The sequence below is a fragment of the Aulonocara stuartgranti genome (genome assembly GCF_965226115.1).
Source record: "Aulonocara stuartgranti genome assembly, chromosome: 12".
NCBI lineage: Eukaryota > Metazoa > Chordata > Actinopteri > Cichliformes > Cichlidae > Aulonocara > Aulonocara stuartgranti.
Window position 1 is genome coordinate 2,998,741 of NC_138948.1, and position 288,358 is coordinate 3,287,098.

Sequence of the window (288,358 nt, forward strand, 5' to 3'; positions counted from 1 at the left end):
CTGCATTCAGAAGTCAGGAGGGATTTTGTTACATTACATTTCTGAAGCAAGTTTGCATGACTGATACAAGTGAAGCTAATGTGCAGATTGCAGGACATTCCTGTTGTAGAAAACTACATTCTTATCCACTGTGATGTGTGTGTCAGGTGTGTGTCAGGTGAAAGCATCATCCACCCAGTCTAATCTCATTATAGCCTAATAAAGTGGTTTGTAGCTGCAATGGCTGATGACTGATGTAGTCATTTTAAGCTAAGTGATGATGTACACACTGCTGGCAGAGGACTGATAATCACCTTGTCCAAAGCTGATGATGCACTGGCTCCTGACAAATTGGCTCTTGCATTGTTTTTTTATTTAAATGTCTTTCTGACATTAAAAACAAGCAGAGACATAGTTCAAGGTGAACATTCACAAGAACAGCAGGAGGCAACCATTCGCTGCATGAATGGTTTTTAGACATATTTAGAGCTCTGATTTGTAGTACTTGTGTCTTGTTTTTGTTTTTAAGGTGCATTTCCATTATCTGCTGTCCTCCAAATATCAGAGGTTGGTGCATAGCACTCCCTCCAGTCAGCTGCATTACAATTTATCACTGAATGCATGTTGGCTGCATTTAAAGGTTTTCAAATCCAGTTTGGACGCACCTTCTCATTTAATGTTTTTTCTTTATTTTTACTACTTTCTACACTGTAGCTACAAACTGAAAACATCAGAGCAAGATAAATGGAGCAAAGAAACAATCAATAAATAACTCTAAATGTGTCTCATAGTTTATATTCTCCAGAGTAGCCACGCTTTGCTTTGTTGACAGCGCTGCAAACCCTCGGCCTTCTCTCAATGAGCTTCATGACGTATTCACCTGGAATGGTTTCACGTCACAGCTGTGCCTGTCAGGCTTCATTTGTGGAGCTTCTTGCCTTCTTAATGGGGTTGGGACCATCAGTTGTGTTGTGCAGCAGTCAAGTTGGTGCACAGCTGACAGCCCTACTTGAGAACTGTTAGAATTCATATTACTGCAAGAGCCAATCTGCGAAGTAAAGAGAAACGAAACTATAAGAACTGAGGGTCAGTTCTTAAAGTAATGATGGAGTAAAACGTTGCTAAAATGTTGAACGTGTCCACAAGTGCAGCTGCAAAAACCATCAAGCACTGCGACGAAGTTGACTGCCAAAATTTGAGATCTTTGGTTCCACTCGCCGTGTCTTTGTGTGACTCAGAAAAGGTGAACAGATGGTCTCTACATGCATGTTTCCCACTGTGGAGCATGGAGGAGGAGGTGTGGTGGTGTGGTGGTGCTTTGCTGGTGACACTGTTGGGGATTTATTCAAAGTTGAAGGCACACTGAACCAGCATGGCTACCACAGCATCCTGCAGCGACATGCCATCCCATCAGGTTCGTGTTTAGTTGGACCATCATTTATTTTTCAACAGGACAATGACCCCAAACACAGCTCCAGGCTGTGTGAGGCAAAAGTGCAACAAGTGCTCAGCACCTCTGTGAACTCCTCCAAGACTGCTGCAAAACCCTTTCAGGTGACGACCTCATGAAGCTTATTGAGGGAATGCCAAGAGTGTGAAAGCAGTAATCAAAGCAAAGGGTGTCTAAAAAATAAAACGTGTTTTGAGACATTTCACACTTGTTTTTGTTTACATAATTCACATGTGTTCATTCATAGTTTTGATGCCTTCAGTGAGAATCTACAATGTAAACAGGCTTTAAAAACATAGAAAACCCATTAAATGAGGTGTGTCCAAACTTCTATCTTTCATTTAATGAAATAAATTTCTTGATCTCTGTTTTATTCATTATTGAATGAGGACGTCCTGAAAACAGGAGAACGGTAAGTGACACACAAACAAGCTGACACAGGCAAATCAAGCTGAACGTATTTTACTTTTCAACAAGAGAAGCATGCTCAGGCTTTTATTGTCCCATAACACATTACGGTTAAATGAATAGGAGCACGTCTACATCTGATTTGCCGACTGATTTTTCTCTGTGAACAATTGAGTCACAACTCATAAGGTTTGGTTATGAGTAAAGCCAAAGGGTTGTGTTCTCTTCCTTTTTTGTTGTGTCGGGAGTTCAGCGTTTCATGTGACAGATCAAAGGATGAGTTCATGTTCAAGATATTCAGTCAAGTGCCCGAGGTCTGAGTTTGTGTCAGTGAAACATCAGGGTTGCTGTGCTGAGGCCTTAGACTGATGTTTGATTGCACAGTTGGGGGTCCTTTCCTTTGAAGCTCCTGCATGGATCTGTTGATTGATTGTTGTTGTGGGACTAATAAAGGTATATCAAATCAAATCCTCCACCTAATGTCACTGTGCTTCACTGTGTGAGTTCTTTTCCATCATACCTGTGATGTAGCCGTGGTGAGCTCTCATGGTGAAGCAAGGATGTGACAAAAATGACAGCGCGGGCACTTCTGCAGATGCAAGCTTGCTGAGGTCTTTTTAATTTTCACTTGTCTTGAGTTTGTCATATTAATAGAAACGTGTGCCGTCAGGCTCTCTCTCCATCCAGCTTCTCTAATTTATTCATCTGTTCTACTGTGCATGTTCTTTCTTTCACTCTGGCTTCATGTCTGTCATTATGTCCTGTGTCTGAGGGAAAATACCAGCTTATTCTAAAGAAAATGAACTAAGTGGAAACGGTTTTCTGAATGAAAATGAACATCATCACATTTTATGTCAATCAGTGTCTTAAGATGAGTGCAAGATTTTTGCTCCATATCACAGAGCTCAAGTGTTGTGTTATCTCTGCTCTCTTCCTAGAAGGCTTTCTCTGAATGTGACACGTCATCAAATCTGGACTGGAACAGCACATTAACTGCTGCTGTACATTGTAGAATAGCACAAAAGTTTGCAAGTTAACACAAATTTTATTTGCAAAAGTATTCCAGAAACAAATCTACTCCTGTGCCCACTCTGGGGCTTTGCTTTGAAGCCAAGCAGTCATGTTTCTTTTTCTTTTTTTAGAACAGGACGACGTGTCCAAGCAGCAACGGTTTCAATATCTCTCCCTGGAAACGATGATGAAACCATGGAATGGACTGATGCTTGCCTTAAACAAAAGACTTTAACCTAAATTTGACACAATTGATGAAAATGGCAGGAATGCATGTCAGGAGGGGTTTTGCTGGTAAATAGCACCCAGAAATAAAAGCTTAATTCTAGCAGAATTGGAGGAGCTGGAGTTCGGAGCGTATTTCATCTCATATTTGAGTGAAGACAGATTTTTCCAAAGCCATTATGTTATTGTCTGGCGAGCGTCCTCCAAATGGCACATTCAACACTTGAAGCATCGTTGAAAGCCTTTTTTGAGGAGGAATATTGGCTTTTATCAGAAGACAACTTTTTGCATTCAGAGCGGAGGTGTCAGACTCATTGTAGTTAATACGCCACATGCTGCCCACATCGATCTAAAACGAGCCAGAGCAGTGAAAGAGCTGCGTGAAAACACCACTCCAAAGTTTTCACTGTGTTTACCGTAAAGAAATACATTTTTGAAATGTTCTCCTGGGCCAAGATTGTAAAAAATATATATATTTTTTTGAAAAGCTTTTGGATCACTGCCTGGTCTTAATTTCATTGTGTGACTTGTTTTCATTTTGGGATGCTCGTACGGGAGAAAAGATCGTCTAAGATCGTCCCGCGGTGCCCCGGGCCATGGACCGGTCTGTGAGAGTTGAAGCTCGGGTGTGAAATTTATGGTTTTCTGGGTTTTTGTCATTAACTCGGTTTCACTGGGCCTTTACCGTGCTGTAGTTGTGTGTCTTATGTTGAAAGAAATATTTACCTGTTACCATAGCGACCAGAGAGCATTAAGGGGAGGAGGACGCTGCTAATAAAGTTACACAATTAAACTGAATTCGCGATTGTTATTATATTTACAAAATACCACAGTTTTTGTCTTGGTCGTGTCATTTTATTTTGTTGTATTCATCCGGGACACATTAAAGGCCGGTCCGTGAAAATACTGTTGGACATTATACCGGTCGGTTGTGGACCGCTGATAAACCACCTGGGTTTTGGAGTTTCAGTTAGTATGAAGTGAAGCTGCAGTGCTGCCGCGGTCTCTGAGAAACCTTTGGTAACAAGCTTAATGTGGGGGTGTTATTTTAGTAATTCTAGGTTTTGGGTGGAAGCACGAATAAGTGCAACCCAGCATGGATCCACATGTTTGTGTTTTGCTTTTCTTTCCTTCAGTGTAAGCAGAACCGTCTCAGCACAGCAGAGAGGCATTTAAACTAAAGTTTAAAAATGTCCTTCAAGTTATTTATTATTTTTCAGATACAAACTACAGAGAAGCAAAAATGGTTTATGCAATAAATCGAGTGCTTCTCTACAGTGACCCAGAGAGGTCAACACACTTAATGAAAGACCAGAAAGTAGAAAAATGCTGCAAAAGCTCAAAACATGACAGATGTGTTTTTATAAGGTGACAGAAGTGACGAGTTAACAGTAACCAGCAAATGGCAAACTGTTATGGACAGTAGTGATTTGTAAAGTGTGGGCCACCTGGTGGGCAGTGACGGTACTGCAGGTGGGCTTCAGAACAGAAATACAGCTTAAAGGTATGTACAGTTACATATTTCTATAAATGATTTTATTTATATAAAAAGTGAATTAAAACGTGTAATAGCAGGTGGTTAGTCTGTGATATTACTCATTAGTCTGACATAAATTTACTGTTGATTTTAAAGTTTGTGCCCCAGTACCAGCTGGGTCACACATTGGACTGAAACCTTTGACTATGACTGGGTAGAAATTCCTAGTTTCTAGCCAACAAGTGGTAACAGCTCTCTTTACTTTAGGAATGGCTGATTGTAAATAATGCAGTCAAAATACACATTACCTTGCATCTTTTTCTCCCTGTCCAGGGTCTACCCCGAGCCCTGCTCCCAGGACGTGTCTAGAACAACTCACTTAGGAGGTGCTCAGGAGACGTCGTATTCAGATCCTCAAGCCACCTCAACTGGCTCCGCTCATTGTGGAGCATTCTTCTAATTGCTGGTGTTTTCTTGAGTTGCAGTGCATTTGACCTCTTGGGGCCACCGTACAGAAGCTAGAAGCGAAAGCAGTCTGTGGCTGTTCTAATGTGAAATAGGGAAAGATTAGAAAATCTATAAATACTGGTAACCACATGTTCATCTAAATTTGAGAGCACTGAAAACCTGAGCAGGATAACTGGCGAGGAAAAAACAACCACGCTGTGCTTCTGTATTTCTGTATTACCTCCAGCCAGTTCTGCAGGGTGTGCGCACACGGGTGCTCTCAAGATTAAAATTAAGATGATAATATACAGTGTGATGTTTTAACCACGAGTACTAAAGTTTCTGTCCCATTAAAACAGTGTAATTATAAAAACACTAACACATGCTAATGATGTACTTTCAGAACTTCAGAGAAATTTCTGCTGCCCCAAGGCAATAATCCATCATTTTAACTGAATAAATGTAACATCTGCGCAGCCTGATTCAATTATTTTTCAAGAGCAAACTGTCCGACAGCACTAATGTGACATCTAGGTCTGCCCTCAATGTCATTTCCTCTTTAAAAACGTGTCCTTACCTGTGGTGACTGTAATCCATCCTTTTAAAGCACGTTTTCAGTTTCTTTGGTGCATCAGAAATTTTTCTTGGATGCTTTGAGGTTTCAATTATTTTACAGCTGTGTTAACTACCAAAATGTCTTCAACTTCTTCTTCTCTGGTGCCTTTAATGTAAATCAGTGTAATAAAGTTGACACACTTGGTAATGAAGTATGCTGTTTTACACAAGTCACCAGAGATCAAATCTCCTGCCAACAAATTCCAGTCCCATATCCCAAAAGTCTGATCCCATGTAAAATGTACATTAAAGACAATGATTTGCAAATCTCATAAACCCGGATTTTATTCAAGATAGAACAAAGAAAAAGTATAAAATGTGTAAACATTTCACTGTTTCCTGAAGAATATTTGCTCCTTTTGATATTTGGGAAAACGGTAATAAAAAGAAACAGTTTTAGGAACATTTTGCACCTAATCAGCTTAAATGGCATCAAGTCAGAAACCCTACTGGGAATAGAAAAAGAACATCTTAGAGAGCATCACCCATCTGCAAAAAGAACTGCATCTATAAACTGTGGAACAATTTCAATATGATGTTAAATAATGTTAAAATTGCAAAGACTGAATATCTCATCATCAGCAGTGTGAGAGTTGATCAGAAAATCAGTCCTGGATGCCCGTGAATCCTGGACATCAGCTCATCATGGGCTCAGGAAATGTTTGCAAATGCAGGTTAAAGCTGAGTCATACAAAGAAGCAGCCATGTGTGAACATGATGCAGAAACACCGCTGTCTTCTCTGGGGCAAAGCTCATTTCAAATTCATAAATGACCTGGACTCTTCATAGCAGAAGGGTCCAGGTGCTGAACTGGCCTGAACAGACCTTTCACCAACCAACAACGTTCGGCTCATCATAAAACCAAAAAGCTACAATCGTCTATCAGACAAGAACAGGACACATTCCTCCTCCAAAGGTCCAGCAGCTGCTCTCCTCAGTCCCCAGATGTTTGCCAACTGTTTTTAAGCCGTTTCTGTCACCAAATTTTCAAAATACTGAAATACTGATTTCTTTTTTAAGTTATACATAGTGTCCAAACTTTTTTGGAAGTAGGGTTGTGAATAAAATAAAATGAATGAAAGCTGTGATTTGTTTGTTCTGGTTTTGAAAACTTCTGGAAATACATTATATTATTGGGAGCAGCGGATCTGTGGTTCGGCCCTCAGACTGACAGCTACGTTTAATGTTGAGAAACACTCGGGATTCCCAAAGGATGAATCCTACTAACTGTTGCCTCCTGTATGTTTCCTCTAGTCCTGCTGTGAGGTTGGCACATCAGGGTGAATTTCAGATCCAATGGCGTGGCTTCCTTTGATCAATAGTTATGTAAATCAGTGGCGATATATATATCCTGAAGCTGTAAACATATTTCATAATGAGTCTCTCGGTTTATTCTGTTTATCTCATTTGCTTTTTGTCCTACTTAATTACAGAGATATAAAATGTAATTCTTCTTCAGCTCGTTGACGTGTTTTGCAGCCACACACTTAATGCTGCGAAATGATGAAATGCATCCAAATAAGAAGTAAACTGTGGACTGAGGAGGATGACTCATGTTTGGATGATGCTCAATACTTTTCCATGTTGACACTGACCTAAAATAGCAGCCTCAGAGTTTATCAGAGCATCAGGGTTGTAGACGTTGTGTTTTTGTTGGTCCTCTCTCCCTCGTCCTCGGGGCCCCATCTGGGTTCACTGGACGAGGTGAATATCTGCGCAGCGAGGCAGGCTTAAATTTAGTGATAACATTCCCCCCACTGTCACAGATATAAGCGGCATAAACAGGACAAAGGCTTGTGTCAGGCTCAAGAGTTGTTGTGGTGACAAAGTGGGGGTTTCATGGATCTGGAGCAAAGATGTTACTTAACTGTACAATAATCTCTCCACATAAGTCCCACATCACGCAGACGGACTTCATCAGACTAAAAATGTAAACTTTGCATCCCAGAGGTCATGACACATTTCTCAGTGGTCCCAGAGTCCCGGGCCTGTTGTTTTATTGGTGTTGGCAACTCCTAAAACACAGTTGCTACATAGCGTCACAGGATGGTGCCTCCTTTGCTTTTGTTGTGATGAGTAAGAGGGGAGATTTTACACATCTACATGTTCTCCCATCTGACCAACAGGGAGTAAAAGAAGAATAGATGTGAAGAGAAGGGGTCCAAACACAGAACCTTGTGGCACACCATGATTTCCTGGGGCAGGAGTGGATCAGGAGCCTCCCACTGGTGACAAGAGAGACGGGACTGAAACTAGGAGAATACAGTACCAGTGAAGCCAAGACAGTTGGATAGATGTGACAGAAGGATGGTGAGAGAAAGGTTGATAAAGGCTCCAAAGGTCCAGGAGGATGGGGATGCTGATGTGGCCAGAGTCAGCAGGAATGAGAAGCTTTTAGTTATTTTGCTAAAGTCTGAGCACTGCAGTGTGTATGGAAGCCATACTGGAAGGGTTCATAGAGCCCTTATTGGTAACAGAAAGACAGACAGGAGAGATGGAAACTGAGGATGCTGTGAAGCCCAAAATGTCCAAACTAATTTCATCTGAATTTAACCTGTCAATAAACTAATTGTTGACTGCAGTTAGGTTATAATTGAGCCTTCATATTGTGAGTGACAGAGCAGAGCAAATGAAGAGCTGAGGAGGAAGATTAAGGAAGCTAAGCAGACAACAAAACAACAGCTGAATCATAATGAAGGAAACTTCCTGTAAACATTTCCTCTCCAGTAGGTGTGTGTGGCAAAAACAGCATAAAGGACTGAAAAAAAAAAATTGAAGATCAGTGTAATAAAATGTTTTTTTTTTTAATTTAAAAAAAGGATTTTCAGTCTTAAAAGTGTCTAGTCCCATAGATTTGTCACCCTATAACTAGTCCTACAACCTTTCGTTGCAACGAACAGTGGGCCACTTCCTCCAAACATAAAAACATGTTTTCATGTTTGGAGGAAGTGACCCACTGTGTGGTGAGAGTATTGTAAAGTTGTGTGACGTCATTTACAGCCCATTAATTTTTGTTCTTTTTATCACGGTTGGGTTTGATTTTATTGTGATTTTGCACCTATAATCACTACATTGTAATTTCCTGAATTAATTAATATAAATATAGTAGAAAGACATCCTGCTGCAGCAGGCTTGATTTTCAGTGCTTTTGTACAAAATACTTTAAAAGTTCAGTTCAGTCCTTTTATTGAAACAGCTCGGTTGTTTCAGGGTCAAAGACATCAATATAACAATTCCACATACAGACAAAGGGCGAACCTGCACTATTGTCAGAAGGTAGTTCCTTTGTGCTTCAAGCCACTGTATAAAAACTGCACACTTAGTTATGTCACTACTGTAAATGGAGAATCAAACCGAGGCTCAAATGCACATTTCTAAAAGAAACGTGCAAACTGAAGCTCGTCCTGCAAATCATTCAGGTCCTAAACCTTGCACTCTGTTGTTGTTTGTCCTTTGTAGTTACAGAACATTGAACCTTGAAATAGCTGTGCTGTAAGAACAACCATGAATTTATTGTTAAATCGGTCACAAAATGTTCCTCTTCTTGAATGCTTCCCTGTCAGTGTTGGTCTGTGTTCACACAACAGTGAAATATCCTGACGTCAGCAGGCAAACACATACTGATTAAGATGTGACAGATCACTCGTGCACTGCGATTAATCACCCGGTTTCCTCCGGTGAAGGGACACAACGTCTTAATAATACAGTTTATGTTTATAGAGCTTATACTCATCCTCTCTGCGGGTATACCTTGTTTTTGTTACTCCCAACCTGCCACACAATGAGCTTCCAATTTTAACACATTAAAGAGAATGAGCTGGTTTTTTATGAGGCTGTGTCAGTTCTCATCATGAAAGTAAAAATGATGAGCGTCGACACTGGACAACAAAGCTTCAGCGTCTGCAAAGTTCAATCAGTGCAAAAATGCCTTAAACCTGCATTCTTTCTCATGGCCAGCAGGAGGCAGCGACTCTGGTTGCAGGAATAAGTCCGATTGTTTAGAAGTCTATAGGAAAAAAACCCTTTAAAGTGTGCCCTCGATCATCACGTTTTTCATGTGTTTATGGTCTCTGATCACTAGCTTTAAAGGCCTTTCACACACAGGATCTGTGTGAATATGTTTAGTGTTAAAAATTCAGTTGAACCGCAGACGTTCGGATGAATTTGCAGCATTTATTTTTTCTGACTAAGGTTGATGCTTTTTTTGTTTTGTTTTGTCGAATGCAAATAAGCAAATCTGACCAATCAGACCGCTGCATTTGTCCACAAATGTGCTTGTAGCTCAAAATGCACACCAGTACTGCATGTACAAAAGTAAAATAATATTATTTTACCCCAGACACACAGCTAGAAGGACTGTGTTATTCGTGTGGGTGGATCCTGCTCTCGCTCCCCAACTCAAGTGTCACCTCTCTTCTCCTGTGGAGCCTGTGCTCATGTTCAGCCACTGAAATCTGCTCGGTTACAACCTGTACTCTGTGCTAAAAGACACCCATCACACCAGTAACACTGCTAAAGGTCCACATGCCACTCCAGGATTAAAATGAGCCTTTTACAATTTTTTTAGTTAGTTAGTTAGTAGGTTAGTTATTTAGGGTTTTTTTTAACTGAGGAACACTACATGATCATTTAGCAACATCTAAATCACGAGGCGACTCTAACGGGCGCCATAACTTACTGAATGAGATCCATGTTGTATTCAACATGACTTGAAAGGAGTGACTGACACCATATGCCATGAAGAAGATGTTTAGTGAGGTCATAGAGCTGAGAGCCATCATTTGCACAAACGTCTGCATAACTGGACTTCTTTTTGCAGCCAGAGGAGTCGCCCCCTGCTGGCCATAAAGAAGAATGCAAGGTTCATGCCCTTGCCTTCACTGTCAGGACATGGCAGCTGCCTCCTCCTTTTTGTTGTATACATCCTATGCAGTGATGGGAATAACGGCGTTACTTTTTTCAGTAACGAGTAATCTAATTACTATTTCTATCGTTACAACGCCGTTACCATTACTAACAAGAAAATGCGGTCGCATTACTATTTTTCAACAAACAGACGTTTGAAGCTGTCTTCAGGTTACCGCATCTTATATCAGCTGCGCGGAGGTTGCTGTCTATGTAAGTAACATGGGACCGCGGTAAAGTGAGCCGTCATTTGTGAGCCGCGGTCAAGCCAGCCGCCTCCTATCCGCCGCATAAATGTCCTTGCGCTTTTACACCAGTCTTTACGGTAGCGCCTTTTCGCCTTTTCCAGAATAGTTGAGGTCCAACTTTCAACAGATTCCTCAACTACTCAGGATGATTTTTAATGAATTTTCGAAATTTACATAATTGTAGTGTATTGGCTGTATTGAATTGTATATAAATGTCCTTTAATTTCTGAGGAATTTTACAGTGAATCTGGATGAAACTTGGCACACAGGTACAGTAGGTGTCCCAGAGAAGGACACAAAGTTATAATTTGTGTGCGCGCGTGTGCGTGTGACTGTTCGCGCGCGCGCACGTGTGCGCGAGTCTAGGCTTTCAATCAGGATATAAAGCGAAAAGGCGCTACCGTGAAGACTGGTGTAAAAGCGCAAGGACATTTATGCGGCGGATAGGAGGCGGCTTTGGGGATAGGAGCCACTTTTTTGAAGAAGTAACTAGCAACTATAATTAATTACTTTTTCAAAGTAACTTGCCCAACACTGATCCGATGGACAATCTACTCATTCTCTAGGGAATTCACTAACGGTGAATACATGAGGCGTGCTGGCCCCTCAACAAATCAGAAACAAAATTCAAAGATATGTGAAGAAAACTCTCTGAGTTGATGGTATGCTGCTGCTCTTTCCAGGTATTTCCAGTATGAAAATACCTGTAGTGTGTGAAGTGTGAAGGAAATTAACTAATAAATTCTAACTCTGATGTAGTGCCAGTCCCAGTAGATACTGAGATTTCAAACTGTGACCTGTTGGTTTCTGTTTGATCTGCACAGTTTTTGCAGTCACACCATGACCAGGTTTGTGATAAAGTTACTGTTACATCCATGTCTGCTGCACTTTCTAGAAATGTCCTCTTTCATCTGAAAGACGGCTCATGTCAAGCTATGATTTAAGTCTATTCAGCTCATTTAATGGACTTTTTCTTGTCTCTTTCACTTGGCAGCAAACTACCACAATTGCTCACACAGCAATTTAACATAAATTATAGTCTTCAGCTACAAGTCTTGTCAGAATAAGTCTAGCTGTATTTTTTACCTATTTTCCCTTCAACCTGCTTCCAGCTGAATGCAGCTTCATCCTCACCGGTGCTTTTTATCTCTACCACAGCTCTTTATAGCCCCCTAGTGGAAACACTGAGCAGTTACCTTTTTATAACCTCTGACACAGTATCAAAGTTGACGTGAAATCATGCTTTTCATGTAATTCTGTAATTATCTCTGCATGTCTGCTAATGAACCGGAAGTCCCTGATTACATGGGAGAGCAGGAATCACACATTGCTGATTAGTGCTTTGTTTTGATGGTGTTTCTAAATGCTGATGAGGTGGATAAGCTGCAGCGCCTCTTACACTCTGTGTAGAATAATTAGCTGACATCTGAGAGCACTGTTGGCCTTTTGTTACAGAGCCAACGGGAGCTTTGAAGCTGCTCTGAAAATGACCTGCAGGTATTTTAAACTGTAGCTGAAGTGACAGAATAGAAGAGCCCTCTATTGTCATCGTACATGAACAATGACATTATGTTGTTTATGGTCAGAAGACAGTTTTGGAAGAAGACAGAGATTGATAACAACTAATGGTTAGATGCAGAGTGGTGTGTAAACACATGGTGAGCAAAAAGGTGAGTGAAGAAGCATCTCTTCTTCTGCATCTTCCTGTGCTGTTTGGGTCTTTTTACACTTTTCAGTCTTGTTCTCTTGTCACACATACTGTTTTGAACTTTGATAACTAAGAAAAACTGTACCACCAAGTGCAGTATTTACAGTATTATGAAACTTTTAAATTAAATAGCCAACAACTACTACTGAGCCTTCAAAAGCACACACACACACACACACACACACACACACACACACACACACACACACACACACTGCTCTTTTATTGAAACATCTGTACTATAGTCTTTAATAGCGTTCAGCTGACAGTAGAGGGAGTTACATAATCAGTAATGGTGAGTAAAATCAAAAACCTGTGCAAAGAGGACCCTTCCAGCACCATCATATATATTTTTTTTTACAGACTATTACAGTTTTTCTCAGTCGCTTTGGTGCATTTCTCACAACAGAATTGAACTCTCCACCACTACTAAGGCACTTCTCAAAACAATTAGTGCAAACTGCAAAACATGGTGGATAACTTGCAAAAGTGAGTCACTCCATCAAAAAGAAAAGTCAGGTGTCCAAAATAAGTTGTCAATGCATCAACAACAAATCCCTTGAGCAAAACAGACAATACATTCATCAAAAGCAAGTACTGATACCAAACAAAGTGTCAGGGCTGTCACAATTACAAGTCATTAGACCAGCACCTTTGGTCACAAAATCACATGGTCTGAACATGTTCCCATTGTGACGGATGTCTTTGTAGGTGCTTCCCAATGACATGTCAAGTCCGGACCGCATGCATGGCATGTTGAAAACCATAAATTGTAAAGGACAATCAAGACACTCCATATGCACTCTTGATAATATTTAATTGAAACTGTTCACAGCATTGTGCAAACTGGGGAAATACAGTAAATCAAACATTTTACAGCAAACATAAACTCACTTAGACAGTAAACCTCACTCCAGTGGTTATGAAACAAAAAAACAAAACTGAAAAACAGACACTGCTGCATATCAATCATTGATATCTAGACGCTCCCGTCTGTCTGCCCACATATTTGCATCAACATCACAGCGAATGTCAGCTCTATCGATGCATCGGGGAAAGTATCTTCTGGAGTGTCAACTCCACTCTCTGCAGGACTCTGCTGTGATGTCATCACAAGCTGCATCCATAGCTGCTAGCAGGGTCATTTGGGTATGTGGATGCCTGTCATATACCTTCCACCTCCAGGAAGAGAAAAACTCCTCAATTGGATTTAGGAATGGAGTGTAAGGAGGAAGAAACTCCATAAGTATCCTGTCGTGTGCTGCAAACCACTGCCCGACTACAGCAGAGTGATGGAAGCTAACATTATCCCAAACCACTACATACATTGTCCGATTGTCACCAGGATCATCCCTTTCATTTTGTGGGATTAGGTCCCTATAAAGAGCGTCCAGAAAAGCCAACCGGTGTTGTGTATTGTATGCACCAATACGAGGAATATGGGTGTGAACGCCATTTTCTGAGATTGCTGCACACATTGTAATATTTCCTCCTCGTTGGCCTGGGACATCAATGGTGGCTATTTCTCCAATGTGATTTCGTTCACGCCTTTTGCAAGATTGAATCCCGCTTCGTCAAGATATACAAACGTGTGCAGGGGTTTCATGGAAACTCCTTAAAAATAGGGTTTTCAAAATGGGTGTACAAAGTGTTTGACAAGATGTTCAACAATTTTGAGTGCACTGACACAAGCAATGAAATGAAGACTATTAGTTGTGAGGACAATGACTATTCAGCCGGTACAAGTATAAATAATTGTGACATTCATGATAAAAGAAAGGAGATAGTGATGAATAGCAAGTCAAAAGTGACCATTCTTTAGATATTTGTACTTACTCAACTGCTTCATGTCCAAAGGCATTTGCCTTTGGACGCAATGAACATGAAACCGCCACAAGGTTGTGCCAAAACGACTACATGTTGTGGAGGTTGAACTAACTGTTGTGCAAAGTTTAATTCTGTTGTGAGAAATGCACCAAAGCAACTGAGAAAAACTGTATTTTAAGGTGTTTTCTAGTGAGTGCTTCAGGTCTGCCAGCTTCTTGGTGCATTGCATTATGGGGGATATAGTCCATGAGCACATGTCTAACTGATGAATGTCCTTGAACTTTTTATGTGTCTTAAAGAGATTAAAGGAGATTTTTTAACTAATGTTCAAAAGGCAAAAATGCAAAATCATTAACTGTCCATCACTCAGCAACCATTCACCTCAGACTTTTTTTATCCAGAGTAAAAGTGGTTTCTGATGATTGTTCTGAAGGAAGGTTTAAAGAGCAGTGACTCAGTTATTCAGGTTTCACTTGTTTGTTAAATCACAAAATAGTGACTTAAATTTACTTTAACATAAATAATCCTCAAATAGTTTCAGTTCATAAATGTGACATTAAATGTAATTATGCTGGCTTTTCAATATGGAACACTTTAATTATCCCCAACATCAGACTGACGAGCACTCGAGTGCTGTTTGATAATTCTCTTTATTTCCAATATGCATTTCATTTGAAAAATATAAATTCTAAAATAAACAATTTCACCTATTCTAAAGTCACAAAATGTTAATAATAATAAAAAAAAATTGCATCAGTATTCCGAACACTAGGATTAACAGAAGATTTTCACGTCGTGTTGTAGGTTTTTGTCCGACACACTTACACAGAATCACACTTTAAACTAACCACTCCCCACAGAAGATGTCCCGGGCGCTGACTCACATTCGTTTCCACTCGCCGCTGCTGACAGCTGTAAATACTGAGGTGGAATATTAAGTATGTCGTGACTCTTATCTACGTCTTTGAAATCTCTACCGTGGCGATCCGTACAGAGGCCCGGAGGTTTCAAATTAAAATGAAAAAAGTGAGAAAGTGCTTCAGTGCACCCATTAGAGATTCAGTGGGGAGATGGTGTCGATCAATGTGGGTCATGCCAACTTTGAGCTCCATCTTCACCACAGAGACAAAACAAAAACAGAAAACAGCATGTAAAAGCTTTTTGTGTCTATTGTTCAGATCAAACTGCAAGAGTGTGTCGTTCAACATTTAAAGCGGCTCTTTTGTGCTGTTGTTGTTGTTTTTCTTTGCTTATGAGAGTCATCCAGTCACTTTCTTCAGATGTGGAGAACTGAGGCTAAAACTACTTGTTTCAAACAGTAATGACTACTGTAAGATAAATATGGATTATTTATCTTACCATGCAAAGGTAATCTGTAATCTCCAGGAATAAGTATGTTAAAGATGCACAGGGTCTACATCCACCTGTATGTCCTGCTATCTGATGGAGTTATTATTATAATTCCCACCAGTTATTTTGATGGGAAATTATATAACAAAGCTGCTAAAGTAAAATGCATGTCAGGTGAAAGTGGGTGTACAGCAGCTCTTTTTACTTAATTACCTGTACCAGGAGCAGAGCACTTTGCTTTCAGTTGTTTCAGTGAGATACTTACTGCAGTTTGGGGGAAATTGTAAAATGTTTTTGCACTGAAGAAAAGAACATTTTTCTTTGTATATACCAAGAAACCTACAGCTGATGCATAATGGGTCAGCTGCAATTTTGTTTTTTCAAACAACCTTTGGAGCTTGTATTTCTCTAAATACAACTTCTGTTTCCTGCCTGATTACTACAACAGAAGGGAAGAGTTCAAAGTTAGCGCGACCCACACAGCAGCCACATTCATGTAATATAAGTTCACATAAACCTGAATTATCCTTTATAACTGGCCAAAAACAGACGAGCAGTCAGAGAGATGCACGCGGTCATTCTGTGGGAAACCGTCTGAAGTAAAAACATTGGAGCAAATATGGAGTTTGTGCATCTTCTGCCTCACTGACATGATGTTTTAACAACTGTTTAAAGGATGTGTGTGGGTTAAACATAACACTCACATGCCCTGTGCACACTCTACAAGCTCAGCAAGTTTATTATGGGGGCCAAAATTAAAATGCTTTGCCTGATAATTAGAAATTTGAGTTAAAGTGAAGAAAACTGAGTCAAACACTGACCAGCAATCAGAGATTCAAAGACATGTTTGACAGCTGACGTGCGCACGGGTCTTTGTGTGGATTTGAAGAAGATAGGATTGCATAACACCGACCAATAAGTCTCTGAATGTAAGCACAGATGGCATGTGACCGTTGTATTACAGCCCAAACACGTCCTTATGAAAAACGTCTTCACATCATCAGATAATTCCAAAAACAGCTGAGAAAAACAAAGAAAACCTGCCGTGAACCGAACTGAGCTCGCATGGATTTGATTCCCGTCTCCTCTTTTTCACATTGTTACTTTAAGAATCAATCTCTTATAAGCCACTTAGGTAAAGTACTTTGTGCAGCAAAAGTAATTATTATGATATGCATTTCTAGTTAGAGTTTAAGTTTGGCGGAGGAAAATCGGATGATTATGTCGCTGGATTGTTTTCTACTCGAACAGAAAAAAAATAAGAAATGTTACAAACACACACACAATAAAATCTTTTTTTTAAAGCAAAACAAAAGAAGAAAATGATTTAAATTAAACGAGTAACAAAAGCAAAAGAGTAAAAGATTCAGAAAACTAGAAACTGAAGCAAGTAAAACTGCATCACAAAGTGAGAATAAAAATATTTTCCTCATCTGCACATACAAATGTGCATTGTTAATCTGCTATTAATTTACTTAAATATCTACTGTATTTCCTTCACAAGCTATGATCATAGAGTGAATCTGTGTGAATCATTTCTACAAGAGGACAGAGAGAAAATATCAAAACCCCATCAAAAGTCAACACATTGCAATCATTCATGATAAGCACTGAATCTAAAACAAGAGGTAGAGCTATAAAAACATGATTTTCCTGCTACAGGAAAATGTTATTAGAATAATTCGGTTTATATAAAAACTCAGACAGATGATATTTGTATATGTTTATATAAAAAGAGCAGGTCCATGCGTGGTCAGAGTGAGCTGCAGCCTCGGTCGGTGATGCGTAGGAGGAGTTGCATAGAAGAATATTCAGGGGTTACCTTTGTAAGCAAAGACTAGCTGTGGAGCTGTGAGAGAAACGTGGTGAGGAAAGACCATATAGCGTGCAGCGTAATGCTTCTTCTAAAGCGTGCCGCTCTTCACAACAAAGTCTTGAAGTCATGAAGGAGATCGGAGTTAAAAGAATCACCGAAGGTCAGTAAAAAGAAAAGTTGTGCTGCAGGTTGGTGGAGATCTACAGAGATGTTTCGGATCCTCTGCTCTTCCAGTAGAAAGTGTTATCATCGTCTGGGTCCATGTCTATTCTAATCTGAGGCACAGACTTCAGCGGACTCATCTCAGGACTGAAACACAAAAATAAAATATTTTAAGTACATGTGTGCAGACGTAGTGCGTCGACTATATCATCTAGGTGTTCGGGGTCGATTAGATGAAGCTTCAGCAGACTCGCCTGCTGCATCACTTTTCACTTCAGTTTTTAGGGTGTCTTTAAATTCAGCTCTTTCTTTTCTTTGAAACAACGCAGCATCCTTCTGTTCCTAACACATCATCCTGTCCTTATCAGTATTCAGTAGATATCCAGGAGGATTTCAAAGTTTTCCTGTAATTTTTTGGGAGCAGAGTAAATATGACAAAGATCTGATAGATGCCCACCAAAAAAATCATGCTCACATCTCAAAGGTTGTACCCGGTGATTATTTGGCATTGTTGCTTTTCTTGGTTACTAGTTTATGTTTAGCTGACTTAACATCTCACCTCTAGGTCACTTTATTGTGGTATTTCACTAATACCTCAGTATAGATCTGATGTTTCCTGAGGTCGTCTGAGCTCAAAACAATTTGCCTTCAGTCTTAGTGGGACAGGATTACTTTAACAGCAGGGTCAGCGTAACGTCATTACTACAATAGATACCCAGGAACGATGCCAGTGATAATAATGAGCATGTAACTATTAAAATGCCTAAAATGTTTTAAAGTAAAATGACATCAAAAAGCACCCAGCTAATTAACCCTAAAAGAAAACAACATGTGACTGAAGAGCACTGCGGCTGTGGCTGCGGACCAATTATGTCACTGGTTGTGGTTTGTTGACATCGCAGATGTCCTGTAATCGCAGCTGCTTTTCACACATTGTGGTAACAGTGCTGATGGAAGAGGATTAGTGGGACGACTGTGGGGCAGATGGGGTGATGGGAAGGCAGCTTGACCCTGCATGTGCTCACAATGCGCAGATCCTGGTCATTGTGAGAAGTTGCGGACATGATGGAAAAACATAATCTCTCTTAAGCAGCATAATCTTTGCTATAAATATTTGCACACCAGCAGTTCCTGTCATGCCTTTTTAAGACCGATTGTCTCCTTAAAGCTCTTATCAGTGGAACACAGTGTGCATTTATCATGCAGTATAGACTTACAACATCCACACAGCAGATTGATCTGTGTTCCTAAATACACAAAAACACTACAAAATGGCCTAAGATGCAGCTTTAGATACTAATCTCTTACAAGTCACAGGCAAATTTAAGACGAACCAGTTTAGCTGTTATTCAGCTGGTTGCTTTTGATAATCCTGCAGGTTATGTTCCTGCAGACGTTCAATGAAGTTCAACATAGTCAGACTTTGTTAGCATTAGCTGGCTCGATAAAACCTTAAATCCCAGTCAGAGATGATGGATGTCACAAAGGTGGTTATCAACTTTGTCTGCATGAGAGAAACTGTCGTGAACTGGCTGTGAAAGGACGCAAATGCAGATAACATATAACACAGCGTTATTAAGTAAATGGAAATACAAAACAACAGTGGGAAATGATAAGAACTAAACACATGTGGAGGCAAACAGAATGACACACAACCATGAGGGAGAACGCGACACTGGACAGAGGGAAACACGGGGCTTAAATACACAATAGGATGATGAGGGAACAGGAAACACATGGGGAACACAGCGGAGACAAATTAGACACGAGGAAGCAAAACGAAACACACTGAACATGGAACGCAAGACTTTCACAATAAAACAGGAAACGAACGCAAGACTGACACTGGAGTGGAGAAAAGGCAGATGAGAGGGAGCGAGGGAACACGAGGGAACACGAGGGAACACGAGGGGAACATGGATAAACATGGTAGACAGGGGAACATGCAACAAAACATAAGGAGCGAAACAAGACACAAGGACTCACAAACGGATATAAACAGAGACACAGAGAGCTAAACAGGGAATATAGGAAACTCAAAACAGCACTAGGACTACTAATGAACCAGAACATAAACCATACTACAAAATATTAACTAACTCAAAATGCTGGGTTAAAAGGACCCAGAACCACGACACAGACGTTGCAGACATTTTGTAAATGTTTCGATTTGATCGTAACAAGCACGAGTGAAAAAGTAACTCAGGCTCATATATTTTACCACTCGTTGTGGTGGTGCTGCACATTACAGCTCTCAATCTTTAACTTGTTTAAACATTTGATGTTATTCAGTGTGTGACGAACGCGGCCGTGACTCTGGCAGACGAGCTGAACACTTTCTATGCTCGCTTCGAGGCTGCAGCTAAGGTCTCCAACAATGCTAGTGTTAGCGGCGCTAACGGCTGCAGACAGGAAGATACTGCCAGCACCGGAAACGTGCTCGTCATCTCCGAGCATGAAGTAAGGAGAGCCTTCAAAAGAGTGAACACCAGGAAAGCAGCAGGACCAGACGGCATCCCAGGTCGTATCCTAAGAGACTGCGCATACCAGCTAGTATTTAGTATTTATTTATTTATTGTCATTGTCAAGAACAATGAAATTGCGTTTGGGGCTTCCATACAACCCAAAAAAAAGAAGAAAATAATAAATACCCCTTAAAACCCAAGTGTACATATTTAACCCAGTGTGACTCCAATGCAATAATCCTTAGCAATAATGTTCGTAGAAATTCAGACAAAGACCTGAGAAACATGACAAAATACAACAATGCAACCCATTCAATATTATTGTACTGTGAGATATGATATCAGATATGATAGTTATCTATTTAAGAAAGGGGGGGGGGGGGCAGGAGGTGGAAGAGAATAAAGATATGATGCACCAATGCAGACCAGTTCATTGCTATTAAGAAGGTGGATATGGTTATTGTCCGTGAGAGGGGGGCAGAGAGTTCAGGAGCCTCACAGCCTGTGGATACAGGCTGTTGGCCAGTCTGGATGTTCTGGCCTGTATAGACCTGTACCTTCTCCCTGAGGGCAGCAGATGGAAAAGGTGGCGCGCAGGGTGATGTTGGTCCCGCAGGATACTGTGCACCCTCCTCAGACAGCGAGTGGGGAAGATATTACTGATCTCTGGCAGACTTGTTCCAATAATTCTGCCAGCTTCCTTCACCACCCGCTGGAGTGCTTGCTGATCGGCCTTGGTGCAGCTGGGGAACCACACTAGAAATCCATACGTCAGAACGCTGCTGATGGCACAGTTGTAGAAGTTCAACAACTGTGCTCCTGTGTTCACTGAGATATTCAACATCTCTTTATCTCAGTCGGTGATCCCCACATGCTTCAAAGAGTCCATCATTGTTCCTGTCCCGAAGAAACCCCACCCTGCTTCTCTCAATGACTATCGCCCTGTAGCCCTCACCTCAGTAGTGATGAAGTGCTTTGAACGCCTGGTCAGAGACTTCATCATTTCTTCACTACCAGACACACTGGACCCACTACAGTTCGCTTACCGTCCAAATCGTTCCACAGACGATGCCATCTCTCATCTCCTCCACACATCACTCACTCACTTGGACACTAGAAGGGGGAATTATGTTAAAATGCTCTTCATAGACTACAGCTCTGCATTTAACACCATAATTCCCTCCACACTCACCACCAAGCTGGAGCATCTGGGACTCAGCTCATCTATGTGTCAGTGGATCTCCAACTTCCTAACTGGCAGACCACAGGCAGTAAGGATGGGCGGACACGTCTCAGCCTCCACCACTCTCAGCACTGGAGCCCCCCAGGGGTGTGTTCTGAGCCCCCTGCTGTACTCTTTGTACACATATGACTGTGTGGCCACTACCAGCTCCACCACCATCATCAAGTTTGCTGACGACACCGTCGTGGTGGGCCTGATCTCTGATAACAACGAGACGGCCTACCTGAAGGAGATTAGGAATCTGGAGAACTGGTGCCAGAGGAACAACCTCCTTCTAAACGTCAGTAAGACAAAGGAGCTGATAGTGGACTTCAGCACTAAGCAGGAGAGGAACTACCAGACCCCCGTCATCAACGAGTGCCCAGTGGAGAGAGTGGACAGCTTCAAATACCTCGGAGTTCACATCACGCAGGACCTGTCATGGTCCTGTCACATCAACACCGTGGTGAAAAAGGCCCGACAGCGTCTCTACCACCTCAGACGCTTGAGAGACTTCCAACTGCCCTCCAAGGTGCTCAGGAACTTTTACTCGTGCACCATAGAGAGCATCCTGGCGGGAAACATCTTAACCTGGTTCGGGAACAGCACCATGCAGGACAGACGAGCTCTACAGAGGGTTGTGCGGTCAGCTGAGCGCACCATCCGCTCCGAGCTCCCTGACCTGCACTCAATCTACAGCAGGCGGTGCTGGACCAAGGCCAGGAAGATGGTGAAGGACCTCAGCCATCCCAACAACAGACTGTTCTCTCTGCTGAGGTCAGGAAAGCGATTCCGCTCCCTGAAGACCAACACAGAGAGACTGAGGAGGAGCTTCTTCCCGCAGGTGATACGGTCTCTCAATCACACCACCACACAGTACTGACCCACACATATGGTTCTTACACACACACTGGACTTTCTGGACTTTGGTTTTGCACACATTGTTTTTTTTGCACAACACTGGTCACTATATTCTTCATTTCCGGTTAATACTTGTACAGCTACTGTCATTGTGTATATATTTATTTATATTTAGATTTCTTCATACATTCTTATATAGTTCTATATTGTGTATTTTGTTGTACAGTTATTTTATTTTCAACTTTAATTTATATATTTTATCTTATTCTTTTCCAGTTAAATTTACCCTTCATTCTAATTTGTGTTGTACAGTTATTTCATTTTTAACCTTAATTTATATTTTATTCCTTCCTAGTTAAATTTACCCTTTTTAATTTTTCATATTTATTTCCTATCTTATTCATAGCCTTTTCCTTTTTTGTTTTCTTTAGGTCACGAGCAGTTGTCCAAGCATTTCACTACATATCGTACTGTGTATGACTGTGTACGTGACAAATAAAATTTGAATTTGAAAAAATTTGAAATTTGATGTCTGACGCTTTCCCATAAAGATGGGAAAATTAGTGAAACACACTTTGTTGTTTTATATACTTTTTGCATTGCTACGGCACAGAAACTAAATCACACAAACGGGAAAGTGTGGAAAACTTACATATGACTTTAACTAAAACTCATACAAACAGATGAGTCTCCATGAGACTATGGGCTAATTTTGCTTCCAAGTACACCCGTCGGGTCTGAATGCTATAGTTTGGGGCCATAATTATTATGTAGCTTTAATCCTATGCATATTTGCTGAAAATAATAAAGTATTATCTGTGATAATGCAGATTCTGGAGGCATCATTGGCCATTAGAAAGCACTTTGGGTGCAAGTTGCAGCCGAGCATGGAAGATTTCAGTTTGCTGTCTTTCAAAAGGCTTAACAGTTACGTGGCAGCTTAGGTTAGCCAGCATCTACAGATGTCAGTTAATTTGAGTAAAACACAGACTAAGTCACAAAATGTGTTTAGGACAAACTTTATTTATCTCTAAAGCTGTGGAAAAGTAAACCAAAAACAAAATAAAATATTAGCTCACTAAAAAAGAAAAAGTCTCACTGAAGCAGCTCCTTTGTTTTACTGAAGGAAATAAAATAGAGAAAAAACTCTTTTGTGAACATAGCAGAAAAAAAGCACAGCAAAAAACTAGTATTCAGAAGCCTTTCACTTTTTAGCATACAGCATGCAAACAGCATGACGGGGCAGACAGACGAGCTGGCATATGGCGCCCAGCGCTTTGCTTCCCCTTGAGGAAAATACAGTTTAGCCATAGGTAAGCTAATTAGCCTAACTGACCTTTAAAGTTCAGGCTAGCATTACGCGTGGGGATAGTTAGCGTGCCTTCTGACCTTTTGCCATCTCTGATGCCACTGTCTTTATTAAATGCAAAAGGAAATTGGTGGAGGTTGTTTTGTTTCGTTGCCATTTTGTTTAGTCTGGCAGGTGAGCTGCACTGTGACAGTCTGTGGCTCTCAGCTTCCCGTCTGTACACACTCTGATATCCACACACACACATCTCACCTGGACAAGTAGTTGGCCTGGTAGAAGCGAAGCTGCTCAGCACGATGTGTGTCGTTCAAGGAATGATGAGGACTTGTCTCCTACGAAAAAACCCCAAAGAAAACAGCCATTAGCTCACAGATATCCATGTAACTTGTTAGATAGCCTCTGACACACTTTAATGTTTGACATCCTGTGTGTGTCATAGCATCTGTAAGAGCAAAGCAGCGGGTAAAACCAGGAACACAGTGTGGATCAAAGATACTGTAATGAATACATATAGAAACCAGTCAGTTCATTTAATGTTGTAAACAGGCATTTGTTCTAGTATTAAAGGACCAGTGTGTGATACTGGGGTCATTTATTTTTCCCCATCCAGCGTGTATCATACTTTTATCTGCTTCAACAGAGTCTTTAAAGGTTGTTCTAGTATATTTCTACACCAGCCCAGACAAAGCTCAGGAGAGGGTCTGCTGTGTTGTATTCTATTTGATTTTATTAGGTGAAGTGATCCTAAAACATATAATAATCAACACCCTCTGAAAAGCAGGGCCAATCAGTTAGTTCCAACCTCCAATAAATGTAATTAAGTCTACACACTAGTCCTTCAGCAAACACACATTAGTTATATATTAAGGCAAAAGTTAGAATTCAAGAAGACTTTTGTACATAAAACTAAAGTTACTGTTAAATATGTTTAAACAGGCAGGATCCACAAAGTCAGACTTAACAGCACGTAACTGAAAATGGAAACTGATGGGGGGAAAGAAGTTAATTGAGCAGGACGAGGTAGAAAGCGAGCAGCTTTCATGCATGTTTGAAAGGAAGTAAGCACAAAGAACGGCAAAGAAGTGAAGCAAATTTAAATATCATGCAGTTACAGACAAAAAGGCACCACATCTTCACTAAGTACAGCAAGTTAGGCAGGCGCAAGAAGTAGTTTTCTCCGGTGCTGCAGGTAGTTACTCACTGTCAGAAGCCTTATCACTTAAGAAGGGCTCCTGTTCCATCATGTCCATGGGGATTTTAATGCTGGGAATATTCTCATTGTAAGGAAAGTCAGACTGTTGGAGAGAGGAAACATCATCATTGGAAACTTTCTTTTTTCTCTTCACCGGCTTGTTTCCAGCCATATCCAGTTCAGAGCTACAAGAAAATCAGTCATGAGTGAATAATTCAGAGCAGCCTGCCAGAGGGTCCAACTGGGCCCACTGCACATCTCTGCAAAGTGTAGAAATTGGAGCAAAGTCATTCATTATATTTTGAATGCAGCACGACGATGGCGTTAACACACAGGAGTAAAAATATGTGGAAATTTTAACTTGTTTTTAAACTCATGTAGACATAAAATAATATTGTCTAGTTTTTAAAACCAATGTATATGAAGTTTTGTACTTTTTAATGCCCACTGTGATTGTAAATCATAATGTAAATGTCCAGCAAACTCACTGAGGGTGGAAAAACACGGATGCGTCACAGACTCATCTGTTTTTAAAGCGATAGTTCATTAAATGCATTCAAAAGAAAGGGGTGTGGCTGTTTTTCACCTCATTTACTATGCAATCATACAGACTGGGCTGCAGGAGACTCGTTAACTGTTAGTTAACGATAACTGTGCTGAGGTGCACTGTTTAGCCTTTAGTCAAAACTCTTGCAATAAGATCTCTCTCTGTGCTGCAAATATCTAAAAATGCAAAGTGCTTGAATAAAACCCACGGCGTTCTCCGGTCTACACGGTGAAGGTATGATTTCAGCATATGTCGCCTCTTAAACATTCTCATGTTCATTAACTGGAAGAACTACAACCTAAAAATGAAAGAAATGTGCATAAACTCCGAGTTAGGATGAGCTGCTGTAACAGAAAACAAACAAAAAGAGTTAAGAATGAAGAATCTCAAATAAACCTAAGAGTGAGTTAGAAATGTAAGAGATGAACATATCCCAAACTTACGTCGTCAGCGTCGCTGTCTATGCTGCCACGTTTCTTCTTTTTCTTCTTATCATCCTCTTTCTTCTTCTTGTCCTTCTCTGGGATGACATCATCCAGGAAACTGAGGTCATGCTGAGAGAACAGGTAATCCATCCCCTTTCTGACAGCGACCAGAGCGAGGATCTGATTTTGAGATCATTCGTTGACAGAAAGACGTCAGCGTTAATTCTATCGATATTTCTTTTTTAAACATGAGCTGAAATCGACGTAATTTGTAAAATAAAATAATACATTAACCCACATTAACACGTCAAACCTGATTATTTCACTTTGATTCTGAAAAGTACAACAAACTTTATCGTTCAATGAAGTTTATAACAACATCCTGCAATATAACTGTTACATGAAGTACTGGGATGATCTCTGCTGATTTATCACCCAGATAAACTCAAGTCTACGTACACAAAACAAACTTTCGAGAAACGGTTTGAACTTGAACTGAAAATGCATTTCTGGTCACAGCCTCTTTAATTCTGCTTTGGTGAGTGTAATGCTGAACATAGTGCCTGCTTAGCTTTAAAACAGCACAAACTCTCTGTTAATGAACTTTCCATTTAAACTGTAAAAATGTGTCCTGATATGAAACTTTCGTCACGCCATTATGAATCTGCCCAATACCTATGTACCTAGATCAGAGTCCTTCTGCTGCTGATGCCTGTGATATGACTCTTACAATAATACTAAAAGGTGTTAGTATTACTCACTAATCCCACAAGGTTGATTCTGTTCATCTGGACGTTTTCAATGGGAGAAACGTTTCTCATAAACAGCACATTTGCACAATGACTGAAACCAACACCACTGAATGAACAAAGTTCTGTGAGGTCAGTTCTTTGATCGTTAATATGTTAACTGTCATGACCACTGATCAAAGCCCACGGAGCATTGATCAAAGAATCGGGGAATGGCTGCAATCACAGCATTGTAAGATGGTGACAGATGGACCCTTAGGCCCCCTCCTCCATTCAGAGATGGTCTTTCCCTTTTCACGTAAATGGCCTCCTTGACTCCGCCCTCAAACCAGCGTTCCTCCCTGTCCAGGATGTTACATCCTCATCATTGAAAGAGTGTCCACTGGCCTGTAGGCGTAAACAGACTGCAGAGTCCTGGCCTGACGAGGTGGCTCTTCTGTGACAAAATGTTTCTCACACTGAAAACGTCCAGATGAACAGAATCAGCCTTTTGGGATCCACTTACCTGGGTGATTGAGCGTGCGTCAAGACATTACTCACTAATATTAATTAAAACTATACATTCTAGGATGCTGCAAACTTAATTAGCAGCATCTCAATAAAAAGATGTCTCACCATGACAGGGAAGACGATGGCAGCCACGGTGGACTTGAGGATCCAGAGCAGAGCCAAGCAAAGGATTTGCATAAAAGTGAAGAGGTGGACCTTCCGGAGAGGAACGTGTCGCAGGTAAACCAGGTCCGGCTGGTGCTTCGCCGGCATTAGAAGCAGCTTAAGACGATCCATGAACTACAGAGAGACCGTGGTACCAATTAATATGACAGAGCTTCAGTAACCATCACTGCTTTTCACTGCAACTAAAGTAAAGGAAACTATGCAAGTCCTTATTCTGAGACTTTTACTGATATCGGCTGCCGAAGGTACCCAGGCATCATCTGCAGCATGTTTGGATTTTTTATGTTTAAGCGTGAAGATTCAGCCAATCATTTCCAGCTGGTATCCTTAAATTTACAGCATAATGCAGTTTATCCTACACAAGTGCTGAGTGACTACCTCAAAGGGGGGAGAAAGCAGCAAGGCAGCTTGAGTTTCTCTGACTCTGAGCACATCTGTCTGTGCTGATGCACAGATGGTCTTCTATCCAAAGAGCCTCTGCACCTATGGTGTCACAGGCTTGCTTCTCTAACATGAAGGAAACCAGAACAAACATGCAGCAGCTCTGACGCAACAAGCATAACATTACATGTGCTAGCTGGACCATCCTCCACGCTCCCCTTGCCAACTCAGCGCTTCCTGTGTCTGTTTTTACCATTTAACCGTCCATTTCTTAAAAGGAAATGATGGTTAAACAACTGGGTTATATCCCCCCCCCCCCGACTAGTCTAATTTGTGGAAATATGGTAATTGTAGTTGTTTTTTTGTTGCTGCTGTTTTGTTTTTTCAGATCAGTTTCTCTTTAGTCAAATTTTTTCTGTGGCTTGTTTTTTTTAAAAATTAAAATGATACCTGCACTCCATTGAGAGAAGCGACCCCCATGTACAAGAAGACTCCATACAGCACAGGCATGGGGATGAACTAGGTAAAGGGGAAAAGAAGAATGCACATCACAGATGATACTTAGATCCTGGTTTGTTAGGAAACACAGAATATGTAAAGGTTAGTGAGCAAAATGAAACCACTGAAACTTGTCTGATTTGTTCTGAATTCGAGGAGTCGCCTATGAGTTGTGTAGTGCTCTCAAAGATTCCCACAACAGCGTGTGGACTGTTGTGCATCACAGCTCCAAAAAGAGAAGTCGTATTACTCCACAGCTGTCGACAGTCGCAGGAAAGAAGAGCAGCTGAATATCATTTAAAAGTCTGAAATTACTTACTGTGCTGCAAAGGGAACCAATGACAGCTTTTTGAACCCAGCTTTCAGAGGTTGAATTTAAAATATGAGGTGAGAATAAGTATATCTAATCTTTGTAATCTAATGATAGATTGGCTGATTTGTATAAATCGAGGGAAAGCTGCATATAAAACTCTCTCAAGGAACTTGGCACGTGTTCGGCATGCAAAAGTCTTTGAGTTATAAAGTTTGTGAACATTTATGAAAGTTTGTGAGAGAGTCTGGCCTCTCGGTGGCCGAAGATCAAAGTTAATGGCGCTGCTGTAAAACTCACTGAGAGACAACTGACGTCTAGAAGGACTTAAAAAAAATTCCACTGATCTTTGACTTCATCCACATAAGTATTTATTGTGTGTGTGTGTTAACTTAATTTTTATTGTATTGAGCGATCTTCTTTTGCACTGAGATAACTGGACCTCAATGTCATTTTTCAGCGCCTCGTTGCTGCAGGGACGATAAAGATTCTGATTCTGATAAGATAGCAGCTTATCAGTAATCAGTGAGTGTATTTATTATGCAGGTTTATGGGCAGCCTGATAAAGAAATCCTTTTATTCTTTTAAATTTAATTTGACCAATGAAAACTATGTTAAAAAGCAGAGAAGTCCGATTTCATATATGTCCTGGTAACTGAAGAACAGGTTAAATACTACAGATCCTCTTCATAATAATATGACCCACCGGCCATATTAGACAGACTATTACCACTTTATTGTGTCGTTGCATTTTGATGCAGATTTGAAAAGTCACGTAAGAGCAACTGGAATTCAAACACATTAAACTGAAATGGGACATATTAGCTGATCGTGTCTGTGAGGGCTCTCAGTGATCCAGGTCATCGTAGCCTAAGGAGGTTGGAAAGAAGGTCCCAGATGACACCTTGGCTCATGTGATTAGGTAGAGGATCAATAAGGGGTCCATCACCCTGTTGGGGACACTCCCATAGGGCTTAAAATCTGGGGCTCTCCACCAGTTGCTCTTAGAACTGAAGAAGCTTCTCGGATGAAACATCTTTAAGAAACCTAAAGACGTCCAGATGCTTTTCTTTCCAAGCTCCTTAGACATTAGCTGTGTTTTGTTTTTGCATTTTTTGCAGGAGCATAGTGTGAAGCAGCATGACTTTTGCTCAGAGATGGCGATGAAGCCAAGTTACACTGCCTTTATATTGTTTAACTTTGTGCAGTATAACTAAAGAGAGCTTTTTAGCATTTTTGTAAATCACATTTAAGCAGTACTTGCATTGTATGTCTCTAGATCTATTAAAAATGTATTGTTGTTTGTTGATTTCTAGTCAGAGGCTTGAAAATAAATTCAAACTCCTCCCCAGAGCTGTTACCAACATGGTTGCTACGTGGTAAGACCTGCTTCTAGAAGGACATTGATTAAACTCATAAACCGTTTAACTGGCATGTCAAGTTAACAAATCAATCACAAGACAAGAAATAAAATCAATATCTGATTGATTACCTTTAAAACTGGAGCCATAAACACAGACAGCCCTGTGAGGATGAACACGCACACACCCGTGACCCTCTGCTCTCTGCAAAGGACAGAAAAATACATTTTACACAAGAACAAAACTGCAGCGTCTGAGCTGTCTGCTTGCTATAAAGTCATGATCTGAAGCAGCCTGGCAGTCAGTTACCAATTCATAAATTAGTTTAGCCAAGAAAAAGAAAACAGCACCAGTGTTTGCAGAGGGTTCAGAGTTAGTGTGGATGTTCTGGTGTTACGGTTTGTTAGCTCAGCTTACAGCTGACACATCAGGAGGCCGGGGAGGACGTCAGACATGAAAACAATCAAAAGCCCCGTAAAACTAAAATGAACACAAAGGAAGAACCAGGCAAGATGCTGAAAATAAAATATGTTAATACTGCCAATAACACAGCTTAATTTAAATACAGATAATCATTAAAAACCTGAGATGATGAGAAAAAAAAGAACATTTGTTAAAGTTGTCTCACGCTGCCTTTTTCTGAAATATTTATTGAGACCAAACACTGAATGAACAATATTGACCAGCTAGGATCAACAAGCCAACAGCAATAAGTGTTTATTGATTATGATTTGAATGATAAGAGTGATCGAGACACTTTGTTCAGAGATCGTGTGCACGTTAAAAAGCACAGACGTAACTTCCAGGTCAGAAAAACGAAGCCAGCGTTGACGTGCCTTAAGCCTGCGTTCTATCTGAAGGCCACCAGATGGCGATAGATGCGGTTGCAAAAAAAGACTTTGGTCCTATAGCAGTCTAGGGAAAAACACCTCTCTGCCATGACCTCTGTGAACATGTTGTGACGAGTTTATGGGCTCAGTCACACGTTTGGGGTCATACTGAATAACAAATCAGAGTCTGCTTCATAAATCGTGGTAATAACATGTTTCACAATGGAGCAATACTTGTCAGTTAAAGGTCATTAACAATGAGTATATGGTTTCATATTCAGAGTGATCGGCTAAAGAAATCTGAGGCTTCAAACTGCCTCCCTGATCAGCGGCCACAGCTGCAACATCTGTCATCGAGTCCTTCAACATGAATCTACCAGAAGTAGGCAGGGGTGTCTTTAGCTGCTTATTTGCTAATCAGTTAATAAATTTTAAACTAAGACTAATCAGCTAATCTAACAGTCAGAAATCGAAACAAGTGTGGCTAATTTGAGCATTTCTGGCATGAACAGCCTTCTTTCCAGTGCACATGACATATGTGCTAAGAAAATAAAAGAAAAAGTTTAACTCATGAGCCAATTCAACATCTTAGCTTAACTATTTTTGAGGAAGGTTTTTGCTTCTGTGTTCATCACATCTCAAAATGACTCATTGCTGCTGCAACACTCGGGCCATTTGCAGAGCACTTGGTGTTTGAGCAGATCACAGCACGAGTCCTTCTTCATGGACCTTCCAGTTTTAACCACAGTCCTTCATCTGAAAGCACTTAATTCCATTTTCAATTTAGTGCATGAAATATCTGAAAGATTATCCATTTACTGCTCTTTGATGCATGTTGACCAAATCTAACCAAGTGATTCTGCCTTCTTCTTCCTGGAATCTCACCTGCAGATCAGATGTAAAAGCCATTCATTTCTCACAGTCAAACTAAAACTGTCATCGGGCTGTATGTGACCACAGTCCAGAAAGGGGGCGTCTTCCTAACAAGCATTGCTCTTACCTCACACCCAGGAACTTTGGCTGCTCTCCGGGAGCCGATGTTTCAGTCTCCATCTTCAAACTGTCGATGTGAGCGATGGAGATGACGGTGGCGGCCACATACCACGGCAGACCCATGAAGGAGCAAATTGCTAGCAGAACAGCCACCCAAAACAGATCCAGATGGTAACCTGCCCCTTTCTGGTACAGACAAAAACAAGGTCAGAGGTAACGTGTGTGTATGTACAGGCAGTAAGCAGAGCACAGCTGCAGATACAGGCAGACCTAAAACCCTGCAAACTGCTCATTTATGGTTTGTTTGCAGAATAAGACAGAAGAACCAACGCGATGCTCCATCATTTATTGTTTAAAGGGGCAAATTACCCCGCTGAAAGAATCCTATTGGTCTACTTCAGCAGTTACTGCCTAAAAATAACAGGTAGTACTGTCGTGACATCTCTCTCACCCCTATGAGAAGAATGATGTTTAGCTCCAGTGTGAAAGGATCCAGTGTTCTAGAGCAGGGAGGCCAAACTCATTTTACATCGTGGCCCACTTTGATCTCAGGTGGGCCAGACCAGTGAAACTCGTCTTCATGTCAACATGAAGATGTTTAGATATATTTAATATAAAAAATGTAATTAAATACATCCTGTAATTATAAAACAGTGTTGTTAATTTTTTCATTTTTTTTAACACTGTAAAAATCATCATTTCTATAGCAGATAGTGAAAACACAGGAACTTTCTTGACTGTTTGTCTAATGCTTTTTTACTTTGTTCTTATATGAAGTAGGGATGGACCGATCCGATATTACGTATCGGTATCGGTCCAATACTGACCTAAATTACTGGATCGGATATCGGAGAGAAATAAAAAATGTAATCCGATCCATTAAATATCATGAAAGCACCTCAAAAAACTTGCAACATGGCGTAACTCAGCTCATAACCGTAGCACGTCGGAGCAGTGTGCGTCACCTGATAGAGCGGCTGTGGCGTGCGAGACCTGTCGGTGGTCTGGTTGAGCATTTGGAGCCTCGTTACCAAACTGGTATTTCATCTCCGAGAAAGTGATCCCAGACAGAAGTAAAGCAAGTGTGTAAGTTCATCTCTGAATGTTTGTAAAGCATTCCAGCGTTAAGCTTAACAACAGATATATGGAGCGACTGCCTCTCTCCCTCCCTCTCCTGCTGCTACTTCAATCATGAAACTGATCAATGATCAGCTGTCGCGACTTTTTAAATTTGAGTATGAACTTATACAAAATGCAGCAACATACTAAAAAAACACTTTTATTGATTAAAACTATCCAAATTTATGATATCGGTATCAGACATAAAAAAGTGGTATCGTGCCATCTCTAGTATGAAGGGCCATGGGGGAGGTCTTTATCAGTAGGAAAAGCTGTAAAACCTTTGAAAATACAGAGAAAATGTGAAAATTTGTGCCCTTCTTCACATTTTCCAAAGCCGTCCGGTGCACCAGATTGGAATTTTTGGCAGGCCGATTCTGGCCCCCAAGCCTTATGTTTGACACCCCTGTTATAATAGAGGGACTGTAGTTTGTTATGTGAAACACACTAAAAGTTCCATACATCATAAAAGAGAAACCAAATGAAAAAAACCTCTTATGTTTGCACCTTATGAAAAGCTGTTTTTGTTGGATTTATCAGTATTTACGCAGCAACAACGTTCAGCTTTGTAAAGACGCTTCACAAAGCTCATTCTGTCAGAAGGATTTCTGACTTACCTTTAGCTTGTGCTCCTTCCTGTTGACAATCACAGCAGTAATCTGTTGGTCCATAAAGAGCAGGATGGTGACCAGAAGGGCAGGAAGAGCAGACGCCAGATAAACCCACCAGGGGTTTCCTCCAAATGGGGCCACAAACCAGCCTCGGTTTGGACTTGTTGGCTATAAGGAGAGAAGACACACAGAGTCAGTCCATGAGATTTAAATTGTACATATCCTTGCAAAGGCTTCCTGTCCATCAAACATGTTCATTTAAACTCCAGAAAACCTTTTTTTTGTTAACCTGTCTCTGAAACTGTGTTAAGGTTCATTATGTGCACAATTAGAGTGGCTGCTTTTAGTGAAAGATGAACCTGGTACAAAGTGCTACACCACTGTCTGTAGCCGCTTATGCCGACTGGCCATCTTTTACATACAGTCTATGATGATGACTTGCAGGACAATTTAACAAGAGTTTATTGTTGCCTCAGGTTTCATAAAGCCATGCATAACTAATATGGACTTTAATTTCTCTGGGTGGAGGAGGGCACTCACTTTGAATTCACTTGGCACAAGAAGTTTAGGCGTATCAACTCCTACGAGCATATCAACTCCACAGAAGATAAGAATGGCCAAGATGATGGCAAAGTCACTGATGAGTTTTCGCACCTGAATGAAAAGAAAACACAAAGAGACTCTGGAACCTGCTGATCCACAAACAGGTGGAAATTTCATTTAGTTCCTTCACACATGGCTCGTTCAGTTAAATTAGCTCGGCACACTGACTCACAGTGGTGGGGAAAAAGGGGCTTGTCTTGAACTTTTTTAGACACATGGAGCAGGTGTAAGTGCCAAAGAACAATATGAAGGACATGAGGGTGATGTCTGGGACAAAGTCGCAGGTTTTGCCCACCAGCTCTCCATTATACTTCAAACACTCGGTCCTGGAGAGGGACGACCACGTGGCATTCGGTGGCTGCGTGAGAGAAACAAACAGGTTAAATAAAGTTTGAGATCAAACTTCCAGATTAAATTAAACCAAAATAGCTGCTTGAGAATTTCCATCTTTTACAGTGTAAGAGATTCATAAAACAGTGCCCAGAAACACAGGAGAGAAAACCGAGAGCATCAGTGTTAATGTGGTGACTCTCCTGCAGAGGTTAATACAGCAAAGCACAGCGAGGGGTTTAGTCGAGAAGGTTTGGTTGCTCAGGTGACTCATCAAAAGAAACTATTAACCTGAAAATGATACATTTTAGTTTGTTTCTTAAAGAGCATCAAATAAAAGGAGAGAGACGCACCAGATCTGTGTTGTTCCAGAACCAGTCTGAAGTGCCTTCTAAAGGATCGCCAATGATGTCTGTGCTGTTTTCTGCAAGAAAACAACAAAACATGTTTCCTCTCAGCATGAGAGCTTTAATACGTTTAAAGGTTTCCAAAGTGACACGACTGAAATCTTATATGGAAAATTAATTTTACAGAGGCCATTTATGACATCTGACAATCAGCCTGGTAAACTCTGGTCAAGGTTAAGATACTTGCAGTACAGTACAAAGCTCAGCTATGACTTAACTTGTTACAGTGATTATTTTGCATTCATTGTGATACTATCTCAATATAAGTATTAGCTATCATGTTAAAGTGCCCTTGGGAACAGCCTTTGTTACCTGAGTGCATCCGAATGTCAAAGAAAATCAGCAGCAATCTGCTAACAATGAACTCAACAGCTACTTCATTTCAATAATGTCCCATCTACACAGAACAGCTTGAAGCAGACATAATAAGTGTTCAGACAATCTGACATTGAGACATCAATGCTTGTAACTTCTTGTAATCTGACACAAAGGATACAAACGTTTTATGCATTTATGTCTGCTAGGAAACTCTAGACCAAGCCACAGAAGAAGCAGCTACAATAAGAGGGAAAAGCATCAATACAACCTGACAGCTATGATTAGGTGCAGGATAAACTCGTTTTTATAGGTTAGCTTTTCCTTAATCTTTACCTTTGTTTTGGGCCATAATTTGGTTGATGTCTGTGTGAACATGTGCATTTAGCTTTAATGTAATATTCAAACTGAAACACTTTATTAATCTGTGTTTTTTAAAGTGTTACACAAATAAAAAGTACAGCTGTAGCAAATCTGATTAAAGAAAATGCACATGTGTACTGCTGCCTTTGCACCATAGACCTTTAGCTATGAATGCACTGCTGGTTTAACTTTATGCCAGTGGACTGGACGATCCACACAACTGTCGTTTCCTCTTTTCTATATTACACAATGCAGCAGCATTACTGTAAGCTGAACACAGAGCTGAACAGCACCAGCTGTGTTAAATTAAACCTCTGTTCTAACTGATAATTAGACATTAAACGCATCATATTGGTTTAAAAAAAGATCTCTGTTCTTATTCTCACAAGAAGATAAATTTCATGCATTGTTCTTAAAGATTCTGGCAAAACCTGTAACATTGAATAGCAGACCGGCTCATTGGCATGCGTGGACAAAACAGGCTGTACAGTGTGTAGATATGCCTTTAATTTAGTAACTACTCACCCAAGACAGTAGGAGCCATGCAGAGGCAGTCGTACTGCGTGACATATTCCATTCTGAAGTCAGGGTTGATTGGATAATGATGAGCTAATTTGATCATCTTCTTGAAGGCATCATAGATAAAGATGAAGCTGATGAGACAGGAGAAGCCCTCCTCAGTGAAGCGGGTGAAGTACTGGACCAAGTAGCTGGCATCAGTCGCCACGAGCAGCAGGCAGAAGAAAGCCGACCACAGGCCGATCCACAGGCGGAACTCCAAGTAGTCAAACTCATTATCTCTAAAAAAAAAAGGGGGGGGGGGGGGGGGGGCAATGAGTCATATGATGGGACGGGGATGTGACTTTCAGAGTAAAACAACAATAGTATTATTGGAATTATAGACACTGAACACAATTTGCACAAAAACAGCACAAAGAACTGTGAATATTGTTTCTTAAAAAGTTATTGCTCAGTACAACATAAGCACAACTTATTGTGCTTTTCCTTATTTTCTGTTGAGTGCTGTTGTCATGAGGTCAGAGCAGATGTACCTAATGTGGCTGTGCAGAAAGCTCTGCACCACCTGCCCTCTACTCAAACCGTTTCAAGAGACAGCAAATGAGAATCGAGCTGGATTAAACAGAGCTAAAAGCCTTATGTCTGAATCAGCTAAGAATTGCACTGAAGCACGGTGATAAGTATAAATAAGGATCATTTTAAACTGTGACTCATTCATAGTCCAAGAATAAAACGCATCGCCTTTAACAGAATCAAAAAGACACAGTGACAGCTGAGATTTTCTAAAACACAGGGCAGTAACCAGGCATCTAAAAAACAGAGAGAATGGAGACCTACCTGCTGAAGTTGAAAAGCAGCCGTTCAAACACCAAAACGGGGCCAGTGCTGCTGAGGATGATGAGAGGCTGACCACCCAGCAGACAGAAAACGCCACCAGCAATGGCTGTGCCCAGAAAACTCTCCAGCACACCCTGCACACATGTTGGAAAGCAGTCAGGGAAACGCTCACAGTGTAAACGGTGAACGCTCTTCAAACCGTCACATGGTGCAAAAGCCTGACCTGCATGTTCTCCGTAGCATCTCCCAGCAGACCACCAAAGGTGATGGCGTTCGTTACAGTTCCCAGGTAAATAAACATAATAGCCGACAGGGCCTGAATGTGAAACGCGTCGGTGAAGTCACTGACAAAGAAAGGCGCTTTTCTCTTGATGTCAAGTTTGAGACCCCCACAAAACCTGGAACAGGACAAAGCAAAAGGTGAGTCGCTGTCAGTGGTATGGACTACTAAAGCCAGCAACTCGTTTTGATGCACCGAACATGACATTCACACACGCGACACTGGACAGTGTCGTTTCACTCAATATTCAATATGTTAGGTAAAAACAGTACAGTGCTCCCAACTATTGCATGCAGATGACATCGCTTTGTTCAAAGTGTCATACTTTCCCGTCTTCCTGAGCTCTTCACCCACAGCATGTCCTCCTCCATGACCTCCATCGTGAGGCATGTCTCCGTTCATCTGAGAGTCGCCTCCTGCATACATGTTTTTCCTGAAATACACATGAAGGCACAGATTTGTTCAGCAGCAGGAAGTCAGAGTACCTGATCCAGGTCCTACAGATACTGGTATGTGCTGGGAGATCGATCGATCATAGAAGAATCATAGAAGGTCAAGTTATTCTAGAGTTACTACATGCCAGCTTTATGTAACCAGCTCTTTCATAATTGAACACTGTTGTCCACCTGGATGCACCTCAGTGATTTTACTCTCCTGAAACATCTCATTTTTCCTCATTTTTCCGTCTTTTATCTACAAACGTCTTCTAATCTCGCACTGGTCCTCTGTGGATTTGTGTTAACATCTAGGCAGACATATTTTCATGCTGCTGGTTATTAAATGGCTCTTTTAGACACAAGCTGCCAGAGTTAGAGCAGACTTTGGGTCACATGAAGTTAGATGAAGTGTTTGTGCTGACACAGGTTTAATGAATGACCAGCACACTAATATACAGCCCCAGGTGTTTAAATCAATCAACTCTTTTGGTTTCAGATAAGATCACAGTGACAACTTCCCTCTGAACCACTAACGCTTATTTTTTAACATATTTTTTTCCCACAAACTCTGATATGACCCATTCTGCGTATCTTCTTTAGTGACAGGCAGCTTTTTCTTCAATCATCAAATCTGAATCATGTAAAACAGACAAGTTTGAGCTCACTGACCTTTTGTCAGAGGAGGGGAGGGATTTTGGAGGCTCTATCCTGATGGCTGGGTCCCATTCTCCAGGAGGAAGCACAATCACCTCATCCAGAAACTCGTCAATACCGGCCAGCAAATCTTGTCTGTCCTTGGCCTTATATGCAATGTCATGAAAGACCTGAACACACAGAGGGGGAGAGATGGGGCATTCAAGTGTAAAAGACACCTGTCAAAGAATCCAGGGTCACGGGGCAGCAAACTGCAATATCAGATCTAAGGATTGTGAACTAATTCCATCTGGTAAATCCCAAAACTCTGGAGGGGGACAGAGATGCAGTTTGTTTTCATCAAAACAATAACTCTCATAATGTACCCCAGCATGAATATAACATTAAAGAGGTGCCTGTCCCATCTAGTTTTATTTAGTTTGCATTTAAGACCTGGTCCCACAAAGCGATAGGTGTTATTCATAACCACTCAATTATACAGTGCTGTAAATATCTCAGTGTCCACAGTGATACAGTACATTAACCTTTCATATTCATGGGAGGATAATGTGGTTCACTGGTTAAGTTCTCCTCCAGACACTGGCATGTGTTTGGAGGGGAGCATGTTTAATCAGGCTTGTTTTATTGAGTGTAATCAGGTGTGGGATAACTGCATGGGACGGGAACCCTCCTGTGTCACTGAAATCAAAGTTAGCTTGCTTAGTTCAGACTGCAGCGATTGTTAAAAAGACCGCTATAGCCTCCAAACTGGTTTCAGGTTTTATTATAAACTGGTTTTTAAACATTTTGTAATAAAACTTTATGATTCATCCAGCACAATATATGTTCTCAGCATGAGCTGCTACTATCCGGTAAGTTTAAGAGCCTGCTGAGGACTTTACAGAGCAGTGTGAAATAAATGAACCCTACATAGGTTACACTGCAGGGTCACTTCTGTGTGATGCCTGTTGTTTTGTTTCAGCTGGGGTTGTGTACCATGTTTATCAGTGGGGACAATAAAGTATCTATTGATTATATCTATCTCAATACTGGCAAATACAAATGTTAAAGAGGTCGATTTTCCTCATTGGAGAGCTTAAAATAATGCTAACTGCTACTGCAGCTAGGACATGTCGCTGCACGACTGCAAAGATTACTGATTCAGCTCGTTCCCCAGACACGATGTCCAAGAGTTCACTTGGCACCAGCACTTTATCCTAAACAGGTTTACGTGAGGATCACATTTTAATGTCTAATATCTAAGATCTTACCTCATCCGACATCAGTGTAGCGATCGCTCTGCCGATCTCGTGGTACGACTTGGCTTTGCCTTTGGGTCCAAGCAAGATGAATAAAAATCTGAAGCCACATTAAAAAAAAACAGAGTTCAAATTTAACAAAAAGATTACAGGTTAAAAATATATTTTCTTATTTTAATTAGAGCCTTTTTGGGGCAGTTTGCATTTATTCAGATGCCATGCGCACACTTGGGGTCCCTGTGCAGTTTATAAAACATAACTCGAAGCTCAGAGACATTTTTGTTTTGTTCTGGCTGCAAAGATGCTGCTTTGTATGACAATCATCTATTCAGCTACTCTCCAATACAGATACGAGCAGTAAAGGATGTTGCTCACTATAAGAATAAACAAATGATGATATAATGGATATGACACCATAACTGAGGCCTTGTCGTATAAATACCATGAACTAGCTTTAAATACTTTCACTGAAAAGTACTGAAAGTTAAATTGTTTTATGGCTCCTTTGCTTAAATATGAGAACAGACATCAGGTGTCAGTGATCAAACTTTATGATGCTTGTTTCAGTGAACAAACATCAGGTGAAACACCGTCATACATCTGTGTTTTACAGCTGTGATGCAATACTCTTTCATATTTTACTGTTTGTTGATCATAATAAAATATCCGGAATTATCATATAATCCACTTTTTATTGGATTTTGCAGTGGAGCTTATTTCAAGCTCCACAGTTACTATGTTACTGGTGGACTGTGATGCTACAGCAGCTTTGCATGATTCACAGTTCAACATTATCATCATTTCCCTTTAAGCTAGGTTTATTCTGATTGGCTGCCGCTCTCAAAAGAAAGATTTGAACATCGGCCTCCTGTGCTCGAGCCAGAGCTGTGTGCCTGAGATATCCACTCTGTTTCATTCACATTCAGAAGACGTGACAGAAAATAAGGAAAACGTATTAGGTTCCTGTCAAAATGTATAAACAACACATCCAGGTTGCAAACGGACAACCAGGAGTCTGGATTGGACAAAATTTCAGGCACCTTGTGGGAACAGGAACCTCCGTCAGGGCTCCCAGCATCACGGCCTGCTGCAGACGAACAAACGCCACAAAGGGCGCGTCCAGGAAGTCCACCTCCCCCACCAGCACGTTGGAGGCTTCTGCGTCTCTTGGCAACTTCTTCATGAATTTGTTCTTCAGCTGAAAAGCACAAAAGAGAAAAGCAACAGGAGTTGAGAGGTGCTCCGTTCACACCAGCAAGCCGTCTAGAAGCACGCACTCGAAATTAAAAAACCTATATCAAACGAGGCAATCCCATTCAGGTTAAATACCAAGCCAGGCGTCCCCCATGGTGCCTAAATAAGAAGCAAGCAGTAAAATGAGCATTTCTTCTCGACGTAATGACACAGACATGCCAGGAGGTCAGCTACATGTGTGTCTTTCATGGGACTTTTATCTGTACGATGGCTCATCCTTATGTCATTAATGTGTTTGCATAGACAGAGAGGGGCGGCAGTAAACCAGTGAGGTGTTAAAGACGGCTTCAGTTTGGATTCGGTCATTTTTCAGAGGTTTGTTTTTTTCATGCTTTTGTTGCAGTCGTGGATTTAATGTTTTCTTTTTTATCCTTTTTAGTGCACTAGAGCAGCGGTCCCCAACCCCCGGGCCTCGGACCGGTACCGGTCGGTGAGTCGTTTGGTACCGGGCCGCGAGAGTTGAGGCTCAGGTGTGAAATGTATAGTTTTCAGGGTTTTTATCGGTTTCCAGCGTTATTTTGTTATCATTTTTATCGTTAACTCGGTTTTCCTGGGTCTTTTCACGTATGTTATGAATAAATCTTCTTTTTTTCGGTACCGGTACTAGTTTTATTTTGTTGTATTTATCCGCGACACCTTAAAGGCCGGTCCGTGAAAATATTGTCGGGCATAAACCGGTCCGTGGCGCAAAAAGGGTTGGAGACCGCTGCACTAGAGTTCTTGTTGGCAACCAACAATTATCGGTCCAGACAAGTTTTGAGGCACCAAACTGAGTAACAAATACTATTAAAAGTGACTTGAAAAGCAGCTCTGCCAGCTTGGTGCGGTCAGACTGATGCTGCTAAAAGACGTTAGATAGCCTGCTGTACACACAGACTAACATACATATTCAAATGACAAGCAAATGCAGATGACATACTGGGCTTTCTCAGCGTCTAAGGACTGAAATCCCATAAACTTGTGACCTTCCACTGTTAACAGCCAAACAGATCCAATCACAGGCTGTTGGGCCATCTTGGCAAAGAGTTTGTCTGTAAATGATTCAAGTCAAGAGGTTAAACCTGTGTAACTGCACACCACGGCCTGTGTCCAATCCCAGCTAATCCACACCGCGCTCGTAAACCACGTACACCTGAATCTGTTGTTTACTGCCCTAAGACACAAACGCAATATGCATGGACCTGAAATGTTTATTAGCACGTTTAAAATGAGCCAGTGCAAAGATCAAAGTGAGATCTGAGATGTGACGTGTTAAGAAATTAGAGGCACCAAAAACCCACTAAAAGCATCCCAACATTTTCAGAACTGCGTTTGTTGAATATGATACAATATAATATTTAGATGTTGTTACTCAGGTTCAAATTTAAACTAATACTTGTAAGTCCTTGCAAAAATAATACACTGTGAAGAGAAAATTAATTATATACGTTTGTAATTCATCTGTGCACCTCGAGTGGCTGCAGTCTCTGTATGTTAATCTGAACAGCTCCCGTCTTTATCTTATCTCTACATTAGCAACAAGTTATCAGTCACGATCGCTCCATGTGGAAACGTCATTATGGTATTTATGGGCTGAGTGGGTGTGGAGGAGCTTCGGTTTAGGAGATTCGTTTCCTGCCTGGGAGTCTCTAATCTGTCCCACAGGAGACTCACTGGGTCCCTCTGACTGGGTCGCTCTGACCTAATTCCTCTCTCCCACAGGCCTCGTCTGGGATGAGGGCATATAAAACATTGTCTGCTGTGAACTGGGGTAACATGACACATGCAATATGACAATACATACAATGAGAATCCATAGAGTACAGTCCAGAGAAGAGCTGCCATTTCAACCCAACATCACAACAAAACGTGTAATAGAAACGCCGGTCCACTGTGTCCATTTGGCACTTTGCTTCTATGAATCGTATGACACGCATGCAGAATTTGCAGTAAGTTGCAGTACTCTGCAGTAACAGCAGGGGGAGATTTTATTTGAGTGTTTAACAGACATTATTATCACATTTATATGTGTATGTACACATTAACTGCTTAAGGCCTTTGGAATGTACTTTTTTTGAGCTTCTGTAGATCTTCACCTCACGGCTTTAAATGTATTAGCGCCCCCTGGTGGTAATGCAATTTCTGCATGCTATGACATGGTCGACTGGTGTGTCTATTCTCCATCTTGCCGTGATACTGGGTTGGATATTTTCATGAGAAAGTAACTCACTGATTAGTTTAGATTAATCTGACTTTGTTAAATCTACTCAGTCTGGAAAATAAAATAATTTGTTCGTTTTAGTAATCAGCACAGCTACAATGTTTTTGCATTTATCCAGTCAGAAGAGTTTACATGTCACATTTCTGACTCACACAGGTAGACTACATGAGAAATATTCCAGGAGCTACACTTTGGTAATAAACAACCTTTGCAGATGCTACTACACATGTTGGCATACAAGTAGTAAGGATAAGATAGCGTGAGGGCAAAGGAGCAGCGTGTCTCAAGTGTGTGGAAGCCTCTGACAAAAGCCCAGAGGAAAACTGTGTTATGTCCTGTGGGCGTGTTAGATGATCTAAATATAGCAACAGCGCCAAGTATTTGCCTCGTTCCCGATTTCTCCATTTTTTGTATGTTTTTTGCACTTAAATGTTTCAGATCAAAGAAATTTTAATATCAGACAAAGATAACCTGAGTGAATACAAACTGCAGTTTTTAAATGATGGTTTCATTCACTAAGGGAAGAAAACTATCCAAACTATCCACCTGCCCTTGTGAAAAAGTCATTGCCCCCTCCACGTAATTCGTGATGAACCCTATTGTTTAAAACCTGGGTTACGACACCTGTCATGCGTGTTTGTTTCTGTCTGAACAGCTCACTGTGTTATGGTAAATCCCTGCTGCGATTGGTGCGTGGAAGTATGGCTCCGGAATGACTGGTTCCAGCTGGAGGACCCGTCTTATAAATATAGCCTGGAGCACCGCCGGCAAGAGAGGTTCTTGTGCTTCCCCTAACGCCTGTGACAGCCGCCGGGTGCAGTGCTCCGTAACAGTTGAGGAAGTGGGGGAGCGAGTGCCTCATCCATGCTATGACCTGGCCCCTAGACGGGTTGTAACATGAACTGGGGCTCATCCGCACCCGAAGTGAGAATCATTCCTCTAGACTCAGTAACAAATGTCACTGATTCCTGCTAAACAAGACAAAGTAAAGTAGGCTCAACAATCTCAAAATGAAACGCATCATGCCACGATCTACAGCTGTCTCTATCAGTCTAGAAAGGGTTGCAAAGCCATTTATAAGGAACTGCAGTGAAACACAGTAAGAGCCATTATGGAAAAAATAAATGGAAAAAATGAAACCGTTGTGAACCTTTCCAGGAGTGGTGAGCCTACAAAAATTACTTCAAGAGCCCAACAATGACTCATCTGACTCAGCATCCAAAAGACAATAAGAAAGACACAGAGTAAAAATGTAAAGAGAAAAACACCGCAGACCAAACACAATACAAAGACATAGCTCAGATTTGCCAAACAACATCTTGATGATCCCCAAGACTTTTAAGAAAATATTCTGTGGATCGATGAAACAAAAGGTTTCATACCTGTTATATCTGGTGTGGAACTACTTCAGCATTTCATGAAAAGAAAATCACACCAACAGTCAAACATGGTGGTGATAATGTGTTCGCCCGGGGCTGCTTTGCTGCTTCAGGATCTGGAAGACTTGCTGTAATTGATGCAACCATGAATTCTGTTTTCTACCAGAAAATCCTGAAGGAGGATGTCAAGCCATGAGTTTTGCTCAAGTGCACTTGGGTTTTGCAGCAGGACAATAATCTGAAGCACACCAGCAACTCCACCTCAGAATGGCTCAAAAGACAAATAAAGGGTTTGGTGAAGACTCCTCAAAGCCCGAGATGCTCTGGTGTGCCTTTAACAGGCAAATCCCCCCAGCTGTAGCTGAATGAAAACTATTCTGCAAAAAAGATTCTGTTTCTCCACAATCACATGAAAGCCTCACGGACAGTTATCACAAACACCCGACTGCACTTCTTGCTGCCAAGGGTGGCACAGCCAGTAATTAGGTTTAGGGGGCAGTTACTTCTTCACCGAGGGCTGGTAGGAAAAAGTTTTTTAGTCTTTTTTGTCCTCTTAATAAATTAAACCATGATTTGAAAACTGCATTTTGTATTTACTCGAGTAATCTTTGTCTGATATTAAAATTTGTTTGAACTAAAAGTGAGAAATCAGGAACGGTGCAAACACAGTTTAATGGCACTGTAGACCAGCAGTCCCCAACTTTTTTTGCACCACAGACCGGTTTATGGCCAACAGCATTTCATGGACCGCCCTTTAAGGTGTCGCAGATAAATACAACAAAATAAAACCAGTACCAAAAAAAGAAGATTTATTGATAACACGTGGGAAAAGACCCAGGGAAACCGAGTCAACGATAAAAACAATAACACTAAAAACCCTGAAAACCATCAGTTTCACACCCAAGCCTCAACTCTCGCGGCCCGGTACCAAACGACTCACGGACCAGTACCGGTCCGTGCCCCGGGGTTTGGGGACCGCTGCTGTCGACTGTAAGGCTGCAGAGGAAATTCAGTCTCTCTTTGCTGTTGATGACATCATCCTTTATCAGCCACAGCCTGATCCTCACTGCAGTCTAAAGTTGCTACAAAAATTTCCACTTTAACCATCAAAGGAAAAGGCGGGGAAGGTTCAGAGCAGCTACAGCAGGCTGGGTGATAATACCAGGAGCTGGAACAATGCACTTTAGACAATGTTATCTCTGCTGTGAAGCAACAACCACGAAATACTCCGACGGGCCTCCTCAGCTCTGTTACATCCAGCCTACACCATGCAGCTCTGTCATGGAGTCTAGTCAGGCTTTTCTCATCTCTTCTGCCAATGCACTAGCTTGTTTTTAGCCTCAAGCTCGAGAAATCAGACAAGCTGGTTCATTATAAATGTTTCAGAATAAAACAGATTAATAAAAATAATCAAGCGTATTGTTACAACTACACCACCTTAAACTGGGAACTTGGGAATACAGAGATCCATCCCCTTCATTTTCCAGGAAATATAAACCTCTCACCACTGAGTCTGATGGATTGGTGAGGGTTGGTGTCCAGAAACAGTACAGCAGATGCATGAGGGCGACTTACCTGGTCTTTCTCCGGTTTGTCAGAGACGTCATTCAGGCTGGTGGATGTCAGGTTCCTGGGAGTTGTGGTGGGACTATCTGTTCAGACAGGGCAACATTGACTAGTTAGACCAGCTTCACCCCCACTGTGGTCTAAGACTCAAGAGGAAAAGAGGCAGAAACCCAAAGTGGCCCAGACAATTAGCTCCTTACATGCTTTGCCAAAAGAAGAAAAAATCCAACAGAAATACTCGTGCAAGCTGTAGGACAAAAGCTATTGTCTGTGATAAAGTAACTGGCCGATATTTAGGTCTAACCCGTCGGGTATAAAATGTGTGATCAGATCAAATATCAACTTTTTACTTTGAATTTCAAATAAAAGAAGGCAGGAGGTCAAAAACGAAGAGTAAAATTACCATTATTAATGCATCTTTCTTGAGGTTCAATCAGCTTGTTGTGCTTTGATAATAATGAGATCTAGTGTCATCATTCTTACTGTCACATTTAAAGCCTTACTCTGTGGATGGACTTAATGGGTGCAGACACAAAATAAGTAGAAGATGATCCTGAAATGTGACAGCAGAACAGGCTTCAGTCCAGAGATCAGAGGGAAAGAAAAACCTCAAAGAATGCAACAATCTGGTGCCACTGCAGCCTTTCATGCATCTGCACCTTTGGCACTGTTGGTAATAACGTGCATGTCAGTATGATGCAGCCAGATAATTTTTTTTATAGGTGTAGTGTAGGTGAGAGAAAATATTCTTTAAAAACAACCTGAGCTGACAGGGATTATTCACCATCAAGTACTTGCATCTAGTGAAATTTCAAGCTAGTCGTGACTACATTCAAGCTGCAGGTCATCAGCACAAAGATGCCCTCGGACACAACTTTACGATCCGCTGTCTGTATTTTTAAAAAAGCCTCAGTTTGAGACTAAATTTGAACTCTCTGGTCTTCGTTTCTTTGTCGCCAAATGGAAGCTCACCAGGGGTCTGCAGTGTGAATGTAGACTTCAGTGAACTTACTGAGCCAGTCCATACTGGAACTCCTTTGGGTCTGCAAGTCCTCCATTGAGATGCGACCTGACAGGCAAGTCACAGAGTTCTCGAGAGGACTGCGGGCTTTTAGTGGCAGCAGCAGGTTATCAAAGCCAATCCAGGGAAGCAAAGAGGACGAAAGAGAGATGGAAAGCAGAGTTGACAGAAAAGCCCGCTGAGCCAAAGCAGAAGATTTGTTAAATGCACAAAAGATCAAGTGGCTGTTAAAATATGTGAAGACATGATATTGCTGCAATTGACAAGCCGTGCAGAGATACAGTGAGGAAAGAGGAGGGGCATCATTAAATGAGGACATCATGGGTCTTTGGACAGAAGTTTGACCTGCACTTTAATAAGTCAGAAAATAAACTTTATCCTTGAAAAGATGGTAATCAAGCAATATTTATCAGAGTGGCTCCTTATCTTTGCCGTGATAAGAGGACGAGCACAGCTAGAGCTGGGTCATGAACACAGAAAGCCTTTTCTTTGATCGTCAAAGTTCCTGAAATCTGATAGTGGCTAATAAATAACTTCACTTTCCAAAGGCCCATGACTAGTAACAGATTCATTCCACTGTCAACACAATAAACATTTAGTAAATCAATATTTGACAGACTACTAATCCACATGTTGTTAACATCAGTAAGAGCTGTGTGGTGGGGCTGTCACTTTGAGTTCTTCATCAAGATATTTCTGAAGATTTTGTGCCAGAGTGAAATTTCATTTATCCCGGGACAAATGAAACTTATCCCGGGAGTGAACTAATGATTATTTTTTAAAGAAGAATTTTAAAAAAAAAGTTAATTTTCTGACAACTTTCAGCAAAACAAAGTGACAGCTCTGTAAATAAAACATGCATTTCCATGAATTTAATCAAAACTAAGAGTTAATTGATTTGAAACGTTACTGTTAACATGAATCGTGAAACTAGAAGATTGTGACCAAAGTAGCAAACACCAGAATCCTATGATTTCAGGTTTATGATTACTCCTGTGGGTCGTGAAGTCTTGCCCCAGCTCACTTCTTCAGAGTTAAAGAGGACCCATTGTTCTCTCTCATATTAAAGTTAAGGTTTACAGAAATGACTTGTTCATGTGACTTTATTTATCAGATGTAAGAACAACTGCAACGGCTATGGTTGAAAAAAACCCTCTTTCAGTTCTAAGGTTTTATGCATGAGGACATAAAAAATCATCTGAGCAGGCTCTAAAATTAACAACAGCTTGTGGAAGAACGTAATAACTCGAAGTAATAATCTTTCTTTATGACTTTATCAGTCTCACATCATCGTGGAGGAATGTTGGCCAGTCGTCTTTACAGCATTGCTTCAGTGCACAGAGATTAGTGAGCATTTTTTTTGATGCACAGCTCTCTTTAGGTCCCGCTGCAGTTCTTCAGTCATGTTCAGGTCTGGACTTGTCTTTTTCTGTTTTAATGACCAGTTTGCATGAACAAATTTATATCATGTTTTGGTCATAGGACAGATGACCTCACGTCGGACTGTAGGATACTTCGACTGATCGACTGGTCGAGTGCAAGGTGTCCGGGTCCTGTGACTCAGAAAAATAACCCAGCTCATCACCCCTCCACCAGTGCTGACAGCTGGTATCAGCTGTTTGGTTTTCTCCAAACATGGCACTGTGCATTATGGCCAAATGCATCCACTTCAGTCCAAAGGATATTGTTCCACAAGTTTGCTTGGTCAGACTGAACTTAAACCTGATCTGTCCTGCCATGTTCCTTCTAGAGAGCGGAGCCTTTCTCCTGGCTGCCCTTCCAAACACTACTTCTTTACTTTTTTGTACCATCATGAACTTTGCCATAAAAAGCTAACAGAGGCCTACAGAGTCTGGTCTTGTGTTTTTTTACAGTATCCTTGATCACATGCATATCTCTGTAGAGCAGGGTTGGGGAACTCCAGGCCTCGAGGGCCGCTGTCCTGCAGGTTTTAGATGTGTCCTTGATCCAACACAGATGATTTAAATGGCTAAATTACCTCCAGGATCTAAAACCTGCAGGACACCCTTAAATCCTGGAGTTCCCCACCCCTGCTATAGAGCTACTGACACTTGCTGATGATCATCAGAATTAAGGTTAATTAAGGTTGTCCATCTGATGTTGTATTGAATGAGTTTAAACCTGTTAAGGATACGATTATTTTTTTATTATGTCCTGATACAAAAAACCTAGAATTGACAGAGGGTGCACTTCCTTTATACTTGACTGTAGATGACTAATAAATAGGTCCCCTTTAAACCTCTACCTCTGTTTATGTAGTTAGTACAGTACCCTGCAGTGAGTCCACTTAAAGCGTTGCAAAAGACATTTCTGAACTTTACTAATTTTACTCAATTATTCTTTAGCTTTGGTGTTAATGCAGGTCGAGTTATTCAGGTTGGTTCTTTAGTGTTTTCCCTCATCTGCTGGTTCCAGCTGGAACTGTGTTTAAAGCCCCATTAGTGGGTTCATGCAGAGGAGGGCAGCAGTGTGCCCCTTATGACACACTGTGGTATTCCTCAGAACCCACTCTACATCTTTTTCTTCACCTAACAAAATTCAATGTCGACTCCATTCTGCAATTAGTTTATTCTTATAAAATAGCAATCGAGCTTTAATTATTTAAGCTAAGACTGCACCAAACTGGCATCAGTATTACCATTTTCCGGGGTGGAAAACAGCCTACTTGCACTGGACACCGTCTTCCCGATGTCAGCCAGAGAGCGCAGGTTGGACTTCTTGGTCTGGTGGCGATGTTTCCGCAGCAACGTGTACATCACCTTGTCCTTAAGTTCGGCCTTCAGCTGGCCGATCTCTATCTGGTTGTCAGTGATCATCTCTGAAAATGCAGAAAGAGAAGAGGCGAGGAAGAGAAGGTGAAAAGCTGAGTTAAAGTTTAAATGCAGGCTTTAAATACTCTGCATTAAAGCAAAGACACTGTGGATGCATTTTTTAATTACTGCTTAATTTCTTGAGCTTTAGGTTTAATTAGGAGCAGAAGAATTCAGAAGAATCCAAAGAAAAAATATATATATATATATATAAACAAAACATGAAATTTAACATGTTAGATTGAATAAACACTTTTTTGCAACATGAACAAAAATAAAATATTGTTTTAAGTTTATTGCAAAGGTGCCACCTGTTTCAAGTTTTATAAATTAAAAGATGAGCACAAAGAGTAAAATTATATTGTGCTGTTCTGTCAAATGACACTTTAATTTGGGGTCTCTTTCTTTCCCCACCCTGCAGCATTTTACTCAAAAAGGTAGACTTGGCAACACTATCACCCAAAACAGGTCACCATAAAAGTCTCTTCATACTTTAAGGACTCAATTAGTGCCTCCCAGACTCTAATGCTCCTCTTTATGGCATCATGAAATGGCTCAATCAAAAGGTCTAGTCTATTTTTGAAAAGAAGGTCAGAAGCCTGAATGCTGAATGAAAGCAGCCCGGGGCAGTTCCTCTTCTTGTGTAAGGGTAGTGCTGTTAATGGCCTATCAGTCAAGTCAGCAGGCCTCAGAGCAAGAGGCCCAGCTCCACTCCGCCCAGTGCAGCTCACGCAGCACAGACAGTTACTTCACATTAATCACTCCAAGTGGTAACTCTTCTTCCTGCTCCCTCATGCAGACAAAAATGTTGGGGTGGTGGCATGAGATAGGAGGACACAGAGATATAATCATCTTAGAGCAACTGGAAAAGGTTAGCTGCCCTCAGATTAGGAAGTTTTTGTGTGGCCATTTAGTCCAAACTATAGTCAACTAGTGCTGTAATGTAAAGTACAGCGTGGCCTGCAACTCAGCTCTTTTCTCGCTCTTAAAAGACGGGAATGAAAAGAAACCTGAGTGTTTTGATGCGCATCAATCCGTGAACCTGCCGACCTGCTCTGCACACGCTGCACATCACACAGCTGATTTAATCAAGCTGGCAGACGGGCTGTTGTTTCAGAGCAGGAAGATGCTGACCTTTAGTATCGTTACGCAGCAGTAAAAAATAGTGATGTGTAAGGGAGAAAAAACGAAACGATCAAACCGCAGAAAAAAATATTCTTACATCAAAGAAATCTGTCAGTTCAGTTCTTTCACACTCTAAAGCACTTTTGTGCTGGACTTTGTTAAGTAATACGATTTTTTAGGGATAGAGATCCAGACGTATTTACATTTTATATTGTATCTCCCAAAAATTCAATTTCTTCATATTCAGACTCAGCAAAAATAATTTTACTTCTAATCATAGAGATAATTCAAAGTTTAGAGTTCATGGAATGGTAAAAAATGAAAAATAAAATTTATTTACTCAAAAAAAAACTTAAAATATTTCCATAGAGGTCGCTCTATTACAGTTCCATGAATGGCCACTTGAGGCTTGCTGCAAAGGTGAGTCAACCCCCATTTACTCCCATGTTAAAACTTTACACCCTGTCGCTACCCGGAGTAGTGGCCTTTCGCACGGTACCGATCGGGTTTCCGGTACCGATCGGGTAGTGACACACCCTGCTACAAAAAACCTTCACGGTATCTGTAGTACGGTGGCCCTGAGAGGTCAATTACACAAACATAATGGAAGTGTTTCTGGGGACACAATAACATGACGGACCAGCTGTGGAAGTGTCCGTCACATTATTGTCTCCCCAAAAACACTTACGTCGTGTTTTGTGTGTTTGTTTTGGGGGCTTTTGGGGTTGTTTGGGGGGTTTTATTGAGCATTGTTCTGTTTTGGCCACCGGACTATAGCCCATTTTGCCCTTCACAACAGCTCTTCAGGGTCTGTTTTTTTTTTTTAAATAACACATTTGTTTAAATGTTATCGAAGTTAAAAGTTCGCATCACTAGTCTCAGCTTTTAAAAGCAGAGTTGAGGTTGAATTTTTCATGAAATTATCTGACAAATGTCATGACTTGGTAAAGTACCATCAGCTAATAACTTTAAATTAAATAACTTAAAAGAGGGCTTCACATGCTGGATGAGATCACCGTGGCTATAGCCATCATTTATATGCAGTCTGAGGTTCCCATCATAGCCCCAACCAGGAGATGAAGCTGAAACATTGTCCACTTATGTATCTCTGCAGTGAGACCACTTTAATTTACATATGAAGTGGGATGAAGACACTTTGGTCCTGCTGCTCCTTCCACTTTAACCTTCTCTCAACCATTGTGGTTGAACTATGTGAACATAACCTTTTAAAGATACAACACATCTATTATTGAAGTAAAAGGTGTTCTACTGCACTTTTAACCTCATAATCACAGGATGAACTGCAGCTTTATATGAATTTGTTACAGCTGTGATTACACATGGCGATAATCACTCGATGGGTTAAATTAATTTGTAGCTGCTGGAATTAAAAAGAAAAAAAACAAACAAATTATTTTTGAAGAGATGAGCTTACCAACAACCTGGGGTAGCGTAGAAGCTTCCAGGTCCAGCATGATGGTGCCTTTTTCTATACATGTCCTCAGTTCAAATAGGCTGTGTAAGGACAGCGTCGCCACATGAGGTTTACTCCAGCGTTCTCCACCTTTCTCCACCTTCTCCTCAAACTTGATCCACCTGGATTTAAAGAAAAAAGACTCAGACAGGCACACGATTTAACATGAAAATCTTTTTATCATAGTCTTGGATAAACATTTACATTATTTTATTTTATAGAAATGTACTAAGCAGTAACCTGCTAACTTGGGGGGAAGCAGGCATACCAAAAACAGGCTGTACAGTCAGGATGCAAGAGGAGAGATATCAGTGTTAGAGAGTAAGTATGGGTGGCTTCGAGGCATCACAAGTCTAATTTTAGCCCAAGCTATTCTCATAATGTCAGAATGTAGAGCGTCACAATGAACAAGAGCCTGGTGAAAAATGCCACCACTAAAAATATCTATGCAAGTATGTATTGCACTTCTACTACTTTGAAGATTAGGCTTCAAACTTTCCTTTTTGCTAAAGCATATAAAGCATATAGTTAGGGCTGGACCAGGTGACCCTGAATCCTCCCTTAGTTATGCTGCAATAGGTGTAGGCTGCTGCGGGATTCCCATGATGCACTGGGTGTTTCTTCTTCAGTCACCTTTCTCACTCACTATGTTTTAATAGACCTCTCTGCACTGAATCATACTTGTAATATGTCTTTGTACTCTCGCCCTTCTCTCACCCCATCCGGTCTGCCGGAGGTTTCTTCCTGTTAAAAGGGAGTTTTTCCTTCCTACTGTCGCCAAAGTGCGACATGACCGTTGGGTTTTTCTCTGTACGTGTTATTGTAGGGTCATTAACATACAATATAAAGCGCCTTGAGGCAACTGTTGTGTTGATTTGGTGCTGTATAAATAAAATGTAATTAAACTTTGTCTTGGGAAAAAAAGGAAAAGTAAATATTGTCAAATATATGACAAACTTAAAGAATTATTTCATGCTTTTTGCTCTTTAGTCCAAATTATGAGCCATCAAATGTACGCTTGGTGGACCTGTTGACGAGGGTCAGCCATTATTTTTTAAATCAATCAATTTTTCATTTTTCATTATTGGGAAAAAAACTGGATTCTGAGTCTGCATTGTTATATTTTTTCTGCCATTCTTCATTTCGACAGCTCAGAGTGAGAGACCTGAGAATCAGAGGTGTTACTGAGCGGCTGTTTCTCTACTGCGGTTTTAATCTGGCTGCCAAAACCGCACTTGGCAGGCAGTCAGCACTGCCCGGCACGTTGCAGAGCTTTTATTCAGTTTGAGTCCTCTGAGTGTACTCGGCGAGATGCTGCACAAGTTCTTAAATTTTGAACTACAACTCTTGCACTGCTGTCCTCAGCCTGTTTTTTTTTTTTTTCCATACAGTTTCTGTATGCTAAAGATTTTTATTTTTAGAGACTGAAAAAATATGCTGCATCCTCTTCTATCAAGTAGATCAGCTTTTTTATTGCTTTTTATTAGATTTTTTCAGACGGCTGACATGAAATGATGGGAATCATTACTCCCGAGGCCACACTTACCTATCATAGTGCGTTTCAAACATGTGGTCCAGTGCAGGTTAAATTATGCTGAAGTTTCTCCAGAGCTGACCGAATATGACTGAAGGATCAGCCCCTCATCTGATCCTTCAGTCATATATAATAACTTCCTGTGTGCAGTAGGCACGGGGGCGGAGGCCGGACAATTTTATCGTCAGTCATTAGAAACGCTGGCAAAAAGGCCAAATTTAAAACGACAGTCAACTAGATTTAAAGCAGAACTTAGCAATTAAAAGCTTCACTGAGTTTAATTAAAAGCAATTTTAAAGTGCACTAAAAATGTCAGCAGTACTTCTGCAAACTGTTTAAACAACAGTGAATCAAAACTTCTACAGTATGTCTGAGTTTAGGATAATGAATCGCTGATTGGGTGCCTCGAGCAGCGGTCCAGAGACTCTGTTTCCTCCTGAAAGAACTTCACTCATCCACTGCTAATTATGTATAAACAATCATCCCATCTCTGTCCCAGTGTGTCCCACTAGAGAGCCACTCAGAAGAAACCAGTAAAACTCTGAGCTCAGTTTTAAACTTGGAGCTGTTTTCAAATGTCTGTTCACTGTTTTTCCATAAAAAACAAATATTCATTCCTTTTGAGATAAAAACTTAACGTGAGGCTGGTTTTTCATCATTTTTATTCACATTTTTAGTGACTCCGTGAAAGGATATGATTTTAACAAAGCAGATACACACAAAGAGGATCTTACCTGGCCGTCTCCTTCCACTCCATCTCCTGTCCGTCCACTGACAGGAGCTCATCCAACTCAGTGAAGAGCTGTGGGGGTGCCGGGCCATCGTCGTCCTCACCTAGGATGAAGCGAATCCTCTCTGCTGCTGGTGAGACTGTGGAGAGAGGAAAGATACTGAGGTTCATAGGCTGGCAGTGGTGCCCGTTGGGCAAGGGCTTGGGCACTGGCTTTTCGTCCTCAGCTGGACTCTTCACATTGACCTCAGTAGGAGGTGGAAGCAGCGCAGTGTTCACTGTGACCTCCTCTCTTTTATCTTCAGCGTCCTCTTCTTTTTCCTCGTTCTCTTCTTGATTATTGTTGTTGTTGGACATCTTTAAAATCTGACCCCCCTTTGCTCTCCAAGTCAGCTGACACAGCGTTTGCTTAACAGACTGTAGTCTGCAAGTGTCACAGGCTCACCACAGTCCCAAAGCACCAGCTAGACCCTCATTAAAATCTTCGGTGGAAGTGACAGCGGCTCTCAGTTGCCTGCTCCAGCACTTTGTGAAGCAGGTAGGAGGGGGCTGATTGGGTTTAGGGTCCCCCTCAGTGACAGTGGCCCAACAGCTAGCCCCAGTCCACCCCCCCAACCCCCCCTTCACTTTTCAAACAGTTCTTCGCCATTGGCCCTCCAGCCTTGGCAAGCTGTCCTGAAGCCCCTCATTAACAATTAGGAAATGGTTCACAAACTGGTCCATTCTTCAGCTCAGGCTTGGCTTTCCTTCCTCTTGTCTTCTCATTTGAATATTTAGAGAGTGACACATAAGTGAACCCAGCACAGTTCCAGCAGGAACAATAACGGTGTAATACTCCTCAGTATTAAACATGGTGCAAACAGTCGACGTGACAACAGCGTCTTTCACTGAGTGAAACAGACAATATCTGAACATTGCTTCTGAACCCTACTTTTTACTGGACCCACACAACATCACTATAGACACAGACACCAGAAACCTGCACAGTATCCACGAGTGCCTAAAACTGAACAGTGAGACATAAAAAGAGCACAACTACCATTAATAATCACTATTATTTAGTAACTCTGTCCTTTGGCTGGTATCACATGTCAAAATTACACCTTGAACTTTTTTAAAGCAAATGTCACTGAAATTCAGACTCTGTACTGCTCAATGCAGAAGCTCATGTTACATTTAAGATCATGTCTTCATTTAACATTTTGCTGATCTTAAAATTTAACGTTTACTTCAGTATTGTCTAGAGATGGACCGATCCGATATTACGTATCGGTATCGGACATAAAAAAGTGGTATCGTGCCATCTCTAGTATTGTTGTGGCGTGAATAGTGTGGGGCTGTAATTCTAATTTGCTGATATTTTTTGTGCTTGTCTTGGGCTCCAGCTTTTAAATGTTTAAATCCAGAATGAATAGCCCTGGCTTTTAATTAGCTGGCAGCACGCATCGCAGTTAGACAGATAACGTGGTTATTCAATAACCGATTAATGTGGTGTTGGGGGCTTGATTTTACAGCTTCTATTGATCTGTTCTGATGGCTCTCCAGGCTTTCCTGCGACCTGACATGTGAGACTTCAGATTTTAGCCCGGATCCCCCAAAAAAGCCAAAAAAGCAAACATTTGCTCACAAAACTAGTAGATAATACTGTACACTGCCAAACATAAGCTGCGTAAATCAGTAAATACTCTCAATTTAATATATCTATGCTAAATTTTGTACTTTGAATGTGAAGCACTTAAGAAGTCGCATGAACTTAATGGTTTACCAAAGTAAATGGCTTCAAAGTTTAAAGGTAAATGCATTTTATACTACCCTAGTTTGCAAGTGTAAACTCAGGAAAATGTTGCAGTAATTTCCTGTTTTTCATAGCGAGCTAAGTGTTTCTACACAATTATTACCTGTTAAGAAACTATGAACATTTATCAACATTCAGCAACATTAACCCTCAACATTCATCTCTGCAGGCTGTTGCTAGCTAAACCGTCACACAAACACTTGGAACCACATCACCCACAGCGTCGAAGTCACAACAAAACACAACATAACAGAAACAATGATCACAGCGTGACTGAATTAAGGTTTTGAAAATGAAGTTGTGTATGTACAGCTATATGCAAAACTTAGAAAACTAGTAAATATTAGGAGGCAGTGATTAAAGTTAAATATGGACAGCGAGTTTACTCTGTGACATTACTAATGAGGTGTTCTTGCATCCCTGTTGTTACTAGCATCACTTTGAGTCCCAGGTCTTTTCAGTGACCATTCCTTCAGTGGCTTTTTTGAGGGTTAAGACTTGGATTTACGGTAAAGATCCAGGAATGAATCGCCTTAAGAGCACAGAATTATAACTCTGCTCACACATGTGTGTGTGTCTCTGTGTGATAGCAAAGCCAGCTGATCAGATTACACAACAGCTTGCTAATACTGTAGCACCAGAGAGCTACTACAGTGATGGATATATTTACCATGGAGCATCTTTATTTCTCAACAGGTAATTAGTAAAAATTTGCTTTTGTTTCTTAATCTTCTGAGTCTGTAGGAGCTTCTGAAGCCACCACCATGGTCCAATTACAAGTTAACTATAAGAGTCTGGATTTTACTTTGCAGGACAAATTTAGATGTTGGCAAACACAATTAACATCATATCATCCACCACACTGACTCATTCATTCATTCATGGCCCAATAGTAAAGGGGGTGAAGGGCTGCAGTTTCCCGATTGTGTTTTCTGTGGCACAGGAACAGCAGCAGGTATGAGCCAGACAGGCAGCTGTAAGATTACTAGTTAGGGGATAAACTGTCTGCTGGCACGCACACACAGACATACACACACATACACACACTCACTCATTTCTACAAGCTGCAACTAGCTTAAGACACCACAACCTGTTTAATAACATCTTAGAGGGAGTAAAGCACACGTGTGTTTCACACATTCAGCTGACACTCACATCCAGAGCGATTTAGGCTGATTATAGTAAACATTTAAAACAAGCTTTAAATACCTGTATGGACAAAATTACATGCAAACAATGGCAGGCAGGTGGGTGCAAAGAGCCAAGTGATGCGGCCACACACCGAGGATCTACTGCTGTAATTTTCAGGTACTTCTGGTTAAAAAAAGAAGCGGCAAAAAAAATAATAGAGGAGCAGCAAATGTGCAAAATATTTAATCAAAAATCATCGTGAAATATTTTAAAGTGGCATTAAGTGTAACAAACCAAACTGTGGACAGTAAGTATTTATTTTCTTTCCTGTGAATTCAAAGTAAAGACACTCCAGATGAAGCCAAGCATTATGTTAGGAGAAATCAGCTTTAGCATGGGTTAGGACAAGCTAACAGCAGAGAAATGTCGAGAGAGAGGCATGGCTCTCAAATAATCCAGAACGGAAATTAAGATGGTGCTAGAAGTGCAATTTCTAGGGGGAAAAGCCACTTACATAAAATAAATAAAAAAATACATACAATTCAATTTTATTTTATTTATACAGCGCCAAATCACAACAACAGTAACCTCAAGGCAATTTTTATTGTAGGGTCGACCCTAAAATAATACATACAGAGAAAACTCAAACAATAATATGACCCCCTATGAGCAGCACTTTGGTGACAGTGGGAAGGAAAAACTCCCTTTTAACAGGAAGAAACCTGCAGCAGGACCAGGCTCAGGGAGGGGCGGGGCCATCTGCTGTGACCGGTTGGGGAGAGAGAAGGAAGACAGGATAAAGACATGCTGTGGAAGAGAGACATTCATAACGGCCAACCTCACCTTAATACAAATAAGTTCCCGGAGCAGTTTCAAGATGGCCGCCTAGTGGTGAGACTTGCTTCCAGAGGAATTTTTTCCAACATGCAAGCAGTTGTATACGGCTGTAATCCACTACTATGCCTATCCGCATTTTCAAGTTACAGCCTTTACATTTTGGTTTTACTAATAAGAGCTACATATACATTTATCATCAACTATGTTGCACAAGCAAAGAAATTAACACAAGGGAAACGAAAGAAGCACGTTTGGGTGTGAGGGGGCATCTACAATCCTCATAATAAGGCCAGGAACACATTTTAAAGGGCCTTTTATGAATGGCTCTATTTCCTGTCACACGTTTCCTCGTACAATGGTAAGTGGATCGGTACTTACATAGGGCCTTTCTACTCTAATTGAGCACTCAAAATGCTTTATACTACCAGCTTCATTCACCCAATCACACACATTCATACAACGCTTTTATTCTCCAAACGCCTTGTCTAACATTCATGCACACACTCGCCCTCTAATGAATGCACCAGGGGCATCTCAGTGTTCAGCATCTTGCCCAAGGATCCTTTGACATGCAGTTTGGAAGAATCAAGAATCAAACGGTGATGTAGACCTGAGTAGATGTTCACATTTGGTGACAGTGGGGAGGAAAAAATCCCTTTGGGGAGGAGGACATGCTGTGAGCTGGAAGCTCGGAATTCAGACTGGTATAAAATGCTGTTTCACACAATTCTTTCTATTCTTGGCTCTGCATGATGTCAACAAGAGGGGATACACTTAATATGATCATCTTAGTTCAACCCTCCTGATTATCAGAGGCAGACAATCAGAAGAAAAGTGGCTTAAATGATGAGGCTAGACTGACGAGCTGCACCAGTTCTCAAATCTGGATTATTTTGAGTTGTGATTCACCCAAAGTTACTATAACAGAGTCAAAGAATGCAAATATGTAGCTGTAAATTAGAAGCGTCTTTAAAAATGAATTCCCCAAAGTTTTACAGCTAAATATTCAGCGCGCAACCTAAACTGCTGTTACACAAAAATGTGTCCGAGGATTTTTGAAATTTCTCATGAGAAATTGATGCTGTGATCCAATATAAAAATGAAGAGGTAACACAAATAGTGCTAGTGTCAGAGCAATACCGTCCTACTCGGCCAGTTGCTAAGAGAAAGGTGGGTTTGGTGGGGAGGGTGCGGGTTGAGTCAGAGTGAAAGCAAAGAGGGGTGAGAGCAAGCACGAAAAGGAGGGCTAGAAATGAAAATCCCATCGTTCAAACACAATTTCAAAGCTCTGTGTGCTCTAGCCAAGAGCCATGGGCACACAAAGAGGACTTTGTCCCAGCAGCAAAGGCTCATGGGATAGGGTACGGAGGAAGAATGCTGCCCGGCAGAAAGCTTAGTGCGACTGCCACTAAAGGCCTGTTTAGTCCCATTCTTGACATGCATCCTACACAAATACCTTCCATCTACTCTGACCTTTCTGAAAATCTCAGTGCAGTATAAATGCTACATGGGATGTAGTAACATGCTCATTGTCTTTGGCCACACATGCAATGATATCTGTGTCTCCATTTCACCTCATTCAAAGCAAAAAAAAGTGCAGGACATGTTTTCAAGTCTGACATTCAGTATGCAGAGGAGCTAGCACACAGGCAGCGAGCAGGGACCGGCTTGAATACAGAGTGACACCCTGAGGGTGATTCATTGAGAACACAGTATTTATATCAAGAACATCTAGCTCTGGTATTTTGCTGTGATAGCTGAGGTGGCCAATATAACAAATTCCAGCTGCGGGAAATAACCTGAAATGAAACCACTGTGCTGTCTGCAGGTGTGCTGGATGTAAAAAACATTTTCTCTGTGCCTCCACTGAGCTCAAATGTAAGTTTGATTCCAAGCCACATTCATCCCAAGTAATGTTTAATTCGCATGAAATAAATGTGCTGTTACTTAGTTAGAAAGCTCGATTTCGTGCAGGACCTTCACTCCTGCGTACGACAGCTCAGCTGGGAGCGCGCTCCACTTTGTTGTCATGTTTAACTGATATAAGAAGGCGGTGCTGAGACGCATTACTAAACAGATTGTTTGTTACTTTTTCAAATAGAGACCTGTTTAACCATACGGCTGTCAGTTTAGCTCACTGGTTGATTCAGCCTTACGGCTGAAATGCAGCGGCCTGCGTTGGACTCTGACCTGCGATCCTTTGCTGCTGCTCTCTTCCCCATTTTCCTGTCTACTCTTTACTTTGGATGTTCACATCACTTTTAAATTTGTGGGTGAAAAACAGAATAGGTCTGTAAGAGTGAAATGTGGAGTGCCTGGGTGTTGGGTGGTTGTAAGAGGAGAACGATGCCTGCAGCTCCAGCTGCAGCTGCCACAGTGGAGGAAACTGAAATGAGTGGCAGAGAAGCAGCTGATATCAATCTGCTATGCAATGAAGTAGAGCCTGTGCATTTAAAGGAAGATTTAAAGTAGGCTGCACACTACAACAAAATGTGTTTAAATAATTTTACAAGTTATTAAACCAGATTCCAGCAATGAGAAGCAAGCATCAGCAAAAACAGTTAAAAACCTGCAGGCCCATCAGTAACACTGTTAGGTTACGATACTTCAAACAAACATTTTTGAAACACTGCAGCTTGCGTTAAATGTGGATCATTAAAAAAAAGTCCAGTGACTCCATGTGTGCATGTTTTAGCTAGCTTCAGTAGCTTGCTAACTTATAGCTAAGCTAATCACTATAAGTGAACTAGGCAAAAAGTGCTGAGATAATGACTAAGACAGCTAAAATGAGATAATAATGAGGTTATTGTTATTAATATTAGATATCTGATGGAAAAATTATTAAAGCCATGCAACACTCTTTACTGCAAGCTGAAGGAATCTTTCTCTGTCCTTGTCTCAGGCCTTGTTGTGGCTCCTCTGCTATCTGTTATCCAGATGTCCGAGTTCACTGTGTAACTGAACTGTTTCTCTGCAAGAGTGTCGCACACATATCTGTTACCAGGATAACGTTCAAAGAAGTGTATAAATGAAACTCGTGGGATTGTGTGGGCGAGCATTTACATAGATTATGCTTTTGCTTCCTTGCAAGTAAAATAAATGAGTTGGTACTCGCTGCTCTGTCTCACTTCATTAGACAAGTTCTCTAACAAAATTATACCAAAAGCATCCAAATAAGCCCTCGAATATTCAGCTCGTCAGTGGCCGTTTATGGCATTGATCCCTGAAAAATTACTATGTCACGATAGTTTAATGGCACTTTTGCTCCCTTTAGGGAATTTGCCTCCCTCTCACCTGATCCCCAGCATCCTCCTCTGTCACACCAAACCTCTGCATGTCCTCATGCATGTCTCAGTAGTTTGTGTCAAAAAAGTGTAGAAGAATAACTAAAGTAGATAAAATGATAGTGTGATATGTTTCTATCTATAGTTTTCAACATACTTTTGCAGCACTTTAATCATTCAGGCTTTACAGTGAACACACAGAAAAGTACAGTGAAGTGTTCTGTATAGTGTTTCTTTTTAAAAATCATTCTTGTGTGTTGACCAGTTAAGCAAACAGCTGGAATATGTTTAGGATTAAGGTAATCCTAAAGTACCACAGACCATCCTGTGGTGTAAACATAGTTTTTTTGTTAACTTGTTACCTAGAAATGTTTTTGGGATAGCATACATGCCACACATTTATGCTATTCAGGAATAAGAAGAAAACTTTGCGGTGTTTCTCTAAATCTTTGCATTTATCAAACAGGAAAAGCTCATAAAGGTTTCCATTCTTTCCATTTAGGAATCCGTATACAAAAAACAATTATAGCAATCACAGCTTGCTCTCGGTGACTTTGAGAAACTAAAGCTATTATCTGTGTGCAAGCTAAGTTTCTAAGTAATCCCTATAATCCACTTTGAAAGAGCATTTGACCCCAGAGCAGAAAAAGATGAGTAAAAGGTTAGGATTTAAAAGGAAAAACCAAAACTCATCAAAATGAGCAGGGTCAGAAAGCTGTGCAGTGGACATGCACGTAGCCGGGAGGACGCACTTGCAGTCCCTGCAGTGTCCATCTGACCAAACAAGAGGATTTGAGTTCAGAAAGAACACGGCCCTCCCCTGGGGGCGGCCATGTTTTCCACAGAGACAAACATGGAGTGAATAACAGCATGACATTACTGCATGCCTGTCAATTTTTGAATGCCTGCAGATTTGAGTTTTACAATTGTAGAGGATGACACTTGGGAGGACCCATGTTGTGGATGTCATGAGGTGATGGGGATTCATTTATGGAAAGAATTTAATAAAGTCTTCTTTTTTAAAATTAGGGTCTCTTTAGCATAGTGTCTTTGTCCCGTCTCCCTCTCCTCACCCTCTACTGGTCACAGCAGGCGGTTTTCCCACCTGAGCCTGGTTCTGCCGGAGGTTTCTTCCTGTTAAAAAGGAGTTTTTCCTTCCCGTTGTCACCAAGTGGTTGCTCCAAGATGTTGTTTGATTTGGGGGTTTTCTCTGTATTATTGCAGAGTCTTTACTTCATAAAGCACCTTGAAACAACTGTTGCTGTGATTTGACAGTATATAAAAAAAACTGAAATGACTGCAGGAGAACTGATCATAAGCTTGAATGTAGTTAATCTATATGTCGAATGAAATCAACCCTCAAGGTAATTAATTTTTTTTGTCCCGTCTCTGCCCTTTTGTTTAAAATTACCTGTAATTTGTGTTATTTTATCAATTAAAAAATATTGCCGATGGCCGGTGATACAGTATGAATTTCAAATTCCTACATCTCCAACCTCTCAAGTCATCGCATTCACAAGATTTTCAGAAAACTTGACCTTTGACCTCTAACCTTGCGATCACTAAGATTCGAACTCGTACAAGATTTTAAGTAGATGCATCAATCGTATCAATTTGCGTCATTACAAATCGTGTTTGTGTGTGCGTGTTAAATTTGATTTAGTGATAGTCGAGTGTGTTTAAGCTTTTCTGTGTGGAGAGGATTGATTGGAATAATGATGATGATGTCCGCTATCACTGTCAGTCATCAGTAAACACTTAATCTGGCTGATGAATCTTCACGTGGCACATTACTAAGTCTGTACTATTAAGTCTGTAATTAGGCGCCATTCTTCTTATTTTACAGCGTCGTTGTTCAATCGGGGGACACTCTCTGTTGAGGAGAAAAGCCTGAATTTGTTTGTATACGAGGTATCCATTATTTAAATGTCCCGGGCAGTCGAAAAGGAGGCAGAGCTGTCGAGAAATGCTAGCAGCTAACTGGGCGCTGACCGTGTCATTCCAATACATTAAATGTCGCAGTGTTGGCAAAGAGAGGAAGTGAGGTAAGATTTGCACATGCGTGGTACCGATCGGGTTTTCGGTACAGATCGGGTAGTGACAGTGGCAATGCTTTCAACCAAAACAGGTGCAGCTTGATGACATCATCAACATGCGCTATCGCGGTAGAGCGGTATAGTCAAAATCTCTACAGTTGGCCAAATTCATATCGCTTCGACCGTATACCATTTATACCGCCCACCCCTACCTGTAGTCTATCGATCAGAGAATATTTCATGTTATTTCACTATGACGACAATGAAATCTGAAAGTTACTCATATATGCAGCTAAGCTTGACGTTACAATTGGCACTCATCTATGAAGTAATCAGCTCATAACTTTAAAAAGAGAGACTTTTCGCGTGTAGTAGTAAATGGAGCACATCAACACAATGTGCAAAAGTCTGTTTACGTACAATAAAACATAAGAACAGCCGATTGTACAACAACACCAACTGTACCGTATGCTCTGCGTTTGTGGTGTTCCACACAGCAAACAGTGTTGACCGCTAATAAAACGGACATTTTATTAGTGGTCAAATCAACAAATCAGAGTTTCATCTGTTCCCCCATCGAGGCGCCGACAGCACCAGAGAGTTTTAGGAACAAAAACACAGCCTTCCCTTTCACGAATTAAAACTTATACGAGGGCGATCGTGGCTCAAGAGTTGGGAGTTCGCCTTGTAATCGGAAGGTTGCCGGTTCGAGCCCCGGCTTGGACAGTCTCGGTCGTTGTGTCCTTGGGCGAGACACTTCACCCGTTGCCTACTGGTGGTGGTCAGAGGGCCCGGTGGCGCCAGTGTCCGGCAGCCTCGCCTCTGTCAGTGCGCCCCAGGGTGGCTGTGGCTACAATGTAACTGCCATCACCAGTGTGTGAATGTGTGTGTGAATGGGTGGATGACTGGTTGTGTAAAGCACTTTGGGGTCCTTAGGGACTAGTAAAGCGCTATACAAATACAGGCCATTTACCATATGAAACATGTATTACTGATTGGTGAGCTATCACTGATGATGAAAAATCATAGACTTTAATACATGACACATTCTCTACTTGCAATAAACAAATAAAAACACAAAGCTCTTACTAAACAAACATACCAAAAAAATGAATTCATACACTATAAAAGCCAGTTACAGTTGACTTCAGCCCCATGCTGTTCAATACTCCTAACTGTAATTTAAAAAATATCCCAGAAACCAAAAAAAACACAGTTTTTGCTAAACATGCATGTGGACAGTGACCAGCACCAACCAGATGGGCCGGCTGTAATCTATTCTGTGATTGGATTTATGAAAATCCCTCTCATGGAGTGATGTGGGCACACTGTGAAATCCAGTTTTGGCACACTTTAGTCCTCTTGTCACATCACGCGCATGCAGGCATGTGTAAAATTGCATCATTCTCTGGAAATGACAGCGGTCTGCCTCATTATACGACTTGGCAGAACACAAGAACATCTTAAGCTGTTTTCACGAGGACTCATCAGCGTTATGATGCTCTGTTTCTCCAAAAACTGCCAGGAGAGTCCCATCTTCACCAAACTGTTCATGCAGTTCGACGAAAACACTGAGCTTCCTTTCAGTTTGTTCACTTGACTAAGTCGTGAGCTTTTCTCTTTGTGACTGAATACATCACTAAAGGTTTCTGGTGCCAGAAGGATTTTAGTCTTACTTGACCTGAAACTTTAACTTGAACACGGCAATGACCGAGAAAAATTCTGATACCATTAAGAGCTTTGCTTATACTTATGTCACCCAGTATAACCCGCCTCTTCTATTGGTTTCCTCACAACTGGCCAGAGCTGGTTGTCTGAGCATCCACTGATCTCAGCAGCCTGAGGGCGTTTTGCACTTTACACTCCTAAGAAGGTTAAGGCAACCAAAAAACAAACACCAGCACATACAACATACATGCTACCGTATACCCAAAACAGACATATTCCTGTCTAAAATTATGACAAAGCCACGGGACGATTCAGCACTACTGCATTCGCATCTTCACAACCACGACTTCCTAAGAAATTCACTGTCCTCTGTCGAGGCAGACTTGTCACTTAGCAGGACATACAAAGCTATTTCTGGCCACTAAGTGGACTCAGCAACTTTGCTCAGGTCACGCAGAGTCACAGAAGCGTTTTTCTCTGGAAAAGAGAGCAGCCTTCAGCAAAGACAGACGTGAACTCTAATCAGGCCTGACACCGAGTCCATCAGAACTTACTGAGAGGTTTGAGGATGCTGTTGCTGGCCTCGTCGTTGTTTTCTGTCTCCGACTTGTCAAAGACATTCTCCATCAACTTCTCCTTTCTGTCCTTGTGGCCGGTTTTCCGGCGGTGACGCCTCCGACGTCGATAGCTCTTGGGCACGTGCACGCCGATGTAAATGGTGTGGTGACCTGTAAATAAAGCAGAAAGGAAGATGAACTCTGACACGCAACATCCTGACAAATTCACATTCCATGATACCGCAAAGACAAACGTCCGAGCTTTCCAGAAATGACAACAAGGCCAGAATATCTATGAAGGCTTGTGCGCTCATAGTCACCCTGTGAATACAGCCCTCAGCTCAACACGTTATAATCATTTAAATGAGGAAAATAGTTACATTGTTATAAAGCATTAAAATAAACCAGATGCACTGTCTGCACTACATACACAGATGTTAAAGCAGTGCTTTTCAAACACCTCATTTCAGGAGCTGATAAAAGTTAAAGCATCCCACCATTTTTATTGGTTAGTGAAAACCAGTTATTCAATTTTAGGTTTTTATTTTTGTAATTCAGGTGGGGTTCGGTGGCTTTCCTGAGGGGATTTGTTCGCTTCATGTCAGCTGTTATTTAACAATGCTCAGTTTTAGTTTTATATATTGACATTTATAGTCATCTTTTTCATTTATATTATATGTCGGGGGCATATTTCTCAGAAGTGCAGAGTAGATCTTAGAATACAAACAAGATTTAAAGGTAGGACTTTGAAGTTCATACAATTTTTATGCAATGTTGAGATAAATAAAGCAAATATTGGCACCCAAAAGTGCTGAAGTTCAGGACACATAGCCTAACAGTGGAGCAGATGTGCCTCTGACCTTTAGATAATACAATTTTAAACTATCAAACATCACTGACAGAAAACTTATTAACCATAATTCTTCATCTCTGATCAACTTCTTATATATTTTCCTGTTTCCTAAACACTATTAAACCCGATGCTTTTGTCCCCATGACAGAACGGAGAAAACCGACTCATAGTGTGTTAAAATATTGACATTTCTTTTATTCAATCATCTTCCGGAAGAGAGAGACCCCTGCACAGCTCAAACGCCAGTTGCAAGAGCTCTCTAACATTAGAATCATAAACTGTGCTTCATATAGGTGTGATTTTGGTACTTTACACATCACACAGTCTCAAACATTGCTTATATGGCAAGTTCCTCATTTCAGTGTCTTATCTATTAATATGGCTGTGCACTAAAACTTCCTGTTTTTCAGTCTGGCTGAGCACTTAGTTTGGGAGTCAAAAGCGGCCTTGCTCTACAAGCCTTTATTAAAGTACATAAAACAATATAATGAGCAGATACACATTAAAAATATTTCTCTTATCCCTAACAACACACCATAGCATTTTAGCATTCTAGCATTTTTCCCAAGCCTGGTTTTTAATCACTACAATAAGAACGACGAGGAACGAGGAACCTGTGGACTCGATCGGATCTTGACCACTTCTCACCTCAGTTCAAGCTTTCTCACATGGATCAGAGCAGAGCGATGGCACCAGAGCAGCGTAACAGTGGCAGCAGTATGCCATCAAGTCACACTCTGCAGTGAAGCCACCACCGACTGCATGGCTACATCCCTCGTATACAGGCTGACAAGCAGACCATACTGCATGCTAATAACATATTATTTGCATGGATGTGAGGTTCATGCCAGCAGGCTTCACTGTACATCCACACGTGTGCAGAATAAGGCGAGAAACTTTTACATAAGTTACTAAACTTAAACTTATTACTAATGCGGGTATGTGAGAATTGAAGCCACACGTACCTGAGTGTTACATTGTCAGTTAAATGGTCATAAAATTAGTTTATTAATTTTGAATCTGATCCTGACACACTTTCTTTCATAGCATCAAACATCGGAAGTGCCCCTGAAGCTACTTTAGTGATAACAGAATAATAATTTAGTTCTGCACGCTTCATTTCTTGCAGTTTCAACAGATTAGTTGGTGTTTAACGCCACTAATACTTAGCAAATAATCATGAACGCCAGTTTACCAAAACTTTACAAAAAACTTTTTGTTTTTCATTTCAGATGTTTATTCTTTGTAGTAAATTAGTAAAAATGTGAATAATAAGAATAATTCTCATCATCTTCTCTCATACCTGCAAACCTTTAACTTAAGCTAATACAATCTGTTTTATATAATCTATTATTTTCACCAATAAACCCAATAAAAGCAACATCACAGAGCAAACATCAAACGGGCTCCAGGAACAAAAAGCTCTGTGCGATCGGTGTCAAATGTCTCCTTTGGAGCAGGTCGGGCGAAGCTGAGCCAAGCACTGCACATGACCCAACCAGGAAGTGGCTGAACCCCTCAGCACAACAAACAATGACCTCTTAGAAGCACAACAGTGTTCATTATTCACCCGTACCACAACGCCTTGTGTTTTATTTTTAGGGATTCATCTAAATTCAGTGACACCAACAGTTCACAACACCGAGCTGATGCAGGGACGGAGAAAGTCAACAACTGTGAAGGCTTCTGTAAACCAAGGGGACTATTTTAGGTGGTCGGGCGTTGTGCTCCTCTGTCTGTGATCATTTATTACATTTTTCAGATGACGTCCAAACAGAGTGAAGAGCAAATATTACACTGAGCCAGGGGCTGATCTACAGCTGCCCCCCAACGTTTACCTCCGTCACTTTTAGGAGAGCTTGAGCTCTTTCCTTGGCCCGTCGGGTCGGCTGGATGTGGTTTGTTTAAAACTCTTCTTTTTTTTGTCATCTAAAATGACAGAAATATGCTTCAACACATCTCTGGTCTTCTGTTTTGTTCTCAGAACTAAACTCTGGCTTCCTCCCACAGTCCAAAACATGCAGTTGGTGGGGACAGGTTAATTGGTAACTAAATTACCCACAGGTGTGAATGTGAATGCGAATGGTTGTCTGTCTCTATGCGAGCCCTGCGGCACACTGGCAACCTGTCAAGGGTGAACCTGGCTCTCGCCCTAATGCAGCTGGGATAGGCTCCAGCAGCCTCGTGACCCTGACAAGCATAAGTGGAAGAGAATGGATGGTTGGTTAAAATTCCACACGGAGTGTTGTTATATTAATATTTAAAAACGTCAATGCTGGGTATCTCAAAAACTTGATGTGCTTAATCAGACCACATATCTGAAGTCAGTGTGGGAGGTGGTGAATAAAAAGCATGACAGAAATAAAAACGGAGACAGAGGAAGACAAAACTGGAGACCGAGCCACCATCACCCACACCTGACCTCCTGCCCTCTGTGCTTTTGGTTCAGCAAAGATGGCACAACTCCCATGTTTACATGATAACATGCAAACACAAGATTAATCTACAACTCTGGGATCCTGTGCCAAGGAGGGGAAACATCCAAACAGAATTCATGTACTCTAAGAAACGAGCCTTCAGCTAAATGTAAACTCTCGTGACACCCTAAAGTTTTGCCCACCCTAAGGTTTTGTGCGTGGTGCTTGGGGTCTTTGAAAGCAGAACTATTAAATACAGGAAGTACAGGTTGAGAAATGAGAAAGCCTGCTATATGATGGAGGGACGACTGGTGTCATTTACTTTAAATATAGTTTTTACTTCCTTGGATTCTTGTGTTATGCATTTAGTTAGTTGTTAGATTTAATTACTGCTAAACTAAAGTAACTATTAAACTGGTGGTTTGGTTGATACCTCTTTGTATCTTGTTTATCTTGTTTGAACAGCAGCAGTGGGGAGGAAGACCATCATTTTAAAATTAGTAGACTTTTAAGAGAATCATGTTCAAGGAGGGACAGCCATCGACTACGACTGGTCGGAGGAAAGAGAACTGAGACAAGAGGGACACAGAGAGACAGGGACCAACACAAACTACAGGAGAGTGAAGACAAAGGTTAATGGCATCCCTGCAGTAATGGCACATAAATGCATCAGGAGTGAAAAGAGGGAGTAGAGAAGAATTCAGTGCATCATGGGAAATCTTCCAGCAGCCTTGGTTACACTAACACGTTTAAGTTACTGTAGCAGCAGATCATTATTGATCTGTTCCTTAGTTTCAGACGGGCAAAAACAGCTGTTACTTCTTTCCAGTCTTCTGGAGATTTTTTTTCCAGCTTTTGCATCCTTTGTGCACAAAATCAGCCCTTCCCCTGCCTCCTTACAGTTCATGTCCATCCATCAATTCTCTTCTTTATCAGTATCAGGGGCTGGAGCCTCGCAGAGGTACCACAGGGTGAGAGGTGGGGTACACTCTAGACAGGGTGCAAATCCGAGGCAGAGCTAACAATGGTTCAAATCTATTTTTAATTATTGATCTGTTATTTATTTATGTTTTTATGCTTGTTTCTCTTATGGAACATGTACAAAAGAAAGGAGAGGAGATGCCAGCATCTGAACAGGAACTCACTTAGCTGCCCGAGTCTGCGTCTCTCCAGCCTAACGTAGCAGGATAAGACCTGCTGTGGGGGAAACCCTGCGATGGAGTCAAAGTCATCAAACTTTTTAAATCTCTTTTTAATCGGTGCATGTATTTTGGGCTGGTGACCACTGAAAATTGTTAAAATGAAATAACTGCCCAGGGGTGCAGGGATGATGCTGGGTGGCAAGACTTGCTTCTAGGTGAATTTCTGTGCCGGCATGCTGGTAGTTGTATAGCAGAGCAAGGTAGCTCAGTTTAACATAACACAGGTGGCATAGGAGAAGATAGCTTGAACCCTGACGCAGTCGTAAACAAGCTTTAAATTCAGGTGAGCTTCCATCTTCAGTGTCAAATTAAAATGTAGTGGAAACACAGCCTACCTGGATACATCAAGTGCAATAGGTACAAGGGAAACTAAAACACATTTCAAACACCTGTGTTTGATGAGCAACTTCAAAGTGTCAATAAATGACAGTTATGTAATTAAACAATTGGATCAATGGTGGATTTGGAGACTAATGTGGAGATTTTCCTGTTGCTGTGACTCAACATGACAGAAAAGCTGAGACACAGATGGCTGAACAGTAGCTAAAAGAGACAGACGGCGCTAATAAAGAACACAGAGCCATTACAGCTGAGAGACGAGCGATAAAAACGAGACGCTTGCATAGGCCGAAGCAGAACAAGAAAGGAGGCGGCTGAATGAGAGGACAGCAATGAAGGCGAAGGAATAAAAAAATAGTCAAGTCAAGGAGCTGGAAGGGAAGATTTGCAGGGAGCCAGAGCGGCTTTGTGAAACAACTTCCTGTTCTTTTTTGGAGGGTGGAAGAAGAACTTCTTTTGGGGTCGCCCATGAGCACAAAGTGAATGAAATCTTGTGTTTGCCAGGAGGTTTGTTTAGCTCGCCAGATTTCTGAGGAGAGGCAAGGCTACAGCCAGTTTCCCCAGTAACAGCACTGCTGGGACATTGCCAGACCAGTGGTGGGGGGAGTGGCAGCACACCACACAGCACTGACAGCATACTAATACTCCAGCCTTTAAACGTGTTGTTGATTGTTGGGCTTCTTTGTCAGAAAGAATACAGATTTGGTTTTGCTGACTCAGCAGCAGGAGAGACTATATGTCCGGCTGTATGTCCGTTTGGCTCCTCTGAGAGAGCAGCACAGAGGGGGAAAACAAAACGTAGCCATCAGATCCGAGACTGACGTGTAAACTCCAGCACTGATTTCACAGTAACAAATACGCATCTTTAAAGTAGATTATTCTGTTGTTTATTCTGGGTCTTGGTTGTTTGAGCTCCTCACCTTAATGAGCCAGGTTTCTTCTCATTGGATGCCACTCACAGACAGAAGGTTTGAATAGCAGGTGGGCGGAGCTTCTGTCCCCAAAGAGTACAATAAGTGGGATATGTAGAAACTGACCTTTTGGATCTCAAAAATGACTTGTTCATGCAGTCAGGTCCATAAATGTTTGGACAATCGCTCGATGTATTTCGATGCCATGACAGGCCGTCGGTCACTCCTTCATTTAATCACTGCTGAAGCTGTTTTTCATTTTTCTTTCACTATTTTGTTTCACTCCTAATTTCACTTCGCTTTAATAACATTGCTCCCAATTCCAGCTTCAAGTGAAAAGTCTTCTGTGTGTATTGATAATATACATAAAACTCATGAGATTATTATTATCATTACAGGGCTCTACACTAACTTTTTGCCATGGGCGCACCGGTGCGCCTAACTTGTTAGCATCGCTTAACACCGCAGTTTTACATGTGCACATTTTTTGGGAGGAAGTTGCAGTCCATACAGACAATATTCATTTCTAAATTATTAACTAACAAACTTGTGCTTAAAGTGCTTTGTCAATATTGTAGAAAATGTTAAACATAATCATCATCTCGGCTCCTCTGACGGCCTGTTTGCTGTTGCATGCTGCTGACAGGCAGTGGGGAGAGGGGACACTTGGGCATTTATTGCAGCATATAATGTGTTTTCTGGATACACTGGTGTTTTTTCAGCATTCAGAGGTTGATGGCACCGTGTCAGAGCTGGCTAAAAATATTCTGAATATTGCAGAAAATATTCTGCAATATTCTGTAATTTTGCATAAAAGCTATTTTATTTTAAGTTTAAATTTCTTCAGTATTGAACAACAGAAATGAGGCTTTTTTTGTCCGAGGTCATTTAAGTGAAAAAAAATAAAATAAAATAAAAAGCGGCCGACAGCGCTGTAAACAACAGTAGACTGGTGGGTAATAAGAGAATGAATAATGCAGAAAACAGAGATTGGAGACGAGAAACTGTTCTTGAAGTACAGAGAGAGAGAGAGAGAGAGCTGTGCATGAAGTGTGATTTTTATCGTGGTGGAAGCAAAGCAGCAAAAGTCAGAGGGAATTCATGACGACATTGATCACATGTGAAGCGCAGTTTGCTGCTTCTTTTGCTGCTGGCTCGGTGAATTTTGGTTGGAGAGAGACAAAACCTGCAAAAAGACGTAAACACAGAGCGGACCCGACGCATCAGAATCGCTGAGCTCCGATGGCGTGTCCGTCTACGGGCCGTCGGGTGAGAAAGCCGAGAAAGACAAAGTTGATTCTGATGCGTCGGGTCTGTGTTTACGTCTTTGTGTGGAGTCCGTGTACCTGCTCTCATTTACTGTTTGGTTGTTGTTGAAATAGTTTTGTGAGCTTTAATCTGAGAATCTGGCGTTTCTGACAAAACACAGTTATATTTAAAAGTCGATTCAGGATTTAATGAATCGATATCGCTTTATTCAAACTACTCACCTCCCTCTATCCACGCTGCACTTTCAACTGGACCACGGACAATCACAGAGGTCCCGCCCCTGACTATCTCTGATTGGTTTAGTCCACGATAGGGGCATAATGTGTGTCTGTTGTTGACCACACGGAGAATTGCAGAGATTTTTTTTTGTTTTTTGTTACCCGAACAGTTGGTCGCACTGGTGCAACCAAATATTTTTTTTAGTCGCACCACTGAAAAATTTGGTCTCATTTGCGACCAAATTGGTCGCACTCTAGAGCCCTGCATCATCATTATTATTATTATTATTATTATTATTATTATTATTATTATAATGTTGACAGCTTTCATTATTGAACAGGTTTATAGTTTTTTAACCACGGGTTAGGTGGCTCTTACATTCCTTGACTCCAGGTGTATTTGTCAGTGTTGGGAAGATTGGTCTTCCTTTGTGCAGCTAGTTCATGGCATGAACTTAAATTACGTAAATATACCCCAATGTCTCATTAGTGGCCCTGGGCAACACAAAACAATAGCAAGGTGGATCGCATGCCATACTTTGAAGTTCCTCGATTTAAAGTATTTAAGATTTACTTCATTTCGAATTTAAAATCAGCTTTCATGTATAAAAAATTTTTCAGTTCGTCTGTTACAGACACAATCTAAAATGTAACAAAAACAAAAGGCCTTGGCTGCCTGTAATCCTAAATGAGCGCAGAGAGCAGAATGCAGCTCATTCTAAAGTTTTAAAGCTGTTAACTGGCGCATGTTAAAGACGGCAATGCTGAAAGGTTTTCCTGTTCCTGTCCGCTGTCCTGTAGGTCAGGATTAGTGAGGTAAACACAGCGTCACGCGCTCTGTGGTCCACATCTTTCTCCTGCCAGCTCGCTGAATAGCTGAGCATCAGGTTGTACATGCAGGAAGTAGAAACTGGCAGTTTTGAAAAGGCTAAACGACCTCCCTGTGTTTTGGGACTTCTTAAAAAGAATTATATACATATATATATAAAATTCTGTTTTCTTGGTTAACTATTGTTTCTAGGCAAATTGGGATTGTTTTTTACTTCAGAACCTGAGGAACCTCTCAGAAGTTTTAAAAACTGGGAAAAATCTATTTTATTTCTCTTTTTTTTAGGCAGCTACATAGAAGAACTAAAGAGCAACAGGTAAAACTTACCTTCTACTTCCTCTTCATCACAAAGGTGCTTGAGTAAGGATGCCCCGCGGTCCAGCACCGCCTCATCCTCCATCCTGTAGTAGTAAAAAAGGAAGAAAGACTGTTCACACTTTTCCTCCAGCGACAGCGTGGAGCCATAGCGCTTGGGCTCGTTCACTTGCAGTAAGTTCGGACTGGGGTTCAGTCTGGTGCTGCTGGTGGCGCTCATCTCCACCCATCAAAGGCTCCAGAGTTACAGCGCCTTGAGATGTAATTTTCAGCAAGCAAACTATCCTAACTTAGAGAACACGCGTCGTCCTTCCGGAGGACAAAGTGTGCAGTCGGTAAGTGTGGTGTAATGGATTTAATCTAGAAGAGGGGGGTGAGGGGAGGACAGGAAGTCCTCTAATTGAGTACGATGTCCAGAGTGTCCGCGCTGGACATGCGCGAAAAAATGTCCGACTGACCGAGACTTAAACCCGGTAAAATCCGGATGTGACTTTGGCTTCACTTGACTTTGATTAGAAATAGAATCAAGGTGAAAAACCATCAAAGGGAGCGTCAATAAATGTTGTGTCTAATCAGTTACACGCCCCCACATTACAAAGCCTCTCCATCTGTTTGGTAATGCCTGCCAGCCCCCCCTCCATCACCCTCCACCCAAGAAACAAGTGGGCCATCACATGTCTGTATACTCATCCTCCCTTACAGGATTACACCAGCTTTACTTAAGTGACATCACACTCACACAAGCCCGTAAGAGGCTGGCGTACCGGCGCCTCCGCCACTCTCCAAGAACCTCACAAACGTAACGTTACCTCAAATGGGCCGAACTGTTTCCCAACAAACATTGACAATAAAAAAGGATTCAAATGTCTCTACAGGCTGACTTGCCTTGAAGGTAACAACAGGTTTTGCCTTCTAGATTTTATACTGATCTTTACAGTATGTACTGCCAGTTATGCAAGACGAGCAACAGCAGAAATAAAAACTTTGCTGTCTTTAAGCTCAAATCTCTGTTTTTTGGGGGGTTTTTTTTACACACACACAAAAACATTCACAGTTATAAGTTCCAGATCTTCCTCATAATTCACAAGCGTCCTCACACCCTCGTTTGTCCTACAGTGTGCTTTTCTTCCTGGTAAAAACTTTGATGTCGTTTGTTTTAATCAAAAGATTTCTGAGTATTTTTTTTCCAGGACAATTCTTTTGTGTGCATGTCGTTCTGTCTGTTAACACGACCGATCGAAGACTTTTGAACTGATAAAATTAAGTAGGGGTGCAGAATTCGGTCGTTTTAACGATTATTAAAATTCTATTAAAATTCGCTTTTCATCACTAAGATCTTCAAGGTTCACTTAATGATTTTTTCAGTTGAAAAGTGACAGAAAGCCTGTGCCAAACATCAGGTGCAGGGGCCAGAATTGGCCCACCAAAGACTCCAACCTGGGCCACTGAGCGGCTTAGGAAAACATGAAGGAGGACATGAATTTTAAACCTGTATTTTCAAGTTTTACAGTTTTTCTTGATGGTGACTCCCCGTCCAATACCAAAGCAAAAAAGTTGGATAACAATTAAATACCAGAAAGTGCACTGCCTACTATAGAACTGTCAGTTCACTGTAAAAATCATGTAAAAATTAAATATTCTGTCAATTAATAAAAAGTTTCTGGATGCCCCGCCCTTAACCTGCTTCAGGTGGAGGCCACTTCCTGTTATAACTGGCCTTTTCTTTGCCGTTGTTTGTGCTGCTCAAAAGGGAAAGTCTCTGTGGGAGCTTTCTGTCTAACATTGGACAGACTGTGTGACACATCTTGTTGTGATTGTTGGGAATTGGTGCCTTTGCATGATAAACAGGATGGAAACAGATGATAAAAGCATGACATAATGCTTTCCTTAAACACAAATCTTTCCTCATCAGTTCAGTCAGATTCTGAATCTTTTTAAGCCCTTAAAAAGCTTCAAGTTCAAACAAAACATCTGCTGCTGCTGTGAAAACAACACCAGTCGTTTTAGAGGTTTTAATGCAGACACAGACTGTTTCATGTGTTTTGCAAAGAAACAGTCCAATTTTTTCCAATCTGTCTGCAGAATTTAAAAGCCTCCTAACTGTTACCTGCAAAGCAATAAAATATTGAATTCATTTAACATCCGTTTCTTCCACTAATTAATTGATTATAAAGAAAAAAGAAAATGTCTGAAATCTCTTCTTGCAGCTTTTCAAATAGGATTTCTTGCCTTTTCTGCACATCAACGAAATGTTGTCTTCCGTTGTCGAAAGGTCAGAGTGACATTTGAAAAGATTATGAGGCGTTCTTTGAGAAATCTATTTCTACTCAGTTTCTAACCAAAAGAACAAACACGCTAAAAGATGAGAAAACACTAACAAGCTAATTTTCTTTAAGTTAGCAGCATTGTTTCAGCGGGGCATACTTTCAGATCGAACGTTTAAGGTGTTGTAAACAGGCGTACATAAAACAGGCGCTCTGTAGACGTCATTTTGAGCTATTGGAAATGAAAGCACTTTTTTCTGTAACAGTAATCTTAAAAAATGATCAGCAGAGCCTCAGGTAACGGACGTTGAAGCCCCCAAGACAGGAAATATATTAATGATCTACATTTGGTTATTCTGTGTATTTAGGCAATATCAGATAAATAACAACAGCACCTTTAAGGACGTTTTCAACATTTTGAGGGGTTTAGGTCACAGAAGGTTTGACAGTTTGGGGATGAGAGGGCTCAGAGGGTAAAGGTCAGCTACAGAACTGTCAGGAGACTCATTAATGTGTTGTGCTGTGTAATTATCATGCATATAAAATAACATGTTTACTTTTTCTCTTGTTAGGCAAAGTTATAAAGCCAGGGCAGGAAGAAGTGTGTGTTTGCAACAATCCACCAAATGATCTGAGTTACAGAGTCTCTTATCCAGGATTTGGTGATATTACCTAATATTCAGATAAAGGCTGTGTGATGGGCTCCTTCGCCCCGCCATCCTTTTCTGCCTGTCTGTGTGTCTCGCCACAGGTATTGCAGAGAAGTTGTTATTTGTTCTCAATCAATACGCCAGCACACCTGGGCGCAGTGCACCTGTGCCTCACAGCAGCCCTCAGACTTCAGTTCCTATGGTGCCCTCTTCCCTGAGACACTGCTTCAGCGTTTGCTTGCTCCTGACTGCACTAACTACACATGCACACTGGTTGATTTAACTTCCTATATTTCTTTAATTTAGCATAAACTGTTTCTTAATTGGTGCCCTTTGCCATGCCCATGCAGCCTGGTTTGTGGTTTTACCGGTTAAAGAACAAACTGGAGTTTTGATGTGCCTGAGTCAACTTCTTAAGAGCTTTAAAATAACACTAAGTTTCAGTCACAGCTAAAGCTGTGGTTTTGTATCTCTGCACTTCACTGGTTTTCCTGCTAATGCTGCCGTTCCCACTTCCTTCATTGCCACCTATGGAACAACCAAGGACATAACATGCAAAACTCCATTCGGCCTCGGCTGACCGCCCACACATGCCTGCACTAAATTTAACATAAGAGAAGAAGAAACGACCTCGTGTTATAAAAAACTAAAAACTCTGTCTTGTATCTGCTTCTACCCTAACTCTAGAGTTTTAAGAGGTAAAGGTTTAATAGATATCTGGCTTCATATTTTGTGTGCATGATATGAAACCAAAACCTTTGAGCCTCACCTTTTAGTACTGGGTTAAACATAATCTGACAGATTTAAAGTGCATAATGAAAAACAAGCAATCCAAACATTCACTGATTCCTCTGCTGAAAGGATGTGTTGTTTTTTTTCTGTACAGTCTTAACTTTTCAGACTTTTCCAAGTTGACTTAAAGACCAGTCTCATGTCATGTGATCTCATGAGTTCATAAAGGTACATTCTTTGCATCTTCTGTCATATGCTTTGCTATTTAGAAACACGAGTCTTATTGTATTTAACAAGTGAGTGACTTATAGTTCATAATGAACTCATTTAAACCAAAAGTGACAGGCAGAGTCTGATTCCAGTCAAGTTTATAGTAAGAAATCATCTTTGTAAAAAGAATGTGTGGCGGCTTATGAGACCAAAAGGGGGAAAAACAATATTACCAAAAAGTGCAGAAGACGATACACTTCGTCCACCTTTACATAACTTTTATTGGGCAGCACTTCAACAGATGTTCCTTCTTTCATACAACAAAAGTTCAGGACTTGACCTTGAACCTGATCTGCTCCGAGTCTGCTGCTAACATAGAAAGCTTTCCATTACCTTTGCTTTTAATGGAAGTTCTGCTAAAATAATGCTATGCTAGCTCTCCAGTTAGAACAAATGGAGAATAAATGCACCTAAAATGCAAATCACATGAACCCTTATGCAAGTTTCATTAATCAATAATTGACACTTTGCATATGTTAAAGATTAGTAACTAAACCTTGAAACAACCCTATTAAAACTGTACAAGCAATCAGAACCTAGAGGGCTGTAACTTTGCACTTACATTGGTGCAATCTGTCCCTTCACAGATAACTTATCAGTCTCTCTGTCTTCACTACAACCTGCATGTAGCGTGCACTCTCTGTCTGTGTCTCCAAACCATGGAAACATCAAACAGCCTAAAGGCATCCACGTTGTGTTGTGGCTGACGGCATCTGCTCACGTGAGAAATGAAAAAATGCATGCAGGTCATGTATCGAGTATCTCTGACCTCTGGTCAGATTTGTAAAGGAAAATCTCCCTACAACACCTAACAACACCTAACAACAACTAGGGCGAAGTAAAAGTCATCACTCTGAAAGCCAAAAGGGTGGTTGTGCAGTAAAAGGATAGTTTTTTGGCAGCTATCACACCTGAAGATTCAAGTGTGGTGTCTAAATAAACGCAGGTGCTGATGGATGTTGAAATTATGGCTCCAATCTTTGTGATGGAACAAACAAAAGATATTCAGACACTTTTTGTGATTCATTTTTGATCAGATTGATTAACTGTAATAAGCTTTGCTTTTATCGTCTCTGTGTTCTTCTTTCTTCTTTGTGTTCTTTATTGGGTTTCTAATTGCAACCTTGAAAAACCCCATCATAAAGCCGCACCAAGATCTGGGTTTCTACAGTTATTTCAAAAACCTTCCAAATGTTTTTAAAATACAAAGATAGATCAATATATCCAATATATTCTGTGATTAATATTTATCAGAGAAATATAGGCGGTGTGTTTAAAGTAGCTTCACCATCCAAACAATTGCACGTTAGGTGACAGAATCCATGTGTGTCAGAGCTTACACTTTCACATCTTTAAACCTAAACTGACCTTAAAGGGCTGGGCCTTTGTTAATGGACGACTGTCCTGCCTCGACATGTGATATTTATTATGGGAGCTACGCTCAAATTGACTGACAGGTTTCTTATTTTAAATGAATCTGAAAGGCAGAGACTAAAAGAACAAATTAAACGCCTGTTTTTACGCTTTTACTTTTTAAATCAAAACATCGTAATTGCTCACAAGTATCAGCAGCTTTTTTTCACACACGTGTGTTCGAATCAATCTTAATATATAAAATGTCTTAACTATGCTGTGAAAAAGCGTCTGACGGGATCACTTACTTCTTGGTGCCACTCATCTCTTCAGCGTGCGATAAATCTCCCTGCTGAGTAGAGCGGATCAGAGGAGCGAGCGGCTGCTGATGTTTGACCTGACAAAGTAACACAGAGAGGTGATTTCCCTGCTTTCACGGACAAGTCTTACACACAGGAATCACAACAATGTGCTACATGTGCTGCTGCCGCTGTAAAAGTTTAGCAAAGGTTAGACTTAAAATCACAACGCAGGAAAAATGCAACATATGGTGCTGACATTCACACCGAAAGATCAAACAAGCGGACTTCATTAACTTTGCACTTGTGTGCAGACCCTTTGGCTCCCAGAAAACACCATCAAATCAAGTTGAACGAGCAAACGGCCTGACCAAAACAACAGCTGCGCATTTTACGCGCAGCCCACTCTTGAGTATTGTGATAATTTACCAAGTTGAGCATATAAAGTCACAAAAAGCAAGAAAAAGTCTACCGGCTCCTGAAGACACCTGCAGAAAAATGAAAAGAAAACAAAGCTGATTTCGTACCAAGGCGTCTTTTTACGCATGTACACGAGGCCGGAACACGTTCCGCTGTCTAAAGTGAAACTGGAGCTGCGGACTTACCTCTGTGTTATTGATCTTTGGCTTTGTGTCTTTGGTTCTTATTGTCCCTCCTTCGCTGGCATGCAGATAAGAGGTACTGCTCCCACTTCTTAGAGTAAGTTTGAATGTGGCATTGTGACAGCAGCTGCGCTCAGCGTGCAGCCTCTATCTCCTGGACCATCCTTCCTTCAACGCCACTCCTCCGGTGGGAGGTCAAACTGCCCCTCCGCTGCACCGTCCTGTTTTTCCCCCAGCTTTGTTTTTGCTCCAGCTGAACCATTGCGCGGTTTGACCGCGCGGGCACGATGTTGGAACGCACGCGGATATTCGCAGTAAAGTCTGTCCGAACTAAAATCACGCACAAAAAGAGCGACATTGGATTTAAATCATTCAATTAGATACTCCGAAATTAGTAAATACTTCAAAATCTGGTAATCTGTACTTTCTGAAATCACGTTTAACTTATTACTATTGGACATACTTTTGGCTCACATAACAATCTGTGGATGCTTTCATCAGGCACTTGCAGAGGGGGGTAGCAGAGCACCTGCCCCTTTCCTGATGGGTGCCCCAAGTTTTTTTTTTTTTTTTTAGGGTTTGCACAGAGTGGATAGTCAAACAAACTGGATCCTCATAAATGCATTCTTTTATATTTATTTATTTATTTTGTCCTTATTACTTTATTATTATAGCACTAGGAATAAATCCTATGGGAAGGATTCTGGATCAGCAACATCATGCAAACTTTTGACCATAGTACGTACAGTATATACTATAAAATGTCACTGTATGTGCATGTGTCTGTGCGTGTTTTATGTGTATAGATTTTTTAAAGTTATTACTCAAGTATAAAAACAATTGTAAACGCAATATTTTATAACATTTCTATCATTACTTTATTATGGATTAAGTGCAAGGTTGTTAACTGTGGATAATGAAATCACTTTAGCTTTGACCCCCCCCCCCCCCCCCCCCCCCCCCCCCGCCCCTTCAAACATCTCTGCACGGCCCTGGCTTTCATTAGATGCCGGTAATGTTCAGCATAGCTGCAGCTTCTAAAGAGGACACCTGCTGAAGCTGCTTAGTTCTGCAGCTATAGAGCGCCATCTGTTGGAAGAAATATTGCAAGATTGGCTGAGTCGACCTTCTTACTTGGCTGTAATATCAGCATTATCATCACCAGACGCTTTTCTTTGCAAGCTCCTTTGACTAAATGGAAAGTAAGTTTCATGCCATGGCTGAAAAAAAAGGGTTTTTGTTATTTTTGCTGAAGGTTCTTTTTTACCTGAGTCTTCCTCACACTATGAAATTATTAATTATAGCTTACCCTGTTATAAAAATAATAGTTGTTTGTGGTGTCTTGGTTTGAGCCACTGTTAAAGTCTAAAGCCTAAAGTCTCCCATTCTAAATCAAAACTCTTATCTTATCATCTGCTGTGGTTCAGAAAACTGTTCACTAAGGTCTTTTCTTGGTTTGCAACCCACGTAACAGTTAAATACACCAAATACTTGCAATGTTAAAGTAAGACAATAGCTCGAGTGACTCAAACTGTCACTGTCCTACATCAGCAACATAGCCCAGCAGGTCAGTCTGCTCAGGAATAGCTTGAGGGTCAAGTCTTGACCCATCTTTGCCAGATCCCAAAGGAGCATCTGTGGGATGTGGCAGCACAGACCAAATCCAAGGTGGGCCACGCTGCAAAACCACAGTATCCAAAACATGTGCTGTCAACCACCTGGTCCCAGCAGCACTGATAAAACTGAGGTCTCCTGTCCTTGAGATGACAGGCGACAGCTGGTTTGAAGCGATAAGGCAGACATTGAGTGTGGACTCAGTGTATCCTTGAACATTTAGCTTTGCATCCCTCCCAAATTCTTTTGGACTAAAGAATCATTGATAACCAAAATGGTTTCCAGAGACAATAAAGCTACTGAGAGCAGGAAATCCATCAGCACCAAGTTTCAATTGTGCACATTTAAGAAAAGAAAGGCAGAACAAACTGGTTAATGTTTCCAGACTATTTATGCAGAATCTGGTGGCCAGCCATGGGGTAAAAGGAGTTTTATTAACATTCCACACAGACCTGACTTTCCAGGAAAAGGTGAATATTTAATTTGGAAATAGAGAAACAATTGTCATCACCTTTGCCAGTTTTTGTCGGTGTAAAAACAAAACTAGGGACAAGTTGAAATTGTTAACTAAGGCAGACATAAGGTGTGGATTCAGTCCTTGAACATTTAGCTTTGTATCCCTCTGAGTAAAACTTTCAAAATACACAACTCGAAATCTCTAATTATTAAGTCAAATTGTGATGTTAGCCCGAATATAGATTTTTTTGGCAAAAAAAACATGTTTTCAGTGGCACAAACAAACTTCCATACTAAACAGGAATTTTAATATAAGTGTTGAATGTTTCTGCCTCAGCCAGGTCATTTCTATACAAATGAGTCTGCAGGTATTAGGCTTCTAACATTTAACATTTTCTCTATTTCATTTCCGTTATCCATAAACGGCAGCAGATTCTGACAGCATAAACTTCCACAGGTAATAATCATTTACTTGCGATTCAACATATTTATAACTTTTTTGTTTTGTTTTTTGAAAATATTTCCTCAGAATTAAGCAGCGATTCAAACAATTCTGCCTTAATAAACTCATGTTTATATCAAACTGTTATCAGCTTAAACTTTCACGCTATCCAGGTTTTAACACCAATACTGTAAGTTTTTGTAAATGTATCTTATGTGGAAATTATTTTAACGAACACTCGGGAATAAAAGCATCATTCAGACAATCAGCAGATCAACAGATTGTAGCATTAAGCCAAAAGCATTAAAGCATCTTGTTTAATTGTTATCAGCATGATCTGTATAACACTAATATCAAATGAGGTGTATTAAGTCTCCAGATAATAACGTATGTGTGTGTTAGCTCACACCAGTAGCTCCTGTGTTTCCCATTTGTTTTACTGGCTGTGTGATAAAAATATTTATAGGAAATGATTTATGATGGACGACCAAGCAAACATCCACTTATGCAAATTTAATTCAAATTTTGCATGTACACAGTGAAGACTTCACTATTCAGAGCAGAGTGCACACCACTGTTTATGGCACACTTACGGAGAAACTGTAGGAAAGTTTATGGAAAGTAGCTTCTAATGCCATGAGGTTATTATTGAAGTGACCTGTGTGTCTCCCTCCATCCATCAACACTTGTGAGAATGAGATGAATGTGGGCTCAACAAGTATGACGTCTTATATCTGTCTCCACTGTGGACACTGGTCCAGGTGCCTCTTAACGTGGCTTTTGTATTGTTTTATGAGACTGTTTGTTTTTCTGGACCATGATTCTGAAGTAAAGCTTGGTTGAGACTATTTACTAAATTAAACTCAGGGCCAAACACACTGTGAGGGTTCATGATCACTGGTGAATCCAATTAGCTCTGATGTCTAATGTGTTTGTAGCTTTGTGTTTCTGCCTGTCCCAAAGTCCAGGGTGCTTGTAGCTCTGCTTTCATCTCCACCAACTCCAGTTTTGCTAACCTTTTTAGTAATTGGATGTACGCTTCAGTGGAATCAGTGGGTTTACTTGCCCTTGTTTGATAAAGAAACATTTTACTTTCAGCTGCTGGTTCAGGTTTCATTAGACAGAATAGAATGAGTCATCAAATCAAAGGAATGAATTCAAAGGGTCCAAGAAGCTGCACAGAGCTGCAGAAAACACTTACTAGCCTATTTTTAATATGCTTCAATGAAATGCTGAAAGTTTATTTCAAATTATTTGCGTATCAGTTGCCACATTGTTATTTGAATAAGGTAGGGTGGGCTATTCTTTCAGGTAGTTCAATAGAAATTGTAATGCAAAGCTGCAATAAGATATTCTAGGTGTTTAAATGTTCTTGCGCTGAAAAAGTCCATCCATCCATCTTCTGCTGCTTATCTAGGGCAGAAGTCTAAACAAAGAAGTTGGGACTTCACTCTCCCCAGCCACCTTCTACCTTTGGCATTCCCAAACCAGCTGTGGGACATGATCTCTCTGTAGGTCTCTCACAGACCACCAATCTAAATGCACTTGTGCTCAAATACAATGTTTTTCTTTATGAGCAAACTGTTGTTTAGCACAAAAGTCCAACAAACCAAGACCACTTGATCAAGCCTTCTTTGCCAGTCACACTCCACAGGTCACACTGTCATTGCTCACATGAGTGCTGAAGTCCTCGAGCAGGACAGTAGAGTCCCAAGCAGAGATGCCTTCAAGCATGCTGCCCATGCACAAGTCATGGAAAGTGCTGTTTAGAGTCAGAGTCACACGTGTGCACCATTTCTCAAAGGCATAGAAACATTGTCAATGGTCGTAGGGAAGATGTGTCATCGTGCTTGTATTGTCCTTTTTCCCCACTTTACTGGGAATCCTTAACTGCTTTCTGGAAACTTAAACTTGGTTGCTGTATAACCTGTGATTGTTCTCAGAGCTCGTATTTGTCACCTTTAGCCTCTTTACCTATATGCAAAAACAAGAGAATAATATTTAACTTTGAAATTCACTTTAACCTTTCAGGTTCATCTGACACAATCATCAATACATTTTGGAGTGTTGCTAAATCAAAACTAGGACAGGGATTTCTGCTGCCATGGGGAATTTTGGTGTCTGAACATCCAAAGCAATGGGAAAAGAGGAAAGAAAGTACATCTTTGTTACATTATAAACCTTTACATCTCAGGACACAATAACAAAATCATCTGTTTCCCACCAGGTTCTAAAATTATTGAGATGCCAGATGCTGCTAATCAAATACACTTATTAACTGACCTTCAGCAGTGTTGCTGTCCATCACTAATGGGTGTAAGGATATGTCTAAATAATTTGAAGTCCAGCACATGGTGAGGAAGGTTATTCAAAAGTGGAAAATATTCAAGACCGTTCCCAGTATTCCCATTAATGGAAATCCCAGGAACTTCACCCCAAGGTCAGACTCTGCAAGTGCAAAAAAGCAAAAAGACTCTACAGACCTCAGTTAGCGTGCAAATTTTAAAGGTCATGACATTACAATTACAAAAAGCCCAAACAAGTGTGTTTTGTTTGGAAGGGTTGCCGGGAGAAACCGAACATGGCAGCACAGCTTATTTTTAGTCAACGTTGCATCTGAACGATGTCATGTTGACAGAGAAGTCCAAAGTGGAGACGTTTGGCCGTAACGCACAGCACCAGATCTGGAGAAAATCAAACACCTCACACTGTCGGCACGGAGGTGGGAGTGAGGAGTTGAGCTCTGGCAGTCATTAAGTGCAAGGCAAGGCAAGGCAAGTTTATTTGTATAGCACAATTCAACAACAAGGTGATTCAAAGTGCTTTACAGAGACATTAGAAACAAGAACAAATAAAAAGCATGATTTAAAATTGAATAAAACAAGCAAATAAACTAACTAACTAATTAACAAACAAACAACAGTATATAAAATCAAAACAGATAAAATCAGTAGTTAAATGTAAGTTTTGAAATTTAAGCTTAAAGTGTGGATTTGGTGCTTTATTCAAATGCAGCTGAGAACAGGTGAGTCTTCAACCTGGATTTAAATAAACTGAGTGTTTCAGCTGATCTGAGGCTTTCTGGGAGTTTGTTCCAGATATAAGGAGCATAAAAGCTGAATGCAGCTTCTCCGTGTCTGGTTCTGACTCTGGGAACTGATAAAAGACCGGATCCAGATGACCTGAGGGATCTGGATGGTTCATACTGGGTCAGGAGGTCATTGATGTATTTTGGTACTAAACCATTCAGAGCTTTATAGGCCAGCATCAGAACTTTAAAGTCTATCCTCTGACGGACAGGTAGCCAGTGTAAAGACCTCAGAGCTGGACTGATGTGGTCCACTTTTTTGGTCTTAGTGAGGACTCGAGCAGCAGAGTTCTGAATGAGCTGTAGTTGTCTGACTGATTTTTTAGGTAGACCTGTAAAGATGCTGTTACAGTAATCAAGCCTACTAAAGATGAATGCATGGACTAGTTTTTCCAGGTCCTGTTGAGACATCAGATCTTTTATCCTTGATATATTCTTGAGGTGATAGTAAGCTGACTTTGTTATTGTCTTAATGTGTTTTTCTAAGTTTAGGTCTGCATCCATCACTACACCCACATTTCTCGCCTGGTTTGTGGTTTTTAGATGTATAGATTGAAGTTCTCTGGTGACCTGTAATCGTTTTTCTTTGGCACCAAAGACTATTACCTCAGTTTTGTTTTTGTTTAGCTGGAGAAAATTGTGGCACAACCAGTCATTGATTTCCTCAATGCATTTACCAAGAGCCTGTACAGGGCCTCGGTCTCCTGGTGACATTGTGATATATATTTGTGTGTCATCTGCATAGCTGTGATAGTTTATTTTGTTGTTGTTTATAATCTGTGCCAGTGGGAGCATGTAGATGTTAAACAGAAGGGGTCCCAAGATGGAACCTTGGGGAACTCCACATGTGATACTTGTCTGCTCAGATGTGAAGTTACCTATTGATACAAAGTATTTCCTGTTTTCTACGTATGTTTTGAACCAGTTTAGTACAGTTCCTGAAAGACTTGTCCAGTTCTCCAGTCGTTTGAGTAATATGTTGTGGTCAACTGTATCAAATGCTGCACTGAGATCCAGTAAAACTAGGACTGACATTTTTCCACTGTCTGTGTTCAGACATATGTCATTAAACACTTTGGTCAGAGCGGTTTCAGTGCTGTGGTTCTGTCTAAAACCTGACTGGAAGGCATCGTAGCAATTATTCTGTTTTAAGAAGTAACTGAGCTGTTGAGAAACTGCTTTTTCAATGATCTTACTTAAAAGCGGGAGATTTGAGATCGGCCTGTAGTTGTTCATTTGTGTCTTGTCAAGATTGTCCTTTTTCAGTATAGGTTTGATTACAGCAGTTTTTAGTGATTCTGGAAACACACCTGATAATAAAGAAAAGTTGACGATCTGTAACAGGTCTGACTCTAAAGTCTTTGAGACCTTTTTGAAAAAACTTGTTGGCAGGACATCTAAACAGCAGGAGGAGGAGTTCAGTTGACCTAAGATGTCCTCCAGGTCTTTGCTGTTAATAGGTTGAAACTGTTTCATGGTGTTTAAACAGTTTTTTGGTGGACACAGTACATATCCTGGATCTGCTGTTGATGTACCAATTGCTTGTCTAATTTTTTGGATTTTTTTCAGTGAAGAATTTGGCAAAGTCATTGCAGGCCATGGTCGAATGAAGTTCAGCTGCCACTGACACAGGAGGGTTTGTTAGCCTGTCAACTGTAGAAAATAAGACCCGAGCATTATGGCTGTTTTTAGTGATGATGTCAGAGAAGTAGGACCTTCTTGCACTCCTCAGTTGTAAATTATAATTGTGAAGTTTCTCTTTATAGATGTCATAATGAACCTGGAGGTTTGTTTTTCTCCATCTGCGCTCAGCTTTCCTACACCCTCTTTTTTCATTTTTCACCAGTGTGGAGTTTCTCCATGGAGACTTTTTCCTTCCAGAGATAACCTTCACCTTAATGAGAGCAATAGTGTCCATTACATTTAACATGTTAGCATTGAAGCTATTGACGAGCTCATTGACTGACCCTCTGGGCAGGGCAGGTGTTAATGGGAAGACCTGGTTAAAAATTGCACTACTGTCTTCAGTTATACACCGTTTTGTGATCACTGTTGTTGATATATTTGTGTGGGCTGAGATTTTACTTTCAAAGAAAACACAGTAATGATCAGACAGGCCCACATCAGACACAGTAACCTTTGAAATGCTCAGGCCTTTGGAGATCAGTAGGTCAAGAGTGACCTACTGTGCACCGTGAAGTCCTCTGCATAACAAAGCATGTTAGAGTCAAATGTCAAGCCTTCTGTCTCACAGTGAAGGTTTGACCCAAACTGGGTCACACAACAAGTTAATGATCCCAAGCACAGCAGCAAATGTCCAACAGAATAGCTGAAAAATGAAGAAAGTTGCTGCAACGGCCCCAATCAAAGTCCAGACTGTAACCGACTGAAGTGCTAAGAGAGCTGAACTGAAGCAAACTTCAAATTCCTCCACAGCAATGTGAAAGACTGATCAAGTCACGCAGGAAACAACTATTTCAAGTTTGTGCTGCTAAAGAGTTTCTACAAGCGACTGAATCCAGGGGTCGTCTATGATTTTCACCTGCTGCTTCTGCAGTTTGTCTTGAACAAATGTTGAATCTGCTCAGGACGAGATGTTTGTTTATTTGACCAATCAAATTAATCAAAGATCTCTGTGGATTGTTTTTGTGGCTGATTATGCTTAATTATTGTTTTTAATGTAAAAGAAAATTGTTTTGCCACTCTAGTGTTACTTTTTGACATCTGATCTGAGTCATCCCTCTCATACATGAATCTGTCAAAAGAGCCAATTTTAGCTTTCTTTATTATTTTTTACACAAATCATGATTATTGAAACCATGCAAAAGCAATAATTGTGCATGCTTTGTGTTTCAGTGAACTGACTCTTTACTTTCTAATTTTCTGAAGAATTTTCAAGACAAACATCAGTTTGTAGAAGAATGTGAGTCAATGATACAAGAGTCTGATGTTTTCACTGAAGCTACTTAAATTTTCCAGAAGTTAAAATTTGTTCACAAAACATTGTTTTATGTTTTTATTCACAACACAAAATATTGTTAAGGCTAACATTCATACAGCATATCTCAGACAAGTTGGTATGAGAAGGGCTTTCTCCCTCATGATTGTGTGTATGATGCAGAACAGCTGCTGTTTTACACATTTACAACCACACACGTGTCAGCGTTTCGATGTTTTTCCCTCATGGACGACGAGTTTCATCCAGAGGAAGAAAAAAAAAGCAAAGTGGAGGGAGACGAGAAGCCATAATAACATGAATGTCGTGGATGTCTCTGTTTCATGATCCTCCAGCTTCAGCTCACTTTACATTTCATAAACACAAAGCCTATTAAGTATTTGACTTGATTTTCCCTTTAAAGAAGACTTTGAGGGGTACTTGCTGGGCTTTATGGATGCTTTGTAGTTTGAAGGTGTTAGGCAACCATGCTGCTGTTTTGATCCATGTTGTCTTTAACTTTCTGCCAGCTCCTGCCTTTGATGTGAAATCCTTCCAGGAAATCTAGTCCCCCTCCTTCTTTGACGTCTAATCCTTCTGTGACGTCAAAATGATAAAAAACAAAAGCAGAAGCTATTTATTTCCCATCATAATTGTATAATATTTCTTAGAATACAAAGGTTCTATGTGACGATGTATGTCATTTTAAATAAAAGGAAAAAACCTCCAGTTATTTTCTGAGGGCACTGGCTTGAGTTTATCCAACATTATTATCCCATTTTGACTTGAATCAAAGTGATGAGGGTTTACTTCTGTGATTAATCTGCTTTTTTTCAACCCATGAACCATTTTATGCTGAATTGTTGAGATTTTGTGCTTCAACGTGTTTTCCTCACTTTCACCCTGAAGCATATCTGGGTGAGATTCTGTTAAACACGTTATTGTCTTATTGTATTCCTTATTTGCATGTGTGTTTGCTTTGAGCTATACAAAAAGTGACTGACTTCAAGAACATTTACGCTGATGTTTTCAGAGTAAAGTGCATACAAGCCTGGGACTGAACTGCCAAAGCATCTGCCTCTGCCACCTCCTGCAGATGGATGCATGTAACTCACTGGGGCTGAGCCCAGTCAGGCCTCATGGCTTAGCCTCTGAGCCCCATCCTTCAGGCCTGGCTCCAGGCTGAGGTCAGTGTTGCAGATCCGGGAAAGGTTCTTGGTGTCCTCTTCACTTAGTCTGATCCCTAAAGGAGGACCAATTTGCTTTGCCCCTAACAACATATTTCTTGAGATCACATGAGCATAAATCCCTCCGGGGCAGTAAGGTGATGATTCACACTAGTGATGTGTCGGTCGCGAACGAAATGGCTCTTAGAGCCGACTCTTTGAAGTGAACGACGCGAGCCGGCTCCTTATTGGGAGCCGTGGGTTTTGTTTTTTTTCTTTCTCTCACCCTCTCTCGCACTTTTTTCCCGCTTCACTCTGCACGCGAGCCTTGTGCTTTACACTGGGCAGGGGGGCGGTAGTTACACTCTCAGTAGCACAGGAACAGAGCGGGAGGAAGAGACAGAAAGAAAGCCAGGGACAACAACGCCACATTAGAAAGGTATAGTAATCATCCACAACTACTTTCAGTTTTGGATGATAAAGGATTCAGAAAGTTTATTCATGCAGGCCCATATGACAGAGAATATGCATCTTCTTTTTGTTTTCATATTTTAACTTATATTTAATTGTGTTGTGGTTTGCAGTGTTTTGTGTTGTTTCACTTTAAATTTGTTTAAAAGGAAAAAGCTGAAAATTTAAATATTTAAAAGTTGAAATGTAAATAGTTGGTTTTTGTATTATATGATTTATTTATTACATTTTATGTGGAGTGAATAAATAAAAGTATATTTACGGTGGCCCCTAGAGACAAAGCACGTAAAAACTTCAAAACACTAGAGGTGCTAGAGGCAGTGTTGAGCTTTAGTGGCTACACAAGCCAGCAAGTGCCAACGACCGGATTTGATGTGTGGTAGTAACAGGTAAATGAACCTTTTTTATTATTATTATTTGAATATATATGAGTGCTTGTGTATAAATACACAAACAATACACATATGCTTTCAATTGTGTAATTTAAGTGATCTAGGTAGCTGTTTTGGAAGTTCAGTTCATGCTAGGAATGTGTTTTGGAGTTTGTACGTGCTTTGTCTCTAGGGGCCACCACATATATTTATATATGAACATATATACATAAAACCACTTCTTTCTTTTTTTTACATTAGTAATTCCTTTTGTGCATAATTTTATATTATTGTTAATAATAAATTAATTAAAGCAACAAAACAGACGTAATGCTCCTCCTGAACACCTGCAATGTGAGACCCTAGTTGGAGAGGCCCAGACCCAGTACAGACCCGGAGCAGACTCAGGATACACCCAGGGTCAGACCTCTTCATTGTTTTGGAAGCATCCCAAGCACCAAATTATTTTTTGTTTGGGGGTGGGCAACCTTCTGGATTGGCTGGGAGGAATGGATGTGGATGACTAAAAAAACAAGAGTATTAACCAAAGATTAGGTCCAAACATTCCCAGTTTATCTTTTAATTTGTTTTATTTCAGCTTATCAATCTCAAAAAGGACACTGAAACAAACACACACTGAGCATCATCTCTTCATTCAGACAAAATCTCTTCACATACTTTCTGTTAGAGTTAGAGTTAGAGAGATGGCACAGTCTGAAAAAACAGCCAACTAGCAGACGACAGCAACAAGTTCTGTAAACATCAATAACCCCTGAAATAAAGCAGGGGGGCAGAAATGCACAGCTGAGGGGGAAAGGAAATGGAGATGGATTAGGAGCAGACTGAGGACATAAACAAATATGACAAGACTGGAGAGCAGGATTAATGTGTGTAGTGATGGTGGATAAGAAAACTTTGAGTTATTGAAGAATTCCGTGCGAGTAAGCATCTGGAATTTCCTTAAACTACGTCACAGGACAGTCTATGTGATGTTTGATGGAGTTATAATAAGGTCATGAATACATATTGTTCTGGTTGGATTTAACGTAAATGCACAGTGTTTATAACATTTTGTCAGCAAAGAGGTGAAAAAGCCTTGATGTGCACCAGAACTGGTGGGCAGATGTTCTCGTGCAGCTGTCTGTGAGGGCAGAAAAGCTTTGGGAGGATCCTGCTCACCAAACTGAACTGACCCCACAAACACAGACTAAACCCTGTATTTCAAATAATAGTAGTTTTAACTGCCTTTTAACATAAAAAAAAAAAAACACCTTTCGATGTCAAATATTTCTGATACCTAGATGAACTGTTTAGATCACCAACAGAGCCTTGGCCAGGGGTCTCAAACATTCAATTCAATTCAATTCAGTTTTATTTACACAGCACCAAATCCCAACAACAGTCGCCTTAAGGCGCTTTATATTGTAAGGTAGACCCTACAATCATACATACAGAGAAAAAAACAAAATCATATGACCCCCTATGAGCAGCACTTTGGTGACAGTGGGAAGGAAAAACTCCCTTTTAACAGGAAGAAACCTCTGGCAGCACCAGGCTCAGGGAGGGGCGGGGCCATCTGCTGTGATTGGTTGGGGTGAGAGAAGGAAGACAGGATAAAGACATGCTGTGGAAGAGAGACAGAGGTTAATAACAGATATGATTCAATGCAGAGAGGTCTGTTAACACATAGTGAGTGAGAAAGGTGACTGGAAAGGAAAAACTCAATGCATCATGGGAATCCCCCCGGCAGCCTACGTCTATTGCAGCACTTCAGCCACTGCACAGAGACCTGCCATCTTCAGAAGTTTTCTGATGACTCTGCGGTGGTTGGATGCATCAGCAGGGATGATGAGACAGAGTACCGGGCTGTGGTCGACTCCTTTGTCACGTGGTGTGAGCAGAATCATCTGCAGCTCAACGTGGCAAAGACCAAGGAACTGATCGTGGACTTCAGGAAGACCAGGAAACACTTGACCCCTGTTTCAATCCAGGGGGTCAGTGTTGACATTGTGGAGGACTATAAATACCTTGGAGTACACATTGACAATAAACTGGACTGGGCTAAAAACACCACAGCACTTTACAGGAAGGGCCAGAGTCGTCTCTATTTTTTGAGGCGACTGAGGTCCTTCAACATCTGCCAGAAAATGCTGAGGATTTTCTATGAGTCTGTTGTGGCCAGTGCGATCCTCTATGCTGTTGCATGCTGGGGGAGCAGGCTGAGGGTCGCAGATGCCAACAGACTTAATAAACTGATCCGTAAGGCCAGCAATGTTGTGGGGATGGAGCTGGACTCCCTCAAGGTGGTGTCGGAGAGGCGGATGCTGTCCAAGATAAAGACAATGTTGGATAACACCTCCCACCCACTCCATGACATGCTGGTCAGTCACAGGAGCTCGTTCAGTGAGAGACTGAGATTACCGAAAAGCACCACTGAACGACACAGGAAATCATTCCTGCCTGTGGCTCCCTGTACAACGCATCCACTTAACACACTGTTTGCTGCTACAACTACACATGTTTCTTTTCCAACTATTTATTTATAAGTGACTTATGTATGTATGTATGTATATATATGTATATATTGTACTATTCTTAGTTAGCGTATTGTCTGTCTTGTCTTAATGTTGGTTTAAAATGGAGCACTGTAACAAAAAATAATTTCCCCCAGGGATCAATAAAGTATTCTGATTCTGATTCTGATTCTGATTCTGATAACTAAGGGAGGATTCAGGGTCACCTGGTCCAGCCCTAACTATATGCTTTAGCAAAAAGGAAAGTTTTAAGCCTAATCTTGAAAGTAGAGATAGTGTCTGTCTCCTGAATCCAAACTGGAAGCTGGTTCCACAGAAGAGGGGCCTGAAAACTGAAGGCTCTGCCTCCCATTCTACTTTTAAATACTCTAGGAACAACAAGTAGGCCTGCAGAGCGAGAGCGAAGTGCTCTAATAGGGTGATATGGTACTACAAGGTCATTAAGATAAGATGGGGCCTGATTATCCAAGACCTTGTATGTGAGGAGCAGGATTTTGAATTCTGGATTTAACAGGAAGCCAATGAAGGGAAGCCAGTACAGGAGAAATCTGCTCTCTCTTTCTAGTCCCTGTCAGGACTCTTGCTGCAGCATTTTGGATTAGCTGAAGGCTTTTCAGGGAGTTTTTAGGGCATATTGATATTAATGAATTACAGCATGTGACATGTGGCGCAGAATCAGTCCACCAAAGTATCCAGTTTGGCCCACAAGATGACTGTAATTGAAATTGAAGAGTGGAAGGTCATTATTTTTTGGAGTTTGGGGTAATAATCAGATCAAAGCTGGATCACCATCGGTTTTAAAGCAACACAGAAGAGAAGTAACACAGACATTAATAGCAGCACTTATCAAGGAACACAGGAGAACTGAGATGTTACCACAGAAATGAGGCGTGAGGAACTGAAACCAATAAAAATCAACTTGAACCAAAACACAAAACTACAAAAGTGAGAGTCATGGCTAGAACAACCATAAACCAAAAGCAGGGGTCAAACACTTCATATTATTACCAGAAATAAAACTCACAGTCTGCTAAAAATGTAAGGAAACCAAAACCAGAATCCAAAGTTCAATAAACAGAAAAACTTCAAACACTAGAATAACAATAAAACCCAAATAGAAATCAAATATACTGACTGAGAATTCTAAAAGCCCCCAAAAGCACTAAATCCTGACTGATGCAGGTCTGTTGTTTCTTAGCCATGTAAAGAACAGGCTCGAGCAGGTTATACAAATATCAGCTTCAAAGTACCGCAGAAACTATCATTTTATAGCCTGCCTAATGAAAAGGTTTTACACTACACAGGGGACATGAATGGTGTGATCCATCCTATTGCTAAATTTAATATCCATAATTTTTATGTTTCTGGCTATGTTTTTTGGTGTTTTAAACTCATTTGGAATCTGGAATCACTTGCATCTGGAAATTGTTTGAAAAACCAAGAATTCATTGATTATCTGGACTGCAAGATGCAGCTTTCTTAATTCAGATCATTCTGATCCAGATTAAATCCCTGGTGATGAGGAATATCTTTTTTATTCTCCAATCCCTGGCAGTTTTATTGGTCCCTAGTCTCCTCCTGTTGTCAGTTATGGGTATCACATGTAACAGTGCTCACCTTTCTTTGTATGAGAACTAGCAAAACATCCTCACGATAAACTTAGATCCTAAATTTAGAGCTCAGACTTTTGGCATGGAGCGGTTTGTTTCTTAATTATCTGACAGTTATTGTAAATTAATCTTTCCTTTTAATTTCCTTTTAATTCTTTCTGATGGATTCCTTTACAAAGCTCACACAGTTATGCCCACATATTACTCCGCAATGCATTCTGCTTATTTACACATTTTCACTGGGATACAACCTTCAACAAGTTTAAGATAAGATGAGATAAAATGTAGTTTATGTATCCCAAAATGTACCCAAAGTTGGATTTTTAAAAATTTTGTTACAGAAGCTAAATAGAAAGTATGGAGCTAAATAAAAATGAACCAAAATATGAAAAAAATAAGGTAAAATCTAATCTGAAAATCAAGATAAATTAAGTCAAAATTTAAACAAATATATTACTAAAGCAGAATTATCTCACATTCAACAGAACAGCGAAACAATATTAAAATGGCTGAGTGTAGTAAAAACAGGGTACCAAATATTAGATAACATTAAAGTGGATTAGCAAAATAGTGTATCATGCTATTATTTATTACTATTATTGTCTGTGAAGGTTCTCAGTCATCCAGGTCATCGTAGTCTAAGGAGCTTGGAAAGAAGCAATCTTAAGCAACTTAAAGAAGTCCAGACGCTTTTCTTTCCAAGCTATTACTATTATTATTTGTATTTATAAAGCACCATATGACTATTGCTTGTTCTAAACAGTAGAAGCATTTTAAGAAAATATATAAAATATGTGGAAGGTTTTTCTTTCTGTGATTCATTCATTCATAATTTGAACCACTGTACAGCTTTCAGCTATAATCCAGCTTTTGTGTTTTTAGGTTTTAGCTGCCACATCAGTGTTAGCTAAAGTCTTTGTTAGTGGGGAAAATGACAGTTTACTTTTTATCTTCTACAACAAACTGCGCTATTTATACACCTAAATGCTTGCAGGGTCCATTTTTAACCCACTAAGATAAAAATAGAGCACAGAAGAGGCTCCTTTAATGCGACATGTTTCGCAATGTATCATGGGAAACATAGGAGGACGTTCCCAGTCGTGCTTCTGCTGCTGGTGTCAAATCTTGCTTCGTGTATGGGCTCTGTGTATGTAAAAGACAGCTGACACAGCGCCTAAACTCTCGCGAAATTGGCAACAAATCTGACCAAAATGCTGAGGCTTGGCTATTTCCGGGTCATGGAGAGGCCGTGGTGGACAGGACGAAAGGCGGAGTGATTACTAGAGAGGCTTTGCTGGCAAGTGAGTCACTATCCAGCTGTTGCTAATCACCTCAGTGCATGTCTGCAGAAGCTAACCGCAGCTAACTAGCTTGGTACTGCCCGACAGCCCCCCTTCCCCGGTCACATGAGACGAATTTGACCGAAGAGAGGATGGCGGAGCGGGATATGCCGCCGGGAGATCTTCCTCTGCGGTCTTCTCCAGAAAGTTCCGACAAACAAAACTCCTCCGATGAAAACGGACACACTGACAGCCCGGACGAAACTCTCTCCCCGACCTCAGTGATTTACTTCAAGGAGGCTTTAAACTCGTCCAACCTGCGCTTCGCAAAGGCTGGATCGCTGCCGCCCGCTCCGCTTCGACAGTATGACTTCCAGATTGAACGAATCGAATCGAGGCGACGAAGTAAGTGCTGACCAACTTCAAAAAGTACACCTTTCCCTGACAGCTAACACTAGCTTCCTAATACACTGAGAATACCAACTGTAACGCTGCAGTTTGTGCTGCTAGCATTGTTGGCTAACTTTCCAGCGTCCGTAAACAAACACCTTGCTGACACATGAACTCAGTAAAGTACCAGGAGTTATCGGAGCTAAAGCTGGGGAGAGGATAAGCTACATCACATGATTGTTGATTCTCAGCCTCAGATTTCTGTCTGCAAAGTAAAAGCCGCTGTGTGTTCTTCTGTGTTGTTTCTCGGCTAATGTGTCAACATGTGTCATGTGTTTTGACAGGCTTGGTTGACTCACCTTGCTGCTGGTTATTATTGTTGTTGTTGTATAGATTTATCATTTATCTGATTTGGAGCTGCAGAAAGTGACCTCCTGGCTCCTTTCCTAACCACTTGAAAAAAAAAAGTAGAATTCCTAAGGAGTTTTTAAGGAAAATAAGATCGCTCAGAGAATCCAGCTGCCCTTACACCAGGCTGTTTAATACTGTGACAGTGAGTGTTGTTTACATGGGTCTGCTGTGTTGAAACTATGCCTCAAAGATGTACTGCAGATGGCTCATCTTTGATACCTCCTCTAGGGTCTTTGTGTCGTCTTTCATGCAATTAATACAGAAGAAAACTATCACTTCCTTCCCAATGTCCGAATTAAATAATAAAAAGGATGAAAACTTTCCAAATCCTTCCATCCAACTTCTGATACTTATCTGGGTCTGGGTCACGGGTGCAGTAGCCTTCTTTCTCCCCAGCAACCTCCTTTAGCTGTTCTGGGGGGCATTGAGACATCCCCAAGCTAAATGAGAGTCATAATCTCTCCATTATCCCCCTTGGTCGCCTCTCAGTGGGACGTGCCCCGAATACCTCAACTTTGAACCATTTCTGAATGACCAAGCTCCTAACCCCCTCTCTAAGGGAGAGCTAAGGCACCTTTTCAATCGCTATCTAAAGCTGGTGGTTATAGGTCAGGGGGGGATGTAGCTCTACCAGTAAATTCACAGCTACGCTTTCACGTTCATATCCACAACACTGGTGATGTTGCATCAGTCCATCTTTCAACGTCCTGCTTTGTTCCACCCTCACTCATTAACAAGACGATCGAGATATTTGAGCTCCTCCACTGGAAGGTACATCCCATCCCCAACCCGGAGTGGGTGTTCCACTCTTTGGTTCTCTGTACTGTTAATATTTATTAACAAACATGATGAGCATCACTTAAGGCTCATGTTGATGATTTAATTTTGTGTGCTGTGGTGAGCTTCTGGGTGGTGTTGTGTACTTTCCTTTCATAAAGGGATTGTCCAGTGTGTCCTCTGTTAAAAGAGGTAATAAAGGAAGCATTCAGACACCTTTCTTTAGTATTTACAGGAACTCTTAAAAGGAGTGGATGTATGTCTTATAGCTCTTATTCTGGCTGCAGATACTTTAGGGTCACTTAATTCAGTTAGAAACCTTCCTGAGGTATTGAGTCTTTGACTGATCCTGTCGTTGGTCGTGACAGAGTTAACCTGTTGTTAAAATACCTGTTTGCTTTCACATCTTCATTCTCTATCAGCACACAGGTCTCTGTGGCATTTAAGATATATAGATCCTTTTTACTTTTAGTTTCCAAAGCTCTTGCAGAGAGACCTTAAATAAATGTAGGCAATAGGTCAGTAATGTCTGTCCATAACGTTACAGTATAAAACTTGAGTAACATCCTATTCTTAATTCATAGGCTTTAATACTATGTTGGCCCACCCTTTGCAGCTATGAAAGCTGGAACTCTTCTAAGGTTTTCCACAAGGTTTAGGAGTGTTTATGGGGATTTTTGATGGTGGTCTCACAGTCTCCCCTCTAATTCATCCCAAAGGTGTCCTATCAGGTTGAGGTCAGGACTCAGTGCAGGCCAGTCAAGTTCTTCTACACCAAACTCTCTCATTCATGTCTTTGTGGACCTTGCATTGTGCAGTGGTGTGCATTCACGTTGGAACAGGAAAGGGCGTTCCCCAAACTGTTCCCAAAATGCTGAGAGCATGAAGTTTTCCTAAATGTCTCGGTATGCTGAAGCGCTAAGAGTTCCTTTGGGCCAAGTCCAGCTTCTGAAAAACAGCCCCCGGCATAATCATAGAAACACCTCTAAACTTTACACTTGGCCCATTACAGTCAGACAAGTACCACTTTCCTGGCAACCGCCAAACCCAGACTCATCCATCGCAATGCCAGACGGAGAAGTGTGATTCACCACTCCAGAGAAAATGTGCCCAATCCACTAGAGTCTAGTAGTATCCTTTATACCACCGCATCTTACATCACTCGGTGATATAAGGCTTGGATGCAGCTGCTCAGGGATGTAAACACATTCCACGAAGCTCTGTGTGCACTGCTCTTGATCTAATCTGAAGGAACGTGAAGTTTGAGGTCCTACCGATTAACTCTGGAGAAAGTTGGCGACCTCTGTGCACTATGTGCCTTAGCATCTTTAAGCTGCCCCCAAAATGCCAATGCAACATGGTAGAGAGGTTCAGTTTGGTTACGCTGTAGTCACCTGTGATCAGATGGCTGTCAATCGAAGTAGAAAGCGTATAAAATAATCGTCCCCATAAAGTTGTTACAATATGGAAACTAAGCTGTTTACTGTACATGCTATAAACATGTTTGTTTCTGCTGTAAAACTGAAGGTTTTAACACATCTGTGAGGATTGACTCACTTTTCTAGCCTCATGTGAACATTAAAGCAACTGCAGTTTTTGACTGTATTATACTGAACACATGGTGTTACTTTCTAAGAGAAAACAGAGGTTCGTTTCAGACAAACAAAGCAATCGATTAAAAAAAAAAAAAGTGAAAACTTTCTCAATTAAATTTGTCACATGTTTATTTTTGTTGTCCTCTGATGGCACGGAGTGTCATCCTCTAAAGATGATCTGATTGTCAATATCCAGCTCGATGTTTAAGGTGTTAGGCCCAGGGAAGCTGTACCAGAATGGGTGGGGGATTTAAAAAAATAGATGGCCCCCGCTTACATCTGGGACCTTTGGCCTTATTGCCCTTCATGCTCACTGCTGCTGCTGTTTTTCTGCTGCAGCCAGCTGACAGGCCTGTGTTCGAGACTGGGAGGAGGGGGGATGTTGTTGATGCTTCAGAGAGACACAGGCCCTCTGCTGCATCATTAGCCTTGGTTGGTTACTCCGGGGACCCCCCTCCCCCCCTTATTTTAGCTTCTTTTTTTTTACGCATGCACCATCTGCTCACGTGACAATGTGTTGCTGTACCCAGCGCTGCCGTCAGCCATCTTGGTCAACACCCACCCAGTGCATTCACTGCGGTGCGCAGGCAGTCCAATCACAGAGAACCGGTGCTAAGCTGACCGGAGGAGGGCTGTGATTTTTCAGCACGGTGCTCTCTGTTGCATTTTAAATCCCCAGTCGGCACAAAAGGCGATAACAAGAGGCTGAAGAGGAGGAGGCGGTGGAGGAGTAGAAGGCACAGACAGCAGCCTGTTTCACTCAGTTGTAGCAAGGAGGAGAGGAGGATGCATGCATAAAGAGGAGGAGCACCCTTTCTAACACCTGCTGAAGGCTGCTGTGGGCCTTTCCCGTCTTGTCCTTTTTGTTTCTTCCTCTGATTCTCTTTTCATCTTTCATCCTCTTGTTTTTCTGGCCTTCTCTGGCTGTTGGAACGCAAAGCTCCTGCATCTTTTGTACCTCCCCCCTCCCTTTTCCCCTTCGGTGGTGTTGGTTTTGCCTCGCACAAGCTGAGTCATCATGTCTGATCTGACGCCTCAGAGCGAAACCCCGACTCCCACCACAGACAAGATCACCCAGGCTGCCAGGGAGACCATTTATCTGTGCAACTTTCGCGTCTCTGTCGATGGCGAGTGGCTGTGCCTCCGCGAGCTCAACGACATCTCGCTCACGCCAGACCCCGAGCCGGTCCATGAAGGTAACGTGACAGATTAGCTCAGCGTTTGAGGAAGTGTTTGTGAGCACATTACGTTATGTGTTAGGGCGTGGTGGTGTGCATCGCGGACACCAGAAGCAACATATTTCACCTGGTGAACGGTGTGAGCTGTGTCACGACGGGTTTGATTTCATCGAGGGTTACGCAGCAGGATGACGCCACTTATAAATAAGCCAGGGGCGGACAACAAAGCAGCCAGGTCCTGCTGGGAGGCTTCAAGTACTTGGTAGCTGTTGCTCCTTACAGAAGATCCCAGTTGCACAGAACAAACATGTTTGTGTGCTGATGATTTTCATTTAGTTTCTCCCACTGACAAAGCGGAGTGCAGCCAATTATAGATTTGGCAGCAAACACAAGCCTGACTGTAAACAGATATCTATAACTGTGTGCTCTGTTTTTATTGTTTTTAAAACTGCCACACCTACTCTCAGCACGAGCAGGCCAGCTGGCAGGCACTCGTAGGCAGTTCAGTTGGCAAATGAAGCGCTGCAGCTTTCAGCCTACACCGCTGAAGAGTCCACTTTAATGACATTACAGAAGCCCATTAACAGACAACAGAAACATCTGCTTTAGGCTTTAGTTCTCTCTCCTCTTCCCTCACTTTGCATAGGTTTCTGAGGTTCTTGTTATTGATAACGACAACATGCACAATTTTGTTGCTTAAATCTATCATAGCACTGGTAGTGTCAAACCTTTTTATGGGAGATGTGGCAGTATTTATTTTAATGTTCATACAGTTTATCCACATGGCTTAATTTAACAAGCTGGGTAATCATTTCCATCCTGTTGAACATTTTCTCAATCAGACTGATTCAGATCCACAGGGACAGATACAGGACATCTTATATTTTAAACATATGCACATAATATTTTTATTGTATAATAACTGTTCATGATATGTTTATTATTATTATTGTTAGTAGTATTATAGTTACTATAGACTGTATAAAAAGATGGATGTAGCCAGCGTGACGTCACATATTGGTTGGCGAGATCCTGCCATGTGATTCCACCACCGCTCTTGGTGGTTTTAAAAACTGGAGGTAACAAGTGAGGGCTGGGTCTGAAGCTGAGGGACACTGCACACTTATCAGCCACACAATAGAGCATGCTCTGCTTTATCCACCTTTTTAAGTCTTAATTGTAACATTAAAACAAATGAGCTTCATGTTGTATTTACTAAGACCTGAAACTTGTGATATATCCCATAAGGTTGTTAGAGAAAGAAAGATAAAGGAAGGTTGTTTTCCTACAGACACGTACAGAGTCAAAGACCTTATTACAGCCGCTGGTATCGCCCCCTGCTGGCTGCATTAGGAAGAATGCAGCTTTAAGGAGCTAAAGCGTCGGCGTCACTTTTCAGAGGTGGAAGCTTATGGATCTGTAGTTTCCACTGAAAGCGTTATAAAAGTTCTTCTTCTTCTTCTTCTTCTTCTTCTTCTTCTTCTTCCTCTTCTTCGTCTTCTTCTTAACGATAAATGACAAAGCTTGGCTCTTTGTCATTTATCGTTGGAAGGAAAACACCAGATAGAGATGGTGGAGAAAATGGTTTTAATCAAGCAGACCAGTACCCACTATAAAATACCCAGATAAGTCAGGCCATCCTCCTGAACCAGCTCAGTATTTCTCAGTGTCTCGTTGTTTAGTTGCCTAAATTTTTTTTCCCCAGTTTTCTACAATTTTCTATTTTACTTTCAGCATTAACATTATAATACAAATTTATACAGTTTTAATACCAGCATGCTGAGGATCTCTGCTAATTTGTTTACATTTTGCGTTAGAGAGAATAAGATGAACATGCTGCACTGCAAATGTAAACTTTAAATGTGTAACTGTATTAATAATGTAAACAAATCTGCAGGGCAGCATAGAGCACCTCCACTAAAAACCTCTCTGTGTTAAATGCTGACATAAATAATAGATCAGGCGTGCAGAACGAGTGGACTGTATTAAACTTTCACATTCTCTTAATTGAGACTATTTCTCTTGCAGACACATTTTATAGTTTTATATTAAAACTGTATATAATCTTCAGATTTACAAGGTTTTTCACAGTAAGTCCTGGAGTTTGTCTTCTTTTAGCTATTTGTAATGATGGAGTCTTTGTTGTCTTGCTGTGTATTCTTTATTTCACCTTCCTGGAAACTGACTTTTTTAAAATTTCTGTTTAAGAAATACAGAGCTGACTTTCAAACGAGTTTAGTTCCTGATTTATTTGTGCTGTTAAATTCTGAAGGTGAGAATTATAAGTCTGTTTCCTTTTCTCCGTCTTTTAGATCCCAAGGATCCCATCGCAATCGAGAGGCTTAACTTGATGAACATGGCCAAACTGAGCATCAAGGGCCTGATCGAGTCTGCGCTCAACCTGGGACGCACGCTTGACTCTGACTATGCACCTCTGCAGCAGTTCTTTGTCGTGATGGAGCACTGTCTGAAACACGGGCTGAAAAGTAAAAACTGCATTCGTGTTGTCTTTTATAACTCCTTACAGTTTTTGACAGTGAGATGTGAGAGATTAAAATGTACAGCTGACATAGCTGTAAGGAATATTTAGTCTTAAACTCCTGCTTTAGTTTCCTTTTAACTGTATTGAGGCCAGTGTGTTTTTGCTCTTTCTGTATGCACGCTCTCAGTCTGTCCGTCTCATCGTTGTCTGTCAATCTTCAGCTAAGAAGACCTTCCTGGGGCAGAACAAGTCCTTCTGGGGACCATTGGAGTTGGTTGAGAAGCTGACGCCTGAGGCAGGAGAGATCACTGCCAGCGTAAAAGACCTGCCCGGGCTCAAGTGAGTTTGTTCAACGTTTCCTACAAAAAAAGGCTCTTCTGCTTGGATTTTAATTATGTCATCTGAGCTTTAAACAATGCCAGAACGTGGCTGGAGCTTCTTTGCTAGCTGCCTTAATCTTGTAAAGGCTGTTAGTGTGTGCAAATCTCACTCTTCCCATGTTTGATACCAGAACTCCTCTAGGAAGAGGACGCGCCTGGTTACGACTGGCCTTGATGCAGAAGAAGCTCTCAGACTATATGAAGACCATCATCAACAGAAAGGACCTGCTCAGGTGTGTTTGGATCGTAATATTCACAGAGGCGAAGACTTTATGTGAACAGATGAATGTGGTGTCTCTTGTTGACCACTGCAGTCACAACATCTATCAGTTGGCAGTACAGTCATTAATTATAACAAATGATTATGATTTATCAGGTAATTGCATTAAACTTCTCCAGAAGGCAAAAACACCACAAATATGAAGGAAAGGTTCAGTTCACTGACTTTACTTAGCAGATGAGGAGGCGAGCAGGCAGCTTGCAGCACAATCTTCATTCACCTGTATGTTTAAGCTGCCACACTCCTGATAATGCACAACTTTAACCTTTAATAACAAAGCAAACCTGGTTGCTTAGAGCAGTTATCACCTCGATCAAAGCTGGCTGTGGTCAAACTCAGTCACGGACAGACAGGTGTTGAGGCCCAGACAGCAGCTTGTATTACTGGCTGTGCTGTTTTATGTAAACGCTACTACATAAATCTACATGTAGATTCTGTCTTCTTAGTTTCCCTCCAATGTCACCATTATAATCCCGTGTTCAGTTTACCGCCTGGTCAGCTGGCTCAGGAGGATGAGAGTCCGGCTCCAAAGCGGTGGGTCAGGAGTTTGCGGTGCACTTGCTGCTCATCTTATATCAGCCAGTGGAGCAGTCAGATAGTTCACCTGACCCTGAAATAATAGCAGCTGGTCAAAGTCTTTTTTAAGAAGGATGCTTCAGTGCTTCCTTCATATGATCTCCTATCCAGAGGATGCAGTGAAGCATCCTTTATGAAAGGAGACAATGTTGTCCCACAGTTCATACCACACTCTGTCTGCATGACATGGATCATGTAAATCCTCATTTTAGTGCATTCATTATTTTTATGCCATTTGTTAAAGGTTTTGAATTTTCAACAACAAGCTTTTGAACCTGCAGGTTCAACTTTGAACTTTACACTGTGGTAAAAAAATCTTATCAAGTCTTATCAAGGTGTTTTATCTTGATGAGCTCCCTAAATCCAGATTGCGAGCTGTTTTAATCAAAGTGTGTTTAAGGTGTGTAATCAGTCAGTTTGTATTAGTAATGCCTGTTCTTGGACTTTGGCATCAGCTGGGTCTGGTTCCATCCCTCAGCCCCTGACCCCACCATGTAGCCTGTCTCAAGTGGCCATCTGAGGATCTGCAGTTTTTGTTTTGGTTTGGGGTTTTTTGTTTGTTTGTTTTTGGCTCCGGTAGTATTATATACAAACCTAAAACCCTTCCGCCTGACGTTGTAGCCCTTTCTGTCTCTTCTCTGTAGTGAATTTTACGAGCCAAACGCGTTGATGATGGAGGAGGAAGGCGCCGTCATCGCCGGGCTTCTGGTTGGATTAAATGTCATCGATGCCAATCTGTGTATGAAGGGAGAGGACTTGGACTCGCAGGTTAGTCTGCTTTCACCTTCACCTCTAACTCCACTTAGAGCAGCTCAAACTAAATGAGAAGTAAGGCAGAGGAAAAGTCATCACACTCCCTGGTGTGCCATCGTTTTCTCTCAGCCCATGTAGAACAAGCGCGTCAAATTCAGTTTCACTGATCGCATCAAAGGCCAGACATGGACTTTATGACATGTGTAAAATAGCTTGTTATTTTCTGCAATAACGCCAACAACCTGACATGATACAAGTTCATGTTAAAGGGAAATAATCCATCATTTTATTTGTAAATGTCTAAAGTGGCCTCTTTCAATGATTGAAGCATGTGGTGTGTACTGGCTAGAAAGAGTAAACGAATAAATGTTTGGGAGATCTGTTTATGTTTTCATTTTTCTGAAAGACAAAAAATGTTTCATGCATTAGAATATCATTTTAAAATCACCAAATACCTGTGTGGTATCGGTCTTAAAAATCTGGTCTGTGTCGGCCGGGTTTGGTCCAGATTTGGCAGATGTGGTGCAGACAGTGTCTACACTGTGGTGTGGTTATTTAGAATTATTGAATGAAGTTTGTTTGGCATTCAACTTTTGGCCAGATGGCATTTATATATCTGTATATTTGAACTCTCACTAATGAGTTGTTGTTTCGTTTTTTTCCTACAGTCAGTACTTTCCCTTAAAAATGCCAACAAAAGCCTTTCGTTAAACCAGGCGTGGGGAACTCCAGGTCTCCTGCAGGTTTTAGATCTCACCCTGGGTCAACACACCTGAATCAAATGATTAGTTCCTTACCAGACCTCTGGAGAACTTCAAGACATGTTGAGGAGGTCATTTAGCCATTTGAATCATCTGTGATGGATCAAGGACACAGCTAAAACCTGCAGGACACCGGCCCTCGAGGCCTGGAGTTCCCCACCCTGAGTTAAACCATCTGTTCAGATCATTTAAATATGAAGTACAGCGATGTTTCCTTTACACAGCAGCAGCACAACTGAATTAAGAGCAATGTAAAGGGGCGCAGCGATTTGGGCTCTGAGGCCTGTGTCCCCGCTCTGCTTCATAAACATTAAAATGTTGAGCAGTGCAGCTTCAGGTTGTTCTTGTTTCAGCAGCTCACAGCTTGTCAGTCAGGATGTTCAGCTCTCAGGTTGGGAGTCCAGAGTGACTGTGAGGAATGTTGCAGCTCTTTGTTCATATCCGCCTGAGCTTGGAGACTAAAATATTTCAGCCTGCAGACTCTACACACATACTTTGAATTGTTTTACATACGAGGATGGCTCCTGTCATTTGTTTTTTGCCTTTTTCTTAAAACATCTGCAGGTTGGGGTGATCGATTTCTCCATGTACCTAAAAGACGGTGGACACAGCAGCAAGAGCGTGGAGGGGTGAGTCCTGGCTCCTCTAGTCCCATCAGCAGTAGCTGTGGGCCTGTAATCGGAGCGTGTGTTTTGTTTTTGCTTCACTCCTACCTCTGTCGACTGACAGCCATTTGTCTTGAACTTAATTGACAGAAAGTGTTCTTTTATTTGGACGGCTGGATTGAGCCCCAGCCTTCGGACCATATTTTTCCAATGTGTGGCCTTTAAACTTGAATATTGAAAAAGATTTCCGTTCCATGCCTGAAACACATTTTAGCCTCAACAGTTTAAAAATACTGCACTAGAATGAGATTTTCTGTCAGATTTCTATTGTTTTGTTTGTGTTGCTGTGTGTTTGTGTGCCTGACGGCTAACTGCACGTTTCTCTTTGTGCGTTTTCAGGGACGGTCAGATCACAGCGATTCTCGATCAGAAGAACTACGTGGAGGAGCTGAACAGACATTTAAGGTTTGTCGGGGTGGTGCGCTCACTTTGCTCTCCTCACCTTGTCGAGCTCGGTGACTCACCTGCTTTCTGCCTGTTTACAGCGCGTCGGTAAATAACCTGCAGGCCAAAGTGGACGCTCTGGAAAAGTCCAACACGAAGCTGACAGAAGAGGCGAGTCTCACAGTGATCATCTTCAAAAACTGTCTTTAAATGTCAGCCTTACATGTTTTTAGCCCGGCTGCAGGGACTTCCTGTTTACCAAGCTGCTTTGTTGATTTCTGTCCTTGCAGCTCGCAGTGGCGAATAACAGGATCATCACTTTACAAGAAGACGTGGAGAGAGTAAAGGAGGAGAGCTCGTATCAGCTGGAGTCCAGAAAGGTGAACACTGCTTATCTGCCAGTTTATGCAGCAGCTGACTCGAGCATTTGGAAATTTGTAGTAAAAGCAAGCGTTCCTTTTTTCTTCAGGCATTAAGAAGTGATTCAGCAGCAGACGGACAAGCGCTGGGGGAAACACGCAAGCAGCTCAAAGAGGAAACTTTGCTTCGACTGGTGCGTTTCAGCTGTTTGACAGTCTTTGTGTAGCTTTAAGTCGTTGAAGCGTTGATACCAGCGAGAGATTATACATGTAGCCGTGTCATCTGCTGACAAAGTTTGTAGTTAATAGTAACAAATGTGCTTGGCCTGTTTAGTGTTTTCATTTTTAGCTGCCATTTACACAGAAATACAACAAAGCTTATGTGGAGAAAGACAGTCAGCCCAGTCCAAATTCAGTCCATTTAGCTTAGAGTTTAATTATGACATTCCTGCTTATATTTTTCTAACTGACAAAGTCTGACTTGTGTGCAGGATGTGGAGAAGGAGCTGGAGGTGCAGATCGGGATGAAGCAGGAGATGGAGCTGTCCATGAAGATGCTGGAGAAAGACGTCTGTGAGAAGCAGGACGCTCTGGTGGAGCTCAGACAGCAGCTGGAAGACCTTCGTGCCATCAACCAACAGCTAATGCACAAGTCACAGGTGAGGCGGTGCTTCTCATGTCTGATTATGAGGACACTGCTTTTAAAAGGCTCACATCCACTTTTGTCTCTCAGGGCTTCACTCGTAGATTTCAGCTTTTCCCAGAAACTTGTAGGTGTTTAATTTCACTATTAGCTCTCTGTGAAATGATAAAGCATCACTTCCTGTCTAGAATAACTTGCAGTCAGCAGTAGATACTGACTGACAGTAAGAACTTGGCTTTTTTTTTTTTCAGTTAAGGCAGAAAAGAGGAGGCCACTTCAATGAGAAAGTTCAAAGGTCTGCTTAACTGTAAGAAGACTGAAACTGTTCCACAAAGCAAGAATAAAATGGACGATAGCAATTAGTTTACTGGAACACATTGAAAATATTAGGCGGAAAAAGTTTTCAACCTGGCCTCAGATTAAAAGGTGCACAGGTGATCTTCACTTTTGCTCTGAGTTTAGTCTCTTAATTTGGATTTCTTGCCGTCTGATCAACTAGGGATGGTCGCATTTATCAGATATTTCATCCGTCCACCTGTCCTTCCTTTTTCGGACCCCTATCCTGGTCTTCACAGCCGCCTAATCCCAATCCTCCACCTGCTGTTCTAGGGATGACGAGCAGGTGGAGGATTAGATCCCCAAAAATATCTTTTCACACAAATCCGAGTGTATATGGAGGAAAGACATCAGTTGACTAGTTTGGATCATCTTCTGCAGAGTGCCGATGCCAGCTCGAAACAGAAGAGTGAGATCATCGTTCGCATGGAGGAGAAAATGAACCAAATGTCAGGGACCATAAAACAGCTGGAGACCAGGTGAGGCTAGTTTATTATTACAGCACGATATGTATTTGGTGCTTCCAGATGACATTTCTTATGTTCATGGATCCATTTTCTCTCTCTTCACTTTCTTTTTCTTTAATTTTTTCCATCATTTGTTCGTCTGTTGTTTTGAAAAAAATCAGTGACAAACATTTGGCGAAGCAGGCCCGGAGCCTGAACTCTGCAGCGGGGAAGCTGCTGCAGCTGCAGCAGTAGCTGCCTGCTTTCACGAGTCTGAAAACAAACATACAACCCTGCCTAATATAGAAATAACCAAACTAGGATGTTATCTTTTCTGTACGATGCTCCTTTGTTGTTACAAAATAAAAACCATCTTCTTACAACCTCCTGCAGCGGCGCTCCAGCATCAGCTTTTAGTGTGGACTGAATGGATCCTTTAGCAGCCCCTTAATCCTCGTGTTTTCTGCCAGATGTGTTCGCCACATCAGATTTCTACTTCAGATTTCCGTTTCTAAAAACTGCCCCGGTAATGCTTTAGTCAGACATAAGATGAGTAGAGGTGCCTGATGGACTGATGTGCCAATAAACCCATGCTGAATACTTGACAGTTGCTGTAATGTGATTCGTCCTCAAACCTGAGGCTGTCAGATATTCTCAACCGACAGAGAGAAGTGGCGTGTGGCGCCAGATATCAGAGGGGTTTGTTGAAGTCGAACGTCCAGCGCAGAAGAAGGAAGGGGCAAAATTAATGAATAATTTAAAATTGTATGTGAACATAAGTTTGGTGTCAACTGTAGTAATCATTAGGCTAATAAAACGCTAAACAAACAGAGTCTGCTTCATGGTCTTTGGTCACAGTGTCCCAGGTTGCTCTTACATTTTAGTTTGAGTTGATCTCTCTTCCCAGCCACGTTTCCCTTCATCACATTTTTATTTTTCCATGAGTTTATGTTAACCCGCTCACCCCAAACCCAGATGCAAGCAGGCGGAGAAGGAGAGGGACCTGGCTTTAGAGGCGAACCGGCTCTTCAAGCAGGACTTTGGAGACAAAATCGAGAGTCTGCAGGTGGAGGTGGAGCAGCTGAGGAAGCAAAGGTAAAGTCTGGCGCCTCACTACTCCTGCTCCATCTGAAACACTGAGATGACCAAAACAAAGAGGAAGAGGACAAATCGCTTCCTTATTACTAAAACAGATTCTGAAGTACGATTTCACTACCTCATCTACACGAGGCGTTTTGTAGAAGCTGTGAGCCGTGGCAGTTGGCAAATCCACATTTTGAATTTATGCTGAAAATGAACATTTTTTCTTAATGTGGCCCTAATACTCCTTTCTATTTTATCACTCTTTCTTTGTTAAAACAGTCAGACTCTCACTCTGTGGTCTCAGTGCTCTCATTGAGATCTTTTAGAAGTTCATCACAGACTTGTGCGAGCGCATTTGTAACCATAGAAACGTACAAATACTAACGATATGTAGCCCATCAAACCACATCGATACAGAGAGTGGTTTCTAGAAAGTTTTGAGTAGCGACGTTTCACACAGATTTCAGTTACACAGGATGTATAACATGCAGGTTCTACCTGACGAAGGGACAAACACAGGTCAGAGGCCTGGCAGGAAACTGCTGGATGCACAGCTGTTAATCAAAGCTGCCATCAGAAGAATCTTATTTCTACTGTAACATTGGGCTTTCCTACCTCTTGGAGGTTCCCCTTTACCATAAACGTTGTTCCTTTTTCTGCTCCAGATATGTTTATTAATTACTGTCGTCACTGAACTATACGTTTCTATTCTTTGGCTTATTTTGCTGTTTCAGGTCTAATCTGGAGCGTGAGCTGAGAAAAGGTCGCGATCGAAAGAGCGAGCATCACCTCAGTGCCTCCTCGGTACCTCAGTCCAGCACTCCGCGGACCGACAGGAGACAACCAGGGGATGTACCAACAGTACGTGGATTCTCACATTAACGATATGTCCGACGAACAGCTGTCAGCTGTGGTTTGGTGGCTTATGACTGTGTTCTTAACAGCAACTCCCAGAATCCCCGTCAGTGAAGGAGAAAGACCAGTTCCAGAGTGGCCTGGAGGACAATACCAGCCTGTAGGTATCTCAGAGTTTCAAAAAATAGTGAAATTTATGGAAAAATAATTCACTTTTTCATGTCCCGTCTTTAACTTTGAAGGTCCCTGTCGCACCACGAGGATGAGCAGGTGAGATTTGACTTTTTACCTGTGTGAAAGTTTGGCCTTTTAATAAGTGGATGCTGAAGCAGTCAGCATGTACTGATGGCAGTGTGTCTTTGCACTGTTCAGAGACTCATGCATTTATTTCTTTTTGTTGTTCTTCCTCAGGAGTCGTTCTTGGAGATCAGCGAGCCTTCCATGTGTACGATGTGTGAGCAGGCCGACTCCCTCCTCAAGACAAAGGTACAAATTACTGAGGATCATTTTGAACTTGAGTTATCAAGAATATTTTTCTGTTTGGCATTGAAAGTTTACAGCTTCTTTAAATAGTTGACTCCTGTTTTTCTTGGGTTGAACTTCCTAAAGCTGTTACGGCTGTTCCAAAACTTATTTTCTGTATCAAAAAAAATATCAAACATATGCAAATAGTCTGGTTCAAATCCTGATTGTGGGGGATCCATTCCCATCTCATCCGTTTCCAGGCTGAGCACAGGTGGTGGAACTCCTCTTGTCCCCACACTTTTTAAGGACTGCCCACATCAAAGATCAGCATGATCATCTCAAAGGGCAAAGTGATTATTAAGACTCACAGATAGTCAGCATTTTGGATCAGTGGTCAGTAAACTGCCCCGATCTCAAACCAATCAATGATTTATGGTCAGGCTTTAGAAGGCTGAAGCGGAGTCTTTGATTGGCCGGTTCTGGCCCTCAGGGTGGGTGCTGAATGGGGAGCTAACGTGGACTGCACCAAAGCCCAATATGAGATGAATATGATCTGTGAGTCATGCAAAGCTACTCTCATAGAACCAAAAAGTAAAAATAAGGCGCTGTAAATGAGCAGAATGGAGGAGAACTCGTGTCCCCAGCTGTGGTTTCCTTTAATGGAGTTTTTCTTCTTCTCTGCAGAAACAGTGTAAGAACTGCAGCGGCGTTTTCTGTGAGAGCTGCGTGTCCAAAGAGCTGCCTTTACCTTCCTCCATTCTCCCAGAGACGGTCTGCACCGCCTGCTACTCGCTGTTACTCCAACAATACGCTTCATCACCAACATGAACCCACAATCATCACACACAGCAGAGACGCGCGAGTGTAACAATGGCACCTAAAAACCAAAAAATCCCAACTTCCTGAGACATCCTAAGAATCACGGGGTCTGTGAGCTATTTAAATCAGTCGTGTGTGTGTGTGTGTGTGTGTGTGTGTGTGTGTGTGTGTGTGTGTGTGTGTGTTTCCTTAAAATAAAAACAGCTGACGCCATTTATCTTTTCTGGTTCGTGTTGGTGATTTAGGCTTCTGTCGGCACTTTTAAGCTAAACTTGCTCTCCCTCACATGGCTGGATTTAAACAAATAAATAAAAGAATCATCTCATTTATGGACACTAAGTGATGAAAAGTTTAACTGACATTTTTATCCCCAGTGTTAACAGATAAAAAAGGAAAAACTGGAATTCAAGGCTCGGTGTTTCGATTCAGAGATCAGGATACGGAGTTACTCGTACCTTTATGCACTTTTGTGATTAAACTGGCGTCACATTCAGGGAAAATCCTGACAAACTCGGTCAACAAAATGACCAAATGCTGTCATGTTGTGTGTCATTACTTCCTTAAAGACGGTTTTAAATAAATATTTCCAGAGTGGAGCGGATTCTGGGAATTATAAACTGGAATGAAAAATCAGATCACCAAAAATCCACAACGATGTTGTGAGACTTAGAAGCAGTTATGATTATTCCCTGCTTTCAGAGATAAAAGATGAAAACGCTGGTATCTATTGTCTCTATTTGCTTAAATATGACTGTTAGAGTATTAGCATAAATAACCAAATCCACCATAAGAGGTCAACATGCCAATTTGAGTTTACAGTGTTGTGTGCTGGAAACTTGGACATTGATTCAAAGTCATTCACAATAAAAATCAGTATCACCATTAAATTCTTCATCTAAGAAACTCAGCTTCATAGAAGCTGAGTTTGTCTCTTGTCTTAATATTGGTAAAGCTTTAAAAATTGGAGACCAATTTAAAGCCGTTCATGGAGACTCAACCTCAACAAGTCGGTGAAAACAGCAAGATCAGAGTTTTGATCGAAGGTTTGCACATTTCAGTCCCGGTGCTCTGTTCAGGAACAGCTGCTCCCGTCAGCGCGGGGAGCTTTAGATGCAGTGTTTCATTTTTGCAACGTTGTGTTAGTCGGCACTCGTTTCCCTTCTTTATGCTAAGCTCAGCTAGTTTCATGTAATGAGAAATAATAAATGTATTTTGCAAATGATCACCTGATTCTTAAGGTCACAAAGCTGCTTTTTCTTTCCTGCTGTTGTGTATTAGAAGTGTCATTAACAAAAAGGCTTAAAATCAGTCATGTAGCATGAAGTCACATCTGAGTCTGGTGTGTTTTAAACTGTAGCAGGTGAATCATACATTTTTAGACCGAAGGCTTTTTGCTCTGGATAAACTGAATGTGTTTCAGCACTTTTGATGCACGGCTCTGCCTGGCTGAGGTAAAGTGAAGACAGGTTTATAACTTATGTTCTGTTGATTTAAAAACTAAATCTTTATTTTTTTTGTGGCTGATGATGATTAACAGGTGAAGTGGAACAGCTTCTTGGCTTACAATAAACATGAGCATTTACAAGTGTTCGCCTCTTTCTTTCATTTTAAAGTGGAGATGCAAACCTCCAGAATAAAATCAAAAAAGCATTACAGGAATATTACATTTGATTAAATAAAGACCGACTGCTTTGTCTTTGACACCAGGAATGTTTATTCGATGTCCACGTGAGGCTGGAAAATAAATATGGGAATCCTGTGTGTCAACGTTCACCTGCAGAAGAGGGAAAAACAAAACGCGCTCAGTCAAGGCAGCTTAAGTTTTTCTCTGGGTTACACTCAGTAATACGTGTTTAACCTCTTTATATTTTCTAATATTAGTTTTACATGTAAAATCAGTCGATCCGTCCATGAATAAGAAACAAGAAGAGGGAAGGATCGTTGTACGGACCTCAGAGCAGTTTGTCTACGACACATTTGCATCCTTTCCTCTCCAAGACTTTGAGACCAAATATTTTCTCAGAAAAAGGAAACGGCACTCTGTTGGACTCTAGTAATTATTGGTTTACACAAATAGGGCCACTCCACTGTTTTATGCATAACTTGGTCTCTTTTAAAAGTAAATTAACTGATGGTAGATGTGTTTCCTACCTGCCGTCACCGTCTGCAACAGAGTTGAGAAATAACTCGATGTATCGCTCGCCTGAAAGAGAAGAACCAAACAAAGTCAATATGCCACCGATCAGTAAGCAGCAAAGACACGCTTTAGACATTTAGGCCAATATTATTTGGATCACAGAAAAATATATAAAGAGCAGAGAAGACTCAAATTATTCTTGTTTTTCTGATTTACGACGTTATCACAGACATTCAGGAGAGAGAAAAGGGGGGCATGGGGTGTACTAGACCACATTAATTTCAATACTTTCGTAACATTTTTCATATTGAAAGAGAAATAATATCAAATACTGTGTTAATTAATTATTGTAATATTTAAACATGTAAAAATAAAAGCTTTTTTTCACAATTCCATAAAAATGCACGAGGGCCATTAAGCTCGCTGACCTGAGGGTTGTTGGTTTGGACGCTGAATTATTATTAATATAACATCTGTTTTCAGCAGCACAAAAACTTGCCTCCTATTAACGTCAGAAGGTTTTCCAAGAAGACTGAGTAAAGATAACGTTTTTATGCCTTAGTTTAGATTGCATCTATATCTTATTTCATTCAAGTTTGACATTTGACTCGAGATCATTTCCAGAGTTTTGCATTTAAAAATGTTTTAAATGTAATTTTAATACGAGGCGTACGATCAAAGAGTTTATTTCGGGGTTTTGACAGATGTTGTATGCAGTTAAACTTTAAAACATTCAAGTTTCTAAAATGAAATCAATGAGAAGTTCATTCTGAACTCATCTTTTGAAAATGTATTGTGGCTCATTTATAAGACAAAAGTATTTCTTATCCGATTACTCAATTAGTTGATAAATTACTCGATTACTAAATCTATCGACAGCTGCTGCCCTGGTAAAGAGTTGAACTAAAAGCAAAAATAAACAACGCTGTGAAAAGCTCACCAACGGGCTCACCTATGTTCATCCTGTCTTTGGACATGGCGGCCACGGCGTCTCTGTGGCAGTGGAAGTAAACGTCAGCCTCTCCGCTCGGCCTGCCGTCGGGACCGCATTCGATCAGGATCTTACACACGGCCAGAGGACAGAAGAACTGCGAGAGAGAAACACCGACACGTGAAATCACCAAACTCAGCTTCATTGTCTCAACACGTGAACAGCTTTACCTTCACTATGTCTTCCCCAGAAGCCTGGAAAGGAAGTCCCCTCACGTGGATGTAGTGTAGCGGTACGGTGGAGCTCTGAAGGTGAAGTGACGGAGGAGGCGAAGCAGGTGATCTGTTTTCAGGGGCTAAAACAGGACCCATTACACTGCTGTCTGTTAACCAGGCTCATGTATCATTTGGGCTTGAACTTCCATAAATGGCTGAAATATCATCAAATATTCACTGGAGCTATTAAAGCTTGAAATGTATGTCAGAACATTCACATTACACATGCTGGGAAAGGAATGTGACAGTGACACTGAAATACATTTAATCTATACTAGAGCTGGGCGATATAACGATAACGATATGTATCGCGATATAACTTTTACTCGATAGAGAAATTAAGCTATCGCGATAGATCTCGCCGCTCTTGTCCTCTTAAAATAAAAAAAAAATAAAAAAAAAAGGTCAGCCAATCCAAATTAGGTAGCGCAGAGCCGAACCAATCACAGCCGCAGCGTCACGTCGCGTGACTTGTTACGTACAGCACAAGTGCCAAGCCGCACGTGTGTTTGTTTGGGAAGCAGCCAGCGGGTAATGGAGGAAATGAGTGTGCCGACTAGAAAAATCAACCGAGCGTGACCGAAGAGAAAACAGATGATGGTTCCAACGCCGGAGAGATTGTCGAACGGAAGAGCCAAAGAAGTTCCGTAGTGTGAAGGTATTTCGGCTATTTCAAGTCTGACAAAAAACAGAGTAGCTGCACTGTAAATTGTGCCGAAAGCAAGTCTGGAAATACAATAAACTGGTGCATGCGTCACACTGTGCGCCACGTTATTGTTTCGGTGAAATGAATTTCTACAATACTGTTAATTCTACTCTCTGCAGTGTTTAAATGCTTACATATACACACAGTTACTGTCCCTCCACACATACGACTCGGTTCTGCTTCTATGCCCCAGCTTTGTTTACTTTTTCCCACCGAGGCTTCTAGACTTCTGATTGGCCAACATTTCTGCACGGTTAGGAATCTAGCGCCACCTGCTGCTTTGGCATGTTCATAGCAGCGTTTTCCTTCATTTCTGCCTTTATGTGTGGACGGAATTATTTTTTAAAACGAAAACGGAAAATCTCCGTTTTCAAAAATACCCGTGTACGTGTGGACGTAGCCTCAGTCTCTGACTGGAAGCGCTAATTCGTCATTCGGCTTTTGTCAGACTAAAGTAACTGTTAAAACTGTTTGAAAAGCTCAGCTATACAACAAGGAGAGATTGAGAATTTCCTTTTAGTTCTCAGTTTATTTGATATTGACAAAAGTTAGTCAGTTTTGTCTGTTCTTCTGTAAAACAAACTAAGATTTATTTTTAGAATTAATATTTTGTTTCTAAGTGGAATTGACAATTTAGTCTGTTTCGTTTGTTCTATTTTGAAACTTAAACGCTTTAGCGGCTGCCTTTTGTGTAGTTTGCAATATTTGCCTTTATTTATCTGAAAAAGTCTCATGTTCCTTAAGTACATCTACCCTGTTGAACTTATTATGGGAAATAAATATTTAAATAAAAACAAGCTGCTGATTATTTCACATTTTACTTGTGAGCAACGGCACATTTAAATCTTACAAATATAGTTATTTGGCTTATATCGTGATAGATATCGTTATCGCCTGAAATGAAAAAAAACATATCGTGATATGAAAAAATCTCATATCGCCCAGCTCTACTCTATACCCCCCTCCCCCGATGAGTCTTTATCAAGGTAGCAGAATTAACACGCCAGAGGGACGGGCCACTACCAGCACCTGTTGCACCGTATTGAGCCCATAGAGGGCGCCAACTGTGTTGTATATGTCAGGTCATTTAAATGCTTTCTACCCTATAAAGCAGCGGTCTCCAGCATTTTTTGCGCCACAGACCGGTTTATGCCCGAAAATATTTTCACGGACCGGCCTTTAAGGTGTCGCGGATAAATACAACAAAATAAAACTAGTACCGGTACCGAAAAAAAAGATTTATTCATAACACACGTGAACAGACCCAGGAAAACCGAGTTAACGATAAAAACGATAACAAAATAACGCTGAAAACCGATAAAAACCCTGAAAACCATACATTTCACACCTGAGCCTCAACTCTCGCGGCCCGGTACCGGTCCGAGGCCCGGGGGTTGGGGACCGCTGCTGTAAAGAACAAGAAAGTCTTTTTTAAAATATGGCTTCTAACATTGAATTGGCACGTGTAAGAGTTGTCCACATGAAGAGTTTTAACCCCTCTCTGTGTTACCTGTTCGTTACATCCTAAACTTGTCTTATCACATCTTAAGTGTAATTTATTTTCCCATAAATGTATCCGTCTACCGAATGCCGACTGATCGACAAGTAGGCTGGGATTGGGAAAGGAGCTAGAGCAGAGTTCACTGGGAAACACTGGTCAAACTAACACGTGTACACAGGCAGACGCATTTCCAGAACCATAAAACACGCTTTATTCCCACCAGAGATTCGAGGAGAGGATGTGAGGTGAGAGGGTGTTTGGCTAAATGAGACACCGAAGCCTTTGAGCCTCTTTTCAAAACAATGTTAAATATGATATTTTGCAGAGCCACATCACAAATGTTTTGTTGTAGCCACTCCTGCTGTGCTTCTTTTTATTTGTTTTATGTTTATATTCATATTTTAAGTGTAAGATTTGCACGTTTTTCCAATTCCAATTAAAATTCCTCACCACTCCTCCGGTCCACTGACTGAGGCCCGGACTGAGACGGAAATGGACTCGTTCTCTTCCTCCAGGTCGAGTGAATCTCATCTCTTCTGCTGGGAAACACCTCGATGTATCTGCAGATATTAGAAACAGCACAACAAGCAACAAACATGACAAAAAATAAAAGAGTGCACTTCTTGGTCACCAGAGAAACATCCAGGTGAATTCGAGAGTCAGTGAAGCTTCCCACCTGCTCCCTATGATCTCTCGGTCCCTCTGCAGCGCTTCATCAGCTGCTTCCTGAGACGTGAACTGCACATAAGCCACTCCAGACTTTCTTCCCCTGGAGTCTGTGACCATGGTGATCCCGTTCGCCATTATCTCCAAACCTGTGAAACACAGCTTGTTAAGATAAAGTAGTTATAATTCTTTTCCCCTTGCATACTTTCACCTTTTCAAAAGGCTCAGTGCCAGTTTTCTAACTGAAAGCCGTGTGCTCAGCTGCTCATGTTGGGAGGTGAAACAAATGAATCCTACGAATGTGATTTACCAAGTTTACCAAATCATGCATGAATTTATTAAAAAATAAATAAATAAGCAGGACACTGCCAAGACTGTAAGTGATAACATTTTATTTAGCCACAGACGATGAGAATTTTACTTTAGTTTTCTTGTCTTCAGACTAATAAGAAACCAAAATCATTACCAAGCTCTACTTACATTCAATAGCTAACGTTTATTTGGGGTTTTTTGCAACTAAATCTACTGAGTTTACACTGACAAGAGTCCCATACTGTAGCAACACAGTGTACCTGAAAAGAAGTGGACAATGTCATCCTCAGTGCAAGTGAAGGGGAGCCCTCTGAGCAGCACCACGCCATCAGCTCCTAGAGGCTGGGTGGCTTTCTTCAGGATGACTTCAGCGTCACCGTTTGTCACTTCATACACTGAGACAGGACAGGAGAATGTGTTCTTGTGAGTTAAGCAAACATGACTGCTTCTTATTTATTATAAATAAATGTCTGTTGTCAGGACCCTGAAACTGAGTTTTCCTTCAAACCATCAGTCTTTGTCAAGGACTTCCTGTTTGGAACAAACCTTCAACATATCGTGGGCCGAGGTACTGCCGGTGCTTCTCCAGTGCTTTGCTGACGTCCTCCTCGTGCTCCATCTCGATGAAGGCTCGTCCTGACGGCCTCCCCAGCCTGTCCAAAGTCAAGTGGATGCCTTTCACCCCATCACGTATCCTACACTCTGGTACATGGTAATTGCAAAAAATAATAATCTCATTTAATTTATTCATATACTGTGTAGTTACAAAGTAAAGGTGTGCCACTCCTCAGACTCCCACCTGAGAAGAACTGCAGAAGGTCCTGAGTGGTGCAGGACCATGGGAGACCTTTCACCTGCACGATGTAAACCTCCCTGGACTCTGGTTTTGATTCAGGATGATAGGCCGGCAGAGGTGGGTAGTCATCCTCATAGGTTCCTCCTGTCTGGAAGATGTAGAGTCAATTAAATCAATATATCAGTGTGAAATGATCATACATGCTCGTTTTATCCACTGATACAATTTTAACTGTATGTGATTTTATATTGTAAAGGACTTTGTCACTTCTGTATTTGCATCTTTCTGGTCACTGCTAGGTTAGGTCCTACCTGCACCAGGATCAACTGTATTATATGAAAGAGATGCTGCAGTGAAAAAAAATTAAAGGAACCTTTTTGAGAAAGAAACGGTGGTGAAAGAAACAGTGGTGAAAGAAACAGTGGTGAAAGAAACAGTGGTGGTAGACGTCATTTGGATGAGTGACAAAACGTTTCTCCCAATGAAAACTCTACGTTAAGATGACCAGAATCAGTCTTTTGGGGTTCTGTACATACAGTTTTTATACCCCTTTTAGTGAAAGGGAAATGAAAGTTAATTTAGATAATGCTTCAGGATAGCTGCCCAAATAAGTGCCTGGATGTGTTTCAATGACAACGACATGCTGCTAGAAGGACCATGTAGTCATCAATTCAAGTTGATGCTGCTCTTCAGTAACACCTGTCAAATCCCACAATTATAGCAGCTTTATAGTGACTAGGAGTCGGAAAGCAGCCACGATAGCTCAGGTAGAATAATTGTATGTACTGTAGAAGGCAGGTGGTAAACCTCAGAACCAGCTCAGGTCAACTGACCATAGCCAGACCACAGAGACATAGCTCACATTAGAAATTACTTATTCTTTTTTTCTGACAGTCATTTCCTCCACTGCTCTCCTACGCCGGAACTAAGGAACCCCCACACTAGCCCCTGCCAGAGTGGGTTTGGTACAAGTGCTTTCCTTTACATGAACAGGGATATTTCTGTCCTGGAGTTTCGCATATAAGGGACACATTTCTAGATGAAAGTTCATAAAAAGCACGAATTTAAGTGTCTGATGCTCCCCAAACAAAACATACGCCCGTGGCGTTAATAAACTCTTCTAGAAGCATCTTCAGAGCAGTTTTAAAGTATCTTCTCGGTCTTTAACCGTCTCTAGTTGCCTCTGTGACCCAAACACATGCTAAACCACGCGGGGCTGCTCTGAGACTAACCTTAGTACAGAAGCGGCTCTGGCTGCTTCTAACTGCGGGCTGCAGCTCGCACAGTCTCTGGAAACAGGCTGTCCGGGCCGCCGAAGTCAAAGTTCGCTGCTGAGTGAAGCCGCACATGCGTGAAGCTGTCGGTACCGTTAGCTGTCTGACTGCGACACACCGCCGCAGTAAAAACCACAGAGATTTACCGCTGCAGGACATCGTAGCCGAACCAAGCCGGAAGTCAGGTCAATAACAGACAGTCTGTTCTGCAAAAGAAATGAGGTGCCCGAACGGTGTGAGACCGGGTTTCTCTTAATGTAGTCGGTTAGCTTAGCTAACTACCGGCTTAGCATCACGATAACCTGTAAATGAACACACTCACGTGGGTCGGTGACAGTCAAGGGCAGAGCTCGAGAACGTGAAACTGATAGTTAAGTTTCACATTCTCAATATCCGGTTTGGATTTTCACAATAAAGGTCTATTTCAAGGGCAGGACGCTGCTCTTTCGTCATAATTCTATTGTATGGTTAAAAAAATCTTCAGCTTTGGTTTACTTTTTCTTAGTTCCAATATGGTATCTGACAGGAGAACCTTTTTTTAGAAATCACAATAGAAATTACGACATGAATGCAGCTTTTCAGAAAGCAGTTGACTTGGCCATGTGGACATCTCAAGTCTTTATTTTATTATTTGTGTTAGTGGATTTTATAAGTTTAATAATCTGGCTAATAACTGTTACAACTGTTGTTGTGTTTTTATTATTTTTTTCAAAATGTATTTTTTTAAATTAAATGTTATTCATATAGCACTAATGCACAACGAAATCACCTTAAAGCACTTCATGCTTTACGTTAATGACGTTAAAAATAATAGAGAGAAACAACCATAAACCCCCCCTATTAGCAATACTTGGTGAAGGTGGGGAGGATAAGCACACTTTTATCAGGAAGAAAACTCTGGCAGAACCAGGTTTTGGTCAGTTGTGATGCAGCAGTAAAAATTTTAAAATATTAAAATAATATTTTTCATCATTCATGACTGAATTATAGAAAAACAAGTGCAAGGGATGATTAACATATTAGTAAGACCTGCTGTGATGTATGGTTAGGAGATGGTGGCACAACTGAGTGGCAGAGTTGAAAATGCTCAGGTCAAATAATCTAGAGACCACAGAGGAGATTCAAGGATGTAGTGAGAACATGCAGAGGGCTGGCGTCACACAGAGGAGGATGCCAAGGAGAGGATGAGATGGAGGCAAGTGACCCACTGTCGTGTCCCCTAAAGGGAGCAGCCCAGATAAGAAGAACAAAACATCCTTGATAATTAAGCAGATCTGATATATTTTAAATGTCTAATTGCTTGCTTATGTATGTATGTATTTATTTAACTTTATTTTTAGATTCTTTCACATGGATTGGTTGTGATGGGTGCAAACTGCTAAAGACTGTGTGACAACAGATTCATCAGTAGTTATACAAATGTGCCACAAAAAGAGAAGCTGAATTTTTCACATTTATATTTGTCATTATACATGAATATTGCTGTGGTTATTTAAAGACAGTTCATTTCCGCCTTAGATATTAAATAAGAGTTTGTTGATCAGAGAAGCAGACTGGGCTTCTTTTGTTTTAGTGGGCCAAAATGGACGGGATGTTATTGTGAACTACTGCAAACTTGATGATCTTTAGCAACTTCTGCCTTGCAGCGCTTCCTCTCTCACATAGTATTTAACCCACACTGCCATCTAGAGGTCTGGGTCGTTGTGGGTATTATGAAGGGCCTCATTCACGAGTATGTGCGTAAACATCTTCTCACTCTGTGGAGATAATGAGGAAGTAGTGGTTAGTCGTGGTTTTTGGTATTTTCATATCTTCTAAACAATCTGCTTCGAACCTTCTGTCGTTCAGCACTTCTTCTTCTTTTTTTAATGTAATGGTTTTTCATTCTTTTCTCTCACTTCTTTTTCATTTAGTTATTTATGCTTTAAAGGTTTGTCTAAATAAGTTAAACAATTACAAACTAGAGGGAACTAAAGCTATTAGCAGAATGTAAAGAAACCTATGACTTTATGCCCAAAGCATCAGTGTACTGTGTGGAAGAGATGCTAGCTGAAGCTGAATTATACCTGAGCTGCACTTTTGCATAATACAATTTGCTACCACCAGGTGGTGCAGTGTGTCAATGTAACATTATTTAACCAGGTAAGTCATTGAGTGCACATTTAAAAGGTAAAAGAAAGCAGCTCATGTTTAAAGCACATGACAACTTACTTTTTTAAGGTGCCCCCCTATGGTCCAACATTTAATGAAATTCTGCAGATGGAAAGTATTATATGCAAAATAAAAGTGTTTATAACCTTCCAAAATTAACCAGTGGCATCAACTAAATGCGTAGAAGCTGCGTCATTGATATTAAATCCGCTTTTCTTTCTTTAGAGATCGAATAAGTTTTTATATTATATTTATGTTACAATAAATTAATTCTAAAACTTCATCATCATCATTTTATAGGTAACTTTGATGTGAAAATTCTTATTTTTATAATCTATTTTAAAATAGCTAAGAAGGTGATAATTTTCCTTTTTATGTAAAAACCTGAAATAAAAGGGTCTCTATATGTAGACAAGGCTGCATATGAAATAATGTATAAGTTATTATACTTTATGTCCTTAAAACTTTACTGAATTTATTTACAGCTCAGCATGCCAGATCAGATCATAATTTAGAAATATTGTGACATGGAGAAACACCGATTTCATCAGTTACAGAGAAAATTAGGACATGTAGATATGTCATTTCGTCACTTGACTACATTTTTGTCTTTCAATATCTCCACAACCAAAGTTATTTAGTTATTGAACAAACTTGCAAAGGTCGAATTCATAGATAGATAGATAGATAGATAGATAGATAGATAGATAGATAGAATTTTATTTTGAATATGCAAATATAACTGAAATAACAAGAGAAAAACAAAAAACAAAACTTAACAAACATCAAGTTTTCATGTATATATCTATGTCTTCAGAATGTGTGTGCTCGAAAAGGAGTAGGATGCAGTTTAGTAAGATGAAGTTTACACTTCATGCATTTAAAGTAACTACTTTCATCGGGAAAGTGTTACTTTGGGGTGTTTTTTCATGTTTTAAAAGAACATGTAATCTTGTTCTGCAGCTGCTAACAGATAGATCAAAGCCAACATCAGAGTAGAGGTAAATAATAATAATAAAATAATATAATATAGTATATATAATATTACAATTGCATTTATAGCCCACTTGATAAAGTTCCAAGAGCCCAGTTTCTTTTTTTAGTATTTGTAATGTTTCAAATGACGTAAATGTTATCTGAAGTCCTCTCCGTTACAGCCTTTCTGTGGCAGAATAAAAATAAAGCTTTTTTTCTTTTAAAGTAAAATAAATAAATAAAGACCGGAGTCACGTGACCGCCTCCGTTGATGTCTTGCAGCAGCATCCTCTGCTGCGCGCTCCTGCCTGCGACAGCACAGCCGCGGTGTGGTCGCTCTGAACGCACGTTAACGGAAAGGAAAAAAAACACTCCACACGTCGGGAAGGCCTCCGCCACACTCTACACCCTGTTGCAGTCACAGCGGCGTCGGATATAAGCACAGACACGCACGTTTTTCTGATCCTAGTCGCTCTTTTTTTACATTTAAAAGCCCTTTTAAAAGACAGTCCTCGTAATGGCGACAGCTGCGGTGTCTGCCCCAACTGGCAGCGGCCCCAGCCCCGGGCCGGGAACGGAGCTGGTCCGCGGGCAGGCCTTCGACGTCGGGCCTCGGTACAGCAACCTCTCCTACATCGGCGAAGGCGCCTACGGGATGGTGTGGTAAGTTGTAGCCGAAGTGTCTCGGGCTGACACTTTTTGATTTTAGCCCGACGTAAACGGCGGCTAACCCGCATCTTTTCCGTTTCTAACTGTCATGTTTCGTCTGGCTAGCAAGGAACAGCGAGAAGCCGATGTTGCTTAAAGGAAGACGGCAGTTAAATCCCGGCCGGTGGTCGCTGACTTCATGGCATTATACTAGCCTGGAAGTGCATTTTATGTGGCTACTTTTAGCTGTTATCAATGCTGAACAGGGTGGACGATATCTGAGGTATCGATCGCTTCAGGCGGACAGAGGCGTTTCCAGGATTTCTTTTAAAGTGGGGTCCGCATAGGGGGCCCGCGGGGAATCGGAACATTTGATCAGAAATAAATGCAGAGTAGAAAAAGTCACTGGGTGTGATTTTTCAGGCTCGTGTGAAGCTCTGTGCACATGGAAAGTGATCGTGCTTAAAGGTTTAAGGCTGTTTTTACTAAATAGCTGTTTCGCAAAGAGATGGAAAAAAAAACTGTTTAGATTCTTCACTCGGCTAAAGATCGTTATCCTGTTTAACTAGACAGATGCTGGAAACATGTTTTATATTCTTAAAGTTCCTAAAGTAAAAGGAAACTCATACATTACAATGTCACATCAAGAATATGGATTCATTGTTGTGTTTATCAGTTTAATATTGCAGCCATTAGCGACTTAATTGTTTGTACTTTATGTGTACTAACACAGTGTCATTTACTGTTATAATTGTGGAGAAACCGAGGCTTTAAAATAACTGGATTGAATAACAATTAGACTCAATCAAAAATGCTAATTCCATTTATTCCAGTGGACAGAAATACAAAAGTGTCTGCTTTAAAACAACCCTCAAGTCACTAAAACGACCCATCAGTGTCAGTTATGCCTCCCATTATCTTTATTTTAATATTTATATTTATGTTTGTCACCGGTTTTCCTATAGCTATAGCAGATATTCTAAAAATGCATAGTTTGTTTTTGCAAACCCTCATTAACTATACTAACTTTGTGTGTTAGCTCTCTGCCTGAGGCTTCTGCAGCAGTGCTACTCTGGGTCTGTTAGCCATGGTTCACTGCACAATGTAGTGATTAGAAGTGGAAAATTACAATAAACTCAAACCTTGAATGTAAAAAAAAAAAAAAAAAAGGACTCCACTTAAAGGTACCTGGAGTCATGTACTCATGATGCTCTGAGAGCATAACTATTGATTTCTTAATATGAGTAATGTCACCTTAGTGTTTCAGCTGTAAACAGGTTTTTAATTTCTTTCCATTCAAAAGTAGTTGAGTAGAAGCAGAGAGTAGCGTGGCGTCGAAAAAATAATGTAACAGAAAATAAGAATGTCTCTTCAGTTTCTGTAACATGCTGCGTGTAGTCATTCAGTGACATGTGCAGTAATTTAATCAACTCTAGTTTCTATATGTGTCTTCATGTCTTCAGGTTTATTTCTGCCACATTTACTTAAACATTTACAAAAATGCAGTTTTAATCTACTACATTCTAGGTGCTAATAATGTAATTTGCACCCCACATGATTTATCTTGAAGCCTTGGGTTCTTAATATTTTAAAGATTGTAATATAAACCCAATAACAGCTTTCATGTATACATGAAAGCACCCAGACACATTTAAATAATCTCCAGCTGCATTATTAAAGTGATCATCAATGATTATGATTTGATATTAATTCTGCATTTGCTTTGTTAATGTTGCTTTGAAATGTAAAGTTTGTTTTGGTGCTGTGTTAGTACTCTCAGGCTGCTTAAGTGAGACTTTCACTTAAGTAAAGAGTCTAAATACATGCGTTGCAAAAACACTGGGTAAAAAAATATGTTCAGTCTCATGTGCAGCACCACATTCCCTGTAATATCATCTTAATTATTGCACGGGGCTTCACATGAGCCTGAAAGTCATACCTAATGTTTTCTAGGCCAGTTTTCTCAATCAAATATTCAGATTTCCTGTGCCTCATTTAAAGCATCCTGGAAATACCGCTAGTGTGTGGGCTTTATAGTGAGCTGACATTACCTCATTAAATTTTTCTTTCTTTCTTTTTCTTTTTGTTCCTACATGAGGTTAGTCCTCTGTTTAAGTTGCTTGGTGTTGCATAAAATGCCTGGAAAATGTATTGTGGGAGTATCTCAAGGGGTTTTCCTTGTAGCTGATGGCAGATTACAAGCAGTATATGAAGGAATGTGAAGGAAAGATAGACCACAGAAGCATTATTTTCTATCCACTTTCTACCTAATGGTATGCGATCAGTAGTGCAGTAGAGTGTAAACTCAAATTATTCACCATTTTATTTGTGGTTTCTCTTAGTAGTGTACATTCCCACACAGGAATGGCAATCAAAGGTAACTTAGTTTTGTCCACATTTCTTGGTGTATTAAATCAAACCCTACCCTCTACTTTGAAAAACACTTCTTGCATGTGTTTCTTTAGCCTGAGGAGCTGCTTCTGACCTTAAATGTGCACACTGTACTGCATTACATAATATATTGTCCTTGTGTCAAACAGCAGCAGTGTAGTTCTTTTGTCTTCTGTAGTTAGAGAGAGGAGCAGGCTTTTCTGAGAACAGGCTTTGACACACAGTCTGCCCACGGTGTAGATGCACAGCAGGTTGTTTTAGCACCTTTTCGTCTGCAAACTGGAAAACCCACCGAAAGCACACAGCTACAGTTGTACGAGCAAAGAAATGACTCGTAGCTCAAGTCAAGCCGAATTGAAGTACATTTTTCCATGTGAGGATGTTCACTTGTAAAGAGGCCTCTGTGCTTTTACAGTAATGCTTCAAAGTACGTGTTGCAGTCTGCAAAGATAGCATTATTGCAGAGCTGAGCTCACATTAAAATTACTTTCAGAAGTTCACCTGCTTGGACAACTTTAGAAACACTATTGCATGAAAATATTACCGCTGATATCCAGCTAGCTTTTATTTGTATGTTTGCAACACTTCAGTTTTAACCACACACTGTGGTCAGGAGAGCTAACACAACTGAAAACCAATGATGATGCTTTGTCTTGCTCACCGCTTCAGCAGTTTCTTTATGTTAATTGTAACACGTGTTTGCAAGGTTTTACTGCAGTTTACAGCAACCTAATGTTCTACATGGATACATCACAGAAATGGAGGTAACGGCCGCAAGGACACAATTATACACTGTATCTTCAACTAGGCCGCAAACATCAAGTTGTGAGAGGTGCTCAAGCAGCTGAAAGAACGCCACAGCATGTGTCAGCAAAGTGATGTCACTTTTGCTATGTGCTGTCGTTCACAAAGGTGACAAAGTTTTTTTTGTGTTTTTTTTTTTTTTTTTTTTAAACCAATGTTTTAGTGAGATAGTATAGAAGCTCAGGGTAAACGGAGGGAGATGTTCCCACAGTTTGGAAAGATGAGACTTTGTGGAAAAACCTTCTTTGCTTCCGGTTTTGACAACTTCTCCTTCTACATCACAGCTGCCTGAGTGGCATACTGTTTTTTTTTTTGTTGTTGTTGTTGTTTTTTGAAGAATACTGCAATGGCTACTTGCGCTACAACGGCGAGTACTCATCAATGTGGTTGTGTGACGATTATACTGGTGGCACATGAAGAGACCAATGCATCGAGTGTACTGGTGCCTTAATAGTTCAGTGGTGAGCCTATGGGCAACTTTGCAGACCATCGTCCGCATGTTGTAGCTGTTTTACCAGGGGGAAGTGTCGCAAGCAGCCAGGCTGTGGGCTATTCTTGCATAAGCAAGAGTAGCCCACAGTTGCAGAGGACCCTGAACTTATAACGTTGCAAAGAGCTGAGGTGAAGCAAGAACATTTAATGTTTGGAACAGGGATCCAGCCCAGTTTTGAACAATTTAGCATTTTACTTATGCACAACATCATTCATGGCGACCTTCATGCTGTCTTTATGGAAAGCGAGGACTGCACACAAGCATGTTTGCATAGGTTGCAAACACCTCTGTGTAATCAAACCTACGCAAACTGACAACCAGTGTGCCATAAATTCACCATAATGTCTCTCACACTGAGCTGTTGTTTATTATTTTGATTACAAATACAGCGCAATAAATAAATATTATTGGATTTATTTATTTGCCACATTGATTTCACACAGTTTGTAAAGCAGCATACCTTAACCCTGTTGTTGTCTTAAATATGAAGGAATGACTTCCAGTCTCTTCCCCACAGTAAGGACTAGAGCTTGGTCGTTTAACAGTGTTAGTGGATCGGTTCTTGGTATCAGCGTGGCTTAGGGTACGCTATCTATAGTGTGTCGGTTTGACACTGACAAAAGTTAAATGCAGTGCATCCCTGTCCATCTTATTACATGCTATCTTGTTTTATGAACTGTTGTGCTAACTATTGCGCTAATTGATGAACTGTGTTAAATGGAGGATTACTACCAAACAGAGCAGTTATGCTTTTTGAGATCTCTATCACTGTAACGTAATTTCCAGGAAGGCGGATTTAGGTAGAACTGTAAAATGTACATATCAGTGCTCTAGGCGTCGTCTTGGCAAGCAGTTTATGTTAATTTCCTACAAGTGATGACTTGCTTAAAGTTTTGCTTCTAAGATTTGGATCTCATCACTGTGGCCTTTCCACACCTTCCCTGTCCTGGGTGAAAGGTTTGAACTTTTCTTTAATGAACTTTGTTTCCGTCACCGAAATGTGGCCTCTGTCAGTGTGGTCTCTGCAGGTGCCACTTCCAGTAACCATCAAAGTTCATATTTTCCTCCAGAATTGGGTTCTTATTGATGTTAATGATGATGATGATCTTCTGTCTGTCTGGAGCTTTGTCATCAGTATTTAATGGCTGTAGCTGTAATAGTATTCTTTTAAGGGCCTTTTCAGAGAAAGCATGTTGTGACCAGTTTCAGGAATGTTTCAGTCCATTTGATGAATGATGATGAATCTGGGCAAGTTTGAACAAAACCTTTCAGGTCGAAAGGGAAACTCGAGGGATTTTTGCTTCGTTCAAAACTCTAATTTCTTTTGTTAGGGTTTTTTTTTAATTTCCAGTGATAGAAAAATCTCTTGGCTGATCAAAAAAATCACAGGTTTTAAAATGTATGGCCATTAGGTGTTATTTTAAATGTTTTACAATAGAACTTGTGCATTATTTGTTTTTCTTAAAAATATTAAATAGATGTAACAATTCTAATCTTGTCGCAGATTTTCCTACAGAGAAAAATTAATGTGCAAAGCTTTTCACTTCATAATTTATACTTTTAGGAATTTCGAATGCTCTTTTATTTTCTTCTGACTCAAATTTTTAAATTCTACCCTTGGACCCAGTCAACCTTAAGCACTGTGCGGAGAGTAAAGGTACAGCTTTAGAGTGGTATACGTTGCAAAGACGTTTTAATGTCAGTCATCTTGCTACTCTGTGGAGTTCCCCAAGGTTCTCTTTTGGGGACAGTTCTCTGCCCACTTCCCATCTGATCTATTGCTTTTTTAAAGTTAGAGCATGTCCTTCCACTTCTATGCTGATGATTCCCAAATCTACCTGCCCCTCACGCAAAATAAAGTGCTTGTTAAAAAGTTAGAAAGTCTTAGTGACATCAAAACTTTGATGACCATTTTAATGAGAGTAAAACCAAGGACATGATTCTTGGAGCTATTTGTTGTATTTGTTCATAATTGGACTGGATCCTTATCTATTATAAATAATCCTGTAAATCCTGAAAATTGACTTAAAATCGGGTAAAGAGATTAAATCCACTGTAAAATCAATAAACTCTTTCCAGTTTATGCTTATTTCTATGGCCAAGTCCTTCTTATTTTGAGAGAGTTACATCTGCTTTTATTGCAACTTGACTTGACTATTGTTACACCCCGTTGGATTGGATCATGCTTCCCTTTTGGATCTTTAATTGGTCCAAAATGACGCTGCTCGCTTATATACGATAAAGCATGTCCCATGTTCTGGCCTCTCTTCACTGTCCTCCTGTGCTTTTTAGGATATTATTGCATGTTTTTTTTTAAACCCCTTAATGGATTGTCACCAACAACAACTGCACATCTCTTAACACCTTACGTCCCGTCAGCATCACTGAGAACGGCTGACCAGTTATCCCCCATATCCTGAAGATTACACTGAAGAACGGGAGGGTCATGTCATAGCTTCTAAACTGTGAGTTGCCTCTCCATATTAGGCTGACCTTGCAATTTTTTAAGTACACTTCAAAACTTATTCTTTGTCCCACAATGACATTGGCAGGTATTTGGACAGCTGAGCTGTGTCATCTTGGTTTTCAGTGTGTCTGAACGCTCTGCTGGAGACACACTCAGCTATAGTCCAGACACTCTTGCTACTTCTAGAGGTGGTTTTTATTGTTCCGGACTGTACCGACCGCTTCCCGTAGCTTTATTAGCCATATGTTTCAGGGTGCGTTGAGCTTCAGATTTCAGCACTAGCACTGGCCCAAACTGTGCACACTAAGTGTCAGAGGATCTAATGACTTTGTAATAGCAACAACAATAGAGAAACGGATACATGTATGGTGTAAGCACCTGATGTTGTCACCATTAACATCTTTTTGCTTTGCTCCTTGTATTTGCGCTCTTGTCACAGTAAAGCAGACTGTATGGGCCTGAAGGAGTGACACAGATGCCGTCCCATGATGGCTTCTTCAGTTTCGCTTATATTCACAAATCGGTGATCCTTTCGCAGTCCTTACTCAGGTTCAGGTTGAAGCCCAGTTGTTTCACTGACTCTGGTAGCGTTACTGTATTTTTGGCTGTGTGTGCTTCCGAGTCAGAGGCGGTTGGAGCGAGTGCTGTGCGAGCCTCAGCCTCCTTGCACTCCTCTTTCTGCGTTCTTTTTGAGACCTGTGGTTTTCAGCCAGTTGGGCATGTAGCTTTGATGTGCAGCAGCCAGCGAAAGTGTTGCAGGGTGTACTTCAGACATCCCTCAGTTTGCATCTGAAATATTTTTAAATACCATCAGTCAGTTCTTTGTCAGGCTGCGCTGCTGTATGGTGGTGTTGGGCTGCAGTCAGCTGGCCTTTATGAGTCAGTAAAGCAGGATGCACTGTTCTGTTGTTGCATTTTCTATAGAGATTAAACATGAGTAAAAGCCACAGATGCACAGTGATACACTGATTGCTTGTGTGATTTCTTTTTTTTTTTTTAAAGATTATGAAGAACTATGTTTCTACAGCTCTACTGGGTTTAACTCCTTTGGATTATTTAAACCAAATTCACATTGAGCATTTAACTGTCACCATCTTGCTGTTTTGAAACCAGACATGACAAGCTACAGGTTGATCTGACTAGTTTGTTATTGACAGTTATATACCAAATCGGTATACACGTTATTTCTCCTTTTTGACTTTAATAATGATCGTGCTTCATGTTTTATTCACTGTTACCCAAAATGAGTGACTGAGCCCATAAAGTAATCAGAAAAGTGTTTACGGAGGTTCTATAAGATCAGATATCGCTGATGTAAGCTTCTGCTTAAAGAGCGTATTTTTGGACCAAGAATCCCACTTCTCTTTCTGGTCGCCCACTGTACAGCAGGATATTCGTTTTCTGTGAATTCTCATTAAATGCACATTTTGTTTATTTTTCTACAAAAACCCTGAAACATGATGCAGATTCTTTGTAACCTAAGTTGGTACGCTGCATGAAGACATTTGCTTACCAGTCGACTGTGAGGTATGTCTGTGTCATTTTCAGAGCAGGCCTATTTTTGCTTTCAACAACCTCTTGTTGGTGCCTGTTGAGGCTGGAAAGCCCTGACATGAGCAGATGTACAACCACAGATTGGTGGTACACTGAGCCTCTTAACACTGTATGCTTACACAATCACAAGATACTGTATCACCCTCTGTGATAATATTCAGAAGCTGCCATGGCAAACTCTGCCTTTTTCAACCCGCCCACATGAGCAGTTAGATCATGGGGGAATGCTGCTGAAGTGGCTTGTGTTTATAAAAAGTTTTACATCTGAAAAGATGGGTGATAGTTGGTCAGATTCCACTTTTTTTTGTTCATATCACACTGGAACAAGGAAAACGGCAGGAGGGGATAAGTCGTATGCTTTTATATTAGCTAGTATGCAGTGGGGATCGCTTAGTGAAGCCTGTTTTAGGAAAGAGACTCTGTTTAATGGCCACCAGAGGATTACTCCTGTGGCTGCAAAAAGACTTGTAGTCCTACAGAAGGCTGCAGAAAAACAGCAGCCAGACACCATGTCTATAAATGGATTCTGGTTAAATACATGGGTTCATTCACTCATTTCAGGTCATATTGAATAAAATATTAAAGTCCATTTTGTAAATTTTGATCACTCTAAGTGTCAGATTATTCAGAATATGCTGAAAATGCTCAACTCAAGGCTTCAGAACTGGACTTGACTAACCAGTGGGTGACGTCACGGTGTCGGCGTTTATCTTTTATACGGTTTGTGGTAAAAACAAAGCAGCACACTGAAACTGCTCCAGTGCTATTCGAAAAGAGCTTTTTTTGTGTTGATGGCTATATAAACAAATAAAGGGAAGAAATTAAATAAATTAACCACATTAAAGCGCACTTGCGCAGACATGTATAATAGAAAAGAAAGACATGAACATGACTCCAGATTCGGATTATAGTTAATTACAACTAAATAAAAACGTAAAGTTAATTGTGAAGAAAATAGTTCTTTAGTTTGTCACACAAAAAGCATCAGAATGCTTTGGGATAATATTTGGTTTATTAAACTGACAAATACATGGAACTAAATTTTTCGCACTCACCAAACAGGTGGTCCGATGCTTGGCTGCTCCAGTCTGCATGCCAAATATCATCGGGCAAGATAGTAACCCAAGGTTGCTCTGCGATCCATCCGGTGTGTGCAAATGTTAGATAGAAAACACATACATGCATGGAAAAAACATGAAAAATGTGGTTAGCACAACAAGTGTATTCAAATCATAATTCTGATTGTAAAAGCTGCCAGACAGGATTTATAAAAAAAAAAAAAAAGAGCTCCTGTGTGAATGTGTGAATGAGGTAAGTTGTATAAAGTGTTTTGAGTGCCCAGTTAGAGTAGAAAAGCCCTATATAAGAACCCGCTGGACTAATAAGCACCTCTGATATCTGGCATCTCATAATGTGAACCTGGCTATCATTTGAGCTTTGGTATTGTGTAGAAATACAAAGTTGTGTTATCACAGCAAACTCTTTGGTATCACTGACATCCAGCATGGGAAACACTTGTTGCTTGTAAACATTTCATCCTAAATTTATTTGTCATTCTTGTCCTCTGGTGATTCTGACTCCGTCTCGAGTCCTTGACCTGCCTGATTCTTAGCCACCGCCGATGCTCTGCTTCGTCCTCTCGAAATGCCACTGTGGTGCCCATCTCCATGGCAACTCCTCTGCTTCTGACATCAGTACCACCACTCCACAGCCAATGAGAGAGGGGGGGAGAGAATGAGAGCCTTGACACTCTGAAATCCTGTTGTGCAATTCAGAAGGAGATGTAATTTGGGTAATTTGGGTGGCTGCGCCTGCCAAGACGAGCATGACGACTTCTGGTTCAGAAGGGCTGTAAAACATTCAGGTGCTGCTCTGCTGCGTTGATGTTAATATCTGTGTTGATCATCAGGACTTAGAGGTGCATGTTGTTGCTGCTTTTACTGTTGCATCCGCATTTCTCAGAAACCACAGTGCTGAGCTTACATTAGGACTTGTAACCTAATGAGAAAAAGGCAGATATCGAGTTCATGCACAGTGAAATATGCAGAATTAGCTTTGATTCTATCACCTGCCCTCATTTTTATGTCAAGGTATGCTTACGAAAGTTCAACTTGCCTTAAAATACACACACACACACACACACACACACACACACACACACACACACCAGTGTTATAATGAATACTTTTTTTTTTTCTTTTTTTGGGCTTGACAAGCAAAGTTTTGCTGAAGGAAGGATGTTTATCACAATGAACAGTGGAAGATTTTTTTTTTTTTCTCAAGAAAAGTTGCATGTTTTCATTCAGAGATTTTAAAACACGCCTGTCTTTGAATTACCTTAGGTTAGCACCCTTTCGGCTGAATAGTCTAAATTATCTGCATGAATTACAAATCACAAGTGTGCTTCAATAAACAAACAAAATGTAATTGCCCTAAAATAAACACTTGTGACAAACTAAGATATATTTTTTGTTAATCGTTCCGTATATGAAGTGACATAAAGAACTAGAAATCCATGAAAATGACTCTGCTAAGCCCCAGAAATATTTAATTTAAAAGCACAAAATTGCAACATTTTAAAAGCTACGGTCAGAGTATTTGCTGTTTTTAGGACTTCATTATAGTCTTCACTCCCACAGTGGAAAAATACCTTTTTACAATTTTCAGTGTGACATCTTACTTTGGTTCATTTATCAGTTTTTAAACCAAAAGACTGAGTTTTCTAACCAATAAGTCACAGTAAAGTCCAGATTCTCTGAAAGAAGTCTAAAGGATTCCAACTTTCTAATTACAGTTCATCATTATGAAATCTAAATGCGCTTTAAATAACTATGAAGCCACTGACAAAATCCTTGTGTTGGTCAGGTTGAGTTCTGAATTCTAGAGACTGCCGATGCTTTCATTTGCACAATTTGTTGTCTATGAAAAATGTCTCCCTTGAGCTCTTGTATTAATTGGTTTCCCTCATTCAGAGATGCGAGAGAGTGCTTCATTTAAATGAAAGACTTTGAATTGATGCAAAAAAAAAAAAAAAACCAGCATCTGAATCTGAGGTTCAAGTGTTTGGTCAAACCCTTGGAACTGGAAGGTATGCTGTGGCTAAATAGGAGAGAAGCAGCAGGCCTATGGTCAGAAATTAAAACATGAGTGCTATCTGTAGGAGAGTTCCTATATTAAGCATTTATATCAGTGGTTCTTAGCAGATGCCTAAAAATGGGCTGCAGGGAAAAGTTTCAGTGAGTCACATGTGTACAGTTTTTTGTTTTGCTGTTGTGCTTTTCTCTGACTTGACCTCTGTAAATTACTTGATGCATGCTCAATCATCCAGGTGAGTAAATCCCCAAAAGTTGATTCTGTTCATCTGGAAGTAGCGTTTTCAGCGGGAGAAATGTTTTGTGACTCATCCAGGTGACTTCTTCAGTCTCAGCTGACTGCAGGTTTCCCCAATCTTATAAACAGTACATTTGCATAATGACTGAAACCAGCCCACTGAAGGAACAATGGGCTGGGTGGGCTGGGAGGTCAGTTCCTTAATCTTAATTATGGAAGTTTTCATGACCATTGATCAACACCCACTGATCAAAGCTACTTTATCAAAGATCACCATTCACAGAGAGTTGGGGAACGGCTGCAATCACAGCATTGTAAGATGGTGACAGATGGACCCTTAGGCCCCCTCCTCGATTCAGAGACGGTCTTTCCCTTTTCACGTAAATGGCCTCCTTGACTCCGCCCTCAAACCAGCGTTCCTCCCTGTCCAGGATGTTACATCCTCATCCTTGAAAGAGTGTCCACTGGCCTGTAGGTGTAAATAGTCTGCAGAGTCCTGGCCTGACGAGGTAGCTCTTCTGTGCTGTGACATCCACTTCGGCAGAGGTTGTTTGGTTTGGTATCACCCTCTTCCTGTAGCCACTTCCTGGGTCTCGTTTCAGAGGCTCGTAAGTATTTTCGTCACTGAGCGACAAAATTTTCTTATGATAGTCTTTCTGGTTTAGCAAAACTGTGCATCTACCTTTGTATGCCGGAAAGATGATAATGTTGTGGTCAGTACTAACTAGCACCATTGTTCCTTCAGTGGGCTTGTTTCAGTCATTATGCAAATATACTGTTTATAAGGTTGGAAACCAGCAATCAGCTAAGACTGAAGAAGTCACTTGGATGAGTGATGAAACTGAAAACACTACGTCCTGATGAACAGAATAAATTTTGGGGACCTCTGTAAACACCTTCCTAATGGGTTTATAAGCTCAGTCACCCATAGCAGGTCATACTGAATAAAACAGAGAGTCACTTTCGGTCATTCTAAATGCCAGAAAGTTTTTTTTTTTGTTTTTTAAATTTGTTCGACATGCTTTAGAAAAATCGGGTTGTGACTCGATGACTCAAAAGAATGACAGCTGTAACTGATGGTAACAGGTGGAGATGCACATTAAGACTGATGGCGAGATTCTGTGCATTCAGGTTTTGCTTCATTTGCCTGATATTAGTCTGCTTTATGCTTTTAGGTTAAATAAACTATATAAATTTATTTAGATGTCATGTTAGCAGCTGTGATCAGAGTGAAATATAAAAACCTAGAAAGAAGTCAAGAGTACGTGTGTGTACGTATAAAGTATACTTTTTTTTTATTTGTTTGTTTTAAATGTATTTTTTAAATACATTTGGTTGTATAATCCACTTCATATGTGAAGAAATGAAAGCAATGAAATGGCTTACAGTATCAGTAAAAACAGATGTTCCTGGCATCTAATTTACCAGTTATTGTACTGGTAAAAGAAAATAATCGACTAGTTTTATAGTAAGAAAAATTAGAAAATAAAACTGAAATAACATAGAACTGAATGAAATGCCTCAGTCCATAGGTTGGCTTACTGACACCAGTATTGTGCCTTCCTAATAGCTGGCAGCTAACTAATAATAACTGGCGTTATTTTATTTATTTATTTAAATGCAAAAATTTGTGTTGGTTTCAGCTTCAGCTGTTGGGTTTTGGTCTGCTGGACTCGTAAACATTTTATACTCAAAAGGATGGGGACAACAAGCAGCAAATTTAAATGTTACAGTAACGTTTAAGCCTATAATGGTTAAAATATTAAGGCTATCATAACGGCACACCTAAATATAGAGCTGGGGTTATGAATGACTCCATACAGTCTCTTGGAGTTATATATGTCTCATTTTCAGTCTGAAATGACACTGGAAAGTTAATGATTTATTCCACGTAAATGGATTCATTATTTTTTTTTTATGATAGTAGCAGAGGTGGCTTTTATTATAGGAGTGGCTTCTCCCCTATGTAAGAATAGACTCCACCAGTCACTAATGCAAAGCCTGTGACGAAACCCTGCAGGCCACACTGAGGCTGTACAAATATATTAGAAAACTGCGATGCATACTGTGTGAGGAAATGGCTTTGAGGAAGAAACTTTTCTCTGCTCATGCTCTTCAAAGTTTCTTTATCATGTTTGTGCTAAATAGTCTGAATTGCTGCAATAAGGTTACCTGCTAATTATTACTTATAAATGCGAACAGTGAGTGAAATGATATTGTTGAGCTCCACGCACTATAGCGCTTTACCTCTGAAAACAAACTATAGGTATGTTTCAATGTGGGCATTTTGCTGACGTCAGGGAAACAAATGGCTTATTGTGCAGAGCTGAATATTTCATACACCCATGTAAGCTTGATTGAAAAGCACCTGCAGACACAAACACCATGCTGGCATGTTTTTATAAATGGGTTATTGTGGTTAGTGTACACAGAAACAGGAAAGACTTTTTTGTTTTGTTTTTTTAACTTTTTTTCTTTCTTTTTTTTTTTTAGTAAGCATGCAAATGCAGTTAAATCTATGATCGTTCCCAATGATAAATGCTGGAGGGTATAAATCTCAATGAACTTGAATTAAGCTTTTGCAGCCAATGGTCAGTGTCGCCCGGTTATCTGCTGAAGCTTCTCAGAGAGCAGCTCAAAAAGATTAAACTTAACTGATCTCTGTGCAGAAATAAATCAATGTTACAGGATGAAATTAACAAAAATAAGATTGCAGATTACGTGTTCTGTAGGCCGGACAATATACCAGTGGTTTCTGGTAGCAGTGCAGTCGTGTTAAGGAGAACAGTTTTCATAGTTGTTGCAGATGCACATGTCAATTTATTTCACTGTAGGTTAATTTTGATATTATTGTTAGGAACTCATTTAAGCAGTTTAAACAGGGGAAACCAATGACGTGTTTAAATTTATGTGTGGCTTATTCAACTGCTATGGTCCAATCACTTTTCTTTTTTTCTTTTTGTAAAGTTATTTTTCTCTTGGTTCTGACTAACATTTGTCTATTCAGGAAAAATTCCATGAGTAATCTGCGATGTGACTGATAAGCAGTTATGACTTGCTGTCGGTCTGAATCAGTAACTGCAGGCCACAGCAGTAAATTGTAAATGGCAGAGACGCTCGAGTCCTACTGTACCACCTCTTAATGCAGCAAACCCCCTCACAGCAGCACTGAGTGTGGTGTGAAGCCCAACCCCACAGCTATGGTACTCACGCTGCCTTTTTAAACCTGTGACTGTGATGTCAGTCCACATTCTCACCATGGGTCGCCCTTTAAGCACAGTGAACTTTGCCCCCCCCCCCCTTTTTTTTTTTTCCTTCCACTCTAACCATGAATATTGTCATGGTTACAGTCCTATTGCATAACTGAGAAAAGCCTTGTATTCTTGTCTCCATGGAAATGGAGGCACCCCACCCCCCCTACCCCCACAAAGCTTCTTCCTGAGCAGTGAGCATGCTCAGAAAACACTAAGTGCACAGAGGAAATAGGAAAAACAAGATTTCACTACAGAGCAACTTCATTAAAATAATGATTGCACAAGCTGTGTTAAATTTAGCTTGTAAAAATATTATTGCATAATCATACCTAGGCCTTTTTTCCCCAAATTCAGGAAAGTACACAATGTGGATCGAAAATTGGTCCTATTTGATTCACCTTTTTTCCTAATTGTAGGCCCGTATAACTCAAAGTAAAGGAGAATTTAAGGATTTAATACAACTTTTATGCTCTGTTTAAAAACACTGATTGGTTGACTTTACAGCTGATTCTTAATAAATGCAGTTACATGTAGGGCTGGGCCATATTATACCGTTCATGGTAATACCGGTACAATGTTAGGCAATGATAAGAAAATGAAATATCGCAATAGAATATGGGTAAAACGCGCATGTGCAGTGCCTTTGTTTTCATACGCACATGGCTGAAAAACATGGCGGCAACGGAGAATGAGAAGGGAGAAAGCGGATCATTGAGTGAAACGGATGAATGAGAATTGGTTTGTAAAAATGGTGCCACTTCAGTGATGTGGAACTGGTTTGGTGTTTGTCCGTCAGATACACAACAAAGCACTTTTTTTTTTTTTTTTTTGTAGAACATGCAAGCGGGCCTCGTTATTGACTATGTGCACGAGACAATGCTAACTTCCTGGTTTGAGACTGGATGTGGGGTTGTATATTTCCGGTAGCTTTACTTTGCGGTCAATCGCTACTGCGAAGATATACTCCAAAATCATGTCCAAAACTCGAAAACGGAAAGATTGCGTTAAGTTACAAAGAGCAGAACGTGGGAACACTCACCGCTGTTGTGTCATAAAAAATCTAATGATCAAGCGTTTAGATCGATCAGTTGTTTACATCACTCAACACAAGCAGGGGCCCGTTCTTCGTACGTCGCTTACTACATCCAAGATCAAATGACACATCCAAGATCAAATCATCGCGCTAACCGTGAGCTCGCTAATCCGGTTCCCCGAACACACCTGCTGTTGACGATTACTACAGCTGGACGCAGGAATGTGACATCACTGGGTGTCGTAAAAGGGGCTACGCATCGATAGTAGAAACATTGATCGGCAACCCGCTGATTGGTCGGCGAAAATGTCCAAGGGGCGTGCTCGGTATTTTCCGGCAGCAGAGCAAGAACTCATGAGTGAGGGATTTCAGGAGTTTCAGAGTTTAATTAAAACGCAAGAGAACACTGCAAAGGCTGCAAAAGCAAGGAGAGAGGGCTGGCAGAAAGTTGCTGACAAATCAAACTCGTAGGTAATTTAATAATAATAATAATAATGGATTGGATTTATATAGCGCTTTCCAAGGCACCCAAAGCGCTTTACGATACCACTATTCATTCACTCCCACATTCACACACTGGTGGAGGCAGCTACGGTTGTAGCCAGGCTGCCATATCGCGCCATCGGCCCCTCTGGCCAACACCAGTAGGCGGTAGGGTAGATCTATCATATGACACTATATTGTCCAATATCATATGGCATTATATTATATTATAATATGTTATATTATATCCCCTTTCACATTAGAGCCACAACAGGACCCACAAGAACATGGGAACAAGTAAAAGTGGAATACAGGAGTATTCTACAGAATGGTAATATTTATCTCTTAGATTGCTTTGCGTCTCTTGGCAAGGTAATACTGGCCTGTAATACTCTGTTAGTTTGTTCATAACAGCAACCAAGAAAAGGGCAGAGGAAAAAAAGACAGGTGGTGGTCCTGCACCCCCTCGTCAACAAGTTGGTTAAGTAAATAATACCCTCACGGGAAAATCGATATCTCTCTATGAGCACACTGTCGCGCTGAGCTAAAGGATCCTGTCTGTCCCGCAATATACGCTGGATTCTGAGGACTCTCCTTATCAATCTTGCACCTTCCGCAATGGGCTGCTCGCGTATACGGACAGGACATGGCTGCGACAGGCTTCCCAAATCCACCTTCGCTTTTATAGCCGTGGTCTCTCATCTTGATTACACGAAGTAATTTACAATTACTACTCTGAAATATGAATTACATCTGTAATAATCACATACATGAAATAGAATGTTAATAGTTCATTTCCCTTTTTTAGGAAATGACCTGTATGTATCTGTGTGACATCAATAAAAGGATCAAGTGCTGCATTATCTTTAGTTACATTGATAATATTTATTTATGGTGAAACAGTGGAAAAATATCGCTGTTGCTTTCGTATAAATGAAGCGGACATACCTGCGTGGCCGCGATCTAATCCTGTTTACATAAAGTAAACCTGCTCCCGAGCAGGTTTACGCTTACGGCTCTGTTGCTATGACAGCAAGTCCCGGATGAGCTTCGGGGAACCGACTGATCCAGGATCACGCGAAATCGTCAACAATCTAATCCGGCTAACCTACTTAGCGAGGTACGAAGAACGGGCCCCAGAACTGCATTACTGCAGCAGAAGACACATCGTCCACATTCAGAAGCACATCTCTGTATAATGACTGGTCTTATGAATTAAACAGGCAAATGTTCAGCATTCAAACTACAGGTGAAGAATAGTCAAACCAGATGTTTCCCCCCTTATGTCGATATCAGCTAGTCAAGTACACACCTACACAGCATATTAACAAACCGTGAAAAAAGCCACACAAAAAATGAATGATTGCTGGTAATGGTTTCTATACATTAGTATTTACGAAGGGTATGTTGTGACTTACCTTCAAAATTACAGCGGTCCCTCGCTATAACGCGGTTCACCTTTCACCTCGCTGTTTCAGATTTTTTAGTGCAAGTTTGCATGCTTTTTTTACGTCACATTGTGTCCTGCGTCCTGATCGCTGCAGACGATCTCCTCCGTGACGCCTCTCCTGTACAGTACAGAATCGCTGCATTGATTGTTAACAGTGTGACTCTGAAGTGCAGTACAGTATGTCCACGATGTCCCCCAAACGTTTTGCATCGTCAAAAATAAATTTGGCTACTTGATTTCACCTCTCGCTGGTTATTTTTAGAACATAACACCCGCGATAAACGAGGGACAGCTGAGAAATATAACATTTGAATCCCTTTTCTCTTTTGCTCTGAGGCGCGGGGGAAAAATATCGACAAGTCAATGAACATCATTTACAGATATATTGGGTAAATGCCCAAGACATCTATAGAAATGTAAATCGCCACTTGATTCATTTGCTTAACTTGTTTTGGACCGTAAACCAGGCGCGAATAGGACACCGGAAACAAAGCTCCCCACAGGAGTTTCCGCACCGGAAGTAGCATATGCTAACGTGCACATAGTCAATTGCAGTATTTGTCGGACTAAGGTGCTCGTAAATCTGGGAGTAATCTGGGTCCTAAACTCCGTCATCTGCAGGTCCCAAAGTCAAACGAACACTGCAGCATCACTGAGAGTAAAAATCTGTCTAAATTCTTTCATCTTTAATAAAAATCAGCATTGCTGCTTTACCAGGTGTAACTATGAAGTTTAACTTCCAGGCATCCATGAAAACAGAATTTATTACTTTTAACGGAGGTAGAAGTTAGCAGGAAGTTAGCTCGCTAGTTTCGCTAGTTACCTCAGCATGATATAGCATGTTCTGACTGAGAGATTTCTGAAAAAATTCAAATGTACAGCTCTGCTATCACTTCCAACATAAATGAAGACAGGAAACTAAACAGCAGTGATGTTTGTAAAGTTACTGAAGTTGGGCTAGCTGGTATATAATGATGTGCTACGTGATCGCTAGCGACACAGCTATGTTAGCATAACATAAACAGTGAAGCTGGAGGATGAACGCTAACACTTTTCCACTCGATAAAAGTTAACGTGAAGGTTCCTGATGGTTAGAGACAAATACAGTCGCATGGCAGGATGCTGTAAACGGACCAAACTTCAGTCAGAAGAACAACTGAGATAATCCATCCACAATACGAGGTTAGTGATTAATATACTGCAACAACATGGGAATAGAGCAGCTGTGATAGAATACAGCATTAATGAATCAATGGTACAGAAGTGGAGGAAGCAAGAAGAATGAGTTTAATAAAGTTTGATTCATCTGACTGCTTTGTTTCGCTTAATGTGCCTTATAATCCCATGCACCTTTATTGTCCAAAAAATACGTACCGTATTTTCACAACCATAAGGCGCACTTAAAAGTCTTAGATTTTCTTCAAAAAGTGCGGCGCGCCCTATAGCGCAGTGCGCCCTTTGTGTTGTAAGGAGGACGTAGTAGAGAACACCATGAGAACGCTAAAGGGTGAAGTGTGTGCGTTGACTTTATTGCACATACCTGTATAAAAGAACAGGTATGTGCGTTATGCAGGACATCGTTGTTTTAACAACCCTGAAAATGGCAAAGAGACACGCTTACGAAGCACAGTTTAAACTGAAGGCCATCAGCTACGCGGAGGAACATGGAAATCGAGCAGCGGCGAGAGAATTTAAGGTTAATGAATCGATGGTTCGCAAGTAGAGGAAGCTGGAAAACAAGCTCCGACAGGTCAAGAAGACGCAGCTGAGTTTCCGCGGACATAAGGCGATCATCGAGCAAAGAACGAGCGGGAGAAGCATTTCGACGGTCACCATTCAGCTAAAAGCAGTTTCACTTTCACTTTTTATGAAACGGTGCCATTTTTCCATCCGGACCAGGACTACGGTAGCGCAGCAACTTCCAGCGGATTATAAGGAAAAGCTGGCCATCTTCCGCTCCTACTGCAGCAAACACATCGGCGACAAACGCATCCAGCGATGGATGACCGATGGAGACCACAGTTTCACCAAGAGTGGAAGGCAGCGCCGGGCGAGTTACGCCACAATTTGCCAATGGATTGTAGCTGCTTGGGCTAACATGGCTGCTGGCACTGTTGTTCGAGCTTTCGCAAAAGCCGGCATCGTTTCCGAGGAGCCGCACGGCACGGAAAGTGACTCTGACAGTGAAGAAAGTGAACCTGGCTTGTTTGATGGAGATTTAGCGCAGCTGTTCAATTCAGACACAGAGGATGAGGACTTCGATGGGTTTGATTGATGATAAAAATGTGAGTACCAAACTTTGTTTTGCTCCTGCTTTATTTTTAAATACGCACACTTGTATGCTTGTGTGTTGTTGATGATGACGATTACTGGTAATAAAAATGTGAGTGAGGTACCGAACTCAGGTTTGCTCCCGCTTTATTTTTAAATACGCATACGGTACTTGTATGCGCCCTATGATCCAGTGCGCCTTATGTGTGTGTTAAATACAGTAATGGCACACATAACTGAGACTGCGCCTTTTAGCACAGTGCGTCTTATGGTCGTGAAAATACGGTATTTGACTTTTTTATTTTGCACACTGCAGTTTAATGTTGCAAAGCTCCTCTTTTTAACTTCAGTGGATATTATACATGGTTATGCTCTGGATATGCCAGCCCATTTCTACTGGAAATGCCTTTTGGTTAAACTTTCAGTAAGGAATTTGCATTTGCACTGTTAAATTTTTATATAGCTTCAATGCACATAAAAAAACAGCTGCTTGTTTAAGTAAAAATAAATGGATGGGGGGGGGGGGGGGTTGCACTAGTAAAGTTGTGGAGTTGCATTTTGTCTCGCATCAATTATATAGTCAGTTATATCGTTATCGCAAATTTTCAAATGTATATCGTGATAAATATTTTTGGCCATATCGCCCTGCTCTAGTCACATATGACGTTTAATGCTTTTTGATGGATGGATGTAGGTCAGTGAAATGGTCAAAAAAATTACAATAGTAAAATAAACTAAGTTAAACTATTGCTCATCAAAACAGGATAGCTAAAAAAAAATGAGGGCTTTAAACCAGGTTTGATCTGCAGAGTAATAGCTTTCAGTTCAAAGGTCACAGGTGCCTGAGAGCAGCCCGAGTCCACCCTCCAGTGATAAGGCCGTGCAGCTCAAAACTGCCTTAGCAGGCAGAGATAACTGCATTAAAACTACTTGGTGAACTCTGTACTTTGTACTTCCTCAAAGTTCCTTCTGCATGCCAGATAAAGGGACAAGGAACTGCAGGGCTTGGCTCAGTAAATATGGTGAAATACAGTATGAACCAATACTTTTTGTTTGTCATAAATTCCTATAGCATGGAACAGCATTTCAAAAGCTGAAACCAAAAAGTATTAGGCCTTTTTTGCCTTAGAAGAAGTTTTATCTTATGTCAGTGCGATCATTTAATAAATACTTTACAGTAATATGAACCACAAAAGCACCAAATTCTCTTTTTTGCAGCTGCAGCCTGAGAATAATAAAACAAAAGAAAATTGTGCACATCAGTTCAGGAACAGCAAGGTTGCTCATCTCAGGGCTTCATAACCAACGATTGATATCTGCATTCATCTTTATACCATCCTGGTCTTTTGCAAAACAGGAAATGGTCACATGATCATGAGCACAACATTGTGCCTGATGTATTTCACTAGAAGGTATATTTCTGCATCAGAAAATGCAGAAACGTTTCACCATGCCAACTAAGACACTGAGCTTTTTAAAAGAAGTTGCAACCAATGTTGTTTAGAGTTGGCTAAACCGTGATCCTTTTCTAGACCTGATCCAGTGATTTATGATGCCTCACCCCATAAACCTAATTGATGTGTGAAAATATGTGTAGTCTGATTGTCACCCTTAACCCCTCCCACCTCCAAATGTGGACTTTTCGTCTTTTAAAAGCAGAAAATATTCATTTCACATGCATGCACATGTGAATCAGAGCATAAGAGTCCAGACAGATGAAAATCCTGTCCAAAAATACAAATCAGTAGATTAGAGGTGGTATTTCAGACTGTTGTCTGTGTGTTACTCAAAGCTAACAGGAGGTTTTACTCAAGAAAAGTCCAAATGGAGATTTGTTTCACAGCTTTTTTGCACTAAAGGTTTGTCATCCAGAAATATTGCCATTAAATACTGGCTTCATCAGAAAGTGACCTCCAGCACTTACTGGGCCAGTGTGAAATGACAGGAATGAGAATATTAACACCTCATAGTCTGAAGCCGTGGTTCTCAGCTGGAAATAAGTGAAATGCCCATTTCAGGTCAGGGAGGAGTTGCTGCCTCAAGTGGAGGAGTTCAGGTATCTCAGAGTCCTGTTCACGAACGAGGGGAGAGTGGTGCTGTACCGGTCTGTTGTGGTAAAGCGAGAGCAGAGTATTGATTTACTGATGAGTCTACGTCTACGTTCCTCCAAACACCTCAACAAGTTCTGGGTAGTGACTGAAAGAATGAAGTTGCTGGGAATGAGCTTTCCTCTTCCGGTGGCTCCTCACCGGAAGAGGAAAGAGAGGGAGAGAGGGTGAGGAGCTGCGCATCGAAAGGAGCCAGTTGAGATTGAGTTGACAGTTGACTAGAGTGCATCCTGGAGATACCCTAGGTGAGGTGTATTGGGCATATCCGGTGTGGAGGAGACCCAGGGCAGACTCAAGAGCTGCTGGAGAGAATACGTTTCCGGCTGGCTTGGGAAGGCCTTGGTTGTCTCTCTGGAACAGCTGGAGGAGGTGGCTGGGGTGGGAAGTCTGCACTGCTTAGACTGCTGCCCTTGTGACCCATACTGGATAAGCAGCAGATGCATAGATGGATTTATGCTGTGAAATAAAGTGAAAGCATCAAAGTCTTCCAAAATATACATTTTGTTATACCATCCAGTACTGCTGCAGACCTGCTGTTCTAAATGGTTCCAAAGTTAGGGACATATTCACAAACTAGGAGGAGGCTGTTGTACCATTGACTGTTTAAAAACAGTACGAGGATATGATGTCTGTGCCAAACTGCCTCTGCCCTGGATCGGATTGCAGCTTTGATGAATAACTACTGTCGTTGCCTGCTTCTCTGTACATGAGGGCATCTGCTGGTGTAGAACAGTTACATGGAGAACTATTTACTTACCTCCCACACACACACACACACACACACACACACTCCTCTCACACAAGTGGAAAGGAAGGTCACTCATATTTCCCTCACAGAAGGCTGGCACACTTGTGTTTACATTGCAGTCCTTACACCCCCATCACTATAGCAACTCATTTTCTTATTTTGTCTGACTACGTGGGTGTTTTTCAGTCATTTCTGTTGTGTGTAATGTGCCGAAATAAAACAATGCTTGTGTAGATGTAAACGATGAAGCTGAGGAAGATGATAAAAGCTGCAAATTCTCTCAGTTTGTCATCCCGAGGTGCAGCTGCGTTGTGCAGTTTTGCTTTTCTGGTTGTACCAAATGGGGTGAGATGAGCTGGCAGCAGTGATTTGCATTTCCTGGCAGTACTAGGTCAGCTGGACTTGGTTTGGATGTGTCATCTGAAGATGTTTGATCATTTCGCACACCCAACACCAGGCTGTAAATTAATCGTTCTCCATGACGTATGTAGGCGGGCTCAACTTCTGTCATTATTATTCAGTTTAAAAAAAAAAAAAAAAAACTAGAACATACAAAAAAACAAAGTGCTTTTATAGTCAAAATTGCAGTCATTCATGCAGACTAATAATTGGAAAAGATTAATTGAAGTCGACTCCTGCATATCTTCTTATTTATTTTAGTAAAGTGTGTTTGCTTTTGTTTTGGGTTTTTTGGTAAGGCTGTGAGATTTAGGTTGAGACCACAGCGTGGGTCTCACACAGCCATTAAGAGTGAAAAAAGCCAGATATTCAGCAGTGGACATGTCTGTACCTGGGGTAGTGTGGAGGAGGTGTTTCAGCACAGGCAGGGCTGGATATTTGAGTGGATGAACACTGAGCCTGTTGGGTGCGAGCATAATCACCCACATTTTTCCACATAATCACTAAAGATACTTTTTCTAAATTAAAAATGTTTCCAAAATAAGTTACAGCTGTGAGCAGAAACTGAAGAGGAAAGTACTCTTGATGTCCAACATTTATATATTGTGTTAAAAAGCTGATTCTAGGATGTAAAATAAAGTCAATGAAAGCACTAAATTTGTTGGATCATTTTATGATGAATGGAATTGTGATGGCAGTGAAGTTTAGATTTTGTTTTCTAAAAGGCTTAATGTGTCCCACATTCAAAACATCACATCTGCTTTCTGCTTTGGAAATTATGGTCTCTGCACAGTTGCACAAGAGAAAATAAGACAAAGTGGGCAGACTAAACAAAAATCCAGCCAACATGTTTTTACTAGTTAGTACAAATAAGTGGTGTCATTCTTGGAAGTAAAAACCCTGCAGAGAAAAGTGCTGATACACAAACCCTCTTCATGCCAAAGGGTGTGCTAGTGTTTATTTTTCCCTTTCAACATCTAATCTCACACACACGGTGTTCATGTGCTGTGGTCCTGTCTTTGTTTATGGCCGCTGGAGTTGCATGGTACATAAAAATATTCCAGCACCTTTGGTCAGGGCGTCTGTCAGTGTCTGTAGGCAATGATTAGGATTGGGTTTTCTGCTTAGCCACATGCGAAGTATGACAATGAAGTGTCGTAGACTAATTTTGGAGTAAGAGTTTTGAAAAGGCTTGCAAATGTTTTTTCCAATATAGTAACTGATAAGCGTATTTATTATTTTTCCCTGAGCCTGGATCTGCTGGAGGTTTCTTCCTGTTAAAAGGGAGTTTTTCCTTCCCACTGTCACTAAAGTGCTGCTCATAGGGGGTCATATGATTGTTGGGTTTTTCTCTGTATGTGTTATTGTAGGGTCTACCTTACAATGTAAAGCACCTTGAGGCGACTCTTGTTGTGATTTGGCGCTGTGTAAATAAAATTGATTTGAATTATTTTATTATTATCTATATTTTAATCGTACATGTTTGTGTAATGAGCCTTTACCTTAGTGAGGGATCTCTCTGCTAAGGTTGACCTCTGCTGTGAAGAATGTGTGATATGAAAGTAGCTAGCTAAGCTTTGCATGTTAACTCCCTGCTCCTTCTCTAAATCTAGCTTTAACTTTAGATCCTCCATACCCGGTATGCAAGACGGCTTCCTAATTTCCTGAAAATGTTTTGTCTTTATCACATTCCAGATATGGTTTGGTTGAAAGCACTTAAACCGGTTGGGTTTCTATTAGTGGTGCAACGGATCACAAATCTCATGGATCGGATCACGGTTTTAAGTCACAGATCGGATCAATTTTCAGATCAGCAAAAAAAGGAAAAAAGAGAGAATTTTAACATTTACTTATTAACTTATTTAAGTAATTTTTGCCTATTAAAACCTTCAACTCAAGACTCATTCCATGGAACTGTATAAAAACAAATTAAGGTGCAGTACAGGGCTTTGTATCTACCACTCCGCTGTGATATAATGAGCGGTCACGGTCACGTAGCTTTCCGTTGACCTGCAGCTCCACCCATTTTTAGTTGGGCAACAGAAGATGCCTGGGACAGTTCAGCCATAACTTTAATCTTTTCCTGCTCATACATGCCTGGAACGATCTTGTCACTAAAGTGGACGCGCAACGGGATATCATAGCGTGGCTCAAGCACGTTCATCATTGTTTAAACCCCTTGTTTTGCACAGGAGAGTACAGCCTCATGTCTGCAGCTAAACACCCCAGTAGCTTCTGTAATAGCTTTAAGCGGTCGAACTGGGCAGCAAAGGGCTACTTAAATACCTCAAACTCCTCTGCTCCTCCACTTGGACCACTAGCGCTGACCATAGCTATCGCTTGACAGACTGACCACACTCATACTTTTTTTCCTTCTTTTTCGAATCTTCGGATCACGTGTGTGCCGAACCGTGGAGTGGGATCGGTTTGGATTATGGATCAACCGTGATCCGCTGCACCACTAGTTTCTATATTGCTGTAGTAGTTCTCGTGTAAAAGCTAATGTGCTACACTTATCTTTCCATTTTAGTGTGTGCTTACTGTTTTACAATACTTTTAATTCAAACCTAGCATTTCCTGCCGATTTGACTTAACATGAAAAACTTTTCGCTTGCAAACCACAGGAAGGAAGTGGCATTTGTCACAGAGGTTTGAGCGGGTTTGATTCACACAGCAATGTTTCTTTATTTTTTATCTGCCATTTTCATTTGTAAATAATAGTTAATGTAACGGTTAAAGGTTTTTTGGTCAGTTGTTTTTAAAAATTGTATGGTACCTTTTTCATAAATCCTTATTTGGGATTATACGTGACTTTTTGGTGAATGAACATGTGGTCTTTTTGTGGAATAGGTTTTATTGTTGTCTTCTAAAGATAGTTATTAGAAGTTAATATAAGCTACAGTATCGTGCTGGTATGTGACATGTGTGGTTCTTCAGGCTGCACTTGTTGAACTTGCTTGGCCCAGTAAGCACAGAAGCTTAGAGCTGGATATGGAAGAAATTGATTATATCAAGTGTTATTTTGTGCGATATTGGTTATAGCTTTAATATTGATTACATTGACTACAGTCTGCACAGTCTCCACCAAACATTGACTTAAGGCAATTAAAGGGGGAAAAAACCTTGATTCCAGGTGTGGAAGAGAGGGAGAGTCCTGAGCAGTTCATCTTAGTGAGGTGTGCTCCATCAGCTCAGTGACCCTTGGTCTGTATTTCTTTGATTGATTCTCATATTTACCATCCCAACTTGAAAACATGGTTTTCAACATTTGGATAATGGCTGTGCTCAGTTTTGGGCACAGCTGGGCATTCACAGAGGAGAGAGTGTGACTCACTTTCACCACAAAGGCCATGTTCTTAGCTGTGTTAGCACCATCACCACAGCGAGAAAGTCTTGGTCACCTGCGGCCTTTCTGTCCTAATAAGTGGTTCTGAATCGTAATTATAAATTAATGCAGTTATTGCACATATCTGGCATTTGAGTTTTATGGATTTAAAAGGTTTGCATTTTTGTCTTATTTTGGGGTTTTTGTTTTTTTTTAAATACAGCTCTGCCTACGACCGGGAGAACAAGATACGCGTGGCCATCAAGAAGATCAGCCCCTTTGAGCACCAGACCTACTGCCAGCGAACCCTGAGAGAGATCAAAATCCTTCTGCGCTTCAAGCACGAGAACATTATCGGAATCAACGACATTATCCGTGCACCGACCATCGAGCAGATGAAGGATGTGTATCCTCACTGAAGCATGTTTGAGTGTAAAGCGTCTCATTCTTGTGTTTGATGGTTTTCTTTAGCTGCTGGTCAGATTGGTATTACCACCAAACGTTTGTGGTCAAGAGGTTTTTATTTGTCTTCCATTACATAATAGCCACCTGTCGCCATACAGTTGGCAGAGATGCTTTTCGCTGTAGCCAAATGGTAGCAGACTATCAAGCCTGCAGGCACTGTGTATAGTTTTACACTGCGTCTGTGACTGAAGCCTGCAGCTGCTCAGCCTGGCAACACAAGCATGTGCCCAAGAACAAATACTAAATTGCACTGGCTTTCTTTCACCAAGAGTCGTCAGGGAGGTGGAGTCCACCTGGACCAGTTTCAGTACATATTGGCCTCAAGAGCACCAATCAGAATCCTCATGCTTAGGGACTTTGAAACTTGACTAAAAGTCCTAAAAGACCCAACAATTGATCAGATAGTTTTGTATTTTTGCAGCTGTGCATCCGCCTTTGCTCTTATCAAGTCTTCCTTTAACAAAAAAAACAAAGAAACGTAAAACAGTGAATAGTTTTACTGAACTTAAATGTCAGTGAGCTTTCAGCATGATGAATACATTTATCAAAATTTACCATACTGACTAATAATGGCCTCGTAAGTGAGTCATGACTATTGACTGTCTGTAAATGATGTATGTAGTCACTCTGACGCCACACGTTAGATTGTGAAACTCTGTTTTGAATCCTCAAGTGTTTTGGCTACGTGTGTGTGTGTGTGTGTGTGTGTGTGAGTGAGTGAGTGAGTGAGTGAGTGAGCATCTTTGTGGGGGCCAAAAATTGTAAGTTTACTCTACTTGTGGGGACCAAAATGTCGTTTTAGTGTCAGGGTCACGATTAGGTTAGGGTTAGGCATCCATTTTTGATGGTTAGGGTAAGCGGCCAGGGAAAGCATTATGTCAATGAGATGTCCCTGCAAGGATATAAATACACACGTGTGTGTGAGTGATTTTTTTCAGTATAAAAGCCGACTTTCCTTAACCTGGAACCGTGCAGATATATTGTCCAGGATCTAATGGAAACAGATCTGTACAAGCTCCTGAAGACTCAACACCTGAGCAATGACCACATCTGCTACTTCCTCTACCAGATCCTGCGAGGGCTCAAGTATATCCACTCTGCCAACGTACTACACCGTGACCTGAAGCCTTCCAACCTTCTGCTCAATACCACCTGTGATCTCAAGGTAGCGTCTCAAGCAGATGCTGGCTTCATTTAAATGCTTGTTTTCAGGCACTTACCCTTAAGGCCCCATTCAGATATTTTTCTTGTCACGGGAAAGACCTCCTCGTATGGTGGTTTAACTAACACCAGACATATTTTCATCATGATTTCATGATTAAATAACTTAATGTTGTCATAAATCCTCACCAATACAAATCTGCTGTGGAGACTCTCAACGTTTTACAGCCTATAATTTTTATGTTGTGTCCTCTAATGTGACAATTTCTTGTGCCTTTCTCATTTTTTTGTAGATCTGTGACTTTGGTTTGGCTCGTGTGGCTGATCCCGACCACGATCACACTGGTTTCCTCACAGAGTACGTTGCCACTCGTTGGTACCGAGCTCCTGAGATCATGCTCAACTCAAAGGCGAGTAGAGTAACAGTGGAGTATGTTTAGTGTTTTTAGGTTTTCCCAACTTAAAAAATACTTTGTGCCCTCCATTGAAACGTGTTGATTGGAAAACGACGACCCTGTTAGTGATAATATCTTTAAACTTTGTATTTCTATTTCAAGTCTTAAACTTTAATTTCTAAATACTAGTTGGAATAATTTAAAATGACTTGCAGCACTTGATAGGCACATGGTATATTAATGCTGTGTATAACTAAGTTAGTTACTGTAATCATGATTATGTCTGTTCTACTTGATTTCAGGGCTACACCAAGTCCATAGACATCTGGTCAGTGGGTTGCATCCTGGCTGAGATGCTGTCCAACAGGCCAATCTTTCCGGGGAAGCATTACTTGGATCAGCTTAACCATATTTTGGGTAAAAATAAACTTTGCATGCAGTAAACATGTAGAACTTTCCATTTTTTAAAAATTCAAATGAGTTGTGTTGATGTGTAAGTCCACAGAGGCTGACATTTAGCCCATAGGCCACAAAATTAAAGCCTCCTGCAAAATGAATCTGCCAGAACGGATCAGAGATGTTAGGGTTAGGTTATGGGTCTATAAGTCAAACACACATCTAGATGAATCCCATGATCCCCACAAACCGCACACACCTGAGTCACTTCTATTGCTCCATTGTTCAGCTCAGGTGGTGGCTGGGGTTCAGCTGGGGCTCTGTGGCTGTGTAGTGCATTGCTTTGTGGGTCTATCATAGCAAGCATTGAGGTTTTCTCCAGTTTGAGCAACAGTGGCCATGTAATCAGTAAACGTCTGCACCGGTTACTGGTTATTCCAGTTATTCCCTCTTGGATTCCTTTTGCTTGGTACTCGCTGCCTCATACTGGGAACCTGTTTTGTTTTGGAGATGGTCTGACCAAGCCGAGTCCTCCATGATGAACTTTGTTTTTCCTGATAATGAATTTGTTTGGTCTGTATTTGTTTGGTAGTACAGTGTATCATTATGGTGTGACTCAGCTGCGTTATTTAGTCTGTAAGAAAAACTTTGATACCTTTAGACTTCACACTCAGTCGCAACAGCTTCCTGGTGCCAGTCCATAGATACCGTAGACACTAATATGTCCTTATCAAGTCGGACTTTTTTGTCTCTTGGTGCTAGACCACATGTTGCTTCTCCCATCTGTCCGTTCGTTGTGCGGTCTGAATGTTTTTGTCCGTTTTTGAGAATTTTTCCTTTCAGTATAAACTTTTAGCGGAGGCTCTGCAAATTGTTACATATCATATCATTTATCATTTTACATATCATTTATTTATCATAAAAGAACAAAATCTGATTGTCTTTATGATTTTCTATTTGTCCTCCAGGAATTCTGGGTTCTCCCTCACAGGAGGATCTCAACTGCATCATCAACATTAAAGCCAGGAACTATCTCTTGTCACTGCCTTTGCGCTGCAAAGTGCCGTGGAACCGTCTCTTTCCCAACGCTGATCCAAAAGGTAAGAGGTGGAATCTCACCATAACCGCAGTATTTGGTCATCAGGGGATTAGTAAATGTTAAACATTTCCTGAGAGAATTTCGTTTTATAGAGCGGGGAGAAAAATGATTGCCTACACCTGGCTCACCTCATACACATCACATTACATTCATGTTGTGTCTACTTCTTTGATGACCTGTGCCCTGGCACAACACACAGCAGTCACAGTAGTCACAACATCTGGACTTTGGGGCTCAAACACACTCACTACACTCTAATGATGTTTTTGCAGGTTCAGTTGGTTTTTCTGTGCATGATGGTTTTCTGTCTCCTTCACTGCTGAAATTAAATCAAATCATTCATAAGAACAGTGCTAATAAAGGCAGAGTGCCATTTCAACATAGTGAGAAAAGCTTTAGTAAAATCTTTGGTAATCACAATGTGAGTCCACCAACAGGCAGCCTGAAGCCAAATTCAGAGAGAAGCTGATGATAATATTTACACAGTGTAAATTTGAGTTTACTTAAGAAAAACGTCCTCAGAAGCTGTAAAATTCACAGAGAGAAGCTGAATGATGGATTTGGTCAAACTCAAGAACTGTGGCCAAACCTTTACTCAGAGCACAAAAGCAGTGCAGGTGGATGACGCGATATTGCTCTTAAATCCTTTTCTGTTTACAACACTTCACAATGAGTCACCACATATTCACCGTATCACCATGACATCTTCCAAACTGATATCATGCAGTGACACAGGCTAACACAGATGTTTATTAGAGCCATTCTGCAAATTCAGTAAGCTGAACCCCTCATTGTCACACAGTATTAAGGTTGGATGAAGGTTGGATGAAGAGATGCATCAAATTCGTGTTCAGTAAAGAGCTGATCAGAGGTGGACTGACAGACTTTGGTGTCAAAGGATGGTTTAAAACAATGATAACATGTTGGATGTAGACTAGGACCTCTAGTGGACAGACAAGGATATTGTTGTTGTTTCAGAGTCACCTACAGTAAGTCCATCTTTGTGTTACAGCTCTGGACCTGCTGGACAAGATGTTGACCTTTAACCCTCACAAGAGGATCGAGGTGGAGGAGGCACTGGCACACCCCTACCTGGAACAATACTACGACCCCACAGATGAGGTGGGTCAGGCATCTTGTGCTATATGGATCACCTGGGTTCAAAAAAACAGCACAACTTTTGTTATTTTACAAGATGATTGAAGAGCAGATTTCCAGCTTTAATTCAAGGAGTTCAGCAGAAGTATTGAACTGTTTTAGCAGGTGCTGTATTCCATATGCAGTTTTTTATATATATATAAATACTGAGTCCTCCATTTTCAGAGGCTCATGTTCAGTTCAGGCCTGATCCTCAACATGAGGTTCAAAGATAACGATGGGAGTGAAGACCGTCAGAGGGTGAATGTACGCTTAAAAGTGTAAGAAAAAATATTATGGCATGAATTGTGCTTGTAGTTAGAAATTGTTTTTAGGTGTTCAAATAAAGTAGAAAAGCATCTTACAAGAACCAGTCGCCGCTAAAACGAATGAATGCACTCGTCAGCAGATGCATCTGAAATACCACAGCAAGCAACTGAAGTGGATGACTGCCAAATTATTTTCATGGTTAATAAAAACAGTTTCAGAGAATTTTGTCACTCTTGAGTAGGTAAACATATCAAAGTCTGCAATCACGAGCCACCAAATGCAACCTTGTACACTCAGGACCAGGAAGGCCAGATTAGACTGGCAGCAAACGTCTAAAAGAGCCTTCAAATATTCTTTGGAAAGATGAAATCAAGAGAAAATTGAGGAGGAGAGAAACGGCTCATTAACCCAAAGCACACCACATCCTCTGTCAAACATGGTGCAGGAATGTAATGAAACGGGCCACACAAGATTTCCATTAAATATTAAACACAGTTTTTATGTTTAAAATTGTTAGTTTGTTCAATTAATTTTGAGGCTAAGAAAATGGAAATACAAATGTCTGTAATTGCAAAACAGTTGATGCAAATTTCCATTGAGCTGCTTGAATTAAAGCTCAAACGTGCACTTCAGTCATAACTTTGATCTCAAAGTGATGGTAGTGGCGTTGTCCAAAAAGCTGCCTGCATGTTTCTCTGATCTAAAAATGTTCTTAATTTCTTTTGTGGTTGTTTGTGACTTAGCTGCTCTGTTGGAGCCAAACCTAAAGTCTCCATGAACATTTACCTCACTCTGCCCTCTTTGCTCTCTGTCTTTAGCCTGTTGCCGAGGCCCCATTTAAGTTTGACATGGAGCTAGATGACCTACCCAAAGAGACGCTGAAGGAGCTCATCTTTCAAGAAACTGCACGTTTCCAGCCCAGCTTTAGGTCCTAACATCCCACACAGGTAAGTACACATCACTGCAGCCCAACTTATAACCCTAAACTACTGAAAAATAACCTGCAGGGGCTGGTGACACAAAACTATGAGCAATTTGTTAAGAAGTACACAACAACCAACTTTTCCAAGGTCATAAAGATCAGGGAGATCCTCATGACTGTCCCACCTCCGCTGCTTCAAAGCGCGGTGGAGTGAGTCGTGTTCCCGCGTTGAAATCTGCTCAGGATCACTGGGGTTAAATTTAACAGCTCATCTGTTTAAGAGCTGTAGTCAGGACCTCACAGAGTAAGTTTAAATTTTGCTTTTGTTGAGTACGAAGCCGAGGTACTGGACAGGATAAAACCACTTAAAACCATCCATCTAAGCACTTTAAATGTAGTGAGTTGTGCTTTACTGCCATCAATTTGTATCCAAAGCAAGACACAAAAATTGTTCTGTGGTATGAAATTTAGATTTTTCAATATGCAGCATTTACCATGTATTAAGACTTATTTTTTCCCTATTGCCAATGTGTGAATTGATTGTAACGCAAGTTAAATTCGGTATAGTTTAGTGTGAAGGGTGTGGGACAGATATTCCAAGAAACTCTAAATGATAAGACTTTAATGTTCCTTAGCTCATGCCTCGCTTCGGTGCCTCTGTTCTGCTCCCACACTGTCAGCAGTGAGCAACACTAGTAATAATAATGGATTGGATTTATATAGCGCTTTTCAAGGCACCCAAAGCGCTTTACAATGCCACTATTCATTCAAATGGCTAACCTGTGTTAGCCATTTGAAACGGACGAACGTTCTTTGGTTTTGGGAATCAAACAAACCCTGAGCTAACGCTGGTTTGCCGGTTACAGGGTATCTGATGTACTGTCTTTAAGTGGCTGAGGTCATCAGTCCGTCCTCTCACACTAACCAATGGCACATACATGAAACATCCTGAAGTTGCATCTAGCTCCCTAGCTCCAGATTCTGCGGTTGCTAATGTGCCATCTGACCCACCTTAGATGTTTGGTGACTGGCCAGTCACCCTCACTTATGACTGATTATAAGCTGGTTGGAGTTGTTAAAGTAAACCTCAGGGGACTGCAACAAAAATGCTCCTAACAACAAAGCTAATCAGACTCCTTCAGCTGAATATGGACATTTTACAAAAGCTAACAAAAGGAAAGTGGCTAAAGCTACCGTGAGCTGTGAGTCAGCCTCTGGCCAGCAGCTTCGGTATGAGCAAAAGATTAATTATGAAAAAGTGAAAAAGGCTCATGTCCTGTTATCTGGTGAAGTCATAAACATACTGGGAAGTGACGCAAGTATCTGATGTTTGCTGTGTTATAGAAATCTGCTGCACCTTCTTTTGTTTAAGATACAACATCTCAGCTAAAGGTGTTTTTCTGTGATTACTATCAGGGCATATACAGTGCCAAACACTTTGATATTTGTTTTCTTGTTTCTATGACAGGTGATCTGACAGGTTTGTTAAGCACCGTATGAAAGTTTTAATAACTGAAACTGCATCAGTTGAATATAAATGGCATAGAGGATCAGAAACCGGCATCGCTGGCCTGGGTGTTTGCTCCGTTTTCTGATGACTTGTGTGAGAAAACCTCCAAAAGTACAGTCAGATAGAAAACCTCAAATTCGTGTTTTGCTGATGAAACTGTGATGTGCATCACGATACCGATTCTCTGTAATCGTGTTGATATTCTTGGAATGAAGGTGAAGAGTCGCATGGCGTCATTAAATATGCAGACATCATTGTGCAAATACAATCAGCTGATTGTGAGGGAGTCAGATGGGAGACGAGCTGTCTGTGCAGCGTCTGACAGTAATAACTTTGTCATATCAAGAATTATTATTATGTAGTTCTAAAAGTTTCTTTAAACAATGTAAACTACCCAGTTTATTGTTGCAATGTAATTCTTTATTTGACAGATGCACTGATGCTAAAATGGATACTCACCACTCTTAACAGCTAAAGTGTCATTTCCTTCAGAAAGGATTTTGGCAAATTATACAGTTAAAAACACGTCTGGATTGAAATGAAAATTTGGAGAGATTGTTTTTGTTTGTCCCCTCCCTCGCTGATCTCTGCTCACCACCAGCTGCTTCCTGACAGGCCTCCTTTTGTGATAATAGCTATCAGCTCTACATTTTATAGCCCATCATCCTCTTTGTGCACAAGACGGGCTGTGTGTAATTACTGTGTTTCCACTGTGCATGTCTTGAAGCATAACACGAGTGCAGTGAAAGTGAGTCTGTTGTGCGACACCTCCCAGATTAGAGCACTGAGCATGTTTGCATTTTTTTAGTTCCTTGTTTCAGTATCTGCAGATCTGGTTATCTGTAAAAGTGCTGCCTTTCTGCGCTGCACTCATCTCCTGGGGCCTGGGCTGTCAAGCAAATGCATCATAGCCAGGGTAGCTTTCCATTATGTAGCTTTGCTTGATCTAACATCAGCAATCAGGCTAAAGGGTCACGTGAACACAGTTATCAGCTGCATAAGTCTACCCGGGGTTTATCTATGCAGCACGTTCACATGAAAGAGGAAGAGTTCAAACATGGACCGGGGTTAAAAATAAACGCGCTGTGAAACGTACAGGAAAAGTATAGCATTATAAAATTGACTGATTCTTATATAGTGCTTTATACAACAGCCTCATTCGCCCATTCATACAAGCACTTTCTTCTATGTTTAAGTGATGTGGGGTTAGTATCTTGCCCAGGGATATGTGGCTTGCAGACTGGAGCAGCCAGGGATCGAAGCACCGGCCTTCCGATCAGTAGATGCTGCTTTACCTCCTGACCTACAGCCTCCCCACAAAGCTACTGTATGACTGTGTGCAGGCGTCAGCACTAGATCTGCCAGAAGGTTCGTTTTTGCCCCCTGCTGCAACAGCAGTAAGCGCCAAAATATTATTTTTGTAATTATAGGCGAGATTAGACTAAAATAACTATTTAAGTGTTTTATTAGTATTACAAATGATTTGGAGTGATTTCATCACAGATCAGAAAGGGAAAATATATTTCGAATCTACAAATAAATGGTACAACAAACACAATAACACAATAATGTGATTATCTTTGGACGTCGATGAAGTTTAAGACTGAAAAAGCACCATTATATTAAAAAAGTTTGAAGCCAGGATAAAAAGCTGTTAAGTGACTTCTCAGTATCACAGCTCTGTTATTAAGACACCTGCTGCTTCATTCATCAACCCTTTGAGGTCTTGCTTCTGCATTTAATCTCTATATTCTGCTACATAATGGTGGGCACGGTGAGCATGCTTCATTTTCTCTCTTTGAGTTGATCCGTTCGTTTAAAAAAAAAAAAAAAAAGGCGTCAGAATAAATAGCTGCACATGCGAAGGAGGAAATGGCGTGACTGACAAGCCAATCAGTCGTCGCCTGTACCTACATTTCTAGGGAGTTGCATACATGCCAGGTCACAGCATAGGGTTTGATTTATGATGTAACCGATGAGATTTAAGGCGGAAGTATAAATGATGACCCTGAAGCTGTGATATAATAATGCTACAGAGAGCTTTTTAAAACCATCTTTCTTACTGTCCCCACATGTTAAACTCTAAGTTGCCCACAGGTGTAAATGTGAGTGGGAATGGTTATCTGTGTGTGTGTTAGCCCTGCAACAGACTGGGGACCTGTCCAGGGTGTGCCCCGCCTCTCGCCCTACGACAGCTGGGATAGGCTCCACCCCCCCTCTGCTGGATGCTCAGTGTTATGAGTCTTGGGTTCAGTATGGCGGCTCATCACGGCGTCTCTGTTTCCTTCTCCTTCCAGATGATTCTGCGGACTGGCTCCTGCGTTGCCACTGCTCCTCCCCGCCTCCACACTGTTGCTGTGATATTTTATTATTCATTTTTATTTTATTTTATTTTTTTTAGTTTGGGTTTGTTTTTGTTTGAATGCTCCTCTGCCGATGTCCACATCTCCTGGATTCCTTGGGTCTCACTCGTCAAATCCACTTTGCTCAGGAATGGCGTCAGGAATCAATCAATCAGATCATCCTCCGTTTTGCTTTCTTTTTCTCTCGTTCTCTCTCGGAGGTGAGGACAGGTGAGGGGAGGGCGGGGTCACATCACAGCTTACAGGGGTGGTTGGGGTTGTGTGTTTTAAGCCAAGTTAAGCATTTTTTTTCTACCTGTGTGTCTCAAACAACAGGGGTTGGGGGGGGAGTTACTATTCAAGACCTTTAATGTCCAGTTGAATGATGGTCATAGACTAGCTGCTCTTTTCTCTGCCTTCATTGCACAAACAGCAGAGGGTTACATCTAAGGATCATTGATCGGAGTTTTCTAATGCTCGTCGCAGTGTTACAGGGGATGCAGTCTACGTTTTTTCTTCTATTTAGAAAAAAAATCCAAATTTAACAACCTGATTTATGCAATGAAATCACTGAATCAGCCAGAGGGTCTGCAGGCAACAAGCCATCAGTCAGTGAGGACCTATGTTTTATCAAACGCTGTATTTTAATTAACACACACAAGGCCCGAATGCAAATGTATACCTATAAAGACATATATAAATATATGGCCTAAAGAGTCTTAAGATATTTTAAAGGTGAGAATTAGGATTTCCTGTCTCATCAGCTGGAGGAGGAAAGTGTCCACCTTAGCTGTGAGGAATTTCCCACACGTCTGTATGTACAGGGTGGTGTTTTTCATGGTGGGTTGGGGGAGCTTTACCGCATCAGGACAAGAATTCAGTTACCGCTCAGCGCTTGTTTTGTCTGGAGGAAATGTTGTTGTGCCTCCCCGTTTCTTTGTCTTCTTCTCTTCTTCTTTGTGAGTTTCTGTTGATCTCTCTCGGTCTCTCTGTCTCTCTCTCTCTCTCGCCTTGTTAGAATAAAACTGTGCCCTTTGCATGACTGTTAAAAGCTCTGTATACAAAGACGACGATGTTAAGTGCCACACAAACCGGGCGGATCTGCCGGGAGAGCGCCCAGGCTCTGTCCGTTCTATCTTTTGTGGTATATCACACTTTACACACTCACGGTGCTTTTTGTCCTCTTTCTTTCTGTCGCTTTCACAACCTCTCTGTCCATTTTTCTTCTGTCTTTTTTCTTTATTTCTTCAGATTTCAACTTTTTGTTTCTTAGATAAACTCCATCTGCATGCTGTGAGACATCTTGTTGTGGTTGCAAATAGGAGAATAACCATATAACTGTATTTATGCCAAACACACACACACACACACACACACACACACACACACACACACACACACACACACACACACACACACGTACGTTTCCTGAACCTGACAAATGGGATCCAGGCATTATAAAGTTAGAAATTATACTCAGATATAACAGATCATGCTTGTTTTGTTGTGGGGTTTTTTGTTTTTGTTTTTGCTTTAAATTGCACATTTTAACGCTGATAGCCGTTAGCAGCGTCAGCGCCAGCAGCCGACTGCAGTAAAACTAAAAAAACAAAAAGAAATGCAGCAGAAGTCAAGACCATAATTCCACTTTTTGTCAGTAACTGCTGATTAAAGACTGTTGAATTTGAAGGTTTTTTTTTTCAAGTGAGAGGAGCCTAAAAATAACACGTGTGTGTGTGTGTGTGTGTGTGTGTGTGTGTGTGTGTGTGTGGGTGTGTGTGTGGGTGTGTGTGTGTGTGTGTGTGTGTGTGTGTGGGTGTGGATTTGGAAACTTTTGGGGAGCAAAAGCGGGATGAAATCCCCAAAGCTTCAGCTTGTTTAAATCTATTCGGCTTTAATGGCACACCTGACCTTAGGTTGGGTTGCAGAACTGCATATTCAAATTGAAACCTCTTGGTAAGGTGTGCATGACTCGTGTTAGTTACGATATTAAAACATTTCAGAGTACATCAAATTTAAAATCTACCTGAATGGATTCTTCAAGAATCTGACTCTGCTGCACTTAAAGTACAAAATTGAAATCTTTTATTAAAAGATTTTTCCTTTTTCCCCCCTGCATGTGGTCAGTCGCAGAGGTAAACTCATGATTTTTATGTTTCTCTGAGGAGACGAGCCAAGTTTAAGTCGTTTTAAAGTTGATCTCCCCGAGGGCGGAGCTGCTCTGGTCGATAATAAATCACAGAGCCAAAGAACCTCAGTTTTACTTTTTTAGTTCTGACCTAAATGACATTAGACTGAAGCTGAGCGGAGCCACGACAGGACGCCGGAGCTCTGCTGAGATGCACTCAAGCCATAATCGGTCAGCCAGCCAGCCCATTGCACCTCTGACTGTGATGTCACGGCGTACTGACACCTCCCTCGAGTACACGTCAACATCACTGCAGCCACGTGATGTTACGCCAATGAAAGTGGCAAAAACGAACGTTAAGACTCGAGATTAACGCGCTGACTTAAGACGAAAGCAAATGTTTTCTGGGTCTGCTGAGTTTTCTGGAAAGAACATGTAACTTTGCACAAACTGACGGATAATTGGAGTCGTCTTTAGAGCGAACCGTTCATTGAGAAGCAAAGATGGCAAATTGAGAAAAATGAGAATCCATGAATGGACACAAGCTTCAGGTAATAAATGAAGTGATGCAGTTTTAAAGGTACTTTCTGCAGTGACCCTCTGCAGAGTTTAATGAACTTTTACCACTAGGGGCAGTGTTACCCATCGATGTGTTCAGATAGTTCCAGATATGTGCCCCTTTTCTCGTAAATTTAGTTTTAGCCCTGCCCTTTTCCCTAGAGGCCGGTTCGCGACCTCCTGTCAGTGTCTGTTTAGATCACGGTTTTTACTGGCTGGGTTGCTGAGAGCTGCAAAGAGGGCGATGCAGTCACCTGTAATTTATCAGGGAGATGCTGACTAATCAGCCAAAACTTGGAAAAAACAGCCACTGAGTAAGTTAGTAACTTGGTCTCATTGTCACAGGTGTTTGCAGACGAGTCGGCATGTTTCTTGCAAACTACGGGACTTGCCTGTCACAAGGCCTGAAACTACTTTGACTTAATAACAGCACGCAGCTTCCTGCAGCCTCTCACCAACCATTGTTCTACCACAGCATTACTCATCAGTCGACCTTACAGCAGCCGCTCAAAATCGTAACCTGATGAGCTGCGGATGCTCTAAGCCTGTGTGACTGAAGCCCTTAAGCTCACCTGGTTTCATTGCGCCATCTTGTGGTATAAACTCAGATGGCAGTACAGCTGGCCCCCAGTTCAGTTTCTGCTGATATTGCATAAACACGATAGGAAGGTGTTCTGAACGTGAAGTCAAAGAAGCTGATTCTTCATTCTGCTGACAAAAAGTACCTTTCAACACGTTTTTCCACCAAGACAAACTTTATTGTAGTTTTTAAAACAAAATCAAACAAATCAGCATCAGAGGAAAAAAAGAAAAATCCACATAAAGAGGACACACCTCAAACCTTGACTGCTTTACAGAAGAGAGTAAAACTTTGTGACTTTCAAAAGTTCAAAAAAAAAAAAAAAGGTCCAGCTGAACACATTTCCCCAGTGATCAGGGTAAAACTGCGTGGTCTTTCGGTAAACTCACAGACCTGTACAAATAAAGTTTGCTTTGTAAATGTATACTTTAATCTTTTGGATCAGATTTCCCTCTTTGCTAACATCTGAAAAAATATTATTTTTGGTTCAGTTTGCAGAGATTTACCTAAAAAAAATATAGTTCATGACCAAAACTCTGATGCAGAAATGACAGTTTTTGCACTCAAATTAAAAGACGCTGAGATTCGTCTGTCCCAGTGCTCCAGCGCTCGCTGCATACACCCGTCTGTCACACGATTATTAAATGCACTTGCTTCTACAGTACTTGGGATGGGACTTGTAATCCGAGGTGCCTGCCGGGACTTGACTCGCCTGTAGATAGCCTTTTTTGGGGGGGCGGGGGGGTTAGCGAGAACATAAAGGGCACTGGAAATCTTACTGGGATTAGTTGTATAAAACAAAAAAAAGCTTCTGCTGAGTTCTTTGTGCAACCTGTCTGTTTGTGCCTTTTTTGATAGTCTTGATATCTGAGATTTGATGTGCAGCTTTCGTTCAGTCGGGAATCCGTTGTAATTGCAGTATATGCGCTTAAAAATGAATACAATCAAGTCTGGGGGGTGGGAGGGGTTCGGGGGTTATCCTTACCTTTCATTTCTGTAAATTTTAAAGAGATTTGTTGCCACAGCTGTGTGATTTGTGACTGTATTGAAAAGATGAAAAGCAAACATTTTATTTTATTTTTTTGCGTAACACTTTTTTGAGATTTTTTTTTTCCTTTTTGGGGGGGGGGGATGTTTTTGTGCAGATATTTTTATTGTAAAATGAATGTTATGTTTCTATCAGACACTAATCTTGTTTGAGTTGTCTCCAGTGGAACTACTTCACTCTGTATGTTTTGATCAGTATAAACCTTTAATTGTGTAGTTAACATTTCTGAAAGGAAAATAAATAAATAAATAAATAAGATCCTTGGTTGTATTTTTAAGGGTTTCTCTTCAACCTGCCATAGAAATTGTTCTGAATTGATTGGTCAGTTTTATTTTGCTGTCGTGTGAAGGATTTGACTTGAACGAAGCGTTCACTATTATTAAAGACTGACTGCTACTTTGAAAGATCTGTTCTTTAATGTTTTTCTTTGCAACTCTGCCATGACAATTAAATAGACATTAAAGTTTGTGCTGCGTTTGAGGTGTTTCCTGCCAGCACGTATCAGTCCTGGATTCTAATTGGTTGTTGGACAAGCAGAGGTACATGCGGCTGCAAGTCAACTCTACTCGGCACCAAACCAAACCCAAATAAGTACTCATGGCCGAAATGTTTGACAGCATTACTAATTTAGTTTCATCTGCTTTTATGCTTCAGTTTGTTTTTAACATCGTTCTTCACTTTATCATTAACTGATAAAAACAAACAAAAACAGCTCTGCACACTGACTCCAACTGATGATTTAATCCTTACAACTTTTATTTAAAAGCAACATTTCCATCGTGCTGAGGAGGAGACATGTTTGAGGAAGATCAACTGGATAAAAAAACTTTGCTTTAACCACAGAAAACCACTGGAGGCGCCGTCTTCAGCTAAAAGGATACTTTAGGTTTATTTTGTAAGCTGAGTGGGCCCCAAAACGGAGCGATGTCCCGGTGTCTGGAAAAACGCACAACCAGTCCGAATGAAAAGGCTGGAAATCTATAAATACCTGAAATACGGAGTACAGCCTGTAGAGGGCGCTATTAAAAAAAAAAACACACACACACACATGGCAGAAAAACTTTCCAAAGGGAGAAAATCCTTAAAGATGTTTGTTTTTTTTGTTTTGTTTTTTTTAAATGTGGTGTTTAAATGAAGCTCTAATGCATCTTATACAATGAAATATTTTTCTAGTATAAACAAAGACATTACTTTTTTGTATAATTTGGGGGCTTTTTCATTTCAGTTAAATAGTTTTAATACAAATGATTGATTACAGGCTGATTGACAAATACTATCCCAGTTACCCAAATACCATCTCCCTGGTCCTGATCTCTAAACCTACTGATGGTGAATTCTACAATTTTAATGCCAAGTGTGGCGTAAAAATCTGATGGAATAAAAATGACGTATCCACAATCACTAAATACTGGATTTAATATAAGCAAGAGCCCCCAAATCCAAATAACACCTGTGACTGACACCTCCCATCACTCACAGCAGTGTTTGCCTTGCTCCTAACACACTGCCTGTAAGTGCATTCCAGACTCAATAATGACATTCCTGACAGTTGACAGGCTGTTGTTACTCTTTCTAATGGATGTTTTGGTGCTTCAGAGGGCTTTTCAAACCAACAAATGATACAAAGAGGCAGAAACGTTCAATAAAAGCACAGAGCATATGGAACATGTTGGAGTCCACATTGAGGGATTAAAGTTTCCTTTGAAACTACATTCTTTCCTGTGCCAGGAACCCATTTCAAGCACAGCCCCAAGGTGCTTCTGTCCAGTCACAGGCTGGATCGGCTCCCTTTAATGAAAGTAGGCTGGATGATTATTTCCGCCTGAAGTCTTTACAGTGTCAAGGATGAGGTTTGTCCTGTCACAATGTTTAAGAACGCATTAAAGCAGTATCATCTGCATACATAAAATACTCTTTAAAATATTAATAAAAAAGCAGATTAATAGTCCACAAAGTGTGTAGTACATGCAGCAGAGTCGGTCCTGAGTCTTCCACCTACCTACAGGGTTGGTGGGCAAATTGCAGGGGGTCTATACGATGCTCGTTTTGTGAGACCATGTACCTCTCACCAGGTGTTCAAAGCACTTTGTGACCAGTGATGTGTGACTGCTCTAAAGTCTTTGTGGACTTGATGGCAAATACTATTAATAGTAAATAAAAATGACTGATCATAAGGACAGAGATGCTATATTTTATTTGAAGATATATTTTCCCAGCTTCTTCTGTTTATTTTCATGATCTTATATGATCATCATTGTATACTCATCGTTTTCTGTCCCAAACTGTTACCTGTGTTTTCTTTGAACTTCAGCTGGGATACATTGGTACTTTTCTTTTCTTTTTTTGTAAACACTCGAAATATGTGTCATCTTCTCATTAAATGAGTAGGAGGGGTCACATCAGCATAAAAGTATTTACAAAGATTTAAGCATGTTTCTCAGATTCAAAACCTAATGGCATTTGAGGATTTATTGATTTATTTATTTTTAGTAGCATAATCTTTTTTTTTAGAGGAAACAACAACTTCAGCAGTTTTATACTGTCTTTAGGAAAAAGTCATCCATAGAGAATTTATCACCTAAAGCGGGACCAAACCAACTTCAAAGGGGACCAGAAGTATTCACGTTTTAGTAGTACTCAGTGTGTCCGGTAGGTGGTGCTGCGGTACAGTTTAATATGATGTGCTGCGGCATGTCCCGTGACTGATTCATAAATTCAAAACCTCATTCACTTTTTTTCAGCTACAAACCAAAGCAGGTCAGAAGTTCGAGTCTTTTGCTTTTAATTTTGTAGTAAATTTAAAAAGCATCTTCGTTCATACTTATTAATATATTAATATCGCAGAGAGATGTAAATTTAACCCATGACATTTACGAAGGTAAAAGCAGATTTTGCTGTATGAAAGCAAAAATATATTCAAAATTATTCAAACCAAAAATAACTGCAGTGAAGACGTCACTGAGCAGCGATCAGATGGATTCATTTCTGACGGCTTTGTTTACCAGCTTTGTTTCGACCACGTGCTTGCAATGTGTCCACGCATGCGCACTAAAGTATTGTTCTTATGGCACGCGTATCGGTGGCGCGCGCAGCCAAAAACAACCACCAGCCACGCGGGCGCGCAGCCACTTCCCTGCCCTCGAGTTGATTGGTTGTCATCGCGTCTCCCCGCCCTCCGCTGCAGCTGATTGGGTACATGGAGATCTTTCTCCTCGCTGATTGGACTCTATTTGTAAAGCAGGCTTTGTAGCTAGGCTGCTGTTGCCTTCACGTACCTCTCCAAACAGCGAATTTTAAGGACGAAAAAACACAAAAAACACGTCTTTATTTGCCTTTGTGTGAAGAGTAACAGCGAAATGTTCCTTGTCACAGTGCTGTTTGACTGGCCCGGTAAAGGTTGTATGACATGTAACATATGAAGAGTCATAACACAAATGAAAGGAGAGGGACGATTGGTTAGCCAGCAAAGAGATGCAGGAGTGAATTGTGGATACATATTGTAGATTTTACTCTCTCACTTTTAAGCCACAAATTATACAGCTAAGAAAAAAATAATAATTAAAACACCAGAAAACGAATAACGTGAAATAAATGGAAGACAGAAAACTGTTTAAGCTCCTGTTTGTTTCTTGGATAGTTCTAGAAGTTTGCATTTGTTTGTGTGTGTGTGTGTGTGTGTGGGGGGGGGGGGGGGGGTTCTTTCATTTCTCATTCTTGTGCTGAAGTTGGATTCCGCGTGGTTTTCTCACGGGCTGTGTCTGACACCCGCCATTTCCTGCGACACTTAGACGCATCACCGATAGATGGAGATAAAACTGCGCCTTTTCTGCACTTTTTTTGCTGAAGTTTTCCTTCTAAGCGTGCGGCGCTGACGCTAAAGAGAAGCTGCAGACACCGAGGCGACGCTTATAATTGACAGATCCGCGGCCGTGAACGCGGCTGTGCGCGCATCAGAGAGCTAATTAGGATTTCAGTATAAAAAAGGCCGCAGTCGGGACAGCTCGGCCTGTCCTGCCGCTGATGTCGGAGAGCTGAAGGTACAGAGGTGCACCCCAGCATGCACTCGCTCTGATCCCAAACAAGCGGATGGGATTTGGGGATTTCGCCCACGCTGCACTCTTCACGCTTTTGCTTTGTGAACGCATTGAAACTCCAACGAGGACACTGATGTTTCTGGAGACTTTAATGGCTCTGGGCTCGACCTAAAGAGGCTGCTGCTGCCTTTATGGGACGGTGAAGCTATCCTCATTTATTTTATTTTATTTTTATTTATTTCTTTTGTTTGTTTTCTAAACTGGTATCCACACTGCTGGTTCAGAGGGAAAAGCTTCGATTTCTTGGCCGGGTTGTTTTGGTTCTCTGACGGGGAGGAAGGTGAAGAGTTTTTGGGGTAAGTGCAGAAGCAGTGACCTGCTGGAGGACACGCATGTACTGGTCAGATACACCCGTGCTGTGGTGCTTTTAGAAGAGTGTGTGCAGATCTTGTCACACTCTATTTCCTGTTGCACCAGAGGAGTTTTTCCGTATTTAAAGCCTGCTCTGCGTGTCTGTGGGGCTGGTTTAAACTGTCTGACGCGTCGGGGAAGAAATAAAAATCAGGTGTCACCCTCTAGAATTTGAGATGATATCATTTAGTCCCCATTGTGGAAGTCCGTGGTCTTACAGGATGGCAGCTCGGGTGGATTTATGTAACCGTGGGGCTTTACCAATCTGCTTACATTAATTATAAGGTTACAACATCCTCTCCTTTAATGGGACACGTTTTGTAATTTGATCTCCAAGTTGTGTTCAAGAGCAGAAAAAAGCACGGTTTGCCGCTGCTTTCAGCTGATTATCTGCGCTGCCTTCATCACCACCACCATCATCATCGGTGCGCTTTTTTGGCTGCAGATCTCGGTCAGATTTGTGTGTGTGTGTGTGTGTGTAGGTGTGTGTGTGTGTGTGTGTGTGTGTGTGTGTGTGTGTGTGTGTGTGTGTGTGTGTGTGTGTAGGTAGGAGGGGAGGGCTTATAATGCCACGTGAACAGGCGACAAAAACACAGCGAAAGGACGGATTTCATAACGTCCACGCGCATTCTGCCTGCACCTCTTGAAGGAAGCTGCAATATTGTGTTTACATGCATCATCATCATCATCATCAGCCGCCCTCGTGGTGAAGCAATATCGCCCCTCAGGGTTTGTTACAACACGACAGTCCTCACGATACAGTTCATTATTATTGTTATGAAACACTTTAAAAATAAACAAAAGGAGAAACATGAAATGTTGTTTAAGGTAAGCGCGCCCACGACGCCAGGAGCGGAAGGGTAAGAAGAGGACAAGCTGTACTATTTAATATGAGACCTTTGTTAATGTTTGGTGTGATCATTCGTGGCGTCCTGTTCCAGATGTGATGTCCAGTGACAGGATGATGCAGCGCTGACACATAAACAGCGCAGCAGCAGCAGCTGCAGGAGGAGGAGGAGGGTGAGGAGGAAGGCTGCTGTTTTTGTGCCTCTTATTCCATAAAAACATCTTCATCACGTGACAGAGCATTGAAGGAACCTGCTGGTCTTTGTCACAGTGGTAGGCTTTGTTTTATCGCCTATGTTGTTGCCTCTTAGAAAAACGACCGTTAATTATTTCGTTATTACTCAGTTATGACGTTTCCGGATGATGTAAGTCTGACTGTTTAGTTGTAAAGAACATGAAAACAATCATTTTCTTAGTTCTATTTGGTTAACTCACAGATTCATTATTATTGATCTTGAAATAATTAATCATCGGGGTGATTGGAGGGAACGCAAACGCATCATCTTCTTCATTTAACTCGAAGATCCGCAGGTGGGGAACCGAGCTGCACACACACGAGTGTGTCTGATTTTTATTTTGCTTTGTGTGTGAAGTAGAGGACAGAATCCAGATTCATATTCTCATCTTGTATTTATTTACACATCCGGGTGTCTGCGCGCTCCCACCTCCCTTTTGTGGTGCGTTCAAGCCGCATGGGAAATAATCTCGACAGTAAAAACAATAACATGTAGGGGGGGTGTTCTCCCTCCTTTGTGTGGTCTCCAAGCAGAAATATGCGATTGTCTTTTCTGGGAAATAAGTAGATGACAGTCTGTCACAGCAGAAACACAGACATCTAAAGAGTGATACAAGGAAACCGTGATAATGCCATTTATGACCAATTTCAGACTCTCAAAGAGAAAAACTCTGGCTGAACATGTGGGTGGAAGACTCTGGGAACATTTTGTTTTATAAAACCAAATTAAGCAGCATAAATCCATCCACAAAAACAATTTCTACTAATCATTTAAACAACGATTTAACAATGTAACCTAAATAACAAGAAAAAAATTGAGGCACCAATTTTCATGGCTCTGCAGTTATCTCCACTGGCATGCAGCCTGCCTCCTTTACCTCTCACACAGTCCAGCAAAAACCTCTGACTGCCTCTGGCATGTTTGGAGGGGACCAAATTTGTGCTTCTTTAGCTTGCTAGCTGTCATGTCTCATAGATGTTGTTGCACTTTGGCACATATTCCAGCTGAAGCCATATGCCAGATGGCTTTCTGCTGGTATTGAGCTAAAATAAGAAAGTGATTCTTTCCCTGTCCAAGCAAAAGTCAAATCTGATCCTTTCTGTGTGGTGTTTGCGTGTCCACTCCAGGCATTTCGGCTTCCTCCCATGGTCCAAAAGCATGTTAGGTTAATTGGTGATTGGAAATTGGTTGTAAACTGCCAGAAGGCAAGGATAAGCTCCACCTTCCACATGACTCTGAAGTGGATAAGCAGGATAAGAATAAAGCAAGGATGGATCGTTGACTAAAAATTCCAAGTATGGCTTTCCAAAAGGATCCAAAAGCATTTAAAGTTTCAAAAGAAATCTTGTAAATATGGATATAAATACTAATTAGTGGAAATCACATTTTTAAAAAATAGTCGAAAATACTTTGGTAATCTAAAGTAAATGAAGTACAAATGTACCAGTAAACAAAGACAAATATTTACAAGATTAAAGTTTACAAATAAACTTTAAAACAGAGTTGTGCTTTTTATAAAATAAGAGTTCTCAAAGGGTGGATTTAAAGAGAATGGCAGGCATTAAAATCGCACAAACACACCATTTTACCTTGAATTGCGCTCTTAATCTGGAATCCATCTTTCCCAAGGGAGCCTGAAGGCAGCACAGGCATCTATTGGTCAGCTGGGCTGTTAATCAAAGCTCACGCTCCCTCCCACGTGGTGACGTCCTCGTAAAGTAACCAGGCCAGTCCATTGCGCACACAAAAGGCACAACAAAAGCCCGTGTGGGGAAAAATGAGAACCGTCATCACCCAAAGGAGGCAACAATAAGTTCCCATCTGGCAGCATCACCCATGGACCAGAGCCTGGGACGCCGACAATCATTTCTTTAAGTCCAAAAAGCAACAAGAAGTGCAAAAAACCCCCAACAACAACACCTCTCTGTCTCTTCCTCCAGCAAGCAGTTTTCCACCGAGCTGCGCTCTGCTCAGATCTGATCCAGGTGGTGAGTACAGCAGCAGCTGAAGCGCCGTTTGCCTAAAAACTGAAAGAAAGCAGCAGCCGAGGTTCTGTGTGCGCTGGATTCAGAGACAGCGCCAGGCTCAGAAAAACAAACAATGAAAGCAGACAGCAACACTGTTGCGCCTGAGCTGGCGTCGTGCTCTTTGTTGGGCATAAACAAATTTAGAAGAGGAGCAGGAGGAATTGGGAGGGCTGCAAACGCGTCTAACGGTCAGATTAACTGCTTTGGATCGTAAGACTTTCAGCGAAAACGCATGTTATCGGCTTGTTTTGGTTGGACTCAGTGATGAAGGGAGCGAGTCTTTTGTCTGGACACTCTTCCTGTTAGTGGTTACCAGAGACGCACACTGTGCTGCCTCTTTGTTTTCACTTTGCTCAGTGCGAATGTCAGCTGTTACCTGTCCTCTCCACTCACATTGCCACCCTTTTAAAATATCTTTCTGCTTTTAATTTTTTAAAAGCAGAAAGATATTTTTGTTTAATTAAAAAACAGAAGCAGAAGGTGAGATGGCAGGCGATGGAGTGCATGGACACAATAGGAGGAGGAGACAATGTTGCAGGATTCAAAGCGTCGTGTTTAAAGTGTTTTATCAGCACTTTTATCTGCAAAACTCCAGAAATGTTAAAGTTTCATGAAAGAAACAGAACATGTGGTTTAAATGGCCTGAAGTCAGCAACTTGGCTTATAAAGTGTGTGTGCGTGCGTTTGTGTTTACCTTCATTGTGTACGTGCCACTGGGGTTAAACTGAGCTAGTTCAGAGGGGATTTTGTCCTTTTCATGCAGGGATTAGGCCTCGGCACCTGTGCAGATTATACTGTATGTATGTAAACGTGGCTCTCTGCGTGGGGCCTCTGTGGGCCAGAGTGTGTCTGCATGTCAGGTTTTTACCTGGCTGATTGTGTGTGTGTTTTTGTGTATGCATACGTATATATTCGTGTGTTTGTGTTTGCAGAGCAGCCATGCTTCATGCTGCTTCCTGTTGAGTTGCGGAAGTTCCTTTGTTTTCTGTCTGGCTGCTGGCTTCTGTCTCGGTGCTGCTCTTCCTGTTGCGGCACATTGAGCTCAATTGGAAACTTCTCAGCCTTTTTAATTGTTTTCCCTCGCAGGGCCGCAGGGTTATTGTTTTGAGGGGATTTCTGTCTAACGGGACAACCTTTGCTATGCAGAGATTATATTAAGAGAGGCGTGTGGTGGATTTTTCCTTCACTTAGCAACTCTTGAGAGATAAAAGTGAAAGTCTGAGAGTTTGGGTGTACAATGTGCTGGTTGGTGTTTGAATGGGGAAATATGATCCACAGAGTCGGATTCACCGTATATTTCAGTCAACATGGGAAATGTGAGCCAGAGAATTTGCAAACTTCAGGAATCCTCACGCTCTGGTTTCATAGGGGGCGCTGGTGAGCCCGAAAATATAAACATTTCATATTCTTCATCCAGTTTTCAACATGATTTTAATAGGCCAGGGTGAGAGAGGGAAACACATCTCTGTGGGTATCAGGAACCTCACAGCACCATGGGTCCCTTTACATCCTCGGCCATTTTTATTTGGGAGAATTTTGGCTTCCCTGCAAGAAAAACAGAAGTGTGTGAATGTCATTTCATACCCGTTTGGAGGTGTTGTTGATATGCATTTGTCTCAGTCATTTAGCACAATTTACCACCATTTATGGAGGATGAGCTCACGATGCGCCCCCTACTGCACCCCAACCTGAACTGCAATCACATTGCAATGGGACAAACAGGAAGGGGAATGCATGTCCTGGATCTATAAAGGCACCGTTTGTAACATCTATGTAGCCATTAACTGTGTTTATCCATCCAATTATGGTAACCATGCCAACCCAACTGACATTCACAGTTTAGTCAGATGACGTTAAAGCTGTGTAGTTTTGGGAAATCTAATCTAAAGTCCTCAAGATTTATCAAGATCCAGCCGGGTGTGTTTACCACGGTTAATTTTATCTCCCTTAACCTAGTAACCTTAGTTAACCCAATTAGCATTCCGTTAGCCCTGCATGTTTAGGGGCTGAGGACTTTGACTCTCTGGTAAAGTTACTGCGTGTTGCTCATTTCCTGAAAGTCAGTAGTTCAGCAGAAAAAGGCTTAAAAAAATCCATATGAGGGAAGATGCACTTTGTAAATCAGTAACAAAGTTAAACACAAGCAGGCAAAGATGACTTTTCTCAGCTGTCGGTGGAAACTTAATCAGCGCTAAAAGCACAGCAAATATCAGGCGTGCATTCAACAGGTGTCCAGAAACTCGACACCAGTGTTCAGGTGCTCTGCGCCTCCTGGCTGCTGATACACTGCTGCAAATCAATACATGTACCTTCAATCAGCCAATCAATCAGTCCGTCACCTTTAGCACCTTCAATCAGCGTGTGCTCTTCACATGCAGCAACCAGTAAAATAGAAAATGACACAAAATATGATTTTTAAAAATGAATACAATGCTATTTTTAGCACCATGCACAGCAGTGAATGTTTGTCTGCAGAGCTGAACAGTGAGTGGGTCTGAATGTGTTCAAATCGAATTCTGCGTGAGTTCCACTGCACCTTTAAAAGTTACAGCAGTGATTCATTTATTTTGTGTAAATGTGGAGAAATGCCTCAGTAAATAAAAATGTGTTTTCTGGCCTGGCTACAATGCACAAACCTAACGATTAATCATGATTATTCTGAGAAGTTTAAAGGTCAGGACACCGAGTGGGTGGGGCTTTGCATTAGCTCTTCGTGGGTTTACTCGTTGCAGTTTAGTTTGCAATGTTTAGCTTCAGGTTAGTTTTATTTTCTGAATTTTATAAAAGTGCGGGTTTTACTAAGGGCCAAGATACGATGCTCACAATAGCAAAATGCAACAGTTTGTGAAGGAAGTTGAGTCACAGTCCGGTGGACATCCCAGTAATCACACACTCCAAAGCCTCGTGAGGCTGGTTGTGTCACAAACCCGACCACACTGGGGGGAAAACTAAAACTAAGAACACTTCCTCAGTTTTTCTATTTGCTTTTAGTTTGGCGAGCACAAAATATCCTCTCATTTTATTCTTTTATCCAAGTCTGTTTGTGGGATGTTTTCAACACCTACTTTTAGTCTTTTCTTGATTTAGATTCAGTCCAGGATCACAGCCTTGGTGTCTGGGATGGGGCTTGTTCAGGCATGTCCGTGGAAGTTTGAAATCTGGGAAAAAGTCTGCATGCTGTTTGGATCTGGTTTAATAATTAAATGCATTTTAAAATATTCTTGCAAAGACCTTTGCAAACTTTTGTGATCATATTTATTCATTTTAACAAATGTGGGGACACAGTTTGCTGTGGGAGACCCCTGCCAACACAGACTTCTGATTGTGTATGGAGAAGCGATATGTGTGGTGGTGCTGTTAGCAGAAAGCAAAAGATGGAGCAAACCAAATCAAAGGAGGCAGAGGGGGAGAGATCGATTACACTGAGCTTATTTAGGCTCGGTTTCTAGCCTGCACAGGTGCGCTTAAATGAATCTAACAACTCCCCCTACCTGCACAGTCCCACAGGAAGCGCAGAGTAACCGTAGCAGTGTGAAAGTAACATCTGCATGTCAGTGCAGTTCCAGGAGCCGACGAGTCCCCGCAGGACATTACATCCTAACGAGATCATCAATGTCACTCACTTCACCTGCAAGTGGTTTTAATGTTGTGGCAGATCTGTGCAGGTCTGTCACTCCGGGCTCTCTTTTTTTTTTCTTTTTGAGGTTAAAAAAATTCCACATATGCATTTTTATGTGAGCATTAATCTCTTATTGGTCAGCTGGGAGTCGCATGCTTGCAAACAGGAGTAGGAGGAGGAGAAGGAAGACTCCACGTGGGTGGATGTTTAGCATCTGTGTAGATCTGCAGACGTGTTTTTCGTGAACCCCTTTCAAAGCTCGCACCTATTATCGGGCCTCTGTTTCATTGTCTCAGCAGCTGTGCTGGTGTGCAGTTTTTACTGCGGCGCTGCAGGCGCCTGCTTTCACTTTTACCTCTGAAACCTTTGCAGACAGTCGTGCCTCTTTCTTCTTTAAACGCCACGTTCCAAGATAAGGCCAAGAGATGTGACTAATGGTATCCTTTGACATAAAATCCCAGAAAGTTGATTCATATAAACAAACGTTTCATCAGTCAGCCAAGTTCATTCCAGACTGAAGAAATCACTCGGCTGAGTGATGCAACACTTCTCCTACTGAAAACACTGCCTGGATCGTTCGGCGTGCATTAACATACTTTGACGTCAAGTGTCCAACAAAAATGATTATGAGCCATTTGTTCGTGTAAATTAATGACATGAGAGGAAAACTTATCGAGCTACTTGAAAAACTGACATCTGAGCAGCATTTCCTTAAGTTTCTACAGGCACAAGAGTTGGTGCCGAGTTTTAGATTCGAAATCCTGTATATTTTTGTCTTTTGAACGATTTTTGTTTCTCCTGAGAAATTCCTCTGACTTATCTCCAAGCTGCTGATCTCTTCTCGCATCTTTCAGTCTAAAGAGACAAAATGAAGACAGGCTGGTTTCTATCATGTGCTGTGAAGAAGAAAATAGTTTGAGAGCAGGTGAAACGTGTTATGTGGCTTCTGACTCGTTGTCATATTAAGTTACATAACCATGCAGCCGTGTTGGTCGGGGACAACATGCGACTGTAATCACTTAATAGATGTTTCTAATCAAATGATTGCTCCAGTGAACGAGCTGTTTATATTGGAAATGCAATTAAGCTCACGAGCGCTATAAATAGGAAGTGCGGAACGTGCCGCTCACCACATCATCTCTTTCCTTTTCCCACTTATCCGCAGGTTTGATTTTCTCCCGTGGTGTCTGTGTGGAGCGTGCCACACACCCACTCCACAACAACGACGGCTTTTGCTTGCATCTTCCAGTGTTTCTTCTGTCAGCAAGTCCAGCAGAGCTGCAACTCTTCCAGTGCCAGCCCTGACACCAGCGAGGAGCCCTGCCCCACTGACATGGTGAAGATGACCAAGTCTAAGACCTTCCAGGCTTACCTGCCGTCCTGCCACCGCACCTACAGCTGCATTCACTGCCGAGCACATCTGGCCAACCACGACGAGCTCATCTCAAAGGTATGACGGCTCCACACGAGCTTGCACTTGTCTCACAAATCTCACAGCAGCTACCCTTGGTGCCATCCCGAAGGTCAACTAGAGAGAAATATTACATTAGTGCAGCGTGCTTAAAACACCCTGATCAGCAGCGAGTGTTGGCCCTCTCCTTAGAGCTATAAATAAAAGCTGCGAGTGTCGGCCCATTCTGTAAGCTATAAATAAGCGTGGATAACGTGATGTAGTCGAAGAAGCAAATGTAGGTTACTGTGGCACAGTAAACTGTTTTTAGCCATACTGTCTGTTTGAAGACACGTCATGACGTGAGAGCAGAACAGAGAATTAATCTGAGCGAGCGCCAGCAGGCTGCTCCGCGCCGCACACTCGTGTTTGTTTGACTACTATGGTGACCAGCATGCCGCAGGAACTTCTCGTAATCTGCCGTGCTCGCCTGAGCTGACAGAAAATTTTAGTTATATAAAATCTAAAATGCGAGTTTGGAAGAGCTACGAGACGGGAGTCTGTCGATAAATGGGTCTCTCGAATCCCATAAACTGGCCTCGCTTCCTGAGCTCATAGCCTGAAGCCGGTGTGGAAGTGCATAAACCTGCAGTGTTCACGAAGGCCAGCAGGGGGCGAGACATTCAGTTGCAGGGTGAGTCCACCTTGTTATTGACAAACCGTTACCGTATGAGTGTGAGGTGTCCTTTAATTGATCGCATCTGGTTTCAAAAAGCTACCATGGCGATGGCCGAAATGTGTGATGTCACTATCGCTATGTCCGTCTTTAATATACAGTCTATGGTTGAGCGTTCTTTAGCATAGTGACTAGCGCAGTTCACTCTGTTATAACCTAATGTTGTGGTATTAAATGTATGTTTTACAACCAAATATTTACTTTCAGCCAGCTCAGCGAGCGGGCGTGCTCACGTGAATTTTGGGAGCTTTTGTTTTTTTTCTATTGTTCCTTCAAAATAAGAGCTCAGCTGCCTCGTGTTAGGAATAAGGTGGATCGTGTGCTTTAAAGCCTTAACAATGTGCTACAAGAGATTCACTGTGCAGTATTTTATAGACTGTATATCAAAAATGGTGTCACCTGCTGTGAAGGCTCAAGCTTTAGCATTGTTGATGCCGCCATGTTTATTTTTCCTTCTTTGGAGCTGGCGATGAAACCACCTTTAACCAAAACGTGGTTATCCATAACATGTGTCACATAACTTCATTATAAATACTTCTGAAGGCACAAACAGCACAAACATGCTGAGGAGGTTCAGTGACTCAGTCAGATTACCTAAAGGCTCACAGGCTGCGAGTGGCTTTACCCGTCTGTGTCACAATCCACCTGTTACTCAAAGTGGGTCACCTCCTAGTATTGCATAACTTAAACAGCTGACATGTGTAAATAAAAACCTTACGGGTGTCATTGAGGGGAAACTGAAACTGCTGCGTGTTTGTTTAATATCAGGCTCTATGCTGTGCATTTAGGCTGTTAATCCTGGCAGTGCAATTGGGATTGACTCGCTTTTTGACACTTCATTTCTAACCCTGACTCTTGAACCCTAATCAGTGGAGATTTTAAATAAGTGATCCTCACTAGATGGAACTGAATTAGAAGCACAAGCAACACGCATGTGAATTTGTAAAGTTAGAGCTCTGAAAGTGTTTGTGCTGATTTATGCAGCTCACGGTTAAAATCGAGCTCTGATAATTATGCAGACTTATTTAGTATTTAGTATTTATTTATTTATTGTCATTGTCAAGAACAATGAAATTGCGTTTGGGGCTTCCATACAACCCAAAAAAAAAGAAGATCTGCAGATCAAAATGAATGGCATGTTTTCCTTAGTAACCATGGGGATGACTTTCTCAGGCAGTCATATTTGACAGCATGCTCGTTATATTTTGTGGTGAATAAATATGTCTAAACTGTGAAATCCCACTCAGCAATATCTGATATCAGTTCTGGCAAATGACACAGATGAAATTTTATGTGATGCTCAACTTGCTGCATCTCCACAGCTCGTGTACCTGTCCGCTCGGGCGTCTGCGTCTTGTTACTGCCCATAAATTCTCCGAGGCTGGGATGCTGGGCGGGGCTGCTATTATCACTGACGCTGCTCGAGCATGAAAGAGCTGGTCGCTCTATTAAAGTGTTACTGCTGTGGCTATTTTTGCTTCTGTGGCTGTTTTTGAGTTAAAAACGTCTAAGCTGAAAGAGCCGCTTTGGTTCGCTGAGCATCTTTGGTAACCTCGTACGTGCTTTGAAAATCTGAGATGGAAAAATCAAGACAGTCGAGCTTCGTATCTGCGCCGCTGGCCTGGGGACGTGTTTTTGTTTGTGTTAGCTCATATTGTATATTGTCATGATGTAGATAAGTGTGGCTTTAAAGAGCTGCATATTGCAAAATGTCAGAGATAATGTCTTCAGATTCCATAATCTCCATGAACAAAAGTTTTAAATAAGTCAATGCATGGATGGCAACACTTTAGAAAGCCACAAAAATCATTCAATCTCAGACGTTCATTGACTGAAAGTTTGAGGCTGATGAGCATGAAAACCTCAGCGCTCTTCTACTCACCTTACCTGTCATCGCTGGGCTGGTGTGACTAATATTCCTGTGATTGTGCTTTTCATTCTGACTTTACCCTTTTTTTAAGGTAAATTACCTTCATCATCATCCACTCCTGTCGAGTACGAACAGCGTAAAGGTGCTGGTAGAAATGATGTGTCACTCGTTGAATCCAGTGTTGCCGTCAGACTATTGTCAGAGAAATTCATCTCCGCGAGTCTGTGACCTGAAGCGAATCTAGACGACACATTATTATAAGCGTCATAAAGTGTCCGACGGTGCCAGTCTGGATTTAAAGTCGGGAATCTCAGGGAAAATCTCTGAAAACGCGAATATTAGGACCACTAATTTCCACACAGTTTTCACAGTACCTGGTGGTGGGACTGGTTTTCAACTGGTCGCTGGTATCAACTCGTGACCCCTCCTCTGTGATGTGTCTGTGGAGTCAAATGTCTGCGTAGTCCTGTGGAAAAAAGCCTCAGTATTAACTTCCCATCATAAATGACTGCTGATCGTTTTGTTGCTGCCTGCACATAAATCCTGTCTTCACTAATGATCAATTCTAGCAGAGACCAAACCAAGCAAAAAACCTCATTTTACAGTCAGAGCGCACAGCAGGACGCTGAAGATTCAGCCAATTTCCCAAAATGAAATTGTCCTGCCAGGGCTGGTCATTCATCAGCCCACAGAGAGTGACAAATGTGAACCTGAGTCAAATACAAAGAGCTCTGTGGCCCCTTAAAGTCTGTTTATTACACGATTTCTGTATCGAAGTCCACGCTGGCATTTGGGGGCACAAACGCGCAAAGGTGTGAAAGCGTCGCTTTAACGCCGGTCGTGAATCGGCAGCTGGAGGGGAAAGTTTCAGAACTGTGAGATGAAGCAGAGCAGAAGTGGTGACCTTTACGTGTTACGACGGCGTGCTCCTCTGCGTTAAGGCCTTCCCGAGCGCTAAGCTGATTATTTAAATGGAAAAGTTGATCAATCTGAGCTTGGATCGACTGTGTGGAGGCTGCGCTGCTGTAATGACCTCACGTACGTCATGTGGTACTCACTTGGAAAAAACTGAAACCAAGTACAGTCGAGTAAGGGCTGGCATTTATTTTTACATTAAACATAAAGTATGCATTTCCACGTAACATATTTGACATAAGATAAAACAAAAACAACAACATGAAATCCGACATACCTGATAAAAAAGGTAAAAGAAAGAAAGACCTCCAAGTAAATAATTTGCCCACTCCAGCTCCGACGACCAAATACAAACAGTGGGGAAGAGGGTTAGCTCAACCCACCACAGCTCCCAAGCTAGCAAGGAGTATATATTCATGCTAGCATTTATGGCGCCTAAAACACATTTATGATACACACATACTACACACTTATAACATCTAACAAAAACAGGCTTAATAATGACAATAATTGAATTAAAATCGCAATCAGAAACATCCAGGTGGCTAAATATGCATTATATGTGTGTTTTAAAGTGTTGGAAAGAAATGACACCCACCTCTCCCACAGGGGAATTGTAGAAAAGGGGAGAGGCAAAAGGGGTACACTGTATTTATAGGATTGCACCAAAGAAGAAGAAGAAAAGAATGAGGAGGGGCTCTAACTGATAATGAACATAACTACAGGCTTGGAGGTCCTAAAAGTCAGGTATAAAAGGAGCAGTTTGGGAGTTTAGAGCACATTTTGGGTAATTATAACAATGTGATTTATGACCCTGATACATGGGTACTACTGGAACAGCTATAACATTACCACTGGCCCCTATGTCAAAAATCCAGTGTTTAAAAATTCTACATATATGTGCTAATTCTCTCCTGAAGCAAATGCTGATAACTCTGTTTGTTGGTGCAAGCACAACAGCACGCTCAGTGAAAAGCTTTACCAGCAGCCTCTCAGAAGGTTCGGAGGCCTCGAGGTGGTAAGTTTGGAGTTGCAAAGTCTGCACAACGACAATTTCACTGGGTTTTAATTTTTAACGAGTGTCATAAATCATGAATGGATGTGCCTTTGGCCTGAGAGAGGGGGGGTGTCCTCATTTATCTGCGCCTCACTTAACCTGTCGTGAGCCATGTCAGATATGTGGATTTATCTCCACGCGCAGCAAAGACTGTGACAGGGGAGAAAGGAGGTTTTATGCAGTGAAGGTTTATTGGATCCTGCGCGGGGAAATTAAATTGTTGCTCCAGCAAAGTTGAACTGAAACCGGGTGGCTGTGGGTGGTGGTGGTGGGGGGGGATAAAGCAATAAATGAAGAGAAGTTTAGCCGATGTGGCTCATGCAAATAACCTTCAGTTTATCAGCAGAAGAAAAATGTAGAGGGAAACATGATTCATTCATGGGATGTTATTTAAATCGAGGCACCATTGCTTGCTCTTGTAATTAATACATTTCTTTCGCGCTTTTGCAAATAGGAAGTCGATCGTGGAAGAAAAAGCTATTAAATGTAACTTTTATGACACGGCTCATCCTCAATGGTCAAAGCTGGATTAAAAAAAACCGTTTAGTTTTCATTACGATGGATGAAAGTGAAGCTGAAACAATAATAACTGCCCTGTTGCTCAGTCATTCTCTTATCAGCGGCTCCTTGTTTACCATCAAGTAGCAGCTTGTTGTAATCTCCTCCATAACCTCTCGCTCAGTTGACACAGCGGCTGATGACGGCCGATCGGTGACTTACTGGATCAGGGCCGGTCCGCATGCTTTGAGGTCAGTTTGACTTTCTCTGTGTGACTTGGAGAAGACGAGCATGTAGCAGGGAACGGAACAAATGCTTTTACACACTCTTGGCTGCGATGGGCCGTCTCCGATTCAAACGGTGCCAAAACTAGAGGTCAGCTGCTGTTTTCCAGAGCAAAGTTCCCAGAGAGCTCTTTTTAAGGAAAATATGCAATACTGTGTGTTACTGAGTACAGGCCTGTGTGGTTAAGGTGCTGCTGAATCTGATCAGGCGTAATTTTGCATTGAAATGTCAGCCAAAAGAAGCCGCCTGTTTGCCTTTTGAAATATTTAATCTGCAGTTACACCAGCACTGCACGGCTCGAATGGCCGGTGAGCCAAATGTCTCACCGCGGTCATGTGTTATTATGAGCATCAAACCCACGTTTCCTGTGCTGCAGTCATTCTTCTTGATGTTGCCTCCCGTGTGACAAACTGTTAGATGGAAGCAACACAATAATGACGGTCAGAGCGGGAGGAGCTGAAGGTGTTGAAGGTTGTTGAGCCTGTCTGCTGGCTTTATTAAAGTCACGCCACATTGTTTCTCAGTGTTCCTCAGAGATGACACTGGAGCAGGAATGCTGGAAAACCAGCAGCACCAGAGCGCTTCTGTCTGGGAGCTGATTTATGACTTCACATTAGCCACGTCCGTGCTGGCCTTTGTTTGGTTTGTGGGCTTTATTTCCATGGGAATAAATTAAACCTGTCTTGTTTTCTCATGAATTATTGAGGAATCAAACCGCAGACATCCTGCTGCTGTGTTTACTAACATATAACCAGAGATGGTGTTGCTGTGGTTAAAGCTGAGAGGCGATGTTTGCGTCAGACTGCAGTCAGAAACGCCAACGCGCTTTAAAATGCCCCGCGCTGTTGTGACAAGTGCAAACGATTCAAGTAACAATTAGCCGACCAGCAAACTGGTGAATAATTACATTTGTTTAACTGGTCAGGAACACCAAGGCAACATTCACGAAACTCCCCGAACAATAACCGAGCTGGTTGGTGGTTTATGATGTTAAATAGTTATATACGGCCATAAAAATCTCTATTCTCCATCTGTTTCTTAGGAACGCGATTAGTTGGCAGTGCTAAACAGTTCCCAGTACACCACTGGAGTAAAGAGTGAAGTCACTGGGTTGTGTCGCTGTGTTTACTGGACTAATACGACTGATGACGGACGACCTCTTTAAGCCAAACAATCCACGTCTATAATAATTGGATTTCATTAAGCGCGCTTCCTCGGACAGGCTGTTCTTCTCCGGCAGGTTTCAATGCTTAAAATGAGGCTCTTTGCTCCTATTCTGCCTTCATAACACTAATATCTATGTAGCATGTTTTTTTTTTTTCTGTAAATCCTGACCTGAAGTGCACGTAATATTTTTATTTTTCCCCCCAACTCACTTCATTGTTAGTTTTAATTAAAAAAGGTAAAAGGCGTCCAGAGAGATCAGATGCTACAAAAGGCTGCGTGCACTTCATTTGGATGCAGATATTTCAGCTGAAGTTCAATTAGCAGCCTTTCATCGGGGTAAGTGTCAAAAGGGTTTCTCAAGGCCGCCGTGCATGTGCTTCCTCCTGCAGCCTCGCAGGAGATAATTTCACAATCGTAGCTCCTGCAGTTCAAGCGCCGCATAATTAATACAGAAAGCAATCAGAACACGGCCAGAAAAACTGCAAATGTCAGGAAAACCTGCGACGCAGCGCAGCAGTAAATGTATTTTGTTGCATAATGCTGCCACGTGGACTCACAGCCACAGTAACAGACGCTTTGCCTCCTTCATACGAGTGCAGGAATGCATTTTCAGTCTTTTTCTATTGTTTGAGAAATTGCAATTGAATGATTTTATTTTTAAAGTAGAGATGTCTCTCAAAATAGGGCAACATACGATTATGTCTTTGACCACCAGTATGTCACCTAAAGTAGTATAATCCATGTAACTGTAGAGAGGCTAATTTTGAGGATAATTATCAATAACATGAGTGCTGATTTAAATTTCCTAGCAATCATTTCAAAATAAAATAACCATCGTAGTTACAAAATAAAAGTTCTGCCCATGCTCAACATCACCTGAACCCCTTGTTTGACTTTTGAGCTAAAGAAAGTTTGTATTCAGCAGTTTTTTTAAATATTGTCATGTGATTCAAAATAATGAAAAAGCTTTGAAACCTGCGAGTGACTCGACCCGCAGGCCTCCTGTTCTCAGGTCCAGCTTACGACGGTGACGTCAGGGAGCAGAGCGCTGACAGATGTGACCGTTTAATATGTTTCCAAAATTTCATTTCAAGTGTTGTTAGATCACATCAGGACCCCTCCGAATGTTCTCCTTGCAGCACTCTGATTGGTGTTTCTCGCTCCGCTTTATGTGGAAGCGTCGTTGTTTATTGTTGACCCGGTTGTGATCTTTGTTGATGGATAAAAAACACAAACGTGCATTTTAATGTCTGATTTCACACAAATGCATCGTACCGTGAAAACATCCATCTGGAAATCATTCTTAATATCTCGATATTGATTGTTGACCGTACCTCACACTGATCTATTAATAAACTCCTCTTTCTGCGCCACACCTCGCTGCCATGTGTGTGTTCAGTCCAAGGCGGCATCGCTGGACCTCAGCATCGAGCCTTCTAAGCCGATTATGTTACTCAGGAGAAGATGACACCGTAGTCTGGTGTTTTCCACTGCATGGTGCCAAGGACCGCTCGCCTTGTCCATGTTTGATTTTCATCTCGAGTGAAAGTATCTCGCACCGGTAGTGCGTTATGTGGGGTTTTTTCATTGTACGTGGTCTAAGCAGAGGAGAAAGTAGTTCCTGAGCCCTGTTTAAAAACAAAAACACAAAGGGAAGTGTTGGAGGAGATCTGCAGGTTCTGACAGATTTCTCTCCATCGCTGCAGCCTGGGTGCTGGAAATCCCCTGAGTCAGGTATAAAAAAGAAGAGTGGGGGAAAAATGTTTCGTTACCGAGCTTGTGCACAGAGTCTTCGAGGCATGCCAGGCAGCGAGGGAAGATGCAGATGGAGCAGCCTGAAAGAGAGGATTAACCTGAGCACATGGACCAGAAGGAAGTATGGCAGGCACAGTGGCCTCCCCCCTCCCGCTTCAGCCACTAAACTAAATATGTTTATTACCCCAGCCCTGAGTGGAGATGGTGATGTATGTTTTTTATGGTGGAAACCTGATGAAAATGTTTGAGGCAGTCTTGGGATTGATGAGCATCAGCATCAGTTAATGTGCAGATTATATGTTTCATAGAACACTGATGATGCATTTAAATCACTTGTACGGCTGTTTATCAATTAAAAGAGGAATTAATCAAACAAATGCAATATTTATAATATTTTATGTCTGTTTATTTCCTGGGCTGATTCCTGCAAACTGCTGCAGCAAAGCATGCAAAGTAAATAAACATATTTAAGCTGGATTTTAAGTTTGCCAGCAAACATGTTCCTCGGGAAATGATGCTAGATTGTTGCTGTAGGATATATATCTATTTTATATTTATATTACAGCAGACAACTTTTTAAATATATTTCTCACTGTTCTGATTGAGTTGAGGCTAAAACTGTGCCGATATCCAGGCCTGACTTGTTACAGTTCCTAAGCTCTGATTCTATGGTCTGTTTTTGTCACTGATTTGTTAACATGAAGGGCAGCCAGACAATCAATGACACGGTTTAATTTCAGTCAACACCTTCAACCCAAACACGCTGAACACAAGACGCGCAGGCACAAAATCTGATCGGACACGTGTTGTTGTTGTCATCCTGAGCACGCAGCTTCTTTTCAGCATCGCTGTCGCTTCATATTTTTATCAGATGCGGGTTACAGATAGCGATACGGCATCCTGAAATCAGAGCAGCGGTTAAGAGCAGAGCGTGAAGGCCTGCAGTGTGAACGTGGTCCTGGAGCGGGAGGATGCCGCCCGAATACTGACGAGGAGGCTGAGTGTCTCATTCAGCACCTTGGCCTCGTCCCACCCATCGGGCTGATGGAAGTCCCTCTAATGGATTGATCGCACTTTTCATTTCTCACCATTAACAGACGCAGCTCCTTTTTCGTCTTTCTTTTTTAAACCATCTTTAACTGGAAGTTTGCCTGTGACAGAGAAGTCAGTTTAATATTGCTCTTCTTTCTCTCTTCTTTAAAAAAAAACTCCATTTGACCAGGAAGGTTTTGTTGAACCTTTTCGCAGCAACATCAGCGGTGATGTTTAGCGGTGATTGTCTCACTTATAGACAAAAGTCCTCACCTACAGTACATCCATCGCACCTGTGGGTTACAGACAATTTCAGTTTTATTTTAATGGCATCACTTCACAACAAAAACGATCTCATGGAGAGAGAGAAAGCCCCAATGATTCAACAATCCCATATCTGCAAACACTTGGTGACAGTGGGAAGAAAGAACGGCATATTAAGAGAGGCAAACAAAACTGGATGCCTCTAAGAGGATCACAAACCTTTAGATGACCAGATATCCTGTAATGATCACGCCAAGAGTGCAACATGGAAAAAGGACTAAAACTTTAAATGCGTCCACTCGCAGGAAAACGTTGAGTGGGAACACTGGAGTGTGTCTCAAATATTTGGATGAGCCACAACATTTCAGGAAAGATGAGATAAAAGTTTTAAAGCCTCGTCCTGACTGTGCAGCATGGCGGAGGAATCCTCGTGGTTCAGAGCTGCTTTTGAACCAATGAATGCAGAAGTTTAGCAAGGTTCACAGGCGGGTTTGGGTAATGCAACAACACAGAGACTCAAAGCAGCAAGTAAACCAAAAACTGCAGTTTCAAATAAGAAAACTGAGGTTTGGAGGGATGACATGAAAAGGACAATTTCTTCTATAATCAAGTTCAAACTGCGTCTCATTAGTTCATGTTGAAGTTTCACATAAGCTCTGATATGTCCCGTCGGAGCATATCTGTGAGTGAACGCTACAGGACTTATAATAAAACAGAAGCCAACACAAACTCTACAAACACCAGATCTACTTTCCTTACAAACGCTGTCTAACTGAATTTATACAGAGCCTTGGGATTTAAGAAGATTAAGTTGGAGCTGAGCTTCACCTGCAACAGCCAACATCTGTTCAAACAGATGGTAAAAGTTGACCTCAGCGTGTTTGTTATAAGAGCTCTGAGTTAATCTCTTTTCTTTCCTTTTTTTTAAACACAAGTGTTTGTTTCACAGCTTCTCTTTCATTTTTATGGCGTCATTTTAAGAAGAAACGCCAGTGACACAGCACACTCACTGCTCTCACGGTGGATTTGTGTATCGTGTGTTTGGCTGAAGGAGAAGATTTCTGTGTGCGAGGTCTTGTTCCCTTTAGTCCCATGTGGTCAACAGGATATTCAGGGATTTTGAGATTTGCTTTGTAGAATTTATTTCTTGGGAACAAGCGTTTTAAAACAAGTGTGATTGCAGCAGCTTAAAGAAATGAGCTTGGTAACCACACTCCAGTTTTTGTCATGTTTTATTAAGCAGCAAAAAAACAAGCTGTGTGAATATTTCCAGCTGGTATCTGATTCTTGCTGCATGGTTAAACAGTCAACAGAGCAGTCCCTGGGATGTCTAGCTGGACCGCTGGTAGGCTGGAGGACGCTCGGGTTGCCGCCTGTCTCCCAAAGCTACTATCCGAATTTCTTTCTCTCTTTTTTTCTTTTTAATCTTGTAGGAGCTAATGTTTTAGTGAATGTTGCAGCAGCTCGAGAAAAAAACACAAGCAAAGTAAAAATAGACTGTGGGAAACAGATAAGGGCAGCAAGAGATGGAGCCTTTTGCCAGTTGTTCAGCTGATGGCGAGCCACAGAGCAGCACAGATATGACAGAGTAACCCGCCACCCTCTCTGGCCTAAACGCTGCCGAGGACTTGTTGTTAACTCCACGGGGACCGACCCAGTTCCCTCTCGCAGCTAAAGGTCGCATGTCTTGTGGCGCTGGACTGCACTGCATGTGTGCATAGATTTCCCTTCAAACACAAACACCAAAGTTAAGGATGTGACAGTAAGAGTTCTGCAGAGAGAAGGGTTTCCTTTTTTGCACCTCAAATTTGTTGCTGGGACGAACTGCTAACGTCTGAAATTCAACTTTGCCGGTTTGGACAGATGCTGGGCAGTTAAAGATGTCCCCCGGGCCTCAGTGCTGGTTGTGGCTGTGGTCAGTGAAGGAGGCAGCTGGTGCTCCTATTAGGCGGTATTAGCTCAGCGCCCTCAACCGCAACAACAAATGTATCTGCCACACTCATTTGCAATGGAAAAAGCAAAGCCGATCGAGGCCTGTCGCCCAGCCTGGGATGACGGGACCAGAGGATGGAAGCCTGGCAGGCTCTGTTGTCACTCACTGTGACGGCTTTACTGCGCTCTGTTTACATTTTACAGAACAGTCGTGTGTATGTTTAATGGCAGGCAAATAGCAGGATAGTAAAAAAGGCCAGTTTTCTTTTTATTACCTCCAACAGCAATCAGGACTACATATGTGAGTGAGTGTACCCTCCAGTATTACTGAAACAGCCCCAACAATTGGCCACTCCCCTGTAAACAAACTTGGTGACTGTGGGGAGAAAGAACTCCCTCCCGGTCAGCAGCAGGCGTCGGCTGTCCCTCAGGGACCTGCTGGAGCGACACTACCATAAGTTGTTTGTGCAAGCGTCTTCTTAGGACCTATAGTCAGATTTTAAGTTTAGGCGACCTCTAGTGGCTCTGTGTGGAAATGCAGTAACATGTGCACTATGTGCGTTAACTTTAAACATTGTGGATTTGCTTTTTATTCTTTTTAAGATTGTGTCTCTATTTTAAACCAACTCCTGATCTGTAGCATACTACTGTAAAGTATTAATTTTGAATTATCAATGTAAAATTCTCTTTAATTGTGTCTTTGGTTTATTTTTGGCAGATGCTATCAGACTCACATCTGCTAACGGCTAAACGTGTCATGCCGATATAATATGAACCTGGGTAGTTCTGTCTGTGATAGTCCCACTTCCCACAGGTAAGGCATAGCAAGCTTTATCTGCCTCGACAATAATGGGAACCATGATTTACTAAATGAACACGATGTTATATTAAATGCAACATGGAACTAGTGATTGAGCCTATAAAGTAATCTGGAAAGTATTTACTGAGCTCATGGAGGAAGTGAGAATCAGGCCCGTTTTCCCATAGATTACTATACAACCAGACATCTTTGCAACAATAGGAATCACCCCTGCTGGACATTTGAATGACTGCAAGTTTAAGGCACTTTCTTGTTTGCTTCACGTTCTCTCTGTAAACAGCTCAGCAGGCTCATCTGTGCTACTCTCAGACAAAACCTGCCGCTGTCATTGGTTTGTTCTCATCATTTCTGTAAATGAAGACTGAAACACCCCAAAAATGTTATTTGAGTACTTGACTCAAAGTTTCTTTTGTTTGCAGCAGCATGTAAAGCGCTATACAAATACAGGCCATTTACCATGAACACATAGGACCCCCGGTTACCCACATCATCCTTCTCTGCAGAGACATTTTTAATTCCAGCCTCATAAGGAAGGCTGTGTTTGATTTGCCTCAAGGAATCCCTGCTTATGCTATTTTCAGGGATGTAAACATAACAGTTCCTGTCTAACGAGAAAACTCCACGGGGTGCGTTTAATAAAACTGATGCAGGGTTTTCAGCTCATTTTGGGGGTGATGATGATGATTAAAGTAGTTATTATTAGCTGTGTGTGTGCGGGTGTGTGAATCCCTGTTAAACTGCAGCATTCCTCAGACATCAGTCTTCTATCAACTGCTGTGAAAGCTGCTTTGTTGTTCAGCAGATGCACTGAATACCTGGAGCTGCATGTCAACAGTGGAGCTTGAAATGTTGAGATTGCAGGCGGAAAAACTGTAAAAATGTGACTCATTAGATTTTTACCTTGATTTTATATGATCCATTTATTCAAAACAAACTTTCATCTGTTTCCTCATAGCCCTACTTGTACTTTAATACTCTACTTTTGAGTAGAGTATTGACCTCTTCTTACATGACTGTCCATGCAGTACTTAGCAGAAACTGAAGTTTGTGAATACTGAGTCATTGTTTATGTGGTCTAATGTTTTTACTGCTCTCACGTCCACATTATTCATAGACCTGTCTGTGTTGTTTATCTGCTCAGGCTTCTGCATTTTTGAGCCTCATTTTATTCCTTACCTGCAGCCAAACTTGTGCAGGACTGTTGATAAGGTGGAAGAACAAGAATGCACAGCAGTCGAGGGGGGAGAAGCACCCCGGGGCGTCAGATGCTGACATTCTTGAACTCAGCGGTGCGGCGCAGCTCTTTAATGTCAACTTACATGATGTCTTTTTCTCTCTCTCTGGTTTCAGTCATTTCAAGGCAGTCAAGGAAGAGCCTATCTGTTTAATTCAGTGTAAGTATGAATCTCACACCTCCAGCTCACCCTCCTTGTTTCTCATATAAGCAGTCTGACCTATAGCTTAGTTTGGCTTTAAAACACAGTTCAGTTATCTGAATTCTTCTTTCACTCCACTTTGCTTTCAACATTTGCCACTTTCATCAGTTGAAACACCATGTTAGCTGATGAAATGTTGAAAGCACTTTCTTCTTAACTGCACAGGCCAAAATTTTGAACTGAAAGAGGAACGATCACCTCCACTAACCCCGTTCACTTCTGCAGAATTTGCCGGAGTAGCCATTTACAGTTATTTTGATAAGTTCTACTCAGCACATGCTTTATGCACGCACATAATCACTGTTCAGGAAAAGCACACTTAAAGCAAATCCTTTAATTAATAGTTCCCACCCCCATGTCCTCATAGATGCACACATTCCAGTGATGAAGGTTCATAGGAGGAAATGTTGTGCCGGGATGCTTCTTTGTACACCTGCATCTTATCAGTGCACTGCTGCAGCCAGAGCTGTTAGCATGAGATGCACATAAATTTTCATGCTCTCGGAGCATGGATCTGTCATGCATGCAGACTGCACCACAGTTGGCTTACAAACACCTCCTTTAGGTGGCCTCTGTGGGTTCATAAAATGATATTGCATGCTAGAAAATTTAACTACAAACACTCAAAGGAACTGCAGATTTCTGGCACCATAGTGACTCAGAAACAGTCTGGTTCCAGTTTGCAGCAGCCAAGCCCAGCAAGCGCTGATTTATTTGGTGTTTTGCAGGTCAAACGATGTCAAAATAATTGTAGTTTTCAGTTTAGATCACACACACGACCAGTTCAGCTTTTGCACTATTTCTAATCATGTTTTAATGAGTCCAGTCATTAATTTATCATTTGACCTGGAAACAAACAAATCATTTCTTACCGGTAAACACAGGACGAACTTCCATTCTTTCAGAGTTTCAGTCCGTGCTGCAGAAAAAGCTGGTTAGCATTCATCTCTTTGAACCTGAGAGCAAGTTTTACCGGTCTATTTCTTGGTTGGTTGGTTTTTGGGACTCTGCTCTCAGTCTTAATGAACCGCGCAGAAGCCGCCCCCCTCTGCCCCCCAGAGCCCCGAGACATTTTGAGACAGTGTTGCTTTTCAGCAGCTTCGTGCCACCCGACTCTGAATTACATTGTTTCACCTGTCACAATGAATCGAATGAGAGAAGCAGTCTACGAGCGTCTGAATAAATGATTCCGAACAATGTGAAAGCAACCGAACCCCTGAGACGAAGCTTATGGTGCGCTGCAGGTAAAAAGACATTCAGGCTGAAAAACAGAAACATTTGTGGTGGAGGGAAAAAAACTAAAGGTTTGCAGACATCTACCGGTTGCTTGGTTACATATAATAATTTCAAAAGGAGTGTGTTTCTTATGACGTGTTCGTTTAATTAAAACGCCACTCAAACTTCTCTGCAGCGCAGCGTTTTTAAAGGGCCAGTTCACCACAAAAAGCAGTCCAGTCAGTCTGCCTGGATTGTTTTGCTGTGAGTTATCAGACGTGTCTGCCTTTCTCCTCATGAGGCTGAGCATCAGGCGCTTTTCTTTCTTGTGTCTACATCTGCCAACAAATCCAAGCGTGCAGCTCGCTGACAGTACAGGTCAGCCGAGGTAGACGTGAACGTTTACATATTCTCACACCGTCACAGGTTGCTGCACCTCTGCGCGGCAATACCAGTTCGTCAGCAAATTAAGTAAGACGCCAAGGTTCGTGGTATTTTCAAGGAAAGGCTGACGTCTGTAGAGCTGATGTGTCCCTACCTGGTAAATTTAAAGCAGAGGATTTAACAACACAACAAAGATTTTGGGGGCAAACTAAGAGCAAAGTGTCAGCGTCGAGTCATTCTTAACACGTTTATCTTTGCGTTGCTTTCACTCCTGAAACTTTCTGCAAGAAAATAAGATTCGGTCTATACAAAATGGTTTAGGTAGATTTAGGCGCGATCGTGGCTCAAGAGTTGGCAGTTCGTCTTGTAACTGGAAGGTTGCCGGTTCGAGCCCCGGCTCTGACAGTCTCGGTTGTTGTGTCCTTGGGCAAGACACTTCACCCGTTGCCTACTGGTGGTGGTCAGAGGGCCCGGTGGCGCCCCAGGGCAGCTGTGGCTTGCCATCGCCAGTGCGTGAATGTGTGGATGACTGAATGTAGTGTAAAGCGCTTTGGGGTCCTTGGGACTAAGTAAAGCGCTGTACAAATACAGGCCATTTACCATATTTAATCACAGGGCCTCTATTTATGCTCTGCTTTAATTTCCTTGACCCTTGTGACCTTTCCTGATCTCCCTGCCTTCCTTACAGGGTGAATGTCGGCTGCGGGCCAGCAGAGGAGCGGGTTCTCCTCACAGGTTTACATGCTGTGGCTGATATCTACTGTGAAAACTGTAAAACCACCCTTGGTTGGAAATATGTAAGTAATTTGCTATTTAAACTTTCCCCGTCTGTCTTGATGGATCACTTAAGGCTGCTGCTTTGTTGTTTTGCATCTGTGTGGTTTTTCTAGTTTCTGCTTCTGCTAGTTGCTTTAATGAGAGCAACGAGGTTGCTCTCATTAAAGCAATGCTCATTAAAGAAACTGTGACACTTTTTCTTTTTTTAAATACTCAGGTTTTTGTTTGGGCTCAGAGATTGAACACTCTGTGGTATCCAAGTGTGCAAGATAATTACAGTGCCGAAAGGTTGGCTGCAGACAGCCAGGCTGGTACCTCTGAGAGTCTACAGTGATTAAATGTCAGGCCGTTTTGAAGAGGCTTGTCCTGGTAATTGTGTGAAAAGAGTATAGAAGGGTGTAAAATAACTGAACACGGTATAAAGACAGGGACTCACTTAAAGCTGCTGCTTCAGTGACAAAAACAATTAGAGATTCTCCGAAAAGCCCTGCAAGCAAAGCAGAGCAGGACTGGTTTACAAGGCAAACCAGGCTGAGCAAATATTCACAGAAGCAGACTCGCACGAGTCTCCCGGAGCTCAGCAGGGCCGGGACATATGCCGGAAATCATACAGCACTTAACGAGATGCACTGCCGGTCTGGAAGTTTAGACCTTTGAACGAAGCGATCTGGACACCGGAGGAAATATTTCTCATATTTCTCTCTGCGTCTCTCAAAGCCCTGCTGTTCTCTGACGGTGATGTGATAGATGGTGATAGTGCTACATCAATGTGTTCATCTTGGATGCTTGAATGCTGCCTCTACGCTTCCCATGTTCTCCATATAAAAAAGGGCTGGGACAAAATCGCCAGTCTTTCTGTCTTTTTGTGTGTTTTTATAACTATTTTAAAACAAAAAACGGAAGATGTAAGCGTGCCAGATTTTAGCAAAGCTGCTAATTTACATCAGCAGTCCCTGCAGAGCACGTTAGTCTATATGATGCACCGGTGATGGTTACAAAGATGCACCGATATAGGAGAAAAGTAAAGTGAGCACAGATGAGCCACTGAGATATGAAGAGCAGCTGTTTATTGCTCTTTTTCCACTTGTATTCCCACTGTCACTCGTTTTGTTTGATAATGTGTTTTTCTTTTTCCTGACTGATTCTCTGATGTTTTTCCTCTTTTAACAGGAGCACGCGTTTGAAAGCAGTCAAAAGTACAAAGAGGGAAAGTTCATCATCGAGCTGGCTCACATGATCAAGGACAACGGGTGGGAGTGACGCTCCGCCTCTCCGTTTGTTTTTCTTGTTTTTGTTGTTGTTTTTCTGACCTGGGAATGCTCTTTATCGAACTACAGGGGGAGGGCGCTCGTCCGGCCCTCCCTCCACCAGCCCCCACACTTTCCTAACAGTTAAAAAAATCAAACACCTCCACCTTCCCGCCTTCTCCACGTGCACACGCACCCACCTGCTCATTGTGAAAGTGAACAAACGGCGACCGCCGAGTGGAGCGACTCGTTGAAAAACGACGTCATGTGAGTCCCGCCGTTACTTCCCCAGAGCTTTTGGGATCGACCCCGCCCACTCTCAACCCGCCGCCGCCCCACCGAAACACGCTTACAAGTGATTGTGGTGACGTGTCGACCACTATGCGAAGGAAGAGAGAGACTTCACCGAGAGGACGTTTCTTTCTTTTCTTGATGGATGACTTTGGTTATTTTAATGTTATTTGCTTCAGTTTTAACGTCGGGTTTGGTAAAGATTTGGTTTGGCAGCCGATGGATGTTACTGGTTAGCATTATATTTTATTTCCCTGTCAAGTCTGTGTTTATTCATTTTGTCGGCTTGGTGTATCTCTGCCTCTAGCTGAGCATGCTTTTCTTTGCTAATGTCCAAATGAGTAATCAGGGATGGGTGAGGAGCAGAGGGGGAAAGGGAGTTTATCGTAGTTGCAAATATGTAGCAGCATCTTGCTTTCTTTCTTTTTTTCTTTTTTAAAGAGGCAAAGAATGAGTTTGCAGTATTGTGGAATTTTATACCTGATATTTTTCTGTTTTTACCCTTTTTTTCGACTTTCTTTTTCCCTCTTTCTGGTACTTTTCAGCACCCAAAAGCATTGAAAGCAGCACCTAGTATTCGTTTGACATAAATGGGTATATATATACGTATACATAGATCTATAGATACATATTTGTAGTGTTTGGCTAATTGCGATTGTGGCTGGTCCCAGTTTGCAGCAGTACCACGAGTGAAAGACGAAAAAGGAGCAGAAATGGTTATTAGACTGGGGATCCTTCCATCAGTGCCCACACATCATAAAACACGATGACAGAGTGTATTATCCCATTGTCTGGTAATGAAACAATAAGAGACACTTACATATGAATATAAATACACATACTATGATTACATATCCATAAATACTATGAAAATGTTCGTAGTACGTCGATATTGGAACATGGTTTCTATATATATATATATTTGCTGTCACGCACATATGTATATATGCATATTACTGTGTGTATATATGCATTTTGTGTGTGTGTGTGGTCATGCATTATACAGTGGCATACTTGAACGACTTCGTTTGCACTTTGCAGAGGCGTTTGGTCCATCGCGGTTTGGAGGCAAAATGTTTGTTCGCTCTCGTTTCCCAATGGCCTTCTCACAGATGAACGACAGATTGTTGGAGATGGAAAGGAAGCTGGAGCAGGAGGGCTTCGTCGACTCTGGTATGCTTAGCAGCTGCCTGTTAGATACTTTGAGGAAATTTGGTTTCATTTTGTTTAAATTCCAGGTTTCCTCTCACTTCTTCCACACCACAAAGTAGTTTCCAATTTTTTGCTGCTATCCTGGAAATCCCGCCGCTTCGCCCCGTTCTTCTAGATCTTTTGCACTTTACGTCCTTCTCTCTCTCTCTCGGAGCGTATGAATCGTCTCTTTGTGGACAGCATCTGTGATTTGCCTCCAAGCCGTATGAATCTTGTGCCTCTTCAAAACACGAACGGCCTCCCTCTACTTGTTTTCTTTTATTTTTCCTTCTGTTGTGCAGTGCATAACTCTGAAAACTTTCATGTGAACCGATGTGTCTTCCCCTTCCCTTCGCCCCCTTCCTGGTTCAAAGAAGTAGCCCTCGAAATAACATTTTTCACCAAAATCCTCAGAGCTCTATGGATAACAGAGACTTGGTATATATACACACATATATTTTCTACGTTCAGATTTAAAGGTGCAAAAACAGATGGATATTCAGTATATTATTTCTCAGAGTAAAGCAAAGAGGAGGAAGAGGTTGCCCGGGACTTGTTGGACTTTTTAATCAGAGGGATTAAAAAGATGGCAGCAGGTGATGGTGTGGGCAGGTGATGGTGTGGGCAGGGTGGGACACGATGGGAGAGATTTTAAAAAAAAAAATTAAAAAAAAAAATCAGCAGTGATTGATTACTTTGCCGGCAAGGTCAGTCAGATCACACGACCTTTTAACCTAAAACTATGACAATGCAAACCCTTGATAGTTAGCAGTGATACCTACTTGAAATATAAATACATAAACAGCTAAGATATTGGCCCGTGTTACAGTTTTTGTACATAAAGTAACATATTTAAGGTTTTATACGTATTTCTACTGGGTTAGTTCTTTTACTTCCCCTACTTGAAGCACTTTTGTTCACCGTACCTCTGGCTGTGTGGTGTCTGGCGTGTGCGCATACATGCATGTGTGTTAATCCACATGCATGCCTGCACACCAAAGCGAATGTTTACCTTCTCTTCCTCAGTTTTCCCCTCTTTCCTTTTTGAGTTTTCCTTGTGTGTTTTTTTTCTTCCCTTTCACAGCTGTTTGGTTTCGCTGTCTCGCCCGCTGATCTGCGAGGTTGACAGCCAGGTTAGTTTGTTTGGAAGTGATTTATCCCCCGTTTGGTTTGTTTGCTTTTTTTTTCTGTTAGCTTGTTTATTTAGCTTGTGTGGTAAGAGCCCGTTAGAGGGCCGGTGTTTAGGTCTCTGCTGAGCCATGTAGACGTTGAGGGCGAGCTGGAATCTCCCACCATGTCGCAGGGAGAGCCTTTACCAAGACCCTTTGGCCACCGCAGTCAGTGTCTCCTGTGCTGAGGGCTTTCAGGTGTAGAAATGCACCCTGTGGCAGCTATGTCGGAGGTCATTAGTTTGCGGCAACACTGGCTGTGAATATCTGATTGTATTTTTTGAACGTATTCATTCTCGTGGTGTTTTTCTTTTTTTGTGTAAAAGTGAACTGTTACTCCCCTTATCTATTTGATCGAATGGCTTGTTTTGATGATAATAGCCTGTTTTAGTCACATCTCAGTTCTGGTGCTGCATCCTTTCGATGTTTTGCAGGACACGCAGGGCCTGTCAAATGCAGGCAAGAATTTGCAGGTCTGTCCAACAACTTAATGCATAGAGTGTTGAGCGCAGCTGCAAGAGTTAACCCCGTAGCATCGTTTGGGCGTGTGCTCAGAGGTGCAACAAACTTCTTTGCGGATGTCGTATCAAACTTTTAATGGCCTGTTTTTGAGTCCAAATTCTAAAGTATTGAAAGATGATGTGAAAGATTTGAGGTCCTTCAGCCAGAACTAGCTTGTCTTTCCATTTCCTGGTAACAAGCTGGAAAACTACAGACTGGAAGGCCATCAGATAAAACAGTCATTGCATTAAAGCCATGTCTTCTTCCACATGTCGTGAGATTTGGTCAGTTTAAAGCTACAAACATTAGATGTTCACATGAACGCATGAATGCATCGTTAGATGCTCGAAGGTTGCAGCTCCTGAACTATGATGAGCTTTTATTAAAACAGCAAAGTCTGATTGCATTAACATAACAATGCCACAGCCCCTGCCTTTAGGTTGGTTTACCTCTGTGAACTTTCCACACACTCAGTCTCACAAGACCAGCACCGGTAGCAAAATTTGGAAAGAAATCTACCTTACAGGACTGTTTGTGTCTATCTGAATCATTACTGAATGCACACACACAGTTGTACGATTTCCCTCTGCTACATGCACACAGCCAGTTTCTCTTGAGGACCTCCACATGGCAGCAGCAGCAGTTTCTGGGAGCGACCCGACTGCAGAGCCTCTGTACTCTTCCCTTCAATAAGTCAGTCAAAATTGAACCAACAAAAAGCAGCTGCCAGTGTCACCGCCAGTGCGTACCAAATAAAGACCCAGGCTCTATCGAATGCATCAGTGTCATGTGTCAGCGGGCAGGAACGAAGCCAGGGGCCACGGTCGATGGGCCCCTGGAGATTCGACTGCGATACCAAAATCAAAGAGTAGAAAACCTGTCACCTATGACATTGTCTTTCTGTAGAATGTTTTGATTCTCTGAAATACAGCGTCAAAGCAGCCTGGATGAAAAATGTAGATATTTGCTGCTGAAAACTGTTTACTTTTTATTGTTGTTCTGTTGTTATCGTGGCACTGGCTACCTACTTTTTGCGCTCTGTTACTGTCTAAACAGGATGTTGATCAAAGGCTAGATGGGTATACGGGGAAAAGACTGTACAAGTTCTTTTCTTAGGACTGTTAAACTACAGTTTGAGGTCTAAAAGCATGTTGTATTTATGATGTCGTGCCTGTTTTTTGTTTTTTTTTTCTTCCTAAATTTTAAAGCAAATATTCTGCTTTTTATTTGACTACATTGCTTTGCATTCTGTCTTATTAAAGCCATGTCACATGTCTGTTTTCACTCTAATGTAAACTATCAGATATCACAATAAAATTTTCAATGGCATTAAGTCTCAGTTTGTCAGAAGGTGTCATTATTTTTACATTTTAAATTTCATATGCCATTTTCCGTAGCACATTAACTTTTTCTGAATGTGTGCAAGTAAGAGAGCTTTTTGTATATTAAATTTTTAAACATATACAATCTAAAGATTATGCAACTTTTATTATTTATATTTTGAAATGTAAAGAGTAAGCAACCAAGTGCTACTAATGAAATCACTTGATTAATTAATCATTAATCAGAATGACCCTCCATAAACGTCATAAACATCAGCCATGAGAGAAGCAACTGTTGCCACTTTCAAGGAACTGAAGTCCATCATTCTACAGTTTTTCAGAACAATCTCCCCCGGAGTCGATGTTCCCACAAATTCACCCCAAGGTCAGACCATACAAAAAAAAATCCACCTCTCAGAGTCTGCAGGCCTTGGTTAGCTTGTTAAATGTTAAAGCTCGTGAAAATTACAATTAGAAGAAGCCTGAACTCTTATGGATTGTTTGGAAGGTTTGCCAGGAGAAGGCCTCTTTTCTCCAAAAAGGACATAGTACCATAGCTTAGGTTTGAAAAGTTCTGAAGAAAGACTTCTGGAACAATGGCCTTTGGGACAGACGAGTCCAAAGTGGTGATGTTTAACCTCCTAGGACCTGGCATCCACATATGTGGACATCACATTCTGGGTTATTTAGACCAAAATACTCCATTTTTCTCTACAAGGGCCTGATATCCACTTACGAGGACATTATACTGCTACTGTTCTATCAAAATTTTAAACCAATATCCTCATATGTGGCTCTTATTTTTCTTAAAAACAAAAATAAGGAAAAAAAAAATCTGGTAATTCTTTGTTTTGACGTTCTTAGGCCCCAATATGCCCAAATATCAAAGAGAAATTAAAAATGCATGCCGTGGAAGAGTTCGGGTCTTAGGAGGTTAACATAAGGCACAGCACCACGTTGGGAGAAAACCAAATCAGCATATCAGGACAAACACCTCACAAACTATCAGCACGGTGGTGGACGGGTGATGATTTAGGCTTGTTTCGCAGTCGACCATGAACTCCTCTGTGTATCACAGTATCCTAGAATCAATGTGAGCTCATCTGTCTGACAGCTAAAGTTTGGCTGATCTGAGTCATGCAACAGGACAATGATGCCAAGCACGGCAACAGAATAAGTGAAAATGAAAAAACCTCAAGCTGATGCGTTGGCACTATCAAAGTCCAGACCTCAACCTGATAGAGATGCTTTAAGGGGGGACGCACAGTAAATCTGCCTGGGACAGCATCAAACTCAGCTTTCTGCAAATAGCCTTGCAGCATATGGGTCACCTGCTCAGCCCAGTGAGCTACACTGACACTCAACAAAATGATTGCTGCTCTAAAAGCGAATCATGGGATGTTCTTCATTTCTCACACACTGCTTCTGCTATTCGGCTTACAGTTTACCAAATAAAAAAAAAGTGTAATATGTCGTGTGTTGTTGTTCTTCTAAAGCTGTGATTGCCTCATTTGAAAACCTGCGAAGGACCAGACAACTGCTTATCATGTCCTGATACGTAGATTCAAAGTCTGTAACTGTTGACTGTAATAAATATACTTTTTCTGTCTTTGTGCACTAAACTGTTAAGGTGAGTTAGTTTAAATGGTTATTCCCTTATACATTTTTTTGTGAGCACGGATAAACAACAAGAATGCAAAAATTAGACAATGGTTATGTGCTTATTTGAGCACCATAAAAAGCCCTGAAAGTGATAATGTAAATTAGACCAGAGCACTGGCCTGGAGCATTTAAAACAGGGATGCACCTGAAAGAGGAACTGGTCTGTGGTGGATGTCATGTCTGTGAAAGGTGATGAAATGAACTTTGACAGTTTACCACAGAGGCGAAACTTCTTCATTGAGTATTACAGGCCTTGCAGGAAATATAGGCTTTAAATGTAAAACAATTACTGAGGCATGAAATTCACGAGTCTCCTTTCTGATGTGCAAGTGTGGAGGGTTGTCAGGTCATTTCTTCAAAACACAAAGAACTGCAGGTGACAGTGCTTTTTGTTTTCGGTTTGTGCAGCTGAAGAGTCGGACGTCAGCAGTTGTGTGTTTCATCGACTGCAGCCGCACTTCCTTTTACCCGGTTTGACTGTTGGCTCAGTGCCAAAGGGCATAGGGTCATAAATATATATATAAATAATTCTAATTATTTTTAGCAGGTCTCCAAGTGACAAACAGTGAATTCTTTAAGGCGGGGAAGCTTTATATAAATTAAACAAGACTATACTGTGGGATTGGGAATTGACAGTTTATTGATGAATAAATTTAGTCTGCACAGGTTCCTCAGATTTCTTGACTATATTTTCTGAGCTTCGGGGCTGTTTTGTTTTGTTTTGCAGTTACACTGTGACTATCTTCACTTCTATGACACTCAACTGTTCTCAGTTTCATGGTCAAGTGAGGCCTTTCCCCTCATTATTCCATGAAACATTTAGCAGAGAAAAGATTCCAAGACTTGAACTTGGATTTTGGGAGCTGTTCACAGGAAGTTAGAACGTGATGTCCAATAATGGAAATGAAGGAGGACTTCAACAGTTCAAACCAAATGAAACCTAACAGAGAGATCATACCACCACATCATCTGGCAAACATGGTGGGGGATTGTTATGTATGAGCGTGCATGTAGAAACAGCTCACTAGTGTTTATTAATGTGACGGCAGATAGTCGTAGGATGAATTGTGACGTGTACAGGGCTGTACGCTCTGCTCAGAGTCAGACAAAACTGACTGGACTGTGCTTCAGAGAGGACATGGATAAATAAACCAAAGCAAAATGCAAAAGCAGTCCAAGAGTTTCTCAGAGCAAAGAAATGAGATATTATGAGATATATATATATGAGAGACTGAAGACAAAACTGAAGGCAGAAAGACCCTCAAATAAAGCAGGTGGTCTTTAATTGCAAAGTATTTCAAATATGAATAAAAATGATGGCAATTCCTAAACAGTTAATGCAAAATTGTTTTTAAACCCCTTGAAATAAACCCAAAATTCTGCACTTCAAATTGATTGTTTGATTTAGAAGCCGATGTCACTGTGTACAGATACCCTAAAATATGAGGGGTCTTAAGATGTTTAATGGGGGTCACAAAGAAGGAAAAATAAAAGTTCTGCCCTATAAATTTTCTTTTACAATATTTTGTTAAGTTTTTTCCTCCTGTTTTCTGGTTTACTCGAGTGAAGTACAATGTTACAATGTTCACTTTTGAATGCAGTCCCAAGAGTTTCAGTTTCAGCTGAGATTTATATTGGTTCTTCTGTTCTCACAACAGTTTTGCTTTTATCTCACAGGTTAATCATTCTCTGTTTGGGTGAGTTAGACTGACACACAGCGAGTACTTCAAACAGAAAGGTTGCTGTTTTATAACTGATCTTTACTTCCCTCAGTATCATCATATCCATATCATGGTCATACATGTGACGGTATCTCAACAACAAAGGCAAGAATTCTGCTAAAGTATAAAAAATGTGAATTCCTTGCAAACAACTTATTTAAAATGACTATAGCCTGCAATGGTATGAAGATAAAGACAGTGCAGTGGGGGGATTGGTATTTAAATTTAATATGATGGATAAAAGAAGACTGGAACACTTTCCTCCTCTCTCATAAAAGTATTTTTTTAAATCATATTTGATGAGTGTGAAGGCCCGAGGTGACGAATGAATCTCACTACCGCTCTCCCAGCAGCCGCTCAGTCTGTTCTCACTCACAATTGTTTAACCTGCAATAGCTCAAAGTAAAGGAGTTATTTGAATTTGAATGTCTGTATTATGAGAATAACTGTGCATTATATATGTAAGGTCTGTGGAATAAACCTCAGGAGTTTACATGCATCACGCACACACAATGACTCAGAATGACTCAACAGAAACAGTAGTACAAATAACAAACATGTTGTGTCAATGTCATATTTTAAATATCAAAATATATTACGTATAATAATATACATATCAGTTATTTGATATTAAAGTGCAAAAAACAAAGATATTGCATAAACAGTTAAGGAAGTACAATAATTTTAATATACTGTTAAATGTTTTTAACAATGAAAGAAACAATGACAGCCGTCTAAAAACAAGAAAACTGCAAAATAGTCCGTCTGCTTCTTTTAGATGCTTTCCCAGGCCTGTAGCTGTCTTTAGTGAGACTTGCTTTTCCTGCGATCATCCACCGCTGTTGTTTTTTATTATCCAGGCCTTTTATTTTAAGAAAAGTATTATAAGAAGTGTGTTGTTCTTTCTTTTTTCCCCAGAATATACTAAACTGTTGATTTTGTCTCGGGGCTTCCACACAGTAAATAACAAGCAGCAACATGGCAACCAGATCACAGAAAGCTGATGAAATTCAAGGACTTGAAGTGATAGCTGTTGAAATGAACCCACCCACCCACTTCACATCACCAGCTCTTGTTTCCAAGTCGCCAAATGTCTCTGATTCTCTGGTCTCTAATTGCCATGTCTCTGCTCAGACCCAGTAAGGATGAACAATTTAATTTGCATCGTAAGCTCACATGTTGTAGGTTCACAGTAAACAAAATGCCACATACAGAATCATCTCTAGACTGCCCACCTGCTTAAAATAACAGTGCATCTTTAAAAATGTCATAATTTCAAATGAAAGCTAAGACTCTGCAGTTTAAGCCCATATTCATCACATAACTTTCCAAACAGAAGACATACATTTAACCATAAAGTCATTCTGTTATGTTTTCAGATGAGTTCAAAAACCTTCTTGTTTACCTTCATTTCTTCAAGCTTCTGTATTATTCCATCCTTGGTCTCTTTATTTATTTACAGTTACACCCACTACTCCAGCCTAAAGTCATCAGAAGACACAGAAATGTAAACTTATTCCACAAAAAAGGCTGCCACACAGTGAAATATCAATGCTTTGATCTCAGGAAGCTGTAATTTCTTTAAAAAATACACTTTTTTCAGTTTTTGGCATGTCAGTGAAACAAGAGAAAGACTGGCTGTCTTTTCCACCAAAAGACACTTTCTTATAATGGTTTTTGGAAGCATTAATTAATAGATAAATGAGAACTTTAGCGTGTGGCAGACAGACCAACCAGCAAAGAGGAAACTGCAGAAGTAATAAATGAGAAGCCTGATAGTTCTTTTTAGCTGGTGGAGACCAAAAATGGAGCTAAAATAATTTAATCGGGATTTTAGTAAGATAATTTCATAGACAGACATTGCAGCAATTATGTGACAATAATATTTCATTACTTAAATACAATGTTGGATCCCATGTCTTCTCTCTCCTCTAATTTCTGTTTTGTCCTTTTCTTTCTTCTCTTTGCCTTCAACCAGTTGCAGTACAGGTCACCCAAACCTGCTTTAGCTGGAGGTCTCTGTGCTACTCACTGGTAAACAGTTTAACCCTTCAAATCCAGGTATATCATATTTGATCCATGTGTTTTGTGAGTTTCTGAGACTTCTACATGATCAGCATGACTTTTTTTACCCCCCCCCCAAAATGATATGAATTGCATGACACATTTTTAATAACTACATTGCAAACATATTGCTTATGTAGCAAATGTGATTCAAATTAAAACTCATATATGCAGATTTAAATTTGATATATATTTTTATATAGTTTGTCTAAAGGTTCAACAAACACTCCATCATCAAAAAATGAAAGATTTCTGGCAGTTATTTCATGGTTCAGGTTTTAAAGGCTCAGTTTTAATCAATTTATAACTGTAGCTGCATCAAAGCACTTTATCTTGTAAGCTACAGACGTCGTAATATTAGTGAAAATCCCAACAATCAGACAATCACCTTATATAATTTAATCATTAATCAACTAATACATTTATTTATTGTTTAATCAGATCCTGTAAATTGCCCAAACACTCACAAATGTTTACTGGCTGAAAACTTTGTCAAGTGTGTATCGTGTATCAAAGTAAACTGAAAGCAGAAGCCAGATAAAACTTCGGCGTGCCGCATAATGCCACAAAATCTTATTTAACAAAGCTGTGCGTTTCAGTCCAGAAGAAGCGTCTGTCGGGCTCTGTGAAGTGTTGAGTCTGCTCTGCAGTGAGCAGCACAAATGAGGCTGTGGCAGAAAATATCCCCAAAACCTGGGAGAACTTTGTGCGATGCTTCAAACCCACTATGGGTGAGTCACACCGTGTGTATTTATGCTGATTTGAGTGTACTGACCATTTAAAAGGTGTCACTGAGCTCTGGAGCTTTTATTTTGCAGAAAGATTATCTGACCTGCAGCTGCACAGCTTATTAAGCATGAATCATTTGGTAAAGTACAGACAGTTCATTTGTTGTAATGACGGGAGCTCCTGTGACAGTACATACTTAGATAAATATTCTCTCCACGGTGCTTTCTATCTGTCTAGCTTGTGATGCTGATGCCCACACAGCCTCGTATTTTCATGTCCTTGAGGTGGCTGGCTTGTTTTCAAGCACAAAGCAGCCTGTCAGCCTCTAATTTATCCCACATTCTGCTTTTCTCTTAAGCTGCAGGACTATAAATGCATAATATTAATATAGATTTCCAAGTTATAGTTTTCAATATTGATTTGAAACTGTTTTAGACTTTTTATATCAGAGGCTGGTAAACTTATTGTAGTTTGTGGGGCGCAAACAGCCCAATTTAGAGGGGCCAGAGAGCTAATATTACCAATAACCTGTAAAAACAAATACCTCAGAATGAATCCTCTGTTAGTATAAAGAAATACATTCTGAGAACATTCACATCAATTAAAGATGTGTACCCTGTCTTTTGCCTTGTGGCAGCTGGACAAGACCCAGTACTGTGACAAAGGGGACAAACCAAATTACACATAAAGGAATCTTAAACGCAACAAGACTCAAGATGGTCAAAGCAAAAAATAAAAACTTGATCCACACCAAGCAGAGAAACACCTGATAATAAATACAACTCAAGTCAAGTGGCTTTATTGTCATTTTAACCATGTGTAATGATGCAGTGCACAGTGAAACGAGACAACGTTCCTCCAAGACCGCGGTGCTACATGTGACATATAACAGACAATCTACACAGGACTACATAAAGTGCAAAGTGCAAAAATTGCAAAACCCCCAAAACAAACACTGTGCAACAGCAGACAGAACAGAACGACACAGACACGAGACAATAGAAAGGTGCAAAATACTGAGCATTATGCAAAAAGTAACGTGGTGTATGAAGGTGTGCGTGTGTACGAGATTGCCTATTGTCAAGCACTTATCTGCACAAATGACCATAATAGAGACACATCAGCATGTCTCCACGAGTTTATAGTCTACGAAACAGATCTGTAAAATGATAGAAAAAGTACTGGCAGTCTGCTCCATGATTTCCTGTAAAATTCACAGAAAACTAAACTGTCATCTAAGCTGATTTACTGCCCTTTAGCAAAGCCCCCAGCAGGTCGGGTTGTGGAACTCTTGGCAGATCACTTTTGTCCCCAGGCCATACTTTTGACATGTTTTTATTCGATATAAATATATCTATAACTTCTAAAAAGTATTTTCATTTACACACTCAATACTTATTTGTGGCTCCTTTATCATGAATTACTGCATCAGTGTGGTTTGGCACAGAGGTGCTCAGCTTGTAGCTGCTGGGGTGTTACTCACAGCCCAGGTTGCTTTGATAACTCACCTGTATTTTTGGGTGTTTCTTATCTTTCGTTTGATAATGTGTAATAAGGGGAAAGGAGAAGGAAGAGGGAGGTCCTTTTCCATCGGGTGGAAAGCAGCTAAAACAAACAAAGTTCATGATCATCAACCGCAACCCATTACTCTGGTGGTGTTTATTGAAACAGTCCAAGAGATACACAATATACTAAAACTCAAAACAAACTATTCAAATAAGACACTGGATTCTAGATTTGTATGAAAACCATCCAGATCGAAATAAAAACTGCTTGAAATATTTCACTGCACGTGTAATAAATAGAGATTATGTGATGTTAAGTGTAAAAATGTTACTTTTTCCTGAGAGTCTACATTTTTGACATACTCATACTGTATAATCTGTATAATCCAAAGTTATATATACAGTTGCAAGAAAGCAGACCAGCTAGAATCATCTATCATCTCCTGAGAGTCCAGCTGAGTGTCCTCAGTGCCCAGATGTTTACAGACTGCTGTTCAGAGAAGAGGGGATCCACACAGCACTCAACTTTTTTTAGGATGTGTTGCTGCCTTAAAACTCCAAAAGAGCTAACCTTTTGTTTTGTTCTATGGTAAATAAAATATGGTTTTATTTGATTTCCGGATCATTGCATTCTGTTTTCATTTACACTTCACACAGCATCTCACTAGTAATTGAGGTTGTACTGTAATTTATGAATTTTTTCAAACGTTTAGACGAACTTTAGAGAAAAAAAAGATGTTTTGGGTTTTTTTAAATCATTCTTTTTGTTTACTGATGACTGAGTGCAGTTATGAGACACAGACCAGGCAGCCCAGAGTGAGAATCTAGCCTTTACTTTGTAAGGTCCATTTCCTGTGTGCAGATAGAGCGGCAGGCAGGGGGAATATGGATGGGTGTGCTGTTGGTGTTGTGATGGCTGCAGATAGCTAACAGCAGCACACCCTGACTGTTTATGTCTGCGCGTGTTACTCACATGTTCACTGTCCTCACGTTTCCTGTCCTACTTCTCTTGCACAGGAGGGTCTCTCTCTCGGTCTCGGTGGAAGGCTGTTTTCTTTTGTTCACACTCTGTCACTTCATCCACAGACAGGTTGTGATGTGAGAGCGGAGGGAGGGATAAAGAGAAGTGTTTGGGTGTGAGGGAAGCATGAGGAGTGAGAGGTAAACTGAGAACATGAGGGTAATGAAATCTTTCCATACTATTTCTCTGCTTTCTGCTAGAGGATTTAATGCAAATATGCATGCCGTTCATGCATAAACAGAAATACTTGACGTGGAATCTCAGTTCATCTTCTTTCTCATGTGAGCTGTTTATGTCCTCACAGTTTAAACCAACGTTCTTCTGATAGGCCGCCCCTCTCAAACAGGAGGCCCAAGCAGCAGGTGGGTGGATGCCACTGCTCGCAACCAGAGCTGTGTGCCCGAGACGGGAAGACAGTCTGACCCTGACTTTAAATCCGTCCGGTCTCATATGTACAATCCATGTTCATGAAATCAGGATTTTCCACTTTCAAACGGTGAAACAGTTCATGGTTGGAGGCTGGAGAAGGCTGCGGGCACAGGAGGAGCTGATGGTGGAGCTCGAGTAAATCACTTCACAAGTATTATTAATTTTTTTAACGTTTAAATGTGTGCTTTGATTAAATTTAGTATTAAAAACCATTGGTTAGAGTTAGGAATGAAACAGGACACAGTCTGGGTTAAGACACAATCGTTGGCACTTCCTTTAAAGCTGTTTTCTTGGTTGCCACGGTGACACATCCCCAGTTTTTATCTGTAAAAAGTAGGTGTTGCAGAGAAATACATTACATACACATTTTTACTGTCCTGATCAAATGTCACAATTCGAGTCCATAAACCTGAGCTATTCATATTTTGTTATGAGGCATTAGCTCTCAGTGACATCATACAGAGCCAGGATTGGAAAAAACAGTCGGATTCTGAGTGTGGAGATCAGTCTGTGTAAGCTTATTTCTACATACGTTGGCATCCATTCTTTGAAACGTTGCCATGTTTATTATGGGCAACTACTGTTATAACCACATATATGGTTGACATATTTGCAGCTATATTATGTACCATGAATTAGTTCATGTTACTGGTTTATTGCAAAGTAAGAAACAAAGACGACAGATTAAACCAGTGAAAATGAAAAATATCCAGGTACACGTGTTCAGTTTGACCAAACACAATTGCCGCTCTCATATTTTGGACCCCTTCTGAGTGAGAGTAGCTCTGAAAGGATGTTGAGCCGATCACCCCTCTGACTTGTTGCTCCTGTCACTTCATTATCTCCCCCGTCTCTTTGTTTTTATGGCCCACCCCTCCCAGTCTCACTCCCCTCCTCAGCTGGAAGTAGCTGCCTGGGTTGCAGGCCTCACAGCAGGATCCCATGACTGGAAGCTCTAATGCTGCTGCTGCTGCTGCTGCAGCAGCTATTTCAAGCCCTCTGATGTCATCTGAAGGAGGGGCCGGCCCTCATGCCCAGAGCGTGAGTCACAACCAGAGAAGGAGAAAGAGAGAGAGAGAGATTCAGTGAGGAGGAGCATCTAAACATCAGGGGTATGCTGTTTGTTCCCATCTTGTCACATGAGACATTAAAACCTTCATGGTGGAAAAACCAGCGCACAAACTGGTGTAACTGGGCTGATGCAGCTAAATAAAACAGTCAGTAAACGCAGCGTTGTCACGTTCTTCTGTTTATTGTGACTGTTGTATTTTAAAATGAACAAATTTTTTGAATTTTAAGTATTTTAAGAATATTTTTCTGTTGAATTTTATTTCTAGAGATTCTGTACTTCATGGTGATTTAATCAGCATTAATGAATTTGATCTTTTATTTTTGCAGTTAAAAAATATATTTTTATAACTTTTAATGATTTCTATTTTGTTTTTTCCCCTCAGCTTTTAATAAAGTGTCATATTTCTTTAATCACACATATGTACAAAGGTTTCCTAAATATAAAATTCAGCCAAAACTCATTTTTCAAACAGTTTCCAAAACATTTGTCCTGTAATGGAGAAGATTGTATCAGTACTGGTTTTCTTCTGCAGTCATCTTTTTGCGTACAGCAAAAGAGAGAGGCCAGTTTCTGGCTTTGCTTTGGGATTCAAAGTTGATTTCTAACAAAACGACCGTCTTTAGTTTTGCATCTTCCTCCAAATAACATTTGGTGTTATCGTCACGGGCAGAAAAACAGACACAGGAACTGAAGGCGATGTTGTTTTTCTCCCGTCTCCCTGAGTGATGTCATCCCCATTCAGACTCTGCCTACACAAAGTCGTGGCAGTGCTCAGCATCCACTGTCGCCATGGCTACAGCACTGCACCTGCCACACCTCCCTCAGATGCACTGCCGGGCAGTCATTGGTCAGTGCCTCGGACTGACGGTCACTTTGTCCAATGGGAGGGGTGGTGAGTGATGTCATTGAAAGGATGGATTTGAGGCAGAGATGCATATCCAAACACAGATTGTCAGATCTTCTGCTGACGCACCAACTTAACACGACAGGCCATCACATTATCTCTTTGAAGGAAACAGGTGAGGGTGGATGCCAGGGTCTGAGATCATTTACAGCTCAGTCCAGCCGCTCTTTAGCACTCATATAGCCAATTAAACCTGCGCTGTTCACGATGTCGGGTATTTCTGGGTGGGGTTTGGCATACTGCGGGTAAGTGGTTCAAAATATCAAAGCTTTTCCACGGACCTAAAGATCTATTACACCCAGAAACAAACTCTACACTATACCAGAGAGATATAAACAGGAGACAGAGCACTCAGAGGATCCTGAAGAGTAACAGTAAAGATGCTGGCAGAAGTATAAACACAAGTGGGGGAAATACTTTAAAGAAATATTGTGGGAACTAAAGAACAATATCGAAATACATGATAAGCTGTATTTTGAATTGATTTTAGGGTCACTTTGATGTGAAGCATAAATCTGTGTATGGACTGTTTAGTGTCATTAGAGTAATCTATAACATTTCTCATAAACATAAACAGCACGAACATTTTCTTCTTATTTCCACTCCTCCCATTAAAGATCATCTTCCTGTGTCCTTGTTTCTGAGGAGGTAAATTTTCTAAATCTGGAGCCTTTCTTAAACTTAACGTTGTTTTTAAGGAAGCAAAAGGAAAAGTAAGTGAAAACAAAGCCAAATAAAGTGTAAAAACCCCAAATCAGACATGAAGTGTGAACTTTCAAAGCATAATATGTGATTGCAGTCTCCTTCTGTGACTCCCCATCACACTGAGGTGTCCTTTGATGTCCCCTCCCTCATGCCGTGGCCTTTAACACATAATGGTTCCACTTTTTAAACCAAAAACATAAACAAGTTGAACGTTTGCCTGCCGGGACACTGTGGGAAGCTTTCTGCTTTGCACTTTATTTCTTTTCTCTCATTGGTTAGACTAAGGCTAGCTTTGGGGAAAGTTAATGAGCTGGTTTAAAGCAGGAATCTTTACCTCAATAACCCATTCACTGACAAATAGGAAGTTTAGAGTGACGTACCCATCACACTAATGAGATCAACCAGTGCTTCATGGTACAGGCTCCTTCAGACACCTATGCATAAATGAGTCGCAGCAGCTGACTTGAGAAACGCCACCAATTTATGACCAGAGATGAGAAAAGCCTTCAGTTGATCCAAAATGGTGCAGCAGGAGTCCTGAAGGTGACTAGAGAGCAGATTTCTCTTATATTGGCTTCCCTTCATTGTCTCCCTGTTTAATCCAGAATTGAGTTCAAACTCCTCACATACAAGGTCTTAAATAATCAGGCCCCATCTTATCTTAATGACCTTGTAGTACCATATCACCCTATTAGAGCACTTCGCTCTCGCTCTGCAGGCCTACTTGTTGTTCCTCGAGTATTTACAAGTAGAATGGGAGGCAGAGCCTTCAGTTTTCAGGCCCCTCTTCTGTGGAACCAGCTTCCAGTTTGGATTCAGGAGACAGACACTATCTCTACTTTCAAGATTAGGCTTCAAGACTATCTAAAATATACCCCAGCATACCTGACCTGTGCAACAGATGCAACACCTCCCCCTGTGATTTAACTCATATGTTTTTTGCCTGCCCGTCACTTCAATTATACTGGACTTTTTACTCTGAAGTGCTCTCTCGTGTTTTGAGCGTTACTCTCAAACCATGTCCACTAGTTGCCATTTTTGGTGTTTCTGAGGACGCCACCCTGAACCTTAGTCGTAAGCAACTGGATATTATTGCTTTCACTTCACTGCTTTCTTTCTTTTTTCTGTTTTATTGTTATCATCTGAATTTTAATGGCCTAATTTGTTTTGATATATGTCTTTATATCGGTTGGTACTTGCTGTATTGGGCCTGATATGTCAAATTACATGTGCAAAACTTTATATATAAAGAGGGGGAAAAAAAAGATTAGGCTTCAAACTTTCCTTTTTGCTAAAGCATACAGTTAGGGCTGGACCAGGTGACCTTGAATCCCCCCTTTGTTATGCTGCAATAGGCTTAATAGGCTTCACTCACTATGTGTTTGTACACCTGTTACATTCCCCTAAAAAGGTCCAGGGGATGAGGGAAAGTAACAAAAAGTGTCCAGGTTGAAAAAAGGAGACTGGTTAAATTAACAGGTTTTATTAACGTTTCTACTGATAACTAAACTAAAAGAGACGGACGAGCTGCCATCACCATTCAAAGAAAGAAAACAACAAAACTCAGGTGTTGGTCAGTAAACTGAAAAGTATGTAAAAGAGGATCAGTCACCAAACACACACAGCTCACACGCTGCAACCCAACATGACTCTCTGCCACTAGAGCTCTGGCTCTCTTTCACAGCATGTCTTTGTCCCGTCTTCCTCACCCCCACCTAAGCAGTCGCAGCAGATGGCCCCGCCCCTCCCTGAGCCTGGTTCTGTCTGAGGCTTCTTCCTGTTAGAAGGCAGTTTTTCCTTCCCACTGTCACCAAGTGTTTTCTCTGTATTATTACTTACAATAAAAGCACCTTGAGGCTGCTGTTGTTGAAATTTGGTACTTTATAAATACAACATGTCACCTCCCTTTGTCGTGTCCATCATCCGCAGCATTATCTGAAAGAACAGCAGAATTCATCGTTTTGGGGACCTTGCACCTCTTTCCACTGCTAAAAAATTAAATTGTGTAGTTCAACCTAACGATGACACCAGCTCACATTTTACAGGCACTTATTCACCTGATTGTTTTCACCTGTGCTTTGCTTTTTCTCTGTTGTCTGTTCACCTTCCCAAGTTCCTTACTTTGTGTTGCCTGAAGAGCTTTGTGTTAACTCTGTAAGCTGGGGCTGGATAACTTTTCACTTCTATACCTTTCAGGTTGTAATGAAAGCTCACACACAAGCTCTGTTTGTTGTTTTTCTGTAGCTGTAGAGCCATTTGTTTCAGGGAATGTTTCTTTATCCAGAAAAACAAAATGGTGAACAGAAGCTCGGCGCTTTCTGTTTTGCTGTAAGCCTGCTGTCGGCTCAGTGTGTGAACACAGCGATCCAGGAAATTTGACGGCTTTCAAAGGACAACATGAAAGGACTCGAAATAAACAACACCGCGTCTCCACAACACTTTTTATACTTTACTTTTCTTTGTGAAAGGGCGAATTATCAGAATTACCTCTGAGAGCTTCTAACATAATTGAACAGACCTCTCAACACATCAGACACAAGATCAAACGAAATGATCGTGATTATTGCAGGAGAAGCGTGCACCTTCACAAGAAGAGAAAATGGACCTTTAAAAGGTGTTTTCATCCAAAAACACAGAGGAAGCTCTTATATTTAAACCTAACGGTGTCCACTTCCATCTGTGATATCTGTTAATGCCTCCCAGGAACTGTTTCTCATGCTACCATGAGCACACAGTCAGGTTAAATAGTGAAGTAACCCAAACATCGAACCAAGCCAATAATCAGGCTGGTAAATGTCAGCTGTGCTTTCACATTAAAAGTAACTAAACTCATACTTGTAGTTTAAATATAACTATAATTAGATTCTGTAGTATTTGTCTTAATTAGGGTTGAGATCTTTTAAACCTGCCTTGCAGGTATTGATCTGAAAATGATGGATAAATTCTTGTCCTGTTCCACGTCTAGGGCACTGAACACCATCATTTCTTTGTTTTCACCTCATTTAAAAATCATGGAAAAGCTGCTGCCTGGGAGTGAGACAGATATGAGGAGCACTTTTTAAGACGTTAACAACAGCTTGTTATGACGAGGCAGTGACAACTTCTTGTGTTCGTCGATCTTCGATCACTTATCGGTTTGCCCCGACCTCCCTCTCCCCACCAGCTCATCTAGAGTCTTCCTTTTTAACTTCACCTGGTTTACTTAGCAGTGTATAAACCTTTAATAAATGGGTCACATACACTGATGTTTTAGCTCATATAAAGCAGTGTATATGTAGAAGCTTTCCTGGTAGTGGGGTTTTTTGTGCCTCCTCTCTCTGGACTATGTAACCTCATAAATGTTTCAGAATAAAACGCTGCAGCTCAGACGCAGCTCTGACAAACCCGTTCCCTCGCTGCGGTGCAGGGAGGAAGGGAGTCACAGATCACCTCCCTGCTCCAGGATGGGTGAATCATTTCCCCGTCTTATAAAGTAACAAGTGATCTCTGGCACAGTTTCAGTGAAATGGATGCAGCATGTAAAATGGAGGGCTGACCTGTGAAATGAAAAAAGACAGACAGCTGATGGTTGTAATTTAGAAAAAGACAGATATAGAAAGACCCAGACTTGGTGCTGACAGCCTCGGGAGTCGGAGAGGCTGAAGTTTGGATGTTTGTCGTGGTTCTGGAATCTTTACACAAACCAGGACTTTTTATCCAAATACACAGCTGATTCAAATGATTCTATTTTCAGTTAAAGCCACTGTTTAATGCTGGAAATACAAGCCAAACAATTTACACTCTGTGTATCCAACGGCTGTCTGGAGCTGTATTTAATGCACTGTTTTAATGCCCTTAACTATGGTTGAGGACTGTCATCTGAATAACCCAAATAATAAATGTTAACACTGAATTACTCTTTAGATCATTAGGGTTTTCTTTTATTAAGCTAACTTATTACAACATAACAAACAATGACATCATTTCTCAGGGAGCAAAACAACATTAAATAATACTTTTCATCTTAATCCATCTAAACTGATCAAAATTTGATGGATTAATTAACAGAACAAAAGAGAGAGACATAAATTAAATAGAAAACATCATATCTGAAAAAATATTATTTGATATTTTTTGTTTACCCCCAAAATGTTTTTCTATTATTTCCTTTTTTCTAAAATATAGAGTTCGGGTGGTGGGTAATGTTGCCACTCATGATGAGTTATGTCTGAGGTCAGGGGTTAAAGTTGTCACTGATGGAAACTTCGATCTCTGGGCTAGATGAAGTAACCCTCCGATCACACCTGTATGTATAAATTCCAGCATAGTGGGATGTCATCAGTCGTTTACTGACCACCTCCCCGATCCTACTTTAAAGCACCCAACATTGCCTTTTTGTCTTGAGCACTTGAAAGCTGAAGGCAACTGGACTTCCTTTTTTTAGGCTCTTGAAGCCATTTCACTTCTCATCTGAAAGCCTTCTTTGGTTTCTCTTGAACTTCAGATGTGAAAAGCGGAGAGATCACGAGAGAAAATACATCGAAACTAAACCCTCTGCAGGGTTAGCTGTCATTAAGTGACAACCTTAACCCCTTAGAAGAGGAAGATTTTCAAACGAAATCCAGTTGCCTTCAGCTCAAGTGTTTAAAACTACCATGACCAGGATGACTGAAAACCCAAACAGACAGATGACCATCACTGAGGAGAAAACTTGGTTACCAAAAGCTGTATGGGTGGACCACACAGACACACATGCTTGTAAATTAGTGCTAAGAAACAATCTGATAAAATGCTAGAATTTCAATTACCAACACTGAAGCACAAACTTCTTGGATGGTTTGTCAGAACAGCTGTCAATCAAACTGGACCCACCTCTAACTTTCCAGCACTTCATCAAACTTTTGATGAAGGTCAAAACGACTCATAGAGGCCAAACTGTCAGGGTGTAAACACAAGCTTTAACACTGTTAAGTTGGGAATTTCAATGTGAGAGTCTAAAGACTCACTTACTTTTGAAGTCAGCCTCATGTGGCCACCAGAGGAACTGCAGCTTTTGACACTTGCCTTCAAGTCCTTTCTTCCTCCCTCTGCAGAGCCAGAAGTAAACAGCAGAAACAGGAAACACAAACCTATATTTGAGCTATAATATCCACTTAATGATGACATTAGAACCACAATCATCAAAAGAGTGAATTTAGTCAGTTACACTGAGAGACAACATAATAACTGAGCAGGAGGAGGTAAAGGTGCAGACCTGGTCGACACAGTGAAGTCCTGCAAATGACATAACAGCACCCATTTTTTCACTAGTGTGGCCTGAGCTTTGTAAGGTGAGAGGAAGTGTTGACACTTCTTTACATGCAGTCTGTGGTCTGGACCAACCAACAGCTACAGCCCTAAAACGCACTGGTGCATCAGAGCCAGTGTTACATAAGAAAAAATAGACAGGGAATGAGGACATAACCATTACTAAGATTTTAAAAAAGCAAGTGATATTCCTAGAAAATCTAAAAATCTGAAAGGGGATGCTAAACCAAGACGAGAATCTGACTGCTGCATAACTGTGCTCAGCATTCACCCACTTTCTCCCCCTGCAGTATCTCTGCTCATGTCTGCTCTCAACGGTCTACTTCAAAAAGGAGGCCTGGGAATGAAAAGTGAGACTGAGAAGGGAGAGGGATGATGATGGTGATGATGGTGATGTGCGCAGACACACATTAGAAATTTATTCACGTACCCTACGAGATTTCTGGTCAGTTTTTATTATAGCACTGAGGCGGTAGGGTGATGACTTTATAAAGACTATGTCCTCTGCTTGGCCTTTTAAAGGCACTGAAACTGGATCTCTATAACAACAGCATGTGAGACATCCAGTTTCTGCAATTGCCTGACACAGCTGTTACTGCCTATTTAATTTGATATCAGTATTAAAGCTGGAGAAGGAAATGCCAGATAACTGACTGATGGGCCGTTGGTGAGTGGTGCTGATGAACACGGCCTCTGACTCCTCCTCAAACTCCTCAGGAGAGCATGAATACAAAGCTCCATGTTCACTCTCTCGGCCACCTGTTACTCTGGTTGCAGATGGCAGTAGCCATCACAGGTATGTAGTAAAAGGAGGGTTTTTTTCTTGAATCCCTGGTCATGTTTACCTCTAAGAACGCTGTATCCCATTTTTAAACCTCTAAATTTTGATTAGGTTGTGTAAAACTAGGAGTTGTAGGTTTTCCTTTCAAGTGAGGTGGAGGTCCACCTTAGTGGGATCCTAGCCACCTCTGGTGATGTACCTCTCCACCAAACTTATGCATGTGAGTGACGCTACCTATCCAGCCACTTCACACTCAGCTGCAAACCACCCTAGAGCGTGCTGGAGGTCACTACCTAGTGACGCCAAAACAACCACATCATCTGCATAGAGGAGAGACGTGATTCTGAGACACAACTTGGCTGACAGTGACAAACTATTCTGGTTGAACTAATGAGCAATGTGGAGTCTGTTAGTCAAACTTCCAGGAGCAGCGATGCAGTTTTCACCACGGTCGTGCCACACTGGACCAGCTCTGTATCCTCTTGAGGGCACGCGAAGATGTGGAGGGGTTTGCCCCACCAGTCTACATGTCTTTTGCATACTTGCTTGATTTTCATTGCAGATTCAAGTCGAAATCAAGCATAAGAGAAGGCATTTGACTGCATCTTACGGGGGTCAGTGCTTTGGGAGTATGGAGAGACTGGTGAAGAAATGTCTCCAAGTCCTGTTCCTCAGAGTTTGCTGTGGTGGTGTGTTTGTTGTGTATTCGAGTTGGGCTTTTACCACCCCAGAGAGGGGATCTGGGAAGGTAAGCCGACCCCGAGCCACTGAAAAGGCATGGCATTAATGCTGGTACACAAAAGGATGGGAATGATTAACAGGAGGGTACTAAACACAGAAAAAACGACATCAAAAGGTCTGAAGCCAAGAGTGTGGCGACAAGATCAAAGAGTAAGACATAAACAACTAAAACAGAGGTCTAAAGGTTAAACACTGGGGTGGTTCCAGCAGGTACTGCAATCAGGAGCAACAGAATGTTCAAAGCAGAGGATTCAGAGAAGTGAGTCTTCATCAAAATACTTCATCACCCATCGTAGTGACAGCTTGGTTTGCACAGTCAGCAGCAGGTCAGACTCAACCCGGGAGGAGCTGGACTCAACAGTATCCAGCTTTTAGTTTTTTGTAATTACACAATATTGTTTGAATTTTTATATTAATATTCATAAAAATGTGTTCACACCTACGTTTAGTTAAGTAAACCAATATAAACCTACATTTAAAAATATTTCTACTCTTTGAAATCAGGGTGCTGAGACAGGGTCTGCAGGAGGTTTAACCAGTGACAGAGCATATATGAAACACATGTTTCTGACCTCAAACTATTTATCTTTGGACCGACACACGTTACAGTAACAATAAATCTTAAGTTTGTTTCTTTTTTAAATTTCCTCTCACATTAATCACCTTCCAACCCCGGCTCTGAAATGTTCCTGTGGACACACCTGACATTTGCTACCTGGGATCAAACAGTGAAACATACTTAAACATTGTTCATGTCACACGCCTGCTCAGCTTGGTTTTCGATTGAGTATACTTTGCAGATATTATTTTTCTTTAGTCTTAATTCGATTATTGTATTTTAATGGTGTTTTGTGCATTACATGAAGTTTGAAATTGAATTTTTTATTGACTTTTTGGATTGTGAGGCATCTTTGAAGCAATAACCTGCAAGAAAAAAAGCTTTACAAATACTGACTTTTGTACTTTAAGCACACTTTTCTTATAATTGTCCTGTTTCTGAGTTTAATGGCTGCAATTCTTTATAATTTATTCATTTATTATTTTATTGTTATCTATAGAAGCTTCAAATAAAAATCTGAACATTTCTATTGTTTGTGCATTACTGCATAAACAATATAATAGAGTGTTATAATGCATTTTTGTAATTAACAGTTATGGTTTAAAGAAATACTGTTCAAATGATGTGTAAAAACAGGCTTTTTGAACTATAGATACTATATGATTAAGGAATAACTGAGTAAATATAAATGTCATTACTATACATTTTAATTCTTTATTTAGGATTTGTACAGTTATGTTCACTGGGTTTGTTCTTTTTATCTAAATCATCTTAAACTTTAAAGTTTTCTTGCTTGTTTTTCCAAAAGGGGGGAACAAAACTGACGGTTTAATTATGCAGAAAATGAGATGCTGTTGGAGCCCGTTCTTTGTGCATTTACCAAGAATATTTCAGTGGTTAATGTTTTAAAGGACATCCAGTGCCAACTTTAGTCATTACTTTGTGAAACTGTTTTGCTCAATAAAAATACTCTTAAAATATAAAACTGGAACGAATTTGGGCGCCCAGATTAGATTTGACAACAATTCAAATACTTTCTGATATCTTAACTTTGCTCCACATCATCACCCAATCACATATTTGTAGCCTGAAATACAGAAATAAAAATAATCCTGCGTCCTGAAAGCTGGAAGAGAAAGTCTGGCTTCTCAGATTTGTCAAACAGCAAAACTTCAACTTTGACTGGAGAAAAATTCAATCAGGAATTTTTCTGTATCAAAATCTGAAAGCCTCAAATCAATGTAATTTCAATGATTTACAGTCCACGATGTATACTGGGCCTTGGTGCAACCCCTCAATCATCCTCTGTGTGACACAAGCTAATTTAGCTCTCCTTTAAGCTAAACTTCTTCTGATTGGCTGTCCCTTGCAAACAAAAAGTTCAAACAGCAAAGTTGGGTGGGGCTTCCATGACCATATTAGGCTCTTTTTTCAAGCGCCAACAGAGAAAAAAAGAAAACAGCAGGCCCAGCTCACGATTCCACCACAGCAGCCTTATAAGCAGCCTTCAGGTGGTTTGTCAGAGTTCGAGCTGCACCAGTCAGAAGTGTTTGCTTTTATTCTTGCCTCTACTCCTATGCGGTCTTCTTCTGAGACCTCGGTGTTCGGTTTTGGGGGTATAACCTTGGTTCGAGACAAAAAATACACCCTTTTAAGATGTATAACACATCAAACAAAAGTTTCTGACCGTCCCTCGGTCGCAGTGGTTAGAGACGGTATGTCCATGGTCTCATTTCAGATGCTGAAGGAGTCCTACTGAACTCCACTGAACAAACCTTCACCCTGACAATATGGATAACCAAAGCTAATTATTGTGACCAATCCACAGTATGTGACATGTTAGGAGGAACTGTTTGAAAGGGGAGTGATTTCAAGGACATATTTTAATGGTTCATTCAGTGAAGAAACTTTGGCATTTCAAAGTTTTGCATCATTTTTGTGCTAAAATAGAACCAAAGTGATTTACAGCAGTTATTAAACCTGCACTAATAAAAAAGCATTAAAATTATGTGTAAATCAAACAGTACAAACTGTAATAAATTATGTTAGTTGTGGGTCTGAAAAGTAAAGCAGTTGCGGATTTCTTAAAACAACCGTATAGAAGTCCGTGAAAGTGGCACTCAGCTCGCTCTCGATTAATTTTTGGTCTCAATCGCTACTTTCAAGGCTCAAAAATTAAGAACAACACACAGTTTACATGTCACTCCTCAGTCTCCCAGCCAATGCTTTCAAGCAGCACAGACCTTAATTATTCATTCTGTTAGTGACATCAGCATCTGAGAGCCTGCAGGAATTCATGTCAGCTGCTCTGCTGACGGGACAGTTGTGAGAACGAATGAGTGTCCGTCACGCTGCAGCGCCGTTTTAGCGCTCCATGTGTGAAAAGGATAATCGTGTAGGTCAAGAAGTTCAAGTTTTGGAGGGCACCAGCTTCATTTTCCACCTCCCCGTGTTTACGAAGCTTAATCTCACTCAGACAAGGGAGAAACTTAGGACACTCAAGGGTGTATTCATTCAGGTAAAAGCCCAAAGTGTAGCAACTGCTGCCAAGAGCAACGCTAAATGATGAGACTTGAGTGGAGCAGCATTAGGGCGATAACCAAGCATCCAATAAATTACGTGTTATGTGACACAAGGGGGCCATTGCAAATAGGTCTTCTGCAACAGCACAACAAGGATCTTTAAAAGGCCGATCCCACGCAGCTCCGTGGAATTACACGCCTGTTTTTCAGCCTTCAGATATAGAGCTAATGATTTAATACTCATCCAGTGAAAGCTTTCACACTTCCTGCCCAGAACACCTGATACTTTTGGTAATTCCCAGAAATATTTATAGTGTATAGGAAGTGATGTTTCCCAGGACCAATGGGTTATAGGAATAATTACTCAATGCCCACGGTGCTCATTTCACATTGTTTTGAGGTTGGAGGAATTACACGACCGGAGGAGTGATCAGCCAAAAACGTCAGCTTCCTGCATATAAACCTTTCACTGCAGTCACAATCACCAAGTGGAAAATCCTCAAAAGCCCCATAAAGGTTTCTTAAATGATTGCAAACAAGCAAAGATTAGTCCAATAAGGTGTGGGAGTCACTGTTGAGCATCAAGAAGAAGAATAAAATGAACTGCAGGTAAAAAGGTGCGTGTTTGTATAAATGTGCAGAAAACCACCTGTCAGGCTTATTTACAGAGACCGAAACGCAGTTTTTCTATTCATTGCCTCAGAGCGATGTTTCAAGCACATCTGTCATGGATGTTACCACATCTGCACGAGACTGCAAGTTTTGATTTTGCTGCTATTAAAACATTTTAAAACACAAGACGGATTTATGGAAGAAAAACGCAGAATCTGTATTTGTCAGGAAACACCAGAGCATGAAAAAAACAAGAACACATAAATAAATAAAAAATTCTTCAGGTTTTGTCCAAAAAACTTAAAATGACCTAAAAAAACAAAACAATAAATGATAGAGAGTCACAAGTTGTCTTGTTATGTGTTGAAAACATCCATCCAACGTCACTTTGTAGGCAGTAAATTCAGATCTTTCTTTGGTTTAGTCTGATCGCTTTGTGTGGATGTATGAAATGTAATTTTCAAATTATGCTCTCACATAAAAGGGATGACAGGAGCCCTCTCTGAACATTTATTTCAAATGCATGAAAACAATGAATCAATACAGACGAAACTATAAACACGAGAACAAACGAGGTTTCCTTCAGTGTTGTTCAATGAAAACTCAAGAACTGAAAGTATTTTCACATATTTTTTCATACATTTTCTTGGTGCTGTTGAATGAGAGCAGTGATTAATAAGGTTTTTGTCAAAGTAAAATAAAAAAATAAAAGATTCTAACCCTGAAGCTCTGTTGAAAAAATTATTTCGAGGTGATTTCAACCAGAATGAGAAAATATCAAACTATTGAGTTTGTGAGGTGAAGAGAAGCACTTCCCAGTGCTCGAAAATCACCGGACCATCCTTTTTTCTTGTTAGAAAATATTAACTTTATGAACTATGAAATTCAGAAAACATGAAAAAAAAAAACCCACACAAGAGCTTTTTTCTTTCAAGTACAGTGAGCTTTGAGGCTCATCGCTCGAGATCAGGGTGGGGAACTCCAGGCCCCAGGGGCCGGTGTCCTGCAGGTTTTAGATCCCACCCTGGGTCACCTGAATCCAATGATGAGTTCATTACCAGGCCTCTGGAGAACTTCAAGGCATGTTGATGAGGTAATTTAACCATTTAAATCAGCTGTGATGGATCAAGGACACATCTAAGACCTGCAGGAGCCCGGCCCTCGCCCCCACCCCTGCTCTAGATGCTGCAAGATTAGGTCAAAGACTTTTCCACACTGCTTCTCGAGCACTGCTCTATGAGCCACCTGCATATCCACCATCAGTCCTGAGCTGAACCATGCTTTAGTTACATTTCGTAGGCTGGTAAACGTGACTTCTTCCTCCCCACTATCACTGGGTGCTGCTCACAGGAGGCTATCTGACTGTCGGGTTTGAAAACGTGTTAAATACACTTCATCATCTGTGCCATGCAGAAGCCTCAGCGGAGATGTCTGCACAGACTCATCGATTTTGGGTTTTATATCTGAATTTTGTATCTGATTCAAACAGCCTTTAACCCCAGTGCTGCACGATGTGTGCATAGACTGTACATAAAAGATGAACGTAGCCGCCGTAAAGTCCTCCTTGTTTAATGAGGCATCACTCAAACGAGAGGTGGATCTGTTTAAGAGACCTTGCATGTTCTATAAAGATGTGAAACTAGCCGCTGAACCCATAAACATATAGCTTTTGTTTACTAGAGACACTGTAAATTAATTATGCCAGTGTTGCTAGCAAGCAGCTAACTGTAGTAGCATAGCAACACTTATTAAACCATCCAGGACGAAACATCAGTGAGATATTTAATCCAAATACCGATAAGATTATCTTTAATAATGAAGAAAACAGTCTTTATGAAAAGGAGCTTTAATTGATAGTTGTCAAAAAGCCGATGCTACTGAGAGAAGAAAAACATTACACAAAAAAAAAAGAATAAAAGTAATTCTGCTGGTTGCCATTCTGACCAGTAAAGATACAATCTGGTAAATTGAGAATGTGTCAGTGCTACCAGGAGCTGAAGTCTCCGAAGCTGGTTTTGCCTTTGGACTTCTTGGCTGCCGTGCCGCTGGTGGACGGACCGCTTTCATCTTCAGCAACTGAACGTTTTCTGAGAGAAAAGAAGCAGAATATGAACACACGAAGATCCATTTACATATTGCTTCTTGCAGATAATTCTTTGATCTTTCTTGTAACTCTGTTCTTTGTCAATTCTGTTGTGCATGTCCTTGTCTGCATGCTGGGCTCATATTTTCAGGCATTTCTTCTTAGTGAAAGTAAAAGTCAGCCTAAAAAAGGGGCGGTGGGGCGTACCTTCAGTCTTTGACAGATGGGTCTGTACATTGTGAAAATACATTTAAAAATGTTTTAATGCTTCTAACGGTTCCTTAGAGAGAGAGGAAATGTCCCGTTTTGTCTGGTAAATGGACGTTTTTCTACAAGTGCTTTCTATCCAACATTCACACTGGAGAGAAATATTCATTCAACTACTCATTTGATTATTTTTCCACTGTGACACGATAACAGTTAATGTCATAAACCTCAGGCTACAGTCCCACACACTGACATGAATCTGCTCCGCAGTCTGATCGTCCCACTGCTTCTGTGGGACCACCGATGACCACCGGCATCCTGATACCTTGTGGTAGCGATATAATAGCCTAAACCTTTACCTGTCTCTCCTGCGTTTTGCTATCAAAAAACAAACAAACAAACAAACAAAAAAAAAAAAAAAAAACAGCTGGTGGAAACAAAGTTAAAAAGAAAAACAAATTCAGCCACATTATGATCCAAATCAAAAATCAAACCACAGCTGCAGCACGACTACTCACGACTGCTTCTTCAAATTTTAACTAAGCGCATTATATGTTAACACAGTTAAAAGCTTAACACGATAGATTAAAACCCCCCAAAAGAATGATCCCATAAAACACCATAAGAGGCCCTTTATGGACTAATAAAATAGAGCCAGAGGACAAAACTCTATTGTTTGGATCCATCTGTTTTATAACCCAGTGACTGAGCAATTTGAACAGAAAACTTGAGCAATAAAAAGTTATTCTAAATATTATGCCAAAACATGTGAAAACAAAAGGAATATCAAAAATATGTTATGGATAATAACCCTGAATTATCCCTGTGGGGAAAATTGGCAATTTCATACAATATGCCTATTCCCATTCTCTCTTGCTATGCTGCTATGTAATCATACATTCATTGCTTTCCACTTTCTCCAGTCTCTTACATCAGACGGTGAGAAAACGCTGCAACTTTTTAATGTAAATTCTGTCAACGGAGTGGAAAGAAACACTCTTTAACTCGCGTTTGTGCGCTTGCAGCTTTCATAGTCTCGCTGGTGCATATGAATGAGTCGTGTCTGCATTAAAAGCACAGGGGAGACTGTAGTCATCTGTATTCACGTGTGTTCCTTACATTGTGGCAGGGTTGATGTATTTTCCAACACCTGCTTTGAAGGTTTTTGGCGCCTGCTCCTCCTTGGCTTTCTTCAGGGCGATGTTGGCCTGCTGTTTCTCCTCCTCCTGCTTCTGTAGCTCCTTTTCTCGCTCCGCGGCAATCTGAGAGGCAAAAATCATGTAAATCCACACAAAACTCACAGGATAGCTTGAATAATCACTCTGACCCAGGGCTGCCAGGTTTGTCAATATAAGAGCTGTGACCTGACACTCCGTGAGCAGACCTATAAAAATCAAAAAGCTTATCTGCTTTACATTCCTCCGATCTCCTGTTCAAGGTCAACATCTCAGTCGTGTCCAAACAGCTGCTATTTTTAGACTGCTGACTAGAAATCCATGCTGACTACTTGCACTGCACATTCTGAAGTTTACAGTCCGCTTCTTTTTCAAACTGACTCGACTTTCGAGGATCATCACCGGCGATGAGAGCTGGCTACAGTTTTCAAGCTTGAAGGTAGCCTGTTGAGAACAGGAGCAAGCTCCTCATCATTTTTAAATCGTTTTTTACTGAGCTCTGCACCACAAGAGTTTCTCGATCCTGAGGCATCTGAAGGAGAACGTTAGAGGAAACCAATGTGATCTGTGGCGCTGGTCAGTGCTGGCGCAGACTGTGTGAGAGGCCTCGAGCTCGAGCAGAGGTGGGAATTATCTTTACCAGCCAAACGAGGCAGAGCGTGATGGTTCTGAACAAAAACTACAAACTTTTACAACTGCTCAAAAGAACAAACTTTTCAAGAGGTTAGCACCATCACTATTGGGCAACAAGCAAACCAACCCCCAAGTGCCACACTGTACACGCCTGTACACCTTAAGCCCCTCCCACAGGAACTACTTTATCTACACAGTTGGCATTTTCATTTAAAAACTCGATAAGGGGATTCTAGACTTCTCAGAAACACAAATTCTTAAGTTTGAAAACAGCACAAAGCTGTTTCCCTCTGAAACGCCTCTACTTTAAAGATATTTATGGTTTCACAGTCACGTCATAGAGAAAAATCCAAACCTGTGCATCAGCTTCTTCATACGGGTCCACGAACACTGTCGTGCTTATGATCTTGATCTCCGACTGTGGAACAAACAAACATTGAAGCATTAAATGCAAAAAATTTTATTCACTGATTTAACTTTAAGGTAAACTTGGAAAACTGCTGCTGGATTTCTTTGTTGTGTACAGCTGTTTACTACGTTAAACAGAACTCTCCCTGCATCGTTTCTAGTCCTGGTATCTGACCTTCAGATGATCTGTGTATCCGTGGCATGACGGTGGAGTCTTGTTCTCCTCAGCTGCTTTTAATGTTTCCAATCCAGAAACTTTAACTCATTTTAAAACTACAGCTCAACCATTTAACATGTAAAAAATCTGACATACAACAAACCTGAGGAGTGATACGTCTTTTCATACATTTACAAGCAAAAGCCAACCTTATACCTCACTGCTTCATACCTTTGGTTTGTCTGTTTTGGCATCGCTCTCCACGTTCTCCATGGCTGTGAGAGTCTCAAATCCACCGACCACCCTGCAACAGAGAAAAAACACAACACGTCCTTCACTTTATACGCTGCCGAGTCCTGACAAAGGTCCCCTCATGCCGACCTTTGCCAGGAAGAGGATCGTATCCGTCATAAAACATATCATGAAAATGTAGCCGTGAGAGACTCAGACTGCTGAATAATTCATTCCCAGTTTTACCATTTAAATGACACATCCATGTTAAGAGTGATGTGATGAGAGAGAGGAGCATGATGAAGCTTACATCGCCATGAGCTGATCCATCTACATTAAGAGAGCTGAACTGTGATTGCCCTGCGCTCACCTTCCACTGCAGGAGGGTGTTTGACTTTAACCTTCCTTTCTGACTGATAATGGTACCGAGTCGATTCATATCACACCTGTAAACACCAACAGATTCCAGGACTTTAACCTGCAGCTGTTTTAATGGCCAGTCACTGTCCGGACTGACGTGTGGGCTCGGTCACTCCTGGACTGACGCCTCTCACGTCCAGTTTCAGAACACTTCGAAACGAGTCTTCACAAACCAACGGGCGACATGTTTCATACATCCATGTGTTATGGATGAGCACAGTGCAATTACACAATGATGATGTATATTAAGGCTGGGAACCTATTTCATCATGAAAACCCATCAGCTGGGATTCTTCTATCGGCATCGCGAGTCAGTAACGGAGGACGAGCTTGACTTGATTTGTAAAACTCTTTCTTTAGCTTGCATTCAGCCTTCAGTTGCTCCCCTGCTCGTCCTGTTGACCATTGGAGTGACTATATGTGGGTTTCTAACACAGCTGTATGAATGCCAGCATCATCATCTTATTTGTAAGGTTATGACTGCTACAGATACCAAACCTCACACCAGGATTTCTATAATTTTGTACTGGCAAATTTATTTCAGCTTATTAGAAACTCTGATGAGCCTTTCTGGAACTGGAAACGCTGCAGTTTCCCATCGTCACAGTTAATCGACTCAGAGTTTAGGTGGAGACTCTCAGGCCCCTGAGAGGTATACGACAAAGGAAGTTCAACACAGCTGGACCATTTTGTGTTAGCTGGCTTAACAAAACCTAAAACCGCAGCTTTCAGATGGTGGTTAGAGGCAGCTTCCTGCTTCAGGCTTTGTGCTTGTTTCACACATCAATCCTTATGAGCGCTGCCTACTCCAATCAGACATCATCAAGTGATGATGATAAAATATTATAGTCAAAATATTGTAAATAAGAGATTAACGCTGTAGAAAATTGTTAAATTGTTGGGATTTAGTGCACAGAGCGGTAAAATAAATACTTTAATTCAAGTTAATATATTCTAATTTTACAGTTTATTTGTAACTTGATCCTTCTACATTAGGGCTCTGAAACTTTAAGTCTTATAAGTAAAACTATATAAATATTAATGAATACTGTTCTCTACGAGATGTGGAAATTACACACTGGTTTGCAGCTGGGTTTGATTTGGTGGTTTCAACAAGATGCACATATAAAACACGTGTTTACATCAGATAATCTATACAGCACTTAAAATCATGCTGTAATCAGTGAAAACATGGCACCTACAGACAGTTTATACTGAAACTCTCTGATGACACAGAAAAACAATTCGAGCATTAATTAAATATAGAATAAATATATATACATGAACTCATCGTGAAAAACAAAAAGGTAAACATGAATTATGATGCCAGTGTGTCACGCAGCTTATAACCTCCTTAGTGAATGAACATCGTCTGCACATGGGAACAGCTAAACAAGCTGTGAACATCAGCAAACAGCTGCTTTTTCAGTTTAAACCTATAGAAACAGAACAGCGTTTATATGGAGTCAGGCTCTGAATCGAAGCCCAGTACTCACTACAATTAATTCTGCTTTTAGACACTTCCAACTCCTGCTGGAAAAATCTGGCTTTTTGGCTGATAAACACTCAACTAACCCTGTCTGCCATTTAGTGCAGAGCATGTAAGGTATTCAGAAGCATTTTGAGGATTTTCTGTTAAAAGGCTGGTTTCTGCAGGCAAAAATGACTCCGGGAGCAGTGAGTGTGAAATAAAATGGAAAGGTTTAGGTCCAGGCAGCCAAACAAAAAGCTGACTCGCTGATAAAGCTCAGTGAGGCCAGGAGGAGCTGCAGGTTTAGCTGATAACACTCCTCACTGGATTCAACACTCGAGCTTTGTCACGTTGTTTTGACGTAGTCAAGAAGTTGCTCTCACTTCACTCTTTAAACTGCAAACTCTTTCTCCCGCTGCTTTCATACGTTCAGGCGAACCGATGAGCACAAACACTTGATGACTCGCTGACCTGCGGCATCAGATCAAACTGTAGCGCTTTTAACTTTTTTCCTACCTCCCGGTGACCCGACACATTGTTTTTATCTCTAGGCCTTCCAGCTCGAGCCTCTTTTGCAAATTTACATTAAGGTATAAATTAAGATCCCACCTGTCTGCACAACAGGTACCTGCAATGTGAACAAACATCCTCTATATAAAGGTACAAAGAACCAGCGTTATATAATCGATTTTCAAAATAAAATCATTTGCCAGATAAAATAACACAGAGGTGTTTGGGCTAATCCAGCGAATGACAAATCATCACAACATCACAAACACAACAACACAAAGCACTCCCACTAATCATTTTTACAGGAAAAAAAACGCTTCATCAATTAGTGAATTCAAATTAAATTAATCTGAAATACTTCTGACAATAAAACGATCCTGTCACTTTACAGGAAAAAAATATTGTGAAGCCAGAATTCACATGCAGATTAATAATAATAATCGATTAACTGAGAAAATAATTAACAACAAAAATTCACCGTCTCGTAGCTCCACTACCTAACATGTCGAGATAAAACCAGAGAGAGTCATAGCAACAACAGTATACTGTGTACTATAAAGAAAAAAAATAATGCACACAAAAATATATCATAAGTCAACCCAGAAAACGTACCAGCTCCAGACGAGCCCGACAGAGTTTTTGTTCTGTATATAAAGTGCAGTGAATTAATAAAATGTGTGTTTGGAGTGCTGGCGCTAAATCTGAACATCCCTCATTAAAACACAGTCAGAGACGTTTGTTGCATGTCAAACCCCAAAATTTCTGTCTTTCTTCTAATAAAGGAAGAAAAAAAATCTTAACATTTGCAAAAAATGCTAATAAAAGAAACCAATAAGCCGCATGAGAAAAAAAAAAAAAAAGACTACACGAAGTGATGCCTCCGTGTTATACGATTCATTATGGTCAAGCAAAACAAGACATTTTAAACGTGACCCTAGACGATGGAAAAATAATCTATCCATCACGGAGCTAAACATTTAATCACTTACAAAAACTAAAATGTATAAAGAAGCAGTCTGAAAGTGTGATTCCCCTCAATCAGAAAACACTGAGGATGTGGTCGCACATCATTAATACGAGCGTTATATCTGTTTCTTTAGACATTTTTAATTTTCCATTCGACATTATTTATGCAACCCATGAAGGTTATTTAATAAGATGAAGTGTTTCCTCATCAATTAAAAACAAACACATTATGTTCAGTACTAGAACAATAATAAATATTCTTGATGACCCTGCAGAAACAGTGTCCTCTGTAAAGTACCTAAATAGATCTGGTTTGGTTGCCTAGGCCTCAGTTAAATGTGCAAAGACACTGGGTTAGGCGGTAAAAAAAGCTGCTTGCAGGGTTAAAACTGAAGCTTTTATAGTGTGCTGAGCATCTAAAGAATCGGCCTGTTAAAAGCAGTCTGAATATTTTTAGACAACAGTCAAGGCTTTTTGCAAAAGACGACCATTCGCTTAGCAGGGAGAGCGAGAGAGAAAGCCATCAGTTTAGGTTCAGCATCTCCTAAATTTTTCACCGCTTTTGACCAGAAGTCAGTTTAGAAGTCAGAGTACTGGGACCACGTGTATGAAAGATAATATGAGAGGAGAGATGGAGAGATGAGGAAGAACATGCAGGACTGTTGCCTTTCACACCCAAATAATAAACACATAGACACAGTACACACATACAGTGAATATGATAACACTTAAAAGGCAGATTTACCTTCCAAATACTGAGTGCTTCCTGTCGAGGTAGGTGCACGATCGAAATGTGATGAAGCTGGAGGGAGAATTTTTTTTAAAAGTTACACAAGTTTTGGAAATAGTAGCCAGTCTTATTTTACAAAATATGAGAAATGCCCTTCAATAATACACACAGGCTAAAAAAGCTAAAGCAGGGAGGTTTAAAAGACTGGAAATAGTGGAAACAAGGAACTGTGGAATATTAGCTGAATGATCAGAGAGCTCTTTTGTGACAAAATTTGCCCCAGTTGGCTTTTATAACAGATATTTAACACTAAACAGCAAGAAAGTAAAAGGAACTAATGGCTGTGCTGTTAACACGAGTTTCTGTGTACGCTCAGCAGAGACAACGACACAGACGAAACACAACATAATTCCCTGCCGGCTGACTTTCTGGGCAACTGTTCTAAGTTTAGGAAAAATATGTCTTACAACTGAGATTTGTTGGTGTTTGGACCAGAGTTTGCCATGCTGAGAATCCCCCGGCCGGTATGGGATAGGTTGGGGCGAAACTCATCCTTGAAAGGTTTTCCCCAGAAGGATTCGCCTCCTGAGGATGGAGAAAGAATGACCGAGAGAAGGAAAACAACAGAAAACATTACGTCACGATGGAAAACAACAGAAACAGTCAAGTCCTTAATAACATATTTGCTTCAGAGTCCTAATTGACGTGCAGTTTTAACACTTTCTTGCGCTCTGGTAACGTGGCTGAAAATGTTTCTGCAGGTAAAGCTTCAATATTTGCTCAGGCTAAACCTTTTACACTGCAGACACTGGGTCATGTTAGCAGCAACTGTTGACGGATGCTGTACATCCTGCTGTCCAGCTTTCAAGGTCTTGGGATTAAGCATCCTGGCTCACTGGCGGTGTTTACTGGGCGCTATTCACATTTTGAAGATATATAAGTCTGAGGTAAAAAGTAAGCAAGTAAAGCAAGTTAAATATATTTATATAGCACTTTTCTCTCTCATATCCATCCACTCATTAACCACAGAAGGCTAAATAATTACCGATATTCTCTCTTCACGCTTTAGAGAGAGAAATAAACTCAGCTGTGTTTGTGTGGGTGGACGGTGACCTCCTCCCCACCAGGACAAAGTTGGTTTTGGTTATAGCATGGCTGCTATATGGAGCCCAAATCATGCAGAATACATGGTGAGTGAATGATTTCGTAATACATTTTAGAAAGACTGAGTATGGTCATACAACGTTATATTTATGTTTTGGGGGGGGGGTTTCCTAATTTGCGCACTACTTTTTCGTATCTCTTTTTTTAATATACTCTAGTTCACTTCTTCTTGCTGAGGCTTGTACTGCTGTAACATGAGGAATTAATAAAGCCCTTGTATGCCTGACGAGTTTTTTCTTCGTTTAGAAAGTAAATCTAAATTAACCCGGGTCCAGTTTGGGGCTGGCAGCCGTCTGAGCAAAGACATGATATCTCCAGTGTGTTCTGCCCCAGGGTTTCCTAACCGGGTTTTCCTCCCGCTCTGACTCGCCTGAAACACCTCTCATAGGAGGAGCCCCAGAGGCATCTTAATCAGATTCCCAAACCACCTCAACGCGTTGCTTTGATGTGGAGGAGTAGCAGCTCTGACTCCCTTCCACTCCTTCACTTAGGCCAACAGGTCGTTTCTGCCTGAGAACCATGGTCTCAGACTTGGAGGTGCTCCTTCTCATCCCATGTGCTTCACACTCAGCTGCAAAGCGCCCCAGTGAGAGCTGGAGGTTGTTGTTTAATGTAATGGAACAAACCTGTGAAAACTATTAACCGAGCTGGTGACAGAGGACAGTCCTGGCTAACTGGGATAGAGTCCGACTTACTGCTGCCAATGTGAGCCAGACTCTCTCTATGGTTGTACACGGGCCAGGCAGGGTGTAACAATGACCCCACACTCCCAGAGCACTCCCCACAGTGACCGAGTCCAAGTCCACAAAACACATATAGACCGGTTGGACAAACTCCTACGCTCCCTTAAATATCCTTGAGGGGAAAACAAACCGATCAAGTGTCCCATGACCAGGATGAAAAGTGCACTTTGAGCTTCCTAACCAGATTGGTCATGTGTGTACAGTAAAGAAATGCCTGTCATTTATCCACAGACCCACACGGTTGTATAAATAAACTGTGGTTTCTCGCTGATCCACAGCTGACATGCCCTAAGGGTGGGAAAAAGGAGACTGCTAGCTGGTATAAACAGATGGAAAACGCAACGCAGGTTTCAAAAATAAAAACATCAACAAATGCTTAACAGAAGGCGACACGTCGAGCCTCGAGGACACGCGAGGGTTTTAGTGAGAAACGTGGACGGAAAAACAACTTCGACGTTTGTTAGGAAAAAGGAAACATGTCCAAGTCTTGTTTTCAGCTTTCAGCTCCACATAAGTGCGTGTTATATTTTTATATTGTGAAAGTAACAAATCAAATTAGTTTGTATGAAAACAACTCGAGTTAGCGGCTCTGCCAGTACCACTTATTCAGATTCCTGCACCATGAGAGAGACAGGCAAGAGACCCAGTTGCCCTTGATCACGGAGGCGTGTTGAGAGCCTTCAGCTGTGAATCATTATTCAGACTGACTTCATCATTAAGAATCATCATAATGAGTATACAGGAATACGCACTGCAGGGGCTTATTGGCTCCCAACAGGGGAAAGGATCTGTCGCCCTGAGATGTGTTTCACTGTCCTGCGTGCTGCCAGCTGGTGTATGTGTGTGTGTGTGTCTCCACGTAGGCACAATATGTACCCGTGAGTGTGTTTGCGATGCATACAACCAACCAATCAATTCTTTAGAGGCTTCTGCAGCCACGACGTTCCCCCGGTGACATTTTTGTATAATTTATAAAGTCGCTGACATTTTACCTCGCTACGAATGGATCGTAAACGAAGGTGAGCGAGAGAGGAGGGCCAAGGGAGAAATTAATTCCCACCAGTGAGTTAACGATTAAATTAAAGTGAAAATCCCTCTGTGGGGAATTTCAAATATTCCTCAAATTAAATCAATGGTACAAACTTAAACTTTGCTCGACCTAAACAGGAAAGAAGGAAGAGACGTGAAGACAGCTTCAGCCTAATAAACATTCTTTTTATTTTTTATCACATCGGCGATTTCACGGTTCAGTATTTAAAAATCAGCTCTGGCCAAAGCACCTGATCTTGCAGGGTTTTAGATAAATGAAGCTTTTCAAAACTTGGCAAAGCATTAACGCTACAGTGAGCAGTTAGCTGAATGTCATATACAGGAAGTGAAAAAGACAGATTCGCTCAAAACATTTCAGCAATTCCTGAAACTCCTGACAGGAAAGCACTCCAACATGACCTAATAACTTATTTTAACATCACTACCTCCCCATGCACACACAGTATTAATATTTTGACCTTAAAATACACAATTAGTTTTTGTTTTTTTACCTCATGCTTGTATTTGAGATATTCAGAAAACTTCACATTAAACAACATGTGAAACTCATCACATCTGCTTTGGTTTCCACAAAAGGGGCCAAAGCAAAACAACAGATTGAGAGTCGCACTCCAAACCTTCCCTACAGTTCATTTTATTATACAAACAGCATGCTAGACTGCACCCTACAACGTGCTTTGGAACTATTAAAAGAACAGTTCACCCAAAATCTAATTCATGCCTTTTGGAGATATCGCCTGTAGAGTCGTCTGCCTTTTCTTGAACATAATGGAACAAGATGGCATTTGCTTGCAGGCAGTAAAAAAAGCTATATTTAAAAAAAATGTTTTACAGATCGTCTTTCCAGAAATCATGATCCGATTACTCAAAGGAAACACACGAAAGTATTGTGAACAGTAACTATTTGTAGCACACCGAGCAACTGTATCACCCTGCAAATAAAAATGACGTATCTACCCATGATGAGAGTCTCAATTTAGGGACAGTGTAATGGGTTTTTCTCCTGAGGCTGGCGAGGCTTATTATTCTTTATGATGGGAGCAACAGGCTTGTATATGACACTATGCCAGAGGCCATCCCAAAAATATCCGAATATTAAAAATGATTAGAGGAATACTTTGCCCACTGTGGATCTGCCAAGATAAGTAACAATCACGTACTTGAAACCTACTGTCTGTCTTAATAGCCTTACAGAAACAAAAGAATCTCAACAGGGGAAAAGAAAGGTTGTAATGTTTTCCATTAAGCGTGTGGCTAGGTGGTTTTCAGCCCTTAAAAAACAACTCTTTCCTAATGGTGTCCATCCTCAGCTGACCTTTATTGCTAACTTGCTGCCTGCTTCTTTTGATTGGTGGATGACGACATCAGGAAGAAAACACTTCCTACATGAAACTGTAACAGCAAGTACTGTGGATTTTATGGCTTCAGCGTGTCATGATTTCTGCACAGAGACACTGCTGCTGAACCTTTTAATTTTAAATGCTCTTTTTTAAAAATTTCAAAGCCTTTCAAAGGATTAAAGGCATACAGACCGGGCGAGAGCAAGAGACAGAGGCAACGTTTGCCCTCTTCCTCATTAGGGGGGTGATATCTTTAGCAGACAATAACAAAATCCTGAGAAAGGGAAGTGAGTCAGTAGCAGTTTGGCCTTAAATACTCGTACAGCTGTGAGAAAACGAAAATATTTCACATGAATCTACGCATACCCACCTCTAGAGCCAATATCTCCAAAACTGACCCACTGATAATAAATCTATCTATAAAGATAAACAGCTCTACAAGCCAGTGGGAAAAACACACCAGTTTGATTCTGGATGAACGGCCTCTTTAAGCACTGCAGAGAATCCCTCCTTTAAGTCCGGTTGAAGGTCTGCTAAGGAGTTGTGTGCACACACTGTTCAGTCCAGGTGACGAGGAACATTTTGCCCACAGGCCAGAAATTCTGCACCTCTATAAATCTGTCATGCTGGATGTGTTTTGCATAGAGTTCAGAGACGCCCACAGACACAAAGCTCACTTTGTGCTGCAAACTCTCACATCGGCTCCGACGACACGAAGGCAGGAAATTAACTACATGTGGCCTAGCAGTCAATTACACTTTTGCTTTTAAAGTGGTTGTAAAAGCAGGAAAATTACAGCATATGCTAGATGACTGGTGTTTCACCACAGCCCCATTCAGCACTCTACCCTCAGCCGCCTCTATCCACATCATCTCTGTTGCTTTGTACGCATGTACTCCCGTATTTAGTAACACTCTTGACTTGCAGTATTTGCGCAAAGCTTCCAAAAAGGGACTATTAATGATTCAACCACTCAAATGAATTCAAAATGTAGTTTAAGTGCAGTGCTAATCTTACCTGTGCCTGTGCCAGTCGGGTCTCCTCCTTGAATCTGGAAAAAAGAAAAGAAAAAATGACCTTTGGGTGACCTCAGCTTCCTCTGCTGCACACTGAAAAACTAAATGCGGGTTTTGTTCTGCAATACAGGAACAAATGATACATCGTTTTTAAGTGTTTTTCTTCCCCAAATGTGACTGTAAATTGATTATCTTTTGGATGGGAGGCTTCTGGATGTTTCATCAGTTTTTAAACATGCGATAAACGACACAATTGACAAAACTAAAGTTTCCCTTCTTGCCAAACACCCAACCTGGGGTCACGTTTCCCTGTTAGAAGCCTGACTCAAAGCTTTCCAGGATACTGGCCCCTATTGTTCATTGTAAACTTGCCCGGTGTTCCTATGAGTGCTTCTACAGTTCTCTGCATTTCTTTAGTGTTCTTGTTTAAAGAGCGTTCTGAACTTTTGACCACCAGCATCACCGTGGAGCACAGTTTTGTTGAGTGGGCCTCCTGTGCTTCCATGCAGAAAACACTTCTAACGTCTTGATGCATGCTCGACCATCCAGGTAAAGAAATCCCCAAAAAGTGGATTCTGTTCATCTGGATGTTCTCAGTGGGAGAAACGTTTCATCATCATCCAGGTGATGCTGTCGGTCTCAGGTGACTGCAGGTTTCTCCAGCATTATAAACCTTATGACTAAAACTAGCACTGAAAGAACAACGGGCCGCGAGGTCAGTTCCTTGATCATTAATATGTAAATTGTCATGACCATTGATCAACAACCACCGATCAATGGTGATCAGATGAACAGAATCAACTGTTTTTGGACTTTCTTCTAACAGCACAGGCAGCTGATTATTCTGCATTTTGCACTGTTGCCTTTGAAGCCATGTTCTAAAAAGGAGCCAGGGACAGAGAAGAAAAGAACGGCTGCAGGGAAAGGGAGAAGACAAAGAGCAGAAGCATGTTTGCTCAAACATAATTTGTGGAAACAGGATATTGTTTTAGGTACGGTTTATGCTATGCACGCCCCAGTGTGCCAGCCGTGCAGTTATGCTTTTTCTGCCACCCTTGTTAACCTGCTTCCCCCTCTCTCATTCCTCCTTACTGCTGATTGGCTCTTTTGTTGCTGCTGTTTTAACTGTTTTATTTTTCACTAGAATCTGTTTTACTGTTCGTTGAATAGTGCAACACAAATAATAATAAAGTTTTTTTAATGCAAAAGATCTCTCGTGGCATGAAGGTGGAATCAAACAAACACTGCACCGTCTCGAGTGTACTGGTCTCCCATGTTAGAGCTTTAAAAAGGTGCAAAAGACGACAAAAAGCAATGCTTGTAATGCTTCCCCATTAATACAGTTAATAAGTATACATATTATTCAATTAATATTAAACCTGAATTATTAGACGGCTGCATCATGTTGATGTTCAACACGTCTGTGCCTCTCATGTTTCAAAGTAAAACCACCTCTGGATGTTCAGCGATTCACAGGTCCTGCTTTATAGTGACAGTGCTTTTACTGCCACTACCACAGATTTTAAAGTGTTTGTTGCTATGAAATGATTCTCTGTGAGGCCTCCTCTCCTTTTGGGCTGCGGAGGATAAGCTGAAGGCGCTAGTGGCAGTGTAATTACGTATAAACAATTCACAGCTTGCCAGTGTGAATGAACGCCACAGGACAGAATGAAAAAGGTAACGGTCCTCTTGAGACCAGATGTCCACTCAGAGCCACTTTAATTATGGAAGCAGCAGTTCTGAAATACACAGATGACGGCTGATCAGACTTGCCGCCTCATATTCTCGGTCTGTGTTTAAAGCTTAAGCTGAAGAGACGCAAATAAAGTCTATCATGATTACAACAAAAACCAATGTAATAAAACACAGATTCTAATTATTCAGGGGTGGAGGATGAACCCAGATATATTCAGGTCATCCTGACTTCTTCATAATGTGAACTCTAATCACTGTTTAAGCCAATATAAATCCTCCACATTTCAGTTAAAAGGCAGCAGGCCGAGCATAGACCATAATTTCGAAATCCATCAGTTCCATCAGCTGTCTGTTTAAGAGCCAATTTGAAGCTTTTAATGAGTAATTAGAGCATCAGCGCCTGACCACTGCACATGTTCTGCAAACTCTTGACCTCTAATACAGTGAAGTTGCATTGATTTAAAAATCTGTGAAAGGAACTTGTGAATCACAGAGAAAGGTCTCAAAGCTCAATCCAGACACGCATTAATTGGTGGCTTTAGTGGAGGAAGGTAAAAGCAGGAAGGTGTTTTAAGCAGGTATTATTTCCTTACCATGAAATTCCGGATGGACCTGTGGAAGATCGTTCCATCGTAGTAGCCCTTTTTGCACAGACGGACGAAATTCTCGCCCGCTTTGGGAACCTTGAGGAAAAATAACGCAGGTGCTTAGCTTTGTGATTTTCTTCTTCACTGCAAGATCAATACTTTTCATTTTATCGCCACTCATTTGATAAGTGCCAGCACGAACAGTCAAAAAGTGCCCACTGTGTCAAACTAGTGTCATATACCAATATATGTTTTCTTTCCCACACATATACATAATTGCATAACCTGTTAGCATTTTTCAAGTTCATGATAGTACTTTTGGACAATGACACAATGTTTGTTCTGAAGTTCAGCTTTATTTTGACGTGTTTAACAAAAATATTGCTCTTCCTGTTCAGGAACTGCAGCCGTTTTTATGCATGGTTAAAAAAAAAAAAAAAGTACTTATGGAGCTAAGTGTACTTTCACTCCATCCTCCATGTGAATATTTGACTTCTCTTATTGGAGCTTCAGAAAACACTGAACTGGCTGTATTTCAGCTTTCATGCAGCAGTTACTGTCAGCGTGAAGTTTTACATTCACATAAACAAACTGAGTGGCACATTTTCAGCTCTGCCTGACCTGCTACAAAATGTTTGTTGTACCCATAAGTCTGTCATGAAGTAGGGCTCGTAGCGAGAAGGCAGGCTTAGTTCACATCTACAACAGAGCGATTTAAATGTTGAAAAATAAAATGGTTCATTGAAGGTGCTTCCTGGGTTATGAAACTTTTAGACGTCTTGTAAATCATTACAAAACACCAAGCGTCAGGCGCTAATTTTGACTGACTGGTAGTCTGTGAAACGAGGCGGCGACACAGCCCCGAGCAGAAGGCGTGGCTTTGACTATGACGCCGGTCAGGTCTACCGTTATTAATGTCAACAGCCTGGAGGAACACCTCTCTGAGTGTTCGTGCGAGAGAAACACACACCCCCGGCCCGGCAACAACGGTTGGTGGTTTCCCCAGATTTATAAAATACTCCGTTTAAACCTCTTTATTTTAACAGCTCTCTGCTGGTCTTATTTCCACATACATCTTGATTTTGCTGGGGGTGATCAACTCTCTGGCTCCTTTTCCCTCTAACATAAATCCCAGATTTTCCAAGCACTCTGGTACAAAGAGGCTTATTGTTTTAAACCACTAAGTACACACACACACACACACACACAAAGTAATTTATTTCTATATTTTTGGATATAAAACTGATTTTTGGAATTGAAAAGGACGTCTTAAAATAGTTGTCTAAGGACAAGCTGTCTGGTTCAACAGATTACTACCACCTCTATGAATAAATACATAACAAATCAATATAAAAGCCTCCTTCTTCCCCCAGTGCTTTAACTTTGATTATTAACCAGTCTCCTGCGTCAGAGACACGTCTGCAAGTCCTCTCCCTCTCGCTGTTGCTGCTCTGTAATAATGGTTAATTTAGCGTGCATGCTTTTGCGTTACTTTGCGAGTCTCTAAAATGCAATTCAATTTAGAAACATGCCTAGGTACCTAAAATTGTCAACAATCAGCTGGTGTCAGCATGGAAACATTTGGTGACGCAGACAAGAAGGAAAAGTAGAAAATGTCCTGATTCACACGTGTTTACAGACTCGCTCACGCTGCCATGCAATCAGGCAGTAATGTGAAAGAGCGGAGGAGCATAAATCCATTAAAATTACTCAATTCATTTACATTTTAGCTGCAGACATTTACTTGTCTGCAGCTGAGATTTTATAGGTCCCACATAATCCACTTCACTAGAATAAATAGTCATCATTGTTTGTGCGTCTTGTTTAACTTTAAACTCACACTCAAAGACAAAAATATCTGACTTTACATTTTCAAAGGTGTTTTTGAATATAATAAAGCTTTGATATCATGGGCGACTGAAGCGCAGGCTCCGTCGGACAATTACAAAAATCCACCCCCTTGCGGACAGCGAGGGTTGGGCAGGCTGAGTGAGCAAACCTTACATGGAGGTGGGATCTGGGTCTGTGTGACTGAATGTGACAGTGAAGCAGCTCTTATTAATTCATAAACAGCAGGCTACGAATAGAGCTGCGATCTTGTGAGGAAACCACTGGGGAGGAAGGCGGGGTGGAGGAGGATGTGGGGCACAGAGGGCAGGTTTGTCTAACTGCTGCAACTTTCCCTTCATTATTCTGATTCGACAGCTCAGAAGCCAATGAAAACCAGACGCACGAGGCGCTCGGTTACCAGGGAAGAAATATGTTCCTGGAGTTCACGCTGGCTCTCAGGAGCCCCCCACGTCTAAGCTTAGAAGGGTGAACACTTTGCCAAGACACAAGTTTGGCAAAGTGTGAGGTGGGGACACTGTCTATTTTCACAGTTTCAGGTGAGTCATCCTAAAAGCTATTTATTTAAACACATGCACCAGGAAAAACTTCATTTGAAAACCTTACAGCGGAGAATGAAATCACCCTGTCACCTGAATCAGAGCCTCACAGGCTGCACTTGTAAAACTATTCGTTTTGGCAGTTAGGATTGCTAATATCCAAGTGAAGCCATCTGCTCCTTTCAGGTTCCACATTGTTTTCATGTAGCCTAATGCAGTGGTTTGGTCCATTGTCTCAATGAACATCTGTTTATGGCCAGCCTCCATTTAAGCCGGTGGTTTTTAAAATGTTATGACAAGAAGCTGAAAGCTTAAACTTTGATTCCTGGTTAGTCTCTTAATAACTGTCAAAAAAAATGTTCGCTTCTTTGGAACATGTTCGACAAAAACTGCAAACTTGACGTGTGTGCATACTCTACACACCTTATTATACGTTATTCTGACAGCTAAGAAGTGAAAACATGTCCAGTCCCACCTTCTTACGCCCACATGTCACTCACCCATTTGTTCTTGTGCTTACGGCACTTCTGCATTTGCTTCATTTCTCCCACCTGAGAGCTACGTCCAGATTTTATACAGAGATAAAAACAACTCACAAAATCTCAATGCCTGCAGAGACCTAGCTGGCACTGCAAAAACAAAAAGTTATATATTTTTATTTTCCCACAGTCCTTCCTGTGCTAACTGCTAAGAACTGAAACCCCCGACTTACCCTACAAATTTTAATGAGCTTTTATTTTCTAGTTCTGTCCTGCAATGATCATAAGAAAACATCAATGAGGACTGTTACTATACTAACAGTAAAACCTGCTGAATTGCACTTTCTCCTCAGTTTCTTGTCTTTTCAAAATAAACGTACGACGCTAAACGGCTGAAATCTATTCATTGTATAACACAGATTATTATAATTATTTCCACCTTATCGATTAGCAATTACCATCCAAATTATTCCTACTGTTCATGCGTAAATACAAGCGTTCTTACCTTATCACAGTGCAACTCAAGATTCAGGTCTCCCTTGTTTGTATGCAGGCGTACGTATCCCTTTTTCTTCACATACTGGTAACGCACAGTGTCGTCTGCAATAGCGTCTGTAAAACACGTTTAAATATAAATTTAGTTGACGTGCATATGATGAAAATATTTCACATTTATAGCTGGCACGTCAAGCGGGAACAGTTATTCTGAAAAACAATCTTAAGAGTTCATTGATTGTTTTGTGAGTCTCAGCTTGATGTTGGCACAGGTGAGATCTCTGACCTTTAAAGAGTCTGCATGCGTCTGCAGGGAAAGCTGTTATGTAGATTTATGCCTGAGTGTTTTTCTCCTGTTGACAATCTTCAGATCAAAAAGCCGTTTTTAAACATCAGCGTTTAGCTTTTCACTAGAAACACTGGTTTAAAAAAATAAATACAAATCCCTTCTTGTATTTCGCTAAATAAAGAGCTCTGTATAAATATATTTCAAGCCATTTCATCCCTTCTCAGAAACTTGAACTAGGTCACTAAATCCAAACATTGTCCTCCTTTTCTGAAGTGTGCTGAACCTACTATACAGTTGCATAACAGCAAATCTCTTTCATGAAGCAGCTCAGCGGCTGACAGGAGAAGAAAACGACAGTCGAAATAAGCAGCTCCCACTTGCAGCTGCATTTAAACCGTGTGAGCGTGAAGCTGCACTTTCCTTTTTAAAATAAATAAATAAATAAAAAGAGCACACATGGGCAGCCAGTCGTCCCTGAATGAATGCAGGTTGAAGATGAGCCAAACATTTGTTTTTACGGGGACTCTGTGGAGGCTTTGTGTGTGTGATGTGTTCACTTGCCTGCTTCGTGTGTTGTGGCAGGAGTCATAGCCGTGGATGTGAACGAGGCAGAAACTCTTCCTGTGGAGTAATGAGCCTGAGGGGGGGAAAAAGAACAAGATAAAAGTTTAAAAAGTCATGCCGATCTGTCATATGTCAATAGAGCTCAAAAGGATGCTGAATATAAATATGATTAAGACAAGAGGTTTACTTAATGCTAAATTCTGGGGGTGTTGTTAGCATCTTTATCATGTGGCACTTGTTACGCCCCTCTGCAGCCCCTAATCTCTTTGCAGTGGCAGTGCAAGAGTGTTCAGCTGTTGCTAATTGACCACATCTAGTCAGGTGTGGATAAAGGCATACCCGAGGCAGGCTTTCATGTAGACACACTAGCCTTCGTCTTAGTGGTAACAGCTATTTTAGCTAACTTGTTACATAGTTGAAAATAAAACCTCTTCTAGTTGAAATTCTGGTGTTACTCTCCATATTTATGTTGCAGCTTTTGAGCCGTTTCGCAACATAACCGGGGGCTCGTCCGGGATATGAAACCGGGGGCTCGTCCGGGATATGAAACCGGGGGCTCGTCCGGGATATGAAACCGGGGGCTCGTCCGGGATATGAAACCGGGACGTCTCACACCCCAAGCAAGAATCATACTCCTAGACTATGATTCTGTTGAGCCGGGTCGTAACAGCATTAAATAACTTTTCTAGTCTTATTGACCACTGGACACACTCATAAGTCATTCTTACACATAAACTTTGCACAACTCTTGATTAAAGTCGTGATATCCAAAACACGTAGCACACACCAGGAAAAACTACTACTTTTCTTTGTTTTTAAGTCACCTGAGCAGAGCTAGCAGGAGGCAGGACACATGAGGCTGCTGACATGTCACCTGTACTATGCAGTATTTGCACTATTCTCATATAAACATAAACTGGTATAATCTGACAGGACTGAAGCTGGCAGGTTCAAGGCTGTTTAATGCCATCTGTTGAGAATTATATAGAACATCAGAGGTGCAACAAATGTGCAAGAACAGCCTTTTAGTAGTCACATCAATGGTGGCAGAATAATCTGGGGTTCAGTATTTTCCCCCAGGACACTTGGATATGCAGGCTGGAGGAGCTGGGGAATGAACCACTGACCTACTGATTCAGGATGACCTGCTTTAAGTCCCAAGGGAGGGGCACAGGTATGGAAAAAAAGCCAGTATGTGGATCTCAAGCTTCTGTGCTGCTTTAGTGTCTTTGTATTATTCTAGATGCAGGGAAAATATGTAAAATTTTACAATGTAATTATTACCTACTTAAAAAAACCTCATCACTTTCTCTCATTATTGTACATTTTTCTCTACTGTGAAATAATCCCTGGAGCTCAGAGGCAGCCAGGGCAGATATTTCCTCATTAAAAAGGCCTGAAGGTTCATCCACCAGTTGAGGAAGCGTCTTCTCCACTCGTCATATCTTTCCAGCTTCATTCTCAAATGGCCCCCTCGTTTGCTCTAAAGGGCGTGTGAGCTTTTTCAGGCTCCGCATGATTAAGAGCCGAGAACAGAAAGATTTCTATCACGTTATAATTACGGAGCACCAGAGAAGTTATCTGAGCTTAAATTATAGTAGAAAGCAATTGTTGGATCGTAATATACACCTAACAATACCAGAAACATGTGATAAGGCAGCTAGAGTTATTCAAGTGAAAGAATAACAACTCTGAAGATTAAAGCAGAGAAGTGAAAATGGATTTCAAAAGCTAAAAGTCTGTTCTTCAGTCCCCGCTTAGCATTCTTCTGCTCCAGTTCTTGTGAAGGCGCATGAAAGTGCAGACTTCACCTTGCACGCTCTGTCTGACCTATATTGCCTCTTCTCTCAGATGCTGTCAAAGCGTCACTATGAACTCGACACAGAGAGCGACCAAGGATGAGCTGTGCTGTAAAAATGAGGCACGGCGCAGCATCAAAGGAGAGCTGATAAGAAAGAAGGTGTAGCTGCGGCTCAAATTGAATCAGCCGTCATCCTTCCAGTAATTCAAGGGCACAGTCACGGCGGTAACGTCACCGCCAGTGACCTCCTTTGTTACACATCGGTCTGTGTGTGCGAGTGTTCCCCAGAGGTATGATGACTGAGAGCAGGCCTGGAGGAAGGTTACATTATGTATATGTTGAGTTTTCAAATGGATATAAACATGCTCTACATTTTACTCTCTCTGGTTCTGACACTGATGTTATTTTTTATCAACAATATTTTACATGCAAAATATTATCCATCAATCTCCCTTAGATTACGGTAAATATATTTTATTCTTTGTTGTTTCTGTTCCTGGATACAGCTGGGCTTTATCTGGTGTTTGTTTTTGTTTTCTCATCCACAATACTGTGAATATATTTTCTAATATTTGGCTCCCTCCTGTGGACAAAGTCAAACTAGCACATCTTCACCTGGTTCAGAAGGCTCTCTTAAACCTGCTGCAGTGACGTGACTAAATAACTGAAAAATCTCCTAAATTATGTTAGATTAGTTCTCAGCAATGACATTTGATTAACTGTCAGCTTCATTACTAGTTTTGAGCTTGTCCAAAAGTAAAGAAATATGACATAAAATAATGTAACAGTTTAGTGAAACAGGTTCAGGTCACATCCTGTCGGCTTCACTTCAAATCCAGTGTGGTGCCGTGTCGGCAAAACGGAGGAAAAGTGCATCCTTGTCTAAATACTTCTGCACGTGGCTCAGTTTCCATCACCTGGTCTAAATGTTGGGACTTTTCGTTCAGCAGCTTAGAAGCTTGGACACCCGAGCCTGGACAGTTTTTAAATTATTATTTATATTCTTAATAACCATTTATGAGTCTTTGTGATTCAGCATCATATTGGCCAAAGATCCCTATAAGACTAATTCATTGCTCATAGCAAATAAGATGGTGTTTACTAATCAAGTAACCAAACGCAGCAAGATGAGAAGCTCAAAGGTTTAAAAACAGCAGTGAGTTTTTCCAAAGGTGGGAGAAACCAGAGTTTCTGAGAAAACCTATGTAAGCAAAGAGAGAACATCCAGCAACCCAAGACCCTCTTACTATGAGACTGCTGTCCAAATATATTATCTAATCTTATTAACTAAAGTCACTTCTAGCAACTTGGTTTTTCAGGCATTTGACTCTACATCACCTTAAGTTAGCGATTAAACTCTGCTGTGGACACAGACAGCTGCAGATAACAGCAGCAGATGAGATGTCTAAGTCCACCCAAAAGGTGAAGGCGTTGAATTAGAGACTGACCAATATATTAACTGGTATTAAATATTGCAGATAAATTAGTGTGTCGGCATTTATAAAAGAGATGGCAGTAACACCCTTCACCCATCTTGAAGGGTTGGAATCTCCACCTTCAGGTTTCTGGGCATCCACATGTCCACTGATCTCACCACCACAACACCATCGCCCTGGTAAAGAAGGCCCAGCAGCAGCTGCACTTCCTCGTGTCCTGAGGAAGAAGAACCTGGACCAGAAGCTGCTGCTGGCCTTCTACTGCTCCTCATTAGAGAGCGTGTGCTCCTCCTACCTGGGTGTTTGGTACGCAAGGGTCACAACTGAGAACAGGAAGGCTAACAGAGAGTAATTAACACCGCCCCCAACATCACTGGCTGCCCTCTGCTGCTCCGAGACCATCGTCAGATCCTCCTGTCTCAGGAAAACTAGAGCCAACATAGGTGACACCTTGTACCCACCACCTCACCAATCTGAGCCATGGTCTGAATAGCCCTCATCACTCAGGCCACTCACACACGGACTCTTACTCAGACCAAGTCCTTTGCACTGCTTCCAAACACTTTGGCCTCCAGTGTTTGCCTTTCTCTAGTTTATATTTGCTCCTGTCTGTTATTTATTCTGTTGTCTTATTATTTATATTTAACTCCTGCACAGTTGTTGTGGAGCACCCATCATTTCGTTGTACATGTAGAATGACAATAAAGGGCTCTTCTATTCTATTCTATTCTATGGTCACAAAGGCATTGCTGCGCATGGAGCCTTGCAATGATGAAACCAGGAGCTATAAAGTGGCTTTAAGGATCATAGTGAGGATGGTTTTCTTACAGCATTTAATTTGTCCGTCTTCTTGGCCTGCGGCTCCTTCATGGTGGAAGCCAGAAGTTCATCCCCTTTGTATTCTTTATAAAGCTCCGCTAAAGTCTCCCTCGTCTCCAGATTGGTGGTCTTCAGATGGTATGCTGGGTCCTGCTTAGCCTTTTCCTCATCTGAAACATGCCAGAAAGAGCAAGAGAAAACGGATGATTTTACCATAGCACATTTATATAATGCGAGAATTACCCATCACCAGAAAAATACTGATAGCTCACCTGGGTCCAACACTTTCAGGTCGTTCTTGACATGGAAAAAGTTGGAGACGTTGAACTTATCCAGGTTTGTGGGGTCCTAAGAAGAGAAAACAACGTCTCTGTTCCTCAAATAAAAGTACTCTTTCATTGTGTAGGTGGATAAAAATCGTGAAACTACATCTCACCTGAAGAGTTATAATATCTTTTCTTGTGAAGGGTTCATCTGTGAGCAGATCTTTAAAACTTTTGGTCTTAATGTTTAACTGCTCAACTGCCTGCATGAAAACAGAAATATTAGAAAGAAAAGCCTCTGTTGGTCATAAGGAAAACAAACGTGGGCAGCAGGTAAAATTAAATTATATGTGTTTCCTTTAAGTTTAACACAAGCTTAGTATCACTACAACTGAATGAACAACACTTTGTGGAATTCATCTGTAAAAATAAACAGAACAACACTGTTTTTTGTTTGGAGAGAGATTTTTTGCACACAGCTAATTCTGTGTGATGTAAGGCAGCATCTTGTGAGACCATGTGGGCTGAGCATCTGCACTGTATCACGCCAAGACCAAAATCAATATCATCTCTTTCTCCATGTGCGTAATTTTAGACATCGATTTCTGTCTGAAAAGCATCATCGTGAGGATCAATGCAGCAAGAGCACGAGTTCACTGACCTCATAAGAAAACACATTCCCGGTGACCTTGTTGGCAACAATGTGAGAATTATTTGTGAAGACGTTGTACAGAACAGGGCAGTGATACTTTCCTGGAACAAAACGAAGCAAAGAAAAAAAGTGAGAGAGCAGCAGGCTGAGCAGCAGAGTCCAATCTGCTGCCAGGGGCTGAATCCACTCAAGAAGTCAACGAGTACCTCATGCAATCCTCTGCTGAATTATATCACATCTTCTCCCCTCACTTGCTTTTTTGGATTTTTATTCCTCCAACCCCTTTTAAGTCAAGCTTTCTTTTTTAAGGTTCCCCTCACACAAAGCAAAGCAGTAAGAAAAGTGTGGATTTAAAAGAAAACTAAAGCCTGCAGGATTTCAGTGACTATGACCTGGCAAACTGGGCTAATGACAGCATTAAATTTCTTCTACATGCATTTTGTTGTGCCTCAGGTGCATCAAAGCGTAAGCATATTTACCATCATTGTTCTTGGCTAAGTTAAGTTTGATGAGGGACTTTGCTTCCAGTTTCTGTGGAGGAAAAGAACAAATTTGCTTCTCAAACTGTACAACAGTGCTTGCGCTACAAGTACAACCACAAATGGATCATCTTACAGAGATTAGTTTCCAGCTGTGACATGGGGGAAATTGTAGAGATGTGCTTCATGATGCATGCTCAATCATCCAGGTAAGTAAATCCCCAAAGTTGATTCTGTTCATCAGGACGTAGCGTTTTCAGTGGGAGAAACGTATCATCAGTCATCCAAGCGACTTCTTCTATGTGAAAAGGGAAAGACTCTGAATCGAGGAGGGGGCCTAAGGGTACATCTTTTGCCATCTTACAATGCTGTGATTGCAGCCATTCCCCAACTCTCTGTGAACGGTACTCATGGCCATTGATCAGTGGGCTTTGTTCAGTGGTTGTTGATCAATGGTCATGAGAATTTGCATATTAATGATCAAGGAACTGACCTCACAGCCCATTGTTCCTTCAGTGGGCTGGTTTCAGTCATTATGCAAATGTACTGTTTATAAGGTTGAAACCTGCAGTCAGCTGAGACTGAAGAAGTCACCTGGATGAGTGACGAAACGTTTCTCCCACTGAAAACGCTGCATCCTGATGAACAGAATCAACTTTTGGAGATTTACTTTCCTGCATGATTGAGAATGCATCAAGATGTGCTGTATATATTCATGACTGATAAGTATACTCATTAACTTTAAACAAAATGTCTGGCATTAACACTGTATTTGTGAGCAGCACTTTCTCTTACTTATAATAAAAGCTTGAATATGAAAGAGGAGCTAAACTGCTTATAAAGATGATAGTAACATGTTATACACAGCCTTACCCTAAATATTATTCTTATCATTGTAAGACAGTGACCGCTAGCAGTAAATAACATGTTTGACATGCAGGGTCACGGTAAAAACTTGATATTCTTCTGAATTTAAAATTTATAAACAGCTCAAGGTCAAGCTAACCCGACCCTAAGCTATTGAATTCCACCTTCAGCTTTTATAATTGGCTTGCTCGGCTAATATTTGAGGTCATGTTTTTATAGAAAATTGTGTTTATTTCTTTTTGCGTTGGATGATTAAAACCACAATTTCTGTAAATGAGAGCAGCTTATGGAGCAGTTAGATCATGAAGGAATCGTTGTCTCCTCACCTCTCCAGAGATCGGGTTTGTACCATACTTCTTAATCCACGGAACAATGCTCCTAAAAACAGGAAGTACACAGGAAATAATTTTTTAGGTTATGCTAAAAGCAAGAAAGGGGATGCAAAAATATGTAAGACATACATCTTGTTGTGCAAAATTATTTATGCCAAGTGAGATGTCAAGTCACACACCAGATAAATCATCAAAAAAAGAAAAGGAAAAATCACCTTTAAAAGCCAAAACTGAAACAAAACTGATATTTGTTTGGTTTTATTTAACAGAATTAAGGCAAGTGTGACATATCCAAGCTTCCTTTGTGTTAGCTGGCTTGATAAAACCCAGAAACAGAGTTGGAAGCAAATCAGGACCAAACATAAAAACATATTTTTACTGCAACAACTTAATGACTGAAACGCGACGCATAAAGTTTGCACTTCTGCAACTTTTCTGTACAGCTTCATCAAGTGGCAGAAATAAGATATAGCCGATGAAACTGCATATATAATATCTATTCTTTCAGCATAGACTATATAATTTATCATGCTTAGAGCATGTCATCAGGAAAAGAATCACTACTGGATGATTTTAAACCAAAACTCTGAACATACAGGAGGAGGTTGTGTGTTCAGCATATGTTCTAATCCAGCCGGGGTTAAATACACTGAAAACTGTCCATTAATGTTGCCTCACAGTACACACTCAGAGCTTCTTCCAATATCTTCTTCCAAGACCTGCCTGGCTACTGAGGGTGTTATGTGAACACTTAAAGGCATCAGACATCATTTACTCACAGCAGGTCGAAGACGACTCCCTCCTCAGTGCAGACAGGATACTCAAATGGCTGAAGGGACAAGCTGAAACATGTCACAGCACAAGTGTCAAACTCACTTCAGCTCATCAATTAACCAAAGTTTGTCTGTATAGCATCTTTCAGGCAGATCAGTACAGCTCAAAATTATTCACAGATGACAACAAAACAATAAAAAGACATAACAAGAGTTAACAAAGCAAAGCAAATAACATACGGAAAAACATTCCTAGCATAAGGAATTAGGAAAAATTCAATTAACTTAAAATGTTTAAAAAGTAAGGTTAGATAAAATATGCTGTAAAGTACAATATCCACCAATATAAAAGCACCAATCAGTGAATAAAAATTAAATTATGTAATGATAAATAAAAATCTAAACAGTACAATAGGGAAAAAATTACTAATCAAATAAGGTAAAAGAAATAAGTGACTCGTGCAAATGTTGGGATGGAGAACAGAGTTTGAGTTTAAACATTTCCAGCTGCAACTTGGGGAACAAGAGCTAAAAACTGCCCAACCAGATGTTTGTCAGGGGACCTGGTCATACTCTGTCAGTATGAACTGATGGGAACAAAGCTATGACGTACCTTAAAAACAAACAAACAAGAAAAAGCAGTTTCTGAACATAGCAGGATTTGATTCTATATATGGGGTTTAAAATTAGTTCAATTTTCCTTCCCTTCCTAATAAGTCACCTGCCAGTACTAAGAGAACAATTTGTTCCCAAGTGGACCAAACAACTGCATAATAAAACATCCTTCTTTTAATATTATAAGATGCTCTTTATAATTTGCAGAAATCTAGAAATGGGTTGGCTGGCAATTTTTTTTTCTAGAGTGCCTCTTCTTCTTCGTCATCATCATGTTCTTCTTTCAGCTGCTCCCTTTAGGGGTCTCCACAATGATCATCTGACTCCATCTTACCCTCTCTCTATCATCCTGCTCTGTCACACATGCATGCCCTTCTTCACTACATCCAGAAAACATCTCTATGGTCTTCCTCTTTTCCTTCTCCCTGACAGCTCTTTCTTTAAAATCATCTCCATCTCAGCCTTGCCTCTCTACCTTTGTCTCCAAATCACTTAACCTGATGTGTTCATTTCTAATCCTGTCAAATCCTGCTCACCCCCTAGTTAAAACAGTCTAGCATCTTCAGCTTTGCCTCCTCTCTTTTTGTCAGTGCCACCATCTCCAAACTATAACACTTTAAACACATCACAGCAGGCTTCACCACCATTCTTATCTTTTCCTCTATCATTTTACTCTTTTGTCGCTTTCTAAGGTGCCTCTTCTCATAATAAACGAGTCTCCTGTTACCTGCAGTGGTCGAAGGGAAGCCGTCTGAAGTTTCCTTGTGGGATTTCTGGAAAGTAAATACACAAAGAGAATGTAAGACAAGTAAAAATCAGTTTCATTTTTAAGGACTAAAAACCACTGACAAACCCCCGATCAAGTACAGCAGCCCTCAGCACTTTTTACCTTCAGAGGCTCTGGTTCATTTACAGTACTTTAGCCAAACTTAACAATTATAACATTACTTATAACGACTAACTATAGATATTGTAATCCGTGCAATTAAATATGACTCAATGATAAAAAAAAAATATTAATTCAGGAACATGATTTCAAGCAGCTAAACAAACTAAAGCCCCCAAAACAGCACACAGCATATAATATTGATTTTCCTTAAAGGCGAAACCCTTCTGAACACGCCTGTGTTAAAGCTTAGTGGGCTAATCTGAACGCACGCTGCAAAAACTTGCATAAACTTATATCAAAGACAAAAATAAATAAATAACATGAACAGTGTCTCCACAGACGCTGGTTTTAACCAGTTAGTCTGAAAATCAGCTCACCTGCTCGTTTCCCTCCATAAAAGTTCGTGTACTCTGTACATGTGATGTACCTGAAGGGTTAAACAAAACACAGGTGAGACAACAAAGGCAACGATACAACTTTAACGATAACACTTTAAACTGTTAGTAACGCAACACTCAATACGCTAATGTGGGTTAGCTTGCTACTAGCTTCTTAAGTGCTAACGGTGGCCAAACAAGCCCGTTTCAGAGCTGTTTGATGCTCACGCTTACATTTTGTCTTTCTGGTGCTGTCGCTTCCCCATTTTGACTGATTTTGCAGGTCTGAAGAAATATCCTCAGTCACAAAATAAAATATTAAGACAATAACACGCAATAACCACTGTGTGCCTTTCCTATCTTCCTGTTTACGTTCTTTGTCGTCGTCGTCGTGATTAACTGCACACTGTATGTAACAGCTGCACTCTGCTGCCCCCTATCGACAGTCCGGTAAAGACATTTTAAGCATTGAATTGAAACAATTAAATAAGGAGCTATACACAATCATGTAGTTCGGTCAGAAATAGAGTATTGTGACTCTCTGTAGAGATAAATTGTAGGATTTTTATGAAATATGTAAAAACAGTGTTTGTTTGTTTGTTTGTTTTACCATCATTGAAATAAAATGAAAGAGTGACAACCACAGCCTAATTTGGAGTTCCAAATTCATACTGTAGACATACTGTATCATACTGTATTTTTGAAATCAACAATTTTGTGTTTTATGTCTTTTTATGTCACAGTTGAAAAACTGTTTTCTCATTCATTCTGTGAGCCTGCAGTTCGTCTCTTTTACTTTTGGGGACTGCAAAGCACACACACTTAGCAGAATTTACGGTTGAGCAGAGAAAGCATCTACTGGGGCTCATAAGAGCACTTGAAATGTTACACAAAACAGGTTGATCATAATTTTTATGTGATAAATCATAGTCATACATGATAAAAACACCAATCAATTTTTTGCTGCTTTTTTTTTTTTTTTACCTTATGTCTGCATTTTATTTTGCCATGTTTATTATATTTTATTGCTGCTATTGTTCTTGTGTTATTGTAAGGTGACCCTGAGGGTCTTAAAGGCGCCTATAAATAAATTATATATTATTATATATTATGTATTATTATTATATTATTATTATATCATATTATATTATTATCATCATCATCCATTTGAGTGTATTCAAGCTGCCATAAGCCAAACAGACAGGGTCACAAAAACAAAACATTTTAATCAATATTTTTAATAGGCTGACAAGTTGTTACTAACTTCCGCTGCCTGCGTCCACGCACACTGTAACTGTTTGCCAGTAGATTGATTCAAGGAAGATAGAGTCAAGCGTCAAATGATCTTAACCTGGAGCCAAACAAAAGCTATGTGTGCATTTACGCACTTGGCACAGTAACACTATCTACAAAGCACAGATCAGACACGTTTTCAGCTTTATAAAGTGGAATATAAGGTGACCTCCACGCCAGATTTAAAACTGATTTATCCACAAAATCCTCAATTTCTAACTGAAGAGTTTATGTTTACATAAAAAACACAAACTGTCCTTCAGCTGCCTAATTTGTCCGACGGTCTGTTTCCAGAAAAAACAGCGTGTAAAACCTGCACTTACCCTGTATACTTTTGGAAAGCATTTTATTCGTTCCTCACGGGTCTGCTCGAGTTTGATCCACTATTTTGTGTTCTTCTTAGTGGAATCCTTCATATCACTGAACTTACCAAACTGGCTGCGTTTTCGCAAACTACAGGCTCACTTATGTAAAATGATCAATTTCCTTCATTACAAATCTGTTGAATCGTCCAGAACCGTCCCGTCCGAGCTTTGGACACGTATTTGTCTTCATCTTCTTTTTCCTCTTCCAATCTGTGTAGCTGCATCTCTTATTTCTGACATTATTTCTCAGTGTACAAACATAACAAGACAATACAGGATAAATTCATCTACAAGTTTATTCTTTTCTTGGCAATTAATTCGTAATTATGGCTAATCATTGACCTCTTCTAACAAGAGAAGGGAGCAAACAAAACTGGTTACAGAGGCATGATCCAGGGCCGGGTGGTTAGTAAAATGTTGTAATGTGGAGCATTCAGGTACATTCAGATTGCACACTTGTCCTCTGAAGCATGAACACATGATAAAGCTCGACCAATCCCTTATCCAAGAAACAATAAGGACATTTTTAAACTTCACACAGACACCTTTAACGGTAGAGGATGATCTGGAGTGATGGGGTATAAAAATAGAATACAGCGCAGCAACACAAGCACCGCCTGCATACCTGAGTTACAACTTGCTTTCACTTCTCTCATCACTCATTTAAAAGAACAAAGAATAAATTATATACTCCACACTGGACTTCATGTTGCAGACTGAAAAACTCAAAAACAAGTTTATGTTCTCATCCTTGGCACTTTATCCTTCAGGCAGAAACCAAAATGTGACGATGGTGCAAGAAAGGTTTGGGTTACCAGACGTGCGTCTCTCACTGATGAACGAACATCTTTATTAATGACAAAAGGAAAGAAGTACACCGCACACTGACAGAAACAAAGGGCCCCAAGAACAAGTCCTTCAGCTGGTTGCTTGTTTGGAAAGTGCAACAATATGTGGAATATCTTCTTAACAGAACAAAAAACATAAAGAAAAACGTTTGCAGCGTTGTTCTTATTGAGAACAACCGAGGTCCATAATTATGGTAAACTCGCGGCCAGCATCTGCTCAGAACCGCCCTGAAAATAAAAATGAGTGTTTTTTTTCCCCAGCTTGATGAAACAGTCTGTGAGTGTTTTGGTGAAACAAAGGAAAGAGATCACCGCAAATCCATCATGGACACGGTGCCATCAGTGATGGTGACATGTCCGGCGTGCTGAAAAAGGAGAAACACATTTCAGTTACATGCTCAAACAGTTAGCCACTCTGGGGTACGGTACTCCAGGAAGAGTACCGTACCCCATTCCCATCCCTCCTCCCCCCAAGCAGAGCCAAACAAGAGCTGGACTGGGAATCGCAGCAGACGTTTCATGTGGAGGCAGATATACGTCTCCTTGTGATTATAGCACAGTACTTTTGAAATATTTATTTCCTGGTTTACGCTCTCTTAACATTAATTAGCATGCTGTTGGCCAACGATGTGGACAGTGAGCCATTCATAAAGCTGTAATATCACACGTTTGCACACAAATAACTTGTGGAAAAATCCTTTTAAATTCTATTTTGGGACAAAAAGAATCAGTTTCTCAAGCTTTTGTTTTTTTAAACAGATTTGATTCTATACATGCAGTTTTTCATTACTGATGAAATAAATAAAAAAGCAATTCTCAGGAAGCTTTAGGTAGTTCGATCTGATGAAAGTTATCCAGCCCACAGATTAGTACGGAGTTAAAACTGGATGGCTTTCCTGATGCAACCCTCCCATCTATCCGCCTTTGGGACGGCCATTGTGAGGACACTAAGCTTGTGACTCCCTGAGGCTGGATTTGTGTCTCCTCCTTGTTTGGATGCTGGGATTCTTCACATGTTAGAGAAATGTGTTAACTATTAAAACATTTAAGTTATTTTATTGAAAAAGTAATAATCAAATCTATTTAAGATGTTTAATTTTTCTCTATGAACCTTTAATCTGACTGAGATACTGCAGTAAATATAAGAAAACGCCTCCTATTGAGTAGATTTGAGTACTCTTTGAGTTAACTAACCTTTTAAAAGTGACCCAAATATCTCACATAAGGAAGAAAGAAAAAGCTACACTGAACCCTGGGTCATCACTTCATCTGCACTTTTTTGGCAATAAGCCCTGCCCGTGCCAAAAATCATATATGACTTTCCACAGAAAACTGTGCACAGTACATCTACGTATCTGTAGGGAAGATAAACTGTACTCTACAGCTGCGGGAAACAAGATCTTTATTCTGGAGTGTTGCATCTACCTCCATACCACCCTGGCACGTAAAAAAAAAACCAGGCATGTGAGAATTTTTAGTCATACGTTATAAACATGTTTACTTTTTGCAAGACTACAGTTGGATTCCTTTTGAGGTTATTTCCCATCATGCACATGGTGGAAATTTACAAGCAGAAAAACTGGAGCAGAAACAAGGAAGGAGCTTTTGGCCACACCTGCAGTTTTGTGTGGAGTAGTTTGTTCTAAATAAAGATAAAAGAGCTTTAAAAAAAAAAAAAAAAAAGATCTGGCAGAATGTGGGCACAGCATGGAGAGAGCGCAGACTTTGAAAACTTCAAATAATATTAAACATGGCTGACTTTATTGGAACGCCAAGACAGGAAAAAGACTCAGTTTCCTGACCACCAAACAGCAGATGATGATGATGCAATCCCACTACAGCTTTAGTAAGACTTGAGGTTTTACTGCGACACTGAAATCACTTTAATAGTGATTTGGTGGGAGGCCAATACTTTTCCTTGTTCTAACTGGCTGGTTAGAGGCAAGTAAAATAAGTTTCCAGGGGAAGTCGTGAGGCTCAGTCACTCAGTCTGTCAAGATGAGATTATTTTTACATCATTATTAACAATCCTTCAAAAAATAAAAGACTCCAGTTAGTTACTGGAAATTATAATCCTGTTTAAACACTTTGGGATTTTCAAAATAAAATGTAACTCCAGTTATAGGAGTTATAGAAATTAATCTGGATGCACAGAAGATGTTTTCAATAAAAGCCACCAGTTAATTATAGGATGCTTTAGTGTTAGATTTTTCAAAATAACAGCGTGTTTTTCTTTTTTTGTGCCACTTGCAGTTAAATTTGTTTTTATAATCCTAAATCATCTATACAACTTCAATATCCCCAGAAATTGCATCGTTTTCTTTAGCGATACAAATTCTGTCCATTTGCGACAACACTGCATCTATGACTTCACAGCACAGATATACTTACTGTAAATAGAGGTGGCTCTTTGCTGTGAGGATGAAACCCTTTCTGTTTACATGTGGAAATCTCATCTGTTCCCCGATCTGTCAGTCTGAAGTAGCCAATTCTGAAACACACACACACACACACACACACACACACACACACACACACACACACACACACACACACACACACACACACACACACACACACACACACACACACACACACACACACACACACACACACACACACACACACACACACAGTTAGATCACAGAAAAAGACAAAAAAAACCAAAAAAAAAACATCCCATAGTCTGTAAAGACAGGACACTGAGTTCTCCAACTCACTCGTTGAATTTAGGCGAGCAGACTATAGCGATGGCCTCTGGCAGCATGATCTGGTAGGAGCAGTGCGTGTGGAGGTCTACGCTGGACAAGAAGGCTGTCTGTGTGGGGTGAGTCTGGGAAACACAGAGGGCAGACCTCAGTTTACTTCAGTGCTCATCACACAGCAGAACAGGACCAGTGGTAGCCATGAGGACTTATTCTTGTGAACCAAACTGTAGTTTATGCAGGTCAGAATGTCTAAAAAAAAAGTTTAACTATACACGTGAACTAATACAAACTCAAAACCAATCAGTGAACAGTTTTACATTAGGCGGCAGGTTTTAGTACCTACTCGCCACTTTGGTTGATACGAGGTTCCACACAGTTAAGCAGCATTAAAGTACGATTCATTACTGAAGAATGTGATGGGTGGTTTCTAATCCCTCTGTTTAGACAGTTTTTGACAGCCTCCATTAAACAGTCCTCAATTTTAGCTTCATATTTGAGCGTTGCTTCTTCCTGTTCTTGTCGCTATTTTCAGAATGTTTTTGTAGATGCAATGAGGTTGCAGTTACATCTTTACTCGTGTGACTGAGCCATTGGTTTGCTCTGAGTTAAGAAGAATCTCAGTATGAGGTGAGCGCTCTTATTTGTAGTATTCATATAGTATTTTAATTTATTTAATACAATGCTAATATTTGGTGTTGTTGTATTAATACAATATCACCACACAAAATATTACGATACTTTTTCCCCTCAGCCCTCGTGAACACATGAGGAAAATCTATTTTAGTGTGAAATCAGACACAGAGGATTACCTCACTATGAATCAGTGACCTCCTTTTTAAGACATTTTACAGGGTGGCTTTGGTGACGTCTTTATCTTCTGGTTATCGTCTTATTTATCATCTATGCCTGATTTTACTCCTATAATTTACACGCATTTATATTTTTCTCTTCTGACATGCTCTTGTTTTAAAATTTCAGTGAGTAATGTTTTAATCTATTCTTTGAATAAAGTTTATAAGCTAAGCTGATTGGTGTGGGTGACTCTGATTATTCGTCAGCACTGACGCCAACCTGCCCATCTTTTACTCACATGTATCCAGCCGAGTGTGATAAGATCATACTGGTCCTGCATGAGGAAGAGTTCCTCCTCGTTTTCCGTGTCACAATAGTCCGGTCCGCCGCACTGCTTTGGTACGATGACGTGGGTCACAGTAAACGCATTTCTGGTCTGGACCAAACACAAAAAGCGTCTTGCTTTTATACTCATTTAAATTATGCATGTCCTGCTGTCTGCCAAAGTGCTACCCAAGGGCACTGCCTGCACAAAATTAACACTGAGCACTTACAGAGCTGCTAGCAAAAACGCTCAGTCATGCTCATAGAAAAGTGGAAAGAGCTTGAAGTTAACCCCACCAGCAAATGATATAATGTAAACAATGGGCAGAGTAGCCAAAGAGCAATGAGATAAGAGTCAAATTATCTTCTACACCTCTGAAGAGGGACATCAACTGTTGTTTAATTTAAAATCCACATTCATAAAATGTTCACAGTCTCAGAATTATTGACACAACATTTAGCACCTCTGGGCTCAAGGGCTGCATAAAAGCAACCTATCGCTCCAGCATAGCTACACTGTTCCAGCTTCTTACCAGTTTGCCACATAGGATGCCACAAGTTTCTACAGCTCTGCTTGTGTTGGCCTCAGCCAACCTCAGAAAGCTCCGGCACAACTCAGCGGGAACAGCCAACTGCCGAAGGGCATCCACCATTGTATCTGCAGAGACCATACACAAAAGCTGAATGGGAAAGTTAGACTCTTGTGAGATTCTGAAACAAGTCATGGTGCAAACAAACAAACAAACAAACGAAATTAAGTAGGTCGGGGGGGAAAGAAATCAGCTCAGAGGAATAAATACTTTCACCCAGGAGCAGGGCAGCGCTTTAAATCCTGTGAAGGCCAGCCCACCGTGACACAAAAGAATGAACTCACTGTTATTCCCCGGGCTGACCAGAGACCCCGGCTTGAGTGAGCGGTCAAAGCTGGGCGGGCCGGTGGTGGGTGTGCCGATGGATGTGGGAGGGCGGTTATGTTGGTGGTTGGACAGTTCACCTGGGATCTGAGGAAAGGTAGGGGAGACTAACGGGGGGCCCTGGATGCCTGGGATGAGGGGTGTGTCAGAGGAAGGCTCAGCCGGAGTGGCAAACTCCAGAAGCACTCGTTGGCGCTCCTTCTCCAACTCTTGGCGGCGGATCATCTCCTCAAAGGCACTGAACTGCTCCTGCTCCCGCTGCCGCCGCTGCATCTCAGCCACACGTTCCCGCTCTGCGTCCAGCGCTCGCTGCTTGGACTGCTGCCGCGCCAACACCTCCTCCTCCTCTTTCTGAGCATGTAGCAAACACATCACATACTGGCTTAGTTTCAGCCGTGGTTTCTCTTTTTGGCCCTTTTTTAAACAGCAACATTAAATGTATTGATCTTTTTGATGATGAAACAAGTTTGCTGTAGAACAGTTAGTGTGGCACATGAACTGCTACTGATTGACTATTCAAGGTCAGCTTAGGTGCATATTAATGAACTGTGATATGAGGTTACTGTGGGGCTTGTTAATGATTCACCTGCTTATGGACTTTAAATGTAAATTGGTTTTTATTTAATTACTTCAAATCTCTTAAACCTTTCCAGTGTGACTTAACCTCCTCGGACCTGGCGTCCACATATGTGGACATCACATTTTGGGATGTCTAGACCAAAATAAAAAATTTTACTCTACAAGGGCCTGATAACCACTAACGAGGACATTATACTGCAAATGTTCTACTGAAATTTAAAACAAATGTCCTCATATGTCAATCTTATTTTTGTCAGAGATAAAATCAGGTAAAAAAAAAAAATCTGGAAATTCTTTGTTTTTACATTCATCAGGTCCCAAACAGCCCAAATAGCAAAGAGAATTTAAAAATGCATGCCATGAAAGAGTTCGGGTCTTAGGAGGTTAATGCAGCAATGTGATGCAAGGGTGTAAATTCACAAAAGAGTGTCTCAGCTCACCTTTTTGACAAGATATTGAGCATATTCCTGTTCAAATCTTTTCAGTAGAGCCTTTTTGAGAATCTCAGCCTGAGGAAACGCAACATCCTTCAGTTTCTGTAGATTAATCAGAATGAAGTAAGTGAAGTAAGTGTCCAACTTTCCTTGAAAACAATTAGTAATGCAAAAAAACAAACAAAATAAAACTGGATGACGACCTTTAGTGTGTCCTTTTTCTCAGGAATGTTGGCTGTCTTATAATCCCGATGCTTGGGAAGTTTTTCTATAAAGAGCCTTAGGAGGGGGAAAAAAATATCAAGACCCATAAAGGTCAGAAAACTCTTAAGAGAGGTCTTTACGTAAACTCCTTCAGCTTACTTCAGTCAATGCGGACAGAAATGTGAAAAGACACTCACGTAATATATTTATTGTAAAGGACAAAGGCATGCTCGATGTTGCCCTCCTCCGTGTAGATGTTAGCCATGCGGATCATCTCCATGCCTGAGCGGAAGTAGCGGCGTGGGGGCATGTCGTCATTAATCTCCACTGAGCTGCCCTTCTTGGTCAGGGCGCGGACGCGCTCCTCCGGCTGCAGGCTGACATCAGTGTGATCGGCCATCACGATGGCTCAACCTGTAAGACTGGAGAAACAGGCTGACTCAGTGGTGCCTTTAAGCCAACAGTGGATTCATAACGCCGGGTTTAAACATCCGAGAGCCTTTGAACACACCGTCAATCTGAATTCTGACTTGGAGGTAAAACTAAACATGATTATTTTGGTTAATACTGAGAAAAAGACAATTTAACACAATTATTCAAAGACTGTGCAGAGTCAGACTTTCATTCTCAAACAGGAATTGGAAAGTCTAAGCAGGTAAAAAACAAAACTATAGAGCTAACTAGAGTGGGGAATAAATAAGAGAACATTTAGTTGGCCCCCTTTAAACCTCTAAAATGCTGCACATTTGTTTCACAGTTTTTATGTCAGACACTGCTTCATCTGCTTTCAGAACTCTTTACAACCTTCATGAGTCCTAAGGAAATGTACATTTTATTAGAAGTTAACAGCAAGAAGGAATCTTGAAAAAAAAAATTAAGGCATATCCAGCTGGAGTTTTTAACAAATGACTCTATTAGGAATTCACAATGACATCACTGGAAACTATGCGTATATAGAGTATATTTTAAGTTAATTAATTCAGTAAGTATGTAGGAAACACAGACTCTCGTATACGCTAGCACAAAGAGGCAGTGTGTCCTCAGTATCAAGGCCACAACTCAGTCTAAAAATCACTGGCTGCTGAATATATTTAGGGAAAAAAAAACTGCTGGGAGGCTGCTATTGATTCTCCCATGATGGCTTCTTGGCTAGAAGGCACAGAAACACAGTGTGTAAAGAGGCGGCCACTTCTTAACAGTTTAGCTCAAGAGGTGTGGCGCTGATAAAAGCAGCGGAGGGGTGGTACTTGTGGTTCATGTTGTCCAGTGCTATCTACCGTTTTCTTTCTAACATACACAGCTGCACAAACAGTCTTGTCCCCCCCCCCGCCCAAACCCCCCCCCCCCAAAAAAACAATACAATTGTGTGTGTGTATATATAGACTATATTATATATGGTCTATATAACAAGTTTGTAATATTATGTAACACATATTTAGTCACTGCTTTGTTAAGTCTAAATTATTTATGTTGCCCACATAAAGTAGATGATGAACATAAAACTAAGGAGATATTCATGGAGAAAAACTAAACTTTATTACCAATTACAACACTGATATCTGCATAAAATATTGAAACTTGTTTTGTAGACTCAGAATAGGCCTGTAGGAAGTGACTACCCGTGATGGTATTTTTGGTAAACAAAATTTGCTTTATGGATAAGTGTCTGTAAGCCTAATTATAAAAACGGCTTAAAGATATTATGTATTTAAAAAGGTGTTATTTTTCATTTGGCTCCAATACTCTTCTTCTAAGCAAGAAAGCCTAGAGAAACCTTAAACCTTTTAACATGATTATCCAGTAATCTACCCTTATTGTAGACTCACACAGAATTAAAACAGGCCAAAGAGATGACACAACCACAGCTGGGGTTGGCAGCGTGTGATACTAAATTTTATAGTTGAGATAAACCCTCAAGAACTTCAGAAGTATTCAGTCATCAAATGCGGGTAAAAATTAGATTTCTCAACATGACTGTGTATTTTAAGTCTATATAACTATATAATATCAAAATTAACCTGCAATAAAAACACGAATAAGGTGCTTGACGTGAATAAATTCCTTAGAAAATTTATTGACAGAGTATTTGAGAAAGTAAAACGTAAAAACCACAGTGACAGTAACTTTTATGTTTACAGTCAGTGTGATCTTTATAGAAACAGGTAAATTACAAATATGTCGTGCCAGACTTCGTTTTTTATCCAAACAATTTGCCAGCTCGGTCATGGCCTATTTAACCTTCAGGGTTGCTTTCACCTCCTTTAAAAACTTCACGACACTCCCTGTGTGTCACTATATTTTCCCATCGATCCCTGTATCCCTGTCACTGAACTGATCGAGCTCTTTAAAAACGTCGCGTTAGCCTGTGCTAAGTTAGCCTCTAATAAACGGGTAAAAAGCTCTCCACCTCCGTACAAATTCCATCATCCTTCTTACCTGATCGAGCCGTGAACCTGAACCCGAAGCTCCCACAGAACTACATACAAGTGGATAATAAACACGGTCAAATTACGGCCCCAAGGCTAATTGTTAGTAAGCTGCGCCTACAACCAACAGCATCTGTACACTTCCGCAATCAAAGCAACTTCCGCCCGACTAATCCTCACGCAAGCGCAGAAGTATCCCTGTAATTTAGTTTCTTTCGCATGGATATGGGCTTTGTGTTGTGTTTAAATATATATACACTGATCTGATTTTTAAAGGTGAAAATTTTCAGACAAAAAATTGATTTATTTTAAGTGTTTGATGGTCATTTTGCAGTCTTTTGCTATTTGTTTGTGTAGCTATTGACTTCATGTGTTTTCAAGCTTTTCCTATATAAAAACATTTTCTAGCATTTCATTGGACAGTTCGCCTCGTACTTTACACACGCATGCGCTGTCCTTCCCCAGGTGGCCTTGTGCTCTGGTACTTTCCCTTGCTTAGTGATATGCATTTGAAACGGCTGGTCCAGAACAGCGGATGCGTTTCAGGCTGAATGGGGTGACGTCATCCATCAGCCCAGGCACCAACCAATCAAACCACGGTATCCTGAGAGAGAGCGACGTGGTTACTCGTGCAGTCTGGCATCAAAATGTCGAGACCTTGATTACTGTGCTCAATAATGAATATACTGTATATTAACAGTGTAACCAGCAATTAGCCTAGCTCGTTCGAATATGATGGACGATGTTCCACGAAGCAGCATGGCTCGTTGGTCTAGGGGTATGATTCTCGCTTTGGGTGCGAGAGGTCCCGGGTTCAAATCCCGGACGAGCCCTTTATTTGTTAATGTTTACGGACTGTATGAGATCGTGGGCGCTTGGGCAGTAAAAAAAAAAGTATGCACATTCATTGATGTAGCGCACTTTATGCAAATGAGTTCTCACTGTGTTCGTCAGGCTTATCTGCGTGTCTTTAGGGTACTTTGTGGGTTTATTAATTATATAATCGTAAATAGAATTCACATGAAATGTTCTGAATTACACGGTAGGGATGGAACAACACATTTATTTTGAATTCCTTTTTGTGATCACAGTTTACTTCATTATATTAATTGAACATTTAAGGATGAAATTGGGAATTTAAACCAAAAATTAAATGACAAATAAATTTGGAAAATAAATCCATCCACTCCTTCTTTTGTAGAGTTCTTACCATAATAACATATTTGTTTGCTTTGGCATATTTTATATCATGACCTGTATTTATTTTATTATATTAAATTCATTTCTGCTAGTTTTTTTTAAAGGTTTAAGATATTTAACAATATTGTTTAGCAACACATGAACGTTTTAAATCATTGGTCAGTTGCCACTAATGGATAAATAGCTTGTTGACCTACTTCTCATTTTTAAAATATTTTGCTTCCAAGGTGCCAGACTTTCATATAAGTTGGCAAAGTGGGGTTTTTTTGGGTTTCTGCAGGTCTATCAAATTTCTTCTTTGCAATTTCTTCTTTCTATGCATAAAATACAACAAGCATTTTTGGGCATGTCTATCTCAAAAACCTACAATTTGTAATTTAGTTTACTCTTAAAAAAGAGAGACAAAGACAACAGAGTTTGACAGGCATGAAATAGTATTTCTGCACAAATAAAGTGACCCCCAAAGCATCTGAAATTAGGGTGTATTTCTTTTCTGAGGAAAAAAAAAGTTGGGGATGAAAGATGTGGCAGGCCTGAAAATCCTATCTACAGCAGGCAGAAAGGGAATCGGGTACGGCGGTGAATGTGTAAAGCCCTCTGTAAAACACAGTGGAAGCATGTTGATGGCTTTGCACTTCATGGCGATTGCCAAGATCTTATCAAAGACCTTATCTTATCAAAAATGACAGAAATATGGACACAGATAAATACTATGAGGGAATGTAATTTGGAGGGTGTCTGACTGGCAGAAGGTTTATTTTTCACAGACTGATCCCAAACAGACTGGCAATGCAGAAAAAGCATACTTGGATAGAAAAACACACAGAGGAGCATGGACCGGGCTAGCCAATGTTCAATAATGATGACCTCAACATTAGTGAATAGTCAACTACCTCACTTTTTGTTCAACAATAAACAACCCATAACAATCCTTTTTTGATCCTTTTAATTATAATTCAGGTAGTGTGGGATCATCTTGAGAATATATAATATGTAGAATGATGAAGTAAAATAGAATATCACAAAACATTAGTTAAACTAATGTTAGGTAAAAATAAAAAAAAGTAAAATAAATATAAATTTGAATGTAAAGTAATATAGCTCACACATAATCAGGGTACGGGGTTTTCGTGCAGTATCACCTTTGAACGCAAGGTGGCAGACACGACCATGTGGAAAAAGCCAGTGCGGTCTGTGACGCCACAGTGAAAACGACCACATCCTCCACGCGTTCCTGCTGCCAGGGGCTAAAAAGCAAGCGTCCTGTCTGTGTGAACGCCTGAGCAGTGCCGGATGGATCGTCCGCACCACAGCTGACATGTTCACTCCCTGTATTTGACGTCGCGGTTCGTGTCGGAGCCACGGGAATTGAATTGTTGACAGGAATTGACGTCAAGCCTGATTTTCTGTCCCTAACAGTGGCACCCGGTAAGCTAACTCTCCAGGCTAATCTAAAACCAGCTAATATACCTGACTCCAGGTTATCAGACCACTAAGATAAAACGTCTGCTCAGTTTTATTGATGAACACAGGGTAGTGTGTCCGTGTTTATTCAACGTAAGCATTTAAGACCATAGCTAAATAATCAATTGTTTTTTAGTGTAGAAGCTAACATTATAAAGCTAGATAAGTAATCTTCAAGCTTTTTAACTCATTCAGTTTTGGGTTTAGTGTTCTCCACGATAATCCATAGATTTGTCTTTGGTGAGAAATAAAGGAGTGCAGACAGGTGAGACTCACCCAGGTGTCTGTAGAAATCTGCCAATAAAAAAAGAGTCCCTTTAATGTATGCATGTAATATCTGTTTTCTGGCACACATTAAATCTCATTTTGGTCACTGGAAGTCGGAACTGTTATTCAGTACTACTACTGCTTCTAATTTTTACTCAACTTATATACAGATGTATTGCATAGGATGAGTTAATTGTTAATTTATCTTTTATTGCTCACGCTGACAGTTGCTTAAACCTGTAAAGTCCACTGCCTCGTCAGTCGTTTAGGGTCGCTTGTAGTTTATAGGTCACATTATGAAATGTTATAGTTTATATTACAGTCTGCAGAAAGTTAAAAGTAATAATGATTAGGAGTATTGTGAATGAGGTTGGAGACTTTACAAGTATCTCAAAGGCCCTTTATTTTAATTGTTAACTTTACAATTCAGTTTAGTGTTTTATTTAGTTGTATTTCATTTTATTACTTTCAGTGTTATTGTTGTAAAATAACTACAGTGTGTGTGCATACAGACACTATGGTTTGGAGATATGAGCACAGAGGGGTGTACTACAAACATGGTTTAACACAGCCAGCCTTTGTTTGCATTAGCTGGTGTGACCAAACCTAAAACCACATTTGGGGATAAAAGATATCAAATTCTCTGTTAAGCTGACTTTCTGCTTCAGGCTCTGTGGGCTTTCACATATAAAGGGGCATGTCGCATATGTCATACGATTCTTGCTTTATAAGATATACATTAATAATTTTTTAAAGCAATGATGTTAAATTTGTTTGGTGCTGAACTTTGTAAAATAAAAAAGCATGGCAGCTTTTCCTTTGACAGCTCTCTCTCTGTGCGTGCACCACCTACACAAACATGGAGTGGAGTGGAGCCAACACTAGACATGTGAAGGGAAATACTATTAATAGAGTTTGGATTGCAGGTGAGAAATGAGCAAAGATCTGATCTGAAAAGATGTGCCTGTTGTCACTGATGCATGATCTGGCTTTTTTCAGTCAGGATTAGACTGACATCTGTCCTCCTCCTTGCCATCAGTGGTGCATTTTCGATATGAAATTGGGACGGGTGAGATGTTTCACTGCTCTCACAGGCCCGTTGGGTGATGTGTATGCGCTTTACTTTGTGTGCTAAAGGCCCTGGATTCATATTTTGTTTGTTCCACGCCTGTATGATAGCGCATTATTATGTGCTATCATACATACTTTATATGTGCATTATCTGCAAGCACCTCAAGCTTTACAGTTCTATACAACAAGATGCTTTACTTTATGTGTGAGTCTGCCGTTTTCAAAGGCTTTTCTGACTGCTATCATGGCTTGCTGTGCGTCTCGTTGTTCTTCAAGCATTTAACTTGTCCCAGGTCATGGTTTCCTTTCACTAATGGATTTCAAAAAATTGCGTAAAAAGTGCACGCAACAACAAAAACACTATAATTCAGAAACACGGTTTGCTGATCTGTTCAGCTGTTCGTGGCACTTCCTACGTTGAAATAAACGTCATCGTGTTTTCAGAACAAACTATCACGTGTCAGCCATTATTTGCAAAACCCAAATTTTACATTTTTGCAGGAAATGTAGTTTATTTTCCCCCTCGGGGCCTTTTAAATGCCCACTGGTGCTACTGAAAGAACTATACAGTTTCTGTATAATTCCAGGAACACTTAGAACTTTGACCTGTTGAAAATGGTTTATTTTGATGCACATGCTGCATTTTGCAAATTGTGCACAATATTTATTTTTGTTTTTGCTGCAGTTTTTAAAAATGAGCTTATCTCAGAAATTATGAAGACACTTAAAATAAACTTCCTGTGGTTGGAAACTATTTTGCATAATGTTTTTGCATTTATAGATTTAAGGGATATCTTTCACATTTCTGTAACTAGAAAAACGATTTTCAGTTTCTTTTGTAGTATTTGCACTTTTTAGCAATTTATGTAGTTACTAGGGGTAAAACGATACACAAAATTCACGGTTGGTTCGATACTTTGGTGACACGGTTCAATATTTTTTCGATACAAAGAAAATGTTCATGCTTTTTTAATTTGTCATTTATTAAAATTATAAATATATATTTTAACTCAAACGTACAGTTTTTAAATTTAATGTTGCTGAAACAACAAAATACTAAATCTATCTGATGGAGAAATCCCTCATCTTTGGAAAAGAGAGTTTATTACAGAGAAATGTCTCTTTCCAAAATAAAAGCTATACTATAGCTTCTTCTGGGCTATATTCTCAGCAGCATATTAAACATATCAGGTCCCCATAAGGAGAATCCTGTGCTAACGGCTGTCTAAATGACTCGGGTAAAGTTTGTAGCATGCTGCTTGTTGTTTTTGTCTGCTTCCACTTGTCTTTGCACTAGGATGATGTTGGAGTAAATGTGCAGTCATATTCGTTGTGTTCCCACTAGTGCTGTCAGCGTTAATCTCGTTAAAATGACATTAACGGCATAACGCGGCAAATCTCTGTTAACGAGTTACCGTGGATCACCCTGTGCGTGGGGCTGGACGGCGTCAACACGTTAACAAGCTAACTGCGCTAACGCACTAGTTCCCACCAATTGAGCATTGCGTGGCACATCCAACATACTGTTTTACTTTTGTCCATGACGCGCTTACCATCAGGGTCATACTTCACATGAAAACCAAAATAGTTCCAAACGCCAGATCTGAATGAGGGTGGGGGAGGTTAAATTTCGGGTAGCGTTCAGGCAGTTGCCATGTTGCAACGAGATTAGCTTCTGTCTTGCTAGCTTGCGCTGCGCTCAGTGGATCTGCGCTGGACAGTGCAGCCTAGGCGGAGTAGTCGAACGCAGATCCACTGAGTTCTCAACACAGACAGCATCGTCAGAAGAAAAGTATGGGCTCAAAATGTGGTCATAAATATTTTGTACTTGTAAATCAGTTTTATATGTGTAAAAATAATGTGTGTGTGTGTGTGTGTGTGTGTGTGTAAAAAGAAACAAACTCTTGTAGAGGACATAAAGTCAGAGGTAGAAAAGACAAGGAGCAGGTGCATCTAGTACAGGTAGAGCTGCTGCAAAAACCCACAGAGCCCAGCAGCCAGCGCAACAAATTCTGGATCCTTTGCTTTTAGTTAGCATTAGCAGCACATCCTGCATCCAATGTGAAAGGACTTTTATGCTGCGCACTGTGACTCACAGCAATGGTCCCGGGTCAGCCCTGACTTTGTGTTAAACTAATCCTAAAGTAATAATGGTATTTCTAACCACTGACATATCACAACTTTATCCTTTCAACAGCTACTGAAAGTTAGGGGACCTAGCTGCTATCGGATATTTATATAGAGATCCCCCAGCTTCAAACTGTATTACCCTTCAAGGCAAGGCAAGGCAAATTTATTTGTATAGCACAATTCAACAACAAGGTGATTCAAAGTGCTTTACAGAGACATTAGAAACAAAAACAGATAAAAAGCATGATTTTAAAATTGATTAAAACAAGCAAGCAAACAAACTAACTAAACACACACATTCACATTCACACCTGTTCGCGCGATCTGAACCCTTATCGTAAGGGGAGCTACCAGTCCTTCTGTGGACGAGCTACTTTCTATTTTAAATTCCCTGAATTTAAAATAGAATTCAGGGAAGACCCAGCTGGGTCTAGACCCAGTCTAGACCCAGCTGGGGAGCTACCCAGAGCTCTAAACCCACACCTGTTCGCGCGATCTGAACCCTGCAGTTCAAAAAAAGCGCCCCTCCGACAGCCAAACCCATCTGTTCTCTGATTGGATTGTTACATTTGTGATTGACATGACATTGACCAATCAGATGAAAGGAAGAAAAATAGGGTCAAAATTCGTACTTGTAACTTGCAGGGGTTTTTTTTGGCTAAGTCCACACTCAAATCTTTTTTTTTACGCACACTCAAATCTTTTTTACGCACACACAAATTCTTTTTACACATACTAAACTGATTTACAAGTACAAAATATTTATGACCACATTTTGAGCCCATAGTGAAAAGTTGATAAAATAAATACAATTTTTTGTATTGTTCGATACATATGCGTACTGAACTGAAAGCACTGTATCGAACGGTTCCATATCGATACGAGTATTGTTGCACCCCTAGTAGTTACTATGGACTTAATGCATACCTATTATTAAAATTTGGGATATAATGGTTGTATTGATGCATAGCAACTTGAAATACTCCAAAAAAAGGCTCTACAGCATTTGGATCAGAGCTTCAGTAAGAAATGCAGATTCTTTGAAACAACTTTATTCATGTTGGCTGCAGTCTAAAAATAATGTTACTGCGCTTTATACAGAAGAATAACAGTAACAACAACAAAAGAAAAACCCATAGTGACTTGAGCAAGATTTCGTCCGTTAGAGGTTCTGAATGATTTTTGATTACCCAGCCATAGCATGCAGCATATTTACAGTCTGGTTTAAAATGCTTTTGGCCTCTATGAATAGTTTCCTTCTTCATAACAGCTCTGAGAAGGCTGATTATTATTATTTTTTTGGTCTTTTACTTTGTTCATCTGGATGATTCTTCAGAGCTCTGTCCACATTAATTGACAGGTCCTGACCAGGCCTCACTACTCTGAGTCATTAAACTGGATCATGCATGTGCTGTTGTTACCTGTGGGAGTGTTTTTAATCTAATTTTAGGGCTTACTGTGTAATCCATGATGTCCGTGCTCAAGGTTTAGTGATGAAATTCTAGTATTTTGTTAGTTTTGGCTCTCATTAGCTGTGCCTGTGTTTCACCCATACAGTTTTGCCCCAGTGTTTGCAAATAACTTAGGTGTCCAACTCCAGGCCTCGAGGTTTTAGGTATCACCATCGCCGTAACTTTGTGCTGAACATTGGCGGGGTTAAGATCTCTGTCTAAATAAATAAATAAATAAATCTGGGTATATTCCCAGATGATTAAACATGAAACGATTTTGCTGGTAATAACTGAAAAGAGTAAAGATAATCAATAACCTCTTTATGCAAGATAATTCATAATTTTATTGGGAGGGTTATATTGATTGGGTCTGATTATTGGGGGGGGTGATAATCCCCCTAACCCACCTGTAAATTTTGCCCCTGGATATCACCCTGGGTCAACACACCTGAATCAAGTGACCAGTTCATTACCAGCCTCTGGAGAACTTCAAGACATGTTGAGGAGGTCATTTAACCATTTAAATCAGCTGTGATGGATCTAAAACCTGCAGGACACCGGCCCTTGAGGCCTGGAGTTCCCCGCCCCTGGTAGGGAGTATGATTCTCTGCATGAGGTCCTAGGTTCAAATCCTGGACCAGCTCTTTATCTAAGTGTGTTTGTGGTAAATGATTTGATTTCTGTAAACACCCCAAGCTGTACAATATTCAGTCGTCCTCTCAGCAATTACTTTATTGACATGTTTCATACAAGATCATTTCCAAGAGCTCGTTTTCATGTGCTTGTTTTATCTGGTTTTTGTGCTGATTTCAGTTACATATAGTTAGTCAATGATCTGTAGTTTAATTAGTTTTATTTTATTTTATTTTTTAATTTGTACCTCACTCAGTTCATTTTTATTATTATTTTTTAATCAGTGCATTATTTAACCTACTTGAAAAAGGTTTATGGTCTAAGACTGGATTTAATCCACGTCATGTTTAACTTACTCTTGATAAAAAAACTCTACCTTAACTAATTTGATGGCTGCAGTTTATCTTTAATGTTCTCTTAAAGTAAAAAGGAAACAGTAACCCACCACTTAAAATGTGTGTAACTTCCTTCAGTGCACGTGCTCTGTGGCTTTCTGTGTCTGGATTCCTGCCCTGGGTAAGAGAGATGGGGTCTGAGTCAGTCCGGGTCACGTCGAAACCCTTTAATTTTATGGTTGGTGGTCGTTTGGAGTGTAGTCAGGATGAGTGGAGCACAATAACAATGTGTTTGGTGAACCAAAACAGTGCCCACAGCTATCACTCTATCATCTAATGACAGCTTTGGTTGATGATAACTGCACGAGAACCAAGCGAAACAGTAATTAGGGGTTGATGAAGGCATGCACAGCCTCACCTGGTCTTCCCTGTGGTTGTATATAAAGTGGCCTGAGAGGACAGAGTGCAGATGTGAGAGGACGGACGAGATGTGAGGTGCAAACTGCTGGAAATTGCAAAGGATCTGTTCAAAAGCAGTCTCCATTCATAGAAAAGGTAGGATGAAATGCATGCTCTGTAGTCAGCACAAGTCTGCAGAGAAAGCCTGTTGAAACCAGATCAGAGATCTGAGAGCTTGTTTATGTTTTTAGATTTGTCACAAGTCTGATAAGTACAGTTATTGGACTAATAAGAGTGACTGATATTGAATGTAATTTTGCTATTTAGTGACACAACCCTCCTTATTTATCCAGGTTTGGGACTGGCAGTCGTTACTTTTGTTATTTAAAGACCTAAATATTGATTTTATGGAAACACACATGGCATGGCAGCATTTAATACCAAGTGTTCTTATCATCATTTTGTTGGGCAACATGAATGAAATCACTGCCTGTTAATCATTGAAATCTCTAAAAAAACTATCTCTGTACGATCTCTTCGACTTCAGAGTGCAGAGTTTTATCTTTCCCCGAAGAGCATCGGTAAGAAATACGGATTCTTAGAAGCAACTTTATTTGTTCTGGCTGCAATATAAAAATAACTTTATTGCTCTGTAAGCCTCTATATATGATCCTAAAACAGAGCACTTTGTACTTTTTTGTTGTTGTTTTTTTACCTTATGTCAGTTTTTCAAATAGATCAAGCCTAAGTTTGAATTCATTTTTAAAATTCTTTTTTATATTTATCCTTTATTATCAGAGTTTAAACGCCTGAACATAGTTAAGCGTTTGTCATTCGCTGGTACGTCAGGTGTTAATGACGGAGCTGTGATACTGATGAATGTGTTCTCGTCCACAGACGGCATTTATGGCAGCTTTACCTGCTTCACACTGGCCAAAGTTTTATTTCTCCTTGTAAAATCTCCCTTCAGTAGACCTACCCCAGTTTGTGATCAGTAATATAACACCAACGCCATCCCTTTCATGTGAACGTGTTAATATCTAGCCTGATAAATGCTGTGTTGACTTATTACTTCTCTGTACAGATTTGTGATCTTCCCCAGCTGAAAGTAAGGATAAGAATTGTTACGAGTGACTGCAATTATGCTGTTTGATTTTATTTTTGGAAAAACACAAAGTACATCTTACTTAATCTTACAGTTTCAGGCGCCTCTTTTATTCACTGCTTTGTTTGGTTTAATTCCCCTGTGCTCTTCTTTTGTTTCGTTTTGTTACGAAATTCCACTTTTCTTCTTCTTTTTTTGTTACACCTACTTGTTTCTTGAGATCTGCCTCTTCAGACTACCCTTTTAAAACTTTCTGGTGCCAAATGACGACATCTATGCTCCTTGTACGGAGCCTCATGGTGCCGGCTTATTTAAAAAGGCGAAATGCGAGCAGAAAGTTTCTTTCTGTGCTTTTATGATGGATGGTTTAGTTTGTGGATTAGCTCACCAGTATGCATCACCCTAATTACTCACAAATTTATTAAAAGGATGCGTGGGTTTGGAGTGGTCATGGTTTGTTTGGTTAAACTAATCCATGGAAAGCAGTTATTCATGTTGTTTTTGAGGCTGGTGGTAAAGTGTCAGCCAGATGTCCTGTGAGACCTGTAACCCACCGCTGACTTCATTTCTGCCTTGTCAGCACACGAAGTTGGTGATGACGAGGGAAACTGGTCATCGAGCGGTGTTTACACGTGGGTGCAGTAGCCGTGAGATGTGACCTCAGCCTGCGAGTTCACGGCTTTCTCTGGCTGCAGTATTCTCATGCTTGCTCGTGGATGGCTACCTGATCTGTAACGGAAACCCGATTTGTCTTGTGTGTCCTTCCTGTCAGCGCTTCAGTTTGACGGGATTCATTTTCATGCCAGTGTTAGATTAGATTTCCTCTTCATTGGTATTTCATATTATAGAGAAATATAATCATTGTATTTATACTTATTTGTATTTAAATGGTGTATTTAAATGCCAGTTACACTTATTTTGAAAATGGGAACAAATCTTCAAGAATACATACTAATAAAAAAAAATGTATCACTGAAATGATAAGTGAACATTATATGTTTACTTATTTGGGGGGTTGGGTATGGATCAGGGAGAGATTATCCTGTCACGATGGGAGCCTAAAAAGACAAAGTCAGACAAACAGGTGACGTCTTGAGACATCCGAGGTCCTCTGCGTGCTGTCGGGATTGGTGACTAAGCTTTTTCCCTCCTTCACCCCTGTGCCAGCTCCCATGTAATCATCATGCTTTCCATCCATGGCCTTCACCATCATGTTGAAGAGCTCACGTCTGTGCTGCAGACTGCCAGTCTCGTCTGCCAGCCTTTATCTTATCTGTGGGCACACACACACCACTAAAACAGACATGGTGACCACTAAAACAGACATGGTGACATGAGCGTGACCCAACATTCGGGGCACTTGTTTTGATTGGACCGTAGCCATCTGCCAGTGAGAAATGTTTCTGCTCCTTCACTGTTTATCATAGCTCGACTTTTTGGAGCTGCACATCCTCCAGACGCTGAGATGCATGTGTGTATTTAGTGTGTGTAACCTGGAGATTATCCCAGGCAGGTTTCTAACACAGCAATTATGGTGCTCGTGTTGATATTGACATTTGATAGTTGACGATTTATGTCATCGACTGACTGCAAACATCCTTGTTGCATGTGTGTGGTGCATGCGTGTGTGTGTGAGCGTGTATTTATATCATTGTGGGGACCAAAAATTGGAAGCTTACTATACTTGTGGGGACCAGCAGCACTTACGGGGACCTAAATCAGGGTCCCTGCAAGTTTGAAGGCATTTCTGAGACTCAAAATGTGGTTTTAGTGTAAAGGCTACAGTTAGGTTATGGTTAGGTATATTAGGGTTAGGCATTCATTTTTGATGGTTAGGGTAAGCATTATGCCAATTAGATGTCCTCACAAGATGTGAATACCCGACATGTTGTGTTTGTGTTAAGGAAGATTACATGGCTGGTTCTTAAGTTTCAACATATTAATTGAATGTTAAAGCCTTTCTTCCTGTGTTTGTTGGGTGGTTCATGTGTAACGTAGCAGCAGAACTTCTAGTCTTCTGGGTTTGGTTGGTGTCTGCCCATTTTCTTTGGTTTTAGAGGAATTAACACATACATATTGGGAAACTTTTGAGTCAGACTTGTTAGGCTACAAAAAGAACCAGAAAACTGTAATATACTGTCCTGTAGAAAATGCGTCTTGGCTTTTCCCCTCAGTACTGGTCTCTTTAACATGTTCTCCCCTTCTTCTAGACAAACATTTGTCTCGAACATGCCCGTGAATGCGTTTCACCTTTGTGCTTTCACTCTCTAATATAGGCTGACACACCTTGACTCTCTTATAAAAAATAAATGCACAAGATGAGAGAGATATCAGTTTACTTCTGGCAGCTTTCCTTGGTTTTCACAGGGACCACTAACAGCAGTTAAACCACAAGGTGAAGCTTCAAAACAGCTGGCTGTTACTTCATCTCATTCTTAAGATTAGAGGTACTTAAGACCTTTTTATTTAACCAAGCAAATCCTGTTAATATGAGGATGTTTGGCTAAGGCAGTGGCTTCTGTCAACTACTTAATACAAACAGTCTGACTTCACTTATATGGACCAGTCATACTTATGTGACCTCCCAAAGACCAGTTTTGACCCATGAAATATGTTGCACCACTTCTATTTTGCACATCAGCGTGCTCAGTTTTAAGCCTTTCTCACAAATAGACTCTACAGATTGCACAACATAGTGTCCACCACACTCTCCCACTGCCTACTGCAGGAAAACCTCAGCTTTAAAAAGTTAGAAGGAGCAAGTATTTGTTGTATTAATTTTAGCTTGACTAATTTATTTTAGTACCATTGTTTACTCTCAGCTTCCCCGTGTGCCTGAACATTAGCAGCCAGCAGGAAAGAGGCCAAGGTTCAGAGCTCCTGCAACTTTAAGGAGGATTGTGCAACAGAGACTTGCAGGGAAGAAAGTTTGAAAAAGTGGTACCTAAAGATGCTTTTGAAGTTTTATTCTATTTCTCTCCTCCACCAACTCCAGAATAAGGCCTCATTAGGCCAAGTGGAGGGGAAAATGTGGGAGAGAGGGTGTAATTCACTGGGGAGAAGAGGAGAGTCTTCTCTTTGCCTCCTCAGATCAGAGACCTTTGGAGAGAGACGTAAAGACGGTGCCTGAACTCAAATTGGTTAGTCAACTTTCCCCAGATAAAATAAAACTTTTACTTTTTCAGGTAAGGCTGCATTTTTCCAAAACATCAGTGATGTTTGGAAGTGAGAAATTTCAAAGTGAATCATCCTGATCACTTGCTTGCACGTCGGCCTGCTTTTTCTTAATTAATCTTTTTCAGAGCTGTTTAACGCTTCAGTTTTAAGTAACTGCATAGGTGTCAACAAGAAACACTTCAGTTGCAGAAAAGAAATATTCAGGGTTCGGCTCAGTTCTTGACTTTGTGGATCGAGTGTCAGACAGGAAGAGGACGAATCGATGGATAAGAGAACACACGGTAGATTTGAGCTGGCAGCTGCCATGTCAGGTTTCTTTTTAGTCCTCATTTCTTTTTGTCTACCTCTCCCTATTTGTTTCCTCCTAACCAGCGACTTGTAACCTTCATTTTATCTGTCTCCCTCTCTTCCACAGCCCGCTGCACTCCTGAGGAGCCTGCTGCTCTCTCCAGACTCACATTTCTCCCTCCCCACATCTATCTCAGCTCCCAAGTTACCCGTGAGCATTACTCAGCAGGCTGGGAGCCTCAGGGCAGACCGACTGAAACAGCCTCTTTACTCACCGGCTATCATTACGCACCTCTGTAGGAAAAGGTGAGTGCTTCTTTACAACAAAATGAATGGCTGTGTTTATTCAGCCCAGCTTTGCTTGTAGACCTGCAGGGTGCACAGACATGAATAGAGACTCTGTTACAACAGTGGACCCTATGTGGACATGATCCTATGTGATGTCAGAGTTTTTAAAAAAGTGGAAATCATAAGGGTTTTATATAGTCGAAACACACAGTGTTGGATAAATCCCACCAACACCGATTGAGTAAAGTGTTGAAAGACCAGTAAATCCTATTTCCGGTCGACAGACGGCACATTGGTTGAGATTGTCAGTGATAATCTGTGTGCTATAATTTCCTGTAATTGGGGACTGTGTTTATTCCACTGTTTCCTGTTCTCAGCTTGTGCTTCGTGCTACAAAAGCTCTTTGTGTCACCTTGTGTGTTTGGTGTTTAATTAGAAGTTCACAGCTTTGCTTCAAGCAGCAGTTATTTTGTATATTATAGAGTGTTTTGGTACCAGTGTTTCTCCTGCTTTGGATGAAGCTCTGTTACAAGCTCCCAAAATCTTTCAGTTGTCATAATTCAGAAGAGAATCAATCTTGGGCTCAGGAAGACTTCAGTGTGGACATTAAACTTAGGGTCAGGACTTTTTCATAGTGAGCAATCCAAACCACACAGCAGCATATTATTGTTGTAGATCGAATAATACAATAAAAATTAAAGTAATGTCCACGGTGTAGACTGCGCCACTATTTTCCTCCTCTGACACACGAGCAGAAATCAGCTGATTGTGCCTAGAGTATGGATAGCCAGGCAGACTAACCATTCCAAGGAATTGGACTACTGGGTTCTCAATTCCCATCCCTACTGACGAGTCTCCCAGTACCTGTTGCCACAATGCTTCACCTTAGTAATGCTATTAGCCCGGTAATGAGCAGTGCCTGGTTCCCTCCAGACATGATGCCTGGATTCAGGCCAAAGAGTGCAATCTTTGTTTCATCAGAGTGAAGAATTGTTTCTCATGGTCCGAGAGTCCTTCAGGTGCCTTTTGACAAACTCCGGGCAGGCTGGGATGTGGCCTCCCCGATGAAGGCCCGTCTACCTCGATCGCTCAGATTGGCCGGGATTAATAAGATAAACATGAGAAACATCAACCCATATATTACTGTTAGCGTGCTTGTTTTCTATCAGAAAATTGTCAGTATGCGTCAAAATTACTACTACTACTGTGTTCTGTTACGTACTATCACAATGTTAACACACCTTATCAGGAAGTCGCATACAGAAACTATGCTGTTTAGACAGTATAGTGAATTTCCAGCAAATAGCGACACGTGCTTGCACACAAACAGTGATGTGTCCAACAGATATTGATAGTCTGGTATTTCAGGTCCTCAACATGCAATCCAAGTAGTTTCCTAAAAAGCGAGGTAATGCCACATTCTCTTCAGTGATTTCAAAGATTTACTCAAACTTTCTTTTTTGTGGCTTCTGTCCTCCCCACAGATCGACGTCCTGCGTCCACTGAAGAAGACATGCTCATCTGCTGCCCTCATGGCCGTGCCGCTACATCCACCAGCCTCTTTCACTTTGACTTGGCGTTCCTGCTGGCTCTAGCTGTGCTGCTCTGCCAGGTGACTGGTCAGGTGGAGAGTCAGACGCAGTCACCTGCTCAGGTGCTACAGGACATTCTGTCCCGCTATGGGGACAACAGCACCATCACGGTCCCTCAGCTGCGATCTCTGTTAGCAGCCCTCAGCCAGGGCCAGAGTGAAAGCGACAGCACAGCTGAAACACCAACAACCACACCTCCCCAGTTCAACAACTCCAAGGTACAAAACCTTTTCATTCTCTCCATTTTAAATTCATATTTTATTTCTGTTGTGGAATAAATATAACAAATAGAAGTTAAAGACTAACATTCGTGCACCTTTGCAGGACTCTGAAGTAGACTCATAAATCCAGCTTTAGTCCGGTCTGGAAGAAACAGGCAGTACCGGTTCCAGATAGCTGAGCTGTTTAGCATATTTCCCATACTTAGTGTCGTGGCTCATTGACTCACTCACTTGTTGATCTGCCTTTGAATAGATTCGCTGTGAGTACTGGTGGCCAAGTATGAACCTTTCCAAAAAAAATAAATGATGGCTAGGACGTCACACGTGAGTCAGGCGTTGGTTTGTGACACTGAAACGTTTCGTTTGTCAATAACCGGCCGAGCTACAAAGAATATTCAGGGTGTTCCACAGTTTGACTTTGCAGCATACTGAGGCATCTGCTCCTTCTACCACGTCACAGATCTTAAAGCTTTTTATTATTTTCAGCACCAACTTTTCTTTCCCACCTTTGTAAAATACAGTGTAGCAAACAAATACATGTAAAAATATAAATCTAATGAACTGGTATTTATTACATGACAATAAATAACATTAAAATCTGAGAGATCACTTTATTCACCTAATTTTAATTTTTCACTCACTGTGTTTATTCTGTCTTCCTCTGTTTTTCTGATCCATCTTTTTAAGTCAGGATTAAAGCGACATCTGCCACATGCATCCCGAGTCAACGCATGCGCAACTAATCCCAAAAGCTCAGTCTTCTGATTGCATCAAACACTCTGTTCTGAACTTGTTTCTCTACTTCAGCCTTTTCATAATTACAATGAGAGCAGATGTTGTTAAAAAGCTCTGGCTCTGAGTGAAAACACCTACTTTAGGTGCTGTCGCCCTCGTGAGTGGCAGTTGTGACGTCACTTTGGGACGCACTTTCCTTGTTTCTCCACCCCTTGATGTTTATGACCTCGGTCATGCGTTGCAGCTCAGTTGAAGACACATTAGTTTCATTGATATATCAGTTCAAGAGCTCAGATTCTCCGATTATAAAGAGGGAGCTCTGACTTCTATTTCTGTTCCAGCATGAACATGAAGGTTTATTCTGAGGGGCAACACCTGTCTCTGAGCAGGTTCAGCCCGCCTCAGCGTGCCCAGTATAAATGTTACAGTGCTGTGATGACACAGTCGGTGGAGGCAACAACGAGGCCCAACGAAAAGGATTATTTTAAACTGTTACTTTGTTAACATTAACTCATTAGAGTCGAAAATTTAATCATCATTTTTATTTGGTCAGATGCTGTTTTTTTATTTATTTATTTTATTGGTGACACCAATGTTATGCAATGGTGCCTTCCTGTTAATTTCGTCTAGTCTAGACTCCAAATATGAGTCTTGACAGACTCATTTGTGTTGTGTTTTCAGTCCACATGAAGGTGAAAAGCATGCTAACCTGTCACTGCATCCTGGTTATGTCCTGGCTAATTCACCAACGGTGAGATGTTCGCTTGTGTGGGTCATTTATGGGGATGTTTCCTGTTCCAGTGCTTGCCTGCAGACACACTGGCCATTTACAGCATGAGCGAGGCGTCGCGGCTGGATGGCCAGGGTTTTCAGGAGCTGTGCCCCACCATGCTGCAGCAGCTGGATGCTGGCAGCTGCAGGGCACATAAAGGGGAGGAGCAAAGCAGCGACACCTACCCCAGGCCCTCAGACGCTGAAGGTGAGCACCAACTAAATACTAATATTTAACATATTTGTATGTTTTAATTTCCTCTGGTGGAAATTGTACATATGTGTTGATCAAAGTTTACCTTTTGCTCCTTAATGTCTTTTAAAGCCTTTTTCATTGTTTTTCATTGTTATTTAGAAGAGACACATTTGGATTCATCCAAGCAGCATCTCAGACAAAAACAGCATAAATCCAGAAAGTGTTTCTTCTCCAAATATTTTCTTTTTAACTTCCTCTGCAATCGCTGTATTTCTTTCAAGGTTTTCTGTGCCTCATTGTTCATGTCTGTTGTCAGTTCAAGTATTATCACACACCTTGCAAATCTCAGCTCGAAATTTGTGTGTTTTGTTGCCTGGTGATTTTATGGTGTCCCCGAAGGAGGTGAAAGCCAAAATAAGCACGCACAGTTAGCCAAGAGCTCAGATTGCATTTCTCAGTTTTCTGTAAAAACCAGCACATTTTTCAGAGTCCACAGTCCAGCTTCTCTCAGCGTTTTCAGTATGCAGCACAGATCTCATCCAGGTAAAGACAGTCCAGGCTGGAAAGCTTTGACGTGCACATCCTGTCAGAAATTCTAGGAAATGCTGAATTCAGTGCAGGCTGCTGTTTAAAGAGAAAAAGAAAAACCTTTGAGTCTTCATGAAGTAAAACTAAATTGGCTCTGGAGTGTGTGGCTGGTATAAAAAGCAAGCTAATCACAGACTTGGAGGTTTTGGTTAAGTCATGTGATGTTTTGTGCTCAAGGCCTCAGGATCATCGGTTCAGAAAAGTCCAAAACATTTGTTGAGCTTCAGCTAAAAGAAAAACGACAGCTTTCTTTATGCAGGCAAAGACTTTGGGCTTGAATCTTGTGCTGTAGCTGGTGTCCTTATTTATTTCATCCTTGACAGGTGAAGAAGAAATGGCCCCAGAGCTGTGGCTCCATTTCTCACTCTCCACTGACAAATTTGTTTTCCCTTATCAGGCCCTCATGGCTTCAGCTCACTTCACACTTTCCTCTTTAGGCAGCTTATTTTGGCTTGAGAGATGTTTTCCTAGCTGGAGGTTTACGGGTATCAGAGAGGAAATTTAATAACCTTTTCTTTTCTCATCATGTGAATAATCCAGCTTTACCCAAGGACTCACATTAGCACTGATATGCTGCTAATAGACATAAAATAATGATCCTTTTTTAACCAGATACTTGTTTTAATGATGTTTGATGACATTCTCTTTATTCTGCTGCTTATGTTCTTAACCGCGTGTCCAGCAGCTGTGTTTAAATGGTTTTTGACTCGTCTGCACGGCTCTTGTACACCGTGAACATTTCTCAATAGATTGATGATTTTTCCAGAAGTCTTGAGCCTCTTTTGAAAGAAACACTCTAGACAGCAGTAATGGAGACAGTTTGCAAACATGGAATTTGCAGGTTACTCACCAGCCACTTTGGTGTGTACTCCATCTCAACTCGTTAGAACCAACCATCAGAGTAGGAAAGGTGATTTAGGTGACTGATAGGAAAAATATCCAAAAAAGAGAAAATATGAAGTGAGTGGCACGTCTCTGGGAAGAAATGTTTTGTTGATACCAGAAATCAGAGAGTGGCCACACAGCTTAGAGCTGAAAGTAAGTCAACAGTAACTCAAATAACCACTGGTTGCAACCAAGGTATGCAGAAAAGCATCTATAAACGCACAACATGTTGATCCTTGAAGCGGATGCACTACAGCAGCAGAAGACAACATCAGGTGTTGTTCCTGTCAGCTCAGTCCAGGAAACTGAGGCTACAGTTCACAGGTATCATCAAAACTAGTTGTTTGGGGTATATTTTCTCACTTTGTTCTCCTTAGTACCAAAGGAGCATTGGTTAAACACAACAGCCAACCCGAGTATTGTCGCTGACCTCATCCAACCCTTTTAATAAAAGATTCCAAGAGGACAGTTTTCCGGTTCACAACATCAGATCCTCTCAGACTGGTTTCTTGAACATGACCGTTCACTGTGCTCAGATGGCCTCCACAGTCACCTGACCTCCGCACCTTTGGGAGATTGACATCACTGTGTGATATTATCATGTCGTTATGAACCAAAATCTCAGAGAAATGTTTTCAGCATCCTGTGAATCTGTGGCATGAAGCGTTAAGGGCAATGCTGAAGGGAAAATGGGACCCAACCCAGCACTAGAAGATGTACCTAATAAAGTGTCGGGTGTGTGAGACCAAAAGACGCAAAACTTAGCAGGGATGCGAAGTCAGCAAATCAATTTCCCATTGGAGACAATAAAGTTACCATTGAACATAAGAACCAATATCAAGTCAGTGATGGGAATGTTGGTGTTTCTTGTTTTTCTGTACCAGAGCTACTGTAGGTCCATTAGCTACTGGAAACACTAAATAATAATGATGAAATATAAAACAGTGGTGCCAAGTAGTGGGGAAACAGAGTTTTGCTATTGAGTCAGAAACCACAGAGTGTTTCACCATAGTTTCATCAGAAAGCGGAAACGATTCAAACTCATCTAAACGGCTCAAAGACATCTGGCTCTGTATTCTCTAAAATTCTGTTTGAGTTTCTGATGTCATTAAAATGTTTAGGATAAAGTTCCCATGGTTCATAGCTGAGCTGGATGCTGCTATTGGGAAACTACTGTCACAGCTTCTGATCTGCATGCAGCAGATTTTCTTTGAGGAAATACTTTTTGAAATATGACCTGATTATCCTTTCTTTTGTATCCAGTTTAGTAACATGACGGGATGCTGATTTCCATTTTTTACCATTTCTGATCTGATACAATCTCATGTTTTTCTCCCCTTTATGCATTTTTTTTTTAACATTATTAAATATCTCTTTTCCTCAGCTGTACTCATCTCCCTTCATCACCATTGTTGCTCATCTGTTTACTTGTTTTTTCCTCAGCAAGAAGTTGAGAAGTTGTCTCACAGCATCCAAAAATTTGTTTTGTAGGATATGGAAAATCTAACCAATGGCTACTTCCTTTTATTCTTTTTACAGGTGTTGCTGCATATATTTAACTGTAGCATTGTGTGTGAGCACTTCAACTACTTCATGTACTTAAATTGTTTTATTTGACTGCTTTCTAGAGTCCAGGTGGAGTAAAGCTGCAGCGTATCACAATATAATTACTAAAACTAAAGAAGGGAACAGAAAGTGGATTAAACTGCAGGATTTATGTGGTGCATGCTTCTAGCTGATTCAACTGTCTGTGCAGCCTGTTTTTCTCCTGATCAGAAAATCTGTCAACACAAGTTTGAGCATTGATTTTAACCCCATGAAAATATAAGAACAGTTTAATTGAGTACTTAAAAATCAATAAGCTGCAGCTGCATACAGTCATATGAAAAATAAAATGCATCTGCTTTTAGCTCTCTTGGTTTTACGTATCAGGTCAATGTCAATCAATAACACGCGACATATTATACTGTCATATTTTTATCTGACAAAACAAAGTCAAATCCAAAAGCAGCGAGTGGAAAATCTAAATGCACCCAGTGATTCAGTAGCTTGGAGGAGCACCTTTAAACAGCAATACCTGGAAGTAATGGTTTCATCACTCTCTCACAGGACTTTTGGCCACTTTTCTTTACAACGTTGCTTCATCTCATTGATGTTTGCACGCGTTGTTCTTTAAGATCGCTGATGGTGTTTTTTAACGCCCACCTGAACGCTCCAAACCAGCAAACTGCCAAAATGTCTGGTTGTATCGAGCTGGTTAAACTGGCTGATGAACAAGTAATCGTGTGCCTTTGAATAGCAGCACCTGGCTGCAGGAAGGGGTTTTAAAAAACTGTTAAAGAAATAACGACACAGTGTAATATGTCGTGCGCTGTTGTTCATTTGAGGCTGTATTTAAATGACTGGAAGACCTTCTAAGGATCAGATTTTTTTTTTTTAATTATATGTATACTTAAACCTTAAAACTGAAAGATGGTGTTTATTTCTTTCATATGACTGTTTGATACCAGATTTGAACTGACATCAAATAGGCTGATGCTATCGTATGCATTTGTTGGAATAATGAGAATTTACTTTTTCACCTCTGCAGTGATGGAAAATCTACTGCCGTTGGCATGAACGTCAAAGTAGCTGCTGATCTTGCAGACATAAGACACTCACACAACAGTTTTCTCACATCCAACACCCGGAGCCCACATGATGTTTTTGTTGTTGTTTTTAATGCTTGACCTGTATGATTGAATCTGGCTGACGTTATCTTTTATCCACAGCTTGAGCTGGATTTCTAGATGGATGACTGCACGTTATTCACAGCGCTTTGTTTTAACGTTGTACCTTCCTGTTACTCCAACTCCAGTTTGGGGTTTTTCTTTCTTAAGTGTGACAATCATCAATGTCTCCGCCCTGACCGGAGTTTTCATCGTGCCCCTGATGAAGTCGCGCTTTGGGAAATACGCACTCACCTATTTCATCGCGCTTGCCATTGGCACGCTGTTCTCCACTGCCATCCTGCAGCTGCTGCCAGAGGTTTGACATCGGGACATGCATACATGCAGACCTTTGACTTTCATGCACTCATACAAAGATTACGCTCTGCTTCGTTCATGGCATTGCCATCAAAAATCAGTCAGTGCTTTCCACCCGACCCTCTCATAATGAGCTGGTGTAATTCAGCAAATGCTTATAGTACTGTAATTAATGCTTTTCATGGCTTCATTAAAAATACCAAAAAACAGCTGATTGTGAGGGGGTTTGGTAGGAAACTTGGAAACGGTCTGACCTGCCGTCATTTACAAAATTGCGGCACTTTGGCCGAGCTCGCCATTGTCTCTCCTGTGTTCATAACTCTTTCCTGTTTCTGACTTTGTTTCCTTTCTGTGGCTTTCTCGGGCCCTGTGGAATTTGCTCTGATCTGGGGTGTGTGTGTGTGTGTGTGTGTGTGTGTGTGTGTGTGTGTACCTGTGTCTGTAGCTCTCCTGGTACTGAGATCTAAGCCACCTATGTTGTTTAACTGAGGAGAGAATTTCTGTTCTGATGCTAGAAAAGCTGTACAGACCTGAAACATGGTTTTAGTCACTGTTTGGGGGGGTCATGTGTTTCACTGTGTGTAACAGAGCCCTGGGAAATGGAGCACTGCACCCTTAAAGTGTCCTTCAAACTGAAATGTGACCCCTTGTTAGCCCACTCGTAGCAGAAGGAGCAATGCTATTTAAAGTTCGTTTGCCCCCCTTTTGTCTCTGCAGTGTTTAGCCTGAGGCTATGACAGTGGTACAGACACACCTGAGTAGATCATAACAACCGTGTGTGGGCCACATCTTTGTGAGGACAGAAAATTGGCATGCCGCTGTACTCGTGGGGACAAAAACCCACAAGTTTGAGGCTCAAAATGTGGTTTTAGTGTCAGGGTTACGGTTAGGTTATGGTTCGGGTTTAGGCTGAGGGTTAGGAATTTGTTTTTGATGGTTAGGGTTGGGGTAAGCAGCTAGGGAAAGCATGTCAATTAGATGTCCTCACTAAGATATGAAAACGAGAGTGTGTGTGTGAATGCTTGAGATTGGAGTAAACTATAATGACGTCTTCTTTTTATCAGTGGAAATGAGGAACTGGTGATTATCTTCAAATACAAGTAAAAGGTGGTCTCACTTCAGCTGTTTTCAGCGGATTATCGGCTCGCTGTTCCTGAAAATCCTTTCATGTCTCTTTTTTCTCAGGATGATTTCATTTAATTGTTCCTTTCCAGGGAGTTAACTGCTTGGTCTTCCCCCCTTTTTTTAAAACTCATGACGTTGGTTAACACACTGGTCATTAATCTGACAAGATTATTTCCAAACTGATTACCTCTTTCTCTCTCTCTCTCTTCTTCCCCCTTCTTTCTCCTCTGTTAATCAGTTTGGGGCTATGGGATCCTATGCGTGACACTGATCTCTCTGTGCTCGCTGGTCGGGGCGTGCGTCGTGCCCTTCATGAAGAAAACCTTTTACAAGCGACTGCTGCTCTACTTCATAGCCCTGGCCATTGGCACTCTCTACTCCAACGCCCTGTTTCAGCTCATCCCAGAGGTAGTGTTGGTGCTGCTGAGGCTCAGTTTGCTGCAGTGCATTTTTAGCAGGGCTGCTGTGTAGTTCCTGGAAAGAACATATATATATATATATATATATATATATATATATATATATATATATATATATATATATATATATATATATATATATATATATATATATATATATATATATATATATATATATATATATATATATATATATATATATATATATATATATATATATATAAATAAAATAAAAGCATTTGGAAATACAGTTAGGTCCATGTTTGTTTTTTAAATTTAATCTCTGCCCACCCCCACAGTGTATTTCAAGTCAAACATTCAAGAAAAGACTTAAGTGCAGAGGTTCAGGTTTAATTTAAGGGGTTTAACAAATAACTGTTTAGACATTTAGGAGTGTCAGATCAACACTCTGCTGTATTCTTAAAAAGTAAGGATGGACTCACCAGCTCAGCAACAGCAAAAGGCCTGAAATACCACAGAAGACAAGAGAAGCAGATGATCACAGAATTATTTCCATGGTTTACAAAAACAACTACATAACTGCATACAAGAGACTCCTTCATCAACGTAAATACAAAAGGCTTCCAGCAAGGTGCAAACCTCTGGTTACACTCACGAGCAGGAGGGCCAGATTACACTTTGCCAGAAAATATCTGAAAGAATCCGAAGAGCTCTGGAATGAAATTCTTTGGACCGATGTAGCCGGAATGGGAAGAGAAAAGTTTGGAGAAGTGTAGCAAATTATATGTCAAGCATGGTGGAGCCATACATGCCCAACAAGCACGGGCATGTATGGCTGCCAGTGGAACTGGGTCACTAGAGTTTTTTCTCAGTTCTGTACCGTGTGCTGGGCTGTACTCTCTGCTCATATTACTAAAAGGTTTCTCCAAAAGTCTCCAAAAAATAATCTATATATTAGATATTCTTCAGTGGACGAGTCAGTCACCTGATCTCAACCCAGTAAGGCAGTTTTCAGTTTCTAGTCCTTACATTTAAAATGTTGTAGTTTTAAGCGGCTACATATAAAAATAACTGTAATTCCTAAACAGTTAATGCTTGAATTAAAGCTGAAACTCTGCATTTAAATCACATTTTGATGACTTTAAAATCCACTGTGGTGATGTGCAAGGACAAAATGATAAACTGTCATTGTTCAAATCCTTGTGCACATGTATTTATGTGCACTAGTTATTTTTTTTCTCCTTTCACTTAATGTGAGATAAATCACAGTTTCACAGTGAGTAGGATGAGTTTTTATTGTATGTACCACTGAACAACAGAATAATCTGCTTTAAAGTTTATAGTCACCATAGACAGCACAAGCATTAAGGAAAATCAAGGTTTTTTGATTGGAAATGACATTAATAGTCTAAATTGTCTTGCAGACATCAATCAGCTGTGAGTCAGTCCTCACTTAAATTCAACTAAATTAATACGATTTTTGCAAGAAACACAAAGGACAGTGATTCAGGGCCTCAGATCCTGATCGGGGCCCTCTGATCCTGATCGGGGCCCTCTGATCCTTGATCGGGGCCCTCTGATCCTTGATCGGGGCCCTCTGATCCTTGATCGGGGCCCTCTGATCCTGGATCGGGGCCCTCTGATCCTGGATCGGGGCCCTCTGATCCTGAACCACTGCCCTTCATGAAAGCATTCTTTATTGCAACACATTGCTGCACGTGTTAACATCATCTTCTTCTGCATGCTAGGCCTTTGGATTTGACCCAATGGTCGATTTCTACGTGTCCAAGTCCGCCGTGGTGTTCGGAGGCTTTTACCTCTTCTTCTTCACTGAAAAAGTTCTCAGAGTGCTCCTAAAGCAAAAAAACGGGGTGAGTGTATACCAAGAGTGATACAAATTGACTTCATTGTGTTTTATTTTATTTTATTGTTAGATAGTCGCTGTCGTTCAAACCAGTCACCAAGATTACAGAAAGTACGTGCAAATGTTGAGAAAGAGTAATTATTTTCAAATGTGGTTCACGGTGTGTTGCAAAAGCCTGAGCTGTGCTCTGTTCACTATTTTAAAACTGTTCAGACACCTGGCAAGGCTTGAAGTGTCTTCTCGTCATGTTTCTGCTGAGTGGGGAATAGTTTATCCCTGGTTACTCCTTCATGTGTTTCTCAGGCTAGCATCTAATGTTTCTGATTCGTCTTTGCTGTGATCACGCCACACAATTAAATATTTATTGTCAGCAGCAGCAGCAGGTTACACTAGTTGGACAGGGTGTTGTCGTCTCAGTAACTGAGAGAAAGAACTGGGAAAGTGATGATTCAACGCTGCAGGCAGTTTACAAACCGCGTGTTTGATCCCATCTGTTGACTGACACAGAGGTTTGCAAAGTCACTAGCTGGAGTTGAAGCCAGAGGTGCTGCTAATACAGTGTACATTATGCACTGTAGTCTTTGTTGTACATACTGTACTAAAGTGAAAAATGAGACACCTGAAAATGTTCTCGTGACTTTTAGACATAATAGGAAGGCGAGATGACCTGAACATTCTTGTTTTCCGTGACTTTGAAGAATAATTTAATCACTCAAAAGAGGATTTTGCTGACAGACATTCGTGTTTTTGCCTTCATCGGGGCATGAGATCGATAGAGACGTTTAAAAAAAGAAAGAAAAAGAGCCAATCATTTAACTCCACACACGTAACAGCCAATGAGGCACCACATGGCGCGTCATGGACATTTGGTCACGTGATATATTCCCAGTCATTGGTCCCGACGAAGGGGAGCGACCAATAGAAAACCTTGATGGTGAAATATGTGGTCTGTAAACGGGAGAAGTGCAACTGCTCAGGAAGATCCACTTAAAAAGACATTTTAAAAAATAAATGAAATCATTTATTACCTTAGATGCGCTCATGTGTTAGAAGATGCCTGATAAAAGGTTCTCCGAAAAGGTAAATAAAATATTTGAATCGCTGTAGAAGCTCACGGAGAGGTCGTAGTTCACACCACCTGGATCTTCATCCTCTCCTCCCTGTGCACCTCGGAAGTGGGAACAACTGCGGCAGAAAAGTTTTATTCGGCAGTTTATCAGGTGAAATTCTATAAA

At 40.9% G+C, this 288,358-nt stretch overlaps 8 protein-coding genes across 26 annotated transcripts in view; 4 read left to right on the forward strand and 4 right to left on the reverse strand.

Moving 5' to 3' along the window:
- Positions 1 to 15,386: 15,386 nt before the first annotated feature.
- slc4a4a (solute carrier family 4 member 4a) lies at positions 15,387 to 80,362 on the reverse strand. Of its 10 annotated transcripts, none has more exons than XM_082555013.1 (27): positions 80,108 to 80,362; positions 79,512 to 79,600; positions 73,947 to 74,020; positions 65,579 to 65,752; positions 54,278 to 54,413; positions 51,971 to 52,131; positions 49,239 to 49,418; positions 46,571 to 46,666; positions 45,568 to 45,644; positions 40,200 to 40,357; positions 39,172 to 39,259; positions 37,937 to 38,091; positions 37,156 to 37,263; positions 36,774 to 36,948; positions 36,551 to 36,684; positions 35,720 to 35,994; positions 34,463 to 34,533; positions 33,952 to 34,137; positions 33,717 to 33,830; positions 33,183 to 33,344; positions 31,454 to 31,632; positions 29,755 to 29,827; positions 27,905 to 27,973; positions 27,014 to 27,187; positions 25,668 to 25,829; positions 23,738 to 23,817; positions 15,387 to 17,775 (listed from the first exon to the last, which is right to left on the reverse strand). In XM_082555013.1, the coding sequence occupies exons 2-27, from the start codon at positions 79,526 to 79,528 to the stop codon at positions 17,667 to 17,669; spliced, it is 3,387 nt and encodes a 1,128-aa protein (XP_082411139.1). In that variant the 5' UTR covers positions 79,529 to 79,600; positions 80,108 to 80,362; the 3' UTR covers positions 15,387 to 17,666. The 10 variants fall into 10 exon arrangements, with proteins under 10 accessions (XP_082411139.1, XP_082411141.1, XP_082411140.1 ...); XM_082555015.1 differs by lacking the exon at positions 80,108 to 80,362 and adding an exon at positions 80,030 to 80,082; XM_082555014.1 differs by lacking the exon at positions 80,108 to 80,362 and adding an exon at positions 79,762 to 79,880.
- A 15,516-nt stretch (positions 80,363 to 95,878) lies between these two features.
- On the forward strand, positions 95,879 to 112,290 carry rufy3 (RUN and FYVE domain containing 3). 4 transcript variants are annotated; one of them, XM_082555078.1, is made up of 19 exons: positions 95,879 to 96,092; positions 96,180 to 96,476; positions 102,735 to 102,908; positions 103,126 to 103,243; positions 103,416 to 103,517; positions 104,785 to 104,908; positions 106,219 to 106,283; positions 106,659 to 106,724; positions 106,805 to 106,874; positions 106,994 to 107,083; positions 107,173 to 107,256; positions 107,554 to 107,721; positions 108,423 to 108,520; positions 109,463 to 109,582; positions 110,305 to 110,431; positions 110,515 to 110,585; positions 110,668 to 110,695; positions 110,837 to 110,911; positions 111,575 to 112,290. In XM_082555078.1, the coding sequence occupies exons 2-19, from the start codon at positions 96,224 to 96,226 to the stop codon at positions 111,716 to 111,718; spliced, it is 1,977 nt and encodes a 658-aa protein (XP_082411204.1). In that variant the 5' UTR covers positions 95,879 to 96,092; positions 96,180 to 96,223; the 3' UTR covers positions 111,719 to 112,290. The 4 variants fall into 4 exon arrangements, with proteins under 4 accessions (XP_082411204.1, XP_082411206.1, XP_082411205.1 ...); XM_082555079.1 differs by lacking the exons at positions 95,879 to 96,092; positions 96,180 to 96,476 and adding an exon at positions 99,798 to 100,440; XM_082555080.1 differs by lacking the exons at positions 109,463 to 109,582; positions 110,305 to 110,431; positions 110,515 to 110,585; ... (1 more) ...; positions 110,837 to 110,911; positions 111,575 to 112,290 and adding an exon at positions 108,670 to 109,319 and having other exon boundaries at positions 95,880 to 96,476.
- Positions 112,291 to 112,307: 17 nt separating this feature from the next.
- Positions 112,308 to 120,704, reverse strand: grsf1 (G-rich RNA sequence binding factor 1). Of its 2 annotated transcripts, XM_082555083.1 has the most exons (11): positions 120,630 to 120,704; positions 120,266 to 120,513; positions 119,037 to 119,181; positions 118,784 to 118,939; positions 118,498 to 118,632; positions 117,936 to 118,074; positions 117,710 to 117,819; positions 115,008 to 115,132; positions 114,799 to 114,934; positions 113,861 to 113,912; positions 112,308 to 113,483 (listed from the first exon to the last, which is right to left on the reverse strand). In XM_082555083.1, exons 2-11 carry the CDS (start codon positions 120,464 to 120,466, stop codon positions 113,480 to 113,482), a joined length of 1,203 nt encoding a protein of 400 aa, XP_082411209.1. In that variant the 5' UTR covers positions 120,467 to 120,513; positions 120,630 to 120,704; the 3' UTR covers positions 112,308 to 113,479. The 2 variants fall into 2 exon arrangements, with proteins under 2 accessions (XP_082411209.1, XP_082411208.1); XM_082555082.1 differs by lacking the exon at positions 120,630 to 120,704 and having other exon boundaries at positions 120,266 to 120,623.
- Positions 120,705 to 123,714: 3,010 nt separating this feature from the next.
- On the forward strand, positions 123,715 to 164,460 carry mapk1 (mitogen-activated protein kinase 1). The gene is made up of 9 exons (XM_082555084.1): positions 123,715 to 124,096; positions 150,415 to 150,597; positions 151,632 to 151,821; positions 152,111 to 152,227; positions 152,515 to 152,629; positions 153,577 to 153,708; positions 154,720 to 154,829; positions 155,933 to 156,061; positions 159,844 to 164,460. Exons 1-8 carry the CDS (start codon positions 123,951 to 123,953, stop codon positions 156,047 to 156,049), a joined length of 1,110 nt encoding a protein of 369 aa, XP_082411210.1. The 5' UTR covers positions 123,715 to 123,950; the 3' UTR covers positions 156,050 to 156,061; positions 159,844 to 164,460.
- A 3,513-nt stretch (positions 164,461 to 167,973) lies between these two features.
- Positions 167,974 to 198,640, forward strand: LOC309718378 (protein yippee-like 1). 6 transcript variants are annotated; one of them, XM_082553532.1, is made up of 6 exons: positions 167,974 to 168,592; positions 169,589 to 169,766; positions 176,541 to 176,825; positions 190,447 to 190,490; positions 192,820 to 192,928; positions 194,079 to 198,640. In XM_082553532.1, exons 3-6 carry the CDS (start codon positions 176,709 to 176,711, stop codon positions 194,166 to 194,168), a joined length of 360 nt encoding a protein of 119 aa, XP_082409658.1. In that variant the 5' UTR covers positions 167,974 to 168,592; positions 169,589 to 169,766; positions 176,541 to 176,708; the 3' UTR covers positions 194,169 to 198,640. The 6 variants fall into 6 exon arrangements, with proteins under 6 accessions (XP_082409658.1, XP_082409656.1, XP_082409655.1 ...); XM_082553530.1 differs by lacking the exon at positions 169,589 to 169,766; XM_082553529.1 differs by lacking the exons at positions 167,974 to 168,592; positions 169,589 to 169,766 and adding an exon at positions 171,395 to 171,717.
- A 24,132-nt stretch (positions 198,641 to 222,772) lies between these two features.
- On the reverse strand, positions 222,773 to 251,460 carry ppil2 (peptidylprolyl isomerase (cyclophilin)-like 2). The gene is made up of 20 exons (XM_082555392.1): positions 251,280 to 251,460; positions 251,046 to 251,095; positions 250,507 to 250,552; positions 249,171 to 249,233; positions 248,386 to 248,437; positions 247,193 to 247,244; positions 246,723 to 246,814; positions 246,235 to 246,324; positions 246,071 to 246,146; positions 245,808 to 245,968; positions 241,740 to 241,815; positions 240,900 to 241,006; positions 237,535 to 237,624; positions 235,248 to 235,281; positions 230,401 to 230,518; positions 229,949 to 230,005; positions 225,837 to 225,909; positions 225,396 to 225,458; positions 224,352 to 224,494; positions 222,773 to 223,029 (listed from the first exon to the last, which is right to left on the reverse strand). The coding sequence occupies exons 1-20, from the start codon at positions 251,309 to 251,311 to the stop codon at positions 222,927 to 222,929; spliced, it is 1,578 nt and encodes a 525-aa protein (XP_082411518.1). The 5' UTR covers positions 251,312 to 251,460; the 3' UTR covers positions 222,773 to 222,926.
- A 1,521-nt stretch (positions 251,461 to 252,981) lies between these two features.
- On the reverse strand, positions 252,982 to 262,109 carry LOC309719559 (STAM-binding protein-like A). Its single transcript, XM_082555717.1, has 10 exons — positions 261,943 to 262,109; positions 259,704 to 259,928; positions 259,506 to 259,581; positions 259,309 to 259,404; positions 258,250 to 258,640; positions 257,909 to 258,033; positions 257,350 to 257,487; positions 256,272 to 256,384; positions 255,943 to 256,042; positions 252,982 to 253,916 (listed from the first exon to the last, which is right to left on the reverse strand). Exons 2-10 carry the CDS (start codon positions 259,904 to 259,906, stop codon positions 253,860 to 253,862), a joined length of 1,299 nt encoding a protein of 432 aa, XP_082411843.1. The 5' UTR covers positions 259,907 to 259,928; positions 261,943 to 262,109; the 3' UTR covers positions 252,982 to 253,859.
- A 2,196-nt stretch (positions 262,110 to 264,305) lies between these two features.
- Positions 264,306 to 288,358, forward strand: part of slc39a14 (solute carrier family 39 member 14) — a 30,028-nt gene continuing 5,975 nt past the window's right edge. Inside the window, exons 1-6 of the mRNA XM_082553926.1 lie at positions 264,306 to 264,560; positions 275,580 to 275,758; positions 277,225 to 277,550; positions 279,090 to 279,267; positions 285,118 to 285,287; positions 287,008 to 287,130. Of these exons, the coding sequence (XP_082410052.1) occupies positions 277,254 to 277,550; positions 279,090 to 279,267; positions 285,118 to 285,287; positions 287,008 to 287,130 (768 nt within the window). The 5' untranslated portion in view covers positions 264,306 to 264,560; positions 275,580 to 275,758; positions 277,225 to 277,253. The remainder of the gene's footprint in view (positions 264,561 to 275,579; positions 275,759 to 277,224; positions 277,551 to 279,089; positions 279,268 to 285,117; positions 285,288 to 287,007; positions 287,131 to 288,358) is intronic.

Excerpts from the sequence above, each read along its gene's own strand:
- slc4a4a (XM_082555009.1), bottom strand. The coding sequence starts at position 74,154 with ATGAGCGCCACCAGCAGCACCAGACTGAACCCCAGTCCGAACTTACTG. Across the intron at positions 33,345-33,716 it reads TTGTGCCAAGTGAATTCAAA|CCAACAAGTCCAAACCGAGG; the intron begins GTGAGTGCCCTC and ends CTCTCCTTATAG. Across the intron at positions 31,633-33,182 it reads GGAAGGAGCACAAGCTAAAG|AAAGGGGCAGGTTACCATCT; the intron begins GTAAGTCAGAAA and ends TGTCTGTACCAG.
- rufy3 (XM_082555078.1), top strand. The coding sequence starts at position 96,224 with ATGGCGGAGCGGGATATGCCGCCGGGAGATCTTCCTCTGCGGTCTTCT. Across the intron at positions 107,084-107,172 it reads ATCAGCTGGAGTCCAGAAAG|GCATTAAGAAGTGATTCAGC; the intron begins GTGAACACTGCT and ends TTTTTTCTTCAG. Across the intron at positions 109,583-110,304 it reads GAGCAGCTGAGGAAGCAAAG|GTCTAATCTGGAGCGTGAGC; the intron begins GTAAAGTCTGGC and ends TTGCTGTTTCAG.
- grsf1 (XM_082555083.1), bottom strand. The coding sequence starts at position 120,466 with ATGTCCTGCAGCGGTAAATCTCTGTGGTTTTTACTGCGGCGGTGTGTC. Across the intron at positions 115,133-117,709 it reads GTCAGTGGACCGGAGGAGTG|CCCCTGAAAACAGATCACCT; the intron begins GTGAGGAATTTT and ends GTCCTGTTTTAG. Across the intron at positions 114,935-115,007 it reads CTGGGGAAGACATAGTGAAG|TTCTTCTGTCCTCTGGCCGT; the intron begins GTAAAGCTGTTC and ends TCTCTCTCGCAG.
- mapk1 (XM_082555084.1), top strand. The coding sequence starts at position 123,951 with ATGGCGACAGCTGCGGTGTCTGCCCCAACTGGCAGCGGCCCCAGCCCC. Across the intron at positions 152,228-152,514 it reads AGATCATGCTCAACTCAAAG|GGCTACACCAAGTCCATAGA; the intron begins GCGAGTAGAGTA and ends ACTTGATTTCAG. Across the intron at positions 152,630-153,576 it reads TCAGCTTAACCATATTTTGG|GAATTCTGGGTTCTCCCTCA; the intron begins GTAAAAATAAAC and ends TTTGTCCTCCAG.
- LOC309718378 (XM_082553532.1), top strand. The coding sequence starts at position 176,709 with ATGGTGAAGATGACCAAGTCTAAGACCTTCCAGGCTTACCTGCCGTCC. Across the intron at positions 176,826-190,446 it reads ACGACGAGCTCATCTCAAAG|TCATTTCAAGGCAGTCAAGG; the intron begins GTATGACGGCTC and ends CTCTGGTTTCAG. Across the intron at positions 190,491-192,819 it reads GCCTATCTGTTTAATTCAGT|GGTGAATGTCGGCTGCGGGC; the intron begins GTAAGTATGAAT and ends CCTTCCTTACAG.
- ppil2 (XM_082555392.1), bottom strand. The coding sequence starts at position 251,311 with ATGGGGAAGCGACAGCACCAGAAAGACAAAAT. Across the intron at positions 246,815-247,192 it reads CTTAGCCAAGAACAATGATG|GAAAGTATCACTGCCCTGTT; the intron begins GTAAATATGCTT and ends GTTTTGTTCCAG. Across the intron at positions 230,006-230,400 it reads AACACCAACAAATCTCAGTT|CTTCATCACATTTCGATCGT; the intron begins GTAAGACATATT and ends TTCTCCCTCCAG.
- LOC309719559 (XM_082555717.1), bottom strand. The coding sequence starts at position 259,906 with ATGGCCGATCACACTGATGTCAGCCTGCAGCCGGAGGAGCGCGTCCGC. Across the intron at positions 259,582-259,703 it reads CTTTACAATAAATATATTAC|GCTCTTTATAGAAAAACTTC; the intron begins GTGAGTGTCTTT and ends CCCCCTCCTAAG. Across the intron at positions 257,488-257,908 it reads GCATCCTATGTGGCAAACTG|ACCAGAAATGCGTTTACTGT; the intron begins GTAAGAAGCTGG and ends TGTTTGGTCCAG.